The sequence below is a fragment of the Oenanthe melanoleuca genome, chromosome 10 (genome assembly GCF_029582105.1).
Source record: "Oenanthe melanoleuca isolate GR-GAL-2019-014 chromosome 10, OMel1.0, whole genome shotgun sequence".
NCBI lineage: Eukaryota > Metazoa > Chordata > Aves > Passeriformes > Muscicapidae > Oenanthe > Oenanthe melanoleuca.
In genome coordinates, this window is record NC_079344.1 from 5216757 (window position 1) to 5442854 (window position 226098).

The window sequence follows — 226098 nt, forward strand, 5'->3', positions numbered from 1 at the left end:
AAAATATTTATTAGAATTAAAGATTTAATGCTTAAAATGAAAAATCTGAAAATCCCAGCACAGGTGGAGCCTGAGTTGGAGCTTACATGTAGTTCTTCAGTCTTTGCAGATGAGCCTATAGACTAAAGCTTTGTGTTGTCCAGCTCAAATTTTGGCACCAGCAAAGTCCACTCAGCTTCCATCAGTCCCTGAGCAGTTCTTTCTCCCCTGTTTCTTTCAGTATTTCTGCCTTTGCCTCCTTTCCCTGCTCCCCACACCCTGTGCTCCTCTGGCCCCTCTCTGCCTTTTCCCCAGGGGCTCCAGCAGGTCTCAGCTCAGGTGGGGTCTGGCAGATCTCACTACTGCCAGCTGCTGCTTCTGGTATTTTAATGAATTTGTAGCATTTGTGTCTTAGTTGATGTGGAAACTCAACTTACAGGAGCTTTGGGAAAATAGTTAGCCTGGCAAACTGATTTCACATCAGGTGAAAACTGAGGGAAAATTTACGGCATAAAACTGCAAGTTCCAGGGTTCAGAGAATGTTTAACTTATATTTTCAATTAAGCCAGGAGTTATTTTCATGAAACTGCTATTGGATAATTGATGGCTTGCTCATGAGAGCTAAGATGACAGCTCAGGTGCTCTATAAATCATGAAAATTAATGTTTGTATTGCATTATTGTAACAGTTCTTGATTAAACCACGTGGGCTTTGCTCTTGCTCCTAGAGAGCAAAAAGAAATCTTGGTTGGGTCTTGGAGAGGTTGTCAGCACCTCATTGACAGAGCACAGCCTGGCTGCTCTCAGGGGGTTTGCAGCTCTTGCAGTACAAGAATATGCAAGTACAGCATAAATCAGTGTCCCAAAGCTGTGCAAACCCTGCAGCAAGGCAAGTAAATAGTTGCACTCTTGCCATTTTCTGCAATCACTGAAGTGCTGCAAACATTAGCAGCTTCAGAAACGGATGAGATAATAAGTTAATGTAGTTTTCTATTTATGTTGGGTGGGAAAGCAGGCTTCAATCTCCCTGATTATCTGCCTACAGGAAAATGAACAGTTCATAGAGTGGAGGGGTTTTCTTTTCAGAAGGAATGCTGATATAAGACCCTCCTTTCCTGCAAAAATATTTCTTGGGAAAGTAACTACTCATAGTTGTGTGGGTGGGGAACAAACTTAATATTCAAAGGGCAAGTTTTGCAGACAGGGATAATTTCATTTGCATGAAAGTATGGAGGTTCATTCTAGAATAATTTATCCTGGAGTGGGTTTTGTTTGATTTTTCCCCTTAGTTTCTGACATTTTTAGGACTTTGTCCTTGTTATATGTGGCAGTTAGATTTAATGTAAGTTAATATCTCAGAAAGAAAGAAAAATTAATGCTAACCCTGCTCTAACAAGAAATTGACCTAGACTGAGAGAGTTTCCTTCCCAAAAACGTTTTTCTAGAACAAAAATGCATAAATTCCCAAAGGTTTTTCCTGACAGAATTTAACTGGAATTAAGTATTATTAAGTATTATTCCATATTGTAGGGAGGTATTCAAACCTTCTGCAGTTTTGATTTTTTGCAATATATGTAGGATGCCAAAATATCAGATGTCAAGGTATTTAATCAGTGCAGAAAAGCATCTACTGAGCCTAATGAAAGCAAATATCTGTGAGGTACTGGGTAACAGTGAAAACAGGGAAATAGAGACTCCCTGTCAATGCAGCACCTTATCTAATAGTAAATTCCTGTAGCAATCTTTCTGTTAGACATGTAAAATGCTCTTCTTCGACCATCCAGCATGTCTGAAAGTGATTTATTCTGTGCACTGCCACAGCCATTCTCTATGTTCTTTTCTGGTTGCATTGCATCCCTATTCCCTGCTCTTAAGGATACACAATGTGCTCTTAATTCCCTTCAGCTAGTCAAAACTGACATAAAGTAGACTGAAGTTAACACACACAGGGTAGGCAGTAAACCATTTATTAAGTCTTGTGGCAACAATAAAACATATTTATGGAGGTAAAAGCTGTAATTTCTTTCTCTAAATTAAAACCTCACCTTTCCCTTCCTTTTCTCTCCTGTCTTTCTCTCTCTCATTGGAAAAAGATCTCTTTTCCATGAGAGAAAAATATTTAGAAATCTCTGTACAAAGCATCAGCACTTCTAATTTTGTCTGGTTGCTTTTGACATTAGTAATGAAGTCCTGACAGCATCTAATTAGGCCACAAACATCTCTTCTAACATGAGGTTCCTTTTGAGAGGAACCCTTCCCTTGATGCTTATATTGGGCTTTAGTGTGATGGGATACAAAAATATTACTGAAAGCACCTGGATGCTCAGCATGCTCCTCTGAGAGGATGTTTCTATCAAAATAGCAACAGCAACACTAATAAAAGTGAGAGAGGTCTGCCCCCTTTGCAGGGATGATGCCCTGGGAATCTCTGCTCAGGGTGGCACATCCTGGCTGCAGATTTATTGCAGGAAACCAGGAAATGCTCTCAGACTGGGACAGATGGGATGGCAGGGAGCAGGGGAGAGGGCTGGGAGCCAGCAAGGTTCTGTCATCAGGGTTTACTAAACTGACTTGCCCTTGAGAAGGTTTGCTGGGTTGGCATTTTTTGTGGGAAGTTTTTGTCTGTGTGTGTTGAGGAGCAGCACCACTTTTGAACAACCAGCACCTTCCCTGCCAGGCTGGATTTGTCACCTCAATTTCTCTGCTCCCTGGCTTGGGCTGCAGGGCAAGGGCAGGATCCTTCAGTGGGCAGCACTGTGGGCTCTGACATTCATTTTTCCATTCCCATCCATTCCCATCCATTCCCACCCATTCCCATCCCCATTCCCATTCATTCCCATCCCTATTCCCACCCATTCCCATCCATTCCCATCCCTATTCCCACCCATTCCCATCCATTCCCACCCATTCCCATCCCCATTCCCACCCATTCCCATCCATTCCCACCCATTCCCACCCATTCCCACCCATTCCCACCCATTCCCACCCATTCTCAGCAAAGGGCACCTGGTACCTTCCCTGGGAATTCCCTCCAGAAGACTGAGGTAGTCACAGCATTTCCTGACTATAAAATCTCCAGCTCCACTCAGTTCTTAGCTAGACTAGACTAAAGACAGACTAGTTGAGCTCATATTTTCCAAATTCACTCTGAAAATACCTGAATTATGTGAGCAGAATAAAAAAATTGCTGCAATCTATCAGTACCCTGTGAGATTTCTACAGTTTGAACACTGAAAGGTCCCTAAAAACACCCATCTTGTTTTTTGTTTCGCAGATTCTCGAGAGGAATGGTATTTGTTGTTCCTTTCTGTGGCATTGACCCATTAATGAAGTCACCTTTTGCCTCCCAAGGGGGGAGAGGGAACTTATATCCTGTTTCTCAGAAATACTGTCTCTTTATTTGTGCATTTGTATATTTATTTTTGACAGGTCTAGTTATAGCAGCTGTCTTGCTTCCTTTGCTTTGCTTTTTAAGCATGGAATTTTGATTATACCCTTGCCTTCTCTGATATATGAAAAGCCATTTGCAGTATTGTTGACATGTCACTTATAATGTCTTTCCTTCTGCTCTTCAGAGTCACTACCAAAAGGGATTGTATTTGAGGGAGATCAAGATTTTCTGATGATCACTTTTAATATAGGCAGATAAACAGAATTTTAAAATCAGCTTTTTTGTTTGACCTCAGGGGAAAAACAAACAATATATACCATGATGGTTGAATATAATCAATCTTCATACACTTTCTTCTTGGTTTGGCCTCTCCCTCCTTAATTTAATAAGATCATTGTGTATTTTTGTGAGGAAACTATACTAGTTTCTTCAAATTTTCCAGGGCAATTTATTTTCATGTCATGGTATACCTCACCTCAGACCATTATGCAAATTCTTCTAATTGAAATGTGGGTTATTAGCCAGAAAAAATAGATATTTTTTTCAACATATTTGGAATGCTTACTAACTAAAAGCACCAAACTGACAGGTAGGAAATAAGATTTGAAACCTTACAGCAAGCTCTGGCATGGTCTGTTCTGGGAGTGTGCAAATGGTTGAGTTTGAGAGGCAACTCTGATATTTATTCTTTTTAAAAGCCTTTTCCCTAATACAGATTTTCTGCTCTGGTCCACCTGAGGTTTGATTTATAACTTAGTCATGTCTTAATCACTGAACAGGAAACCTGCAGTATTTGCTTTAACATATGGTGTGACTGAACTAACAGAAAAGGGAATTTTCTGGTTTAAGTAGTAAAATGGAAAACCTTGGAGACTACTTGGGGTTAGTGCAAATACTGTTACTGTAGGATGAGCCATTTTCAGTCTTTCAAATAATAGGAAAAGTCAGATGAACAGTGATTGTCAGCAGACAATTCTCTGCTTGTTTTTCTGAAAAAAAGATTGATTCTATTCTGATGGGTCAAAGAAAAAATCTGATATCTTCACAGTAGCAGCTAATAGAAACCAAGGAAGGAAAAGAAAATAAAACTGCCAAACTTAATGTTCATTTGGGATCAAGGATCGTTGAGTCACACAAAGAGACATTGAAACAGCAGAATGTAGAAGTTCTCTAGAAGAAAAATAAAGCCACAGAGATTTATGTTCTCCCCTCTGACAAGGTCAACACAGACATTCTCAGAATTGCACAGGCTGCTTTTGTGTAATTTCTCCATGAGAACTGTTAGGTCAGGCTCAGTGAAACAAAGCAGCATTAAGAGCAGTGCTATGAAAGTATTTTTGCTTCTGGAAATACACGTTTCTCATGAGTAAATAGAATGTGAATGGTGTAGTAGAATGATGCTTGTTGCAGTTGGGTGCTGTACTGCTGTCCACACACCAATGCCTTTTATACAGCTTGTGCTAATTGCTCTGTGCACACGGGGCTGCACAGAAATGGGTGCTGCAGCCTTTATTTTCAGTGTAGAGTGCAGAGTCAGTCGTGTTTCTGCTGGATCTCAGCAGGGAGAGGGGCTGTGGCTGGAGGTGGAAGGGAACCATCAGCTCCCCTGTGAGCAGGGCTGTGCTCTAGCAGGGCTGCCAGGCAAGCAGGACATTTAATTTTGGTCTGTACATTCCAGCAGGTCTACACCTTCGTGCCTTAAAAGGTTCCCTTGGTCTTGTTTTCCATGAGTTTCATTTTAATGAAATCTGGCTCTGTGCATTGGAAACCTTTGGTGCATTTGTTGTGGTGAAGCAGTTCTGCCCTGAGATGCTGGCCTTGTAATATATGGCAGTCAGAGGAGAAGAATATCTATCCTAGTATGTCCAGCAATTTAGAAACTCACTCTTGAAATAGAAAGGAAGTGGAAGAAAAGCTGCCTTTGGTGAAATGTCCAAACAGCCAAAGTAGCTAACACCATTCTAATTTCACTTTTCTGGCAAATGCTGGTGGGAGGATCTAATACCACATATTCTTTCAGCTCAGAAAAACAGGTAGTAGCACAATGCTAGAGATCTCAGATGGAAAAACATAACCAAAACAGAGCTTTGGCATATGTAATTTACTATTTTGAAGGTTAAGTGTGTCTAACCACTATAACTGAGAGTCAGTGAGCACAGACTGTCAGATTACAGAAATCCTCCTGTAATCCTCCTGTCCTGGATAAAACAAGCAGGCCCAGCATCCTGTTTCCCCTCCTACAATGTGGATTCCTCACTTCCTTCTTGGGCTTCATAAATATGCAAGGGTATGAACTGAAACAGAAACAGTTTCTGCAGAAAATGTACTGCTTTTTCTGAGCTGTGGCTATGATCCTCAGGGCATTGCCAAAGTCACAGGATTTGGGTTTGTGCTCAGATTACTTGGCTGCTTTGTTTTCATGTTCTCATTCCATTTAATAAGAAACTCAAATGTCTTTCAAAATAGTTATTTCCACAGCTCTGTGTTTTTAAATTGGAACTGATAAGCCAAGTAACTGTTGGGGATTAGGCTGACATCAGATTCACCATATATTTCAATTTTACCTCTATGCACTCATGTTCTAAACCTGCAGCCTTTTCTCCTGGATAATACACATTATCTTCTATGTTCCTCTGATTAGTACTGAAGATACATTTATCTCTTTCATATCAGAATTGTTTTGACTAATTATGTTGCACATGCAGATATATTTAACCTCTTAGTATGGCATGAAAAGTTTTTCTAATTACCTACTTTATTTTGCTCTTGTGTAGAGCCTTTAGCTTTTCTTTGCATTTGAATAAGTGTTATAAAAGTGGGAAGAGCGTTGATGACATTGAACATTTTAGCTCCAGGGTTTGACACTCTAAATCTGGTTAAAATCTAAACTCTTTAATGTTTCTTTTTCTGTACTGATAAAAAAAAATAGCAGTGTGGGCTGAAATTCTAAATGCTCCCTGAAATGCAGCAGCACAGTGATTTGCTTGCTTTTTGCTACGACCCCTGGCTGTTTAACTAAAACAATTTTTGTTTCTCCTATAGCATTTTCCAGTTTAGTGTTTGAGAACCTTTTGGAGTAACTGTGTAACCCAGCAGGAGGTTATTCAGATCCCATCTTTGCTGCTAGTTTGTTAAGTTCTCTGGTTACAGCTGCTGGCAGACTGGTGTCTGCTGTGCAGTTTTTCCTTCCAGCAGGACCTGCAGTGTCAAGCACAGTGCCTCTCCCCTAATCCCAGGGTGTGCTGCTGCAGAGCTTTCCTTCTGAACATCCTTTCTGACAAGGGAAGTGCCAAGTGCCAGATTTCTATCTTGTAAACAAATGATTGCTGGTTTGACAAGCAAAGATGAAAGTAAAACATTTTTTAGGCAGCAAGGGAGTTCAATACCTGCTTGTTTGATATTGCTGAGGCATTTTGCTGGTGGCATTTGTGGATGTTATCTGGTCTAATGTGAAAAGGTTTGGTGAAAATCTACAGAAACATTTGTTACTTTAGAATGGAGTTTTGGGTTAGTCATGGGAGTGTTGGCCCATATGGGAAGTGGGAATGGTGCTGAGCCCTAGAGAAGAGCCCTGAGCCCTTTGGGCAGCAGTGCTGTGGTTAATGCAAGCACCAGCATTCCTGCCATGGGGGCAGCTCAGAGGGAATACTCATGTTCACAATGTGCTGGGACTTGATCAGCACCTGTCTCTGACTGCTTGGTGGTGTATTGTGGTATCAATCCTTTCTGATTATCCATCAGCTGGATGGAATTTCCCAGGTAAAACCAGGCAGTTTTAAACAAACAAAACAGAATTCCGAGTGGTGAAACCCACGTTCTTAATTCTGCAAATTGCAGCTGTTGCTTGTAACAGGTACAGTGCAGTGAAGGGGGAAATGCTGTTCAGCTTTTCTCAGAATACAAGTAGTAGTACAAGTACTTCAAATGCATTTTTCATATTATTCTGTGGAGATTTTTTGAATGCAATCTGTTGGCGTCACATCAGCCTCTGGTGTTTTGTGGCAACAAATATGGAGGAAATTGTAAAAAACCAAGTCCTTAAAAAAATTGAAAGTTCTAGCAGAACTTAATTACTGGCAGAGGGCAGCTAGAAGAAAACTGACTGTCAGATGAATAGCTCCCCTAAAGGTTTTAATTTTTAATTATAGATTAAAGAAAGCCTTTGCTGAGTTGCCTAAGATCAATATGAAATACAGACCATTCATCCACACTACAGTGCACTAGTGGCATAGTTATAAATATTCAAAAAGAAAATGAAAGTATTATATACAGCCCTATTTTCTGAGAACAATAGTTTCAACCTCTGACACTTCTCTATGCTGTGGTGAACTGCAGACTACTCAGGAACAGTGGCCACCTTCCAAAGGTCTAGAAACACTCCACAGAGAGAGATGTAATTAATGATTCACGTTCATCATGACGGAATTTTCCCCAAAGTTTCCCTCTGGGGTGTTTTTGCCTGGCAGGTGAGGAGCTGCATTGTTACATAATGATGTTTCCAGAGTGCAGTGCCTGGCACAGCTCACTAAAGTGACACTGAGTTTTTGTCTCAACTGTGGCATTTTATTTATTTGCTTAATTTTTTGCTCAGACTCAGTTGCCTTTACTGACCTTTATCTGGCCTAAGGCTGCTAATCTGAATTTATTAAATTAATAATTAATGTATTGATTATGATGTTTAACATAGCTAACAAACATGCTATTCTGTATGAAAGAATGAAATCAGAGTCAATTTTAATTTAGCGAAGCTTTCATTCTTTTGTGTTCTGAATGGTGCTGAGATGGCTACAATTATTTTAGTTTCACACTTAGATAAGAATATTTTGTTGGGTTTTTTTTAGATACCCTTCCTCTTGACATGTGAGGTAGGGTTATCTGGGTTATCTCCATTGACAATTTTCTGAAATAAACCATCTGTAACCAAGGGAGACACCTGGTGAGCTGCTGTGTGGCTGATGTGAGCTCTGCCTGCACTATTTTTGTGCAGATTTGCTCCTAACTGCAGGCACTGCAAGCTCACTCACTTTGCTGTTCACAGGTTCACAGAGGTGCTGACATGATAGCTTTTGTTTTGTGAAAGCCAGCAGGGTGTAAAGTTACACTGATGGGAGTGAGGAACACGTAGTGCTGGTGCAGCTTGCTGCAAATGCCAAAGGTAATAAAGGGACCTGGTTGTGGAGGTATCTAATTCACTGCATAATTGATTAGCAGCAATTACCTTTATAAATCAAATTAACAAGACTATACCAATGTTCTTTAAGTTACCCATCATTCTGTCAGTACTGCTGGTTAATGCCACAGAAATGTTGTCTAATTTTTCTGGTTATATGTCAGAATACAATGTCAGAGACAGAAACAAAATCATGACTGAGGCAGATTGTGCCTCATAAGAGAGTCTCAGAGGGAAACTCATCACCTGTGTAAAACTGCAGAAGAAAATATCTTCTGCCCACAAAATCCTTGAGTGAGCCTGTCTCAGAACATGAAAAATTCTGGGGAGCTGATGTGGAGGCACGAGGTGGACGGTGCTGCCTGCAGCTTGAGGAGCTGGAGGGAGAGCAGGACACACAATGGGCAGCAGCTCAGAGCAGCCCAGATTGCTGGCACATGATGAGCTCTCTCAGATGCTCCTCTCTGGGGATGCCCTCTCCCACAAATCCCTTACAAAAGATGGGAGCTCCTAGAAAGTCCATGAAAGAGAACAGCTCTAAGCCTTTCAGTCTGGCAGCCTTTAGAGAAATGTTGAGTAATGTTCCTTCTATTTTACTTCATAGCAGCTTGAGTTGTCAAAAATGTGAAAACTTCTTTGCACTTGCTACCAGCACTGGAGAGAGGGGTCTTATTTTGCAAAAATTGTTTAAGTCAGCTGTTTTGACAGGTTTCTTGGTGTAGCTCTTTAGCTGTTAGTATTCTTGAGAGAATGCCATAATTTCTCATCTTTGAGCAGTGGGAATAAAAAGCTTTTCACAATAGCTCTGGCTTAGCAGGCACACATTGTTTATGAGCTCCTTCCCTCTTCCTGCAGTTAGCAGGAGGAGGTGGCTGAGGAGGAGCTGCTGTGATTCTGCCTGCAGTGATCTTCACTTCATGTTGCTGTCTAAAAGCACCAAAGGCAGAGGGATGTGGGACATATATTTATACCAGGGAGAAAGTTGCAAGAAATCCCAGAATTATTTCAGCACTGGATGTCATAGGAAAACATTGTTTGAGGTTATTTTTGCAGAGGAAGAAGTGAAGTTAAAAGGTGAAAATGGATGCAGCTGGCAAGAAGCATCTGGTCATCAGCCAAAGCATCAGACTGCAATAGATACCAAGTGACATTTCAAGGTGAACAAGTGAGCATGGCTCTAGCATTAGACAGCTGCAAAGTGTGCATTCAAGAAGGAGCATTAAAAAAATGACAGATTTTTTTTTTTTTTAACTCTTTGTGGCTGTATACATCTGAGAAAATGGTGAGTCAAGAACACTTTAATGTGTGGCTGTGGAGAGACTCCTGAGTGCTCTGGAGCCATTCTGTCTGTGGTGTGGGTGTGATTCCCAGGCTGCACAGACCCTGCCATGCTGTCTGCCCTGGGTTCACCTCCTCTGCTCTAATGGCCTTGCCAAGCTCTCTGCAAAGGCAGCTGTGACACAGAGCCATTGGTAGCTGAGGAGTGCTGCTAGCTCCAGTGCCCCATGAATGGCCTTTCTGCCTGCTGTGACTTCTGCTTTGTATGCATACCACTGGCCAATATACATCATCCCAAATATTTTAGAAATTAATGTACTGTATCAATATTTTAAAGAAGTTTTTGAATGTCACAGTGAGAGGAGTGCAGGAGGCAGGAGCTGGAAGGGGTTTGGGCTCTCTGCCCATTTTGGTCAAGGTGTGCTGTGTGACCTTGGCCAGCCCCCAGCTCAGACCCTTCCTTGTGCTGGGAGTAGCTCTGATGACTGCAGAGACTTCACATGCTGTGAGATACTATTCAAAGTAGTTGAGTGTAATCTTTAATATTTTTATGATACTTCTGTCTGTTAAAAATTTATTTCCTTCACAGAGGTACTAGAGATTAGTGAACATTTCACATTCATAAATGAAAGGGCTCTTGCTCTAGCAAAATGGTTTCTTGCTGTGTGGAGAAGGTGAATTTGAGATCTAAGCAGAAGTGTTTCAGTAGAGTGGTTTGCATCAAATCTAAGCAACTCCAATTTCACTATCTGCATATTAAAACCTTACAGTAAAATCCAGCAGCATGTAGGGATTATCCAGACCTTGTCTGTGGTGGGGTCAAAGGGTAAAGTAGAATTTCACAGTATTTTCCTGGGGTTCTCCTTTGCAGAATTCTGTGTGACAGGTGTTATTTTCATTAAATACTGTATTAAAACCCAAACAAAACCACAAGGTTGGTAAATACAGCAATGTCCAAGCTTGCATGTGTTTTTGTTGTAGGGTGGGAGAGTTCAGAGTTTTGATTCCAAAGCTCTCTGTACCAGTAGCAAGGACTACCACTGTACATGGATTTTTAAAACAATTGTATGGAGGAGACTGGAAGGATGGGCAGAGGAAATACAAATCTCACAACAACAACTTATAAGGCTTGAAGGAAAAAAACAAAGAAAAGAATTGCTCTGTAACACCTGTATTTGCAGTTCCCATCCTATAGGACTTCTCTCTATGCCTTTCCACTCTAGGAATTAAACTTTACAGACTTCAGAGTCTTTGTTTTCTTTCTGGTTTCTTTGACCAGCAATTTAGAGTCTGGACTGAACCATGAAGAGTAAATTTAACCCATTTCTTTGATGGAAATACTTTGAGTGTGACTGAGAGCACATTCTGGTTTTGCTGTTGCTTCTTGGGCCATGGTTCAGAGAGAAATCAGAGCAGGTTATGCATCAATTGTGGCCCTTCCAGCAGTGAGATGGGCACAGAACAGTAAAGTTAATTTTCATCTAGAAATCAGGATATACAAGTCAGCATACACTAAGATTCTCTATAAATAGAAACTAAAAAATAATGCAGGTGAGTCTATTACTTCTTTCTGAACATAAAAAACTGGGTCAGAAAGGCTAGAAAGACAGCAGAAGGGAAAGACAGCAGAAGGGTGGGAAAAGAGCAAAGATGGGGGAACTGTGTGAGGTTGTGTACAATAAATGCATATATAAAAGCTCTAATTTGGAAGCTACATGGAAGAACTTGTTCTTAACAAAAGAAGGATGTATAATTTAACTGGAAAAGTTCACTGGGATTTTTTGTATATGAAAAACAGAAGAGTACAAAGGAGAGAAGAGGGTGTATCCAAAAACTACTGACAAAATTGTCATTTGGTTCCCCTGAGAGGGAACACTGGCAAGGACATGAGACAAAAAGGTCAGAGACATAATAATTGGAAATGACTATTTATAGCCACTACTGCATACCTCCTAGGTGTTTTAGCATATGAAAATTCAAACTAAACCAGGAGAAGTTAATGCAAGTAAGAAATGTCAAGGAAATAGTAATTGTTAAATGGAGTTAATTGGATCATTGTGGAACAGTTGGAGTGGAAAAACCATTTTGTAGGTGGGAAAAATAGCTGTAGGAAATATAGAAAGTATGCAGATAAATACATTACTATACTTCTAATAATATTTGTTTGTGTCTTGCATGAAAATGTTTTGGATAAGTGCTGCAGATCCACACCCTCTTTGCAGAGCAGAATTACTGAAAACTCTGTGTTCCCAGTGAAGGTTGTTAATGAAAATACAGAGATGAAAATGACTGAAGAAATTCAGATTTATGCTCTGGGCTAAGGGAATGAAACCTACAATGATGGTTACTGAAAGATCTTCATTGAAGGCAATACTGGAAGCCACACACTGAAGAGCAGAGCAAATCCAATTTCCAGTTCCCAGAGGTTAGAAGCCATTTGGCAGCTGTAGGAAAGCTGGGGAGATGCTCAGAGCTGCAGCCCCTGTGCAGAGGGCTCAGCCTGGCTGTTCCCTGGCACAGCAATTCCCTGCAGGAGGCTCAGCCTGGCTGTTCCCTGGCACAGCAATTCCCTGTAGGAGGCTCAGCCTGGCTGTTCCTGGCACAGCAATTCCCTGTAGGAGGCTCAGCCTGGCTGTTCCTGGCACAGCAATTCCCTGTAGGAAGCTCAGCCTGGCTGTTCCCTGGCACAGCAATTCCCTGTAGGAAGCTCAGCCTGGCTGTTCCTGGCACAGCAATTCCTGCCAGGAAGCTCAGCCTGGCTGCTCCTGGCACAGCAATTCCTGCCAGGAGGCTCAGCCTGGCTGTTCCTGGCACAGCAATTCCTGCCAGGAGGGCTCAGCCTGGCTGTTCCTGGCACAGCAATTCCTGCCAGGAGGCTCAGCCTGGCTGTTCCTGGCACAGCAATTCCTTGTCAGGAGGGCTCAGCCTGGCTGTTCCTGGCACAGCAATTCCCTGTAGGAAGCTCAGCCTGGCTGTTCCTGGCACAGCAATTCCCTGTAGGAAGCTCAGCCTGGCTGTTCCTGGCACAGCAATCCCCTGTAGGAAGCTCAGCCTGGCTGTTCCCTGGCACAGCAATTCCCTGTAGGAGGCTCAGCCTGGCTGTTCCTGGCACAGCAATTCCCTGTAGGAAGCTCAGCCTGGCTGTTCCTGGCACAGCAATTCCCTGTAGGAGGCTCAGCCTGGCTGTTCCTGGCACAGCAATTCCTGCCAGGAGGGCTCAGCCTGGCTGTTCCCTGGCACAGCAATTCCCTGTAGGAGGCTCAGCCTGGCTGTTCCTGGCACAGCAATTCCTGCCAGGAGGGCTCAGCCTGGCTGTTCCCTGGCACAGCAATTCCCTGTAGGAGGCTCAGCCTGGCTGTTCCTGGCACAGCAATTCCCTGTAGGAAGCTCAGCCTGGCTGTTCCTGGCACAGCAATTCCCTGTAGGAGGCTCAGCCTGGCTGTTCCTGGCACAGCAATTCCCTGTAGGAAGCTCAGCCTGGCTGTTCCTGGCACAGTAATTCCCTGTAGGAAGCTCAGCCTGGCTGTTCCTGGCACAGCAATTCCCTGTAGGAAGCTCAGCCTGGCTGTTCCTGGCACAGCAATTCCCTGTAGGAGGCTCAGCCTGGCTTGTGTGTCCTACCTCCCTTCAAGTTTGGGTCAAAGACCCAGTGCTTGAGTTTTCCCTTTTCCACTGATCTCTTAGAGTTCAAGAATGGTAAAAAGAACTAAACTGGAAAATGTCACTAAAGCTCAGAAACAGCAGTTGAAGGCATTTCATCTTTTCATGGCCATTAGTAATTGCAGGGGAGCCACCTCTGCCCAGCAGCCAGCAGTCTGGAATAGTTTAATTGCAGCAGATTCTGTGTATGTGAATGTTTGTGTCTTTTTATTGATTATTTTTTCAGATGTACGTTTTTTTTCTCTCCATTTTATGGGAGAATAATTTATTAGTTTATACCTTTGTAATCACTGAACAAAAATCTGTAATAATATTTCACTTCTAAATTTTTCAGTCTTAACCTTATAAATTCTTTTGGTGTTAATTAAGTAGTGCAAGAATTTTCAGTCTGTACATCACTATGTGCATAAAACTTCTTTTATAGACTTACCTAATCTATAAATTCAAATGGCATTCCTTGAATTTTATTTTGATTTATCCCATTGGTTGTCATGGTGTTATGCATTTTATAAGTGAAAGAACCAATTTGTGAGTTGTGTGTTGGTATCACGTGATATTTTTAATATATCCCAAATATAACTGTAACTTTATTGAATTCTCTTTTTAATAATGTTTGATTTATTAAAAAAGACAAGGCTGAAGTGATAAAAACCTTGGAGCAAATTCATATTATTTTAACTAATTGGCTTCAGTGGAGTTAGATTAGCAGGTAAAATAATACAAGGCACTATTTATTTAATCCATGCCACTGCCATTAACTTCCAGTTCTGGAGTCAGTAAGCAAACTAGAAGTCAAACATATAACTGAAAGTATTTGTCTGATTTATCTGGAGTTTCAAGATTGTGCTTAATTCTCTTTCCAGCTTCATAGTTCAGGAACCTTGCACCAATAACCAGTGAACCAGAATTTTCTGCTGCATGAAATGCTACCAAGTGGTTGACTCATTAAAACCAATTCAGGATAATTTCTGGGCTGTTTTTGCTGTGATTGGTGAATATGGACATGGATTTTTACACACATCTTGGTGTTTGACTGCCTGGAATAATGAAAAACATTCTCACACATCATTCATGTGAGAGAAATTCATGATTCTGTATGCATATTCTCTCTGGATCTTTTTCTTCTATAATAAAACTCAGCAAGTCTAAGTAGTGTGACATAATAAAGTAGGAAATATGGCAAGGGCAGGGCTGTGAAATGTGCTGCTTTAAACAGAGTTTCTTGTTAAGGGTGCAGCACTACTGAAATAGATTTATTTGGGTTTACATTTTAGAGTTTTATTGTTGTATCATCTACAAAAAGCAGTTCTGTCTGATGCTCTGATTTTGAATAGGTTTTGCTTACTGCACTTTGCAAGTTTTCCCTTGAACTGACTTTCCTTTCTCTGTTGGAAATGATAGGAAAAATTTGTTCCCATTAAGAAAATGGTTTAAAAATGTAATATTAAACTGAAATATAAATCAAGTGAATGTCTAAGATGTGTTGGTGCAGGATTGTTTAGGAAGAAAGGTGATATGCATGTGGGAGCCTTTAAGATTAGCAGAGAACTCTTATGTGCAGAAAGGGAACCAAGAGGAATAAGAAACTGGAGGACACAGAATGCTGCAATGTTTTCCCATTTCTATTTTTAATTTATATGGGTTGAGACATACAAATATGAATGTCTTCTGGTGAATTTAATTATGAGAATTGCCTCATAACTAAGTGACAGAAATGTTCCAAGGGAAAGATCAGATATTGACCTATGTGATCTTTCCAAAAGTATCTTGCACAGGCTCACAAGAGCTAATGAGCACACAGTGTGATTGCAAGCAGCTGAGAAATTTATCCTCTCCATTCATAAGAGTTTTGAATGTATAATTTGCACTATAAAAGGGTTGGAGCATGGTCTATGAACTATACAGAAGACATTTCCAAATAACAGAGCTGTTTCTTTTGCAGAACTACTTGGTATCATTGTTTATACTCTCATAAAGGAAAATGTTTTTGGTGTCATGTTAGCCATGTTCAACACAGATGCAGTTCATGGTTTTGTTTGTTTTCTGCTCCAGGAAAATTTCTGTCCTTAATGTTATACTTAATGCTCCTCAAAGTTTCTTTTTCTGGCTGATGAGCTCTGTCCTTGCCAGTGATTTTTTTTGTTCAGAGCAACATCAGATTCTTTCCAGAGGTTCTGGTACTTCTCTGTTGTAGTTCATTGTTATATTTACCACTTCACCAGTGAAGAGGAAAAGAAATTAAGTCATAATCTTCCTTCTGTAGATCCCTTTTAATCTTCCTGATGTATTTTCACTTCATGATATTTAGTGCTTCCAATATGTTTCTTGCTATCAGTTTTGGTCTCTCAGGTGGCTATCTCATTGTTTATTATGGTTATTCTAGAGCACCAAATAGTGACCTGCATTCTTGATCAATTGCTGAACTTAATTATTCCATATAAATAATTTTGATCAATATCATTCTGTCCTAAAGCTCTTCGTGCACTGAATAACATTTAAAAATCTCTTTCTCCCTCTGAGAAGTATTGAAACAAAGGCAGGACCAGCCATAATTTGTTTTTCTTTAGTGACAATATTTTGGAAGTAAAACATTGGAGACCTATTGAAATATCAATAGATAACAAAACAAATGGAAAACTGTCAAATAAATGAAAAGTCTTTTCACTCTCATTCTTTGGATCATGATACTTGATGTAATAAAAAGGAGAAATTGATGTTTCTACCAGCTGAACATGTTCTCCTGTTCTAGCCTCTCAACATAAAAAACCCAATGGAAGGGAAAAGGCTCTTCCCTGTAGGGGTTAATAAATTAAAAATGATTTGTCATTGAAGATGTTCTGATCATGGTAATGCTTGAGTGTTTAAATTATAGAAAGGTTAAGACAAGGATATAGCTTTTCTCTCTTCAAAAATACCAGGTTAAAGGCAAAGCAATTTGTGGAATTGTTGTTGTTAGTATTTTCATTTCAAGATGGACCTCCACAAGGTAAGAGATTGAAAGACAGAGAAAGAGAACAAATGTAATAGCTGCATTAAACTCAGGGGTTTTGTATGCATGGTGCTACTGTAATATACACTGTGCTGGGATGTCTTTCTCTTTTTGCAAAAGAAAATAAAAAAAAAGATAATCAAAGCCTTTTTTTAAAAGAAAAATCTATTTTCCCCCTTGTGAGATCAAAGTTTCTCTATTGCTGTGTTCCTGATTACAGCATTACAGTAGAAAGGTATGTTGTCTCATTTAGCAAAGTAGCTCATTCATATAATTCTCTTTAGGTTAGAGCTCTGTCAATTACCAGTACTGAAAACATAACATGTTTTGGTTTTTTGTATATGAAAGAAATCAAATGTGCATTAATTTATGAGTCCCATAACTCCACTAAGAGTAAAGATCACAAGAAAGGGTCATCACATATTTGAAGTAAGATAAAATTTTTAACAACTTACAGCACAATTTGAAAACTATTTTTTTCCTCTTTCCAGAAAATTCCCTAGGAAGAAGTCACCTCTCTATTATTCCTGTTTTGTTTTTCTATTGCTGCACATTTAAGCACTGTTAAAATCATATTAATAATTTGCAGATAAGGTCTCCTGGCTGGGCCTGGGACCCAGAGGAGCAAATACCTTCCCTTAGGGGTGTCCCATGCTCAAGGGCAAAGGCATCATGTGTGATGATGCCTTTTGTCTTTTGTGAGAACACAGGTGTTGATGTCCACCCAGCCCTGGGTTTGTTCTTCAGCAGGAGATGTGGTTTGGGGAGATACCAATGAACTTGTTAATATGGAGAGAGAGCCAAACCCAGGCTGAGAGAATAATGGATATTATGAAATGTAATACTTGTCAAAACTGATTTAGGAAAAGCAGACAATAATTGAGATAAATGACTATGCTCCACTGCTCCTCTTCCTCCCTTCCTTCCAACCCCCCAGCACTACAGGGACATATGAATGTGCTTTTGCTTTTTTTAGAACTGGCTCTTTGTCAAGGTTACCATTACTTGACTTTCTGATACTGTGTTGTAAAGCTCTAGTCAAATTCATTGATGTCATGTCTGGAATACAAGGCATGACTTCCAGGGCTTCTCTTAGCAACATGCACTAACCAACCAAAAAAAGTCATGTGCACTTCAATAAATGCAATCATTTGAGGAGTTTGGAGTTCATGTGGTTATAATGAGAACCAAATTTCACTAGGCAGCATACAGAGACTCCCTATGGCAAGTGGCAAAATCTGTATTGAAGAATACAATTTTCTCTTGCATCCATTTTAAGTGGGTTTGTTTTTACAAACAATCTCTTTCCATGTCAAATCATTAATGTTATGTTGGCTTAGAAATGCCTGGGCAAGCCCAGGAGATTGTAAGTGCTGGCATGTGAGGAGGCATCTCTTAAGGTCATCCCAGACTGGTTGTGCTGCTGTGTGTGCAGGCAGTGGGGCTGAGCTTCCCTCCCTTCTCATTTCCTGCACTGGGATGCCCTTGGCAGAGATGAAGTTGTGGTTTAACCCCAGCCAGCAACTAAAAACCAAGCAACAGTTTTCTTCCCCTGGAGGTGGCTCTGAGATGGCTCTGTTGCCATGTACCTGTTCAGAATTTCTGAGCACTGAAAAAAACCCAAGGACCTAAGAAACTCAAAAGTGTCTGGTAGAAACAGAGATAAATTTCAGAAAAATGACCTCATCTAAAGAAAATTCAATGACTTCTCAACAATTCCAGATTTGAGCTCTGACTCAGCAATGGTGAGTAACTTCCAGAGTGCCAGTTACTAAAGTGCATTTTAAGAACTGGAGCTTTGGAAATTGAAGTCCATTGTTTAAATGCAGGAATAAATGTTTCATAGTCTTCTAAAACAACCCAGAAAAGCAGCAGGTTAATTTTGATAGATCATACTGTCAGGATAAAGGGGGAGCTATCTGTTAGTATTTCTGAGCATTCTGAAGAAGCTGAGTCAGTGCTGGAGGGAAATACATGTTTGTACTGGGAAATGGCCCGTGCAGCTGGGCTGCTTTGGATGCCCTGCTCCCCTCTCCCTTCAGCTGTGGCTTCTCCAGCCTGGGGAGTGACCAAAGCAGAAGTCTGGTGGCTGTGCTGTGTCTTGTTTGTCCAGAGATGTGTCCTTGCTGGCCATGCACTCTGCTCTGTGACTCCTGGACCTTCTCTGGGCGCTGGGAGCAGGGACCTGTCCAGCTGTGCCAGCTGTTTGTGCTTTGTGCACCAAGCTGCACCTCCTCCCCAGCACCTTATCCAGAGACAGCTTGTCCTTTAGGTCTGGAGATCACCTCTGGTTTAAATCCACCCTTATTGCTACACCAGCTTGGCAGCAAACTTTATTTACAATTTATAATTACCTTCCAGCCTCATTACAGCAGACACCTGGTACTGGCTGCTACATTTAAGGTTGCAAAACAGTTTCCACAGCAACAGCTGTCTCTGCACACCATAATTTTGTAGAGTGTTTCCCTATTGGCTAAAAAACCTCCACAATTGCTTTCTGTCCAAGGTTTAATTTTCCCATCAATCAATTCTAAATTAATTTGAGGTGAAATAATATATTTCTCATTAGAAAAAAAAAAAAAAATAGACCCAGCCCATTTTCTTCTGGGAAAAACTATTGCAAAAATAGACAGGCTGAGGACTATTAGTATTGCTTAGACTGAGAAAAAAAAGTTCTGCTTTAATTTAGTTTTAATAATAGTAAGATAATATCATGGATGTATGAGGCAGTGATTTTTTTTATTTGACCATGTAGTTTTACTGTCTGTCCTTTCACTTGGCTTGTTTGACATCTTTAAATACTTATATATTTTATAAAAGTAACAGCTTTCTACCTGAAAGATTAACTTTGTTTTTGCCACATATTGTACATTGCATAATAGATGTTCAAACAGTATTGTGTATTGTTAGTCAGCCAAAGCTAAAGCCTTGCTGGAAGATTGGGAGCCTCTGGCTTTGAATTCATCCACTCTGACATGTATTAGACCCAGGATTTGCTGCTTTAAATGTTTTTAACTTAAATTTAGCAAACTGATTTTCTTCAGACTTAACTGACTCCTGAGGAAATCTACAAAGCAAATCCAATTTGAAGAAAAATAGCACGTTAGTTGTAACATTACTGGCATTTAAAAAATGCTTGTAAACTGATATAATCTTATTATTGTGGTTTCAGATCTCATTCTATCTATATTTAACCATTGTTTCTTAATTCTATCATTTGTGGATTTCTTTGGTTTCTCAAGCTTTATGTAAAATCGTTGTATTGTCTTTTTGGAATGTTCTGCACTGTCTATTTTTTCCAGTTTGGTAGATTTCAATCAATATAAATCCCATTTAAAGCATTTGAAAGACTTAAATCATGGACAGATATAAAGACCCAAATTTGGGGGGTAGCAAAATATATTAGGAGCCAAGGTGTATTTTTATTCCTTTTAACAGTACAAATACTCTAAATATGAATCTGGAAATGTACAGTCAGCACTTTGAGTTACTGACAATTTCTTCTGCATTGTCTTTGTACCCACAGCAGCTGCAGCAGAATTCCAGACCTTCTATTCCACTTTCTGGTTGACAGCATGACCCCAAATGCCCTCTCATCCAAGAGAAGGAGTCTTTTTTAAGAATGAAGTGCAGGTTAATTGCTTATTTGTATCTTGAGAGATCAGAAGAAAATAACAGTGTCATGTTAAAATTGTATTTATTCTTTTTGTATATATGTTACAATAATTTTCAGTAATCTGAAGATATCAGTTTTATTGATGTCATGCAATGACTTCCTATTCCAGCTAAATTTGTATCAGTTTTTATGTTACTATACTTTTTGTGTGAGAGAGTAATTTGATGAAAATTACTTAATTATAAATATTAAGTTAAAAGTATTAAATAGTGCAAAAAGTCTGGATGCTAAAGCTGGTGACATTAATATCATGTGACCCTATGTTTTTCATTTAGCAATAACAAGATTATCATTGCAATTTCAATGCATTCAAAATAAGAGGCTGCAGAACTTGGGCTGAAGTCTGAATAGGTTCAGAGTTTTTGAAAGTTGTTAAAATAATGACAGAGATTTTTTTGAAGGAAATATGTTTTCCAACATAGTGGTGGTCCAGGAATAAATTCTGCTTGTAAGAACACCAAAATACAAATCTACTTTTAAAAAACAAGGGGTTCAAATCTTATTAGAAAAAGTATTCAGTTTGTCATTGTCATATTCTATTTGTATTAATGAATGGTATATTTTGGACAGTGACATTGCACAGGAAATACCTACATTTCCCATTGACATTAATGAATATATTTTATAAAGTGTCAGAGATACTTAGTTCTATTGAAATGCAATTCTTTTCACAATTTTGAACCATACCCCTTTAAATTGGTTGTTCTGTAGCAGGTTAGCACAAAGGCACATTTACATTCACGTTTTCACCCTTCTTTGCATCCTCATCCATCAAGTCCAGAGCCTCTGAGTTTTTATTATATTTTTTATTGAAATGTTAATATGTGATGTGAGAGTGCAAAAAGCTCGAATATGTGAAAGGAAATAAATCACTGCCACCTAAAATATTATTCTGAGAAATTGAAAAGAGGACATGGATCTTTTGCTGCTTCTGTGCAGATGCTGACTTTTAGAAGCTGATATTACTTAGCATCTGCTGAATGTGTCTGTATCTTGACCCTGCTGGGTTATTATTTTTCCATTACAGCTGTGTTCCTGGGTTGCTCTGTAATAGTAACATAGTTTTTGCAGACTGACACCTCAAATTATGTGGCTGTATTAAACTATCTTTACTCTTGGTGTTTAAATAACAGAAGGAGGTCAATAAAACAGATGAAAGTTGAGGTTTATGGAGACAGTTCCAGCTAGAAAGGCAAAATTATGTGTGTTACATATTCAACAGCAGGCAGAGTGTTCCCATGAAAATGAATATTCATGGATACCTTTATTAAGACAGGACATCAAGTTAAATGGAAAAACAACAAATTTTTCCTGAAAAAGAAATAATTTCCTGGGTGTGTAGGCAGCTTCTGCAATTGCCCTTCTTTTCATTGCTACATTTTCTGCAGTGTATTTCAAACACTTTTTGTAAGATGATTTCTCCTGGATTGAGTGTCTCCTAATATTTGTGGCTTGACATTGGTGTTTGATGTCTGAGGTTGCTTCAGAAAGTTAACAAACTAAGAAATACTCTCTTTTCAATCCTCCCAGCAAGTTTTTAAGCCAGGTAGCTTGGAGGAGTCCAGGTGGACTGCACTGACACATCTGTGTTTATCAACCTGCTGTGCAACTTTTTCAAAAGAGAATAGACTTTTAACAGGACTGACTTGCTAAAACACCAATTATTATGTTTTCATTGCTGACAGCTTTGGTGATATTTGAGCATAGATTGCCCAGTACAAGTTTTCTGTTCCAGGCTTTGCAGAAGGCTGACCAGTTTCCAAATCCCATCACTGCTTACAGCACTGCAACAACACTGGGAACATTTTGTTCTTGGGATTTCCTTAGATTTTTGGGCTTGTAAAGAAATTGACAGTAGTCCAGAGAGCTTCTCAGCTAATTTTCTGTGCCTGTTGCCTTGAAACTATTTCCCAGATGCTGCCTTGCATCTTCTTTCCTTACAGGCCATGCAATTCTCTTATGTTTTAAATGTAGCATAAAAAATGTAGAAGCATGTATTAATTTTATGAATTGATATTTATACTACCTGTATAAGGCACCTGGCATATGCCTTGCTTTCAGAATTTGTTTTTAAGAACATGTTCTTGATGTCTGTGAGCCCATTGCCTGTCTGATTGATTCCTTCAGTGTCTATTATAAATATTGTAATGTGGGTATTAACCTTTTGCTTTGTACCTTTTTAAAATGCTAGTACATTTTATTGATGATTAATAATTAGTAACTGCCATTCTATTTTGTTTTCTTTGTTTTCAAATCTACTGCATTGCTGATTTCCAGTAGGATTTTTTTCCAGTGTTTTCAATTTGAAATGTAGTATTCTTGGCAGGGATGTTTTTAATATTATAGATACATAGAAAGGGAAAGAAGGAGAAGGTTTTGGGAGATGGCTACTTTACAATTCCTGTCATTTTTTAATAGCTTTTTTTTTATTTCAGAAGGAAGAAGTTACAAAGTACATTGGATTAAATAAATATTGGATTAAATCAAAATAATAGAAAGAAACACAAATGCCAAAAGGAACAACTTCTCTGTTAAAAGAAATATCTGAAAAATGGGCTGATTATACAAGAAAGGTTCCATTCAGGGGGGAAAGAGTAAAGTCAAGATTTTTCATTATTATTAACTTAAAGTTTCAACTTCCTAGCTAAGCACAGAAGTCATGCAAATGAGGAAAAGGTGAAGCAATTGAATAATTTGAAAGTGAAACAGTATGTTTCATCTTGGAATCAGGAGGGAATTCAAGGAACTATTTGATATAGACTCTCTTTTAAGTTTATTAAATAGAATTTTTCAGTTTAGGAACTTGTACTGGAAAAAGTTCTAGCTGATGCTAAAGCTACTTGCTCTATTTAAGGGTTTGTGCTTCAGCTTGGAGGCATTTAAGGCAAAGTCACCTGACTGGGAGCTGACCAGAGTTGATTTATTACATGGATTGTTAGATCTGTAGAGAGCAGGATTTGCTAATTATTTATCTTAGATTGAAAAGAAATATTTAATAATGCTTTTACCAGAAATATCAGATAAAATTTCCCACAAAGCAATTTGGTGAGAATGATGCTCTGTGCTACAGCAAGCTTTCATTGTATGTGTGTGGCCCATATGGCAACACAGGCACTTATCAAGAGGAACACAAGCAATCTATTATACTGGAAACTCAGTTTGTTCCCAGCTTTAAACCACTGTTCTGGAAAAACAACTTGGTCTTCCTGAGCTGACAGTTGTAGAGGGACTGGTATGTGTAAAAGCAACTAATGGGCCCATTTCTTATACATTTATTTAGTTACTCCTCCTGGGCTTATGTCTCTAAAATGTGCCTGGCCATGTTAAACTTGCTTACAGGTTAGCTGTGCACCAGCTGAGCATAGAAAATGGATGGTTTGGAAATTCTAGAGTGCAAGGCTTTTAACTTAGCCTGGTGAATGTGTGTCTGCCTCCCTCAGAAACTTTAACCAAAGAGAACAAACTGATTCTTCTTGTCCTACCAGGGTGATACATCTGTGCCCAGGAGAGGGTGGTACTGAATCCTTCTCTACCATTTACCCTACTAACAGCCATTTCAGCTGTACATACAGAAAATATGGGAAGTAAACAAAACTGTTCTCACTTGTTAATTTAACACTGGACTCTGGGAAATGAGCAAAATTTTCCAGTGTGACCTTCATTTTTAGGTTGCCTGTGCTGTACCACTATCTAACATTAGCCATTTGCTTTTCCAGGGTTCAAGAGAATTGAACACCTGCTTTTTCTACCAATTACTACTGAAAGTAAACTCTAAATTCGTCTTGAAAAAGAACCCCCCTGAAAACCAAGTAATGAAATTTGAGACAGTTTTGAAATATGACTTTTAATTTCCTGCACTTCAATGTCCCCATCTGTACAATGGCCATCCCAGCTAAATGCTGAGGAGGCTTGTCAGCTTACTAATAAACTGGAAGGAGGTCATTAATAATTTTCTCACATTGCACTATGAAAACTCAGAGAGTCAAAATCTGTGGTATTTCCATTTCCTCCACAGAGCTCTTTCCTTGCTGCTCTGTTAAGGGAAAGTCTGAATTTCTGTCACTCTTCAATGGGCTTGCCTCTAAGTTTCTCAGATATTGGATGCAGTGCAGAAACTCAATAATCTCTCTGGCAGTTAAGTGCCACTGGTGACTGTGTAATACCTGTCAGCACAACCTTAAGGGATCTGTAGTGTCCACTGAAGGATCCAGTGGAAGTGATGGATTTCTGCTCACTGCACGTCTCCATCCCTTCCCACCCATCCATCTGCATGTGAGCAGGAAGCAGGGAATAGCAGTGGCCTCTACACTGACACAGAACCAGGGCTCTCTGTGGGGAGCTGTTCCAGCCCCATGTTTGTCCCCTACAGAATGGTTGCCATGCTGGTCATGTAGCATCTGCTGTGTGTCCAAAAACGTCCCACTGAGAACTTGCTGGGCTGGCTGTCAAATGCACTGAACTCTTCTAATTGGAATACCTGCATTGAATAGTAAATTCCTGGCTCTATATTTACCTTTGCAGTGTCTAATCAGCTCTGTGTGAGGTTTGGTCATTCAGGCCTCAGGTTTGTAGGAGCTACAAACCAATTCCTTCATTCTCTGTTAAATGCAGGGAGTTTGCATTTTGAAAATTATCCTTGTTGAAATTTAAATAATTTGAACCTCAAATTCATAATTTTCTCCCTATGTTTTGATGAAGCAATGAGCCTGCAAAAAAAGGTGAAATTGTTTAGCTGACCAGCCTGTGCAGGCTTGTTTTTTAATAAAACATTCTCCTTCTTCAGCAGCTGAAAGCCTGTGGAGATTTTGATGACCTTGTCCATGCACCAGAGAAGCTCCCAATGCTTTGCTGGGACCTGCAGAGGGAGGCAGATTGTTGTGCAGTGCTGGACAGCTTCCAGTGCTTTTCCTTCAGTGCACCTGTGCTCCAGGTAGAGTGACCCATTCTTTGCCAACTTTTACAATGCTGAATTTTAGATCCATAGTTGGATCAAAAATCTAGCACCATCTATTTCCATCTTAAAGCCTAATTAGGTACATAACCAGAGCAGCAGCAAATCTACTGATATTACAGCAGTTACTCATTTTTTATATTTGCATGATTTCCCTGATGTCAGGGAAAGTATAATGTGAAAAGAGAGGCACAATAAGTGACCTGAGGTCATCATCATAGTGCCATTTAGGGAAAACAGACAGATTTTTTAATATTGCATTTTACGGGCAGTTGAAAATGCTCCCAAACATTTCCACTCTGAAGGTGCAGAGGGACACTGGATCCTAAATGAAACCCTCAGCCTTGGTGCAGTCCATCCCAGGATGGAAATGCAGCTGCCTGTGCTGGTTTATGGGGCACTGCCCCACAGTGCATCCTTTTGAAGGAACTGCTCTTTTCTACCAAAGCCACTAAATAACTATCAAATGGCATCATTCACTGTATGAAGGATTCTTAAGGGAGTGGATCCTCATTCGTCATACAACTTTGATTTTTTTAGATCATTATATATAAAGCTCATTAATATTTACAAAACTGCTTCATTCACTGAAACCCAGAATTGATTTATTTTTTCCACCATGAGGCTTGTGCTGAACAGATCAATGTTTAAGCATGTCTGAAAACAGGGGTCATAAATCACCTGCTTTAGTACAAACTCTTGGGATTTCAGTGGCAGGTTTTTATAGCCTGTAGGGCTAATGTTACATAAGGAGTATATCTAATTATTATGCTGTAAAATATTTTTCTCTACTAATATCTGTGTGTGCAACTAGGAGAGGTTTCACTTGTTCTATTATTTTGTTTTGGCTCAAGACATTTACTGGCTTTTATTAAAATGAAAAACAATGGAAAAATACATCAAACTTAATTTTTTTATTTTAATGAAGTGTTGTGTATGTCCTTTATGAAATTTAGCATTTACTTTGTGTTGGTTTAATCAATTACTTAATTTTTATTCCATTCCCTCCTAAATACCTTGGTTGGAGTCAAAGCTTTACTATACTAGATGTGATGGAAATGTGAAGGAAGAGTGTAGTCTGGTTTTACCATCTGCTACTTGGTCTTGTGAATAGGATTTCACATAACTGCACAAGATGCAAGTGACCCATGCTCTGGAATTGGAGAAGAAAGTTTTCCTTCTTTTGAGATTCATCTTCTGCATCTTACAAATAAGATTGTACTTTGTTTTTAACTCCTCAACTCCTGCAATTTTCTATGACTGTCTTCTTTAAGTTGTTATTTTATTTTACCCACACTCCTAATAAAATAAAGTTTTACTTTCTAATAGAGCTCAAGTTACATAGAAAATATTTAAACAATATGAATATCAAAAGTTAATTATGCAAATAATTCAAGTGCTCTCCTGAGACCTTAGGAGAATCAGACTCAATTATTCAGTAACAATTGAAACCTCATAGTTCTTATTGTGTTTCGTTTTTACTTGGGAAAATAATTTTTGAATAAAAATGGCAATTATTTAATATTTAGTTTTAATTTCCATACAAACACAATGTATCCAAATAGGCACTTGCAGGCTGTGAATAAGCAAAATGAACTATGAACTTTGCTAGTCTAAAAACTCAATAGCTTACATATTCATGAGCCTTTATTATTGTCACTGATGGATAACATTGCCCATTTATTTCACTTCCTACCTCTTTCTATGAGTCTCCAAGTCAAATCCCTTGTGATTTGCTCTGTAGGATATAGGGAGTCTTCAGGTTCATTGTAGAACAGAATCACTAGCCTTTTATTTATCTGGCCCATTACAATGTCCTTCATATAGTTTATATCTGTTATTTACCAAGTACATGAACACATTTGTCTTCTAAGGATTAAGCTTAATAATTGGGAAATTGGATGTAGATTAACCCTGTTTTCTTTAAAGCCTCTTTATTTTATATGTATTTGTCTAAACAAGATGTGAATTATTTGATCAGTCTCTCTGACTCTCCTATTACAAAATTACTTCACTGTGTATGAATAGATTTAGTATAAAATTTTTGAAGAGGTTTAACTTGTATTTCTGATTGATATTTGAGAATAGCCATATGTTTATTTAGATCAACAGACAAAGCAGAACAATCACCAGCTGGAAAATCAGGCAATGTTAGTTTGGCCTTCATGATACCAATCCCCCACCCCTTCCCCCAAAGTGTTGTTTCCACAGTCTGTCAGGATGAGAAATGAAATTGAAACTTAACTGGAAATGACAAAGATGCTCTTGGAGATGAAATCTGATGAAAATCCATCAGTGTGGCAGAGGGAGATTGTATTTCAGGGCAGCTCACCTGTCTGAGCTAGAAGGACTCTGAATCTGCAGACAGTGACAAAATGCTGGGTCTATTATTTGCATATTTATATTAGAGCTGAAGCTTGCCAAATATTAAATGTCCTCCCAAATTATATCCTGTGACAGAAAACCTGAAATGGGAAACAGTGTGCTTTTGTAATTGGAGTGTCATTTATAACATGGCCACTTCTGGAAATCTCTCTTTGGGTATCTTGCAATAGGTGGATTTTTGTTTCAAACAGCAGTAATCAACCTGCATCAGCTGTATATAGAACTTTCATCTGACATGTGCTCTGCACACACAGAAAATCCACCTGCTCCTCACTGCTGGTCCTGCTGGATGGGGTAGGAACTGTGTCTGCAAGAACCTGCACATGCTGCACTTATAATGTGAATTTCCTTGCTGAACCTCCCTGTGTGTTCACTTTGCATGCTCAAATTTGGTAGCAAAATAACAAATTTAATCAGAAAAAAATGACTGTAATATTTGGTGGTTCAGTAGAGGTGTATGTATACATTTTTTAAATGTATGAATGTTACCAACAGATAAACTTAAGCATTTGTGTGAAAGAAGCCACTTGATGATTGTATTTTTCTCTGCCCAGTAACAGATCATGTTCAAAATATTCCAACCAGATTTTATCCATACAAAAGATCAAGTAACAATGGTAATTATGCCTCATAAACAATGACCAGATACAAATCAATCTGGACATCAAATTTTAGTGGCAGATGTGCCATATGGCATCAGGGCCACACTTTGGATGTGTGGGTTGATAGATGAAATAATTGTTCAAAATTCTACCAATGTTACCTGATGTTCAAAATATTTAAATATATTTTTTTCATGGAAAGACTCAAATATGCTTAAATGTTTCAAAAAAGTATCTTTTTAAATAAAAAAAAACTATTTTACTGTGTCAGTGACTGAAACAAAATAACAATAAATAATTTTCTCCTGGATATCACATATCTGAGAATATGCCAGCTGCAGTCTAATCATTTTACAATCTGTTCTGTAATAAATAAGTCATTGAGAATTAATAAAATCTAACTTACTGAATGTTTCTTTCTTTGGAAAGCATTTCAGACTTTTTTTAGGATTTACTTGAAATATTTAATAGTTGCCCAGATATAATTCTGTAATGTTAAGCATAAGATGTTAAAATCATATATTTTCTGTAGCTGCAGAAACTTTATGCTTTTATTCAAGTTCTGTAAATGAAAGAGAATGATATTTATAGCTCTGTAATGAGTGTCATGGGAGACTGCAAGACTAGTGTATATCCACTTCATGTATCAGAAAATGCACTGTAGTTTTATGATACAATATAAAATTGAAGGACATGAAACTCTTCTTAATCTCATGGTTGTCAAAATTCAGATCTTTGTTTATCAATAAATGGTCAATAGATAGATTCCTAATTGTGCTACACATCTCAGCAGGACAGGGACACAGGTGTTAAGTTTCATTAAGAAAATTGTGTGTAAAGTTCTGCAAATGTACATAACTGCTATACTGAAGCCCCAAATTGAGAAATGATATTTAAACTTTAAAAAGCACTGGACACATGTGTTCAATCCTCTGTAATCCTGCCTGGGGAGGATCTATACAGCTCTCAGTGTTTCATAAAGCAAGAACAGTATTTTCTCAGCTGATCCACCTAAATACTTCACATATAGAAAACTGAAGAGGAATTTAGTGTAAATCTAGTCTTCAGTATTAAACTAAGAGCACACCCATCATTTTGGAAGTACAGATTCAAGCTGGAAAATTCTCTTCTCCCTCTGGCACAAAATGCTCCCAGTCAGACATTTTTAATGCATTGCAGGGGCAAGTGTTCAAATGGGAAGGATGTGATATGATCTCATTGTCCAAGAGACTTTATTGTACAAAAAAACCCTCAAAAAATTATTGTCATTGTTTCACCTGAATATTTTCTTATCTAAATGCTACCTCTATATCTCAGTTTAATTTCCTCAGATATTTCAACTTTCAATCCTCTGCCCTCCTGTGTACCTGTCTCATAAATGTTCATGATCTGTATCCTTTTGGTGAGAGTCTACAGAGTATTTATTGCTTTATTCCAGCTTTCTATGGCCATCAGTGTTCATCTATTAAAATGTTGAAAGCATTACAGTGGAACATGCACTGCAAACAAAATGTAGAATAAAATGAATGTGTCTTTGTATGTGTTAGATACTTCAAATTGTTGTCATTATTTTTGATGTATGTATGAAGGTCAGGAATTCAAAGTATTTTTATTGTGCAGATATAAGACTTGTGGCAGTGGATGTTAATCTGGTGGATAAGACCTCAAATCAATAATGGATTATTTGTTGCAGATATTCCACTGGATTTCATATTTAAGTATGTGTGCAAAGAAAGTAAAGTGAATGGAATGTACAGGAGACCTGCTGTAAATTTATTTTTTATTTTCATTTTGTTTGGTGTATTAGCATGATGCTGTCCAGACATAGAGGGTGTGCATTTAGTGGGAGAATCCTGTTCATCTTATACAAAAGTTCTGTTTGTCTTCTAGTGGTAGTCAATTGTTAGAAATTCCTTCTTGCTAATGATTGATTCTCAATTACTTTTAAAATGCTTGACCAAAAAGTCATCTTCTGAAGCTGTATGTGCTTCAGATTAATCTTTGGATTTCTCTCTGTCTTTTGGGTCAATGTTCACACCTTTGAAACTTGACCTGTGGAAGAAAGGTCAACACACTTCAGTAATTTCTAAGAAAATAATCTGGTAAGAAACTCCTTTTCCATTTTAGCTGAGATCTGCTAGCTGGAAATGGTCACAGACCAGAGAAATAAAAAAATACAGTGTTTTCATGAGAGTGATTAACAGCAACAGAGATTACATGTCTTTGAGCTTAAGATAAATACTTATTTTTTTTGTGCAGTTTTAAAATTAAAAATGCTTTAGGAGCTTTTATTCTTAAGCAGTCTGTTGTACAATCTGCCTTCCATAGACTTATGAGCTAAATGCAAATTGATCCCTATTGCAATGAGAGGATAGGAAGAGAAAAGCTTTTTATTCTGCCAGCTCAGTGTAATGGCCAAGCAGAGTGGGCTCAGTAATTCTGATGCCATTCCAGTTGTTCTGTATTCCATTCCTCTGTTCTGTACTCAGACCCCAAGAAGCTGAAGGCTAAGCAAAATTTTGATAAACTGTTCCTAATTAATTAAAATGATTTGAAGATTCCCTTTGGAAAGGGATAATGAAGTTCAACTTGTTCTTCACTGGTTCAAGAAAAAATGCAAATAATTGTTTGATTAGTGTGACCTTTATGTTTAAACAGCCTTTCCCCACTTGCCTTTTTATAACTGAAACATTAGGAGGTAGAAGTACAGAGGACAGAAATGTTCAGAAGTGTAGGGTACAGAATGAGAGATCCTCAAATGATGTGGTGCATACATAGTCATAGACAGCAGCTTAGATAAGGCTCTGTTTCATTTAAAATACAAATATAGTTGAGATGGGGGCAGCAGGGGAAGCTGTTATTGATTTCCATGCCTGATGCCCCACTGGTTCCTGACAAAAATTGTCACTGCTGTCACTTCACCCAGGACCTTCTGTGTCAGGAATATGCACCTCTGTGTTTTTAGGGCAAAATTTTCTCAGATTTTCTGGTTTCATAAATTGAAAATTGAGAGAGACTGATACTAAATCAGAATTAAATTGTGCTTTTTATGAAAAATCTATCCAACCTTTGAAGTCAGGTTTACTGACCACAGGGAAGACTCAGCTCCTGGTATCTTATAATTCAATTGGAATGTGGTCATACCGTATTTGTAGTCTGAAGTACAGTAAAAAGAAAGTAAAAAGGAAAACTTATTTTCTTTTTTATGTCATTGCATGCATTCCTCACTAGATAGGCTTTAATGGATTGAGATGTCACTGGTTGAGCTACTTTAGTTATTTTTCTCTGTCCTTATTTAGTAGTCTTTAGATGATCCATAAATGCAAGCAAAGACTGATGTCTGTTCTCATAATGCCTTAATTATTGTACCTCATTTATAGTCTAAAACTCAAAGATGTAGCAGGAAGAGAACTGGAAAGTACTTAAAAATTCACTTCCAGGGGATACTTATTTATGGTTGTGTGAGGTTTTTTAAAATGGTAATATTTTTGTTCAGAGATATAGTGGGAGTCCTGAAACTTATTATATAAACTTCTGAATTTGAAATATTTTAGTGGCTTTAATAGTTAAGATTGAGCTGCTTTTAGTAATTACAGATATGGCTGTTTGGTATGGTTTTTCAGCCCCAAGCTGTCATCAGGCTTAGTCTTGGGAATAAAATATGTCAAAATCATTCAAGGCAGCTCAGCAGCAGAGTGGAAGGTCCAGCAATTGCCATTAAAATGTTATGGATGTGGTTGCAAATGACAAGGGGACAACCCTGCACAGAGAAATCCAGACAGCACAGGAAAACCTTTCCCAAAAGACTGTAATTATGTTGACAGAAGGTATTCTGTGCCAGATTTAAATGGCCAGCTCTCCAATTGTTCTAACTGGTGTGGGAAGAGATTTCCCAGCTCTGGGCAGTGGCACTTCTCGTGGTGGGGGTGACAAGTGATGGGAGCCTCTGAGCCAGAATGCAGGATTGTGTGAGAAACTTTCTGCTGATTTGCTCTTGAAGCTTGCAGTTTGATCCAAAAGGTAAAGCTGTAGCAGAAACCACAAACTAGTGAGCCAATTCTGCAGCTGTGCACATTTACATTTATTCCAGTCTATGTGCTCATTTATTTTAATTTTAGCATGGTGCAAAAGCTGTTTTAGTTTTGTCTTGGATTATTTATTTATTTATTTATTTATTTATTTATTTCCTTTACTCTCTCTCCTCCTTTTACAAAGGAGTTGAAGGAATGTCAAAAGAAAATGGATTTTTTTTTTTCATGGTCCGTATTCCTTATTAGATAAATTTTCCTTTGAGATGTCATCAAGTGAGCTACTTCAGGGTTATTTTTCTCTCTCCCTTACTTGTATTTAGATGTTCTGGTGTTTACTAATATTTAAATGAGCCTTTTAGAAAGAAGGAGATAGAGAGTAGAGAGATTTTCTCTAAAAATGCTTTAAATGCCTTTTCTTTTAAAAATCTCTACTAGGACTTTAAAGTAGTTTATTCTTCCATGGGCACTTCTAGAAACTAAGATGATGTACCTTCTCTTTGAAAAGCACAATTTTTTCTTCTCTCTACCAACTAAGAATTCCCGTGTGGGAATGTGTGCTTGAATTATGCAATATTCTGAAGGCAAAGCAGTTTATTCTGAATTTGTGAAAATAAATAAAACCTCACAAAGTAGTTTCTTCTATTTAATATTTTCTTTTTTCTGTTTCTGTCTCTTACAGGCAGTATTTGATTATTTGATATTTTAATTTTTTTCTGCTTGCAATGACATCGAGTTTCTGTGAGAGATTTGGGTGGAGCTGAGCCTGCCTGGAGAGGAGATTGTGAAGACTGTAATGGAAACAAGTGAGAAGGTCCAAATTGAGACCAGCCAACCTTGACTTAGAGGCATCTGAAAAACCTATCCTGAAGCTGGGTAGACTTTTTTGAAGCTCAGAAAATTTATAAGATTAGGAAAATCAATTCTAGAATGAAAGATGTGTCTGCATGGGCAGTCTGGCAAGATTTGTTTCTACTTCATTGTTATTGTGTTATAATTTTCCTTTTTGCCTTTTTTGTTTAAGATGACAACTCTTTTAGTTTAATTCCCATGAAACTTCTTTTGGGAGTTTAAAATCCTACTAGTGTTCTTCCTGAGCTTGCTACAGGTGGATCCTCTGCAGGTGCCCTGAGTACCTCAGGGTCCCTGTTTTTAGTAGCTGCTGAGATAATTGTGCTTTTCTCAAGTTCTGTATATTCTTTTATTCTGCATGGCTTTTCTAGACTGCATGAACAGCAGTGGCACTGTAGCTGACTGTACAGTGTTTTTATTGCTCATCTAGGCAAGCTCCAAACTCTACATCCCTGCTCCAGACAGCTTTTGGTAGGTTTTTAAAAATAACATTGGAAAAAGTATAAGCTTTGTGATCAATTGTCAAAAGCCAGCTTTGGTTGGCTTTGGTAACTTTGTGAAAGGCCAGAGGATGATTGGTCACAACAGGATTTGGATTCAATTGTTTTGCTCACAGTTGATAATGTGAACACTAGCAATGTGACAGAATTTTCCTGTATCCCTGAGCAGTAACTCCCAAAAATACAGGTTCATCCTGTGAGATTGTGCTCACTGTGCCTGTGAGGTGTTAAGCCAAATGTTTTCCAAGAACAGTATTCTCTGCAAAGGCATTTCCTCACTGCAAGCAGGACAGGCTCTGCAGCTGTTCAGCCATTCCAGAAAACACCAAGTTTTGCTCTGGGGACAGAATTTCTTTGGGTTGTGGGGAAACATCCCTGGGTTAGTTGAGGAGTTTGGAGCAGAATCTGCTCAGGGCAGTTAGTTTGACTGCCCAGCTCACCTGGCTGCACAGTTTGCTGTGCTTGTCTCTGGTCCTACCTGCTCTCCTCCATGGCTGCCTCCCATTGCTCACTTCTGCTAGAACTGGCCATTCTTGGAGAAAACAGGGATGTTCAGGTAGGTTTCTGTTCTGTTTGACTCCAAGGTTTATGTGTTTCTGGTCCTCAGGGAAGAGGAAAAAAAATTGTGTTGATTTTAAACATAGAAACCAATACTTTGTCATAATGATGTTGTCAAAGTGTGAGTTTTCACCCAAAATAACATCATCACTCTTTATTTGGTGTTTGCTTTACCTGTCTCACTGAGGATCTTTCTGTGGGAGGATTTGAGGGGTGTTTTCTCAGCTGATGGGAATGGCTACAAAAATGTTTTGCAGCTCTCCTGAGGGCATTTTTCACTGCAGAGTGGAGGTTTGGAATCTCAATGAAGATTTATTGTTTTGAGGTTCTGAACAGACACATCCAGGGGACTCTGCTGCAGGTGGGTCCTTGATTCTGCTGTCCTCTACTTTCCTCATTGGCAGCAGAGAAAACTCTTCATTTTCTGCAAGAAACAGCAAATTCAACAGCTGTAACTCCAGGAAAACTCAATGTTTGGGTGTTTATTAAGTACATCCTTCCACATTGAGAACTCCTTCCTTCCTATGTATTTTGCTATATATTTGTGTTGTAATTCCTTAAATGAAAGTATTTTCTTTTTATTAGTATCAATAACAATACTTATTAATTAGATCAATGTGCAGAGCTATATTGAGGATGAGTATATGAGGAGAAAGAAAATTATTTTAAAATATTAAATATTACCTTCACATTTTTGTTGTCTAGAATTCATAACTTTAAGCCAAGATTATTCAATTGGAGAATAAACTTTGTCATTTATATGACTAAGCAGCAAATCACCAGCACAGTGTGATCTCTTCTCAAATGGCTCATAAACTGCAACTAGTTACCAGGAAATAATTCATTGTATTATTAAATAGTGAAGAAACCAGATAAATTCCAAGTTTTATTTTAAAGTAGTGGAAGTCAAAGAGATGAAGTTTTTCTAGAAAAGTGCACTTCTAGCCTAATTCAGGGCTCTGAAGGCAGGTCAACTTCTGGCTGATATGTTCAAGAGGAAAATTTTAATATGAGAGAATGAATGGTCACTACAGGCTACATTGATATATAATGCCAATTTTTGCTTTAATTTAAAAAGTTCTGGGCTTTTGAACAAGATTTCCATTCCCTTGCCATGTTTCAAGTCATGGGAAATAGTGGTTTTAGGAAAACCAATCTCCCACCTGCAGAGCAGGACAGTTTTTGAGTAATAGTTAAATAACTGTAAGCTTTAATCAGCATTAATCTTGAGCAGTGTTGCTAAGGCTGCTGTCAGGCTACTTTTTGTTAATTGATATGTTGCTTGTATTACAGAGAATTTTTTTTTTCAACTAGGAAAGTGGTTATGGCTGGCAGAAATATTGGGATTATTTGGGATTCTGCTCTCATTACTTCTAGGAGTGACAAGAGCAAAAGATGCACCTTTATGCCAAATCAGCAGAATTTTAAGGGTTTCCCTGAGCAGGAGACCTAATGCAATGTTTTAAAATTGTCTTTAAGTTATGTTGGTTTCTTTTCCACAAACATTATGTGAAGCTTCTACTGTGTTATCAGCACAACTTGTTTTCTACAGCAAATGAAAAGAACATCTTACATTTCACATCATGATCAGTGGTGTTAGAGCTTGTACTTGAACAGATCCATCTCATTTCTGTTAATCTCTAGCTGGTGCATTTGAAGCTGCATAAAGAGAAGCCATGGAGTTGTTCTGAATCTAAAATAATGCATGAATAATTCATCTCCTAGAATTCCCTGTCTGGAAAGAAGTAAAATATAAACTTCATTATTTATTGCAGCATGTTTTGGTTATAGTCTGCAAGTAGAAAAATATTACAGAGGAAAATAGATGTTGTAAATAACAATAATTGATAAAATTATTACCTAGAAGAGTTCTTGAAACATTTCCAAAATTGCAAAGATTTTGTTGTGAAGCATCAATTCTTACTTTTACTATTCATCAATTTTTAGAGAGGAATGATTTTATCCTAGAGTCTTGACAGAAAGCTCTAATCCTTTCTCTGAGGAAAGATGGATTTTATAGAAATTTGGCTGAGTATATTATGTTCTGCTATTCTGGATGTACTTTTTCTGAGGTCTTTGCCCTAGAGGAGAGAGCACTGTGTGTGAAGTTAATCAAGGAAGGCACTCTAAATAATGTTTTCTCAGTGGCTTTAATAACAACTTGTATGAATTCATTCATACTTTTAGCATATTTTTTGAATAGTAATGTTAAGTATATTACAAGTCACATACTAAAAATATACATGCTGTATGTTAGAATACTAATAATTATATTTTGTATGTATTTGAAATTATTGTTTACAATGATATAATAATTATTAATAATATATGTGAAGATGGGCATGATAGTAGGATTATACCATTACTACCAGTACAAAAAGTCCTGAAATGGGCTGGGCAATTGGTTTCAGAAGCTGTGAAATGTTATTGCAGCAGATGGTTTAGATTGGCTTCTGGTTAATAGGAGAACTAAGAAAAGAAGTTGGAAAAAGATGAAAAAGAGCTGTAAGATGGATGTCACTTTTTAAAGGAAAAGAAAGTATTGGAGAAACAGAATAACACATTTCAGAGAAACAGATTTTGGCAAATTCAGGGAATTGCTATACAGGATTTCTGGAGAAGATCAGCTAAGGGATAACAGACTGCAGCTCCTGAGGGGGACTGAGTTTTCTTTTGTACACGTTGTACAACGTGGAGGTGGAATGGGAATGATAGACACAGACCTTAATGGGAGTATCAGGAGCTCATCCCTGACTTGAAGATCAGATAAAAATCATACAAAATGAGGGGAAAATGTGTAGGTAAGGGTGAATGAAACAGAATAGAATGGATCTGTGTGGATGGAATTGGTTAGGGATTTCTATTAAGAAGAGATAACACAAAATCACAGGCAACAGGGCTAGAGCTGGGAGGAAAGAAAGGAAGTGTATTCCCACTGCTAAACAGAAAAAACATCAATTCTCTCATTCTGGGAAGACAAAAGTGCCCAATATCTTTTCCTGCAAAAATTTTTAGTGTCCCAGTATTTAAGAAGATTCATGCTAACTAGGAAATAGTTAAATTAATCTAAGCTTCTAAAGCAAATGTTCTGGGATACTTCAGGGCTAATTGTTCAAGTTGGCAGGATCTGATGGAATTCTCATTTCAGTACCTCACAGAAGGGAGCTGGAGTCACTTTTGAACTATTTCTGTTTTTGAATGGATGCAGTGCCTGCTCTGCAGGGATGCCAGAGACTCACCCAGGCTGACCTGGGCTCTTCACTGGCATTCCCTGCCTTCAGGAAGCCTGGTTGGGAGATCTTTCATATCAAGGCTTTCAAATACACCCTTCCAGTCTGCCTTTGGGCATCCTCCCAGATTAAAGATAGCCCAGGGAGCTCTGATTAAGTCCTAAATCTCCTTATTGGGAACAGGGGTTAATTTGTGATGTTTGCTAAGCTGCCTGGCTACCTTCTGAAAATGTACTTCTTGACAGTACAGCTATTAGATAACCTTTTCTCTTTATTTTTCTATTTTGCTTTTTTTTTTTTTTTTTTTTTTTTTAATATTTTCTCTCTATTAAGAAGTGGAAGCGTGTCTTCTAGCAATGAGCAACATTGCAGATGTGTTAAGATTTTTACATTAAAATTAACTGGGTGAGAAGCAAAATGAAGCATCCAAATTCATAACAAGGACAGATGCAAGACTCTTCAGCTGAACATGATTAAATTTGCTGACTCCTAAAACAATAAATCAAAGTATCAACCAAAGCTGAATCTTGTTTTTATGTAAAAGTGTCCTTTTACATGAGGGCCTTTTCACAGGAAAGGTGAAGATGAATTGCAAATTAATTGTAACTCTCCAGGGTGAGTCAGAAAGTGGAATATAGACAGGGCTAATATTTTCCAGTGGCCAGCCAGCTTTTCTTCTGAGATCTCTCTGACAGTTGCTCAAGTATTTGGCACTTCTGGCTTTGTAAGGTGTAAGTCTGGCTTTAGATTGCCTCTTTTCTTCTGGCAAACTCATACATGCTGGTAGAAGTTCTGCACATTGATGGTGACAGATTGTCACTAATCACCCTTAGAAACATTTCAGCTAAAAGGAACTGGACTCCCTAAAACTCTTTTTCATTATAGGCAAGTTAGCTTGAAAACACTTTCAAGTAAAAGTGCTGCAGTTCTGCACTGGGGCTCCCATTGTGACCAAATTCCTTAGTCAGTCTATATATTTTCTTTTTCCTTCATTTCTCAGTGTTGTGTGTAAAATGCAGATGCTCTCTGGATGCTGCACATAGCATGAAATCTGCTTTGCACCCTGGTTCTGTGCCCTGCATTGGCATTTATTAAAGTGAGTTTGACTTGTACATTCCAAACTTATCTTTCTGTTTCACAAAATGTGGGTGGAATGTTCCTGTGGCAGGGTGGCTGCTGTGGGCTGGGCTCTTTTCATGCTGAGATGGGTGGGCACCAGAGTAGAATATACTTCCTTATCTAAAATAACATGAGCAGGAGACTATTCCTTGCTAGTTGAATTAATGAGGTCAGTGAGATTTTTCCATAAAGAGTAACTGTCCTTTGCATGATTCTTATAACCAATTATTCTGAATTTAAGAGCAATGTAATTGTTTTTGGCTAAAAACTTCAGAGATTTAATGTTAAATGAATATTTCTGCAGATAAAGTGAGAGTTTCTGGAATTCAGTTTTTACAAAAATTCAATATCAGTAATTTAAGTTAGCAGATTATCTGGGTATTCCCTGCAAATTGACTTAGGAATTCTCATGTGGTATCCAATAAAAGCAAACAAATACCCCACCTCCTTCCTTTAAGACAAAACCCAGTTTTTATCTCCCCCCTCCCCCTTCAGTACCCAAAGCTGGTGTGGACTACTTATAAATTTGGTCAGTATTTATTCAGTGAATGCAAATTTGGAAAAAATGTATGGGGTGAGAACCATTCCTTTTATTTCTCTTTGCATTTCTATGGAGTGGATTTCTTTTTTTCTTTCAGACCTAATTTTTCTTTGTTGTTTACTTTATATCTTACTCTTAGCAAGATTTTCAGTATTATATATGATTATATAGGGTATTTGCCCAAGAAGAATGATTTCCAGGACAGAAAAACAAAAAAAAGGAAAATAAAACTTAAATGAAAATGTCTTTAATGAAACAATCTTTGAGACAGAGGATAAGTCCCAGTGAGATCCTGGAAATGCTAATTGTACTGAGAGAACCTGATCAGGAGTGAATGCATAGCAGAAAGTGAATTCTCCCCATGAGGCAGTTTAGGAAATGGGGATTTCAGAGCAGTGCAGTGATCTGTAAGAACAGTGTTTGTTTTCCAAGGGTGCTACTACAAGAGCTGTGTTCCCCTGAGAAATCCCTGTGGTTGCTTAATGAGTGTGACAGGGTTTTCCACACATGCTGTGCCTGGAATGCCCCAGGAGAATCAGGGCAGCTCATCTGAGCCTCAGGGTCCCCTCCAGGCAGTGCATGTGGAAGGGGAGAGAGGCCACAGTGCAGGGAGGAAAACAGAGCCTGCTGCAATGATCTGCTTTAAATGGCTCAGATGTTACAGGAGCACTCCTGGATATGGCTAAAATGACTCCATGAGGGTCACCTAGCGGGATTTCAATAAAAATTATTTCTTAGAAATATTTTCTCCAATCCTTCAGCATGAAAAAAGAATTTGAACAGGGATCTGGAACACCTGCTGCTCTTTCCCAGCACCACTCCCACTGGAAGATCTGCAGAGTGAATGTGTTACTGCAGAATACTGTGCAAAATAATTTATTTATTTTATTTGTGATCAGCTGCTACAATGTTAACACTGTTTGACATGCTGTGCACTATTGGCTTTGCTGTGGTGTGGAAGTATTCCTTGCAGATGGCTTACAGTGAATTTTGAATTTTTTTTTCCTTTTCTTGTTATTTCTGAATTTTTTAGAGCTAGAAATAAGATGAAAATTTGTGGTTCTTGGCATGTTAAAAACTTTGTGTCAGACCAAACCCAAAACATAAAATAAAAAGAGATATTTGAATGGACATTTGTATCCTTGACTCCTAAGGCAATCTGCTCAGAGTGAAAGCATCAGAAATGAGAAGGTCACTTTAAATGAAGATGTTCTGTTCTGCAAACACTAGGAGTTATTTTTTATAGCTCTTGAAACTCAGGAATGCTTGTGAAGTGGTTTACTTCAGGAATTCAATTGAAATCAAACCTACAGGGAAAACCTAAGGGTCATAAGCTGACAAGAAGTAAATGAAACCAGCTCCTGAACACCCAGATGCAGAACAGAATGCATTTTCCTTCCTGTTAACAGGGTGGGATACTGCAATTGCTCCTATGGGAGGTGAGAAGAGCTGAAAATTAACTTAGACCTGGGTGCAGGTCAGTAAATTCTGGCAAGTTGCATTTTGAATGTAGTCTATAAATTTTCTTACTCTATTTCCTGTTGCTCCTGTTTTGATCTAGAAATAAATTTGGCAAAAATAATAATAAATCTTCAGTTCATAATAATATTTAACTGTTGCCCTTAATATGGGACGAGCATTTACAAAATATTACTCTGTTATGAAATTTTAGTAGCTGTTCATTGAATCCACAGTTGGCTTGAAATTTCTTGCAAATATTTGAAAATGTGGAATTATAACCTAAAAACATGAGAGGAAATTTTGTAAGCTGAAACATCTAACTGTAAAAATGTAACTGCAAGCCTAATTTCAGATAATGTGCTAATTTATTAATTTCAATGGAAAACTAAAGCTGCCACTCCTCAGTCTAAGGCTATGTTTATGAGTAAACATTAAATAATAATAAAAGAAATTGGATATTTCTCCACTTTCCAACTTTCCCTGAAAGATGTATAATTTAGATTTTATCCTTCCAACCTGTCTCATCTGAATTCTTTCTGTGAGGGTCTTAGTTGGAGTTGTTTATTACAGTTTGGGCTGAGATCATGCCAGCTTTGTGCTGCATCCCACCTCTAGTTTCCACCAGCCAGGGGAAGAAGTGAAAGGATACTGGATGAATGGAGTTTATGATCTGTTGGTACAAAATCAGCCTTCTGTGCTTGTGATTCAGATTATCACCCCATAGCTTTTGACTGGTCTTTAATTTTTAAATTTTTTTTTTTTTTTTTTTTTTTCCCCCTGGAAATCTGCAGCTGCTTCTGGGATTGAAAACTGTTAATTATCTTCTACTCCTGCTGCTTCTAAGATGGTCCCCCCCAATTGATGCCACTCTGATTTGTGCTGGAATAGTAATTCCTCCCTTAGGTTCTGATTGCATTGGCTGTGCTGTTTGGTCAGTGGTGATGTTAGAGTGTCAGGAGGAGAGAATAATCCAGAAAAACTACCAGACCCCAGAACAGGAATGATGGGGAATTTAGCTGCTCTGGTTTTGTAAGTGGCAGTTCCTGAATCCCATTTGTGTTCCCTCTGTGCTAAAGTCCTGCCTGGGCTGTGCTGGTGCTGTGTATTAGTTCTTGCTTTCATTCAGGGCAGCCTGCCTTCACAAAAGATTAATCCTTCTGCAAGGCCAAGACACTCAACAGTTGAATCCACACCTAAACTGTGAATGATTTTGGGTTCTGGAATAGTTAAAGCCCAGTGCAGACTTTATCTGGTACATAAAGTTGTAACTAGTCAGATCAATGCACTTTTGAGATGTAAAATGTGCTGCTTAAATTGATGTTGTATTTTCACTTGTCAGAGATCTTTTGCTTCAACTATCTTGATTTTGTTGTGACAAGTCAGTCTTAGGAGTAGAAATGATGAATTTGTCTAGTAGATCTCAAATAATTGAGCATTAAATATAAATATTTTATATTCCTAAATAAAACAAGATAGGTGTTTATATTTAAGTCACGTTGCTTTACATCCTTTATATTATGCTGCTGTAATTTTAATATAGTTCTGCATTATGCCAGTTCAGTGTGGTTTTTATTTTTGTATGTAAGCTTAGTCTGTCAATAAAATTACAGAAGAATGAATGATAGATTTAAACATAAATATGCTTGGTTTTGCTTCTGTCATCTTCTGGCTTCCTTTCCTCAAACTTTGGACTGCTTACAGTAGTGCTCTCTAGAGGCAGAATTACTTTTTAACATCCAGGTTTAGTAGTGAGCTATATTTTTATTGCTCTGAGCTAACAGAGAAGCACAATTCCCCTAGAGGCTGCTCCAAACAACTTTGCAAGAAAACAGACAGAAATATTTCAGGAAACAGATTATCCCTGACAAATATATACAGCTGTCTAATAGAGCAACCTCAGACCCATCCATGTCACAGGATTTTTTTGGTCTCTCTAATCTTCTTACTTTTACAGAATCCAGTTTTGTATTCCATTAGTATGCATGTGTATGTTCTAATAGTCTATAAAAATGCTGCATGACCTACTTACTGAGAACCTGGTTTTACATCCCATTAGTGGGCATGTACTTTTACAGTAACAGTTTTAAAAACACTGTGTGACCCATTTATTCTGCTTCATGGGTAACTCCTGATGTAGTGTGTATATGCATCTCCTTTGCCATTGTTTAGGAAAATCTGAGAAAACCTTCCAGTGCTGAACAGGAGCTCTGTGCTGTTAGAGCTGCTTTGACACTAATGTGATGCTTGAATGCTTTTGCAATATAAGAAAATGGGATGTAGATGAAGCAACCTGTACTTAGGGAAGGATTAATATTGCAATGTATCCTGACCTATTTTTAAAGGAATCCTCATTTTACTGATTTATGATCCCCTGTTGAATTCACTCATGCTTTACTTGATTCGGTTTTCTCTGAGATTTACTCAAGATGTTGAACAGAAAGGAATTCCTATAAATGAAGAAAGTGTCCAATGTTTTTTTAATCCTAAATGTAATTCCTAAATATTGTGAAGGACCATATTTTTTCTTTGAAACCTGCCATCTGCCTGTCATATGACATGCTTTATTTTCCATGCCAGCCTTGATTTTTGTAGACTTCTATCAAAATTCTTCCTTAATCTTGACTGAGGAGCCTTTGGATCTAATACAAATCTATTTAGTATCTTTGCTCATTTCTGTCAGCCTGCTCTGTATTTTCTATTGTTCTATTCTATTCTGAGGGCAGGGAGACCCAAAATTGATGGTGTTTAAAATGCTTTGGCATGAAGTGCAAAATGGTGTTTTGGTCTTTGTTTCTTTCTTAACACTGCCTAAGATTCAATTTACTCTTTTTTGACTGCCATTGCATGAAATTAGCTGTTATTAGCTTCATGAAATTAGCTGTTATAACCCCAGACCTGAAATCCATCTGAGTGTTTATCACATAGATGTGACCACTTTCCTCTTTGGATGATGAAATGATATTGGATTGTAGCCTGATCTGCCATGGTGAGTACTTTGTTGGGTCTCTTTGGCTCCACACATTTTCAAGGAGGCAGTTTTGTGTTACAGTGCCATCCTTGGAGTGTCCCCAGGGTGCCATGGATGTCCATGATCTCTGCAGAGGTCCATCTGCTTTCAGACAAGCCCTGGGGTGTTTTACATCCTGAATCAGAAGCATATGGTAGTGGTTTTACAATATCCCTCCCTGTGTGCCATACTGATGAGGAGATTATGCACTAGATGAGGTAGGGGACCTGACTGCTTAAGGTTAACCCTTGGAGTTCTGTGGGATCTGAGCTCCTTACATCCACTGAGTGTCTGGCCCTGAGCTGATTCACTCACTGTCCCCCTCCACATGCAGCCAATGGTGACTGGTTTACAGCCACAATGCTGCTCAGCTGAGTCCCAAAATTCAAACAGAATTAGAGATTCTAGTGCCAGGAATAAATGTGTGCAGCACAGGAGAGGAAGACAGAATGATCTAGTTCAAAGGATTTATAAAAAACATGTGAACACTAGTAAGAGAGGGGACTGCAGTCTTCTGGGAGTATTAAAGTGTCTTTGGTGTGAAGTTAATCCACGGAACTAATTGTATTTAATTTGAGGGTTTCACATTGTAGTTCTCAGGCTGAAGTAATTGCATGGAGGAATTGCACAAAAGCCAATGAACAGGTTGCTTTATTGTACCTCATCCACATGTAAATACTTTCCTTCCTATTATAGTAAAAGGGCTTATTTACTTTAAACATTCTCTAGGTTCATTAATTGCAGTATTGGAATTTTTAGTGTAATGGGAAAAGTAGTTCTATCAACAGAGTGGCATTAAAAGATGAATATTGTAGCTAACATAGTTAATACATTTGGTTTACAGTTAATCACCTCACACTAGGAGGGAATGGCACCATAAAAAATAGCTTTTCTACCAACAATATGTGGCCAACAATGCTAATGTTTAGAAGACATTTTGCCTTGACTTTTCAACTCAGGAACTCCAAGTGTATGGAACTCAATAATTGGTTTAATTTGGAAGTTTTACATTAAAAAGTCTTGATGAAGTTCATTTACTGTGCATCAATGGGATCAAAAGGATGGGAAAATGTTTAGGAACTGCTGCTTTCTGAACTCCTCTTTTATCCTGGCAAAACATAGTGCAGCTTCCCTCATACTTATAAATCATTCAAAGTACTGAACATTATATGGCATAAACAAATAGATGTGTGACCTGGAAAGATGCAAGATCAATTTTCAGTTTGACAAGGCACATGAGGTGAGGTAATTGATCCATCTGACATGTAGCAGCATGAGAAATACATTTGGTTCCCTTAAACATTTAGGTATATGTGATATTGTTAGTTTTAGCTTCCAAGTGCTTGCAAATGCTTCTGCCCTGAGCTCAGTCATGGGAATCAGCTGCTGTTTCATACAAGGGGAATAAACTGAAGGTGGGAGTAGCTCTTTGCTTGTCACATAGAAAAGGACTGCTCAGAGTCTGGTATTTGAGTATTCCACAGTAATACAAACAAGTGTGTGAGGTAAAATGTCAGTTGGGGTGGTTTTGCTTTTAGCCTTTATTACCTGTATTTAAGCTCCATCACTTCAGTGGAGAACTTAGAGTGCCTCTAATCTTGAATGGTCTATTGCTGCCATTTGCTAATTGCTAATACAGTTTAATGTTATGTTTATTACATTTATCTTTTATTTTCAGAACTGGTTCTCTCTCTGATGTGAAACTTTACTAAATGACATAATTTTCTATAATATTAGTTGCTGACTAACTATAGTTCATGATATCTAGGGCTAAACAGGCAAAATCTGTTGCAGAAAATATGATTACAGAATGTTTTAAAGCTATGGAAGCTCTATAAAGCATATAGACATCAACACTACTTATTGGAAAAATGACCTGTTTAGGTTTGAGTTACTGTGTATATTTTTCAGCACAGCAGTTGATCAAGGTTTCAGTATTTCACTTGGTTCATCAATACTTGTGAATTTTTATTAGCTACTTTTAATGATCCAAATTGTACATTACTCAAGTCCATTTATTGTTATCAAAAATGTTATTGCTTTAATACTATAAATCAAGCAGAGCATCCTCATTGTCAAAACTAGCACAACTACAAGTCAAGTCCCAGGAAATGTGGATTTTGAGAATGTTGGGTTTATTCTACAGATCTGCTGCCATCAGTCCTCACTGCTTGGTCAGGCAGGCACAGCCAAAGTTGGGGCTAAAGTTTAACCAAATCTGGTCTCAAACTGAAATAAGGGTGTGCCATGAGTGCTGCTGCCTGCCAGAGATGCTCTTCCACAGAAAAACTCGTGTTAATGGGGTGTAAACATCTGTAAATATTTATAACCTGGCATTCATCCCTGATGGATAAAGGACAATCAAGGACAGGAGGTGGGGATTAGACTAAATACTAAATAATGCAGCTGGGTAAAGGTAGAAGCTGGCCAAGAGACTGCAGCAAATAACAATTCCCTTCTAGAGGAAGGTGAAGCATAAAAACTGGTACTGCAGCAGGTACTGTCCTGTGATAAAGACACAAGCAGGTTCTGCTCTCTTAGAGAAAAAATTAACAGGATCATAGAATTTTTACTATTGATTTGTATCATATGTTTGTCATCAACCTGAGTAGCATTGCTTTAATTTAAAATTAAATTATCTGTATAAATCACAACTCTTTGCTTAATTAAGCTTAGTGAAACTTAGTTCAAAGCTACAGAATTTTGCATTTTTAGCTAGGAAGCCAGATTTTTTTTTTTCCTTTAAAAAGATCATACTACATAATCTAAAGACTGCTGAGGTGCCAAGAATGAATGCTAATGACAAGTTCTTGGTTAATGCTTCACTGTATTTGGGCTATTAAGTGTTCATATTTGTATGAATATAATAAAAATTTATTTCTTTTAAGAAGAAATAAATTAATAATTGCACTTTTTTTCTGGAAAGAGTCATTACTGCAAACATAATTGAGCCACATTCACTTTTAAAAAAATTTTCTCCATTATATTTTGTGAGAGAACTTCTTCATACCCTTTCCCAGTAATACATTGGATATGGTTAGGAAAATTATATAGGAAAATGTGATATTAAAATATACAATTGTACAATGCAAGTATTTAGTTCTGTTGTGTAGCTGACATAAACTAATTCACCATTTTGAATCATCTCATGTGTGATCACATGATCTCTTCATTTAAAGAAGTAATTCTTTGTTTATGTAATTTCTTGGGAATGCCTAACTTTCTGGCCTTTGAGAACAATCAAATTAGAGAATTTCTGGGATCATACCCATAATTCAGCTGGTATTGGTATGGATTAAGCCACAGTTCCCAGTAGTTACTAAAACTCATCTCTTGGAAATCAGGAATGAGGGTGATTCAGAAATTAAAACTGCTTTAATGTGAGGTGGTTCAAGTATAAATATTGCAAATAGGAACTGTCATTTCTACCACCAACAGTGATGGCCTTTTGGTATCTTATTTCTCTGTTTACTGAAAATACAGAGAGGTGTAAAATATCTTTATTATATCATCTACAGTCTCTTCCATCTGTGAGTGCCCTGCCACAGTCTCGTTCTCCATCTGTCCCTGATTCTATCATATGGTTGGTTCAGTAAAACCTATGGTTGTTTTCTTTGGAAGAGTCTCAAACAGAAACTGAGTGAACACAACTGAGTGAAATGTTTAAGCATATTGCTGTTTTTTTTAATGTTCCAAATTTTAGCACTAGTGATTTAGATTTTATTTGTTCTAAGTCAAATCCTGAATATAAATTGAATTTGGATTTTTTTTTCAGGGCTCTTAAAATATTTTTTGTTTAATAGTCTGTAAAAAGACAATGGATTATGCTTTACATGCTTGAATGCCTTGAATCTAAACCAGCTGGGAATACCAGTTAATAAGTTTAATAATAGTGGGGATCATGTGTTCTGTAGCAAAGTATGACAAATAACAGTGTAAGATGTAATCACTACATTTTACTTTAATCTGATATTTCTGTGAATATGGGATTTTTATTCATGAAGGGAACTCTAATACAGATGTGTCTAGAAAAAGCTGCAAACCTTGGGGTCACATATTCAGGAGGAATTGTGCTTGTGGTTCTAGTCCATCTCCTTATTTGACCTTTGTTATGTGTGCATGTCCACTGAAAAATGGGATCTCTGGTAGCTGGAGACTCTCATAACCCTCAAGTTAATAACAAATGTTTATGAAAGTGAACATGAAAATGAATTAATGTAGAATTTGGGTTTTCTTGACTCTGTGTGGCATTACAGTTTTTAGTGCACAGTTCTAATTGTCAGTGGAATGTCTGGGAAGATAATCTTCCCTGCCTCTCATGTTGCTAAAGCTGTATAGGTTAGCAGGCTGCTGCACCTCTTTCTCTGCTAGTTCCATAATGCTGCATGTTAAACATTGTTTAACACATGTGGAAAGTTAAAAACATGAATATATTCACTGATGAACAATTTAGTCTACAGATGATTTTAGGGTACTAAACAGAATTGCTTTTAATTCTGAAATCCAATTCATAAAGTTGTGGAGAGATAGAAATGTCTTGGATTTTCCCCTTCCAGACTTGATCTAGAGTTATTTGACTAGCATTGGCATATCATGAAGAAATAGTTTTATGCTTTTTAAAGTTTCTGATAGAGCCCATTATAACGAGCTGTTTTATATAATCAGATTAGCAAAATCCAGTAGCTTTGCTCCCCAACTGCATTTCTGCCTCTGTGGTCACTCCTTTCCCTGTGTCCTGTCCTTGTTAACATAGCTCAGTGGATGGCTGTCATCTTCAGTGGATGCCTGCCAAGCTTCAGCTCAGCTCCTGCCTGGTAATCTTGGCCATAAATACACCCCCCTCTTCAGGCAAGCTGGTAATAAATGAGGGGAATTATTACTTCACACAAACCTGAAGTTTTAGCATGGATGTTGTGTGTTAGTTATCCCAAACATAAAATCCCACTTTGTGAAAAGCACATCTGAAGGGCTGCTCCCTGCAAACCTATAAAAGTGCCCTTATCCTGCAGGCTGGTGGGTGCTGGTGCCTCTGTGTGTGGGTGGGAGTTTGGAGAGGCTGCCTGCCATGTGTGGGCTGTGTTAGCCCAGCACAGCCTCCCAGGGACTGCAGGGCTGCCCCTGGCTCTGGCAGAGCAGGGTGTGCAGGTCAGCACTTGCAGCAGCCTCCAAGGGGCTTTGCTCAGCTCAGGGCTGGCAGGATGTGCTGTGCTGCTGTAAACACTGGTTAGCAAGCCTCACTCGAGTGACAAGGCTCTGGAGAGGGACTGGCAGAGCAGCAGGAGAGCTCACTCTCTACCCAGGGCTCTGATTAAATTCAGTTCTTCTGATTAAATTCTGCTCCTTGAACACTGCCCACTGCTGTTGGGCTGTTACTGGAGGAAGAGGTGGCCCAGAGGCAATTTGGTAATTTCTTTGTCAACCCTAGAGCTGAGACCCTGCAGAAATGGAGCAAGTTACACTTGAATTATACCCAGACTTGAGTCACTGGCTTCTCTTTCCTTAGAAAGCTGACTTGCATGGCCCCAGACATCTGCCATCAATCAGAAGGGCAGTGTCAGAATAAATGCTGCTCTGGGAAGAAAGGGAAACCAGGAAAAAATATTTTGCAATAACCTCATGTGTGTTATTTCATTCTAATGATCTGTCTGGCAAATTTGATGGGCTCTGCTTCTATTAAGGAAGAAAGTAAAGGAAAAAACAAGCAACTGAATATATGTGTGTTCAATTTAATTTCCTCATTGGCCATAGATACACTATGGTTTGACAACACAGATAAATACAGCCCTTGGTTAAGAGCTAGAGGTATCAGTGAAGGATGTAAATCCATTCTGATGTTCAAAGTGCATGGAAATCCTGCTCTGTGTTCACCTGTACTTGGGCAGCCTAATGATCCTTTTGTTAATCCCTGAGCCAGGGACTGGATCAGAAAATTACCCTGGGAAGAAAGAAAGGTATTGCAGGAGGATGACAGAAGTGGATGAAATGTTGTATATACACACACACCCCCTCTTGTTTTCTTTTTTCCTCATTTATTTTGTGCAATACTTGTTTATTAATTTTCCCTGCACTTGTATGCTTATTCAACCTTATGTCACATCCTTGTTTGTGTTAATACAGCAAACTAATTGATGTTAAAAATAACCTCTATCTGGAGCACATACTTACAGGCACAAAGCCACTGAGAAAAGAGTGAGAGCATCCAAATTTGTCTAGCTCCTCAGGCTAAATTCCAAATTTTGCAGAAGAATAAAGCTCAGGAAGGAAAGCTTGGGAAGGTGGTCTCTGGAGGGATTAAATAAATGTTCACAGATGCTGTGAGAGAAGAATTTTGACCAGGAGCATCTTGTAATTCAGTATTGTGTGAGTTGAGAGAAAAATATCTAAGGAATCTTTGGTGATGATCCTAGAGAACATGCAGCCACCAATAGTAAATATGTCACAATCTGATAAAGGAGTATTTAATGAAGCTGATAGAGCAATTGCTTCTTAGCAATACTTTGGATTGTTTTTCTTTAATTATTGTCTGTATATATTTATATATTATTTGTTTGAGTGTAAGTTATCTTGTTATACAGTTTAGGTGTAAGAACAAATGAAATAATTTTGTGGTGGTTTGCACAAAGTTACATGTACAGCAATGATTAACTCTGCTGTGCTGCTACACTAAATATTGTACTGGTTTTTCTTGAGTTTTCAATATCCAGCTTTATCTTGGCTGTATCTAGAGCAGATGTTGTAACATAAAATTGAATAGATTCCATAATAACTAATATGTAAGATTCTGTTTTTCAGCAATATTTAGTTTTATTCTTCCCTCTGTACCCCTGAGACAGACTTTGGAGAGGAGTTGGGGTGAAGAGGTTTCAGGATATTGAGGTTGCCTCTTCTCTTTCTGTAGATATTTATGGTGACATCTTTCCAGGAGGCATGTGAAGTTTGTCTGCACATTTCATCTTTTGAAATGCCTATTAGTCAAATGAACTGCCCAGTGTATAGGTGTGGGGAAGTTCAAATAAAGGTATAATTCAGAAAAAAAAGGAAAACTTCTGCTGCTTCTGACATATATATCCTTCCTACATACTGTACTAAAATAGTTATATATCACCCTTTCTATATTCCAACTCTTGTTTATTTATATCAACATATTGGGATGCTCCAAAATGTGTTTATTTTTATAACAGCAAATCAGCATGCAGGAGAAGTAAACCATGCAACTTGGGAATTGCTTATCAGCTGTATAATGAAGATGAATGGCATGCTAAATCTTATCTGATTATGCAAAAGTAGCTTTTTATGATAGCAATGCCTTTGCTTTTGTGGTTTGTAGAAAGCTGGGCATCTGATTAATCATGTAAAATTAGATTGGAAAAAAGGAGAAGAGGAAAAAAAAAGTGGTGCTGTGTATTCTGTGTCTTTTCCAAGCAGGTGGCATTACCTGATGTTTAAAATATTGTTCTTTGTGGGAAAACTAAGAATATAAAATGATAGTGAAATTCCTAAGTTGTACTGAGCCTAATTAAGAACTGGTTCTATTAATGTGACTTCTAGAACAACTAATATAATCTCTAATGGCAAATATTTGCCAGGGTTGGTTACATCATAAATTGAGTGCTATAAAGCACCAACAGAAAGATAGTCCTGAACTCCTAATCTTGACTTCCCTGTGGGATCTAATTGTAAAATTTGTTGATGGTATCTTCAATAATAGAATTCTGTATGCATCCAGCTGAATCCAGCTTTTATTTGCCTTGACTCAGAGGGTCAGGCCTTGGAACTACATCTACCAAAATTCAGTTCTTGGTGTCTTGAGTGTGATTTTTTTCCCCTGTGTGTGTGCTTTCTTATTTAGAGTTGGAAAATGCACAATAAAACTTCCTGCATAAGTTTCCATTGTCCTTGAGATCTAAAACATTGTAATGAGAAATCTCAAAAGGCACAGGATGGCTCATCCTGCTGTGTTCCTGAGCCACTCTTTTATCAAGGAGAATCATAAACCTTGGAAGATTTGCAGGTGTCTTTTCTTGGGAGATTTTCAGATTGATGCAGTTCAGAAATCCTCCTTCTGCAATTGAATGTTAGCACAGCAAACTGGGGCTGTGGAGGATAAGAATTGTTTACTGCCACAGCAGTAAGTGACAAATTGTACAGTAAATGACTGGAGCTGTTTTTTAGGGCTTAAAAGAGAGAAAAGTATCAGAAAGTAAGGGGGAACTGAGTCAGATAATATGAGTTCTGTTCATCCCCAGAGTTTCTGTGAAAATTAGGGCAATTACACAGCAATGAATGGTAATGAAAGCAAATTGTTATTGTTCAGCATCATAAAAAACCCATAAAACCCCAAACCTAAGCACTGATGGTGCTTTTTCATTGATGTGCCAGGATACAGCTTGCTTTTTGCAGGGATTTTGTGTTGTGACACTGCAATATTTTCTGCATATTACTTTTGTCACCAGCACTAGAGCTAATCTCCTCAGTGATGTCCAGCTCCATCATCTCTGCATTATTACCTTGTTTATAACTGCACTGTGTTTCTGCTGTGCTGCAGAGAAGGGTGTCCTAATTTTCTTGAAATAGTGGCTGCTTGAGGATGGGAGGCTCAGGCAGCTACTGCACATTCAGCTCCTGGGGGTTGATTGAAACTGGAAGCTTTGTGCCACATTTCAGGGCCGTTCTGAAGTGATATGTGACATGGAAAGATAAGACTGGATTGTGAGAACTCAGAATGGATCTGAGTGGCTCATTGAAAGCAGGATGCCCACACTTTCCTCAATCACACAGTTCCTTCTTTTCTCAGCTAGGGACTCCACAACAGCACTGAGAGTGAAGCACTTGTAATGTGAAATCTTGAATCTCAGGACTGAAATTCATTCTGTTTTCTAATGGGGAACTTCAGCCACACACAGGGAGACAATCAAGGACAGGCAGCTGAAAGTGTCTTGGAATTGGTTCAGTCAGACAAAGGTCACAGCTTTGAAACCTGTAGGAGATCCCTTCATCCTCAGGTGCTTTAATTACCTGAACTCAGGTTTCTCTTGTTTTTCAGACAATATTGTTGTAGGCAGAATGTGACCTTGGGCTCACCTGAGGGTGCACCCAGTGTGCCTGAGGATAAGCAGCACTGGGAACATGCTGAGGAGCTGTTCCCTGGTGAAACTCTGCCAGTGGCACATTCAATAAGAACCAACATCCCTTGAGTGTGTGGAAAGAGAAATTCCATTTGCATGGGGCAGGGTAAGGGCACTTGTCCAGAATGCAGTGAGCAGGACACACCTCTGGCAGGTTTGCTGACAGGTGGATGCTGAATCCAGGTTGGGAAGCATCTTTTGTCTTTTGACATCAGTGTGAAGAGGGTACAATTCCCTGCTGCTTTGGATCAAACCATGCACAGAAGAGTGCAAAAAAGGTGTAGAAATGTAAGTGATCCTCTTACACCTTTTTCATACTGCTCTTGGAGCTCAGAATAAGGAAGAATTAGGTCTTGATAAGTGTTGGATGTCTAGAAATAGACTGGGTCCAGCAACTAGGAAAGAATTTAGTGATGGAAGGTTTGGAGTTTTGTTTTAGGGAGCCTGAAAGAAAAAGTTGGCTTCTTATATGATCCCAAACTCTGTGCCAGATGCTGATCCACCTTTTTGGATCAATTTTTGTCTATAAATAGCTGCTCTTCTCTCTAAAGCTTCCACTCTGGAGGATTTGACTTTGCAGAACTTCTCCTCAATGCTTTCAGCACATCCAGAAAGGCATCCTTCATTCTGTGGTTTTTGAGCATCATTCTTTGTACCCTCAGCCAGTAAAGAGAAGAAAAGAAAGGTGACAGTCCTTTCTTCCCAGGATCACCTTTGTCTTCCACTTGATGAATGAATCAGTGGCTTTGATTTTAAAAAAAGAATTGCCTGAATTTCATGAAAGTTTAGTTTCTTTCCTTTGAAAATGTTTGCTTAGGCAAAGGTTTTTCTTGGTGTGAATAGTGTAAAGGCAGACAAATGAAATACAAGTGGAAAAAGGCCCCTTGAAAAAGATTCAATTAAGCATCACTAGCAATAGGTCAGGCCTTGTATATAAAAAAAATTCTATCTGTATGATGTTTTCCCTTACCAGATGGAGATAGAGACATCCAGTCAACCTTCACTAAGAAATTGCTCTGAACATTGAGCATCTGAGCCCAGGAGCTTCTCTGCAAATCTCAGAGATTTGCCATGCAGTTCAGAACAACCTCTCAGTGGTGTTCAAAAACAATAAAGTTCCTCAGGTGCTGTTTTTTCAGCTTGATTGTAGCCTGTAAATTTGACCTATAAATGTCACCTCCTTTTCACAGGTGCAAAAATTCCAAGATTAGTGTTTTGATTCTGGTATGTTTGTGTTTTGTGGGAATGTTTCTCAGCAAAATCTGTTCTGGTAAGCAAGAACTCAGAGCAAGCCTGCAAAATAACACTTCATGCTTGGAAATGTGGACTCTGCCCACTGATCCCGAGCTCACAGGAGGGGAAATGGTGCCAGCAGCAGGGAGATGAGCACGAGTGTTTCCTGGTGGAGACAGGGGCTTGGCTAGCACTGCTCAGCTCCCAGCTCCAGCTGCTAGCAGGATGGCATGTGCAATTACTTGTGAGGCTGACAGTCTGCACTGCCTCATTTATAGTTTTTAAGGGTATGTAAAGTGCTCCAGCACAGCTGAGCCAGACTTTAAAACCCTTGTGGAAACATGGGAATGCTGTGCTGCTGTGATTAAAGGAAAGTGATGTGTGACCTAATGGCAGCTTAGCTGGGAAGAAGAAATGATGAACCCTTTTTGTACAAAGCTGAAATCCAGCAGCAGAGGAGCCTCATGGCTGGAGGCTGCAGGGCTGGGTGGGTGCCTTGGGTATTCTCCAAACAATTAGGAATGTTTGTGCTGCTGCATATTTAGAGAGGATCAGGGAAATCACAACGTGGTTTTCTGTAGGAATAATAATTAAACATAATAGTTACTGAGAAAATATCATTCTATATTTACAGCCTTTGTTATTTAATATCTAATTTGGAGAAGAGTTGCCTATTTGAAAATTATAGGCTTATAGTTGGCTGTTTCCTCCCCTTTTTGAGATAGTATTGTTAGACTCTAGTAGCTAACAGGAAATATCTGTATATGAACAAGTAATTTATGTTGAAATATATTAAAATATGATTTATTAAATGTCAGTCAAGACAATGAGAGTGCTTGGGTTTTTTTCCTTTTTAGTTTTTCATGTGTTTCTAATAATTTTGCTGTTTTTTCTCTTCTGTTTCTTAGAATGTTTGTATGAATTTCTCTTTAGCTGAGCTTGGTTTGCAGAATGTGTTTTCTGTGTTGAGGTGATGGTGATATTGCCTTTTCAAGTTCAGTAGAGTTCAGGAATGTATCCAGTTCCCCCTTCTAATTGCTCTGGGGTTACCTGCAGCAGCACTGCAGGCTCAGCTCTTGGGGCTCCCTGTGCTGGCCAAGCTGCATGAAATGCAGTTTATCCAGGAATGGAATCTGGCACTTGTCACCTTCATCACAATTAAATTAAATTTGTCAGCTTTATGATTTGTGTGTCTGGTAGGAGCCATCTCAGTGTGCTTCTGACTCTGGATAATTAATGAGTTTTGGAAGGAGAGATATTAATACAAACACGTTCAAAACAGAGCTGCCTTTTTTTTTTTTTTTTAAATTCTTTTTTTTTTTCTTTTTTTTTTTTTTGTCAGAAATACTCCTTTTCAGGCAGATGCAGAGTTCCTTCAGGGTTATTCTTGAGCATATTTTGGAACAGTATGGCAAAGTAATTATTCTGAGTTATTATCTAGAAAAGAAATTGAGGGGTAGTCAAGACTTTAAAGCTTAGCTATATATTAAATAATTCAGTACACCTGGAAATATGATATCTTTAATGAATGTGTTTTGTATATAACTTTGCTGACAAGTTTCTAACTGAACTTTTTTCCTTTCTTGGCCTTTCTTCTTTCTCAAGTCCTTGGATTGACCACTACTTGAAATTTGTTTATTTCTTCTCTGAGTTCTAATCTGAGACAAGTCTACCCAGACACCACATTGCACATGCAGCCTTCTTAAAATGGGCTTAAAATGGGTAAAGACAAGTTGTGTTTCAGATATATTTTGTGAAAAAAAAAGCCAAACTACTTAAATAGTAGTTTGTAGTACTTATGTCACTTCTTCAAGTGCAGAAGTTTACTACCTTGACAGTTAAAGCTGGAGCTCAGATGCACCTAGTTTTTTAAAAGGCTTTTTTTGTGCTTTGTAACTCTTGCCATCTGTCAGAATAACCTTGGCAGAGTGCAGCCTTTACTTCTTTTTCATACATATTTATTCTGCTACCCTAGGATCATCCAATGGGAATTCATTACTTCAGCAATGATTGAAGAAATCTTATTTTTAATCTAAGTAATTTTCTGTGAAGTTTAATTCATAACCTAAGAGCACCTCCTGGGTAATAACTAAAAATTATATATTTTTAATGAAAAGAATTGCCTTGAGTCCTCAGTGTCCAGCAGCCTTTCCTCCCACTCTCCAAAAGTCACAAATCATCTTTACCATATAATGTTTAATATTTCATTACGATTTAATTAATGGACAAATTCAAGATTAACAATAAAAATTGTCTTGGTTGGTTGGACTTAGGAGCTTTCAGAGTTGTGGGGGAGACTTGTTGGTTTCCAGTTGGTTCTCTTACAATAAGAAACACAAAATTGCTTTGGGAAGAGTTCAGGCTAATAAGACTTGCAGGTTCTATTTTTCCAGTTTGAACACTGACACAGATTTATCAAATCCCTATGACTGTGTGTGTGGGCTTGTGAAAAAATGCTCAGTGATATTTCCAAACAGCCCTGAGTACTCTGCACTTCATGTTCCCAAATAATTTTTAGCTGCATCATAGTTCTAGTTTGCATTGATCACCTGGCAATGGAGAGAAGCCCCCTCGGTGTCTGGGTTAGTAATACAGAATAACCCTGAAGGACTGAGTGTGACACCAGAGCTGCAGAGGTGATGGGCTGGCACCCAGCCTGGCTGTGCTCCTGTGAGTGTGACACTCAGATCCTGCAGAGGTGATGGGCTGGCACTCAGCCTGGCTGTGCTCCTGTGAGTGTGACACTCAGATCCTGCACAGGTGATGGGCTGGCACCCAGCCTGGCTGTGCTCCTGTGAGTGTGACACTCAGACCCTGCACAGGTGATGGGCTGGCACCCAGCCTGGCTCTGCTCCTGTGAGTGTGACACTCAGACCCTGCACAGGTGATGGGCTGGCACCCAGCCTGGCTCTGCTCCTGCTCCTGGCTTGTGTTTATTGGATGAGCTCAGGCACCAGCCTCTGCTTTGCCCTCCCCTCCTCCTCCTGTGCCTTTTCTACTTTGGGAACCCTTTTCAATACAAATATCTACTTCTGATTGCATTTTTACAAATAATAGCTGATCTATGCAAGGCTGTACCAGATATATGTATGTTATTCCAGATGCTAAATGTTAAAATCAATAAACAATCCCCCCCCTCCAAAAGCCCCAAATCAAAAGCCACACTAAACCACAAACATAAGCACATAATCCTTTCTTCCTTGCTTTCTTTTTTTTTTTTTTTTTTTTTTTTTTCTGGAGGAAAATATTTTACACAGCTCTTTGCGACTTAATTTAAAATTCGGTATAATCATAGATCAGACAGCATGTTAAATCTGAATTAAAATCTTGGCAGCTTTTAATTTTAAATTTGGATGCCAATTTGCACTTGCAGCCTAATGAATTTAAGTAGTTCCATGGATTTTGGAGAGTATTCAGCCTTTTGGGGAAAATCAATTCTTTCTTTTTGAATACCTAGTGATGGCAAATATAGAAGTATTAGAATTTGATTAAATAAAATAATACCTGAAAATGATCTAAAATCTTATAGGTATTTTTAAATTATTCTGTATTTTTTTTGTGAACTATTCTCTATCTGGGGAATAACTCCTGGTTCCTAGAGTGTCATGAGATTTTGTTTTTGCTGAGTGCTCTTTCTGCTAGATGCCTTTAAAACACCCAGAGAATCACTGTAGAGCTGTGCAACTCTAGAATTTCAAAAATGCACATCAAAAGCTTAAAAACACTGTGGCATCTGCATAGATTGACTTTTAAAGAATACATTAAAATTTAAATGTAAGTTATTTTGTAATGTCTTAGTGAAGCTGTGTACTAATTAAGTGCTTGTAATCTTGTTATTCAGAGGTTAGGACAAAACATTGCTAATTGTCTTGCAGGAATTATTGATGGTGATGGTGCATGCAACATCTTTTAGTTCCAGTTGTAGCTTTTGCATTTTTAGCTGAGAATTGGTATAAAATTATTGAATTACATCTTTCAAAAAAAGGTTGTTTCTCTCCATGCTGTGTGAGAAAAATTCAAATACTTATAGATGGTGAGATGTATTTCAGTGCTTCAGAAAATGTAAAGGATGGCTACTTTTAATGGGGAAATGTCAGAAGTCCTGGGAATACCTTTCTGATTAATGGCAGAAAGAAAGAGATGAATGAACATATACAGACTGAATCAACAGGAAAGTCAGTAAAAATGAGAATTAATTTATATAGTTTTAAACAGCTTTAAGCTAAGGCTTAATTCCTGCTATTGCTTATCAATCCTGGCAGCTTTGCCAGCGATAGAAAAGTAAATTTTATTCATGGTTGTTGTCTGTGAGTGCATGGCATCACAGCTTAGCTGGAAAAAAGTGGTAATTGTAGAAGTTTCTGGAAAGAGACAAACAGATTTTGCCTTTCTAATTAATTTGTCTGTTCAGTTGGGTGGTTTCTCTGTTTTTTTTCCCATTAGGAGCTGCCTATGAACCCCCAGGTTGAGCTGTACATTTAAGGTTCACTTCAGTGTGGGCTACAACCCTGCTCCCAAGTTCAAAAAAAGCTTCATGCTTTTCTTCATTGTGATGAGAAGCCCAGAAGTTTTATTTATTGCATTTACTTGCTGCTTATATCCCACAGAAAGGACTAACAGGAATTTGATTTAAGGTGTCTCTTAGTTGCACAGTACAATTGTAGTCCATTGAAGAACTTTAGATCTCCCAAAGTTTGTGGGATTTTCTTTTTTTTTCTTTTGTTTCTTATTGTTAGTCAGTCACCTTGGTATATAAATGTGTGCTAATTATCCTCAATCAGTCTGTTTAAATAATTTACAGTGTGAAGGTCTCAAAGGACTCTCCAGGTGGCAAGTCTGATTTAGAATAGCACAGTCCTTGTTACATGGGCCCTTTTCTTTCAACTCTGCCCTTCCTTCTGTTTTATTAAAATGCTTCTTGTATTGGCTTTTAGGTATCTCTTTTTCAGCAATATTTTATTTAGCACTGTCATCCAGATACAAGCTGCTACTGTAAATAATGACACTGTTCCAGACTTTCCTCCTCTGTTTGGCAAATTGTCTTCCCTGTGTTCACTTTGCTCTCTGCACAAAAGCAGATGCCATTCTGTAAATTTTCCTGTTAGCTGTGTTTGCTTCTATTAGCAGTGTCTGGCTGCTGGATTTTAAACCAGGACTGTTTCAAAAAGCTGATTCTGGGAATTGCAGTCAGCCAGACAGGACTCTCAGCTGGCACTAACTCAGTATCTCACTTGGAGCATTTAGCAAAGATTTCACCCCTTCTCACAGATCATTTAGCCAGCCAGTCTAAATAACAGCATTTGCCAAAATTACAAGCTGTTTATGAGCATTTTTCTATTTATTTATTATTTCTATTATTTTTAAAGAAATTCAATGCATACATTAAATTTTGTGGATAAGTTTTATTTATTTCCTTCTGACAGAGAAGGATATATACTCAGAGTTACTCTTCATTGTGTCCATCTAATAAGTAGTAAGATATAGCCAAGTGTAAACAGCATTCTTTGTTTCTCTTTTTTGTGCTGTGAAAAGCAGAGTAGCAGCAGAGTTAAGTTCACTGCTGCTGCTGACTCCAGCTCACTTTAGCAGTGACTGCAAAGCTTCATCTGCTGCAGAGTTGGGGAGAATGAAGGACTCGACCTAATTTCAGAGTGGTCACTGTGCTGAGGAAGCTCAGTCTGCACAGGAGCTCTCCTGCAAATTATGCAGGAAAAGCAGATAGTGTTTTAAGGGCATATTGATTTATTATTGTCTCCTGGGTACAAATTCACGTGTTGATACATTGATGCCTCATTAGATCCAAATTGCTGTTGTTTCTCAAGCTACTCAAGAGAATATTGCACCTCGTTTATGTTGTTCTTAGATATACATTATTCAGGGAAATACTGTCTGCAGGCTCTGTAGCTTGAACTTGGTTATGGTGGCTTCCAGGCTGGGAATATACTTATTTTTTGTAACAGGGGGTAGTGACATGCAGAGCACATTTGTTCAGACTCCACTTCCTACAAAAAGAGGGAGGAGACCCTCTCAGGGATCAAATCCTGTCTTGTACATCTACTGAAATCAAAATGGACAGAAGTAACTCTTGAGCCAGACTAGAACATGATGAAAATACAGACAGGTCTGCCTTTCTGTGGCATTATTGGTACCACACAGCCTTTTCTGGTTCTGCCACAAGCTGAGGAATGCAGCCTGAATCCACTGTCAGCCCTCTGCCACATCCATTCCTCTTTTTTTCCTCTCCATATTTTCCTCTGAGCATATTCCCATACAGTCCAGCTACTCTGGGTGTCCAGTTTGCTTTATCTCTGTCTGCTGTGTATTCCTGGAAACCCTGGGTGGTTTCTGTGGACAAAGCCCTGCCCCATGCTGTAGGTTAAAGTCCATCTGGCAGGCACCATGCAGGGACTGTTATCTAGAGGAGGGAATGGATTCACTCTGCTGTAGTTTTCCATTAGTGTTCTACTGTACACTGCATGTTTTTGCAATTCCTTTTCAGTTTTTGTTTCTGCTAGTCAGTAATTGACATTTGTTTTCTCACTGTCATGACCTCAGGCCCGGGGGCTTAACTCACATTGCAGTCAGTGCCATCACTGGCAAGGAAAATCCTCTTGCTTAAATGGGTAAACATGATTGAACAAAGTGTGTAGACCCTCTTAAACATGAATGGAACACAAGTTAGAGCTGCCTCAGCAGCTCTTGTGTGTCTTGGGCAAGTGAAGAGGGAGATCTCTGCTTTTCCTGAGTCTCCTCTGTTATACTCCACTTGTGCTTGCCCCAGTGTGGGTTTGTTTCTTCCTTTGTGTGTCTGTCAAACAGCAGCACAGGTCCAGTTTACAGCTGGGAGCAGCTCAGGAAGCTGTTCTGGGGTTTGTCCTCTTTGCCTGGAGCTCCTACTGCTGCTCAAAAAACCCTGGAGAAATGGGTGTTAACTGATGTGAGGCTCCAAGGCAATGCAGGTTGGAGCCTGGAACTGTAGTGTGTACAAATAACAGTCAAATATTAAAGAAAAGAATTTACCTCCTTGGATTAACTTTTCTGATGATCTTGTATTTATTTAGTTGAAAATTAATCTATGATGTTTTAATGGGTTTCACTACAAAGTTTACAGTATGCCCACTTGTTATTTCATATTCTGCAGTCAGTAATTTGTTTTGCTAAATTGATAGTGGAGGCTTTCAGTTGTAATTGCTGGAGTCTTTGAAATGTGAAACTGAATTCTTACAATGAAATGGTCAGAGGCTGAGTCGTTTAGGAAGTTTGTTTAGGTAAGCTGCCAGCCACTGAACCTGCTTGAAAAGACACTTTTGTTCACTTGTTTACCTACTGGGTTGCTCTTCAAATTAGATATTATAGATTCATAATTTAGAAATGCATTTCTACTCTGTGTGTGTGTGTGCATTCATTCAGTGTAGAAGACCCAAGAGAAACAAGATACAAACTGTAATTTTTCTTTCTCTCAGCCAATGTTTTTAGAATATCCCAGTTCTGCTTGTTAGTCTCAGCCTAGTGTTTGTATCACGTCCTGATTATAATTTTTTGAAAATTTAGAATTTGTCTCCTGAAGATTAATTTCTATGAATTTTTCATAGTACAAGTCAATCACATAAATCTGGTGCCAAAATGCAAAGTGATATGAAAATACCATCAAAATAAGCATGTGTAAACAACTGAATGCTTTCCAACACTTAGCCAGCTGTATTTTACAAATAACATTGAATCTATTTATGTTAATTTTATGTCTGCTAGCTGAATTTAATTTAATACAATAATTTAATATTCTCCCCATATTTGTTCAGGTCTTTAGATTTCAAGGGATTCGTGAGAAATGTGTATTTAACTCAGACTAATACAGTAATGGTAAGTTATTATTCTGTTTTCAGTACTTGTCTACAAATTTGATTTCTACAGTGACTAGAATGAGAATATCAATGAAAACTAGTAAAACAAATTGAGGGGAAAAAAAAATGGAAACTATTGGTCTATTATTATTATTATTCTTTTCTGTAAGCTTCTCAAGTAAATCACTAGAGTTGTGTCTACCTAAGCCAAATGGTGGCATTTGCACATGCCAAGAATTCTTTATGAAAAGTCTCTTGGTTCTTCCAGGGTACAGACACAATAATTTGAAAAATGTTTGGTGTTTTGCTGCTGGGACTGGCTGAGCCTCCTGGTGATGGCCCAACACCCATGAATTGATTATTTTGGTGCAAATTTAAGTCTCCAGAAGACATAAAAGGTATGAAGAACTATGTACATCCAGTTCCATCTCATAGATGTTTCCTTTGCTATTTATGCAGTTTCATATGCAGAGGAAAGGCCAGTTCTAGCACTGGGTTCTTAATTCAGGTGTCATCTCAATGTGGCATTAAGAAAAAAAAATATTTTAGGTAAGGTATTTGAAATTCAGAATGGCTGCTAGTATCAGTTTCTTTAATGTCTTTAAGTCACACATTACTGCTTCCCTTCTTTTGACAGATATTAGCTAAAAAATGCATTGAGGAAAATGTAATTCAGTTTCTGTATTTGGTTCTTACATTTTCATCCTAGAAAACAAAATAACAAGGGCAAAAATCTTTCTCAGTCTTTATTGAACAGTTTTATGCAAAACTGTCAGTTCTGAGTATACAGGTTGACTTGAAGAGCTGTCATATGACTGATTTCTCTGAATGTATTTGCTCTTTTCAGGTGCACATCAAATGGTTTCTGTGTAGTAACTGTTCCTTGGAGAATGGAAAATTTTTTCTCAAATTGATCTTGCTGTTCTCTGCCATCTCTCTTTTTTTTTTTCCCCTTTATTTCCCTAAGTGCATATGTGTATATTTGCTATATTATCTCACCAAATGGAATTCCATTTAGAATTTTGATTGCATCAGTTGTCACTGAGAAATGAAACTGCAGGAACAGCTGTCAGTTTGCTTAGGTTAGCTCAGCTGAATTAAGAAAATTCCCAAGTTGAATTTTTTTAAATGGGATATTTACTTCCCTAAAACAGATTATAACAGCTTAAAAACAGCACTGAAAACTGTTCCATGTCAATCATTTTGACTACATGAAATGAGTGAGGTCCAGCTGCTTGTGCTTCACCATTGCATTTGCTTGTATTCTGATTCATGAGAATGTTTAAAACAGTCCTGTTCTGTAGAATTAATGCATTTTCCTCTTATCTTCCACATGACAAATTTTGACCTATAAATATTTCCCTGTTAAAAACAGTGAAACATTGAAGTGCACTGTGTAAAGCTGTGGATTACAAGGGATGGTTTTACCAGCTTGTCTGATTGCTTCTGCTCTGTGCAGCTGAGGGAGACCACTCAGAGCAGTAATTGACCTGACTGATTCTGTCCTTCCTTTATTCTGAATCTCAGGGATAAACAGTTAAGTGGGTGGTGATTACATCATGCACTAAAATGTGTGCCATTTTACAGTACAATAAGCAGCCAAAGAAAAATATGATGAAAATGCTCCAGGTACAAAAAGCCAGAAGCTTTCTGGTTTAATTCACAGAGCCACAAATTCCACATATATTGTGGAATTCTTTTTGCATTTTGTCCACAACAGTGGACAGCAGAACAGTGGACAGTGCAGCAGGAACCACCTCATCTCTTGATTCTTCTTCTTTTTCATTTGAAACTGAGTCTGCTGATGTTTTCTCACATAAAATCCTGTTAACTGTAAGCAGTCTGTGCCTACTGTTGACACTTTGGGCTGCACCTCACAGAAATACAATTTGGAATCTATGAACTTTGAGGAGTGTTCTTAACTCTCTAAAGACTGTGCATAATGTCTCTAAATGTCTACATACACTTATGACAAATCTAACTTTACTATTCAAGGAAGAAGTTTGAGGATGTTGAAAGACCTTAAAATCTCATCTAAATATCTCCTGGAAAGAATCTGGTTTACCTGTGTGGAGTCAAGTGTCACATTTGCAGAAGGCTGATGTCAACATGCAAACTGTGTCCCCCCTTCCCTTAGCTACTTTTTCCCTAAGCAAAGCTGAAAACTCCAACCTGTATAATGAGAAACACTTGTGACCAAAACCAATGACAAATGAGGGACATTACACATTTTTTTCATATGTATGTGTATATATACCTATACACCTACCTACCTAATTGTTTTTTTAGGACAGTGACATATCAAATTTTACACTTATAAAACAGCCAGATTCCAGACAGTGCAAATCATACTTTAATATATTATAAAGCTATATAGTAAGCCCACTCCATGGGCTTCACATGCACATAAAACCAATAGTTACATAAATAATATCAAATGACAAAACTAGAAAGCAGTTTCTGCATACTTTATTTTACAATTCCTCACTAAATATATTTACAGGACACAGAGTTTGCTTTAGTGCAATACATAGTAATGTTGCATAAGTACAAACTGTTGAACTTTTCTAAAAAAAAAATTAAAGAAATAAAGCACTTAACTGATGTTACAGCTAAGTATGTAAAGCAACGTCAATAACTCTGAGTGAAAATGCTAACAGCATCTTTTCTTCTCAAAAACAATTTCTAGAAACAAACCACAAACCAGCATTACATATTCCAAACTACTACCCCTTGTACAGTACCATATCATTTTAAAAATCACTTTTTTAAAGCACATATACTGTACTGTACAGCAACCTGTTTCTACAGATACTGACTTACTCTTTTAATACAAATATGATATTACCGTGGCAGTTTTGAAGAACAAAGTTATCTCAAGATATCAAACATCAGTAACAAACTCTGATAAGCACAGCTTCTTGAGAACCTGCTTTAACAGCATTTCTTCACAGTGATATTTATGAAAGGTTGGAAAAAGAGATTAGCATAAAATATTTCCATCCTTTTTCAGTTTTTATGCAAAAATCATTACTTTATATTGGTAATTATAAAATTACAAACACTTTCTATAAGTAACTGCATCTGTAGTAATGATAGAAAAAGTCATCAGTAAGACACCTAAAATGAGGCTTGCATAACATGAGAGTTTGAAAAAAAAAATAGGTACACCTCATTTTAAAAATAAGAGTAAGGAATGAAACTTAATTTAGAATAAGCAACACAGTTTAACGGAGATAACCTATCATCAATTAAAAAAGCTACTTATTTATTAACAAATGTTAAAAAAATAACAAAATTGTGATGAGGCGAAATCAACATTAAAAAGAGATGATGAAACATTTACTCTTAATCTTAGTTTTGGCACTTCATTGGAACAATTACTTTACCAAAGACCAAAATATGTATAAAAGATATACAGCTCCTTGACATACCTTGCAAATATAGTACATAAGTACTGGCAAACACTGAAAACATAGTTAAACATTCCCACAGATTTGCACATGCATGCACTAGTCAGACAAGAGCGCTGCGTTTATGCTCGCGGCGGTGGCATCGCTTGGGTCGCTCAGGCCGTTTCCTCAGCGGACCTGGTTTCGGTTTTAAGCCTCACAAACTCTCTGGCAACCTCGTCGTTGTTCCTCTGAGCCAGGATGCTGAGGATGGTGAGGCCGGTGTGGTCCAGGGCGAGGCTGCGGAGCAGCGGGAAGCAGGAGGCGCAGCTGGCGGAGATGCTGCGCAGCTGGATGACGGCCAGGCCCACCACGCGGTCCTCGCGCGCGAAGCAGTAATCCTTCACCGACAGCTGCAGCTCGTAGGCGCCGGGCTCGTCCTCGCTGCTCAGCAGGCTGCGGGCGGGAACAACAGCAGTTAGAACCAGGAATGTTCACTCTAGAAATCCTGGGAACATTAAAGGGAGAGGGGCAGGTCAAGTGTTGTAGTTCTGTTTTGTAGCTCTGTTTTGTCACAACTGAATATCTGCTTTTAAACTTTCCGCACAGCTGTGTTGGTGATGGAGCTTCTGTTTTCAGCAGCCTGAACAGAAACAGAATTCCCTCAATAGCTGAAACAGGCAGTTGCCTTTCCCTGGAAAGTACATAAAATGTTCAGCTGGCTTCCCAACTGTCAGCACCATGACTTTAAATCAGCTTCAAAATATACAGAAAATCCCTGGCAGGAGGCATCAAAAGGGGTTTTGTGGTGAGACACAGACAGTGAACTCATTTCCAGGGAGGGTTGGAGAGTAAGGGGAGGAAAATAAATTGGTCTCAGAAAAGCATGGAGAAGTACTAAATTTAAAGCTCCAAGTTAGGTGGCAGTTTCTTACAGCTTTAAGGATGAAATGGTAACAGCATTAGATAAACAATACCATTAAAACATGCATAACACAATACATGTTTAGATAGATCTACAGGCATGAAAGCCAGAGATCTAGAAATAATAATTAATTCTTCTGTCCAAACAAATACTTAGGCCAATGGATTCCTAGGGATAGAAAAAGTTAGTCCTCTGTAGGAATTAATTAATTAATTGCACATTTTAACCAGGTTTTGTAGGACTCAAAGATTGGTGACTGCCATTCATCTTCATACACAACAAAGGTACAAATTAGTAAATAACTTTAAAATGGTGTCTATATATCTATATATTATGTTTATATGTTAGGATGGCTTTTTTTATTGTTAATGGTTTAAAGGCAAAATATTTCAGGAGAATTTTTAAAAAAATTTGTAATTCCCAGACATAAAAGACTTACAATTGGAAAGTTTCATTGTACTTTGGTGACCAGGTGTTGCTCTTTGTCTTGGTTCCATGTTTTCTTTTCTTGTCACTTAATTTAGGACCCAGTATGCAAACTTCCACAAAGGGACGGAACATTGCTGTTGTTTGCCAGTTTAGGTTATTAATTGCTACAACTGTAAAGTTATAAAAGAAATGAAGTTAAATAAAATTCCATTGAAAGAGTTCCAGTTAATTACCCTGTGTGACTTTGTATAGCCAGGGAAATGTGACCTGAGAGCTTTCCTAGACCAATATATCAATACCTGGTAAGCCTAGGAGGAGCTTTGCCCCTTCCCTGCCACATAAAGATGTCTGATTACTTTTAGGTCCAAAAATATCAAATATAAACATGTCTTTTACAAATCCTTTAAATTTACAGCTTCTTTTTGTCTGCTACCTTCACTGCAATTAAAAAAAATCTGCTTATACTAATCTGAATGATCCCGTACTTCTGAAATTCAGGTTGTGCAGAACAAATGCATTTTGTTAAAAATGCAGCTTGTTAAGGCTTGGTGCAGTCATTCACTATCAGCTTTGCTGTGGTTTTTTAGAAGTTGAATAATGTACAAGTAATTCAGAAGTATAATTTGACACAATTTAAATCTCTATAACTTAATATAATTACTTTAAATTATCTATACAGAGGAGCACAGACAGAATGTACCTGCATAATCTGAACTTCTGCTGATGTTGAGCAAGGAAAAATGCACTCCTAATTACCTGAAGTGTACTTACAGCTTCTCAAGTACTGTAATACTTCTCATTTTTTGTTCTAGTATTGATATGTTTGACTTAGGATGTAGTGCTTGGAGGTTTGATCTTTGCTTTCTTTTTAAAGTTGGATCTTTGAAACTTACCTTTCACAGTGACTTTATGCTCTCCAGTTCCAGGATGGGTAGAGATATCTACCTGTACAGATATCTCACCCACTGAATTATTAGCAGTTTGACCTGAAACAAGAATTACTGATTAGCACACCTGGCTTCTGGATGCATCAAGAGAAATAGACAGTCAAAGGTGAGTGGTATTTTCCTTTAGAAACACTTAAAAATTTCTGACACGTTGCACATTTAAGTGGGAATCAGTTACAAATTCATAAATGCCACAAAAGAACTGGGTAATTGCAAATATCTATGGAAAGTGAAATAAAAAACCTTGTTCATCTGGAACTTGCCATTCTGGTTGTCATTAGATGTGTTTGCATCTTGAAATGTAGAAGTTGGGGGGGATTTCAAGCTTTTCATGTACTTCTCAAAAATCTTATATATATTTCATATAGAAATTAAGGAAGGGGTACAGAGAAGAGGGAGGGGTGTCTTATGCAATAATGGGGAAAGTGATTTCCCCCCTTAAATTAGTTTATAACTGGTGTAGTTTTTCTATTATCATGCATAGTGGTTTTCTTTCCTGGAGCTCCTTACTAGTGGCTTTCTAGAAAAGAGCTCTACAGTGATGCTTATTAATAGTTTTGGCCTGATCTGTAATTATGTTCTCTAGATGGCATGAGCCTTGCAAGTTCAACTAAACACTTATCCCAAGTGTTACTACTTCAGAGAACAAGGTTTTTTATACCTGATATATCAAAATGTGGAGACTCAGTGATCATTTCACATGCTCAGAACTCTTATCAGCCGTGTCAATTACTGTTTTAGCCTCTAGCTTAAAAAAAACCCCAGCAGAAAACCCCAGGAAAGTTTTCAAAGAAGACAATTAGCATTATTTGATAGCCTTGAGAGCTGGCTGTGGATGGTGGTAACAGTGATGTGTGCAGTGTTAACTTCTAATAATGACAGGTAGGATTTCATCAAGACAAGAATCTATGAATCTGTAAGATTAGACTTGTTCTGTTTCTCCAACTTCTGACTTAATTATGCAAAATATATTCTTGCTAAGGTGTCCTAATTGTTATCTCTTTCCATTTCCTGGTAGTCCATAATTTACAACAATGCTCCAAGCAGTACTGCAAATATGTGGTGTGAATAGTCTTCTGTGTAAAGTACTGCTTGATATGGTTATAAAGAAATCTGTGCAAAACATCACCCAATTTTATACTAAAAGCAGTTGACATTAAAATGACTTTACATTCAGTATTGCTAAGAAAACCTCTGCAGAACATCTCAGCCAGCAGAGACAATTTCTAGTGGAGTCTAGAATATAAACTTGGTTTCTTTTAGTGATCACCCCATCCATCTTCCTCTTTCTGACCAGCTTAATAAACTAGAGATAGAATTCCAGGACATTTACTATTTGCTTATAGCATCTCTTGTTGACATTCAAGAACAGGTGCTTCCTTTTAAAGTCTCTGATCTGTCTATTTCTGCTGGTTTGTTTTCTCTTTTGCTACCACTTGTACAGTCACAGCAGGAATTAGTGAGTCTGATTGCATATAGAAAGGTCCATTTATCCTACTACATTTAATAAGCCAATTTAGCTGACAATAAATCTCTCCATGCACTGCAGAGGATGATTGCACTTTTCTTCCTTTAGTACTGTAATATAACTCATCTGAAGGCTAACAAACTTATAAATGATCCTGCCTCATGTTTGAAAACCTTATGGATGTTTAATTATTACTGCTTGCTCTCTAATATCTGCTTTACATTTTATTTGTTAGTATATTTATATAATTCAAAATGCAGAATCCTCTTACTGGGTCTTAAAGCAGTCACATGCATTTAAAGTGCATTCAGTCTTTTGCAGCAAACAAACTGCAAAGAAGAAAAAATATCTCCTCTGGCCACACATGCTTGCTCCTCAGGGACTAGAAAGGCCTGGAAGTCAGGCTTTTATCCCTCCTTATTTAGCACTTGGCATGGCCTCAGTGAGAGCTGTTATAAGTTTGTTATGAGTTTGACAGAAAACAGGCATTTTGGACCAAGGATCAAGTTAAATATTTCTTAGTTATGATAGTCAAGATCATGACATGTGCACAGAGAAATTCCACTGCCTTCTAGTCCTTAATTGAAGGACTTTGGAAACTAACTTCTAGGTTTGCATGGAAAAAAGATCCCAGCAAAAATAAATGGGATTCACAGAAAATGAGTTTTTTTATATATATTGATATATATGCAGGTATTCTGTCCAGTTTTACCCAGACAACACACAGGCCTCTCAAGTAGTTTCTATATGGTTGAATGCCTTGCCTCTAGTAGGAAGTGTTTTTTTAAAATTAATATCATATAGCTGATGGTTACCTGTAGCTTATGTTTATTTTCTTGAAGACAGAGGAAACTGATATACTACTTGCTTCTAATTTAGGTGCTTTACAGTTTCATTTAAGGAACAACCAGAAATTTTGTAATGTCACAGCCTCTTAAGTGAATATTTTGTAAAGACCTTCTGCTTTACCAGCAGTCTGGTTTTATCTATGTGAACTTTAAAAATAATTACTTTTCTGCCACTATTCTGAGTGTATTTGCTTTGCTATCAGCATATGCTGGAATATCTTTATTAGTTGTAATTCAGCAAGTTTCTTCTTTGTTTGTTCTTATCTTTCCTGTGTGTTGCTTGTAATAATGTGCTGATTTTGCAGCTTGTAATGCAGGTCTGTTTTTTTTTTTTTTTTTCATGAAATAAGGTTGTGTAACACATGGTTCTGACCTCAATTTGAAACTACACTGGATGAAGCAGGGATTATTTCTTGAGTTAAATTCTGTCTGAAGTATAGGTTATGAGAGAACTGGAAATGCTCTGTAGTACTTAAATTTTTACTTAAATTACACAGGTACAGCTTTCAAAATATGACAATTAATAATAAAATGGTTTTGACAAGCAAAAGAGGAAAAGGGTCTTTCTTTTTCACCTATAAGAGCTGTCAAACAATTTAAGCAATTTTTATTTTCTGTAGTAAGATGTCATCCATCTGCTTGCTTAAAGTGTAGTTAATATCAGATTGTTTTAATGTCATTCCATATATTTATGAAATATTGAGGTTCTGCTTTGCTTTGTACAATTACAGGTTGCAAAGGAACAAAGAACTGAATTTTGGCTTGGCAGTTGAAAGAATTTGTCTTCATTTTTGATTGTGTAACTTCTTTCCCTGTGACTTCACAAGGGTGGAGTTACTGTTAGATATAAGCATATTTAACTAATGAGAATGAGTATTATATTTTCCTGTTTTCAGATACATCTTCCCTCTTTAGCTTTCAATTGTCTGGCATAAGAATGAAGAAATCTGAATCAGACCAGTTGAAGCAAAGTCTTTCCTGCAGCCTTGTAAACACACAGGTAGGGTTTGCAGTATGAGCTCTGTGTTGTGAGATGAGTGTTGATTTTCCTGCTTAAGTGATACAAACTATTTTAAGTCAAGCTAAAAAATATAGTGCAGAATTCTGCCATTATGTATTATTCTCTAACAACATTTGTGAACTGGAGCTGCTGTAAATTTGTAAGAAAAAATATTTCTCTAAGTCCAATAAATAGCCATTTTAGATCCAAGAGTGGTGTTTACTTTGGAGAAATTAGTGGTAATAAATGAGAGCTAATTCAGGAAACCCTGTTTGAGAGTCTGTCTTTTTATGTACTTTGCTAAAATTAAAATAATGTTTGTTCAAATGTTATTAGTGTTGATGCTAAACAAATGTAAATATCCATAGCACTGGCTATAGTTTATGAAATTACTGAAGATTCAAGGCATTTGCCAAACTAAACCATAGCCATTTAATTTTGATAGGCTTTAAGTAGTGTAAAAGATGAAGATAAAACTTAGAAATACTGAAAAAAAAAAGTGGTTGCTGAAAAAGTTACTCCCAGATTATGCTCCTCACTGTCATTTACTTATTCCCCTACTTGTCTGCTTTGAAAAGTCTTGAGAATCTATAGTGGTGCTTTGAAAAGAAAAATCATCAGAGTAAGATTACAGCAGTTAATTTCATTATGCACTTGAAAAAGGCAGTAGGAACTGTGCTTTCAACTACTTAGTGTGGTGAAACCACCACAAGAAAATCTATAAATCCCTTTTAAAACCATTTTAAAAGTTAGGAATGGTTTTATTATTATTTTATGCAAATTTCTTTGTTGCCAAGATCTTTAGGAATGTGTGGGCACAAAGGCTGGAAACAAAACTGGTTCAAGCCATCATCTTTCTTTAGAAATAATGCAGATTATAGTGCTGGATAATTTGGTTTTTCCTATTGAATGTGATCCTGGATGAACATGAATACAGGAAGTACCAAAGACCATAAGACACTTCTACAGAGCCATTGTCACAGAATCAGAGAACCACTGAAGTTGAAAAAGACCTCCAAGATCATAAAGTCCAACCTTAGGCTTTCTGTGTGTAAAGTTAACTCCCCCTTTTCACACCAATCAGAGAAATTTTTCCTCTTTAGTTTCTTAGAAAAACTGCAGCTTAGTCTTGGTGAGTGAGAAACTATTTTAACCTGTGGGTAAAAGTAAGCCTGATTGTTATCTGACTGTTGTAGTCATTACAGGAAAACCAAGCATCCAATTCTATCTACAGTCACAGTTATTGTACCATATATGCTTTCTTTACATTTACAATATTTTTTCCATTGCTTTGGGCTTAGTTATATCCAACTGTCTATTGATTATGGATTGGCAACATGAAAAAAATAGGTCAAATATCAATCTGATTATATTCCAGATAAAGCTTCTGATATGCAAACAGCGTCATTTTAACTAAAAGCTAATGATACAGTTATAGCTGTGAGGCTGGAGATCATAACAGATGAGGATTTAATTCTTTTAAATGAGGCATTAAAGGATAATGAAAAGTTATGAGTCACTTTTCCTTAAGTTTCATTCCCAGTGGCTACATTTCTAACAATACTGGTGTGCAAATATAGGCATGGTAATGTGTGCACAGAAATGAACACAGACCTCAGGCTGAAATAATGATGAAAATCAGAAAATTCAATTTTGTGGTTCAGGATTTATAAAAGATCACTAATGGCTATAACTTAACTATTCTTTTTCTCCTGGAGCTACAATGAAGGTATGTGTTAAAGAAAAACAAAACACAGAAAAAACAAAACGAACAAACAAACACAACAAAAAAAACCCACAAAAAAATTAAGTAAGAATTTTCTGCCTGCATCCATATTGCTAATTTTTGTTTTTCAGAGGGGGAACAAAGACTCTATTCCCTACATATTAGAGTTTTATAGCTATTTTCTCATTTATAATATATGAGTTATCAACAGACATCTCAGGAAATAATTCATTGGAAATAATTTTTGGCAAGCTACAAAACTCATGTTTCATGCTTTTTATACTGTGAGTAACATATTTTACTTCAGAAGTAAAAGCGATTGATTTCCAGCTTTACTGTCCTATTAAAACTTTCTGATTCTTATGAGCTGGAGCAGGGTAATTCATTATATCAGCAAATTGTATTCTTTCCCAAAGACATGAAGTGGCAGGCAAGTCATTTTTACAAATTCTCATTGCATTCAAAAGAAATCTAGTAAAGGTTACTATTATAGAAAAATTAGTAGTTTCTAGAATGAAGAAAACATTCAGCTTGGAATGTAATGTGTGCAGTGCTCCAGCAAATAACCCTGGTGTCCAGTGTGCATCCAGAGCTCAGGGACTGTTCTTGCTGTGCAGACACAAGCCCCTAAAGGAACTGCCCTCAGATAAGCTCCAACAACAGAATTACAGAAGGGATAACATCAATAACATCACAGTTGTGTCAACAAACTCTCAAATACCACAGGGGTTGGAGGATGTAATCTGCAATCAGTAATGTAGAACATTTAAAATCTGACAGGATACATTTCAATGTCCCTTACAGACCACTTACACTGAGAAGTTTGTGTGGCTATAAACTTCTTTATCAAGGCGTCAGTAGTTTGTGTGTAAAGGCTGAGAGCGTATTTGAGGGACTGCATGTCTGGGCTCTTTTCCAGGAAATTCTTTTTCAGCCCACTTCCTCCAGCATGGAAGTATTGCTGAAATGAAAAACAAATATAGGAGAAAAAAAGGACTCAGTTCCAGACATACAACTTGAAGTAAAATTCTTAAATGAATTTTTAGGAGTAGCAACAGGCATGTGTAGATTTATAATAGCATTTGAGATAATTGTCCTAATCTCTAGTATAAAAGCTTCTTTCCAAGGGTAAAAAAAAAGCATAAGGGGAAGAAAATAATAGATAAAATTTTGATTTTTGTCTTCATGATCTGAAGTATTCATTCGCCAAAACTGGAAAAATATTTGAAGCATTCTTTTAGAGCACAGAGAATGGAAAGAGTTTTAATTCTTTATTTGAAAAACCTCAAAACATCATAAAACCCTCTCAAATGAAGGCATGGCTTACAAGCACAGGTAAAGGATATATTCCTTTTTAGGGAAAAAGGAATTTAGTAAAAAATTTCAGAGAGAATACTCCAGAGTGTGACATTTTTGGAAAAACAAATATGCTTACGACTTTGATGCCATGCTGACTATGTAAAGTATATATATAAACTATATATATAAATGTATTATATTATGTTTTCAATCCCAAAGCTGAGTTCAGAAAGATTAGGGGACAGATGCTTCCCTTTTTCCTCTCACAATGAAGAATTTTTCTCAAAGTTTTACACAGGACAGTGTTAGATGAATTAATACACATTAGCTCCAATGAAAAGATAAATGTGCTGCATACCTTCACTTTGTTCAAACACCTTGCAAAGCCTTTTGCAACTGCTCTAGGTCTCAAGATCAATACAGCTCCCATTAATGGCTAATTAGCAAAAATAAACAATGTTTTTCAGGAACACAATGCCTACTAGATGAGATGCAATATTGGCCCACTCTGCACAGGGAGTGTGTGCAAGCAGTATCTCCTGTCCCTGCCTTTCTGCAGTGCTGCCACAGGAATAGATGCAGAATCTACATTCCAGCTCACATACACACATCTCCACTAAATGCTGCATCCCAAGCTCATCTGGACAGCTCACACCTCCAGTCCACATCTGCCCTTTGCATTTAGTGCACACATCTCATTTCCAGTTCTCAAGATTCTGCAGGAAATGAAACATAAATGTTTCATAATAGTTATTATTTACATTTCTGTATTGCTTTCTACTGACTGTTAAAGGGAAAAAAAATCTGTAGGAGCAAAATGGGATATGAAGTAATCAGGTTGCAACATTTTGTATTGTTGTAATATTATGGGGACAGTTAATGTCAGTTTAAAAGGTTCTGAATAAATCTGTCTTCTCATCAGTACACACTTATATAAAATGTGTATCTTTCCAAGGAAATTATTCCATAAAATATGTTCCAAATAAATCTCTCATCTTAATTGCTCAAGAGTTTAGTAATGATTTCACTAAAAGCCATAATCAATTTCCAAGCAAGTGTTAAAATCTGTTAATATTTCCTGCTATTTTGACAATTACTGTGATTTTTTTGAAGTTGTGTCTCCCAGTAAAATGTTATTTGCTGCAGCAGCTACACATGGCTGAAAGCTCCATGAAAGCTAACAGCCAAGAAAGAAACAAAGACCCCTGACCCTTAAATAATTATATAAATTGATATGCTATATGTTTTTAAGATTAAAAAATAGTCCTTTATATTTGTCAAAGGATTAATAACACCATCCACAATTAAATTATGACTGTTTCTCAGTGAATTAAATGAAAGGAAAAATACAAAAAGCAGAGATACCCTTCCTTACCATAACCAGCTACCCAATTTCTGAATACACACAGCATGCCATTTTTACAATTCTCCTATTCTTATCTGGGCAACCATGATTTCTGCTTTTAAATAAACTGTATTTACTAAGCATTGCAAAAAAAATTATATTTTGATCATTAAACTTATGAACTACATTCCTAAATAAACATAGCAGTCTTGTTTTTTCTTAACTCATGAAGTTTGTCTTTTTTCACTTTCTAGCAGTGTAAGCCCAATTTCTACATGATCAAGGTTATTAGTTAATTATTTTGGAAATGATTTTGCCATATCAGCTTGTAAGTCCAGCAGGCAGTTATAATGCACACAGTCATTGCCTTACAATTTGAAGAGAGGTTTCTCAGGAAGCATTCTTTAGCTCAGTCAATGAATGTTATGAATTAACTATTATAATTTAGCACACAGATATAAGGAAGCTGAATTAACAAAGGGATTTTTCCTCTTTAATATTTTCCTCCAAATCTAGACTTTTTTAGTAAAATGGTCAACACCTATCTATCCATCTGTAAGAGTTTAAGCACTGAAAATTTAGGCAAGGTTAGAGTTTATTTTTTTCCCAGCTTTAATTTATTTAGAATAAATGTTTTGAAAGGAAAATTGTTAGATTCACATACTTTACTTCACATGGCTTGCTTTGGGAGCATACTTACAATTTGTTCCATTTTTCAATTTGTTCAATTTCTTTCCACAACATTACTGATTCCTAATTATTTTAATTTCTGAAGTAAATGCCAATTCCACTACAAATACAAAAAATGGCAGTTGGGAGCCCTCTCTGTTGCTTTTTACTTGCCTTGGAGACTGTTTTATTGCAAAACACTTGATCATAAGTATTTCCACTCACTTATATCTTCAATTTTATACTTCAGTAGCTGCCTCCTTACCTTCCTGGTGTGCTGTCTCTCCCCAGAAGACAGGAAAATATGCTGTTATTCTAGAAACTGATTGCTTTAAAGTTATTTACACCAAGTAATAATCCAGGCCAATGTGAAAAAGACTGATAAGCAAATGAAATAATATGTTAATTTTTAATATATTAAATATTCCTGATGACTTCTTTTGACTTCAGAAAGCAAATCCATGAAGACTGCATGAAGGTCTCCAGTCTTTTATCTAAAAACCAATCCATTCTTGGGCATTCCAGCCCAGAGCAGGAAAGCACAGAAAGCTCTACAGTACCTTTATAGTAACCAGTGCCACGTCCATTATTGCACACTGCCTCAGGGTCAGGCTTTTGGCCTCCTCTCTGATCACATGGTCCTGCAAAGCAAGAGGAGACTGCAGTTGGTTTTGAAAGAGAGAATATTGTGAATATTTATTCTCTGCAAAACAAACATCCGCCAAGTGCCCCCCAAGGACTGTGATTAACAGGGATTAATTCAGAATCCTTTCACAACAAATTATGACCTGGGGCAATTGTGCTGTTTCTTGAAAACACAGACTGTAGAGAACGAGATCCACTATGTAATACTGAGCATTACTTCTTTTCCTAGGATGCATTATTTCTCTGTTTTGGGGGATGGGAGAAAGCTTAAAATTTAACTTAAAATAATTATATTGGACGGTATAGAAATAATTAATTTTATTAATAAACCTGATGTTTGTTAATGCCCTATGTTTAAAATAAAGGGGGATTCCTTTTAGAACACCAGACATAGAGTGATACACTCATGTTAAATCTTTGTCTAAATAAGCAGTCCACAATTTACTTAGGTAATATTTTAACTCCTCTAGCAAACTGAAAAGTCATTCACAGAGGTTCCAAATACCACATTTCTGTACAAATCTGAAATCCTAATGGCAGAATAGACTGGCAAACAAGTGACATCAGTATCAAGCATCTCTGCTGTCCATCAAGTGGACTCCAGCATTGAAATGCTGAAGATTTTAGTGCAGAAGTACATACTATGTTCCAATGCTCATAATTAGTCCACAGAAAGAAAATTACTGGTATTCTCACCTTAAGGGGTTTTTCAGAACTGGAAACTGGAAGCAAAGATACCCTTTTTTTCTGTTTTGTTTTGTTTTGTTTTTGTGATGTTTAATGCTTGTAAGGCCTACTTGTGCAATATGGGAATGACTCAGGTACTGATCACTTACCATATAAGCATAGAGTCTTTTATTCAAAACTTGGTTTGATGAAACTGTACAGTAATTATTCACCTCTGAGTAGTTACTGCCACATTCAATCTTATTATACTATATAAGAACAAGAATGAGGTATGAGGTTTTGCCTCACAGTCACTAATATTTCCTCCATTTTTTTGTTAGTGCAAGCCATTCATGACTTCATCTGGCTCCATTACCTTGAGTTTTGACAGTTGTCCAAGATCTTTGGCTGCACTGAATATCATCTGAGGCCCCTGTAATCACATTGAAAATTAAGGAAACAGACTCATAACAGCATGTTTTCTTTTTATGTCAACACAATCTTATTTTCTGCTAGAACATTGGCCAAAGCCATCATTTTGCAAAGCTAAATAAAAGTTTCAGCTGCACAGGAGACACATTTTCATTCAGTTGATAAGGCCAAGTGGTTCAAAGCCTGCAGCAAGATTCCCTCCAGTATCCTACAAATCCTGATACAAATATTGCACTTTCTGCTGAGAGTGGTTTGGTATTCTCCTTTCTGCTGTCTCATTTTGTGTTTAAACTGAAAGCTAAGGCTGTGATTGCTCTCAGTGTGTATCAGTGAGATGTTTGTCCCTAACTGCAGCTCTCAGGTGTGTGCTAACATGAACAATCACACTGGAAGTGTGCAGCCCTGAGGAACCTGAAAAAAGGTTCCTGCCTGTGTAGCTAAGTAAAACACAGCACAAGGGTGCACTGTGAGCCAGAGTCTTTTCTAAAAAAAAAGATACTGAAGTGTTATGAAGTTAAAGCAATATTTTACAATAGCCAAATCCTGGCATGACACCAAAGGCCAATGCCTACACATTTGTCTCAGACAAATAGAATCCTACTATAATTCCATCCATCACATCTTTTATCACTCCAAGCAATATAATTACCAGGGCAGTTACATGGCAGTTCAAGACATAGATCTGATTATCTGGATTTCAGAAAAAAGGTTCGTCCAACTAACACTGGACTAATTTTTCATTAGACTTTCTGTTCCAAAGAGTTTCATTTTCCAGAAATAATTTCCTAAATGCTTCAATTGAAGAAAATGTAATATAGAACTGCAGCTTAAATCTTCATTATTTTTTAGTAGTGAGAACAGTAAGATAAATATGCTTGTGTGTATATATATATATATATATATATATGTATATATATATAAAAAGTGAAAAAAATAAACCCCATTTCTGAATGCCTGTGCCTTTTCACCCTCAGACAGAAAGAAATACTAATGGCTAGTGAATCTCTTACAGTATCCTACTTTTCACTGCTTTTCTTTATGTGTTCAATAGCAAACAAAAGTACCAAAATAAATGGAAATAGTCACAATGCCTACAAGAAACACTCTATAAAGAGGGTACCACTAAGGAAACTCACCTCTGCACAGATTGTCCTATGAATAATTAATTGATTCTGCATAAAGCTAATAAATGCTCCTAACGTGATGGAAAATGCAGTTACCCAACTGAAATGCTACCTCTGTATTTGCAGATAAAATTTGCACAAAAAGTTTAAAAAGCACATTAAAGACCTCAGAAATGTAAATTCAAAACTCATTGAAAGAGAGTTTGTTTCTAATTATGGAGAGTTAACAAGGTCATGTCAGTAAATATAAACAAATTCAGTGACAGGAGTCCTGGCCATGATCTGCTCTACTCTGGAATTTTTAATAGTTCAGGAAATTCATTACTATCTCTGCCCCATTTATACATTTCTTGTAGAGTTTTTCCTGCCTGTCCAGCAATATTCTTTCATGCATCTCCAATATATTGTAATATGATTTAATGATATACCTTTACCTTATGGACTCTGACTATAAGCAGCTGAAGTGGTACCATAGGATGTGTAACAGCAAAATTGCCAAAGGCAACACTGTGGCAACATCATGGTTAGCTCGTCATAAAATGGGCAATTTTTTAAAAACAAGATTGTAAACAACAAGAATTAACAGTTATATTAACCCAATCCCACAAAGGAAAAAAAAAAAAAAAGAAAAAAAAAAAAAGAAAAAAAAGCAATTATGAGAAGACCTCCAAGCCAGGCTCTCTTCGTTGATCCCTCCACAGGATCATGAAGAACTATGTTGCATTGTCCTTCTCGCAACTCCCACAGCTCAAATGCAACTGAGAGTTACTCAGGAACACTTACAGTTTGGTCTGTCAGTGGTGGAAGCACAATTTGCTTTTCTATTTTGTTTAAGACTAACTTCCAGAGCTCTTTCAAAACTCGTTTCAGAACTGTCTTCTCACAGATTTTTGCAGAGACACTTAAACTGGAATAAAACAAAACCACAAACCAGTCACCAGAACTAGCATTAAGGCTTCAGAGGTGCTCTATCATGCTTAGATTAATAGCCATTAAGATTTATATTTTCTCTACTAATAACAATTTCTCAGTAGCTTAATTATTTTGCAATATTATCAATCAATATTTTTGGTAAAAAGACTTGCAGATCACAAACTCATATAAATCTCCACTATCTAATTTAATGCTTAGTATATCACTGATGCATATTTATTGCAAATGCAAAATCATGATGAGTTATAAAGTTTGATGGATGATACAATTTAGCACTCCCACGCCCCTAAATTAAAGTTTTAGTATATAATTTGTTTATGTCTTAAAAATAAAGAGCAACTGTCTCTCTTGTTTTGTATCTCTTCTGGGATATAGAACTGGTTGCTGACAGCTAATGCAAATTCTCAGCTACTGTTTGGAAGCATTTATTACTATGTACTGACATGTCTGAGCAATCTTGCTATCTATTACTTACAGTAAAATTAAATTTTTGGAGCACCTTTTCCATCTTCATTTTGAAAATTTCTGGCTGGGGAAAACCCATGTAGGGAAGCAAAGGGGTGTGTAACTTGTGACTGCAGACTTTGAGTACAGGCTGAGTGCCAGGCTGCCTGTCCCTACAGCCACTGGTGTCTGACAGCTCCAATGACCAAGGACAGCACTGTGCTTACAGATGTGCCTGTGCTGCACACAGCCTTTCAGAACTTGCCACTGCTGAAGGATGATAGCATAAGTTATGCTTACCTAAGTTTGAATGAGTTTGAGTTTGGAGGATCCTATCAAAACTTAGCATTTTACCAAATATAAAAAAAATCAAGCTGCTGTTTAGATGATGAAGACCCGGTTTTTGGTGACACAGAAGTGCATATCAATAAGCAGTGGGACATTGGGTATAATCCTAGAACAAATGCCAGATAATTTCAGTATGGGAATTCATTTTGCTCTTTTGTTCATACTCATAACACAGCCTGTGGAGGAGAGACCGTGCACCAGCTCATTTTCAGTGACTCAAAACATGACAAGACATGGAAAGACAAGCCTGTAACTTATGTAAAAAATGGCTCAGTGTAAGTAAACAGGTTAGGCGTGGGATTCTGCACACAGTGAATACTAGAAATATTAAAAATACTATAGAGTGCTTCCAGGTATCAACAGTGCTTCAGAGTAAAACCAGGTGTGCCTGACTGCAGCATCCATTTCCCAGCCTGCCACCCAAACCAGCCTGCCACCCAAACCAGCCTGCTACACAAACCAGTCTGCCACACAAACCAGTATGCCACCCAAAGCAGTCTGCCACACAAACCAGTCTGCCACCCAAAGCAGTCTCTCTGCCACCCAAAGCAGTCTCTCTGCCACCCAAAGCAGTCTCTCTGCCACCCAAAACAGTCTGCCACCCAAGTCTGCCACCCAAAACAGTCTGCCACCCAAAGCAGTCTGCCACACAAACCAGTCTCCCTGCCATACAAACCAGTCTCCCTGCACACAAACCAGTCTCCCTGCACACAAACCAGTCTCCCTGACACACAAACCAGTCTCCCTGCCACACAAACCAGTCTCCCTGCACACAAACCAGTCTCCCTGCCACACAAACCAGTCTCCCTGCACACAAACCAGTCTCCCTGACACACAAACCAGTCTCCCTGACACACAAAGCAGTCTCCCTGCCACACAAACCAGTCTCCCTGCACACAAACCAGTCTCCCTGCCACACTTACGTTTTGTCCAGGGAATCCATGAGAGGCCGAAGCACAATCTCAGCATCAATGGCTGCACTGTTCTTATTGGCTGCTGCATTCCCATTTCCTCTCATTTGATTCAGTTCATTGCTCATTTGTCTTACACAATCTTCAATAACAAATTGAAAACTATGGGATGGAAAAAAAAAAAGAGAATGAAAGAATTCTGGGAGAGAAAACAATAATGATGATTTTGCATCAGGTGGATGATGGTGAAAAAAGACTTAAATATTTTCTGCAATGATGCAATGTTCAAAATTGAAATATTGTGGTGTTACAGTCTGAAAGTAAGTTATATTGAGGATCATAGCTCATATAAGTAATGCATGCCATGTTTTGATTTTTTCCCTGCCTTGCTTCCATTCTTCCACAACTTTCATACCCCTGTAGGTGTGCAAATATTTATTTTCCAAAAGCAAAAGATGTATCAGAATCTTTAGGTTAGATGTGATTGACTACCGGCTAGGAATGGCTTCTCAAGATTTTATTTTTGGTGTGAAAGAACGATACAAGCAGGTGATGATTTTTCACTTGATGGTTAATAGGAACCAAGCTTTAATATTATTCTTGAGGTAAAATTAAAAAACTTCTACTGATTCTGCCCTTTTTGGCTCAATTTGACTTTTTCCAGACTTCACACAGGCAGTGTCATGAGAAAATTGTTCTTTGTAACTGCACAGAGTTAAAACACTTGTTTAACATATCCTGTTTAAAATATCCTTTTGTAAAAAACCCCCTTGCTTAGAAGCATTCAGATTCTTTCTCCTGGGAGGAATCTTTTTGACTTCAAGGTGACTGTGAACACATCCTTCCTCCTCAAGTTTGTATCTACTCAGCTTTCCTGAAAACTGTTCTTTTTCCCAACTGATCTGGTTGAGTGTCTGACAGTCTTAAAGTACTATTGATGTGATAATCTTTGGACAACATATTGACACAAAGCTGAACAGCAGTTAATCAGTCACCAGTTGAGGGGCAGGAAGAGTGCACACACAGTAATTTGGTTCATGGGTTGATTTGTGATGGATTGAAGTGGTTTAGGATTAGTTTTTGAACAGAAATGCAAAACAGAGGACAAAAATATATGGGACCTGTTTAGGTGAAAAGATAAACTGGCAAAACTTGAGGAAAGTGAAAGAGAATTTACTGTAAGAGAAAAGAAACAATCATTTGTTCCAGTGGCATGGCTAATTGTAAAAAGAGAAAGCAAACCTCCATGTGACATCTCTGGAAAAGTCAGAAAGTTTTCCAAATGCACTGGGAAGTACACTTACCTACACACTTTAAAGCCATAGATAAAAACAACATGAGGCAGTAAGTGAAATTGCTCATGAAAATTCTGGGGACCAGTTCCTCCAACAAAAGCCAGAACAATGCATTGCCTTTCTTGACATTAGACATCTTCCCAACATTGTTAACTTCACAGACCCAAGCAGTAAACTGGCCCATGAGGAATGTTCTAGCTATCTGGGGCATATCCTACACTGAGCTACTCTGGGTTTGCTGTTGCAGAAACCTAGTTGGCTCATTCAGAAAGGAGCCCTGGAAAGAAATAATATTCATGCACTGCCAATGATCCGAGAAGCAGAGCCTGGGAGCAAAGGTACAGCAAGACAATACAGCAAACTAAGCACACTCAGAAATAAGCAGACTGTCCCCCCAGACTGCCCATCAATGGATTAAATAAGCAACTACAGACTTTGCTTAATGAGCACCACTGCAGCACTAATCCCTCTTTCTTAGATTTCTTTCTAATTTGAAGCAAAAGTAACTTGCTACTTCTTATACCACAAGCACTGCTGGCACAGCACCATACTCATTCAGGACTGCAGTCTGCACTCTGATTAATGAAAGGTTTTGAGAGTAAGGCTCAGTATACAATTTTTGAAGAGCCACAGGCAAGCAAATGACCCAAGAAGGCCATTCACAATGACCACATGAAGCAGGCTAAACACAGGGAGACATCCCTGGTTGAAGCAGGCCACTTGGAAAAAGCTGTCAGTCTCAGGAAATAACATAAACATGGCAGAGAGGAAAGTTTAACACAGCATCAGGCAAGAAAAAAACACCAGTAATTTTGCTTTCCAAAAAGCAGAACAAAAGCAATCAGGCTGACCTCTGTAACATGTTCATGCTCACAAATGAAGTTCAGTTACTGTTATTTGTTTTGGAGTCTAAACACACACACACCACTCCATCAGGGCAGAAGCAAGCCATGCCTCAGGACATCCAAATAACCACCCAGACTTCATCAACAAGGGAGATTTTTTGATCAGGAATATTCTCCTAAGGTTTGCAGTAAAATGGGTTTGTTACCTTGCAGCATATGTTACACTGAGCTCATCCAATACATTGCTAAGTTTCACCTGAAGTTCTTTTAGAGCAACACTAGCTTCAGGATCCAGCTGCAAAGAGATAAATAACATTATATTTTATTTATACACTAGGTTTCTGGGGTTTCCATTACAATCAATGAATTAGGAATTATGTTCAAAGATACACTGCACTATGGAAAACCAAATGTGGAAACACCTGTTGCAACACAGAATTGCTTCAGTAGGCCTTGAAATACAATTAACATTTTAAAAAGTATGGAAAAATATTTGATTACAGTAGGGAATATTTACATTGATAGAAATCACGACTGTGCCATTGGAAAATGACTTTCTGTGGGATTGTGGAAACTGCTGGCAGTCACAAGGAGAGAACTACTGTTATCAGACCAGTAGTATTCAACAAGGCACACCAAGAGAAGGATGAAGGAAAAGTCAGTGCCCATGTTAATAGCAATGCAGATGTCTTCATATTTTTATTATTTTGTACATTTCACTACTGTTGGTATTTTGATTTGTGATTTGCATTGAAGCTGTTTCCATATTTCATGTTTCCACAATGCAGTGTAAAATTAGAACAGCCAGCACTGAAAAAGATGGCTTGAAGTCTATCCATGCCAATTCTACTGACAGAGTATGTGGGAAGGGACTCTACCAAATTTCAGTACTGCTGTTTCTAAAAGCCATTAGGGCAAACAAAATTCAAGCAGAGTAACACATTCTGATGCTCTGATACAGGTTTTCTAAACACAGGAAAAAGGTTAATGCAGGGGAGAAATATAATTTTACATTTATAGGGATGAGGATGCATGCCTAGATATATAATCAGAAAGGTACCCTATTGATATTGATCAGAAAACTTGTTTATTTGCTATGGATTCTTTTTCAAATTAAAAAATAGTATTTTTTTTCTCTCCCTTATCTTTAGTAGTCAGGAAAAATAGTTACAGCCCATTCTGGGATATAACAGATGATCACCAGGATCAACAGCTGAATGTGAATTAATAGCTGATGTTCCAGGTCTTTCAGCTGTCTACATCACAGTGTTAAGGAATGATTTTCAATGATAACTCTTAATTTGTGGACTCTGTTCTGCAGCAAGGTCAGGTACAGATCTTCTGACAACTTCAAAGGACACTGCACATTTAGAATACTTAATCAGGGCTGTTTCTACTTGTGTTTTTCTATCTTTCAACTGCATGAGTAGTGTTCAGTGCTTATTTTTCCTCTGGTGCTTCAGAGCACTGTGGTGCAGCAGGTCAGTTCTTTTAATCACACTTCAGAGACAAGGAGAAGTTGTCACAGCACACTGGATAATTTACTTGAGACTACACAGGAGCTCTACAGCAAATGCAGTTATCTACTGTGTTTTGATCTGAGACCATCCTTTATCTCCTCAGAGGTTATGTGTGGGTTAAAATCATAGAAAATCCAAGATTCTCACTACAGGTTTTGACAAGAACCTGGAATAGGTGACAAGGGGGAATTACCACACACCTTTAGAAATACTCAGTGTTGTGTAGCACTCTTCTGATCTGAGAAGCTCACTCATATTTTACTTATTACTCTAAGTACTTACTGTGACTACTTACTGATTAAGTTTTGAATTACTTTACATTGAGAGAATTTCTGTTGCTTCTGTATATCTTTGTAGTGTCCCTGGCAGATACACTTTGACAGTTCATAACACTTAAAAGTGATTGCTTTCCTTCATATGAAGAGTAGGAATTAAAAAGCTAATTTTACTGCAATGTCTATATAATAAAGAAATTAAGACTTTACTATCAAAGGCAAAGATTTTTCCAGAAAATGCATTTCACTAGGGAATTATACTGTCTCATTTGGAGGGATACATACAAACCCCAAATTTATGACCACTAGAATATAAACATTTAATAAATACTGAAGCACAAGCATTCACACTGAACATGGTACAAGTCAAGGAAAACACAAAATACCAGGCAAGCAGAAGACTCAAAATTTCTCAGCAAATCATGCACAAGCTAGAGAATCACCTTGTTACTGGGCCTACAGAGGTCAAGGTAGGTACTTTCTATCAGAGATGGTTGTGATAACCAGAAAACACAATGCATAGCCTAAATTCACCTGGAATTGAACTTAGTCTGGCCAAAATAGGATTAAATGCTAATGCCAGATTGTGGACATTACACACATTATAGAAGGGTGCATGCAACTATCAAACATTTTAGAGGCTTTGTGCTCACAAATGGCATGAACAGGCTGGTGTGTGCACAGCTGGAGGCATCTGGCAGGACCCCCAGCCCTGTGTGCACATGCTCATGCTCATCCAGGGGTGGCACGGTGACACAAAGAGGTATGCGGGCTGCACCTGCCCACAGGGGCATCACTAACAGCATGTCTGCAAGATTTTTAAATGCTGCTTCTCTTTAGGTACTGGAAAATATTTCAGTGTCTCACCAGAAATAAAATGTGCACTTTTCATTTATTTTATCATGTGGCTTCTGTGTGCCAATGACTGTCCTGCAGCAAATATGCCACAGCATGACCTGCTTCTTTTTCCTGATATGGCAGAGCTAGGATGGAAACATGAAGTGAGACCAAAGGCAATGCTGATCAGCATCTGAGATGATGTCACAGAGGGACATACAGACATGAAAATGAGGTATTTATGGTATTTGGGACTTCTCTTTTTCTCTTCAAGTCTCGTTTGCTTCATAGAGTTTGATGAAGAAGGAATGAAAATCAGCAAAGTTCTCTGAATATATTTCAGGAAAATAAAAGGAAAATGCTCAACTTGAGCAGATTATTTTGGGACAAAACCCCCAATAAATCAACAACAAAACCCAGTTATGAGTGTCATTAGTGTACCATATCTAATTTAAATGCCAAAAGAGAAAAGACCATGCATTTATCCCTTGGACAAATGTATTCTGGATTCCATTTACAGTTCCCAGCATATGTGGACTAGCCTTATATTACATTGGGGTAGGTTGCTCAGGTTTCAAAATTGGATTTTTTGAAGGAGCAAGCTTATTTCATTAATAATGTATAAATCATACTTTTCTATCAATTCTTAATGTTCTTGGCTTTTATAGGCTCATATTTCTGTTATTTTACCATGTTCTTAAATAGAAGAATTAATTTTTTCCCACAAGGGAATATATTCATAAATTTGTTGGCACACTATGTAAGTTCTGTTGATTATGTTATTATCAAAGAGATAATTAGAACTTCGACTTTTTCTGAATGCTGCACAAAAACTGAGAACAGCTGAAAAAATATGAAATATTTGAACATCATAGTTTCCAAATTCTGCCTATCTAAAACTGCCTGTTAATTTTTATGTACAGACAAGCCTTGGAAAGGAGTTAAAAATCTGATGAATTTGGCTGCTCTCAAAACATTAGATTGAGGTATTCCCTGCTGTAATTTAATGTGTGCTAGTATGGACATAATCCTGTTAACTGCAAATTTGGTGGTGTTTCTGCAGGAAACTAGAGATGCAAATTACTTTTGCATGAGTTAAATGGAACCTCTCTAATCTGAATTCCATTTATCTGCAATTTCACGGGTCTAATTACTTATAGTTTCCTATTGGGACTGCCTGGTTACTTCTGTTCAGAAAATAGTTTTACATATTTTCTGTGTATCTAGCAAAGATATTTATCAGCTCCATGACTTTAGTGGTTCTTTCTGTCTCTGACAGACATCACCCTCCCTCCACCCACACCCTTGGGACAGTGAGATGTGAGATGTTTGGCTGCCACAGCTCTGAGCACACAGAAAAGCACTTGGGCCTCTGTACAAGATGTAAAGATGGACACTTCAGAACTATTCTGCTGGAGTCCTCTGTCACCCCATCAAAGTCTTTAAGGCCACATACAGATTCCTATAGGAGTTCCTAAGCTTTATATGAAGAGTTGGAACTGAATTTACCAAAGTGGTAAATATGATTTATCTACAGTTAATATAATATTGTCATACATAACCTCCTTTTGCTCTACACCTTTTTTTTTGATCCTAATTACTGTAACTCATTTCTGCCATGTTCTCTCATCTGGTGTAAAGCAAAACAAGCATTGGCTTCTCTTCTTTCTCTTTTATCAGCTTCCAGCTTGTCAGATATTAAAAAAATATTTGGTGTAAATGTATGCCTTCCTTTTGGATGAAAAAAACAGGAGAGAAACCAAAATTCTATGATGATGATCTGTTCCCATGTTTTTGGACTCGATTTAAAAAACCTCAAACAAACAGTGGGTTGGATGCACTTTGCTGCTCTTTCTCACTGCAGACTGTTCTCATTGATATGATTTGTAAGTACCTTCACTGCTTTGCTGCAGCAGAAGAGGACAGTTAATAAAGAGGCTCATCTTGTTCTGACTATTTTATTTTAATGGTGGGGGATCTTAGAAACCAGTTTTTTCTCTATTTATAGAGTTCCCTGCCTGCAATGTGCAATAAGCCTGCTCTGAACAGAGGGACTGCTGCTTGATTGTGGTTATTTTGACTGCACAGTTTGAAAGACATACTGCTCACAGTGTGACACTGAGGAGATTAACAGCATTTAATTTTTCTTAGAATTAGTTTTGCTTCAACTGAAATAGGTCTCATTATTTTGCTGAAAATCATCTGACTTTTATGCTCTTCACAAGTGAAATATTAAACTGTTTTTTCCCTTCAAGGAAACTGCTTACAGATTTTACTGCTGGCTTTGTTTCTTATAAGTACCAGATCACTGAGCCAAATTGGCCATTAGCAGTTGTGCCTTTGAAATAGTGAGAGGAATAAGTATTCCAACTGGAGGACAAACATTTTAGTGGCATTTTGATATGGATGAAAAGAAATTGAACATGAATGTACTTTTCTTCAAGAAGTTGCCCTAAAAGTCTGAATGTATTTTTAAGATCTTTTCTCTTAGACTGTGAATCAGAGATGCACTTAAAGCACCTAATGAAGGGATTATAGAAAATTTTATCCAAATTGTCTCTGTGAGTTGCATGTTGCACAATATTTTTAGGAAAATCTGCTTTGATATTGTAACAACCTTAATAATTCATCCTCATTAACATCAAAAGGAAACCAAAAAGGATGAGAAGTCATAAGAACTTTTGAGAGAAAATTGCTATGAAAAATTCCGAATTTAAAAAAAATAAATATATATAAGGCATTAGGAGAAATGAAAAACTAGTATTTTCTTGCAGAAAAGGGACGTTTTAGGGATTCAAACAAATATTCTGGTTGAAAATAATTGGATAGAAATAGACATAAAATGTGACTCAGCTTTCCTCTGCCCTTGTTGTTACCCTGATTTATGGACATTTACCTGTTTTCATGAATCATGACATTCAAAATTAAGATTGTATCTGAGATCTAATACAAAAGTACTTTGCACAGAACATAAAAGCATGGAGGACAAGATTACTTGTAATATTCTGAGAGAGAAAAGGGTGCAATAGGAACGACAAAAACAGCCATTTCTGTATGATGAATATCTATTTTCAAGGTTTGGTATGAAACTTTCAGTGACAGGGCTGAAAAAGTTTATTTCCTGTTATCTGCAGCAGGAAATATTTTTGCTGTGGCAGCTTCAGGGAGCTGTTCCTGGCTCAGCAGAACCTCCACTCCCTGGAGTGACTGTAGGTGCATCTGGAGGCTGCAGGTCCTTGGATGGCACAGGGGACCCAGCTCACCTCTGCAGGGTTGCACTGTGGATGTGGAAATGTGAAATGCTGTGTTTTCCAGTTTTCTCTATATAGTGTGGCCACATTAGACCAAAGTTTGTGAATCTATCAAGCTACAGCCTCAAGAGGAAAGAGGATGATGTATGCATAACTTATTTTTTAAAGCCAGCTATTGATAATATGGGTAGGATACTCATGTTTTAAACATTGCTTCTCAACAGGTAGACAGGATTTTTTCTATGGCTTGAAGATATGTTAATTTCTTCATCATGTTTCAGAACAGTAAAAGACTACAGTCAGTAAGGCATTAAAGCACTGTTTATGTCTTTTTACTGTTGGATAGGATTTCAGCCACTTTTAAATCTTCTGAAATGAAAAAGGGGGTAAAGCTGAGGGTGTTTTGAACTGTTGAATAACAGCTCTTGGTGAAATGGTATCTTGCATATAAGCAGGCCCTTAGATGCTGAAAAGTGCACTTAAAATATTTTATAGATTTTTTAAAACTCTGAAAGGCTTTACACTATCTGCCTAGTAAAACTTTTCAGTTTAGTGTCAGCTGAATGCCCAAGCATAGCTCTTTTTGATTTTAGATCATAGGGAATTACACAAATGCATCAATGGAAATAAGGAGAAAATGTGACTGTTCTTAGCCTTAGAAAATATGGTCAGGAATAATAAAAGATGCTTACTATCACAAACCTCATAAGAGAATCTCTCTCCTTCTTTCTTCTGCTCAGTGGATTGCAAGTCAAAGGCATTAGACAAAGACAATGACACATTACAGACAAAACATACCAATACATAAAAAGCAAAGTATAGTCCAATACAAACACTGAAATAAAGCTGGCACTACAGATTGCAACACAAAACACCCAGTGCTGATAGAACATTACAGATCATTAGCATGTGTCTGTGAAATAGCATTATATCATTCCAGCATTGTCAGGACAGTAAATAGGTATTGAAGAATTTTTTAACAAACACTTTGATTTTCTTTGCAAGTGGAAGTGAAAGCTTTGACTAGGTTGCAAACATGGTGCTAATGATCTCTAAGGAACTTTGACTGAACCAGGAAACAGATATGACTCACCTCCTTCCCTCCCATGGACTCAAACATTTTCTCAAGCTGGACCCTTAACTGCTGAATGTTGTTCATCAAGATGCAGGCCTACAGAGAGAGCATCAAATGTGAGATTGTGCACCACCAATTCTTCAGCAGCCCTACATTCATAGAACTACAGAACCATTAAGGTTGGAAAAGACCTAAGACCATTTATAAAGCTGTGATTTTTAGAGGAACTTCCTGTCCATTGCTGCCCCTCCCTCCTTTACTGACCCTTCTCTTTGCCTGCCCAGCCTGTGACTAAGAGCACACTAGGAGCAGTGCTGCCCCACAGGGAACTGGATACAATCTCCCAATCCTACTTCTACTTAAATGTCTACTTTATGTGTGAGTGGCTTAATGTACTTCAATGCATCCAAAGGCTTTAATTCAACCCCTGCACTCTGATTTCTCTCTGAAGAATTCAGAGAGACTCCTGACTCACTGACTCCAACACCAACCCAAACCATTCTTTCATTCATAATGATTAATTTCATCTAAAGCCTTAATAAAGGTATATGAGGATAACTTCAGAAATTATTCACTCCAACAATTTAAAAAATCCTATTGGATAGGCCAAAAGACTACACAAACAATTAGACTTGATGACTCAGTGCTTTATTATAACTCATTTTTTCTAGAAATCAGTGAGCTTTATTTAATATTAAATTCATAGGAACTCCCAATATTTGATATTTAGCTGCAATAGATGTTCTTTCTAAATTCTATTATTGTGTGTATGTTGGTGACCTCTAGACCATCACACTGCCCCTAACTATAGAGAGCACTGGCAGGTGTCAAGTACAGGGATGTGACACAGGGACAGCTGAGGTCTGTGGTGGGCTAAGGGCTGTACCATTACAGGCAAACAGTCTGAGGATGGGGCTGCAGTTATTGATCCAACTGCAGATTGGTACAGCTGACTAAACACTACTAAATACAGCAGACATTGTGCTAAAAGCTGCCTGACATGGAAGAACTAGCTTTGATTGAACATCAATGATATTGAAAAGCCAGTTCCCAAGAATACTTTTTCTTGGCCTCGTTAAAGTATTGAAAATGTTTCCATTTGCTCAACTACATCTTTAGTGTCTGCATCTCATTTATTTCTCAGTCCATGGCAATCTGGTCCTTCAGTAGGGACTCCCTTGTAAGCAGTGAGGCAACAAAAGAGCCCAATTTTCTTCTCCCCTCTGCAGGGGTAAAGCACAGAGTGGCAGCAGCAGAAACCTCTGCACATGTGCCCTGCACAGGGAACAGAGATCTCAGAAACTCTTCAGTGCACAAATTGATACAGAGAGGCAAGGCAATGCAAAGTGAAAGCCCTAAACACAGATATTTTCTTCTCTTTGAGAAAAGAAGATGCAAATACATTCACATGTTCATCATAGTATTAGGCTGTTTCCATGGCATGTTTGTAGTCATCTCATAATTATTTTATAACTTCAATACTGAAATTATTAACCTGGATTCTTAACTAATTGCACTTATTGCAGCTTTTACAAATCACTGTAAGCAGCTATGAAAACATGCTGACCTCCCTCCATTCATGTTTTTTCATATAAAGAAGTGATTACATTTTCAAAAAGTACAGTAAGTCACTTACAGGTAATTTCTGAGGCAGAAAAAAGCCACAGTTTCTTACTCACCACATTTTCTTTATCACAATAGGAGCTGAAGTAACTTGAAATAATTGCAGCATACTGAACAAGTACTTTGTTGATAGTCTAAAAGAGGAGAAGACTCTTTAAAAGGGTGAATTTCATAATGTAAACCAAAAATAATAAAAGAAGAGGTTTGTATAAATGATAGGTTTTACAGGTGCTTACACACATAGTGTATTATATTTTTAAGATATAATGTAAACAATCCTGTGAGCACATTTTCAAATCCCTGCACAGCAGATGGTGGGTAGTTCTTAATGTAAAGCAATCTTCTAGCAAAGATAGCTTAATTTTAGCAGTACTGTTTTTGAGAAGCACTGGGAACTCTACTCCTTGCAATGTACTACATAATTAATGGAACAGTAGCAAGCTCAAAAAATCCTCCAGGGTGACAATATGTAGACTAGAAATATAATGGAAATATAAGACAAAAGGAGCACTGTTCAAAGCCTGGCAAGATAAGTTACCTTACAATAATCATGTAAATAAGAACTCTGCAAATGGAGAATTGTTGCAACAACAGAAAAGAATTAAATGTAAATGTGAACTCTTCTAAAGCCAGCAGGACTATAATGGAAATTCAGAGCTTGTGAGGAAATGTAACTATCCAAATAGAAAGCTGGCAGAGCTGAGTTTATCAAGCAGCAGGTGAATAACTACCACCTCAGGACTTCAAACAAAAATACTTTATTGCCACACCTTGATTTTTTTCCTTCACTTGCACTGCCTAATTAGTTAACTGCATTTCACTGAATGGATCCACTCATGGAACTGCAATCAGTTCTTAGCAAGATAACAATTGATGCATACATAAATGTATAAAAAACATAAATGTGACATCTCAGAGAGGACAAACTTCTCAAACTGGTAAACCATTTTGACAAAGTAGACAAAACCCAGACTTAAGCCACAGACAGTATGTATTTCTGAGGATCCCAATCAGATAGAAAACACTGATTCCAAAAGCATTGGATCCACTTAGCTTTTAAGTACATGGCAACACAGTGTCATGCTCTCTGAAGCTTAGCTGAGATGCATTGACTTTAATTTACCTTTGCAAATCTTCTCATTAAATGAGATAGTGCTTCTGGATTAGGACACTCCAATTTCTTAATAATCTCAAAGCTTTGATTGAGCTGTGTGAAGACATCAACCACAGAACAAGAGAAGAGGGCATGATCTGATGTTTGCTGAAACTAGAGAGAAACATTCAAATATTAATATTTGTTCAGAGATCAAAACTGTATTCATTGAATCTTATACTTGAAATTCCTCCTAGAGTCATAAAAAGTAGTAAAGAAAAGTCTCCCTAGCAATACTAAGAAATGTGTCTTTTCACTTTTCTGATACTTTTGAACTTCTTAAAAATAAATTTTCATTCATGACATCATAATCACATCATAGGTCAATGAAATGACAGCATAGAATAAATTCTGTGGGGTTTAGGCAGAGGGAATTAAAGGGAATTAGAACAGGAATTTCTCTATAAGGTATCTTCCAAAAGCTGTTATCTCCTGAATTCTAAGAAGGAGGTTGTGGTACCAAATGTACTTCTGGTTTTGTAGTAATATATGTCTTACTACTTTATTTATTCTCTTCTTTAACAAGTAAAGGCTCACCCCATCTTTTTTGTCTCTTTCCAGTGCTCCATGAAGAAATTCCATTGAGACATCTTCATTTTCATCCAGCCACTGTATGACAAATGGTTCAAACCACCTGAAAATTAAAAGCAATTTTAAAAAGTAAAGTAGGTAGAGCTTATAAAGATCCCAAAGGAGATATGTCACACTACCCAGAAGTTTGGCACGTTTTTTATATCTGTTTTTATATCTGTTCTAATTGCTAAAGATTCCAAAAACCCTGGAAAATCTTTTGTCACCAATATGCTGCAGCTATCAAAAGGCTTTTCAGGCTTCAGTTTCACAATACTCTCACTGGGGTACCCTGATAATGTAAAATTAGAAGTAGCCAATTCTCTACCAGTGAAGCATGGCAGGTATATGCATTCTATCAATACTGGCTCTTTGGTAACACTTATTTTTCATTTGTACATGAAACAACGTGTATATATCTTTATTTTAGCAGAAATAAACTGTGTTTTACTTTTCTTTCTTTTATTAAATAAAAAATTAAAGTAATAACAGACCTCAAACCATCTCAGCAAACCAGGAGACTTGCAGAAGATTAAGGATAACTCATATACAAGGACAGGACTGAATATATTTATTGCAGGGAGAAAGGTGAAAACAAAACCAGTAGCTGAGTATTAACCAGATCCAGTAAGAATTATTTCAGTAGTATATCCTGTTAGCATTACAGCTCTATCCAAATTTGGCTATAAAACAAATGTAGGGACCTACAACTAATAGTGCTACTGTTCCTACATCTCATACTTTCCTCAGACATTTTCTGACCAAAGAATCTTGTCAGTTCTGAAGAGCTGGAGTTACACATCTGTAGAAACCTATGAAATAGCTAACTGCACATTTAACACCTTGACTATTTCACTTGACAGAATGAAGAATTAAAGAGATAGAAGTGCAAAAAGTAGTTGGGCTACACATCTTGAGACCTTGCACAAACCTCAGCATAAATATTTGACCAAAATAAACCTTGCACGAAGCCCAGACCCAGAAGCCTTCCTGAAACATCACTTACAGAGAGTACTCAGGCACTGCATCCTTGAAAGCAGAGAGTTCTCGCACATATTCATTATAAAACCATTTCACTTTGAAGTGCAAATTCATATAATCTGTGCTTTTGCATAATCGCTGCTTTTCATGTTCTGTAATAGAAGGAGAGGAAATAAAAGCAGTCAATAGCATTCTAAGAGTAAACAACATCCTTGTGCCTCAGTGCACCAGTGACATAATAATACAGGACTTGCATTTTAAAGCATAATTGATTTGATTTTTCTAGAGGTAGTAATAGCCACAGTTTAAATTTTCAGGATCTGAGTACCCTTAGGAAAAACAAAACAAACCAAAGACCAAACCACAAATTAGACTTCTCCCCTCTCTTCACTGCAGTGAGAAAAAACCACAAATCTGCTGACTTCCCATTCTTTAGATCCTTCTATTGCTGTTACAAAATAGTTAAGAAGCTTTTGAGTGTCAAGCTAGAAAAGACAGCCATAGTTGAGTAGTGGCCAGATTAACAGCTGTAAGTGCCAGTCCTACATGAATCTGTGAAATCTGCATTCATCAGAGCTAAGGAAAAGAAAGAGGAGAAAACACCACAGCTCTACAACCATGTGATTTATGGCACAAGTAGAAAAGATGGTTTAATAAAGTGTTTTTGAAATTTTTCAAATGGACTTTACCTTCTCAGTGTCCTCTTGTTTTCCACATACTGAATATACAGATAGAGGTGGGTGACAAAACTCATGGAACCACCTGTAACCATTTTCTGTATTTTTGAAGTCTGATTTAATTTGTTTGGAACAAATGTCCATCTTTCTTCCAGGACTTTTGTTCCTTGTTTTAGCTTGCATGCTATGCTCTGGAGACCTGGACAGCTCCATTCCTTCTCTCCCTCAGCTAACAGGCACTTTATCCTTGCTCAAATATTTCATTTCCTTCTCCCTCAGCATGAAACCAGGGATCCACAAGTTTTGGGCAGAATCATCATACCTTTGTTTACTGCTCACAGCTTCCTAAAATCTCCACAGATCTCATTTGTTTGAGGTGTCATGTCACTTGCACATTTTTCCCAAAGCAAGAGAGTAATTTCTTTTCCCAGCTCGCTTAAAAAATGACCTAATACAGATGCTCAGCAGGAATTATGTTCTTGTGTAAATATTATGTATTAAGAACTTACCAGTTTCAAACCTCCTTTTTGCTCCTTACTTCTGCTTGCTTTGCAACACAGCATTATACAAATCTCATATATTTGGATGGGAACCTAATTTTCTGTAACAGCAGGAGCATCCCATCCTCTGTCATACACTTGAATACATTGGATTCTCTGTCAGTGAGAATACACTGTGAATGACACATTCTGTGTTCTCAGATCTAGCCAGGTACATTAGAAGGAAATATTCAGTTTTATTACTATGCCAAATCAGCACTCCAGCAGTACACCATGCCATCTGACAAGTGTTTCAGATGAATTTTATTATGCAGTGAGTTAGTCAGTTCTGTGCAAATCAGCTTATGAAGTGCCCCTGTGGGCTTTTATTGCCTTTTTAGCATTGCAGTAACATTTTCACCTTCACTGCCTTTCCATCAAACTCAAGAAAAATCACTAAATCAGTTTGTGTCTAAATATTCCATTTATTCATCTTCATGCTACTTGAGAGTACTACAAACTCTCCCCAGCACAGATCATTGTTAAACTAGCATTGAACAGGACCACAGAGAGAAAGATGTTGCCTTCTCTCATGGCTCTGAGGAATATTTTTTTTTAGGTAGCAAGTTTTCCACAAACTCTTACAGAAAGCTAGATGACAAAACTTTTTCTCTATAAAAGGTATTCTTACAAGGTGGACCAGTCTTTCACTGAGAATAATTATGTTATTGCTATGAAATTCACTGCACATCTACTACTTAAGTCATTGTTAAAAATCTATCCTAGATTGCATCCCAAAGGAGTGGAATTTCTGAAATGAATAGCACTTTTTACTCATTCAAGTTTTGCATAAATGGGTTGTTAGATTATACAAGGTACCTTGAGAATGTTTGCTATAGTATCACAAACCAAGGAAATGCTTATTTCAATTTCAGAGATGAACTATTGCTGCTAATTGGCAAATATGTCCAGGAGGGTACAACTTACACACACCATTCACTGATATTTTCTTTTTAAGGTGAAGATATATAACACATTGAAGATGAGCACAAAAGTAATTCATGAATAATTGAACTTTTTTTCTGCAAGCTGTTATGCCTTGTAGAGAATATTTAAAGAGTCTCACAGGATATTATTTCTAGTTACATATAAGTGAAAAATGCATCCAGAATTCCTGATATTAATGTATGAGAATATCAGCAAACATTTCCCATGACCTATGAAGTAATTTAGTATCCATGCATTTTACCTCTCAGGTTCATATAAACCAAAGAACTGAGCAAACAGGAGCCCATATGAGTCAGCAATGACAATTTTAACTGGATAATAGATGGGTTTATCCATGGTAACCACGGATTTTGGTTACAAAGTGCAGCAACATCACTGTAGGTGTTCTGAATTTAGATTAGGACCAATAGATTGCTTCCTTAACTTCTGAAAACCTTGCACAAGCTAATATAAATGTGAGCCAGCACAGTATACCTAGAAGCATTTTGGAGATGTGTGTTTATTTTCCTGGAAGGAAAGCTAGTGCCATGTTTCCCTATACAGGTATATCCATTTTGGGCTTTCTGGAGGACAGATGTAGTAGCTGCACAATATAACTCTTTTTTAAAAAGTCCACTCTTGCTTTGCAAAATGATTATACTACTGAGTCAGTCTGGAACTAAACCTGCCAGTTGTGTGCAAATGTGCTCTCTGGAGAGATGATAACAGAAATACCTGAACATTCTCATAACTGATTCTAGGTAAGGAAATCTCCAGTATAGAAAACCTAATGCTGATAATGTTTTTTATTTTGTGCGGCTCCTTTTCTGGCACATTCCTTGCAGTGCAGCATCATATTTTTATAAGAATCTACTCATCTAACACTTTTCATGAAGAGGTCATGTTCAGCTCCCATGCTGACATACTGTATGTACTGTCATGCACCAGTGAAAAAATGCTGATAAGACACTTGTAAACTCCAACATCTCTAATTTTAGTTGTGTGCATGGGGCACTTTAGCTGCTTTGAGGAACTGCAGTTCCAGCAAGTGTAACTTGGGCTGGGGGGAATATCTGCTTAGGGGTGATGCTGTAATGCACATGTGCTTCCACAGGCCTGCAGCAGCAAACACTAAATAAAACAATAAAACTGATGGAATTGTTCCATCTCACTGGTACAAATCACAGAGATGGGAACCTCCTTAGGAAGCAGTAAGCAACAGCACTGAAAGGAAAAAATAAAATCTGCTCCAATGTTATTTGTATGACCTAGAATGAGGAGAGATTGTTTTTAAGAGCTGTTACAGGGAATTCATTAATATATGCAAAAGAACTTGGTGTGTGATGAAATCAGCACAGACCTGGTGTGTCTGGCATGTAATTTAATTGCAGGCAGCAGTTCTTTTAGAGAAAAAATGATAAAGAAACATAACAGGAAGGATTATAATCCAAGGTACTTTCCTCACAGGCCTTGACCAAACAACAGTACTTGAATCATGTTTGATTTTTTGCTCATTTTTCCAGCAATTGCTGAAGAAAGCTGAGAATATTTTCTTAAAGCAACAAACAAAAGTCATAATGATGACTTACTAAGCAGAGATATCTACATGACACTAATGACAATGTCACTTCACAAACTGGAATAGAATCTTGTTCACTACAGAATCCTTTTTTCATTTTAACCTTGAGGTAATAACATCACTCTGAGTTTCCATGTAATTTTTGATATGTATTAGTTGCTAAAAAAGGAAAAAAGGGTAATCTAACAACCTTCATAAAAGATGAACATGTTAAATATTCAGATAATCAAATTGAAACTTTGTTCAACTCTGATTTTCCTTATTTGGGTACAAAACTCAGAGTAATTTTTTTCTACAGCAGTTTTCAAGCCAATATTTTTTTTTCTAAAGATATATAGTTAAGCTGATTGAAGGATTCTAGTAAGATGGTTTTAAAACAAATTTTAAATCTTTATGAACAAGAATTTCAAGGAAATTAGTTAGTAAAAAATGAACAAATTGGCTACATACACATAAATATATTTATCTAAAAAAAAAGTGCCCAGTTTTCAGGCTTTACATATAATGTTTCTGGGATTAATAACTACTATAAAGAATATTTATGTGTAGCAAATTAATTACATCACAACCAGCTGGTTTGACTGACAATATATTCTATTGCTCTACAGTTTATTAAACAGAAATGGTTCAGACTAAGCACATGGGATTTGTGTTTGGATTAGCTGCAAATTTTCCCATCAAAACTCAGCTGTTATTTTCAACCATTGTGACATAATTCCATATTATTTGCAATAATTACCTACCATTCTTTCTAGAGACTACCAGCTGCTATCTATTTCTTCCAGAACTGCTGTTTCAGAAAACCTGCTATTTCCAAACTTGCAGTCATATAATTGGGAAGGGTAATTGGGAACACAAAACTGAGTACAGCTAGAGGAAGAAAAGCCCTGGTAAGGAATGATATGGGTGGGTATGAATTGGTATTCCTCCCTCTGAATCACTGTGGAAATGTTACACCAAATGATGCACCTATGTTTTGGGTAAAAGTAGAAGTTAATGTTCAATGCACTTGATCCCAGTGCAATTTCCCCACAATACAGGAGCAGATGCTGTGGTACAGCCTCTTTTAATGTGGGCATTATGCTTATTGTGCTCTAGATTTAATCCCTCTACTGCTGAAAGAAACCTGAAGCCTCTGATTGTGTGAATGCAACAGTGCACAGGCCACAAATGGAGAAAAAATTTAACTCAAAGTCCATCACTGATTTAGAAGAAAACATTACATTCTACTAGACTCTTGTCCCAGGATTCTTGTACTTTGCTAAAGGCAATGAAAGTCTCTGGTTATTAACTGAAATAGAAAGTAGAACACAACTAATTGATAATTATGTATAATTTACATTGATTTTTATAATGTGAAAAATTACTGACCTTTCTGAAAGGGCTCTTTGTGTCAAGATTAATATGATAAACCAAAACCTGAAAAACTTCTGTCATTGCTTCCTTTTAGGTTTACATTTATCTCTAACCCCCCACTCTAATTTTCCTTTAAAATATATATTGTATCTTTCAGAACAGACTTCTATACAGTCAATCTTTTCTCTGCATTTACTTGGAAATTTTCATCTTTTGATGGTTCACAAATATAATGGACTGCACCTGGAACATCTCTGTGGGATGATGAAACTGTGAAAATGGGAAACTGAAGAAAAAAAGAGACCAAGAAAACTTGTTAAGGCAACATACATAAATTAAGAAAGGCAGTGTAGATCTTCTTCAAAGATGTCCTTACTATGGAGTCATATTTCCTCCCTGGAAGAGCAGCTACTGGAGAGGGTCCAGTGGAGGCCACAAAGATGATCAAAATTCTGACTTTAGACACACATTACTACTATTGAATACAAAAAGGAAACAAGCACTTGCTTCCAATGAGTGAAATAACCTGAACTGTGCTTTTTTTAGTGTTGGTGGAATTATTTGTATATTTACTGGCCATGGAGTGTATAAGGAAATGGAAGCTGTGAATGAAGCAGATGAAATAGCCCATCCTATCTGTTATGAGATCTATTATGATAATTAAAGCCTGTGTTCTGAAGAATATGACTGAAATTTCAAATACTTCATACTGACATCTATTCAAAGTAATAAAAAAAGAAAGTAATGAAAGTAATAAATGTAATAAAAGAAGAAAAGTAATGCTAATATAGGAATTCAATTTAGTGTTGGTTAAACTCTAACATGTATAAAAATTGCCAAACAAAGAGAGAATACATGCCCCATCTTTGGAAGTGCTCAAGCCAGGCTGGAATGGGCCCTGAGCAACCTGGTCTAGTGGGTGGCACCCCTGCCCATGGCATGGGGGGTTGGAACTGGATGATCTTTAATGTCCCCTAGAACCCAAACCATTCCATATTTTTGTGATTTGATAGTATAATGCTTGAATCTGGTATGGAAAACAGAATAAAGGTAACAGCACTTCAATAGCATTGCAACTTAACTACTGAATACTCAGCTTTGCATCTTCAATGTAATTTTTATGATAGGTTTATTCCATTTACTTGTTGCTTAATTAAAAAAAAATTGTCTTTTCATGAAGACCTGATTCTCTGCTTTTTACCTCATCCCTAGTATGCAAAGTGAGCATAAAACTTTATCAAATAGGCCTGCTTGCATTTTACAGGCAATTAGTAGAATGAAGTACAAACCAGGAAGAATCTGGCAGGAAGACAAATGTGAGGCTGCACTTAAAAAATTACTTGTGTTCAATCTGGCTCTGCCTGCAGAGGCAAAACCAGAGAGGTGTTCTCTAATTCTTACCCAGCAAATTGCACTTAAGGCTTATTAAAAGATAATGTGGAAACAAGCAGTGTTAACAGATTTATCCCATTCTCCTGGGTGGGGGGAAGCAATATAAAATGTTTAGTTTCAAACTAATGCACTTGCCCATAAGAGAAAATTGACCTCAGAGTCTACAGAGAAAAAGACACAAGTGAATCTCCATAAGTGGAACAGTCCTGAAAGTAAAAGACTGACTAAGAAAACAGAGATCAGGAGGGGAACAGCTAAGGTGTGAGGAAAGCTTTAAGTAAAAATGGGCAAGATTAAAGATAGCAGAGGTTGCTTGTCATTTTTAATTTTAACTCAAATATTTTATTCTAGCTGATAAAGAAAGGTATTTCTTTTCCAGAAAGATGTTATTAGTTACTGTTTCTCAATGAAAAAAGTTTAAAATACCAGGGGATTCATTGTGGGATTAGCTCACAGAATGCAGGAAGAGGTGCAGCACCTGCATTCCACTGCTGCTGTGTGAGAATCATGCAGCTCAACTGACAGAGATAAGGGGAAGAAATCCCTCAAGAAAACATCCAGCAGATGCAGAGCTGCACTAAACAATACAGGTCCTTCAAGGGACTGTCTGAGTGGACAAAGTCATATTTTTGCTTAGAGGTTTTGTTTGGGATTTTTTTCTTCCCCAGCCATAAAATTAGTTCAGACAAAAGACATAAGTCTAATTTTGTAAAAACATGAGATGGAATACAGTGATATGATCTTAGTGGTAAAGAACTGTAATCAAGGACAGGAAGAAACCTGGAACTTACTAAGAGTACTGTGGACTTGTAGTGCAGTACTGCTCATTGTTCTGATGATGGTTCAATGTGTAAAATCCACGAAAATGGGTTAGAGAACAAGGAAATTATAGATACAGCAGTCCCAGTTGCAAGGTTGTGCCATACCAGAGATCTCTGAGGTAGTTCCAAGCAAGATGACACATTGCTACAGCACAATATGAAGCCATGAAGAAGTATTAACTCAGCCCCTGGGAGATTTATTCACTTCATCTGTCTTAATTACTGGGTCTAATTAACTCCAACAAAATAGTGCCATTTGGCATGGTTATGGTGCTTTTTAGGCAAGCCTGGAGAGCTCTGCTTTGCCCTTGACAGGTGGATTCTCATGCTGACAAAGCTGAGCCCCTCAGGATGTACAGAGTGAACCTGCTGTTACTAACATCCTTGTCTGTTATGGTGAATAAAGAACATTTCTAACTCCCCCTTCCTCTAATCATGGCAACATTCTATCTTATCTGCCAAAGGCAGGTTTAACTCCAACTGCAATCTCCTTGATTTTGCCTTTACAGACTCTCTGGGTTGCCACAGAGGACTCTTAATTCCTCAGGTGTCTGAAAAGATAAGCATGGGATGCATTTGTTGAAAAGTGTCAATGCAGAAATGAGACAAACTAAAATAAAAAGGTTTTATATTTTCACAGTGGTGACATCCTGCTTTCTTTGGATGCTGCCTTCTTGTCCTGCACAAAACCTCAGTCTCACCTTCCCTCACCTCTGCAGCCTCCCTCTAAACCAAGACTATATTCCATCTTAAGGGGAACTTTGTAAATTGTGAATTTGGAGTGAAAATAGACTTGAAATCTGCCACCAAATGGTGTGACCTTTCTCTGGGCAGCATTAGCCTTTTTGGCTTTTTTCCATGCTGTCTCTGTGCTCAGCATCAACTCCCAGACCTGCCTCTTCTCTTTCAAATCACTTTATCAGTTCCTATTATGGAAGAAGTATCTGTCAGAAACAGGAAAATAGTATCTTAAGCATTGAAGACAACAGCCCACTTGAAAAGCAAAACTACATTAAATGCATAAAATGGTGGAATGACTATCTCCTTTTCCTATTTTTATAAGGCCTTTAGAATTTTAGTTCTGCAGGATGGAGACTGCCTATTGCTGTATTTACACAGCAGCCAACTACTTTGTGGCCTAATTCTGGTCTTGACTTCTGGCCACTACCAGAATCAGATTATCATAGTAACAGCAATTAGGATGTTCTCTTTCTAACAGACTGGATAGTTTCAGACATTTGATCTGACCCATTCAAAAGTTACCGTTCTGAAAGATCTGAAAAAAAGACATTTCTGAGGACAAAGAATTAAAAAAAAGGTAATATGCAATTGCATGTCTAATTTCAGCTTATTACTCTCTCATCATCTTTTAACTTTTGCATCTTCATACCTGTAAAGGAAAAGATTTTCTACTATATGAAGTCAGTAACAGATTATATGCACTGCTGGTGAAATTCTCTCTGTTCTCATTTATTTTCAGCATAAATATGGAATAATTGGGGGATCAGACAGTATAGAAATATTACCATCCTATAAGATCAGATGTTTGTGTAAACTAAATGCCAAACAACAATCTATAATGTATCATGCAAACCACTGATGCTTCACAAATAACCTGCCAAGCAGTAAAACACTCCAAAGAGACCAAATCTAATGAAGACAATTCTCAAAGAGAAACGTGATACCTTCTTCATGCAAAATCTATACATGAAAATAATCCATTAGACCAGAAAAATAAAATATAACTGGTGTGAACTCAATTTGTTAAAGTTTGCTTAAAAATTTTAACACTATGCAAAGGCTAAACACTTTAATTAACTCAAATTGGAAGAAAATCTAGAATGAAATTATGAACTCAATACCAGATTTTAGTACAGTTTTGTTTCCAAGGCATGTCAGCTTGGCACAGCGTAGCCCTGATCTTGGCAGCTGTGCAGACCTGAACTGTGCTTTGGGATGCCCTTTCCTCCCTCACCAAAAAACTGGCTTGTTCCCCCAAGGCCAATGTTCTGCCTTGGTACTCAGAGTGGACATGGCTTGCTGTTAGCCAAAGGCCACTGCCATGGCAGCTGCTGTCCCCTCTGGCCACAGCAGCCTCCTCGCTGGAGTGTCCTGAAGGACCCGGGACAGGAGAAGGCAGAGGTGTGTGGTACCAGCTGGTGCCCTCCCAGGGCTGCTGGGGGGCTCTACAAGGGGAGGAAGGCAGAGGGCACTGCTGGAGAGCAGATCTGCAGTGCACACACCCCCTGAGCAGATCTGGGAGGATTCAGCTGTACAGGGACAGGAAAGAGCCTGAGCAGCCATTCTGAGCTGTGCTCAGGAGAAAGGGAGAAGGAATGGAAAGTGGACACCAGTGTTTGCTGGAGTTCTTCCTTTTTCTTGAATCTAAGCTGATGGATGTGGCTGGATATATTTGTGAATACATAAAGTTGCTAAAACCAGAATCAGGATCTCAGATGAGCTAATCTAATCTTTTTTATCACATGAACAATCCTTTTGCAAACAATGCGGGACCAGTTCATTGCTTCTTGATTGGATGCAGAAAGGAATCAACTTGGTAACACAAAAGATGCTGCTTCAGGAGATTAATACTAAATTGGAGTAGGGAAAGATTGCAATCACAGCTCTGGACACTAGGTATGAACAGATGGTAGCCCATGCTAATAACTTGGAAGGCGAGAGTGGCATAGCAGAATGCAATGCATTTTAATGAACTCCATTAAAACCAGGAGGACCAACTGTGAACATATTTAAGAGCTTGCTTCTAATCTTATGGAATTTAAAGAAAAAAACATCATTGCCAGCAACAACAGAGCTAAACTCAGTTTGCAGAATATCTATGGAAAGAATAAATAATCCAAATCCCAGGAAAGCCGGGTAGAGGATCAACATACTGATCTATATTTTGTGACTAGATTTATTGAAGTTTCTGTTTAGGAATGAAATAATAGAAGGTGAAATGGTGTACATTTATAATAATTTATAGTAATCTAAAAATAATTACTTATATTAATCTCAATTTTCTTTAATTGTTATTTATATGCAGGAACTGTTTCACTAATGATTCTGGGAGCAGCTTAGAATTCCTAATGCCAACAATGGCATTTCCTCTCCTCAGAAAGTCAGTATCCACAGCAACACAGAAATGAGACCATATTCAGGGACTGAACTGAAACATAAAAAGTCAAATGCCTTCTACAGCTCTCTCTGCAGAATAAGGATTAATATTAACATTAATATTTGTTTTAAAGTCCTGATTCAGTCCAAACATCCATGCTTTATATATTGTATAATTAATTATTTCTTATGAGCTTCTTGTTCTATTCTTTACAACCAAGAAACAAACCACAGCTTGATCTGAAGCTGCCTTTTGAGTGATCAGTGTGCTCTAGTGAACAAACAGAGTGAGGTTTTGTGATTTATTTTGTTGCAGTGCAGAATGTTTATAGTTCAATGGCCAAAGCACTACAAGCTCTGGGTGCTCAGGGATGTCTGTGTGCAGAGTTAACTACACCCCCAAGGTTATCAAGTCATGGAAATTACCTTCCTTTCTCCTCTTTTTCCTCTTCTGTGCTTAGTATGGAAGTTCCACATTCATATAACACGATTAACAAAATAAAGTAACACAACAGCAGATGAACAAAGCAGTTCTTCCACCAATAGCCATTCTAGCCACTCATCTTTTCTCTTTATCATCATTAAAATCTGCCATGTCATCATAGCACCACTGCACTGATATTATCACATTAGACATTCTGGAAAGAATAATATAGAACTGTACCTTCAGATATTTGTTTTTTTTAATGCTTTATGCCTGTTGAATTGCATCGTTTTTTAATCTAACCTCATATGTTTTTTCTCACCCTTTTCAGACTTGCTGTGTAGTTAGTAGCAGACTTGACTAAAGACAGTGCCAGTTTCATGCAGGTATTTTTACTTGGTTTTGCTGCAATAACCATATTATATCCTGTGTTTGAAGCCATTAGTTGAAGACAATCTGCTATACAGAAAAAACCCACATATTTTAACAATGGTTAACCACAATATCTTAAAAGAGAAAATGAAACTGCATTTGATTCTGCTGGAACTAGAATGAATACATCCTGCCTTTTGAACACAAAAAGATTTAATTATAAGTGAGTGCTTTCTCCATAATTTCATTCTGTAAATGTTCCTTATGGGCAAGTTAGCAATTTTCAGCTAGTGAGAAAAACTGGAGTGTCTACAATGCTCCCTAGCAAGCACGTGTGCCTCTTTGGACACTGAATATTTTTATCTGATCCAAGAAGCAGCATTTCAAGTCACAATTCTGTTGTGTTCTTCTTTCACAGATAACTTCATATATTCACAGTGCAACGGTTTGATTCCTTATAACCCTTCTTTTTCACTAATTTATGAAGCATCTTAAACAAGTACACCAGAGAGCTCTAATCACACACAGAAATCTCATGCCAGGTATTACTTGCAGTGGAAATCAGTCTTGGTGAACTCACTAGTATAATTAATAGTTTGTTCTAATTACCTTCCAGAGCATATTTCATGTCCTGGGCAAACAGAGTCCACATGATTTCAGCACTGATTTTTCCCATGTTCAGCTCTTGAGGGAACCTGTAATTAATCACATTAGATCAGTTCACCTGCTAGGAGTGATGCTTACAGCAGCACAGCAAAAAGGCAAATATTTCCACAAAATAATTCCTCTACTATACACTTATCATATTTTATGTTTTGTAACAATTATATAAACCATCCAACCTTGAAATAAAAACTTCCCTTACATGACATTTTAAATCAAGAAACATTCATCTATCTTGCAGATGATTTCTCAACTTTAGACAAATCAGATGGCTTATGAAGAACATGAAACAGCTGGCTCAGAAGTTTAGCAGCCACAGGTTTTCCTTAATTCCCTTGTGACACTGGAAAAAAGTGAAGCTGTCTGTGAAGCTATACTGGTTTATATACTTGTAGAATCCGATTCCCTGAAGACCTTCCACCTTGATTTATGTATGGACAAAATAATAAAGAATATAATAAATAGCTCTTATCAATTTCTGCTGTTATCAATTCAGTATTTTTACACAAACTTTTCACAGGTCCCAGCTGCTTCATATTCAATACAAAAGAATGGCCTTAATCTTTGAGTTACCATTTTCACTGCTAGTGACTAGCAAAAGCTGGCATTTTAGTGATCAACACTGTGTTTTATGTCACATTTTTTTGTCTTGAAAAAAGGCCTGTCTTTACTGCAGGTGTGGAACTGACATTCATATGAGCCATTCTCAGGGCACAGAGGCAGAGCCAGGCAGGTCAGGCAGATGAAGAGAAAGTAGAACACAGAATCTCCCCGTGGGGTAAAGCAGCTGTTTGTAGCACAGGGGTGCAGTGAGAGCCACACAAATACATCCAGAGTTCACCAGGAATAGATAGAAAAGGGATCTATTAATGAGGAAATATACAGAGCTGTGTGGCTTTTGTGTTGAGGTTATTACACTTTATACTGGCAGAGAATAGGATCCAAAGTATTTTGACCTTTTAGCAAATTCAGAAATATTCTGTAATAATTTGTGTAAAATTATAAGAATTTTTAAGGGTCTTGTTGATATAGAAAGAATGAGAATTATGTGCAACTTTAAAGTGGTAGTAATATGATATAAGTAATGTATTCATTTTAGAGACCTATTTGACCCTGATCATATCAGCAAAGTACTTAAACAGCTCATTAGCTCTGCCACTTTAATAGGAAGCAGTAGCTCAGTTACTGAGCCCTCTATATGCTAATGACTGCTCAGTTAAAGAACTTCATATTAATTCTGTTAACACAAAATTAATTTCTGTTCAAAAGCTGAAATGGATTTCAGCTGTTTTAATTTCTTTCCCTCCAGTCCACTCTGAGTTCTCTCTTAGCACCAGACTTGAACTTTGACAGTGTTGCTCTGAGGGAGTATTTAACAGCTGATTTAATATTGACACTGTCTTTTGAGCATATTGCAAGGCTGGCCATAAGGCAAGGCTAGGTCTGATAAAAATGCACTTGTTTGATTAGTGACAAATAGATTTGTCTGTGTAGTTTAATTTGTGTGAGCACATGCACACACAAACTGCAATTATCAATGCTGTTTAAATTAGTTCAACACATCCCACCTGGCTTCAGTTAGGTGAAGTCTAAAACTGGTGGCAGGTTTTATACTTCTAACAGACTGGTGGGCATTGCACAGCTGTCAGTCATGGGCATGAGGGAAATACCAGAGCTATCCTTGCAATTTACTATAGATGAGAAGCTGACATAGCTAATGCAACAGGAGCATACAACACATTCCACATGCTGAAGATAAATAGTAACAGAAGCAGCTGTCTTATTAAAGAGAAGGGATAATCAAAGGTTTAATACTAAAGCATCTATATAAGTATGGTGTTTTGTATTATTTGTATTTTATCACCTTATTTTTAGGTAAGAAAACTTTTTCAAACTACTTCAAATTTTGATCCTTAAGGAGCAAAATATCAGAGAATTTTTCCATGTAAATCTCTACACATTACATTATCTAATCTTTGTAAAAGCCATGTATTTTCACATTCCTCAGTGAAGCTAAAGGACAACCAGCAGAGTGCTCTGTCAGTCATTTAGCTTGCTCTTGCTACAGTTATTTCTGAACCCCATAGGCCATAATTTTCCCAATTTCTATGTAATTCTTGGAACTATATAAAATCTCAGTTTATCCAGAAGAGTTATGTTGCCCATACATGACCATATCCATGTATTTCCAAAAATAGTAAATTGCATATACAAGACAGACATTTATGGCTTCTTTCCATTGATTTTAATTAAGCAAAAATTTAGTGAAAACAGTTCTTATTGACTAGTTCTAACAAAGGGCTATATATGAAACCACAGACCAATTGAATGAAATGGAACTCAGATTAAAACAAAGTGAAAAGAATCAATGTATAAGCAAAACATATATAACCCCCCAAAGCATTTTTAGATATTGTTTTTGATGTTCCTTTTATTAGAATAAATATTTTATTTTGATAGCAAGTTCTCACAGCACATACAATGCATATTTAGAAGTGCCAGGAAGCCCTGGATTAGCCTGTGAATCAGGTTTCAAACACATTTTACATTGTTTAACTACTAGAATGAGGATTTTAGTACCAGACCGTGTTTTTCCCTCCAACTTGTCGAGTTTCTCATGTCATGTAGGAACTGCAGGTGGCCCCCACATTCCCACTGGGTGGTCTGGTCTGGTCTGGTCTGTCAGTGGCTGCAATGCTTGCTGAGGCCATCATGTCATGTTTCATCTGCATTCATAACCTCATACAGCCCAAACTGCTCCATGACAGCAGAATTTTTGCCTCCAAGCAAGGTATAAAAATAGGGTTTCCAAAACTGGCTGAGGAGTAGAATTCTGAGCAATATTATACAATTGTGAAAACTTTTATCAGAATGCTCTCCTGGGGATCTTCAGTTACCTCATTTCTAAAATAGGATTCAAATGGATGCAGGCCTGAATAAACCACTGAGACATGGCATGCCCATGTGTTTCTAATAAGGAGTCATATTTATTCAGTATTCTTGTGTGTTCAGCTTATATTCCCCATTATCAATTTAAATCAATTTTCTTTTCTGGGGTAAGCAGCGGGGAAGAAGCTGATATATGTTTTTCCCAACATTTTTTGCATGCTGGTTTTGTGTTAGTAGAAGCTTTTCTTTAAAAAAAAATGTATCTAAAGCAACTCTGAACAGTTTTTCAAGTTTTTTCCTCCTACAGCCTCTTCATCTTTTACTTCTGATGTCTCCTACTTCTAAAAGACATGTTATTCCCTCACAAAACAACAGCAAAAACCAGAGAGAAGTCAGACACAGGAGCTCTCTCCCTTAATCTGTCCCAATTCCGTCCACTCCTGCTTCTCTTTTCACATTTTACACAATCATTCATCTGTACTTTAGGGAACCTCCTAATCCCCTTAGAAGAACTCTGTTCCTTATGCCTTTACTTTCTCCCTAGAAAAAATTTTAGGATAATCAACCTGCTATTACACTTGTTTAACTTCAATGAAGAGACTGAAATGAATCACATACATTTGTCTCAATTAGATATTTTACAATGACTGTATTATTTATACAGCCTGTCAGACAAAAGGCTGAACTTTCATTAATGGAGAAACTCAACACTACATCATAAAAATGGAGTAAACAGGAAAAGTGTTTTCTTTCCTCAATAGGGTAAGAACTTATTTCTTAATAAGGTCAGTGCAACAGATCATTGAACAAAGAAATGCTTATTATCCAGGACTGAAACAATACTTTATTTATTTCAAGTAAAGGAAAGAGTCAGAAGTCAATGAAATATCTTCCAGGTTCTGGTTATCACCAGGAGGTTACTTTGTCACTCTTACTGTGGGGCCATAAATACAATGGTACCTTTTATCAACAGACAAGTACATCTCAATGTACTGAGTGCCTTCTAGTCTCTACACTATTTTGGCTGAAAAAACCAGATTGTTCCTGCTCGCCTTCAGAGCATTCAATTAAATACAATTGCAGAAACCTCTGTGAATTGTTTAGTCATAATACAGATGTAGGTTTCAATGTTAACTTTTGCTAAGTCATCCCAGCCAGACTGTGCCCAGATTTTCTGCACTGTCTCTGTAAAATGGCTCCAGAGAGCTAAAAGAGCTACAACATTTCCCCAGGGCCTCATCATGTCACATTTCAATTAGTGCAAGGCCTGTTCCTCCAGCTGTAATATGAGAAACATGCTCCTTTGCACTCCTTCTATATATTTCATATTCAAACACCAGCACTGCCTTCTTTTTCTGTGTTTATCAATTGCTTCTCTCCTTTCTACTCATGTATCAAACTGAAGTTATTTGACTTGTCTTGGTTATTGATTTTACCTCCCTCATCTGCTACATCTTCAATTCTGAGAAGTCAAGTTCCATCTCTAGGACACTGCTCTCTACTTTATACATTTTCAAGTCATTCTGGCCAGCCAATTATAAATTCAGAGGGTTTTTTGTGAAGTTCACCTTTTTTTTTTTTTACAATTACATGCCTAAAAATCATACTTGAAAGAGTTTCAGCATGATTAGAACACCATGTGTGCCAGGACACTCTCACACCATCAAGACCATCACACTGAAAATTCCCTTCACCAAAATGCCACTGACATTTCCCTTCTATCCATTTATCTCATTGTAGAATATTTTGCTACTTAAAGTCTTGAGATGACTCATATACCACCTGTCTTTAATGTTCCTAAACCAAAAGATTTTCTTTCCATTATCAGAGCACTAAGTTTTTATCAAACTATGTCAGAGATATATTCTGTATAAAAATCTCCTCCTAGATTATATTTAAATACAACTTCTGATTCAGATGTATTTCTTATCCCTATTTTAATAAATCCATGATTCTTAATTTTTATGAGGAAAGTAATTACTTACTGGTTCAAGACTGGTGTATATGCTGTTTTATCTTCATCTATAATGGTGACCATTAGAGTAATCAGCTGTGCCCAGAAATCCAAATTCTTTGTTGTCGGTCCCTGTTCTTCTTTAGGAACTTCTTGTTTCTTACTCTGTTAAAACAAGATTGAATATATTTTTATTAGAGAAAATACTATGGGAGTTCCACCTATAGATTATTCCTTGATTGGGAAGAGTGAAGTATTATAATCTTTAGAAATTTTGTACCAAGACTGGCTAACCAAAATAGTAGAATGTACAAAAACCTGTACTTGGCTTGCACAAATACAAAGAACCATAGGGCAAAGATTGTCATGTCAGCAAAGGAGATCAATAGAGACCTGGTTTCTAGTGCATGCTCACACTGTAATTAGATATATTATTAAATTCTTTGCTGTGCTGAGACTTAGCACAGGTAGAATCGCTTGTTGAGGCAGAACTTTTATACCCAACACAATAAAGACTGAAAAAAATCAATGCTGAGGAGTGCTTAATGTTTTGTTTTAAATTGCATGCTGAAGGTATTCAACCTAACAGCTGCTTATGATGTATCTTCTAAGTGAAGAAGCAGTTGAAGTTCCCCCATTTTATTGAGAATTTTATATTTAATTTCACTAAAATGTGCTTTTATAGATATCTTTGTCTCTACAGTCTTTATAAACCCTTAGCCTCCAATTTCCTAGGCAAAAGTATTCTGCATTCCTTTGCTTGGCAGAAGGATCAGATTCCTTACAAATGTCCAATAAATAACTTCATTGTAGAGACCCAAATATGAAAAGAAATATTTTTAATTCTGCATGGACACATACACAAATAATTTCTGCCATACAGAGCTATGTCTGCACGTGCTAGATCTACACATGATCTTCTACATTGCTTTGTGAGACTGAAAGGGGTCTCAGCTAGTAAGTCAGAAAATAAACATGTCTGTGATCCTGCAAGTTTAAACATATTCCATGTACTTTTCATTCCTAGTCCAACTGTGACCCATTCAATCAACCTGGTATCTTTTTGAATATGCCTAACACCATATTAGTGTGACAGTGAATTAATTAAATGTTATTTTAACCTCAATTAACTTTTATCTGTGAATAGCATTTAGAATGGCAGAAAGGGAATTTCAACAACACCTATTTGAAACTGTCTTTGTGGCCACTGTGGAATATTTTAGACAAGTATTATTAATCACACAGCTAAATACTCAGTTGAACTGCAAAGGGTACCACCTCAGTGTCTAAAGCAGCAGAAATAAAGCTCAGAAGCAGGTGGGTTTGGTGTCACCAAAAATTAACAACTGTGCTTGTAAATGAGAGAACTTTCCAAAACAGAGATGAACATTAGAGCATTAATGTCACTCACAAGGGCTTTTCCTGGTATACTTTGTATTATTACTAAAAAGGCCTTACTTCTATATCAAAGATGTATGTCTAACAGACCATTTTTTTTTCTCAGAAGCTTGTTAAATCAACTGAAAGGCAGCTGCAGAAGACAAAGCCACCTTGTATGGAGCTCAGCTCTTATCCAAGAACTGTATTTCACAGCAAGTGACACGTAGCTGAGACAGCTTTTCATGGCTGTAAATATGAATCACAGAATAAAAAATTCTTTAACACAGATAGCAAAAAGTAACTAATTTAAAAAGTAATAGGTCCTTTCTACAAAAATTCTCTGGAAAAGAAATCTCTTTAGAATCTGTATGACCTTTTCAAATGGCCCAGAGAAGGTATTTAAAAAAAAAAGTCTCATGTAAAGATGTAGTTTTATGCCCTGAAAATAAAGTGCATACTCTGCCCATCCCTAGCTGTTATTTCCATTTTTATCCTAAAATCTACCTAGTGTGCTAGAAATGCTCAGAATCATTCAAGCTCTTTTTACCTTATTATTGTCAGCACTATTATTTGCTTTATGTACAACAGACACCTTTGCAGAAACATTACAGAATGATGGAATACTCTGAGTTGGAAGGGGCCCACAGGGAGCAGAGTCCAACTCTTGGATTCCTGCACAGGGCAATGCCCAAAACCACACTGTGTGTTTGACAGTGCTTCCCCAGCTCTGGCAGGCTTGGTGCAGTGCTGCTGTAATGAGCTAAAAACATGGTGGAAACTTGATTTCAATCTAGATTTCTTTTCACTCTAGTTGTACCCCTTTGAAAGAAACTGTCAGTGTAAAAGCATGAACTAAATAGCTGATATGCCTAATTAGTGCCACACTGGCACAAATACAGTGAGAAGATATAGGAGACCCTAAATACCACTTGTAATTGTAGAGGATGATAATAATGAGAATTTTTAAAAAATACAACTGAAAAGGTCAAGAGGAACATAAATTCTTGATATAGAAAGGTGACAAAATGATTAATTAAACTGATGATATTAGTGGTTCTTAATTTTAAAATAAATGGTTTTGTGAAGTTTCCTATCTTTGTTTTTGTTTGATACAGCACTGAACAAGCTCAAATCCCAGACTGCTCTTCCAATAACCAAGAGACCTTTCCAAATACTGATATGAATGAAAGTTTGCCAGTTAGCAGAATGACTTTCTCTTCCATGAGCTTTTTCACATAGGAAAGACTATTTAAAATATCTTGACCTCCTGTAACATCACTTTGGATGGCAATGCTGCCCACATGCCCAGAACCATAAAATGCCATGAGATGTCCTGTACTTAAAAGCTCAGTGAGTGACTGGCCAAAGGCACAACAATGGTCTTCCTAAGGGGTTTCTGCTGGCAGATCAAGCAAGCAGTAGGAGCAGATTATATCTCACCAAGACAGGTTTTTATACTCTCATATTAATTGACTTGGGTACTTCTTGTCTTTAGGATCACCCTAGAGTGACAGCAAACACGTTATGAGAAAAGTGTCTTTAAAGAGAACTCATTCACTTAAGGTTCACAAATACAGTAAGTACTGGAGACTCTGTGGGGTTTTTTTATGCAACATCCAGACTAGGTGATAACTCTTAGTCTTTTGCCACAGAAGACATCAAAATCAGAAAGAGGAAGTGTGTAAGAGCATTTTTTCATAGGATAAGAGCCAAAATAAATTATTTGCACTGAATCATGTTTTGCTCAATTCCCTTTTACTGTCAATTTCCTAGTCACCTGAATTCATATGCAAGAAATGGATCAAGCAGCATAGAGCCTCCAAAATCATTACTGGTGTTTTGATATTCCCTTAAAGAAAAAACATAAAATGTAGAGGGAGTTTTCTGAGTTTAATGGAAAAAAAGAAAAGCTAAACTGTTGACAATCAAACATGTTGTACTCTAGAAAAGTGGTTGAGAGTGGAGAAAGCAATCTCAGACACAGTGTGAAGCAAGATTAAAATCTACATCTATATTATCCTGAGACAAACCTGTAAAGACTGGTCTGAGAAACAGAGGGCTTTCAACTTCTCTCATCACTGATTTTACCAGATTGTAAGATGAATGTCTGCTTTAATTTTCTTTGGTTTCATTTTGTTATGCTCTGTGCCATCAATACCCATTATTATCTGTGTGACTTGGATAAATTGAATCCTGTGATATCAGAAAGTTATCTATTGCTGTCTGCTGCAAGCCCCAAGCTAGGATTCAGAATACAATATTTTATGTATAAATAATGATAGAGTGGAAACTCAATGGAAACCAACACAGTAGCATTGATCAGCACAAGGCCACAGAGGGCAATTTTATAGACTAGTCTTAGATAATGAAATAGTATTTAAACAATTCTTCCATATTTTCTACTGCATATTTATTACTTATATTTCATATAATATTACATATATTACATATAATATTATTTAATGTAGAATCACCAGAAAATATACAATCTGCACTATATATAAAATATACACATATGTAGGCATTCAAATTATTATTCCTGCCTATGTTTAGAATTTTATATAATTTTAAATTATTTTTTAGTATCTAAAAGAATGAAAATTTGGCTTCACAGAATTTACTCAAGAGAGCCTAAAGCCAGAAACCACTTGCAGACATGCATTCAAGACCTGTGAGAGATTTCCCCATGCAGTGCTGTTGCAAAGTAACTGACTCCTAAACTGTTAACTTATTTGAGACTGAAACCCTAATTGAAGAGTCATCATAGAATCACAGAATAGTTTGGGTTGGAAGTGATGTCAAAGATCATCTTTTTCCATTTTCCTGCTGTGGGTAGGGACACTAGACCAGGCTGCTCAGAGTCCCATTCAAACTGAACACTTCCAGGGATGGGCACCCACCCCTCCTCCAGGCAGCTTTACTCTGTGTATTCTCCAGTACCAACTGAAGTGGAACAGAATTCTGGATTAATTCTCACTGAGAATTGTCAATCTTTTTCTTCAAGGACTGGCAGGTAAAAGGAGGAGGTTTAACTGGTCCATCTGTTCAGGGCAGTGTAACATGCATAGCTCCTCTGCAGTGGCCAGCCAAGTGACACTGGTTTTGACCTGACCCACCCACCCACAAGTGTTCTGCTTCTGCAGGGAATAGGTGGAGGAAGACCAAAGTGAGCCCCTCTCCTATTGCAAGCTCTTTGACTTTCTAACCAGTGCTCTTGGACAAGCTGCTAAGAAGAAATTATATCTGTCAGATTTGGTCTTCCTCTGACAGAGAATTCTCTGAATGGGATTGGAAACACCATAGCACAAAATGCATCCTTCTGTTCTGAGGCAATTTACCAAATGTTTTTCTATTACTGTGGCTAACATGCTGCCCATCAAACACAATGCTGCAACACAAGGAGTGATCTCTAAGTATCCTTTGCATTCCAGATTTGAAGAAGTCAGAACCTTTCCAGTGCAACTGAAGCAATATGTAAATATAACAAAGGGTGTCACAAGAAGGATTACTTGGCACTGAAATTTCCTTGCCTGAAAAATAGGACTCTGTAATAAACAGCTTTGCTACCACACTTTATTTCTGACTTCATACTTCTGAATGTGTTTGAAAGCCACAGATCATAGTCATGCTTCAAATCTTGCAGTATTTCTATAGGAAATTAATAATCCAAATTTTTTTTTGTCATTTAAACTAGAGAGAAAAAAGAAGAGCTTCCAAAACAACTATGAGACTTTGATTCTCAAATCCCAAATGGAAAAGTGACCAGGGACTCACAGCTAAGGAAAGCAAAATGGAGCCAGCTCCCAAAGCATAGGCCCATCCATCTACAGCTCTGATTACCAGGGCTGGGATGTTTTTAGTACATTACCAACCCAACCCAAGGTGCTGTACCCCTGCAAGAGACAAATGGCAAGGGCAGAGTACTGTGCTCTGCAGCTGGGCAACACCTGGCTCTTGAAAGAGTCAATTGTTTTTTTGCTGTGCTGTGACAACATTCAGAGCTGAGTAAGGACTCATGGAAAGGTCCCGAACATCAGTAGAATATCAGGCCAATTCTGATGAGCTGGTGTCAAATATAAAGTACTCCAGTGTTTTTATTCCAGTATATTGGTGTTATCAGTCATGAAATTATTTGTACTGATCAAGAGCTCTTGAGATAATGTGAAGGGTATGGTCTGCATTTCATTGGTGTCACTCAGTGGAGAAGACTGCAAAAAGAATTATTGAAGGGACTTCAGTCACTGTGAGCACCGGCCAGGATTTCAAAATTTGTTTTCTCAGGAAAACAGAAAGAGTGACATATCTGTAAATTGAGTCACAAAGCTATCAAAGTGCTTTCTAAACTACTTCTCCAGGGTATTTTTTTTAACATAGGGCAGCTAAGCACTTCACTCAGATAACTGTTAATTAAAAAGAGAAAATAGCACATGTGCTGCACAAGGAACTTCATCAGAGTGCTTTATCTCCAATAATGAGGACAGCAATACACATGTCAGTAAGACTGTCAACTTATCATGTTTTACTCTATGTGGTAGTCATTGGTTTTTGCCATCAGCTGTTCTTTGTATTCTGGTGTGGAACTGTAGCATGAAATTTTTGCATACTGTTAGCATTTGCAATGCTTCACTCCAGGAAATATCCTCAGGGGTGATATTTTGCTGCAAGACATTAGCTTTTTAATGGTGATTGTCTGCCTGACACAAAGGTAGAAAGTAATAAAAAGAGGAATTGGAGACTGCTGAGCATATTTTGTGATTTACTTTTTCCGTTTATAATGGCAAATATGCAAAACCTCCAGTTTGAGCCCCCCCATTTTAACAGTCATTGCTCTATTTTCAAACCAAACTTAATCAATCCCACACAATCAGACCTGAAGCATATTCTCTAGAAATACTGTGGCAGACATCTCTAAGAATATAAGGTTGAAGCCAAAAGCAGCTGCATAAGGTGGTGACCCTGAGTTACACCCAGATACACGCCCTGGGCACACAGGAGCCTCACAGGACAGCAGCTGCCAGCCCTTCCCCTGAGTGAGAGCAGGTGCTGACCTACATAAGAACCATTTCACTGCAGTTCTCAGTACTCACAGCTCAGCTGTGCAGCTGAAACATGAACCCCTGTGCTGCAGAACCAGGGATGAACTCCCTCTGAGGGGAGACCTCACCTGGTGGGAGCCCAGCAGAGATAGGGGAATGGCACTGAGGAAAGCTTAAAGGTGGAATCTGCTCTAATCTGAGGGGCTTGGGCACAAAGCTAATGAAATGTTAATTACAGTATTGCTTACTGCTTCATTATTATAATAGTGGTACCACAGGCCAATCACCTGGATCCACTGGAAAGCCTCCCCAGCTATGGGTTCAAACACATAAGTGTTCCTAAAACCAAATGTACTTTTGGAAATATTGATAGGAAACCATAAGAGCATCATCTTGAACAAAGTCTCCTAGTACAACTCAAGAGCTGATGTAGAATTCAGGTAGTCTTTTGAATTAATTTTGCTCATCTCTCTTTTAAAGCTAGACCAGCTATATTTCTCAGAATTGTCTCCTTTCTGTGAAAGAAAGTTTTACTGTTTGGCATTATGATTATATGTGACTGTTGCTTGAATTTTTTCTTTGATTCTTGGAGTAATTTGCTGTTAGAAATAAATTATTTTGAATGCAACCTATTTATTTTAAATTTTGATTTTTACACTTCAGTGAAGTTTCTTGCAGTGCTTGGTGATTGTAACTGTACAGACAATTTTCTGCTTAAAGTTTCCATAAAAAACTGCCCCTGCTGGAAATCTTGTGAAAGAAAACTCAAGAGGTGCAGAAATACAGTGAACTCAGTTTTCCAGCTGAGTGAATACTTGAGGATTTTTTTTCTTTTAAATTTTTTATTTCAGGACTTTTTATTTCTCCATCATTAAGGAGAGTTATGTGAGAAAAATACAATAACAACATTGCCTGTTCTGCCTCAAATTTAATTTGGAGAGAACCCTTACTTAAGCAAGTTTCACATGCTCTCCCAAGCAGAAAAGCTGTAATATCCCTGCACTTTAAAACTATATTTTAAAATAGACAGACTAAAGGACTGTATGGATTCACATTAAAAAGTTGTGAATTTTTTGAATACAGATAAGCTTTTGCAGCTGTCACAACACTTTGCAGAGGTAAGACTTTATCACTTTTAGCTTTTCACTGAGGACTAGAATCTACTGATAAACTGCAGACTTATGTAATACTCAGTCTAGCAGCACTTCATATTATATTTACCAGACAAGATCAAATTGCTGCAGAGTAAATGTTAGTGAGAAAACAGAACAGTTCATGACGTAAATAGATGTGATGCCTGAAGCTGCTGCTTCCACTAATTTATACTCCTACTCAGCTTACAATATAATCTGTTGTAGATAAACACACATCAGCACTAAGTGTGGAGTGCTTATTGGTGCTGGTGAAAAATTCTTACATTAAAAGCTACAGTTAAGTTTTCTCACATAACAGGAATCCAACATGAGAAAATATACTCTCATTTCAGAAATGTTGAATAGATAGCAAATATCACCTTTCCTAGAATACAGAAATTCATATTCTGGATTCAAGTGAAATATGCTTTCAATTAAATTTCATTTGAAGCCTTATATCATTAGTACGAGTGTTCTTATTAATTATATACACACAAAAAATAAGTGCATTTGCCAAAGAGCTTAGTTAACCTGTGCAAGGCTGGAATAATCACAGAATTTTTTCAGTGTACCATCAAGAATGCAAATACAAGGTACAGGAGGTAATATGATAAAGAAGTGTTGCTCCTTTAAGACAGTAATTAATTCTAACATTGCTTATAGAATGACCATATTGTATAAAAAAATAAAAAGTATTATCAAGGATTTTGCATGACATTTGGAAAACAACAAATGCTATAATTATTTTGCATTGACAATTCAACCTGATAGACAAATATTAAGAAATGTTTCAGAATTATCCTCTACTTTGTTAAAGTACTAACTAAAGCTTGGATCCAAGTATACATCACAGGTGCTAAAATCTACAGCTGGAAAGATTATATCATCTTCAGCAAATTAAAATATCTTTCCAAAGCTACAGAAGTGAAATGTTAGATTTTAAATAACTATTTTCCTATTACACATCTTAAGTGAACAAGAATCAATCCAATCTCATCTTCCCCAAACCACTGGACAATTTCAGTCATGTCCAACTTGATGACTACATTATGAGTTAATGTGTCCACTTTGAAACTCATGTCAAACATTTTAGAGTTTATAGCTGTCTATGGATGTATTTGTGGTATGTTGGTCCTCTATACATAAATAAAATGAAAATCTCAGTGCTTTGATATGAAGGAGCACTGGAAGGCTTTCTGTTTACTAAAAATAACGACTGAGCAATAGCACAAAACAAGTTCATTTTGACCTTACCTGATCCACTAATTGGGTGTAGAGATCATAGCAATTATCAAAAATGTATTTATAAGTTGAATCCAGGCAGGCTTTTACACAATCTTTCACCACAGTACTGGCTCGAGGGGGGCTCTGCAATTCCAGGACCTAATTAAATATTTCATAAAGGTGAGAATGTCAGAATTAGATTGAGCACAACAAATCCAGGTGTTGAATGTAGTTCTGTCATACAGGATGAAAAGTGTTCAGATAAAGCAATGATAAAAAAATAATTAAAACTGTGTTAAATTTAGGTAGATTGAGTTCAAAGATACATTAAAACACATGCAAATAGATTTTATCACTGTTTTATTTGAATTAAAATGTTTATATGATAAAAGTGGCATATGTGCCCACAAGTTTACATCTTTACACCTTAGGGTTTACATTTTAGACGTTTTTTTTATTATTTAGGAAATAATTAAACCATATAATTATGTACTTTCCTTGGAATATCAGCCAAATAGTTATTTATTTAAAGCAAAGGGTTTATCTCTTTACTCCATTTCAGGATACAATAATTCAAACTTTAATTTAATGGATTATTTTAATTCTCTTTATGTAGTTGCCTAATGCAATGGAATCACATGCTATTATGACAAAGGTTGCTTTGTGTTTCTCTTTTTTCATTCAGTAATATTCACGTGAACCATTCCATTCCAAAAATATTTCCATGCTTGACCACTCAGATCTCAACCTTTGGAGAGACAAATGCAAATAGTTATCAGATCTGTTTTGCTGTTTGACTTGTGAATTTATTATATCAGTAGAAAACCATTATTCTATATGGCTCCTAAGGAGTTCAGCTGAGTATGCTTTATGTGACTTGACTTTAAACTAATTTAAAAGGTAAATATGTTATTTCCTTCAGGAAATTTATTTGTGCAAGTAAACGACAATACCTTCATCCGAAAAAAAGTAATGCTGGTAAGCAGGTCCACAGTGGATTTCAGATCCTGGAGTCTTTCTGAATTGCTGGCAGGAAAATTATCCTGGTGAAACAGGGAAAGAAGAATCATGCAAAATTTGAGTTACAGGTAAAATCCTTGAACAATAGTCAAAAAGCCTCTAAGAAAACAGAAGGTGCTGCTTGGAAGGATTAGAGATGTTCACGTTACCCAAATTCTGCCTGTGAGGTAGTTAATGATGAGTATCCCTTGGACATCAGTAGGAACATCTTTGATAATGCTCCTGCACTTGTAATATAAATAATTTAAAATACTGTGATATTTCCAAAATGTGAATGGAGTAAAAAATGTTACAAGAAGTCTGGAAACTGTTGTTAATGAAAATAATTTATGGGTTTTACATGGCACATACATCACTTGTAGGCATAAATGCAGTAGTAAGATTAATACAGAAATAATATTAAAATTTTGCTATAATCTCTGGGTTGAGTGATGTGAAGTAGTGTTATTTAAATAACTCCCTAGTAATGAAATATCAGCCTCATGCTATGAAATTATCTGGATAGCATTCTTCAAAAATTGAAACATCTTAGCATGAACATATCTCCTTCAAGGATATGGTCTTAGAAACTGAGTATGTACAGCTTCCACTCCCTCTAATGCCTTGGGGTTCCTTTAAATATTCCCTTTCTCCTCCAGTTCTGGAGAGCAGGCCAGATGAACAGACAAATCCTTGACTTGGAGGCTGCCACTCCTAGAAGCTGCAAGGAGAGCCATAGTGATGAAACCCTAACTTAGGTTCTGTCCACCAGTTTTATGATCCAGTGGACCAGAGAAGGAGTTCAGAACCAAATGGTAACTGGCAGGTCCCCAGTGCCTGCTTTCCTGAAAGGCTGGCTTAGGGCATAGCTCAGTGAAAGGAGATTCCATGAGGCAGGATGAAATGAATTCCTACCACACAGAAAAACAAGGAGACAAGATTCTTTCAACATTACCAGGATCTTAACATGCAAGTTGTAGCAAAGATGTCAGGCTCTCAGAAGAAATACAGCAGTAACTGCACTTTGCACTACCTGAGTCAGTGAAGGTGATTCCCAGATGAATTAACTTAATCAACTTAAGATTCCTTATAGACCAATTTAATCAAAATTATTGAATACTACTCCTTCTTGAATATGTGCTAATCCCTTGACCCATTCTTAGCTTTTGGAAAGAAAGTACTAAATTTTTTCTTTTTGTCAAATTGGAAAAATACTGGTGTTAAACAGTTAAATTCTATAAACTTTTGTTCCAAAGGATTTGGGGTCTCATGTTGACTCTAGATAGAATACATTGTACATACCCTGTATTTGGATAAATCAATCCTCAGAGAATTGTGCAATTGATCCAGCAACTTTATGAACTTTTCTCTCTGTAAGAAGAAAACAAGAATATGTTGCACTAGAATTTGCAGGTTCCTGTAATTGCTGGGATTTTAGACAGCATATTTCCACTCTTAACTTATTTGAAAATCAATTTATTTTCCATTATTTCATATACAAGTGATGGTTTGAAATACTTGTGTTTCAGGGCCAGGCAATGCATCTTCTTTCACTTTATTTTCCCTTTTAAACAATATTGTATACCTGATATGAATTAAAAACTGTGCAGCTGTGCAATACCTTAGTGAGGTCACAAAGATTTTGCAATGAAACATTTTCCTGTCTTGTATTTGCCTTGCAATGATTAAACTCTTGAAGACAGCACCTCCCCCTTCCTTTAATAAGTAAGAAATGATGCTCATTTACAACAGAATTTGGTGCAAAACTATGATTGAAAATTATACTTCTGAAACAGTGGCTTTTGTAGGAATAAGTTAAGTAATGCTAATACAATGAAATTATATTTTTCCCTTTCAAAAGTGAAAATTAACTTATTATCTTGATAGATGAAGGAGGAGGGAAAGTATTTTGTGTGGGACTTCCAGCTGAGTTGTGCCATTCTGAAGTAATACTAATGAGTTTTTAATTACCATGTTAGAACATATTCCATAGTCTACTGCACAAAACTGAAACCTCAGCCTATGTGAAAGCAGAGACTTCTGGAAGAAGCAGGAGCTGATGGCTCTCAGGATGCACTGGTTGTGTCTGCACATCCCTCAAATGTGAGGATCAGTAATTTGACAACAGAGTCTTGGTGCACTGTCTCTCATCAGTGGAGCTCTAACCTACACCAAACCCCGTTAATTTGGCACAGTTCCCTTAAGGGATCAGTCCAAAGAGAACTTTTTTGTCACGTTATAAATCTCTGCTGAAATATTCAGTCAGCCAAATCATTCCCAGCTGTAGCCTAAGGACCTGAATGTGAGATGTTCTTTTTGATGAATGATGCGCAGCTATTCACTAAAAAATGCCTTTTGACCCAGGAGAGAAGAATAATCTCATATTTTGCCTATAAGTCAATTGTTTGAAAAAAGAGCTCCAAATCTCTATTAGTGCTGCCTACTACTCTTTTTCCATCCATCTGTTGAACTATGAATTGGATTGGAATTGCGTCAAAGGCAAACTGTCATTAACATCAGAGAAAGGACTTAATCTCTGCCCAGTCTGAGGACAAAAGGAGTTCTGATCATTAGAAAAATGGGAAAAAAAGGATTAAAACATCCAGCAAAACCATTCTAAATTTCAAAAGTCGCATCAAAGTCAAAGGTCTAATAAAGCTTGAACATTGAAAGAGAAGATTTGTTTCAACAAAGATATTAATTCTTGGTTTACTCATCCAAATATATAATTTCATAATTTTGTCTTGAAAATCTGAAATTCATAATTCCTCTATTATTTTAATACTGGAAAAGAGTAGTAGTGCCTCTAACACTACTTCCAATAAAATTTTTAATTTGAAATGTAAATTTGTATTTAATAAATTTTAATTAAAATTAATATTTTATTTTTATGTGAATAAATTATATTTTATGAAAACTGTTACATAAAATATCTTTGATATCAGCCCTACAAATAAAAGTCCTCCTAAAAAAAAGAGGAAAGAATAAATGCATTTTTCATCATAAGTTTATGTTTATACTCTCTGTATCATGTGATACCGGACTATGAAGGCAACATCTTTAAACTACTGCTCTGCCTTCCTGCTCTCAATTCCTCTGAGAGTAGGGGAAAGAAATCAGAATAAGAAGTGAATGTATCTTTATCTATCATCATGTTCAAAATTAGGAAGTCCACACTGTGCGATACTTATCCACAGAAGAAAATTTAGCAGTAACAAAAGAAGTATTACCACATCCTGAAATGCTACTATTCCACCTAAAATTCCTGATACTTAAATCCAAGACTCGGACAAAGCACCAGCAAAAGTTTCAGCAAAAATAAGAGAGAGTCCTTTATTATGGATACTTGTGAGAAGAGCAGCATTTATGGCTACATCCATTATGTTAACATGAGTTCACTGATGACACAGCCCAAGAAAGGAATTGCATCCAATACTGCAGTTAGCAATTTGCAAGGCCCACTGCAATAAAACAAAAACCTACTTGTTGGAGATTTTAGTACTGTGAATGTGTGCCAGTGCTTTCTACCCTCCACTCCTCACAAGGAGCTGAGCAGCATCTTCTCTGGCTTTTATGACAATTGATTTTTAAGACAGAGTGAAATTTCAAAATCTAACAACAACCCTTATTCTTTAAAATGAGCAGCTTAAAAAAATTAAATGTAGAAGTTAATATGGAATGTAGTAGGAAAACGAAAGGACTAGAACTCTATTAAAAAAGAAAATGTACTTACCCCAAAGTTAGTTGCAGCAAAGCGATCTGAGGCAGATACATTAGTTGCTGCTGTTGTATGAGCATAGAAAGCATTTATATTGGCCAGCAATGTACTCATAACTGCTGGAACACCAGGGCACATGTATTTAGAAGAGAGACAGGAAAAGTGCCTGCAATTCAAACAAACTAGCAGTTACTAAAGATGGTGAGCAATCTGCTTCTTCTCCCACTATAATTTCTTTCTAATTCCAATGATACAGCTGTCAGGCTACCTCATGGAAAATTGTACAGATGCATATGAGGAAAATCCAGACATGTTTGATATAACTGCCTCCTGTTGCACACTGATCTTTTCAAACTGAACACATTAGATTCTCATTCAGTTCTTACTCTGTTAATCCTAAACACAAAAAACATGACATAACTATTTTAATTGCCATTAAGCAAAACATTAATTATTAAAGAAAGCCTAAAAAGCAAAGTCTAACTGATCATGGAAGGTCACAGAGATCTATAGTAGAAGAAGATTTAATTGAGAAAACTCAAACCAGCATTTTAGTTTGGCTTTTATTTTATGCTACATTATTAATGAAAGGTGTTCCATGCAGCTTCAGGGTTCACATTGACTTGAATTAGGCCATAACTGAAACTGTTCCACTTCAATCCAGGCCAGTAAAATTTAGGTAATCAGTTTATTACACCTGAAGCAGCCAAAACCAGAGGTGCAAAGTATCAGCACTGTTACTTGTTTAATGAAACAGGAGATGCCTGCTGGTAGCAAACAAAGAGCTTAGAACAGAACAAAACATGAGAGGTACAAATGAATGAAAGATCTGACCCACGAGGAGAGTGAACATCATCATTGCAAACATAAATTCCTAAGTTCAAGATTTATAATTAGGCAGGACCAGGAGGGAAATAAAGGGATAAAGTCTAAATGAATACAAATAGGAAAGAGAATGAGGGGGATTAGGAGAAGATGGTGGCAAAAATGGGTGTACAGTGAAACAGAAGAGGATTAAGAAATTCCAATCAGTCTCCACATGACTGAAGGTCCTGATCACGCCACATGCTCCTCTTAGCTGGAGTCTCTGGCTCCTCTCTCCTTTTCCTCCTCAGGAGCATAAGGCAGAGCAGTGTGCTGGGCCTGAACCACCTGGGCACTATGCCTTCCAAGAAAAGAATTAACACAAGGTAAATTGAACCCTTCTGCTGAACTTAAGCCAAATACCCTTAACTTGCTACTGCCCAAATCATCTTTCAAGGCATCATTTGAGATTATTTTCCTGCAGGGGCCATATAGCAAGAGAGCAAGGCTGCCCTGCTTAAGCTGCAGTGGTGTCTGAAACCAGACCTTGCTCCAACCTTCTTACTATGCAATTTCCTGACCAACAGACAGTGCCTGGGATACTTCTGATATTTCTGCTAGCATGATGTAGCAAAGAAAGAAGTCTAATTGATGTGCTGTATTCATCAGTAAGCAAATGCTATCAATAAAAAATTAGTTTAATGGGCGATCTGTGTGCTTTTTGTAATGCTGCCACATTAATTGAAAACTAGCAAGAGAACAAGATGACATGGTTAGTGCTCATTAACCTGCTGGAATGAAAGCTATGTTGCTGATTGAGAATCATTAGGTTCTACCTGTGGTGACTCTTGCCAGTAAGAAGTAAAGATCTTAATAGAGCTTTTATTGCACTTGTCTCTATTACACAGTAAATTCAGGTTGCTGATATTATGTGCAATTTCATCGTCTAGTCAAACACTGTTTCAATATGTGCTCAGATTTTTGCCTTCTAAAGAGAAATAAATTATGTAGAAAGATGAATGACAGAGAAAAAGTTACTTTTTCTTCACTGCAGAATGTGGCTCAATATATGTAGGTAAATAAATTTCCAGTATGATTCCTTCTAGACATTGAATTTACAGCATCAACTTCCATCAATCACCACAGTCATCAAAATAAAGGCCAGATGGATCACTGTGCTGTTTCACTACTTTTTCTTACTGTTTTCTGTGATACTTATTTTCCTCCCTGTCGTCTCACACAGCCATGCTTGCACTTCTGGGAGTTACACATACCAGTTGTGTGGCTAACAGTGTCTGTCTGGCTGCTATCCATCACAGAAAGCAAAAGAATTTCTCATCAGAATGGCTGTAATTGTCTTGCCTTTCTTTTCCTAATACAGACTCCATGAGGAGTGGAAGAATAAAATAATCATAAGAAAGAAGAGTGGATTATGTAACCTATACAGTCTAGACTTTAAAGAGCTGCAGTTACTGCAACAGAATCAATCTTTTTGCTGTATTTTGGTTTGGGTTGATGGCTGTTTTTCTATTCACATGAATTCCACGTGGTAACTTAAAGCAGATTCCTTGCTCAGGAAGTGTGCTGTTGTAATCCATACCTTGAGAGTAAAACACCCCTTCTAAGTCAGCCTCTATAGGGAAAAAGTGTCTACATTTATCTCATAAAAATGTGGAGATAGTCCTGTCTCCAGCAAGAGGTGCAACCACACCTAAATTTATTATCTTTCTAAGCTTGATGAGAAAGGTCTCATTGGGGACAATGTTAAGTAGAAATGCAGAAAGGCATATGTTCCTACTCCAGCATATACCATCTAGCCACAGTTAAAAGGGTCGAGACTGACTATCATTAAGTGGCACTGAAACTTTAAATAACAGCTAACCTTAAAACAAATATGAACACTAAAAATTACATGCAGGCAAAAAGAGCACCTCATTAGCAGCATCCTAAAACTCTCTGGGGTCTGGATCCTGGGGTATTAAAGCTTTGTCAGTTTTGCATTTACAAACACAAACATTTTCATTTCCAATGTTATCATGAGACATGCAGTAGAAGTAGTCTGCAACTAGATTCTCAAGCAAAAAATGCTTACACAATATTCCTCTGGGCAAAGTGATTACATTCAAATTCTCTCTATGTTGTATAGTAGAAAATTGCTTTTGTTTTAGTAGGAGATCTTTGTTACCAAATGCAATCTGATAATTCTATTTTCCAAATCAAGAAGCTGTACATTTTCTTCCAGTCACTAAAATTGTTCCAGAAGAAAAAGGTAATCTCATAAAAAGAAATAAAACCAGCAGATAATAGTCCAAAACAAAATTCCTCATGACAAATAGACTTTGTGTCTTCACTACTCTTCTCCCCGAAGTCTGAATGCTCTAAGACACGTCTGCAGATGAATCAGCAAAATAACTTATATGAATATATATTCTTCTCCAAGTATGACTTGAGATTACATTCATCACTGATTCTATTCCTAACTTAAACAGGCTGAGGCCATCCCCTCAAAAAGGCAGTGCTCATTATTGACATGCTACATTTTAAAATATAAAAGGATATGGGTATGGGGGCAGTGAAATCTTAGCTTTTATTTCTTGTGACTACCAATATTGAATTCACTTTCTAATTACATCTACCTTCAGATACCTGGTTTGCAGTCAACAGCACCAAAGAAATTTGGGGGAAAATGTATAGAAGAAAGCAAGAACAAAAAGAGGAGGCAAAATAGGTCAATTAACTTAAAATGGCTTGGTTAGAAGTTTTGAGTAAAGACTCCTGAAAAATGTGTTGGAGTACTTGGCCAGCTCCATGTTAGATGTGCAGACTAAATTTACTTTTCATGAATATCTGTGCGCTATGTTATTTACTGAGATAAAAATAAAGCATTTTCTTTTTAGAAAAACATAACTTGTCAATTTCTACAACTTTTAAACTTCTAAGTAAAAAAGATTTAATATACTCACATCAGCTGTATTGCTATTTTTTCAATGCTGGCTTTTGCAACAACTGAATTTCTAAAACCAGTTTCAAAATTTTCTGGAAAATTTTGCGGTACTTGAATACATCAAGAGATGAAGAAAAACAAAACTAAAAATAAATTTACAGCTAAGGTTGTAAAAAATACAGCCATGATATATTGAGATTATCTACTACTGGGGCTACAGGTAAGAAAAAACTAATGCTAAATCAGCCCTTTATTTCTCATGCAAATCGCCAATAACAGCCCTCCTTTGACATTAATAGCTCTTAATGATTCATTTCTGGTCAAACCTTGAATTAATTTTGATACACACAGCAGGAACAACTCTATCACTAACATTTTGGTAAAAATGCCATACCATTTTAAATCAAGTTATAAAATTACAATACTAGGGTAAGTTAATAAATAACATAAAAATCACACAGAGCTACAGAGAAACTAAACACAGAAACACAAATACTCATGAAAGTCAACACATGAATTCCCCCACATGCAGTTTAAATATAAAACAAAGGAGCTCTCAAGTTTCATTAATTATTCTGTGCAATGCTGTGTAAATTCCTTGAAGGAAGGTCATTAAAAATGTGTATAGAACAAAATACATTCCCTGCCCCTCTATTAGATGAACAATACAATAGTTCACAGAGAGCTACATGAAGTGAAAGATAAGTTCATTGCAATAGCAGGTGGTGTCATTATATTCTGCAATAAAATGAAAACTTCAGATTTTATGTACCTTCATGCTTATTATAAGACTCATCTTTCTAGGAGGTAGAGATGCAAAAAAATGGAAGATGTTCTGATTAAAAATTCCACAATGTAAGATTTCTATAAGAAAAAAAAGTATGTATTTTTTATTTAGAGGACTTATTTGGAGTCCTCTGCTTTTCTACAGCTCCAGCAGAATATAGTCATTTTCACCAGAAAACTTTTTGCTGCATAAATTGAGAATACATGATAGATCTCTCATGTCTCCAGGCCTCTGAGCTATGTGGTGCTGTGTTCTAAGGTGTTCAGACAGGCACTTCAGAATGGATGATGTAGTAATAGGTCTCAGTACTGTTAAAAACGTTTGGCACAAATTATTTACATATGCTATGGAAGCTCACTACAGCCACTGCTGTTGTTCTGTAGCCCTGGAAAAGAGTACAGAGCTTGTGAAGCCCTGCTCAAGTTGCATCTGGAACATAAGAAGTCTTTCTGAACCGTGCTATATATCAGTATCATAAGGATTAAGGAATGCATTAGCAGTAATACCAGTAACAGCTTATAAAATGCTTAGATCTTAAATTCAATGCAGATGAGAAGCACTTCAATGAGAATCAGATGGACAAGAAATGATCAGAATTTTAAGTCAAGAATGGAAGGGAAATGAAAACACAAAGGCCTGAAATTCATTGCTTCCCTCAATCACCTTGTTGACAGCAGAGCAGACAGCCACAGCCATGACAGTACTTACGTCATAGCTTGATAAATATATTCAACTCCGTAGCGCATTGCAAATTCATCCACAATTTCCTGTGCAGCATCATCAAAGTACACCTTCCAGGCCTCATCACCACTCACTTCAGGGACTTTCACCACTCCGTTGGACTTCACTTCCGTCAAGTAATGGAACAGATTCTAAAGATAACAAATGTTTCAAACATGAAGTTTTGGCTTTTAAGAAGTATTCTGAAAATATATCTTACATATAGTCATCAATATGTTGATCATTAGTCCATTTTTAATTGTTCATTTTTCCAAAGACTGGCTCAAACTAATCAGCAGACTTGTGATTCAGGACACTGCATTTCCTCAATATAAAGACCTGTCTGTTAAATGGCACAGTAAGACTGCAACATAAAGCAGTGGAGAAACTTCTCTTTTATATGCCCTTGCTAATGAATGAAATTGTGATGTTGTAATACTCATTATAGAGTATTTCAATTTTAATTGTATCTGTGACCAATAAATTTCAAATTCATTATTGAAGACCTTAAGTTACAGGGAGCTAACAGAAATACTGCAGGTGCCTCTCAAGTTGTGTGTGTCTCAAGGTTTAGTACCCTAAAGCTAGGATCTGACATTCATGGCATAGAATGCTTCTCAGATTGCCTGGTTCTATACATATCCATAAATTCCACTACTCTATGTGTATCCAAAAAATCCAATAGATTTTATTTTCTATTTTCAGTGATTTAAAAAAAGCCCCTAAAACTTCAAAATATGTATGGCTTTGTTAATTAGCCCATAACTGTCTCTTGGATTATCTTAAAGCATTTAAATATCATAATTTACTTCATAGGTCCAACAGTTGCAATTTCAGCATAAAATCTATCAGCACTAATTCCCTTAATAGCTGATTTTACAAACAGTGAACAATGGGATTTTGTATTTACATGCTAGTGGTGAACTTTCAGCCACATATTAGCTATCAGATTTCAGAAACTACTTGTATTTCCAGAATAGATTTCTCCGTGGATCACTATTTGAAGGAAGAAAAATCAATTACAAAGAAAATCTTTCAGAAGACAAACCTTATTATCAGTGATGATTTTTTCAATATTGACAAAGGCAAACTACATAAAAGGAATATTAGATTTTATAACATTTGTGTTTCTCCTTTTTCTCACTCTCCAAAATATATATTACTCTAAAACAAAAGAAATCCTTTACAGTATACTTCTGGAGTATACAGAAATGTTTGTATATTCCTGATGTTAGCAATCATGTATCTAAGTTCTAAATCAAAAAACAGTACAGGGAGAATTTATCTGGCTCAACCTCATTTTCTAACACCTCCTGGCAGGAATGACCTGTTTGTTGGTCTTAGGTTGTTCTACCCTTCCCTCTGAACCTGATACTTTCTCAGCAATACAGAATGGGAAGTCTAAAATGAACATGTCCTAAGTGCAGCAGCACTTATTTGTTTCAGTGCTCTAATGTTCTGTAGTCTTTTTTCCTTCTGCATGCAGTAACTGAACAGTAATTGCCATACTGTATATTATAACTTCTCCACCATACCTCATGTAGGCAGGTGTACTGCACATGATAGGGAGCAACCTTCTCCTCTCCTTCAATTTCAACATTGATTTTCAGTCTAATGGCACCAGAGACAGCTGATTTATCTGTTCGCTTTTCTGAGGAGTGGAAAAACAACACATTAGTAACTACCCAGAACACATGTGTTTCATATGAAAAGCTTTCATAACTCATTCCAGTTTAATCTTTCTAAAGGCAGGGAGTCCTGCTGTTGAAAATGAAAATGTTTTTTAGTACCTCACACATAGTGCAGGCCACAAAACAGAATACCTAGAAAGTCATGCATTGCTACCAAAGCTACATATTTTGAAGTCACAAAGTTAAAGACAGTAAGACTCAACCTAAATTTGTTTTTAAAAATCAGTAAGAATCATACCTAAATTATACCATACATCCATTTCTCCACTCAGTGTTCTTACTTCAATGATTGTTTGCCCAAGGAAATCATCTGATTCCTTTTTGAAATGCTGTTTTACTCTAGATTTGATATCGTCATCTTCATCCCATACTCTTACTTTTATTCTATCTGTAGAGTTATGACATTCACTGGAAAAACAAAAATAAAACACAAAATGTGAGTGATATATAAACTTTATTACTCTGTCTAATTGATTAAACTCGATCTCCACACACTTGCTTAACTGCACCAAATGTCAAAGCACAAACAACCTGCAACATCCAGAAGAGTAAAAGCCATCCCAGACTGCCAAGGACAAAACTATAATTGCTATATCTATAAGAATTACTACATACAAAGAGAATAACTTGATTGAGTTATATATACACAGAGATTGTATTTATGAATGTCAATAACTGCTCATTAAAATTTTTAATTTGAAATTCATACTTTTTGATGCTATTATTTAACAAATATCTTAGGAAAGATACAATTAGGTCAGACTTATTTGTTTAGGAATGCCATGTAGTACATACAGTAAACCACCAAAGTAGTAGTCTGGAATAATACAAAAAGCAGCAAAAAAAATTAAAGAATATTTCCAGTGTGTGTCAGGAAGCTTTGGTTAAAAACCAAGAAGTATGCACAAACATCCCAGCAAAAAAAGAAAGGCAGTCAGAAAAACCCAGGAAAATAAGTAGCTGCTTTTTAAAAAAGATACATTAATGATCTTCAAGACCTCCATTCCCTGGTAAGAAGAAAGAGTAGGGACCATGCCCTGTTCTAAAAAATTTCTTGTAAATTTAAGCAGCTTACTAACCCCTCCTGGGTTGAGTGGCTTTGAGAAACTGCTGGATGTATGAGGTGGCTTCACTTCCAAACTGCAGAGTACACAGTGGATAAAAATTTTTACTCCCAGGTGCACCCTGCATTTATTTGCACAGAAATAGAAATGCAACTCTATTACTGCATATTCCTATAAGGCATAATGAGGACTGTTTGCTATTCATTGGTGATGGCTTTTGATCACTTGACTGGAAAATCCCAACACTGACAGCAGAGGTTTGGGTTAGTGAAAAACTTTCTGCTGTCATTTGACTACTACAAAGCTGGCAACAGTTAAATCCATCCCATACTCATGCATCCATACAAAGTATGTTTTTAATATCCATTCACTAATGCTACAGAAATATTTATATATTACATATCTTTTTTATCTATAAATATGACTTTGAAGCATAGCAGCAAATTTTCATCCTCAGCAGGGCCTTACTTTGATGACTCATTAAGAGGTTTTACTCTCATTCTAGTCCAAGCGTATCACTGCTTAGTGATCTGTCTCTGTTTTCAGTGTTAAAACAGTAATACTCCAACTTATCTTCCAAGAAGTATCCCTCAGGGGTATTCTAAGAATTAATTAGTGGTGGTAATGGGCTTTGGAAGTATAAAGTGTAGTAAATGGTATTATTACTGTCAAGGCCAATCTGACACTAAAAATGGCATGCACAGCTTTTACTCTGCCCCACTGTGACATCATTCAGTACCACAGAAATCCTTGTGTCTGTCTGTATTCCAGATTTTAACTGCAGATAATTCTGGTAATTAAAATGCACATTGTGCTTTGATTAGCAAAACTAATAAAGTGCAGTTTCCTTTTGTCCTATGACTGGCTTCCCTGACATCCAACCAACCACAATCATCTATTGAATCTTCTCCCATAGTTTGGGTTTTCATAAACTATCCCTTCATGTGAACTCCTGGTATCTGTCATGGGGTGAGCTCATACTGAGGACAGTTAGGATCTCATGTCTCTGACCACATATTTTCATACAAGATGACAGATGTACTATTTGGCAATCTGTGAAATTTCTCTGACTGATGACAAAATTCAAAAGCTATTGACAAGGACATACAAAATACAGGAAGACAGACATGGATCAAATAAACATCGCTGCCTTAAGAAACTAGGCTAAACACAGAAACTATTTAATTCTCCTGAAACATAGCTCTAAGTTATGCTTTACATAGCTAAAGTTCTGATATTTAGATATGTACACAACAGAAATAATTGACAGAGGATTTCTGTAGTGACATAGGGAGATCTGCCACTGGTGAGGTATTTATATGACCCTCATCACCATACCTGTGCTTTTAATAGAAATCTTATTCCTTCTTTGATTCTCTGGCAGATGCTGCATATAAAAAGTCATTGATTACTTCAGCACAAACATCATATTTTTATTCTCCTGAAACAAGATAAATTTCCCTCTGATATACACTTAGCTGACTAAAAAATATTTATTAACAGGGTCAGGATGATGTACTATTGTCTGATATCCTCAGCATCCTTTCTCCTTTAATCTTAAGTTAGTGAAACATGGCGAGACCTGGCACAAGCAAAGATTTAATTCGTGTTCATCTTTGTGTCGAAATTTCAGCATAAAGTCAGATCTGCTACATTTGCAATGCTCCTGTGCAAGACCTCAAAAATAGCATGGATTTGTGTTTAAAAACTGAAGAGTGAATGAGCAAATATTTCCTCCTGGCCTGCCCAGTGTGACTGCAGGGAGATTTACTGCTAAAGTTACAGAGCTGTCTCTGAATAATCCTACTCACCTGCCCAGACTCAGAAAGAATCCTATGTAATGACTTGCACGTTCTGCTTTAGTCACTGCTAACATCTGTCCAGAAGCTCTGGGTGGAATTCCTACTTTTGTTTACTCCAGGAAAAACAGCCCAGGGAATTAAAGGCAAGACAACATACACTAGTTTCAGTGTTCCTCTTCCAGCCACTCTGCTTTATATGCTTAGTAAAAGCATTCACAGAAGTGTGATACAGAAAGATGAAAAAGGAATTATTCTCTAGCAGAGATGCAAGACATAAGAGATGGTTTTAATAATTTACCAACAATCTGGTGACAATACATAACTTCTGCATTTCCAGAATGCCACAAAGACCTGAAATAATCCTCACAGAATTCCAGCTTATTCTAATGACTTGAGTAATAAAACTGTAATAATAAAGTGTCTTTACAAAAGTACCCCAATAAAATTTAGTATTAGATGCACTGGCATGACCTGATTGTACATTTCCTCTAAGAGATCTGCACCCAGTGTTAAAATGACAACTAAGTGATACTGTGCTATCTTCAGTAAGCTCAGGAAGCCACTCATTGCTATTCTCACCCCTCATGTTTATTATTATTGCCATTACTGCAGGCCAGATCCAGAACCATACCATTGCTATGTCTACTTTGTTCTTAGGTGTTCACAGACAGTTCCATGGTCCCTCAGGGTATCTCTTCTAGAACTTCATTAGCCCCACTGTTGGCAAACCTTTTCTGAAGTCTGATTTAAACCTCTCTAAATGTAATTTGTAGCTATTACTTCTTGTTCTACTATAACAGTAAGCATGGAAAATAGATGATTCCTTTCCTCTTTGCAGGAGAAAGGATGTGTTTAAAGACATCCTTACCTCCACTACTTGTCTCTTCTCTAGTCTGGACAGTCCCAATTCTTTAGCAGTGTTGTCACAGGCCATGCTTTCTGATAAAGTAGAATGAAACTAATTATGCTTTTTCTTGCATTATTTTACTCTGCCATAACAAAAAGAGAGTTGTATAAAATTAATCTGGATTGACAGCAGTTTGAAAAAAAGACTCAGACCATGCACGCTGTACTCTGAAACTGAAAAACATTATCACTGAACAAACAATTTATCATTGCAATTGCTTCTTAGAGGCATTCTGCTCTCTTGATTTGGGATGAGGCTGTGAGATACACAGCCTCATGTTATTTTAATTAGCAGAATGTCTCTCAGAAACTTGGCTGATTATTAAAGAATTTTTAGAATGGATGAACCTGGTAAACTAATGTGCAGGTTTATTACTCTATTGGTTTTATGTAATACAATTCTCTATTATATACTCTTGCTTAAGAGGCAATACTTGAGCTATTTCAGCAATTCTGGCAAAACTGTGTTTAGATATTGCTGGAAAGTGGAGCATCATTTAAGCAGTTATCCAATCATGTTATCTTCAGGTACAGTGAAGACCATATTTTTTAAAAGTCAGTTCAGCTGCAAGAATGTATAAAATAACAGTTGAAGGGGACTTCAATGAAGTCCCCTTGGCCACTGACAGTAAATATTTTTTAAATAAATCCACTAATCATTTATTTCAGCAGAAATGATGTGCGAGTGCTGTGCTTTAATGTAACTCTAAAGGAAGAACATCTACAGCTGGATGACTGAAATCAGCTTGAGCAAATGCTTTCATTTGAAGGTAGCAATATAAATCCAATGAAGATATTTATTAGAGCCTTTATGCTGTCTTAGTGGCAGCCAAAATAGGAAAAATAAATAATGTAAAATAATCACCCAGTTATTTGAAAGACTTCTGTATTATACAATTGTATCTAAGGTATTTATGAATGGTCAGAGGAAATGTGGTACCTGCAAAGTCAGCAGGGCAATTAGGAGATGTGTGCTAGCCTAGACAGTACTGTGAGAAAAAAGATTTCTGTACTTTAGCAAGCAACTGTCAAAAATAGTCAAGAAAAGAATGAGAGTAGATTTTATTATAGTGTATCAATTGAAAGGTTTCTACAAAGCTGAAAACTATACAGCCAAAATATATCTTCCTGTAATAAAAAAAGAAAATGCAGCTCCTTTTCCTGTATCACATGCCACACTCAACCAGAAAGAGAAGGGGACAGCTGCAGGACTCTTCCTTTCCTCTGGCATTGAAAGAAACTCTCCTTCACTGATGTTTCACTGAAAAAGCCCCCCAAACTTCTGTGTTATCTCATTTCCAATAATGCCAGGAGAAAGGATCAAAGCCCTTGGCATCTATATTACATTGACTAAATGAACATCTGCTGGCCTATTTACTTCTCTACCTTGTGCATCAAAAAACTCTAGTTATGCTTTATGAGGTTCCCTGTTAAAATCTATCCAGTCCCATGGTCATTTAGCAGAGAGTCAGACTGCATTTTGTTAGAAACATTCTCCCACTGTTACCATGCAATCATATCTGGGTTATGTGTGGTTTTAAGAACTAGAACACTGCCCTCACTCCAGGTGCTATGACAGAGCAAATGCACAGTGGGGAGCCAATGTTTTTTCCAAGTCCTTGTTTTGGAACAGATGGGAATATTTAAAAACATGTTTTGGTATAATAAGTAAGTATAAGATTGTAAGATTTTTGAGATATCTTATTTCTGCATTTTATCATTTAAAAGTTATAATGATGGTCAATATTAGATTTTAAACAGGATTTAAATATCAATTACCACTAATAGAGCCTAATTTAAACAATACTTCTTAAGTAATTTGAATTATTATATTGATTCACTTTAGATTTAATCTTCTGATTAAACATGTATAGTTTATTTAATACAATTTAGAAATTCTCATATACTTCCAGTTGAAATTCAAAGCATTAAATAAGTCAGGGAGATTATTTCAGAAAGCACATGTGCTATAAAAATGTTGGAAAATATATTCAGTGCAAAACAGTTGCTCAGGAGGTTCATGCTAAAGGAAGGATTTGGAAGGAGGTCAAAATATTATTCCTAGGGCAGCAGATGATAGTAATACCTAGTGCTGGGGAAAAAAAATAGAATATTTTCAAGTTTCCAGGGATTTTATTATAGCCCTGCTCACATCTTTGAGAAACTACATTCAACAAACTTCCTACAAAATTTGCTGAATTGCTCAGCCAATTTTTGACATTAAGCAATTCCTACAATGAAAATGCAAGAAAGTAATTAATCTCTTACTTTTGGTCACTCAAAGCCATTCAATGAGGTATGACACTTCAACTGTTACCAGAGTAATGCTGTTACCTCAGAAAGAAAATGCTTACTGGATAGAAGAAGTTTGTAGTTTCCTAAGCTAAAAGTTTCTAGGTGTCTGTTTTCTCTGAATTATTTATTCATTTCTAACACAAGTGTTTGAAACTGTGAGAGGAATGGCATACATGGTTTAATTCAGATGGATTCTCTAGTACCTTTTCCAGACAAAAAGAAGCAGCATCTTGGACCAAAACTCTTTCAAACTCTAGTGAAACCATAACCTCCTCCTCAATAAGGTAGTGGATTTTGGCCAAAAACAAGGGAAGTCTTAGATAAAAAGAAGGTAACCTGCCATGTTATGACATTGCACCTTCTTGAAGAAAAAAGGGCTCTAGTTCAAGTGCCTGAACCCTCACAGAAATTGTTTGCACAGCTTATGTAGATAGGAATAGTGACTTCTTCACTCCTTATAGGAAGAAAGAAATATGAGAATAAACTAAGCAATGCCATCATACCATACTCTCCACATCTGACTTTCAGACAATACTCAGTCTTTTAAAAGTATGGACATTACAAACACACCAACCCTGAGCCTGGGGCACACCAGTTACTACCAAATTCCCCAGTTACACCTTGGAGAGTCACAGTGTCAAATAAAACCACATTTAGCTTGTGTGGTCAGTATCTGCACGCAGGAAAGCATTTCTAAAGACAATACTTGGTATGTAGGGCTGAAGTATGAAAAATGTTACTTAAGTTCCCTTAAAGATTAGAATAATTAGAGACCACCAACAGAGCCCAAAACATAATTATAAGCTGCATGATCACTACAAGATAAAGCCACAATAAAGTCTGAAATTCTGATGCTCTCTCCATTCAGATCTTGCTAATTTCATAATGTTATAAATATGCATAATACAAAACCATATTTTAAAATTAAGTTAATATTTCACTTGGTAGAGTTATATTACCTAAATGTAGGTTAAAAAAAGCAATATCAACAGCATTTTCCATACTCACAAATAGAATTTTTCATCCCATACTGGATTCAAGTTTCCAAAAATAGTTTTTGTTCTTCGCTTGTTTTTGCCAACTTGCACAGTAACATATGGGTCACTTGAGCCAGTTTTGTCCTTAGCCTGTAAGCCCTGAGCACAAAGAACTGCAACAAAAGGAGAAAAATGTGGTTTAGCTCTCATAACCTTTATTGCCAAGAAGTAAATGAAAGTGAAGACAGCAACAGGAAACAAAGGCCTCAAAGTGAGGGATCATGAAGGAAAGGTTTCTGGATTATTTCCCAATGTCTGGAAACTGCCAAGGTTTGTCTAACTATCCTTCTGAACTGTACCATATTTTAAAATGTAGTTTAATAGAGTAATAAATATAAAGATTCACTACTGGGCATCATTCAAATACTTTTCACGTATAGTTCAAATACTTTTCTCAAACTTTGGCTTAATCAAAGTAGCAATGAATATAATGTTGTATAATTTGTCTTGAGTCTGATAGTTCCCTAAAGTTCCCTGCCCCTCAATAAGTAAGTAAGTAAGTAAGTAAATAAATAAATAAATCCAAAATTTCTTCAATGATCCAAACCAACATTTCCTAAGTAAAACCTCCAATAATATAAAAAAAATATGCCCTGTGGCTAAACATGAGGGGCATGGCTATGATTTGTCATTTGTTCTCTTCAGAGATGAATTTTTAAAATACTTTCTATGCTAACACAGAGAGGATGACAGCTCAGATCAATTATCATCAACAGTTTATGTATTTGCTATCCTTTCTGACAGTTCATGTGGGTATAGATTTAATTGATACAAATTTAGTGGCAAATATTAATACATACAATTTGATTTTTCATCACAATTCATAAAAGTGGAAATCTCAGAAGAGAGCAGAACTGTCAAAAGGCAACCTACCAAAGCCAGAGAACTGCAGCTAAAACACTTGCTCTGGCTCTTACCATTCAGCAGCATTTGGCTTTGTTATTTTGCACATATTATTTAAATCATCTCAGTGGTAACATTTAGTTAACATTCTCTAATGTCAATAATTTTGGATAATGAAGCTCCCTTGGCATGCTCAAAAAATGATTACCTAAAAATGGCACCTTGCTCAGCAGATCAGCTCTTGGTGTGGGTTCAATTGTATGTGCTGACTTCAGTGAAAGAAGTAAAATTCTGCTATTCTTTAACACATCTAATTTCTGAAAACACTCTTTGCAATGAAATAGCATATTTTGTCTTCTCTATTCACTTTAATTCCACAGGGAAACTTTTAGAAGGCAAGATACTTTTAGAAGTATCCCTCTCCTTTTATGTAGTAGAATTAAAGGACAGACAAGAAAAAGTCTTCAAGGATTAAACTGTATGTATTGTACTGGCCTGAACACAAGACAGCCTTCAGTATCCTTTAGAGGCAGAACTAAAAATAAACATATGAATTAAATATGTCTCTAGTGCTTGGTGACAGTCCCAAAATTCCACAATTATTCTTTTGATTTTCATGCACCACCTCTCAACCTTCAGAATAGACTTCATTTATGCTGAGGTTTTAATTCAAAAACTGAAATGTCAAAGTCAGAGGACCTGGAAATCTTCATGAGCAGGCAGGCTAATGCAATTGGAAGCCATCTGGAATATGTTTGGAGTGAGCAGAATTATGCAACATCAGCATCATTAAAATGGAACATACTCTTAGTCAAGCAATGTGAATGGATAATAAGTTTCAAACCAATGGGATCTGGAATTGCAAGCTCAAGTGTTTTTTAATCACTTTTCTTTGTGAACTTAGCACAGAAGATACTGGTAGGAGGTAAAGGAAAAAAATAATGTATCCATTGTTTTTACTTGTCTTCCTTCCTAGAGAAGTAGAATATAAAGTGGTTTTGGCAACTTGAAACTCAACTCTTGCAGTTGGCATCCTGTAAATTCAACTGCTTGTAGATGCATCAAGTATACAACTGAACACACAGTCCAGCTCTACTTATAAAAAAATCTTGCTCCTGAACCAGGGGAATAGAAAAGAAAGAGCTCTTAAAATTACCTGTGATAGTTACTTTTGCTGACCATTTGGATGTTCCATCCAAAACACTTTGTTTTGCTGCTTTTGTATATTGTACAAAATCTTCTTTAGAAATATTAAACATTTCCTGGATAACTTCAAACACCTCTGGTCTATTTTTCTCTCTAATCTTCATTCTTTCCTTCATAGCACTAATAATATTCTGTGTTTTGTCTTCTGCACCATGTTTGGAACTTTTCTCAGCTGCTCCTGAAATGAGAGAAAAGGTCACAATTGTTATTGAAAATTAACTTTGTTCTTTTTCTACTTCAGGGTCTCCATTCAACTCTTGGTGCATCAGTACCTGCAGGAAATCTTTGTTTCACCTGAATAATATCTCACATATATTCTTTGTGATATCTAAAATCATCAGTTGATTTAGTTCAACATGAGGGGTTAATATTCAGCTTCCATCAGTGTTAAGTGCTATACATAAAATTGTTTATTAAACCCAATACTATCCAGTGCCAATCAGTACTGTGGAAACATCTCAACATGTGTACTGAGCAGTAAACACAAATTTGTGATCTCAAAACTTGATTAATAGACACCCCACCTATGGAGACTTTTTGGAAAGGAGAGCCTACCCAAGAAAATAGAGTATCACAGGTATGGAACAGAGAGGTTCCCCTCTCCAATAAAATGGTCATTACTGATAATTTCAGTAAGTATGTGAGGATGGCAGAAGAGATCAAGGGATATTATCTGTGTGAGAATACTCCTAGACTGCATTAGCCTGTGGTGGCTTGTCAAGCAGAAAAACTCAGGTAATTTTTCTCAGACATCAAAATCACTATAATGTGTATTGATTTAAATTGAAAAAAAAAAAAAAAAAGATTTTAAGGAGACTGAGTTGTTGCTGATTCATGGTTCTTTCCAGAAGTGCTCTGGAGAGATTTCTCTCTCTAATAATTGCCACTGATCTCAGAGGCCCTTTCAAAAAAACCTGAAGTTCACCTTATAAAATGTCCTTTTTCTGTCAGAGGAAAAAGTTTCTAATCAATTTCTCTACAATATGCTCTTCAAAAAACCCCAAAAACTTTGCAGTTGAGTATGCGAAAAGAAACATCAGACTTGGATGATCAGAATGGTAGGAAGCAAAAAAATTTAATTCCTGCAGTGCTAAACAGGCTACTTCAACTCTTGATGAAATAAACATATAAAGCAAGATAGAAAAATACTAAAAATTTTATAATCAATGACACACTGCCACTTGCCATAGGCATTGTTGAACTTTGGCTCATGTTGTTAAACACTACTCAAGGGCTTGTGGCATTGAATGTCAGAATCATCATTATCAGTAGCAGCAGTAAGTACTTCACTCTTCCAGAAAGTTGTGTAAACATCATCCAACTAGCCATCCTCAAATCCAGACTGCCAAAAGGCTGAATTATAGGCCTTCTTCAAGGAGTTTTCCATGGCTACTAAATCTTGAAAATCTCTTGGTTAGAGTACCTAATGTTTTGAATATGGAACACCAAAATTCTAGTGATTAAAGATTATCCAGACTGAGAAATTAGGAATTAGTAAAAATAGAATTATGTGCTACCATGAAACAAAATATCAGTTAAAAAATTCTCTAGTGATTTTATTACAAAAGAGATGATTGCTGAGCTGCCTGGAAACTATGACAGGTCATTCTTAGAAGATGCAGGAGGGAGCTTTTTTCATTTTCTCTTATTTTCTGTGCTTCCTTAAAAAGTAGAAAAGCAACAACATAACTGAGATAAACCCTGGGCACAATGTGAATGGCAATAACATATTCCTGTTAGAAACCTTGCTGATTTTTGAGAGACCACAGATAAAACTGAAATATGTGTTAAAATATAACATCCATTAAGTAAATATCTTTCTCTTTATACTCATTTATTGCAACTAGTTTTACATCCCCTACTGCTGACAATCTCTAGTGCTGTCTATCAACAACACTTCATGCAGTATTGATTAAACTAATTAAGACAATATTGTAACTTACATTGCACAGGAAGTTAACAAGCTCCTTTTGCCCTAGGGACTGATACAAACTCAACATGACTGAAATCAATTCTAATTTAATATTGCACCTAGTAATAGAAAGGGATATCTTATAGAAGATGAGAGAGCTAATAAAAGTATTACTGTTTTTTTCTAAAACTAATTTAGAATAGTTTTATATATTGACCCTAAAGATCTTGAGATGTGAATTCATTTCTACATTAACAATCATTATATATTAACAAAAATAAGCCACAAAACTTTTGAAGGCAAACACATCCTACAGATTATGAGATGGGCAAAAGGATGACTATGATAAAAATAACTACATTTCACTTTATGACACTGTTAGCATCAGCTTTCTCAGAAATAGAGATTTAAGCAATTGGTCAATTCATTTTTTCAATGGAAAACAAGGAACATGAAAATTCCAAAGCAATATACTATGAACACTGAACAATTAATCTGTTGCAAAAAATATGACAGGATGCTCAGAAACATCTGCATATTAATGAGAAGAGTGGAATCCCTTAGGCATGTTAAATATTTTAGCTGCAATTCTCTGTCTAGAGGTTTTTCTCTTTTAAAACTCAGTTGTTCAGTGTTTTCAAACTGTTCATACCACAGATGACTGCCGATCTTCTTTATTTTTTGCAGACTTATCATCCATATATATCTGTAAAAATTCATAAAATGCATCATGGTGCTCTGAATAATTTTTTAATTTTTTTTTTTTTTTTTGGGGGGGGCTGGTTATATGGGTCAGGGGACAACAGCCCAGTTTCAACCACAGTGCAGAATCACAATTAAGCACAGTCAGGAAGTTTGATTTAGAAATTCATCACTGATTTATTCTCCATGGGGTCAGTTGCTCTGGGGAATTTTCATTAATTCCTGAGCAGTATAAACCTTGAGCATCCATCCCTCATGACAGCTCCTCACACTGAGAACAGAAAAGAAGGAAGAACTGAGTGAAATATCTATGTAGTTTTCCTACATGTAGAAGCTCTGGAACATATAAACAGTGACCAGTGCTGAATAACTCCAGAGTATGGATGCCCATTCCATTCCAAAATCAGAATATCAGAAAATTTGTCTGATATCAGAAAACAAGTCTTGATTTTCTACTGCTTAGAATCTCATATAATATTTTTTTTTTTTGTAATTTAAGAATTATTTAAATAAACCTGTTATATTTTCACAGGAGAATGCATGGTGGCTGGAACCAAGCTGAGAAAGGAAAAAGCAAAGAAAAGGTTGTTTTGTCTTAATTCTAGTGCCAAATAGCTAACTGAATAATTTTTTTCCCCACACATACAGGTTTTATTTTGAAGGGACAAGATCCTACTTACTGTTCCATATTTTTGACTATTATATAGCACATCAATATGACTACAGTAAGTAGCAGGAATATTTTTTTAATATTTCCTTTGACATTTTTTGTGTTTTGAGTTAAGTAAAACAAAGAGGGTTTATGTGAAGTAATAAATTGCTCCAGATATTGCCATAGGCAGTGGAAAGCAAATAATGCACTGATGTTAGCAAGTATTATTTTGTACATGCCCAGCAACATTTGACAGATTTCAAGGACAAAAGCATAACTAACAGTAGGTTTTCCATAAAGTTTCTGGCTAGCTTCTCAACTGAGGAGCATCAGCACACCTTCACTGATTTTGGGTGATCTGGCCCCTCACTTCAGCTGAGCATGCACACAAATTCAAAAGGTGTGAATTACTACAACTTGAGCTGTCAGGAAATACTCACTCTGCAAACAGTCAGCATTTAGGAGGTCTTGGCACTTGTCATGGCATTTGACACCACATTCAGTGCATCTCATGCCTTGTCTGGCTATGCCCCAAAGGAGGCCTTCACATTCATAACAGTATGTGGGAGTTGTAGCTGTCCAAATTTCAAAGTTATGAGGTGTAGTTGATGATATTGGATAGATCAAAGCCTGCAGGGTCTTCTTGAAGACATGTATTTTCTGGTGGGTAAGAAAAAAAAATACTTCAGCTGTATTGTTTAACACAAGGGAACTGTTTCTGAATTATATGGTGTTTACACTCAAAATGTAAAAAATATCAGGATATACATAGAAGGATACCCATAATTTGCAAAACACTGATTCACTCATTTTGCTTTACACTTTGAAAAGAACTCTGCATGACTGTTTTGTCTCATTACACAAACAGCAGAGTTATGTTGGAATTAAGTTATTCAATTAAGACAAAGTCTTATATATATATATCTTTTTATATTTTGAGGCAGAAATGAAATGAAAAAAAAAGCAGCATTTCATTCATTGGGGCATCTTAAGTAGCTACTTACCATTAATTCTGTTAATTTAAATACTTCCTATAGGGACTTAGACACACTGCCCAAAATGACTTTTGATAATATACAATGCTATCCTCTAAAACCAAGTGTATATATAATCTCATCAAATAAAAGCAAGCCACTGATTACACTCAACCACTCCTGAGCTCATGTAGCCTCAGCACAAATCCTGCCCTTTCACCCTGTTCAGCTTCAATATTTTTCACATTATAAATACTTTTGGAATTTTGCCAGTAACTTTTACATTTTTCTTAAATGTCAGTAAGCAATAAAATTTACCCTCAATATGCCTTAAAATAAACATTTGAAGGTAAATGAAATTTTCAGCTGAAAGACACAATTTGTAGATTGGTTTTGCTGCTGAACGTGTTCTTTCCCCTGTTGTTAATAAAGCAAATTGCAAAGGAGAATTTTATTTCTCTTACTGTCTAGAGGCTTTCATTCCTATTACTCCTCTCTGTTTAAATGTTTTTGTTATGTGAATTACAGAACATAACAACAGGGCACTAATAACTTCCAATATATCTATATAACTAATAACTTGTTTGGCAACATTTAGCACTACTAATATACAGAAGAATTATTTAGTTATCTGCTTTATCCTCTGAAGGAAAATTTACTTGTTTCATATACTACCTGAAACACTTGTCCATGTCATTAATGTATAATTTTCAAAAATGTCCAGCTCTTTGTTCAACAAAGCAATTAAATGAATGCTCAACTGAAAGCAGATATCTAAGTTTTACACTGCTTGAGAACACAGACTCACTGTGCCATACCAGAAGGATAGCAGTGACAGGTGGCAAAGCTCAAAGCCTTAACCTCAGGGTATAATTTTTTGAGTAGGTGGCACTTGAGTTTTAATAAAAGGCATTAGTTCAAAGAATTTTCATACTGAATCTAATCAGCCAAATAACCCACACCTACCAGAGTCACTAATATTCCCTCCAGAAAAACTTGAGGAAGGGTAAAAACTAGAAAAGCCTTAATCAGAGGAATAACTTGCCCAAAGGGGATGGTTTTTTCCTTAACTTTCATTGGTGGCTCCATCTGCATTTCACATCTTCATTTTGTGGAGTGTATCTGGAGAATTCTTTTATGCCTGAAAATATCTGTCCTTTTTGTTTTCAAATCCTGTTCTACCCAGTGTAATGATGCCCTAGGTTATTAAGTTTGGCTGGCTACCTAGAGAAGTAGAAAAGTAGTGCCTTTCCCTTGTTTTAGATATCTTGCAAGAGGTGTTACTGGCTGTACCCTTACATTTGTCTGTCAAAGAGCACTCCCTGCCCCTTGGTGTGTGTAGTGAGGGCTGGCATAGGATTGGCTTCTCTCATTCACCTCTACTCTGAATTAACTTTTTACATTTTCTCATCTAATGAACTTTCATGTGTCTAAATTACATTTGCTGTCTGCCTTTGGACTTACATTTTTATTTCAAGATTTCTTAAGAAATAACTATTTCTGGTACAGAGGTTTTTTTCATATTGCACAGCTCAAATGGAGGCCAAAGAATACAGAGGTATAAAAATACAATAAAATGAATTTTCCCTTTCCATTTCTCCTGAATCAGAGTTCAGTATTTTTTCTGGTTGACAGCAAGCATTGGAGACAGGTTTACAGTGAGCTGTTCAATGGGATTTGCTATATTTTTTTTCCTTACTGAACAGGACCATTTATGTAAGAATCTATAAGTGTGGTCCAAATTATTCTTTCTTGTCTTTCTTTCTTCTGTAAATACATAGATGATGCTGTATCTTTTTTTCATAAAAGTAATACTCCTTATATATAATGTTGTTTGCTTAGTAAACATCTTTTAATAAAGTACACGGAGTATTTTAGGGTCTTTTACTGAATTCAGCTATTTTGGTACAAACTATAACAAAGCTGAGAAAAGTCTTTATTTTGTAGCACTTGGATGCCACAAGTTCTTCCTCTATAATTTTCCCTCAGCCTTGAGCTCCTTAAGACCCCATAGTTTTCCGTTCTATTAACCTTTGTTGCTATTTTGGGACAGCAGAATAAAATAACTACTGCCTCTACTGGAAGAACATTTCAAACACCAGCTGTTTTCTACCTCAGCAATCCATCCCTGAGCACCACCAAATCATAACTTCATGATTACCATACAAGCACAGAAAGTTCACAATAAACCAGGTAAGATTGATGGATGTCAATTTTCTCCTACATGTTCCTGTTCCCAGAACACTCTGTCAGTATTTTCTGTTCTCCCATTCTTCTGCTATGGACCTTAAGAACAGTGTAAGAAAAATGCAACTCTTCATTTTTCTTCAGAATAGGGTGTATATTAGAAGGTTATGTATGCACTAGAAATTTGAGGAACACAAAATGGGCCTGTATTTCTTCAAATTATTGCTTTATTTTATGTTCAGTCATATCAAGCAGCAAATTCTGCTCAAGTTCCCTGGAAGTCCCTACACAATAAATGGAATACACTCCATTTCATCCAGTTTTCAGTGTGTAAGGCTGAAATAATTTTTAGGGATCTTTAAACAAAAATTTCTGTTACTTAAAAGCCTTAAACCTGTCATTGAGAACACTTACCATTTCATCTGTGTTTATGGAGGTCCGCATGAGCATGCCCATGGAAATACCCGATTTTCGAGCTGCAAGTGTCTGTTCAAGGCAAATGTGAAAGAGTTACCAACTACACAAGTAACACCAGCTGTTGAATCTAATGGAAGGCAAATAGTACTTGATTAAACTACTGGATGTGAACAAAACTGTAGAAGATATAAAACCTTTTAGTTAATGTTTGCAGCTTACAATTTTTAGGGTTTCAGTACATAATGGAAGTACACTTTCCATCATCATTACTGTTTCTTTCAGCAGTGCCCAGCTGAACTGCCATTCCTAATACAAAACCTGGTATTCAGAGATTTGTGACTCAGGCTTTTTAAACCACAGGCTGTCACTGTTTTTCTGCTTTGCCAACCAAATTAATGTAGTACAAGGATAGGCATCCTGCCCTAATTTGAAACTGACTGTGCCTGCAGCAACACGGGAGATCATTCTGCAGTAATCTTATGGTTCAAGTTGTCAGTCTGGATAATTTTTTGTAACTCACTGAGCATTTTTTAACGGTGTGTATGTATATAAAATGCTACTTAAATAAAAAGACCTCAAGAAATCTTAAAGTATTATTTTCCTTAAAGGCAATATTAGTTCAGTTATGGATAGCTATATGGAGAAATACTCTGGTTATTTGAGACAGGGAAAGAGACCAGAACTCTGTATCTAGCTGTCCTCATTTGGCCACATGATGTTATTGGTATATGGACAACTTCTGTTTCTGAAGACAACACACTTGGTTGCAGAGATGAACTCTGTAGTAGTATGGTACATACAAAGGGACTGAAAATAAAGTAATTTTAATACAAATAAACAAGGAAATTTTATATTCCTTATTGCAACACTCCAGAAATTTAAATGAGTCCTTGAGAATTAAGTAGTGAGTATAAAATCAGAAAGGACCCTGAGGGACTCAGTTCTCTGTGTTTTACAAATAATGTTTCAAATCTAAATACCACTTCTGCTATCAATAATCCTTTTGGCCTGACAGAAACAGATGAGATTTATTCCACTGTGCACAATATCCAAGATAACACTGTTATATTACTGGACTGCACCTGCAGAGTTGTTTTCACTCCTCCTTTCTCTTATTCTAAATAATTCCAAGTGTGTTTGTACACTTGTGCCTTATCTCTGTTCTTCTGTCATCCACTATCTGCTTTGTCATGCTCTGCTGCCCTCAGTCTAGCAGTGTGTGGATCAATTATACCACCCACTAACCATAAGTCTGTTGTTGCCTTTGTTGTGAAGATGCAGATTTACATCTAACTGTGAAGTGAGTCTCTACAGTCCATCATTACAGAACTATTACAGCAAAAGTTTAAATGATACTTTGTATGTGACATTCTTATTTTTGTGAAATGCATACTGGGCCAGAAGCAATTTAGGTTTACATCAGCAAAGGAACTGCATCATTAATCTCTGGATGAAGAGACAATTCCAATTTCTTCCAATTATATAATTTTAAACACTGGTATATTTAAAATGGATTTCTATTTATTTATTTATAAGACTGTTCAATTTTAATTTTAAATGTTCACTTTCCCTGATCCAATTTTCAATGAGTTTCTCTTGATAATAATTAAACTTGCAGACTGACACAGAATTATTAATCTTGTGAAACCAATTATAGGGTGAGAAATCATCCTTGGCTTAGTAGTATTCGATTCATCTCTCTCCTATCACAAAGAACCCTCCTTTTTTTATTCCTCTTATAAATGCAGCAATTCACCATCTCTATGCCATTAATTTGCTACCAGATTCTCCATTCTGTTATTATTAAGTAAATAATTCTGTTTACTTCTCTGTGACCATCCTTTCATTCTATTTTTGTGAATGGGGGAAATTCCATGGGTGTTTGCCAATGAGATTGACAAAGTCACAGGAAAGATTAAACAGTGTTCAGGCTTTGCTTTTTCACACTTTTTGTGTCAAAACCCAATGCTACAAGATCGCCATATCAAAGTTAAAAATAGCAAGTAAAAATGCTGTTGGGTCATCAAGAGGAAAAGAAACAACTTTCATAATCAGTAGAGTTTTTGGTTTTAAAACAATGTACTTTAAAAGCATTGACCTTTTGATCCCTCTTGGAACACAAGTTTTTTCTCAAATCTTGCCAGGTACCCATGTAGATTTCCTTGCCTCCACTATGCTAGTTTTATAGTTTTCATGTCCCTTACACTTAGGAAAAGATTTGACTCTTTTAGGTATCAATTGCACAATCCCAGGCATTCCAAGCACTAGAGCAATGTGAACGACTTGGCAGGACAGGAGCACAAAGGGCAGAACATTAACCTCAAATATAGGGCAGTGAGTGCTGCTGTGTTCTGTCCTCCAGCAATGCCAAAGAACATGGCCCAGCAGAGCTGCAGCTCCATGCTATCACTGCAAGTCAATAAACAGATACTATTTCCTGTGAGAAAAAATATGGGGAAGCAATTTTGATCCTGTCACGGGTCCCTCAAGCCCAGCTTTCCCAAGGGGTGCCTTGGAATCATGGAGCTTTACTATTTTGCTTCTTAAACAGAAATGTGTCTAAAATTACAGTACAGTGCCCTATATAAAATAACAAAACCTAACAGGAAAGAGATAATTAAGCTGTTCTTAATAAAGTATTTGTCATGTTGGAAGAAAGTGATATCTAGTGGGATTTGTGATAAACCAGTAAATTTAACAGTCAGATGGATTAAATTTAGAGAGATTTTGGTGAAAAAAAAAAGACAAAGATTATTTCCATTTATGTACCACTGTCAGAACAAACTACATCTACAAGAGAAAGCACATAAAATGCTTCTGTTCTAAACACTGAAGCTAATGATAATTCAACAACATGAAGCACTGAACAAATAGCAGTGTCACTTCTTAAGTATGGAATGAAATTAGGAGTGAGCATTTTGGAAAGAGAAAGGGCAAAAAGCTGCCAGATTCATCTATGGGAAACAAGGTGACAGGTTATGAACATAATGAGAAAACTTCTTCCCCTACTGCCTCTCTGTTTTCAAGTAGCAGCAAGAAAGAAAGGTAAATGCAGCTCTTCAGCTGGAACTTCCAGGAAGTCCAAAATGTCAGGGCATCAGAAGAATATGGAGAGCAACAGGAACCTTTTGTGTTTGATCCCTCTCCTTTGACAGGACACAAAACTTGCCAGCAGTTCCTACTTGTTTACCCTCTCAAACTGATGTCCAGATACTACCTTATGTCTTTCCTTAGGTAAAAAATTGACCTGCAGAGCATGAAGAACTTAAGCAGTGTTGAATTATGAACATATGAAAAAAATCATCAAAACCAAAAAGCCTAGAGAAACCCCAAACAATAAGATGATAAAGCAGATCATTGTCTATTTAATTTTTGTTTTGCAACTCCCTAATACAGGATTTAAAATAAATTACCCTCCTTTATGCTCAAGGCCTTCTAGATTACCTAATAACTTGTATCTACACTGCCTAATTTATTACCTCCAAATTTGCCTTAGCAGCTTAAATAAATAAATTAATATAATTAGAAGTCATTTTAGCAAAAACACTGAAAACAGTAACTGTAAGTAAAAGCAAATTGAACTCAATCTACAATTACATGTTAAATAATGAATTGTGTTGAGGGAAAAAAGAAAGAAGTCCTCTATCCCAATAAAATAGGCAAGCTGTTTCTTGCACAGCTAAAATAGCACAGAGGAACAGTCAGGCTCATGTAACTTCATGACTGCTGACTGTGCCATGAAATACTCATTTCTCTGGTCTTACAGAGGGTTTCAGTTTTCTTGATCATCTTTTCTTTTTTCCTTTAAAAAACTCTACAGCCTGCTATAAGTGAGGGGAAAAAAGTTGAAGACAAACCATTTTTTATCACTTTACAGATGCTGATGTAAAAGTTACCCACGAGAGGTGAATGTGACAAAATTTCACTGTTTACAGCATTTAAAACTTGCACAATTTCAGAACTGTTTCTTTTTGAGCAACTACTGGTATATCACTCTAGAGATTTCAACTCTATTATTTTGGAAGACAGATTTGTAATGTTTCTTGGGGTGGAGGGGGGAAAGAAGGAGGAAAAAATAACTTGAGAGGAAGTAAGTACTGAGGGAAATTACTCAGCCATGAACCATAATTTTTCTATTAAAAATGTTGATGTCTAATCTTGAAATATTCAACAGAACTGCAGTATTAAGTCCAGAAAACAGATTTAGAAAAAAAAGCAATTCAGCTCCACTACACAATCATTACTGGACATAACTGTAATATCAACTGCTTTCTTCATATCTGTAGCACAGAGACAAAAGCATGATCTGTTCAGCCTCAAAGATAATTATATTGTTATGATTTCCATTTAGTAGACTTTAAAAAGCCCTCACAAATATACAAATACTTAGTATTTTATGACTTATCTACTTAATGTAAGAATACTTTTGTTAGTAATATAACTGAATTTGCCTATCAATGATTGAAGGAGGTAAGAAAATGGACTGCTGACAGCAGAATTAAGAAAAAATAGTCCAGGTATTTAGCTGACAACATAAAAAAGCAGAGACTATGACATCTGCAATTTAAATTAATCTCTTTTTATATGAATCTTTAAATTACCATATTTGAATTCCATTCTCTATAATTTATTTTTTTTGTGGAGACACATAAAAAAGTTTCAGTGCATTATCATTTTAGCTGAAGCAGGCAGTTGTTTCATCTGGTGTGCTCACTTCAACAGACTGCTTTACAACAGAAGGAAAGATTCACAAATTATTCTTGTGTGTTCTTACAATCAAATAATAAAGCTAGGGAGCAATACAGTCGTGATTGATCAAAAGAAGAAATTTGCCTGATTACAGTGATTACACTGTATAACATCACCTTTAAACTGAATAAACACAAGAATTTTTTAGAGTTTAGAATTTAAAAGTAGGGGACACTGAATTCTCTTTCTCTTGGTATCTAAGACTTTCCAGTACCACAGGGGAAGCCTCATGCTTGAGACCTAAACATTGTGCTTGTATCATCAGAAAAGATATTTAGAATATACTGTTAACTTTTTAACTTTTTCTAACAGTTCTGGTACACACGATGCAGAGAACACATTCACATAAGGCACTACTTACTTTATGATTAAATTCTTGGTCATAAAGTAATTTTTAAACTTTCCAATAGAAGGTCATAATAAAACATGATATTAATGGAATCCATAATGGTTACTATGATCAGAACATTTATAAATATAAAAGTACTTACCATGGCCTTAAAAATCCAGACAAGATAGGAAAGAAATTATAAACAATATTAATTTGTCAGATTCATTACAAAACAACAAAAAAAGAAATTATATTTTAGTCACCACCAAAAGAGTCTGGCACTCATTTCTAACAATATTATTTCTGTTTCTCTGAAATGGTCATAAGTAAGCATAAAAAAGGTTCATTTACATTTATTTTGATGTCTTAATGTATTCTGAGCTATACCTTTCTGTAAGCAGTTCCAGCTATTAAGAATAAAGCAAAGTGTCATTTAACATTCATTAAAGTGTCATAGCAGGACAATAGACTATACTAGTTAAATACAAGTAATGGAGTGGCCACTGTCAAAAAGATTTAAATGAATGCAGGCTCTACTATGTTGTACAGTAACTTTTCATCAATTTCAGAAGGAATTCTACTCTAAAATGGTTGCTGTGCTTTCTGTTTTTGACTGCTGACAGAGTGGTGGATCACCACAGAGTAAATGAACACAGAAACTGAGAAAACATTGAGCAATAATTGGCCAAGGCTGATCTTTTAATGACAACAATAGTAATCATCCACTTAGCCTAACACCCAATCACTTCTTTACAGTGAAATTGGTTTGGGGGCTCACCATTATCAGACAGTAAATATGTATTTTATTGAATTATGAATTCTATACTACAGGAAAAGAGAAAGGTTAATAGCACTTGAAATTCTTTGGAGCAGAGAGACTCTCTTAATCTTGTTTAGACTGGAAGTCAGATAAATCTCAAAGGAACTACCATTATTCTCCACTTGGAAATTTATTTTCTTAAAATATTATTATTTACAATGACTGTTAAAAACCCTGATACCCTTACCTTGTACCTAAAATATGCATAATCTTCAAAATATTAATAGTGAAAAAGGGCTGCTTTTTAAAAGGAACTTTCTCTCTCTTTCAGTATCAAAATAAATCAAGTGAAACAGTATCCCAAACACTAGATAGCATCTTTGTGAAAATGAGTAGATTATTACTGCATGAAATGCACATTACTTGATTACACAAGCAATACCTAAATATCCAATGAGAAATTCAGACTTATCTATTCCATTATAACAACTGCCTCATTGACTTTTACTGCCCTCAATCCATTCTCTCAAGACTCCTTTTATCCATAAAACAATTGTTGCAAACTGTCATTCACATGCACAATACTAATTACAAGAAAGAGCTACACAACTGTCAAATGAATCAACACTTTCAGGAGTTACTCACCACGTCTCGAACAATGGGAAAAGATTTCTTTCTTCGCAGGTCTGGCATGCTGTCAATTCCATACAGTCCACCACTGCAGAAGACAGAAAGGCAAGGAAGAAAATAAAAACATGGAGCTTACAAGACTACATCCTTAAGAACAACCTATAATATTTCTATTTACAGTAAAAATCAAAATTAGCAGTTATCAGCTAAAGGCGAGTGCTCCAATTGAAAACCAGTGTGAGTGCTCTTGGTGCTTTTTCTTCTGGCATTCACCCAAAGCAGAGTAGCTTAAAGGTTGCTTAATACCTCCTAAAACTTTTTACCATTGATTTAGAAATTATAGGAAAAGCCTTCCATCATAAATTCTTGTATATCTGGTAATTGAGATGCAGCCCAACATTACATATTGAATATAAATGATGTCAATTAATGTTGTTGTATTGTTTAAAATGTCTAGCTAAATACATAATCACATTTCAAATAACTTCATGTGACTGTGGAAAACAGAACTTGTCACTTTTAAAAAAGATTCCATGGTGGCCATCATTATTTCCTCTTGGCTGGTTTGAGCTTTTTCATTGAGCACACAATTAAATCCCAGTTAGATCTCACATATGACTTGGAAACAAGAGAGCCACTTGGAGTCACTTCAAATAATGAAAGGCTGACACACTAACAGAATTTAAAAGAATACATATTGATCTGGATAACAAATTGGCCTCATTCTCTCCATCTCTTCCAAGCAATTAACACACTATCCTCCTGAACTTTTTCCACACAGGGTTTTGGAATATCTATATATCTTGTCAGTTCTAGTTCAGAGATGCTTGGAAATCCTCAGAGAAGCTGGGATATCAGATTTTTCAAGATTTCAATATTTTCCTTTCCATGGTCATTGGTTTGGCACTGCCTCAAATACCCTTTTAAGTTCTTACATTTCTATTTCTTTGTATATGAAAATGACATTCACAACAAAGAGTTTATAATCTGAAAGCCCTAAATTTATTTATGCATGCTACAGTTATTGTGTGAAAAGAGATATAACTAAAATTAGTGAAGAATCTTTCACTTTCTTCTGATGCACCTGCACTATTCTCTGAGAAAGGGAAAAGAATTCACAATCTATTTATGAAATTCCTTTATATTTTCACACAACCATTTTTCCATGCTGGGTTGTGATACTAGAATTTTTTTTCCAACAACATAAAGATCAATGTAGACCCAAATTGCAGCTTCCATACATACTTACTAACCCAGCAAAAGTGTGATAGAAATAAAATAACATTTTTGAGGTTGTGAAAAGTAAATGTACAGAGACCAAGAAATAAACTCAGGGCTTTTTACTACTCAGGAGCAGTTCCATCAGCAGTAAATAAAACTTATTGTGTATAAGGCATTCTTATGCTCACATAGAGGCAATTTAGAGGTAAAAGGATTTCCATCTATTATTCTGCTCTGTAACATAAAACTATGACTAAAATGGAGTAAGATCAGTAAGAACTCCTTTTACTCATCATTAAGAAACAACACAGCAAGGGAAAAACTTTTCATGGTAATGTAGGTCATATATTGAATTCTCTACTCCTCTATCTACTTCTAATTATAACCCAACAATAACTTGACATAGAAGATGATGAAGTGGAATCATAATAATTTGGTGAAAGTTATCATTCAATGCAAGGAAAAAAAAGCCTTTCATATAGACTATTTATTGGTGCTTCTGGAAATATTCCATCTATGAGTAATCTATTTGAATTTGTCATAGAATTCAAAAAAATAAATTTGTTTTACCATAGAGAACTGAAGAAAAGGAGTAATCATCTGCATGCAGCACCATCTGTGTATCATTAGCAAATTTCAGAATGGATTAGGCCATGTGGTAAAATTATCAGTCTCTGACACCTCATTAGGCAAGCAGTAAATTAATATAAGAGCAAGTATCTGAAAAAAGTAAAACTACTATCCAGGATCCATATACATGACGAGAATTGTAGCTGACCTACTTTCACTTTTTAAAAATATGGAAATAATGAGCTCTAAAGTGTCTCACTTTTGAGACAGTGAAGAAAAATAAAATGAAGATGATATTATGTGATATTGGCATGGAAAAACCAGGAAAGGTGTTGCTTTTGCCTTTTAATATAGAAGTTGCATGAGAAGCCACAGAAAAGCTGTCTTTGGTCTTTGCTTTACTTTCTTGTCTCGGGCTGTTCTCTCATTTCATGCAACGAAGCGAAGATCATTGCAGAGAATGGAGAGCTGCTGTCCCTGCCATGGGCTTGGGAGGTGCTGGTGCATGAGGTGGGCTCACAGCATTGTGCTATGACAGAGAGGGAAGAGCAAGGCAGAAGAGAGTCAGCTGGGGCATTTTTGCACAGATAAAGCACGGTAACAATGGCTGTGAGGGAAGCAATCCCCTCCCTCACTTCAAATGGCATCACGTTTTGGAGAGAGAGGGAGGAGGAGTCATAGCTAACTGCAGTCAGTTGTGCTGGCAGTGAAAAGACTGAGGGATCCAGGAATTAGCATTAGTTTTTGCACGAAGGAGTAGAGTGGGAAGTGTGATTAAAACAGAGCCACAAATGTCTTTGAAATGACAGCATTCTTTGCCTGAATGAGAAGTCAAATGAAAATTGCATAACTCCTTTTAGGGAGGCCCAGTGAAACAGAGGCTTGAATAAAGATACTGTGGACAGCAAAGCAAGGTGAAGACAGGTCTAAACTTTGTCAGCAGTAGAAGAAGGTTTAATCAAAAAACATGAGCTATTATTGAGCTACTGTCAGCCATCTGAAGTAGTCCTATGCAGTGGTTACAGGATGTTTGCACAAGGGATTGAGACAGCTTATTCTCAGAGGATTCAATATTTGAATTTATTCACCTGTGAATGGAAGAGAGGGCATAAAAAGAGCAGCTTCAGTCTGTATAGTCCTTGTCAGTGGCAAAGTTCTCTGTACACCTATGAGATTGCTTTTTGTGTGCAACCCACAAAAAACAGGAATTCCACATCACCTTTTAAATGTCTACATCTATTAAGAAACTGTAATTAACCAACTGGTTTGGGAAAGTAGTACAGAAAGGAAATAGTATAGTCACATGCACCTTTCTACAGGGACAGGTACAATACTTGACTCTCAGTACCTGCATTCAGAGTCTGCTTACAAAATTCTGTCCTTAACTACAGAATAAGCAGGTGTTAAACTGTTTCTCTTCTGGTTTGCATTTGGTGACTGATCCTGCACAATGTCACAAGTGTCCTCACACTCTTACAGCAGCTCTGAAGGTTCTAGGAGCAAAGGGCAGGAACACAACACTATGGTATGACAAACCACATGGAAACTACCTACACCATTAAAAAGCTGCAGATTACTCATAAATTTGTTTAAAGTTTAGCAATAAGTACAAATGTTACCTAAAGTATCCCTTCCATAGAAGCATGTGCAAAATATTAAGCAAATTAATGTTATAACTACCTTTTAGTGACACCCACCTCCCCTCAAAATAGGAATCTATACAGGAAAAACTTCATAGTGTCAATTGTATAGCAGAAGATGAATGATTAATTTAATCTCATCACCTTGTCTTCACAATAAATTGTAATTATAGGGAAAAGTAGTTACAGAGTGCACCAGCAAGAGGATTATACCTCTTTTAATTGGCTAACTGATAAATTTTACCAAAGACTTTTTTTTTTTCTTTATCTTTCCTGAATAATAAGAAAGTATTCAAAATAAGAAGGAATCCCTAGAACTGGATGCAAGATAACTTCATTTGGAGATGACAAAACAAAATGTACAGGTTTCTACCACATTCACTGTCAGCCCCTGGAAGATTTTTTCACTTGACTTTTTAATATCAAGTACTAGAGCAATATTATATTGCTAGAATTTCATTACTATACATCTATCAGAATGAAGACAAAATTTTGCTACAGCTTCAAAGGACACTTATTTTATATGCAAAGAGGTAAAAAAAACCTCTTATCTAACTAACCTCAGTATCAGAATTGTTGTATTAATTTCTCAAAATATCAAGAATAAAAATATATTACAAGAGGAAGACATACACAATGAAACTATCTTCCTTTTAATAAAATTTCTTAAAACAAAAAGCTTAAAAAAAATACTACAGTCCTGTAAGACAAATTTGCAGATGCAAAAACCAAAATTTGCAATTATATTTTTACTTACCCAGCAAATGCTTGGACTGCATAAAGCTTGGAAGCATCCAAGGAACTTGCACTTACTAACCGAGCCTTTAATAGAGATCAAAAAAAGTATGGTTACTTGGTTGCTTTTAGTAAGTTTTGGGCAGAATTTAACTGCATCAAACATATAAGACATATGAAAATGTTTAGCAGGGTCAGCTCCAGGCCAAAGCTAGACTAACTGTTCCTTTGGGAAACATTTTGGCAGCATTCCACATTTAGTGACACACAATGGAGAACCCATGGGAAAGTAGAGGTATTGCTTCCCAAATACTGCTGCCCTTTAAATCCTACAGTGAATACAGGGTAGGTGATAATTGGAGGCAAAAATCAGATATCATGTTTGACAGCAGCAGACCCCTGTGCTGGCAATTACAGTAAGCACAACAGTGAGGGTTACCCTGGATATAAATGCAACACATTTGCAATACAATCAAAGGAGAACAAAAGAGTGGAAAGCTGGGAAAAAAACCATGCAGATTTCACAACTAAAATGAAGGAACAAAACAGGTCAAATAAGTCACAAACAAACATCAACAAAATACATGATCCCTATAGCAAATAGGTGATTTTAAACCTTTTCATCCACAGAACCGCTATCTGAAAGAGAATTGGGAAGAAGGGGAATATAGGTTAGAAAAACCAGTCTCTGAAAAAAAATCTTATGCTATAAAATCTGTCAGTGTTTTAATCTGTTAATGTAGACCAGAATCCAAGTAACATCTGTGCTTAGCTGTATAATTGTAGCAAGATCACTGCCACTACATCTAAACAAGCAAAAAGATGTTCTTGGTATATAAGAACCACTCCTGCACATGAAGGTCTGTGTGGATAGCATATAATTCACATACCATACCCATCTCCATGTGATTTTAAATTTTTTAAAAAACATATTTTTATTAATAATTCATGTATATTTAATATAGTTGCAGTGTTCAAATAAATAATGCTCTATTTTCAAGGAAAAGGAAGTGTTTCTAAGGATAGAAACACCATATTCCCCACCCCAACTCCTGAACTGTAACTTTTCTATCACATCTACTCATAAAATGACAGAAATTACTCCCCAAATGCCAAAAGAACTACAATTGTGAAAGTATAAGTTATTTCATATATATATATATCTCATTCTAAATTGCTCAATGCAAGAGCACAATGTGAAAATATTTACAATCAGACAGAAAATATTTGCTGACAAAAAAAGCTATCCTTATTTTATTGTCTTGTGACATTTGCACATTATAGTACAGTGCATACATGAAACAGAATTGTTTTAATTGTCACCTTACTGATCTTCCCACTTCCCCAAAGGGATTGCTAAAGAACTCTTTAAACAGTTTGGATATTCTTGAGATGTTTGGAGATATCTCAGGTTGCATACATTACAAAATAACGATTTACACCTTAAACATGTGCCACATTTAATTTTTAAACCAGATTATAGACAGGAAAAATCACATTCAAACCCATAAATCCAAAATATACTGGCAACTGTAAAGCTGCATAGTGTACAGCAGTGACAATCAGAACGAATAGGCTCTATTCTGCCACTAATTTTAGAGGCTGCTTACAGGATCAAAGCATTTGGCTGACTAGATTTATGAAAACGAGCTTACTCTTTAAATATTCTATTTTTGAAAAAATTTACTTGTGAGTGTATTTGTCTCACAACACCAGGGAGTACTGACTACTCTTTCAAGCATATAAAGAATGTTTGGACAACAATATGAACTAGCTTTCCCAACAATATGAACTAGCTTTCCCACTCCAAAATTATTACAGCACTTTGCAAGCAGGGTGAGAACAGAGCCAGGAGGAAATAACTGACTCTAAGCTAGGCTGGCCTTGGAAACAGGATGGGGAGGCCAAAAGAAAAGATGAGTTAAAACCAGAGGGCTGGAGCAGCATCTGGACATCAATGAGAGGAAAGGCATTACAGCATGTACCAACAGGGTAGGAGAGACAGAGGCACCAATTCTCAAACTTGTAAAAAAGGAAGAGTCCAAAAGCTGAAGAAAAATCTGGGACTGAGGGAAGTTTTAACCAAGACACTACTTGTAATTTAAGAAGCCTCATCATCATCTGTTCATGCAATCTGCACCTTCTTTCTAGAATATCTCATAATAATAAAATTGGCAATACTGACACATAAAAACACAGAATAAATTTCAGTATTATTTTTGTGGAATGCAATTCTTAAGTAGTTTGCAAATACTTTGCTATCAGATACCTAAAGAATCATATTAATTCATCGTTTAATCCACTTGTTAAAAAAATTATATTAAAAATGATTGAGACTTCTACATAAAATGGAATTTTTCAGAGCATGAGGGATAGATATATAAAATTTTCTTTATCTCTCTTGGTTTCAGCCAACTTCATCTAATTTCACTACATTTCCTTTACTGGAACTTAATTTTGCCGAAATTTAGTGAGGAAAACGACCATCAAAATTGGGAAGGAGGAAAGGTAGGTTTTGGCTTAACTTCCTTTTCTTTGCAGTCACCACATGTAAAGAAAAATGCACCCATCTAATGGTCTTTTTCTCAACAGAAATTACATAAAGAGGACAACTGATGCAAATTTCCCAAAAAAGAGATCTTAAAAACATCTCTTTGTAACAAACGAGTGCATCTTCAGAGACAAAATTATTTTAAAAACTTCATTGTTTACTGCTTCTTCTGAGCTCGCCATGAGTGAAATGATCTGAACTGTGGAAGTGCTCTCTGCGTGTATGAGAGCACCAAATCAGGAAACGTACAGTCACCAAGCAATTCACTTTAGTAGTCGTTAGGCCACCAGAACAGACAGCAACATTCCTTGATGTAGATAAGAAATGAACTGTGATTATGTAAGAGGCCACTGAATGTATTTTTAAAGCAGGGATTCAAGGCTAGACATCGTATATTATAGTGCTGAATGACAATGATTTACTTAAAAGAGCTTATCTTCATATAACTCACTTCTGTCATTCACACATTTTCAAAATACTAATCTAAAAAAGTAATGAGTGCACACAGGAGCAGTGGAAACACTGGTTCATATAGCTAACTATTCTTACTTTAATAAGTTGCTTCTCCTTAAATTTTTCTTTGAAAATTCACTAAATTATGAAATACCAGTAATAGCCTTCATATTGTGCCTCTATACCACAGGCCATTTTAGATAAGATGAAGGTATTTTTTACTAGGATTATAGGAAAAATCCTTTTGCCCCTTAACTGTTGCTATTTCAGCTCAGTGTAGTCCACACTGTTATTTACAAACCTGTGTAGCAGAATGATGAAGAGCAGGGCAGTCATCTATCTACATACTACTGAAAATTACTTTTTACTATGTCAAATAATGAAGACAAAAGGAAAATGCTCACAAACTCTTTTTATTTGTTAAGGCAGTTAATTACATTTAATTAGATAACTAAGCAGGAAATTAGATAAAATTAGTCTTTAAGTTTCCTTTAATAAGGTCCAGGTATTAAAAAGCTGTAGAATACTCAGCACAGCCACTAAACCTTGGCTTCTGTTGAGAGGGGTTTACATATGGGGATAGCTGGGGAATGAAGTGAGAGGGGCTTGTCATTTTTCAGTACCCTCAAATAAGCCCCCTGGTTATTTTCTATCCATGTAGCAGTTTAAATGTAGGATAACTAAAATTCCCAACAACTGTTTATTAATGCTGCATAATTACTATTCAAACTTGGTATGAAAATTAATGGGTCTAAGGAAAGCTTAACTTTACATTGTTATCAACTGTTTTCAGATTGTCATGGTCCAATTTATTCATTCTATAAGCAATGTTGCCATCTGTAAACTCTCACACTAAACAGATATTAATCATATAGAACAACCAGTTTCAATACTCGAATTTCTGAGTGGAAAAAAAAAGTCTATAAAGGATGATGAAAAGGCAGAATCTTCCTGCATGAGAAGTATACGAGCAATGAAGATATGGAAGTCAACACAGACCTTTGCTTTTGTAGCTTGTGACATCATCAGAAATACAACTGGCTCCATCAGTCATTAGAGGTATTTCTATCAAAGAGGTTCAGGAGATTCTACCCCCTAGTCATAACCTTCCTTCAAAAGTCTTGTGTCATTTCATTTCTGCACTTTTCTGAGCAGCAGAACACTGTCCCAATACACTCCTCTTTCTTTAATGACTGCAGAAATTCAGTTCTCCACTCCTGCCATAGAACAAGAACTGTAACAAGGTTCTAAAAATCTTAACTGTTAGGATCAAAATTAATGAAAACATTGATTTTCCACTCTTTTAAGTGTGTGTTATAGCACCAAATAGGAAAAGGAATTAAAGTTCATTATTCTCACAAAGTACATTTCAATATTTAATTCTGCAAAATAGCTGCAAGAATGTCAAACTGACTGATAATTACATTGTTTCTGGAAGCAAAGCCTTCAAACAAAATACTTGCTGGAATTAGATAACAATACAGCTGTTCCACAAAAATAACATATGTAAAGTACCCACAGGTAGAAGTAGTTTGAAGTCTGAGTTGGACAATTTTAATTAGCATGTATTACCAAGAAAGGGAAATAACAGATGAAAATCAGGTTTGAATAGAAGCAGGACATTAAAGAAGTAGATTGGCCAAAACAATGACACAAATTAAGCCATGCTAAAATAATAAATGCTGCACCCCAAAGCTGTTATTGCCACTACAGAACAGAACATTGCACTCTGAAAACCCAGAGGTTGTCGTATCGCTGAAGCTTATTCTAGGGAGATGGCATATAGTGCTTGAAAGATATTAAAGCTAGCACATCATAAGAGATGAGTGATGCTTGTCTGACAAAGAGAAGGTCAAACTTGAATAAAGCTTGGTTGACAGGAGAAATAGAAGAATTGCTGCTAGCACTTTACCAGCAGTGATGTAGAAAAATTATTAGAGGATACATGGAGTCAAACAGGAGGTCAGTTTGGTGAAGATGAAAACTGCATTTGTGTCTCTATTCATAAAGTGGTCTGCAAACCTGAAACAAAAGGACATGTTTAAAAACACCTCTGGTGTTTAGAAATTGATTCCCATTCGACTTCTAATGGCTTTGTTTTCTATTGTTTTTCAACAGCTAGTAGCCACTTCTACCAAATTCGAGAATTTATCTCTAAAACAGTAAGTTATAGTCTGTCAAGAGAACTATTTGATTACAGAATGTAGTGAGCTCAAAAAACTACCATTCTCTTGTAGACTGGGCTCCCTTGACAATCTCTGGCTTGTTAGGGTGATGGTAGGAAGTAAAGGTCAGCATGCATTTTAAGTACTCTCATCTGACCCCAGAAAGCATTAACATTATAAGGAATACAGTGAGAGCTTGGGACAGAGGGGTGAGCTGCTGTCCACCCTGGGCCACAAAGAACACGTGGGCAAAGAGGTGAGTGCCATAAGAGCAGAGCAGAAGGTCAAAGCAGCTGGTGACAGACACAAGTGCTCACAGAAAAAATGTTTCAGGGCCATTTACTGCATACCACGTCTATTTTTGGCCCGGATGACTGAAAGCCCATTAGCTACTGAGCACATCAGACGTGATCTTGAAGAGAACATCTGGCTTGGTTGCATTAGTGAAACACAGATCCCACTCAGCCATTCCAGTGATCAAACCAAATGTGGTGAATTGTGAAGACAAAGATTTGCTTCAGAAGTGTACCCCTGCTGTAAAATAAAATGCTAATGGTGGCACATCCATAAGTCATATAAATATACTAATGTTAAAGAGCAAGAATAACACGTACAGTTAGGGTCAGGAACAAAGGATTGGAATGTAGTATCTGGGCAACAGTCACATATTTCACAGGGTATGATATCCAAAGCTGATGCTGGCATGAAGTTGTTTCTTTTCCTGTGATGCTGCTTCTACTTCTGAGATAAGGTTTAGGAACTGTCTAAAATAGTCTCAAACACTTTAAACATTACCTTCAGAATTTCCAAACTAGAAGGCTAAAAAATTTAGATAAGCTGATCTACTTTCAAGACTTACAATAGTGAAAGAAAAAAATGAGTCAATGTATAAACACATACAAAATAAAAAGATGACATAAAGCTAATATCACTTATTGAGAGAAGACAAAGATATCAGATTTTCTTCTGTTGATAAGAAACTAGATAAACAGATACAAGAGAATAAAAATACTTGAAATAATATGATCATCATTAAACCATTAAAAATGGTTGTTTATTGTTAACTTTTATAGGTAAACTATAGGTAAACTATACTTAAACTCAAAATCAAATTATAGGGGTTATTTTGGCTCTGCTTGAAATAATAAGTTGGAATAATTATGCCCAAACACCAAAGATTGCCACAGATGTTAAGAGCTATAGACTGGTATACTGGAATTCCAAGGATGACTTTTGGTACTACTGGACCTTTTTCCTTGATGGGACATGCACAAATCCTGAATTCCTCAATCCCTTTTTAAAGTTAATATAAAAAGGCATGTCTTCTTGTCCTTTACTTTTATGGTTTTTTAGAAAAAGAAAATTTCACCCATGTCTTTAAAAGTTCCTAAGGAGAATTCCACTACTTTATGTTTGAAGTACTCTCCTTGCCTTATGGATGCTGAGGAGCATCAGCTCCATCCTGTTTGTGTTAATAGAAAGGAAGAGCTACAGGAGAAGATTAAAAACTGCTTTGGTTTATACTCATCCATTTTATAAATAGTCCTCTCTCCTGGTTTATTTTCACATTCAATAAAAGTACATGCATCACATCTGTCTCCTTTTTCCATCTTGGTATATATGCAGCTGAAGGACAAGAATTCCTTTGGTGAGGCTGCAATTGCACTGGTGATACCCAGAGCTATACATAGTTTATGGGTCTGTGACAGCATTGACAAATCACTTGCTGCTGCTCCAATAATCTACTCCAGAGAAGCTACTCAAGTGTCAGTCAGCAGATTGCTCTTTGCCACTACTTATTTAGTGAAAACAGATTACAATATTTTCTGTGATATTTTTTCTAGCTAACTTGTATCCTTGTGCACATCATATTCTTTATCACAGTATCCAAGACATTTTTAAATGGCTCTGTCATCAACAGAACTGTAAGTCTTGATTTTCAGATTTTCTGAAACTTTTTTGTTGCAAGCTATCTTAAGAATACTCTCAGCTCCTCAAGGAAACAATCCTTGTGGTTAACAAAGTTCTATCAGTATCTACAATAATTCTGCATCAGCAATAACTGGAGAGGTTTCAGGTATTTCCTTCTGTTTAGAGCTCCTGAGAGACAACTGTCTAGTTGTTCCACTGATCTCCTGGAAAATGTGCACAAGGAAAAGGTCTGCTACCTGTCCCACAGAAGTAGCCCCAATTTCCTTTTGGCAGCAAAACAGAGAATCTCTTACACACTCTACTGTAATATTCTACTTCACCAATACACAAGAGGAATACTTGAACCTATTTATGAATTCATATTTTCCAAGTCATTACATTTTTAAAATGCATGTCTAGATATTGTTTCAGCCTGATGCTGTAACAAGATTCCTTTTATCCCAAAGCTGCATTCAAAAATTATGCAGTGTTATTTCTACTTCTAGAACACATTGATCTAAAGAAAATGCTTAAACATTTTGGAAATAAAAATGAAAAATATTTTTAATCTTGATGATACAATATTGTGTTCATCGTCCCAGCAAAACCAGTATAAAAACCCCTTGGAACTGACATTCATGGTCATCTTTCCTCTTAGCTCTTGCAGCTTTAAATCTGTTTAAGCTCAAAAAGAGCAGACAAACTGCATGAATATTTATCAACCTACATTAATTTTAAATTCAGTGAAAATAGTGTTAAATGGCCTCTTGTTTTCATAAGGAGTAGAATACCAGAGACATTCTTCCTTTATGAAGGAAGCTAGCAGTTTAACAAATCACTTTTCTTAAAAAGATAAATCATTCTCTAAACAAAAGAGGTTTGGGGTGGTCTGCACTTGTTGGGTTTTTTTGGTTTGTCAACTTGTTTTTATTAAACAGCCAAAATATGGATTTCTGCTAAACCTCACTGACTGAGGATGTTTGGGGTGGGGATGTTGTGGTTTGTTGTGGCTTTTTTGGTTTATTCTTATTTGGTTGGGTTTTTGTTTGGGGTTTTGTCTGGGTTTGTTTGCCTGGTGTTTTTTTTTTTTTTTTGTTTTTTTTTTTGTTTTTTTTGTTTTTTTTTTTTTTGTTTTGTTTTTTTTTTTTTTTTTTTTTTTTTATGCTTAAAGAATAGGTGTAACTGTTCTAGGAAAATGCACCTGATAACAGTAGAATATTTTGAATCTGAGACTGTTACACAAATGTTGTGACACACATTTCCCTGATGTAATGCACACTGATTTAGCAGGAGTTACAATGCTAAATTAAACTGTTGCTCTTCAATCTTTTTGTTTACTATCCTGTTTACAAAGAGACCTAGTATTATAATCTAAGATTTTCTGATAAGAACAAATGCTATATCTACAGAATTAAAACACAATAAGCCAGAAGAATGCTATTATGTGTCCTGGAAGATATATTAAACAGGTTTTAAAATAATTCTTTCACTTACTTAAGTAGTGGAAAAAAAGTACAGACTGAATGTGCAGTAAGCAACTGATATAGAGCATCCTTTCATGAAGCCCCAACTTTAGACTAGGTGGTGAATGTAACTATTTGCTTTTTCTTCACAGACAAAAAGATGGATGCATCCTCTTTACGACTAACTGATTAGATTTCCTGCCATAATTTTTCAAAAGCAACCTTTCTACAAATCTATTAATCTCAAGCTGGAGAGACTGCCATTTTCTGTTTTAAATCTCTGATATCCCTTTTCTCCATCAAAGGACAGTAGAGAGATAGGAATGGAAGAGTGTAGAGACTTATGCCTGACTACAGTGAAACCAGTAGCAAGAAAATAATGCATAGACTCTCCTGTGCACAAAACAAGCATACAAAGCTGAGCCATATCAATATTCCTTGGTTCATCAGCACCATCCTGATTGAATTCATGAAGTGGTTAATAATTCGTTAGAACACTATTTTGCCTCCCTTAATATTAGGGGAGGATTTCCAGAGTGCACACATACACATGTAAAATGGAATTGTGGCTAACCAGTTTGGGTGCAGGAGTACTGTATTTATCAGTTTCTACCCACATCATCTGAAAATGTATTTTGTGTCCTTTACATTGTGTACAGCTTCTTATTGCACTGCCTCCCCATTCCCCCCAAAAAAGAGCTAAAGACATCCATCATTACATTTACCTGAAGAAAAGACAGACACAAGCATGGTATTGAGAAAGAAAACCAAGACAGGTTTTTTTTTAAAAAAACGGATTATTACATTTCTATGACTCATTATCATTCCCTATACAGCACCAAAACAGATTCCTTTACTTGCAGTAATCTTGTTTCCTCAGTACCACACATCTACTAAAATGCATAGTGAGAGGAGCCATTTCTTCCTCAGCCTGCTTACACAATACATCTGTTCCATTGTGACCATCTTCTGATGAAAACAGAGAAAGGAAGTTACACAGACAAAAACTTTCCAGAATCTACCTTTTTACATTATTTACATATGAAAAGAAGGGCAATAGATTAATCATCTTCTATTGAAAAGTATTCTGTCCCCAAATTAATCTCTTTATAGATGATACATTAGGTGAATATATATTCATTTTCCCTAAACATTGCAGATGAACTGTATCAGCCACATGGAATACACAATCAGTCCTTATATTAATGAAGTAGTTTATCACTCTTTTGAAAAAAACCCAAGCAAACTATAAATCAATGAGACATGGGAAAAACAAATAAAAGCTTGTAGCATTAAACACTGTGCCTCCAATGTTTTGAAACAGAACAAAAAAATCTGCTTTTATTAAGTATGAGTATTTCTGTGTGGACTACTCAATGATACAAAAACTAATTGCATTCACTCAGTCACTTTTTCACCCCCCATCAGACTGTGCCTGAAATTAGAAAGACACAAAATTACACTGAGCTGAGTCTAGGAGAACTGCTCAGAGACCACGTAAAAAAGTGTTTCATTCATTACTTTGAACAAGCTGATGCTAAACTTCCAGGCAACTGCAAGTGTGGCCACAACTCAGTTTCAAGCCTTTCTGGGGGAATCTGGGTTTACAGTAACACACATCTCAACAGTATAAAGTACATCCATACTACATCAACTGAAAGCTGCATTAGTTCAAGACAGTTTAGATTTAATTTTTATTAAGTCACCTGTCAAAGATAAGATAGGGATGGAATGGAAGAAGCCACTAGGGAAAAAGTGAGGACTAGAACAACAAATAAAAGCATAAGTCATTCTCAATTACAGTGCACAAAGAAACAAACAACTGTGTAGCATTTTTTTGTTTTTTTCAAGCCATCCCTCCATTAATATACACACACCAACAAAACGTCTCAATATCCTTATAAAACTTTAAATCTGAGGATTACTCATGTACTGCTCATGTCTTCTCTCATTTGTACAACCTAGTCATTCCAATACGCCTTCAAAACCAGTTTTTAATAAATAATACATAAGCAATCAGCTCAGAGTGTATTTTTTCTTCCAGCTGGTGACAGAGAACAGGACTATCTTATGGGGTTCTTGTGAACTAACAAATTATTTATGTACCAAAGATTTATTGACCTTACCTTATGCATTGCTGGAATGAAAACCATATAATTCTAAAGCCTTCTTTTGTATTAAATTGGAGAACTAACACTACTGTATTATATGGTTCTATCTCTGCTTGGACAGATTGTTGTCTAACAACTCCTGCTTACATGGAGGGATGAAAAAATTCATTGAAGAATAGGTTATGTTTTGGTTATATAAGGAAGATTAATTCAAAGAACTTTGTTCTCTTTCTCGCACTTTTCCATCTAAAAGAAATCTGAAGTTGACTGTGAATCAGTTACAGGAGTGAAAGAGTAAAAAAAACCCCCAAAAATTAATAAAAATCATGTAAACCTAAGCTATTAGTCACTTTAAAAAAAAGTGATTATTGCTCCTGCAAATATTAAAATGAAGATTGAATACCTTAAACTACTATTTGCTTAAATGATAAACTAAGTATTCTCTGGACACACCTAATTACACTCATAAAGAATAGAAGGAAGGCTGAGAAGTTACAAAATATGCTTTGGGAGTTTTGAAGAACTCCTTCAAGAACTGAGTTACAAAATGCTTTTTCCTAGACTATGTGCCATTCAAGTAATAAACAGAAATAAAAGGTGTTTTGTCTTAGCAGCCAAACTGACATCAAGAAGACATCCTTCTTCAAAGGCTGCATACAAAGTATTCAAAAATGCATTTCCATATCACAGAACAGATGAGGCTGTAAAGGAGCTCCAGAGGCCTTGCTAAGAACCTTGCTCAAATCAGGCCACCCAGAGCAGGTTGCCCAGGACCATGTCCAGATGGATTTTGTCTATCTCCAAGGACAGACATCCCACCTCTGGATTTCATTATCTGTGAATAAACTGTCTGTAATATCCATTATCCAGCTCACTGAGTAAGCTGAAAGTAAAATAAAGAAAGAGTTTGCTCCAACAATACTACCTGTCACTCAGCAGAAATAGTTTTTAGGTAATATATTCTTTGAGTAGACTACTCCAGCTAGAAAATATATTTTGCAAGTTTAAAATTCTGAAGAATTGTTAAGTGTTCTGCAGACATAAAGATAAGAATATCATATTCATCCATTAGATATAAAAACATGGAAGACCACAGGTATTGCTAATAGGTTTTTCTAAGAGTGCTACAGGACCCAAAGATCTGTTTGTAACAAACCAGTTGGTGACTGCTGAAGCAGAATCCCTGACTGAAACACATATTCTCCTCCTTGATGACATGGAAAACACAGTGTGAAGAGGAGACAGAACTGCCCCTGAAGAGTGAATGCACACTGTTCTCAGAATAAGCTGAGAAGTAGTGTGTTGTAGCACTGCATTTGTAAATTCTCCTTAACCTCCTGACATCCTCCCTTTCTCCTTTATTTCTCTTCTCTTTTATAATATTCTACATTATTTTATTTCTGGAAACGTAAGTGGAGGTCCTAGTATGACATCTGGTAACCATGCAGACATTTTGCCCCATAGACTACCCCCAATAATACATTTTCAGAAACTGATCTTGGTATCAAATGGATTCTCTGTAAATATAAGAAATGTTTCATCTATTCAGAGGAAAAAATGTCAACAGATTAAGACTGAAAGACATCTTTCACCTGTTGTGTTAAAAGAACATGCATTTAATTCATAGAAAGGATTGCATGGGATATATCAAAGTCAGTTCTCATTTTCTAACAACCTGTTATCTACCAACACAAATGCATGGACTTTAAATAGTAGAATCAATCTGGGTTTCAAAATTTGGAGTCTTCCTTGTGTGTTTCCTTTAATTATGTCCTCAGATCATTATATTCCTATTGTACAATGGCTAGGGAAAATAAATGCGGTTCCCTTCTCCCACGCCTCATAAAATCAGGAAAAAGTAAAGAAAAAAAAATCCTCGTCATTGATAGCTGTTCACTCCTATTCACACCACCTAGTATCTAACAGAGTACTGCAGAATACACCTGCAAAATACAAGTATACAATCTAGCACCATTATTTAAATGTAAAATAGACTTTAAACTCTGCTACTATCAATGGTTAAATGCTTTTGTAACTGACTTTCAAGTTGACTGTATGTTTATTGTAAAAGTAGCTGTTCATGTACAAAAGAAACACCATAGTAGCTCAAGCTCATTACTACTGAATACGATTTTTGGCTAAAGGCACAGTTTTTCATCTTTAATATGAATGTATCAGATGATTATTTTTCCAAGGCGGTTAAAGGAAAGATTCAGTCAAGGTGACAATTACCATCTGGATAGCTACAGTCATTATGATACTCACAATTAAATGTACATTCAATATTATAATGAATGTTATTAGAATTACCATTAATGTTTACACTGAAAATCACCATATTTGTATATTACTAGTATATTATTTTGTATATTACTAGTAACTACTTTGTATGTTATTAAAGCTATATATATGACTGTCTGCTTTGAAGCCTAATAATATGAAAGATAAAAATCATGAAAAAAATCAGTGTCAAAGCCTCCTGTGAATTTAGTTCCTTATTAAAGGAACTTCTTCAGACATGGATGACCCATTTACACTCTTGTCTTTCTTCCACACACTTCTCACCCCATTTTGGGGACTGACTATTTCTCTGAGAGCTTGTTGGGACTACAAATAAAGACACAATCAAAGTAAGAACAGACATAAAATCAGTTTAGATTTACTTCCACTCTTGTAAGTACATAACAAGTTATGGGCTGCTTAGGGGGTAAAGAACACTGCCCATTAGGATGGATACAGAACTAACCATGCTTTGAAAACTGTTGAAGAAAGCAAGAGTGTAATATCTGAACACTCTGTATTACTCTTATAAATACATTTATAAAACTTTGATAAAACCAAGAACAGTGTACTATTTAGTTCTTTTTTTAAAACTTAAATCTTGTGAAATGTAATTTTCAAATGTCTGAAATTCAAGAAATACAGTTACTAACAAGACTAAACATATTCAGAAAACTGCTTCAAAACTAACTGTGAAATTTAATCTTTTGATTTCCACAGAACTATTTCACCCTCTAAAAAACACCAGATATAAGTAGAATTTTTGCTGCTGAATTAAATGGGAGGAAGAAAAGGTACTATAGAAAAATCAATGTCCAACTCTAATGAGAACAATGTTTTACTTGAAAACAGTATTAAAACACTATTACCTCCAGCAAGGATCTTCTCCTCCAAATCATTCATTTGTTTCTTGTATGCTTTTAAAGCAGCTTCTTTAAATGATGGTCGTATTTTTTTTTTCTTTGGCATTTCAGTAACTTCAGTAATCATCTCTGGGACATTCTGATTTTCATCCTCCCTTATTTCTACTTCAGGAGCCATGTCACTTTCAACTTCCAATGTCTCTTCACTGATCACACTGTCAAACTGTGTATCATATTGCTCCTCTGGTAGCATTGCATATGGAGTTTCATACAAAGACTGGTCCAGTTCATACTCTTGGACCTGCTCACTAGTTTCACTACTATTAGTTCTATTTTCTAGCTTAGCAAGGACTTGTTCCATTACTTCTACATAATCTGTTTCATTTTCACCAGATGGTTCAACTAATTCTTCCTCATACTCTGCTTTGTAGCAATAAGGCTCAGCATAAACATCAGAATCAAGCGTTGTACTTGATTCATTTGCAGTAGACTGAGATAATGTTCTAAATCTCCCCATAAAAGACGAGCCACTGTCTTCATACCCACTTAAACTTTGTGTACTTTTATTCCAGACAACTTCTAAAGCCGACTTAGCCCGCTGAAGCGTAGATCCAAATTTAGGAAAGCTGAAAGTCTTATCAGAAAGATCTATGCTTAATCGGCTGTGCCATGACTTAGGGGCGGCTTCCTCTGAGTCGTCGCTTGGTAGCTCGCTTTGACTTCGGTACATCATAGGCAATCTGTTCTGATTCTGATAAGAGGAGACAGAATTTGTTTCCTGATAATCATCATATTGACCAGTCCACTGACTTTGTGTTTCACTGTCAAGGCCTGGACACGATGGAGAAGTACCATCTAGAGTGAAATCATAGCTTTCAGTATCATACTGGAGATCAGAACTCGGTCCCTTTCCAAAATCTGTCTGTTGGTCTGAAGGGCTGCTCATATCATACACAAAAACTTCCTGTGTTGATGAGTCAAGGCCCAAATCTGCCCCTTGCTCCAACTGATTCCAGTTTGTCCATGGGGAAAGATCATCCTGTAAAGAAAGCTGACTATCATCATAATGGTTTATGTCTCCAGATACACAGATTATTCCATTGCTTACTCCACTATCAACAGTTTCTATGTTCCCTGCTTCATTTTGCTCAGGATACTGTTGCATGTCTTGGACAAAAGTCTGTTCCTGAGAGCTGCCATACCAGTTTAGAGAATCATCTTGCCTTCGCTGCCAAAGTTCTCGATCAGAGGAAGACAACAATGAACTGCCATTTGTTCTACTAAAATACTGGTTTTCTGAAAAATCCTCAGAGTAAGACTGACACAATTTTGAGAAATCTGATTCTGAACGGCTAAGCTTTGGTGTTGCAAAGTCATTTTGCAAATGCCATAAAGGAGTCACATCTGAATAATAAGTCTTTGATTGTTTTTCCATAGTGTCAAATTCTGGTGACTGATTGTCATAACTTCTGTGTGAAAAGGTGCTATTGTCAGCAGTTCTGTCAAGGTCTTTAGCATTTGGGGACTCAGTAGTCCCCTTTGTAGTGCTTGTTTTTATCTGATGTGCTGATTTAGATATTTTTGCATAACTGTTCTTATTTATATCTGATTCCAAGTCTTTATCACTGTCAGGTGACTCCCAGTCATGCATTTTAGATTTTGTCTCCACAGTTAAAACTTTCATATCCATGCTTTCATATGTCTGAGAGGAAGGCAGTCCTCTCTCTTTTTTATCTTTTATTTCATGGGCAAATATATCTGTAGAAATTCCAATGCCAGTTCCCTTAAGTTTGTAAGACTTTTTCAAAATCAAATCTCTCTGTTGCGATGACTCAAAGTAAACAAGAATGGGTCTTGGCTTTGCATTTGGACAGTCTCTTTGCTGGCCAATCCTTTGGGCAAACTCAATTTTAATAGTGCTTTGCGCCTCTGAGAATCCCATTTTTTCCATTAATATTTTGTAAACTATGCTTTCAGCTTTTTCAAACTGCTCTTCAGGCACATTTAGAAACCTAAGACTTGCTTTGTTTCCTGGATGGCCTATCTGCTTAATGTAGTCATGTATGTCCCGAGTTTCTCTTCTGGACTGTACAAATCCAGTTCGCAATTGTTCAATTTCATTTTGCACAACTTCCACACTACTAGAAATTTCATCAATTGATTGTTTCAGAGCATTAACATGCCCTCTTAATTCAGAGAGCTCTGTTTCAATTTGACTTATTCCCTGAAGCTCTTTAAAGATCATTTCCATAACATCGTGGGTTTGGCTAATACAACCTGTCGAACTAAAGCCAGGTTCAAGAGTATTTGACTTCTGGTGACGGCCAGTTCTGTCCAGAGATTTACTTCTTAAACCCCATGTTTTCCTCCAGGAGCTTAGCTCCGAGTCTGACGAGACACATTCTTGGCTCTTTTTCCATTTCCTTAGTTTCCGTAAGGCTCCCAGCTTCAGTGTGTGTAAAGTGCGTTCTCCATCTGAACTGCCATCCGAGGCTGCGAGGCTGCTCAAGCTTTTCCTGTTGCGTCTCACAGGCATGGTGTGGGATAAATATTCGCTTTTCTTGCTACTAGTTTTTACTTCACTTAACGACTCAGAACACGAGCTATCATTTGAAGATAGATCTTGAACTATATCTTCATTATTAGGGTTTGCTACAAAAATATTTCTTTGTAGTCCATTGGCAATAGCAACTCTGTAACTGAATGTTGGAGAAAGTGAAAATTCTCTATTGCTTTCCTCTTCTTCAGTTGATAAGTTGCGAGCAGATGGGCACTTGGTAATCTTTTTAACGGTGCTTTTTAAAGTATTCGAAAATTTTGGGTTTTTTGTTTGTCCAATATGAGTTAAGTCTTGTTCCTTTTTGCTCTGACAACTCTCTTTCCTTTTTGTACTATTTCCCGATTTCTTTGTAAACATTCCTTTGCAAATCTTATATAAATAAGACGAGATCAGGCTCTTGAAGAGGGCAGAAACCATGGAGTGTAATTTATTTTAAGCTGTTCCCATAAAACACAATTTTTGATCCAGAGAAGTATTTGTATCTCCAAAAGGATCATTGGCAAATGTTTCAATGGAGACTATAGCCATAAAAACTACTGATGCTTTGGAATAATGTGACAGAAAAATAAAATATCACACATCTGCTTGGTCGAAACAAAATCCTGAAGACGGTTCATATATCTTGCAAAATCTCATTCTGTTGCACATGGCCTCTTGAAGTGTCTAAAAAGGAGGGAATGACATTACAATGGCTGCCAAGCAAACCTATCATTCAATAATACTGGTGATGTTTTAACTAGGTTACAATGAAAACATAGACAGTTGCCCACAATTGTCTGAACAGATTTTTTCATGAATAATTGAAGCTGAAAACAGTCCTAGGCAAAACTGTTAGCAACAATTAATAAGCTATACTTATTTCCAGGCTTCTTCATCCAGTTTAATTCTCTGACTTTAACAGAGATATTCAGTTTAAACGCTCTCTGCTTTCTTTCAGAGTAGTGACATTTCAATTTAGGTCCATATGATATACAGCAGTGATCAAAAAAACTGACAGGGTAACAAATGGTTACTAGCTAGTAAAACAGAAGTAGAAAGTTCTCTCTTGCTTCATCTTTTGGAACAAGGTAGGATTCAGGTACAAGTGAGTATTGTATCCATGAAGCACTGTTCTATCTTGTGATTGAATTATGTACATGACTATGGTTTTTGAAATAGTTGCTTTGCTACCAGACTAGCATTCTGTGATAAGCCAGGACTTGAAAGTGGGCTTATCTTCTTGGAAGAAGTAAAAAGAAAATAATTCATAGAACATAATAGAAAATAATGACAGCTAATGGAAATTCTCATCCAGGTTCTTAAATCTGACATTTTTCTGGGAAAAAAAAAAAAAAAAAAAAAGCCCCAAACATACACAAAACATAAACTGGTACCATTACAACAGAAAAGCTATTTGATCTAAAAGAAATCTGAAAAGCTTCCATGAGATATCTGGAAGTTTCTGTTCCATAAAACAAAAGCTCATATTCCATAGAAATGTAGTCAACACATTTTAAACACATAAATGTATCCTTCTGTACAGGATATCATTCACCTCCCAGTTTCATGGCTGCAGAATTAAAACAAGGCAACCAGCTCAGAAAAAATCAGCTCTGAAAAACCCATCAAAGAAGTTCTTAAAACAGTTGTTCTGGTTTCTAAAGCAGCTAAAAATTCTTTGGCAGAATAAGAAGTCTGTTTAGATACAGGGTATAAAAAGGGTTAAAAATTCCTCCATGGTGTCTTAAGCAGATTAGGGAATATGAACTGTCCATGTCTGCAAACACAGTGGCACCTTATGAAGCACCATGGACCACTGACACACCTCAAGATCTGCTCTTTGCACTGCATAATTTGCCTTCATTGACTTTACTATTATACTCTATATATTTACTCATTAGATATATACACATATGTAATGGTAAATAATAAACACTAACTCCTGATAAATACTGCAGCAGCAAAATGCACTGTGCTGCATATGGCACAGGCAAAGCTGCTAAAATCCTGGTTGGCTTCTGGAATCTTGGAACAGAGGATGTAAACAGACTCATTCATTTTCCTGCTATAACAAAATTGGGATGCAGAGTGAGCAGAAGAATAGAAAACATTATTCACTCTTCCCTTAGTGGCTATTTATTATTTCATAAAAAGGTGAAATATCTGTGGGACATGAATCACATTTTTAACACATATACATCAGCTTAGTCCTTTCCACTTTTTTTCTTATAAGCTTATGCCTAAAGTGTCTAGAGTGAATTAAGAGCAAGCAATATCTGGAAGCAAAAGAACGCTCCAAGAGACTGCATGCAATTTTCAAGGAATGCAAATGACATCTCTCAGAATATTGAGAAGTTTTCACTGGAGCAAAGGCTGCCTTGTTTTCACATTTTATTAGTAGAGAAAGGAACCATCTTGGGACACTTTTCAATGTCAAAGGCATGTTTCTGGATATAGAAACACTTGTTAACCATTCAGCTCTTACACTAAATGCTTGTAACCATTTATTGAACAAGATTTGAAGTGTGATTGCCTACCTCCTCTGCCCACATAGCCAAAGATTTTTAAATGCCCTCTTATATAAACTCCACTTAGATGACTTGGACATTCTTCAAATGACTTCAAATCCAGAATGTAAAAACAAGCCAGAAGGCTTGTTTCCTGTCTCAGTCTAAAAAGCATCAAGAAATAATGACATTATCACTGGAATTTGGAACATTTCCATTCACTTCAAATAAGGTTTAATGCTTCTCTGTAGAAGAATCTTGATTTCATAGCAAGCCACATACATATATGTTTGTGTGTTTGTTTTATCCAGTATCTAACCAATAGTTTTTATCAGAGATAACTGAAAGTACTACAAACAGCTGAACATTCAGCACTGAATTTATTTAAACTCAGTTTCTGACAACACCATAGTGAATTAAAAGCTGTACTGTTACAAACACAGGGAGATCTGCTAAATGGAGCAGATTTATGTTCTCTCATGCGAGTTCTATTCCATCTCAGCTGTATTAGTCATATGATCTGTTAATCAGTTTACAGCCTACCACTGCTCTGTCAAAAACTCATTTTCTACAATAGTGTGTCTACACATGGAATCAAGTTTGAGTCATTACAGGTCTCATCCATTTCTTTCTGTAAAGATTTGCATAGGTTGTTCTTAACATTTTAAATCAACATAAGGTTAAAACTCTGTAAGATAAAGAACAGTTTTTCAAGAAGCACATAGAACTAAGTCAATCATTTGAATGAGCTGCAAGTTGTCATTTGGAGACTTTCTTGCTTTATCCAGGTCTCCTGATGAACCATTATGACTTAATTTTTTAAATTCTCTCTTTGCTTATTGAATGAAACCAGTTTTTATGATAAAGTTCAATATCACTGGGTTAACCCTTTCTAAGCATAAGGAAACATGTTGAAATGTTACAGCAGTGAGGTATGGACTTTATGCTAGATGGTAATAGAGCAGGAAACTGGAAAGTGTTATGGTTTGTGAGACTAGAATTAAAATAAATTCTTAAAGGGGTCCTTCTATAAAGAAAGGACAAACTGACACTTCCATCAACTTTTGACACATACCAAGCCTGAAAATAGTTGTGTTGGTCAACCTGATGGAGAACAGATAATGTGGTTTCAAACAGATTCAGCTGGATTTGTTGACAACAAAGCATTGTCAAAAATGTCAGCTGGAAGTATAATTTATAAAGGATCTTATTCCAAGTCTAAAACTAATGTGTCAGGTAGAAGGGGGGAGGAGTGGGCTGAGTTAAAAATTATAGCTCTTAAATTATGCAAGAGTATTTTAGTTATATACCTGAACACCAGACCCTCATTTAAAAATTATTTTAACAAATCCAGCTTTTAATTTTTATAAAAAAGTGGATTATCTTAAAAATATAAATTCAGTATTTACACAGAATAGGTAGATCACTGCTCAGCTTCTGTTCAGACCCTAGTAAATGAAGCTGCAGAGCAGCAGCTCTCTCCAGTAAGAAGTAGCTTTTTGGATGCAGACTATTCTCTTACAAAGCAAGAGCCAGGCAGAACCATAGCTTTGCTTAAACTTCACACTATTAATCAACTACAAGGGGTCTGTGTGTATTGAAAGAGGGGCTGGCAAGAAGATGAGACTGAAGTGCAGTCTGTCTCTAAAATACCCTATGACAGCTCATGTTCACAACACCAAGATGGTAGGGGGAACCAAAACAAAACTAAGAAGTCTTCATCTGCAGCACTACCACTCTATCACTGTCAAAATAGTCACTAGAGTCTATAGACAGAAATATATTTTTGTGATATGCAAAATACTCTACAGAAATTAAATAATCAAACATAATGAATAAAAAGGTATAAAGAGTCTACCCTGCATCTGCAGAAACAGAGGCTAAGAGGGGTTCTCTTACCATCAGGAACATGAGGAATGAATAACAGAATTCAGATATACAGATTTATTAATTATGGTCTTACTAGTCTTATGCTTGCCTGGGAATAAAATTATCTTGGCATAAGTACTTGCCCTCAGCTCAGGTCTGCTGAGTGAAACCTATGCTCCCTTCCTTTTGACAAGTGTTACAGTGTACACTCCACATTGCTCCATTAATTTACTATAACAGGAGCATTATACTGACAATCATCTCAAATGACCTAATTCAGAAGAACTTAATTTAGAGCACTTATCTGCTCCTTTATATTCTTCCTAAATTCTCCTTGTAGTCTTAAGTACTGACATTTTTAATGTGTGTAATTTGTGAGTCTCTTAAGGTAAAATGACACTTGTATTAATACTGCACACACCAACTGTGTGGATGACCTGCCCAAAGACCCTGGTGAAGGCAGGGACCAGAGCAATGAAGAGACCTGCTTTCTTTTTTTTGGTAATTACTTTTTGTTCCAGGAATTCCTCAGGTTTTCACAGCAGCAGACTTTTGCCCTGTCCCTTCAGCCCCTCTAACATTCACACAAGAGCACAGAGTGCTATCAGCACTCTCACCCTTTGGTTAGGAAGCTTTTCCTATTGTTCTTCAAAATTATTTGGAAAGTTTACTGCATCTGTTTATTCACCTGGTGATATCTCTTTGTGGATACTGCTATTTATGCATATCTAACCACCCTCAGAACATGTTGCCTTCTCTATTTATGAGAATGTAAAAAGTAAAACTAACCACCAAACTGCTAATTCAAACCTGTCTTAAGACCCTACACTTTGCTTATTTTTTAACCCTCAAGGCCTACTGCTGTCCTGAAGAGATTGCACATATATTCATGGGGTACACTACAGAATCCAATCTAATCTGTTCTTAAAGGTCAATGGCCTTGACTAGACTAAAAACAAAAGAAAAGACGTGCCAAATACAGTGGATAATACTGAGATGCAAACAGCTATAGAACAGATCCTCAAGGTGAAATGTGGCCCACCTGGAGATCAGTAGATAACATAGGCCAGTTATATGTGCACACAATAAGACACTGCAGATAAACAGCTTCAATATTATTTGACTAAATGTGCTGATTTCTTTCTCTTTAATGTTTCTAATTTTTTCCTTGACTTTTTCAACTAAAAAAATGCTGTAGTATATAAACAGGTGGCAATAATGACCTTTTGCCCCTCTAACAGCTGTATACATAATATATGCTGTCCTATATAAAAACTTGGTTTTAGTCAATACTAAGTTCAAAAACTGCTAAGATTGAGACAATTTCACCAAATAATTCACTTGTATTTAAATGCACACTACAAAAGGAATGGAAAACATGGGGAGGGAAAAGTTATTTGCTAATAATATGGAGATTACTGTATTACTAGGTCAGGTTCAGATATATTAGCTCAGTTAGACTATTACCTGCTTGCTTGTTATGTCAGATTACCATAAGTAAAAAAGATACTCTAGAATAACCAGAACCTATTTAGTGCCTATTAAAAAGCAGAAAGTATCAACAATACATTTTGACTTAATCTCAGTTCTGTCCCTAGTTTTTCCTGTGTTTTAATGGAGGGTCTTTTAAACATTACACTCTGGGAACCCAAATGATTTAACTTACACTAAAGCATAACATAGATGCAGAGACTATTTACAGTATATTAAGTATATTCAAAGTTTCTTTTAATACTAACATTTCAAAAATTTCAGCAACTTTTCAGGATAGTAATTCCATCAGAAAATATAATTTAAAAAACCAAACAATAAAACCCCCTCCATTTCCTTTCAGGTAAGAATTTTAATCCTCCAACTGTCTTGGCCTGAGCCTCGGAATGGGCAACCCACTGCCCTGAATTAGATCTCTTTTGGACAGAGTTTACCATGAACTCTATGACCATGTCTACACTACATCACTCTACAGCTTTGATATTTTTCTTTCCATAAGATTTGGTGGGAGTTTTTTTAAACTACTTACAAAAATTCCCAGTGAAATATTTACAGTAAGAGAACAACTTTATACGGGCAAAATAAGTCCTCTGGATTCCATTCCTCTGCACACAGAGACTTTACATATTTTCTAAAATCTAGTAAACTAATAGTTACATCAAACTTTTAGAACAAAAAGTTACAAAAAGGAAAGTTTTTTGATGAAGTGGTCTTTCTTTTGATAAATGGTAGCAAAGATCTATGACATTTGCATTTGAAAAATACCACAAACACAAATGACTACAAGTACTGTTGACAACAACACACACGAGGATGAGTAGGCACACCCAGATAGAACACCTTAACATGCTTAACACCTGAAATGACAGTCACTGACAGGGATGGTAGATATCAAACATCTAAGTTTGCTTCAAAAACTTTATTTAAAAAAAACCCCTCTGCCGTCTTTGCTTCAATATGCTGACAACTGTGATACTCAGATTTGTATCTGAAAGCAAGAACCTCTACTACCAACCTAAGTGAATGACATAAATGGGAAAAAAACCCCAGTTAACAACTTTCTTAGGTGCCAAAGAATTTTTATGCTTCAGAGCTGTAATTGTCTCATAAGGCAGAAGCTATTATGCTAAATTCTTCCTGGATTTTCACATTACAGTTAAAGGAATATTTGGAATTTTCAGTCCTCATAGATGCTTTAGTGAATAAGCAGATATTCTGAACTATGAGTGTCCTCCTACTGTGTAACACTCTGGAATCCCAGTACTTTACCTGAGATTTCCTAAGTGTTCTCACAGCAATATATAGTCATTATGGTAATGTGCTGACATCACTGCAGGATCAAGCAAATGACATAGTGACAGAAAACCTTTATATGACTCTGAGTTGTGTATATTCCCCTGAAAGACCCATCACCTATCTTGCATTTTCCTTTGAGATGACAGCTAATCTTAATTTATAATCATAATTTCTATCATCATATCCCTTACAAAAGGAATTTGTGATGGATGAAACATGCTTTAAACCTTAAATTCTACTCTTCATTCTTCTTAGTGCTTCTAGACTTAACAGCATTCTCTCACTGCTTTTCTCACTGTGTTGATTTAGGTAAGATTTAGCACTGACTTTTAGAACATTTATATGAGTCAAGTAACCTTACATTTTCAATTGCCAGATCATAGCTGTGCATTACACTAAAGAAAGGCAGCTATTTTACATAATCACCAACAGGAAACAAGGATAGTGTCACCCTCTCTGGGAAAAATAGCTACAACTTTACAGACAGTTTATTTTCACATCAGAAAGCAACTGATGTTACACCAATTAATGTTTTTAAGGCACAAGAGTTCCTGTGAGCCAGGGGTTAACAACATTATTAAGATGCTGGAAATAATATTAAACCTTTTTGGATCAACACGTTACCAAAAAAAAAAAAATCTTATTTCTAACTAGGCTGCATTGAAATTAGAAATACAACAGAATGTTTTAAGGTATTTCAAGACTAATGTACAATCAAATAAGTATTATGTGCTTTAATACATTTTTACTAGACATTATAAGACAACTATCAGTGTCCTTAGTTTAAGGGCACATAGCTTTGTGTTCTATTTCACTAACTACATGTCAGCTGAAAGAAAATATTATTAAGAAAGTGCAAAAAGGAGCCAGGTGACTAAAGAAAGGTGGGGGCTAATGAATATAGTCATAATTTTATATCTGCATAATTCTTTCTCTTAAAGCAAAAGGAACCATCAATCTCATAGTAAGAAATCACTTTCAGCTACTATTGGCCTTTGAAATTGCAGAAGGAAAAATACTAATATTATCTTCTTGAACCTAAAATGATAGACAAAAATGTGTGAAATAGTTATGGTGGATTTTAGGTTGTGGCTTGTGGGAGGTACAAAATAGAGGGTATTCTAGATTTAGCTGTGGAACAGAATCAAGCATGTAGCCTAAGCAAGCTGCCTCTTCAAAAGAAAGCTGCAGGGTGTTCATCTTGGAGATTAATCAAGACCCAGAAATACATAAGCATCTGTAAAGCTCAATTTATTACTAATCCTGTCACAAATTAGGAGAAAAGTACTGACATAAATAATCAAAACACACTACATTTTCACCGTGTATTCAGATAGTTAGTTTGTTTATATTTTTCTATCAATTTAAACACAGCAACTCATTGAAAAATCCAACACCATACTGTCTTACTCAACTTATACTGTGAAGTTACCAATCTTACAAAATAACCTCCCCCAGTTTTTAATGAAGTGTTAATTCCAGAAGCCTAGACAGTTTCATCAACATTATGGCATTAGAAAGCAAATCAGTTACAAATCAATGCATTGCATTAGCAAGAACAGTGGGAGGCACATTCAGAATGAAAATAAGCAAAGGAAACAAAGGAAACAGAAAACTGTAGGTAGACTAGACAAAAATACAAAGAGCATACATACCTGGATTAAATTCTTCTTAAAAATAAAATACAAATTACATACCAACATCTTTATATTATTTTCCATTTATGCAGAAACACTGTATACAAATCCATTACTATTTTGCCGTTCTTCTTCCAGCCTCAAACGATACAATATGAGGCTGCTTCCCAGTGATTCAAGTCAAGTGCAGTCAGGCATGCTGCTAGTCTGCAACGGTATCTGTTCTAAATTCCACGGTATTCCCTAGGCAGCGTTAAATGGGGATTTTTTGCCTCCCTCTCCCATTTCTTTCCCCTCCTACAACTTGTGCTAGCAGCGAAGAGTAATCGTGATGTTAGCTACTAATTCATTCTGCAGCTCAGGGTTGTTCCTCCTCTGTAAGAGCAGAGCAGGAGCCAGCGTCCTGCTCCGGTTCAAAAACAACATCCCCACGAGAGAACAGTCATCCTGGTGCTGTACGTGCCGGGAACTTCCCCCGCTGCCGTTTGCGGCCGCTGCTCCCGACTGCAGCCCCGGGCACAGCCCCGCCGCTCCCGGAGCAGGCGGGGGAGCCGCATCCCTGCCCGCAGGGAACAGCGGAGACAGCGGCTCTGCCGTGCTCCACCCCGACCTTTGTCACCCTGGCACGACCCTGAGAAACCACGCTGTGGCTACTTCTCACAGCAGGGCTTTCATCAACAGCTGGTAATTTTTTGTAATGGATCTGCTAAACGCCCTTCAGAACTACTGTCATTCCATGATGAATTAAGGGTGCTCCACATAATCAGAAACGTATCACTCACTTTCCATGGAAAGCACTTATAAGTCCCCAATTAATACCTAGGTGGTAGGACTCAGTCATTTATTTGCTGCAATTCAAATGGACCACTGTTGTGCATGCAGTTAGTAAATTATCCTACAGAGAATACAGCAATGTTTTTTCAAATGTTCACACGTTTAGTAGTGTAAGACCACATGCAGCCTTACATGTATTGAAAATATACTTAAAACTGACAGATGAAGAACTACAGAAATGCATCCAGACTGAGCCTATATAAAACCATTCTACAGAGTACACACAGCTGAAGTGTAAATATTTCACTAAAGGTGTGCAGGCATAAACCCACAGGTATGTGATTATCCTTTTTAATCTTGGGAGTCAGCATGACTGGAATGCCATAAAGAATACTGAAGTATCTTTTCCATACAAAAATCAAACCCTCAAAGTTTGAATGGTCTGTAAGAACTGATATTTGTAAAAAGACACTTGTAATTCAATTACTTTCTTCAAATGATACCTTGAGTAAAAGGCAGCACTTAAGAGCATTTAATGATTTCTAGTAATAGTTAAAATTTATTGGTTGTAGCTTTCACTTTCTTTGTACTTTCACAGCCCTTGTACTATTGTTAGTACTGCCATCCTGGGACACTGTTTTACATACAAGTTATAAATGGAAAAGTTCTAGAATCAGATCTCTTACATACAGTTGTAGATTTGTATTTTTGATTTTTGCATCATTTTAAAAATAATTATGGACCATTATAATTATTTTCTCTTGCTGTCATAAATGCAATCTGTAAACAGATCATTAATTAGATTTATAGTTAAGAACCAGATGAATATATGTTTGATTATCACATCTTACTTTAGTTATTAACCTGCAACCATTACTTAATATTTTGTCTAAACTGCATCAAAATTATTCTTTAAAACTACCATATTGCATGTCAACAAAATATACAATAAAACTTTCTTGTAAGTTCACAACAGGAAATATTCCACTGATATCAATACTCAGTGCTATAGTCCTAGCTCCACAAGATGCAATAATAAAGCCTCTCAAAATAAATAAGAATGCTCATGTAAGGATATAAAAAGAAAAAATCAGGCAGCCTAGTCAAGCATGCCTACCCATAGTAGTCACACACTTAGAAATAAATATCAGTTTCAGTAAGATTAAACAAATGGCCTTAAGACTACAGACAGTAAAACCAGTATATAGTGGAACTGTTTTGGAAAAATGTAAGTTTTTGTCATGTAATAAAAAGAAATGTTTGCCAATAACACCAAGTCAGAATGCCTGGATAATGTTGCCATCTTCAAGGAAGTTCCTAAGTGTTGACCCTGTTTATGCTCATCTATTGCATTACCACATGCTGAATATTGCAGCTGAAATCTGAACTTATTCAACTTATTTGATAATCCATCATAAGTAGGACACTTTACCAGATGCATTATTCAATTGGTATTTCAGAAGGAAATAAAAAAGCAAACATCAATTCAAAGACCTTCAGAACCCATCATGGATTATCTTCCCTGGAGTTAAAATTCTGTGTAGAACTTCTCCAAGCCAGAGATACGGTGACTTTGCTTGCAATGATACTGACCAATTAAGAATGAAATTTCATGTATAAATACATACTAATTACTCACAAGTGAAGTTACTCAAATTCATCACAAAGTTATGTTGTACCTCTGCTCACATGCTTCTCACATAGATAAAATGTTGGTGACTTTCTAGACTATGAGCAGATGCTTTAATTCTGTAGAGTGGCTTAAGTTCTCACAGTTCTGGAAACCCAGACAGTTGTAAGTCAGTGCTGGAATGAAACTCCTGTGCATCTTGAGAAAACATCCACATCAGTTTTTTAAAAACTAACACCAAGGAGCAATTTGTGTGTGGGCCCTACTCACTGTAGTGGTTAGTTGGCAGTAACCTGACATGTTGATGAAGCTGGCCTTGAAGAACTCTCAGGATTCATACTGATTTACTTTATTTCCCAAAGAGAGCATTGAAGAAGTCGCTTCCACACACAGAAATAAGAAATACACGTATTTACATGTATGTACACAATACACAGAGTTGTTGCAACTTGTTACACTATTCCAGCCAAACCCTGTAGCTTAATAGAGAAAAAGGATGAAACCCACCCAAAGAAAACACTATAACCACCAACCCCAAACCACTCTCCAAACAAAAAACCCAAACCCCAATGGGCAGCAATAAGCTGCAGGAAGGAAACAGCTATTCTTTGTGCCTACAGCCAGGATTACTTGATCATGTCTTTCAGAGATGATTATTTGGCTTCTTAGAAATAAGTCTGTCCATTGAAAATATTTCAGTAATTTCCATCATTACTTTTGTGTAATAAATCCAGCATTAAATAACATTTTAGACATCATTTGACTATTTCTACTGTGTAATACTTTTATTGAACAGTGACAGCTGTAAACTGATAGAGCGACTTTGAAGTAATTGGTATTTCATGATGGATTTCAGCCCGAAAGTTGGAAAAGCTGTCACATAACCAAGCTATCCTTCTCCCGCACATCACCTCCCCAGTTTGCTTAAGGGATGGTTACTTCTTGCCATTTATCAAAGAAGGGCAATAACTGTCAATTCTAGAATCCAAGCCGTCAGTCAGAGAGCGATCTCACGGGACAGCTCTGGGACGGCGCGGTTCTGCCCGAGTGAAGCGGAGCGGCCGCGGCCCCGCAGCCCCGGCCAGCGCCAATCCCCCCGATCCCCCCCAGTCCCGGCCCCGCCGATCCCAAATCCCCCCGATCCCCAGTCCCGGCCCCGCCGATCCCAAATCCCCCCGATCCCCAGTCCCGGCCCCGCCGATCCCAAATCCCCCCGATCCCCAGTCCCGGCCCCGCCGAGCCCCGCAGCCCCGCGCCGCCCCCGCGCGCCCCCTGCCGGCCCCGCCGAGCCCCGCACCGCGCTCCTCTCCGGGCACGCACAGGGCTCGCAGCGCTCTGCTCCGGACAAGGGGGTGCCTTCCCTACACCCACTGTTCTTTACTGCGAAGCTCGATGTTTCCTTCTACGAAGGGGAAGGAGGAAATAACTGCTCCTGTATTTCATAATGCGCCTGTGAGCTGGTTTAAATTTTCCTTCAGATGACTGTGAAAAATGCTTCGGAGATTCTGAAGTTAAGGTAGCTAAAGCTACTTCTTATTCCACACTAAAACTTTACCAGACTTTTTAAAAATCAATTTCTAAGTTTATAAAATTACGCAGTTTGAATTCTATTAAGTGAAATAAAATCAAATTTAAGATTTTTTTTTTAATAGCAATTAAGGGAATGGCAACGAAAGTAAAACCACAACTGTTTCTTGCCTGTTGAAATTTAATCAAAATTTGTCCCCCTGATTTCAGACAGGATCATAAGATGTGATCATAGTTGAAAAGCAAATACAGGGTCAAAAGCCCAATAACTGAAGAACAAATCAAGAAACACCAATATTGGTTTTTTTTCCCCAGGAGGGAAAAGTGAGCTTTCTCCCCATTCAGATTTATCAAGCACCTAAAGAAACATAATGTATTTGAAGTTATAACTTAAGAATAATATATATTACAAAATTTAATTCCCCATTGCGTTCTTTCTTTATGACTATTTTGTTAATTGTTCTTCTCTAGGAATGTATTCATTCTAGAAACTTAGTGTTTTTGTCTAGGAAAGTAGAATCCTTGCTAAAACATTTTTAAAATGAAGCATCTGACTCAGTTGCCACTTTTCATGTGGGGAACAGTTTTTAGGTTGCCTTTATCTCAAGTATCAAGTTTTCTCACTCTTATCCTCTGATTCTCTGCCCCATCCCACTGGAGGAGAACAAAAGAGCAACTCTGTGGGGTTTAGTTTGTGTCTGGGGTTAAACCACAGTAATAGGGTAAAGCTCATTGAAACAGAAGTGACAGAGTGGAAGAGTTACAGCATCTCCATTCAATACAACCCTCAGTTATACACTAAAACTCAAGTATATACTTTAGTACTACTAAAGGTGCTAATAAAGAGCCATCTCAAGATTTCTCAAAAGTGCCAACAGCATAGGAAGATTTAGAAAAAGAGTGCACCATCAAACTTGAAAAAACAACATTATTTGGCAGTGAATTAAAACATCGAATGCTGCCAATTTGAAAACAGTTAAAGAGCAGATCACAAGAAAGACCTATAGTGCTGAAGAAGAAACACTAAGGCACATGCTGCAAGGATTTGAGAAAATGAGTGATTGCAACAATTGTGAAGTTACATCTTTTATAATAGATCTGGAAGCAAGGTAATTTACTCTCCTGGATCTTTTTTCCCCTAGGCCTTCTCCCTCTAGCTACTGCTTAGATGCCATCAATAGAATTCATTAGCTTTCCAGTGCATGTCCTGCCATTCTTTGTGTTAGGATTCAGAGTTCATCAGTGCTCCATTTTTGCCTGCTCTCAGCTCTCTCTCCTATCCTAGATCTCCCACTGAAATGATTGATGGTTATCCCAGTATTTCTCTCTCCTCACCCTAGGGCTTCTTTCCCCTTCTTGCACTGAGAGATTTTCTGCCAATCCTTATAACTAACAATCCAAATTCTCTCTAATGTGATGGTTTCTTGCCTTCACAATCCTATTTATCTTCCCTAAATTCCAAAAGGCAGCTTTTGCCTCCACAGAATGGTGCCCATAAAGAGCAACTCAGCTGATTCATACTAACTGGCTTATTTTTCCTGGTTTATGTGAAACATCCACTATCACTTGTAAACTTTCTCTGATGAGAACCCTGTTGAGTTTCAAACCCTGTTGAGTTTTATTGCAGCATTCCCTCAAATGCTCACAAGACTCTCAATAATTCATTTACAAATATGCACCAGGAGCTGTATAATTCTATAACACATTGAATTAGCCACAGGTTACCAATGAAACCAGTAATAAATAATTTAACATCAGTCCAAAAACAACCTGCAAAATGCTAAAACATGGTTACTTCAAACAGCAGGAAGAGAAAAAATGCTTCAATGCTTTTGAGCTCTGAAGCAAAGGAGGGAACTCAAGTTTAATTGTGGAAGAGAGCTCATTACATTCCTGTTTGTTGATTTGCTATAATAATGGTCAAAAGGAAAAGTTTAGATTTCTAACCCTCTATTATGAATCATTACATCTCACTCTTTTTTTTTTTTTTTAAGAGAAAAGCAGTGATAATTCTTTTTTTGACCTTGCCTAACAGAATCCTCAAATAATGATACAGCAGCTCATAAAGGTTTTTCCCAGGGTCCATAACACTTAATACCTTCAATTAATTGAAGAAAGCAATTTTCAACTTTCACATCGATTTAAGGCAAGAAGGGTAGGGATTAAAACATAGAATATCTGAACTCAATACCATAGGAAGACCTAGGTTAAAATAAGTCTTCAAGTAAGTTAACTATAACTCTATTCAGATAAAAAGACATCTCCATTTTATTTTCTTCACACTTAAATAAAATTTCAAACATTATCTCCCTGAGAAACTTCCCAGCCTTAAAATCCTACTGTTGTCATTGTGTAATATCTGCTTTAGTATTAGTTTATCAAGTTTTCTTTCTAAATAAGACAGTAAATCAATAGAGCTGACAAAACTAAGCTGCTGATAACTTCTCTATTAGTGAGGGTTTTCATACTGAGCATTACACTGCATCCATCATGTAATTCACCACAAAGAACAGCATTACAACAAGCCACAGTGAATATTTAATTCTATTTAATATTCTTAAAATTTTGGAACATACCAATATATTTAATTTGTTGAATAATTAGTGATCTACGGATGTGTTGTGTTCATTGTGCAAAGTTAGGAATAAGTCAGGAAGGTTTACCAAGGCAGAGATGTGCCACTCTCACTGCTGATCTCCAGACTGTAAAACCAGTCAATATAGTGCCACTATGTTACTGTGGTTTTTTTGTCTCAAACACTCACTCTTGTCAATAAATAAAGTTGAGGAATGATACAGAGGGTAACTAACATGAGTAGTGTCCTGCTTAATGTTAGCCTTAGGAATGAATTACTATGCTGTGTATTTGATAAAAAACATATCCATCTCAGAGAGCTGACATTTATTTATTTGAATATATTTCAGCAGCAGAACAGTCTCTGCTTCACTAAGGATTAGTAATTAAAAGCATAATCAAAGTGACATAAACTGGGGTAGGAGGGGAGAGGGGGGGAAACACATTTGATTGCACTCATGGCTGACACTGAGTTAAAAGAAAAAAAGCTCTCCAAGTGCATCTTTTTGTAATTATTGTCAGTACTCCATAGTACTTATTTCAAAGCTGTTAGAAAACCAAGGCAAGTAAGAAAAGCCTCACCGTTCACTATTCCTGGAATACAGTGAACATGAAACTGAAAACCAGACACTGGACTGGATTATTTCAAAAGAATTGTGGTTTAGGTTTTTTTTAATCAATTAGCAGAAGCACAATTAGAGGACTCTATCTAGTTTTTGCATTGTCTTTTAAAAAGCTATTAATTGCTGATATTAAGTTTTACCTCAAATTCTTAATTCCTCCCCCCTCTCAAAGGGGTGAAGGATTTCCCTAAAGCTTTAATCTTACCACTGTTAGATCTTATATAACTGCAAGAAGGCATAGCTGTTCCTATTTCAAATATGTACCAGGGCAATTTATTATCTAGAAAGGAACAGCCTCCAAAACAGTTTGGCACTATTCCTATCTAGTCAATGTTTGAGTAAATATTCATCAGCTACAATGCCTCTGGTGAACCACAGGGCTGTCATCTCATATTTGATCAGACCAGCCTAATTCAATTTTATATTTCCATAGATTATCATTAAAAGCATACATTCCAAATATTACTACTGGAATCTAAGCCACCAATAAATTTTCTTTTACAGCAAGATTCTTGTGTGTTGCACTTGTGAGGAAATACCTGAAGACCATCAACCTGAGCAAACAACACTCCCCCTCTCCCTGTTCCAAGCTAAACCCACTTCCCTAAATGCCAAGAATAGTTTAAGAAAAGTCACAAAAAATGTTACTCCTCCTTAAATTCTTAAAAGCTTCCAGGGATTGATTCCTTATCTAAGCCTGCTTTGATGCCTAAAAATCTCCTTCATAGTTACTAAAGGTTGCTATTTATTTTTCCAGCTCCTTATGGATAGAGGCAGCTCTCTCCGAGTGGTAGTAGTATCTTACAGCAGTTACCTGCATATAGAGATTGCTTTCTGTGGAAAACTACTTTATTCATCTCTTTGCATGCCTCCATTATGAGGCTCTGTGAGTATTCTATCTGCTGCAAAATATGTCAGGATTGTTTAGTCTTCTGATCTTATTGTGCTGCATGGGGTTTCTTTTTACTGATGGCCTTTTATAGCCCCAATAATAGTAGCAAGTGTAAAGTTTATTTTGTTTAGGCATTGGCAGATATTAATCCTTCATGCCTTCAGAGTTTCTGGGCAAACAATGAAACTTAATGTCACATCAATTGTGCTAAATCAGTGATGAGATAATACCAATGTACTGTTTCTGAAAACTAGTTAGTCTTCAGATAGAAAAGACAAAGCAGAAAGTCCATGACAACCCACAAGGTTGAAGCATAAAGGACTAAAGACATAGCTGTATTTCAGGGACAATAACTTTATCAAAAGAAAAGCTTTATGCAAATTAATTTGCAATGAAATAAAATGAAATAGTAACTCGGGAATTAAATGACCTTTTAAATATTTATATACTCTTCAAGAAGAGTTTCACATGAGGTATATGTTAACATCTCCCATCCACCTGATCTTCAATATCTTAAAAGTCTCACAGTAACTTTGCCATCATCTTCCAGCCCTGTGCTGATGCTAGATTAGTTACTGAGCAATCTGCTCTTATTTCAGTGCACCAAGATATTTTGACTACTTCACTACAAAAAGCAACTTAATGGCACAGTGACAGCCCAAGATTCCAGCTCATGCATATTAACTTGCTTACTTTACCATCTTCTAATTCCTAACCTCAAAATTTCTTTGAAGAACAGCAGTGGGAAGAAGCACAATTCTAATATTGCTTTATTCAAATACTTTTAAACATCTGAACGAAATTCAGCTGATTCATCAAGTCAAAGTTGCTGACTGTATGGCATCAATTATTTGATTTTAAACTCAGAAATAAGTTTACCCCAATGACTAGGCAATTAAGCACACACCAAAGGAAAACTCTTCACAGAAGAATTTATATAAAGGTATTGCAATCTCTATCTGCAAGAAAAAACTGGACTATTTGACTTGCCTGACCATTGTGTTTGATTAGAGACCAGGAGCCTTCCTGCCTTTCCCCTTCAGTGAGCTACCATTCAGCAGAAAAAAAGGAAAAGATCAAACCAGTGACAGAAATTGAGCTCACATGAATCAGATAAGTACTCTTCCCACAACACCCCAGTATAAAGAGATTTCCCCCATCACTCTTTACACATAGGCACAGTCTATGAATTATTATAAAGACAAGATAATTCAGTAAAAAAACAGAGAACTTGGTCCCCAAAAGAGCAGGAAAAATCCACTTCAAAATGAACAGATGAAGGTGCATTTTAGATGGGGTTTGACTCATTTACACTAAACAAGTTTGTCTGTGCCATAAAAGCACAGAAGCAATATTTTACAGCATGCTACCTGAGAATAAGCAGTATTTTCAAAAGGCCTACACACAAATGAAACAGGAAGTCCATGATTCCTCATTTTCTTGTAGGTCACTGTACACACCTAAGACATAATGGCTGTGTTTCTCAGAAGTTACCAACAATAGCTTTGCACTACAGTAAAATGCAGGAAGACTGGGCAAAAACTAATGACACCTGAATTCCCAAACACTGATGTGAGGTAGTGGTTTGCACAGTCTAACAGCAACAGTGAGAAAGAAAATACTTGATCTGTTTACGTGGTCAGGAATGATACCAAGTGATCATATTAATTTCCCTTAATTATCACATCTAATAAAGAAATCCATGTTGAAGCAGTGGTATCATCAGTAGAATTTACAAGATTTTTTTTCTAGGAAAAAATGTTCTTTAAACAATTTTTATTAAATATCAAGGAACTACTGACTTTCCTCAGTATTAAAAATTATTTAGAAAAAGATGTCTGATATTATGGTATCTGGATTAATATGCAACACCTGTAAGATGGCCAAACTGCAATCACTCCTCTGAGACTAAAGAAAGTCTCAATCTCATCTGCTTTCTGTTTCACAATAAAAAAAACCTGAGGTGAGGAAACCACATATATTTAAGAACTATGGCAAGAATTGTCTCAACTACCAGAAACTTGTCAGTCACATTCTCAGGTCCTGCTTCATGTGAACTCAAATTCTCCTCGACACTGAGAAAATTTTTAAAATTATAGCGATACAGCAGTAGTTTTAAGAGTAGTTCTTACCTTCTGAATAGCCCTGGCCCATCTTGCTTTTGCAAAATTACCTCCATTACCCTGGTCTGTATTTCCCCTGGAGAAAATGAGGGGAAAAAAAATAGGTACTCAGAACAGAAAAATATGAAAATAAATAATTAAAAGAAATCTGACAAATCTATAGATGAGTGGGTCAAAGTCAGATCCATCACTAACTCACAATATCACCTTTGGATCACAAGGGGTTCTGTTAAAGCTTAGAGTTTACTGTCTTGAAAAGACACAATCCCTGTTCCTCATATTATCAAGGTATAAAAAAACATTAGCAAAGGAATACATTTCCCAATTGTAGCAGCTCATAAATCAGGATTGCAAGGTCTTTAACATCAAATGGCAGGATGAGAGGCAGAAAACAACAAAATCCAAACCACCAAGACAGTGAAAAAAACAGGAAACCTTTGAATTTCCTCAGTAAAGGCATAGCCTTGAGAAACAGAGACTGTCACCAAGTCTTTGCCAACTGACCAAAAGGAGTTATTGAGAAGCCACATAACAGAAAACCAATACTCCCTCCCCCCAAAAAAGTACCACCAAACAAAAACCAAGGTTTACTCCAACCAGTCGTTGAAATACAATCTGTTGTGTATTTGGTTGCCTTGACACAGAAGTTGCACAGGCCAATTAGGGCTCATTATTCAGCTATTTCACCACACCTGTGAAGAATGTTGGTTTAAACTGAAAAATACTAATTCCATTCATGGCTGTTAAGCACAGGTAAAAATAATTAGTATAGACTCCACCACTCCTGCAAGTTTCCAAGTAATTCAAAAGCCCCTGCCTGGTACAATACCAGTTAAGTTGCAAAAAAAAAATATACAGTGAAATTCTACGCATAAAATTTACAGAGGACAGTAGAAACCTGTTTACTTAGTAAAGTTTTTGCAGCGTATTTATATTATACTTCAGTGCCATCCCTTGGTCTATACATTCCTATTTAATTATCTTGGACTTTTGGAACAGTGTTCTTTTATTTGAGGAGAAAAAATGTTCCCTCTGATATGCACAGCTGAGTGCCCATGATGCAAACTCAGTATGAAGACACTTGTCTTCCCTTCCCCTGCCCTCATCTCTGAGGCTGCGTGCTTGCAGGTCCAGCCTTTTCCCTCTTCACAGCTGGTTTTTGTTTTCAGGTAAATCAACCAAGTGATACTAGTAATTGGTCCACCCCATCCTGCAGTTGTTAACTAGACTGGAAATACTGGGTAATAATTAACCATAGGGACTACCAGGGTAATTAACCTCAAGGTCAGATGGATATTGGGTTGTCAGTATCGATTCAGAGGGAACAGAGAGAAAAAGCTTTCTCTGTAGGAAAAAATAGTATTCTTAAGTTTTGAGGCATAATGTACAGAGGAGGACAAAAACTGGCTTAACTGGTTTGCAGTATTTTTAGGAAGTCACAAATCTGTGATCAGACTGCTAAGCAGAGCAGGCAGATCAGGCAGTTGAATACACTTCTTGTGCCACTTAGAAACTCAGCACAGACAGAGAGCAAGCAGCAGTTTCTACCTGTTCACTTCCTGCTGAAACAGTGATGGGTCCAGTTAGGACAAATGGTTGTAAACTTTCTATTCAGATCTAGTGAAAATGATTAGTAACCTGGCAGAAAACACTTTATCAATACTGAAGAAAGCTTCTGATGACATTCACTTTACAGGAATTCTGGGTAACAAAGCCTACCAGATTCTGCTGGGAATGACCAGTCCTGCTAACTGAAATGAGCACAAGGAACATATGTGCCAGGCAAATGCATTACTATAATGTTTTGAAACAACATAAACAACAACAGATTAGGGAACTTCACACAAGCATTAAGCCAGAAAACAAGGGAATCGTATCTGATAATCAGAAGAGCATAATATTGCCAGTAATTGAACAACAAAGTTTAACAACAAATGACAAATGCCTTAAGAGTGCCTGAACACCACACTGATTCACCATCCCTACAACATAATGCCCAGCTGTGTCTCTGATGCTGTGCAGGCCACAAGAACAAGACCATGAGAACTACAAGTGACACCTCAGGAGAAGTATAGAATTATTCAGATCTGGTGAGCTCAGCAAGCAGAGCAGGCCAAAGTTTTGATGCACCATGCATTAAACTCAGTGGGTATTCACTTCTCTCAGCCAAAGGATCAAAATAATCCATCTTGTTGCAGTGATTTATCAACCAATGACAGGTATGTGCAAAGGAATGCACAGGCAAGATAAACACAAGGGCTCTTCAGTCTGGTTTATTAAAAGCTAAGGATTTTTAATGGAAAACAAAAGTTGCATTGATGCTTCTATTTAATAGATGTTTTCCCTCTTAATTTTGCTGGCCAAATACATTGAAATTGCTCTAGCATTGCAGCGATGATTTGCATTTTCATGGCACCTCATGTAAAATTAATCTCACTACAGACTCCATTGTAAGGCAGTTAATTATAGAGCAGTTGCAGTGTGGCCACATACAGACAAAAAAATGACATCTTCTGAATGCTTTTTTTTTTTTTGTAATAGGCAATTCAGAACATCTGCATTTGTTTCTAAGTATTCATCACTAATGCCAATTTCATCAGCTTTGAATATAATTGGAAACAAACTGTGGAAGAAAAATTGAAATAATTACACTCTATTATCACATTTTTTATTTGGCAATTTCCACCCCCCACTGACAACAGTCAGGCTGAAACCAACATCATGTGCTTAAATCAATCTCCAATGGACATATCAAGAAGACTTATATTTGGATAGTCCACTATCAAAACAATGTTTGGGTTCTTTCATCCATTAAATGTGCTTTTCAGAATATTCCAGTAATGCTCATTCTTGTATAAATATGAGATATGGCTGATGACAATTTTGAGTTTTATTCTGCATTCTTTTATAGTTCAGGAAGGGGATAGAAAAGAATAAAGAAAGATGAATAACAGCTTCTCTGTTTTTTAGAACAGCAAGAATGGTACTTTCAAGTGTACCACTTCCAGTGCTGTAACTTTTGAAACATGCACTACTTAACATTCATTGGAAGTAAGTTTGTAACATACCCCAAAAACTTCTGTGAGGATTTACACTCTTGTTACTCATGTAGACTGCAGCAGCACAAGTTCTTTGGGAATATCTCTGTTGGTGCAGTTGCTGCCATGGTCTTGCACATCAGGCCAGAGCCACATCAGCATTATTACATACCTGGGCTCCAAAAGCCTGTCCTTGTTCCAGCACCAGTCATTAGCTGAAGGTGATTGCACTGAAACAGTTTTCAGCTGAAAACAAGGTACATCACTAGCACTCAAGTCAATCCATGCACTTGGTAGAAGGATACCTGATTCTTACTGTAAAATACGTCTGGGATATGTACCTATAGAAATAGTACCTCACTGAGAATTATTGGACTATAAAACTATAATTCAATTTTAATTTTTTCATAGGCCTCAACTATACAGTATAGATAAAAGAATAATTAGAAATTAAAAGTTGTGTAGTAAGTAGCAGTTTAGTAAAACACTAAGAATTGTAGGCATTACTTATCCATCTTAGCTATAATCACATTTAAAGGAAATTAATGATGTGGTGAAATACCAAAGGAAATTTAAGTGATCTAGGCATTCCACAGTTAACTACACCACAGTAAGACTTTTTTTAAGCCTTGAATAGATTAATACAAAGAGTGAACCAACTGATTTATCCTATGGCTACTATGGAGAGGTGCAATGAAGTATGCAATAAATACTTGATTGCTGATTTTTAAAAATTCACAGTGATTCATTCATTAATTACAATATTTGGAGAAAAACTCAGATGATTTGTGGGTTTGGGGGGTTTTTAACTCATATTTTCCACTTCTCTGTCTGTCTTTTTTTTTTTTTTTTTAAGCCTCTAGGAAAAAATATATTGCTCCAATAAGAGGTGACTTAATAATTTACCACATCCTTCAAATTTTGATTTAGTGAGTTTTTGCTTTATGGGAAAATGTTACTCAGTTACACTTAATTAGTCATCAGTCTACACCTAAAGTCAGCAGCCATAAAAACCACTTACGTACATAATCAAAGAACTGACGAATAAATATCAGTCTAAAAACACACTTAAGGAAGAAATTTGGAACATTTTAATACTTAAATATTTACAGGACAGTTAATTTTGGTGTTTAATACAGCTATTCAAAAGAAATAGTCTCATCCACTTCCCAAATTTTTTCAGATTTTGAGTACAAATGCAGTTATTTGGAATAAATGCACATCTCCATACTTAAGTTTTAAAACAATCATATATCTGCTCAGAATCTTTGAAAATATCTATTATTATATATAAGATCTTTTAATCTAAAATAATAGTTTAGTGCTGACCCTCAAGTTAATACTACAAAAGCTCATTTAATTTCAATAGAATTATTTGGCACAAAGGGGTAAAGGAAAGAATTTCTTTGTCAGATTGGGTTAACTTCTTTCAGTTTAGCTTAACCCGCTCAGAGGCTCAGATCTCTGCTGAAAATGACACGTCAGCACAGATGATATGCTAATGACTGGACATGTGCTTAGAAAAATCTAGAGAAACAGCTCTTGAGTGCTTCCATTACTGACAGCTCTCACCCTGAGGAAGCACTTGTACTTCTCTGTAAATACCCTGCAAGGACTGACTAGGAAATGTAAACAGGGTAAGGCTGACAGGCACCCAAGCAGTACTGTGGCACCCTGCCCATGTGCAGTCTCTAACTGCATCCCTGAGCTTGAGATTTTTGTAGACTCATTTATTTTTTGTGGAAGTTACATGCACCAGGACTCTGCTTTTTTAGAGTACATGAAAAGGTTATTTAAGTGCATCAAGATGTTCTTGCCTCAGAGAATACATAAATTAATAATGTAATAGTTTTCACTGTATTTTCTCTCATCCAGCTAATTTTCTTGTGCCACTGCTGTTAGACACGATTTGAACAGAAGCCAAGTGCCTGACACACCAAATATTCTTGCTGCCTTTCCCAAGAGCCTGGTCTACCCCTCATCAAGACAGAACACCTTTTGGAGGGTCAGCTGCTCACAGTGTCTTTCCTGCACTGCTATAGATAAAGGACACCATGAATGAAATATAATACAGTCTGTGACAGCTGCTATGAAAGCCAAAATGAACAGTAGAGGGAACTTTTTTCTCACCAGTTTCCCTTTGAAAAGAAGTGAAGTGATTATTCCAACACAGACAAAGCTCTCCCTGCTCTCACCACTGCTGAGTGGTGTTCTTAGAGGCTGACAGGGCTCCCTCCTGAGCATTCAACTCCACTCAGCAGAAGGTGATGGCAGAGAAATAATACAGTTTTCACCACCTTATTCCTTGCCCCTTCCACCATTATGCATCATCATGTTCCACATTTAGAGAAGCAGAAAGACAGCAATTACCTTCCTCCCTCCCCACCCCCTTATTTTTTTTCCTCACTGCATTCTTGACTGTTCAAAAGAAATAGATGGAAAATATTCATTCTCTTCTGGAAAACTTCCAAAAATGCAGGCAGCCTGTCTAGGTAAATACATTAGCTTCAAAAATGGAATCAAATGTCTTTCCTACTTTCCAGATGAAATAAAATAGTTTCAATACCTAATCATGTCAGGAGGTGCTTCCCTTCATTTCTTAATCTTTTTGGAAGTCACTATGGAATAGCTGAACCCCATGTAGACACATGGCCAGGGGTGAGAACAGGTGAGGGCAGGTGCATTTGTAGTTGTCATAAAAAACATAGAAAAGCTAATAAATAGCTGCATTTTCTTTACAAGTTTAAGAAACTTGCAGTCATATTCTTGCTTAAAATAATTTCAGATGTATCATGTTGACATTCAGACATTTTTTAAAAAATCTAAAATTAAAAAATGATATCACACATGGCTAATGTGACAAGGTAAAATACCTGAGTTTGCTTTCTTGTATGCAGAGCCCATTTTCCATGGATGACTGGCTGTCATTTGCATCTTGATGTGAATGTCTTGTACATTGGAGGGATGTCTCTCTGTGCCAACCTCTGCAATCTAAATCTGTGTAGGTATCTGCAGAGAAGGAAAAAGCCGCTAGAAATCTTTCAGCCCATTTTACTTCTAAAAGAAGAAGTACACATAAAAACAATGATCTTAATTCATTAAATCTCTAGTAATAGGGAATTATCAAATCAACTGCAAACATTGTAATGATTAAATCACTTTTTACAAGAAAAGCAGAAAGAGTTCCACGATGATCTTCTAATTGCTACTCTAAATCTTTGAGAGGCCTAAACTAGTTAAATTCTCATTATACAAAGTTTATTTTACAGTTTCAAAAATGACTTATTGCTGGATTAGGAAGAAAATGATCTTTTATAATTTTCCAGTCCAACTTGCCGTGCATTTCTTCCAGCTCCATGCACAGCACTCTGGAATCTATTCTTTTCTGTTTGGTTGGATTTTAGTTCTATGGGGGTTTTTGTGTGTGTGATTTATGTAGGAAATCAGGCTTTATTTTAATTCCACATGCTAGGCATAGAACTGAGGTGGGGTTTTTTTTCCCCATGTTCTAGGCTCTTGGGAGAAATACAAGTCTGCAACTGTAGATACAAACTGATTTCCTGCAGAACATCTTGCTCTCTAAATCATCCTGTCAGCTTTAGTGAAAGGAAAGGGTTCATGATCTGACTCTGATTGTGAGAAGTTTTCTTCCATGATGATGATAGGAATTTGTGTGCCCATCTCTTCCATTTTTATAGTTTTGCCTAAAGATTGGGAATAATGCTTTGATTTATTTTGCAGCACAGTGTTTAGCAATACCAGGTGAGCTGCCAGAAATTTATGTCATATCTTGCACTCAAAGTGAGCACAACACTTGTGAAACATGCAAAAGATAAAGCTAACACTTTGGAAAATGGGATCTTTTCATTTTCCTACTGCATATGTTAATGCAATATTTTAAAGTGTAAATATTATTACACTAACTAAAGTGGTCTGTACTTAGAATTCTATACTTTGATGATTGAGTTTTCCCAGGCAGTCTCTTATGATTTTTCAGGACCTTGGATTTTGCTGATCAAAGTTGTATCAGAACAATTAATTTGCTAATCCCTTGGTGAATCAGTGCATTATTATGGTGACTAATGCAGAAACAGGGATTAAATCTCAGCATTGCTACTTAGTTCTTGTTACTTCATTTGCTAATTAATGTATATGAGCCATTCAATAGGATAAGCAATGGAACTGCCCTTGTCAAACCCCAGGTAGATGATAACCCTGGCTCTCTCAATAGCCAAGACAAAATGCTGTTGAAGTCTTTCCTCTATGAAGAAAACTACAGCCTAAGAGTGACCTCTACAGGATTTTCACAGTGCTACATGACTACAGTCCCAGGGCCTGTCCTGGGAACTTTTTCAAATATATGTTTGAAATCAGAATACAAGCTTCCACATACAAACCAACAGTCTCTTCAAGTAGCAGCTTGAAATAACCAACAATCTGAATTTACATCTTGTAAACACACTATTAGAGTTTCTATACAAGGTTACACTAGGTTTCTAGATATAAGAATGATGTAAGGACATACTTAAAACATTCTGCTAATTCAACACACCAAAAAACCAAAGCAAACAAAAATCAAGAATCCAAGTAGGGCAGAAGTTATAATTTAAATTTTTTTTTGGCTAGGTAATAAAGAAGTAAGAGAAAAGAGAAAAGGAGAAGGAGAAGAAGGAGGGCTATGTTGCAGCTTATAAGAAACTAAAATAGTCCACAGTCACTCTGTGAAAAGACATGTATTCCACCTGATGTATTAACAGGAGTGTAGTCATATAGACTACACCCTAAAACAATTTACCAAGGTTAATCAAAGATAATGCATTTTTAAATAACAATTAGACAATCAAAGAGCATATTTTTGGTATAACTTCTAGTCGACATTTTCATATAGTTTCTTATTCACACTTCTTCACTCTTTTTTACTTTATTCTTGCAAAAATTGTAGAATTAATCTTTTCAGACACAGTTAATTAGACTACTTAAAGAGATAAATATTAAGCTAAATTGTTAAGCTAAATTATGTTTGTGATCTTATTTGGAGATAGACCATGTCATATAGATGGATTGATAACCTTAGTACAGTCAATCCCTTTGTAGTATATCTTTTTGTATTATATCAAAGGCAGACAACCTTTGCTAGGAAGGCAAAAAATGCTGTGAAGGCCTGGATTTTACTAAAACTTACATTATGCATGATGTGCTGCAGAGCTGTAACACACAGGCTCTAGTACTGGCCCTGAAGGAGGTTCTTCCTTCTTTAGATCTGCAATCCATATATGGATCACTATTAGCTACTGAAACTTCTCATCCAGTTTCTTGTGGATGTGATTCTTTCTTACCAGTAACAATTACCAGTATCAATTGTGAGAATGCTCCAGTGATGAATAGGCATTCAGGATTCTATAGAAAAATTGCTATTTGTTGTTGTATCTCAGGAACTTAGGTGAAATTGCAGGAACTTAGAGAGAAATAGAATGATTGGAATGCTGGACCTTAATCTGTAACTCACCAAATGGTAACACAAAGTAGATATCTAGTAAGACCTCATGAGAAGTTGGTGTTTTTGTGCCTTGAATCTCACTTCCATTTTTTATTACTTCAGAATGCAATCTCCACCAGGAACCTGGGCCTTCCTAGGAAAAACAGGTTGGATTTATAGCATTATCCACTTTTTACTGAATGAAGTTTCCCTTAAGTCAACAGGAGCTCCTTTATAGCACCATTTTAGTATTTTCCAGCTTTTGTTGATGTACTAGTTAGGATTTCAAGTCTTCTCAGTCATAAAATTCAAAATATAAGATTTGTACAACAATATAGACAAATAGATATTAAGGTTGTCAGGTGATTAAAACACAACAAATATGAATATTGAAAATTATTTTTATCAACCGAGATTTTCCAGTTCCCCTCTGAATTGGTGCCAAACAAGTACACTCTTGCAAGACTGAAACAATCCATCTAAGTTAATAACCAAGCCAAAAAAGAGCTTCTAAAGTAACACTCCCTAGTAGGTTATTTCTCAGTTATAAAGCCCAGAACAGAACTGCAGGGTTAAGACCAGGGCAATAAATAACTAGGAATGTTACACAGTGGACTAATTACAAATGAAGGTTTAGAGGATATGAAGAAATTAAGAAACAATCTCTTATCTTGCATCTTGGTTTGTTTAAAGTTTCAGTATTTAAAAGTAAGCCACAACCTCTGTGTCAGCACATTATAACTCAGCAACAGCTTGGGCAGCAGAGCAGAATGACTTGCCCTAAGGCTTGAAATGGCACTTGGCAGCTGCAATACAGAGCAACTTCTAATTTAAGCAGGAATTACTTTTTTCTCTGCTTCCATCTTCTGAGAAGGGTCATTGAAATGTTAGTTCAATGTATATATTAATATTTATTAGTTCCTGTAAAGAAATGGCTATAGAGTCTGATGAGAGATACTGCATGAAGTTATTCTCTGATTTTCTTACCTTTATCCCATCTTCAATTGCCTTTTTTATGTTTTAGAAATATTAAAGAAGGCAAAGAATTTTTATTTACAAAGATTAAATTAATCTTCTCTAATTCACAGTTACTGCTTTAAAAATAGCCTCCATGGACTATGCATATGAAAGAATATTTATGATTGGTAGAATTGCTGATTATTAGAATAAGATATCTCTTTCCTTTTCCAAATTTAGAAAATTTTGCAGCAATTGCAGTTTGCTTCAGTATTTCCACACTCTCAGAAACTTTTTTCTTTATTTTATAAAATAAGGACTCCCTACTGAAAACATGTATGGTCATTCTGACTACAGTGGATACATAACTCCTGACCCAATTTCCCCACTCATCTTTTCTTATGTCTTCACTGTGCTACTAATTTCTTCTGTAGCACCACAGGGCACATTTCTGTTTTCCTCTTTGAGACAATGGTCAATTCCCATAAGAAAGAGAACAACAGTATTTTGCTCATTTTAATAGAGATTTACTCAAGGTCACAAAATCAAGAGCCAGACCATGGAACTTGATCTAAAATTCTTTCACTCTAATCATATAAACCAAACCATCCCTGCCTCCCAAATTGCTCCTGAGTGCTGCTGAACCCAAACTTGCTTTCTGTGTTATACCTGGCTCAGGATCTGAGCCAATTCTCCAGGGGATATGGTTGATGCATATCAGTTGTCACTTTGAGATCCACATTATGTCTAATATTACAAGTGAAGCAAAGGAGTTAGAAATATACATTGATTGTAAAAGTTGTTACAATATTTGGGGAGCCCAAGAATGGGAAATTTATTGGATTTTACTCAGTATTTTATATTTCCACAGAAAGTCAACTTACATCTGTTGCATATTCCACAGTGGTAAGGGGAATCCATAAAACTCCTAAAATGCTATCCCAGAGCAAGCCTTTCTTCCACAGCTCTACAATGAAGCCCTTTCCATCAGCACTGATTTCACTATAAAAATGAATACAGAAATCATTAAAATGTAATCTCAACTACTCAGCAATCTATAATAGTAATTTATTATTAAGTTATAATCTTCTTACAGCAGATAGAGATGCGGAAGTTTTTCAGTATACTTGTAAAAAACAAATTTGCAGTATGAACACAAATGCTAGACTCACCAAGCCAAATCTCAAGTCTTATTGTTCAGGATTGCCCTTACAAAATGGGGTCAGTTCTGCTGGAACAATGTGAAAACATATCCCAACTTCATAAGCTACAAATCCAGACACTATTTTATTTGTAATTATAGAAGAATTCCCTTTTACTTACAACATGAAGTCTTGCTCCCAGCAAGGTTCCCTTCCTCTTCTATCTACTGTAGTGCTTTTTAAATTTTGGACTTTTAAAACTATGTATGTTTTGGATGTGTCTGAAAAACAAATAGCCAGCACATTAAACACCGCTTTAGTTCTTTGCAGAAGATGAAAACACAACCATATGGCAGCAAGGGTTTAACTCATACTTCATACACACCACTCAGAGGTGTGGGTCAAATACGTGGATGTGAACAAGGAAATTCTTAGTTTTAGTAGGATTTTGATAGGAAAATCTCTACCCATGACAGGTGGGAGAGAACATAATCCTAAATGTGAGTATTTTAAAGATCAGCTTCCAGACAGAGAGTTTTACTTTTTATCAATATCTCTGGAAGCTCTCACAAGAAACCACACACACCTTTTCTGCAAATTAGGATTTTTTTGTTTTGCCTTTTAATTGAGATGATAATATTGGTGATTGGTTAATGAGCTTTTATGTCCAATTAAGGCAAGGCCATAGACTTGGAATATGTAATTCAGTCTTTATGCATGGATCAAGTTCTGCACATAGATGCAGCAGCAATATGGGTTTCAGATGCAGTCCCAAGAGAACTCAAAGATTTTTATAAATGCCTCTGGAATGGCACAGTGTGAGTATTCATAAAACCAGACCTAGTAGGTAAAAAAGAATAAAGTTTTTTAAATTGCAAAGTGCTTGAAAACATCCCTGACAGAAAAAAAGCAAAAGAACCAAGGGAAACTTCTATCCTGTAGGGCCTGACAGAGGAATCTAAGGCTGCAAAGGCACATTCTATCATTTCAATCAACTTGGCTTTTTAGTTTGTGTGCATGTAACACATCCTTCACTACCCTTCAGCATCCTAGGCAAAGATCAACATGGACACATGACTGAAAAAAATACTTATTTTTTTAATACAACCGCTGCCAAAATATATATGTACAAGACAGAGCCAAGAACAGAATTTCTGAACTGTCTGTGCTACCACAGTCAAACACTCGGAGCTGGAGGGAAGCTGTCACTGTCTACAATAGATCACTGAATAGGTTGTATCAAATTACACTGTGCTGAACAAAAGGTGTGAAGAAGCGTTGGCTGTGTACATCCTGGATGCAAATCTTATTGATTAGGACTGATTATAATATTTGACCAAAGGACTAAAGATATCATGTAACGGAAATTATTTTAAATTAAAAAAGTCAACAGTGGCCAATGTTATCTATTTATTTTCTATAACTCAGTGCACCAGTCTTCTCAAACACGGCTTTGTTTTTATACTGAAAAAATGTGACAAAGTCAATATAAATTTAGAAGTCTGGTGACTTTATTTGTGAGAAATGGCATCAACAAGGCATGGTTCACATACCACCATTCTGTGTAACTGAAGCAAACAAAACAAAAAATTTGCAAAATCTTTTGTAGTTGCAAAACTTTTTTATAGATAGGAGAACTTGCAACTCAAAGTTTGAGAATTTTTTTAAAAAAACTAAATTGCTTGGCTGAAAATAGCAATCTACAATGTTTGACTTCAGCCATTTAGAGCACCCATGGAAATTAAAACTACAATACCAACCTTCCTCATAACTAAAAGGTATTTCCTTTAATTGAAGCCATAAATCACAAGGCAGAAAGTTAAACCCACAATTTTAGTGGTAGTCTGCTTCATTGTTTCATTATTTCATATTCGGCTCTAATTTTTCCCCATTTGAAAGTTTCATGTTACTGTGTGCCACACCAGATGATCAAACCTAATCACCTGGTATCCTTCTGTAGCTCCTTTTCTAGCATGAAAAATAAAACATATCTTGGACTGCCTGCATTATAGAGTTGCCTGAAACCCTCTTATCTGCTTTTTAAAACAGGTATTTTTCCAGTAGTTCCTTGGCCTCTTTGGCTCTTCTCTGGATCTAAATCTTACCCTTCAGTGCTTTTTGACTAATTCACCCTCTTTAATTGTCATGAGTTGTGTCAAATAAGAAAATGTAGATACTCTACCTTTTAAATAACTGAATATGTAACCTTCTTGAAGAATAATCCTGTCAAGGGTAAATATTATTACAGTAACCTGGAAGTGGAAAGGAGCTGTCAATTTTGCTAAATGATAAGAAATTTTGTTTCCACAAAGCCATTATTGCAGCTTCCAACCCTTGACCTGTCAAAAACTGGAGGCAAGTAATACAATTTTTGTGAAAAGAACAAAGGCAGGATATCCACCTGGTCATATCTTCAACTTTCAACCCAAAACAGAGCAGAGCAGCTTACACAAAGGAGAAAATAAACTACAAGAGAATCACAGAGTTTTGAGAAACATGGGCATTTCAAGACTGCTCTCATTCACCACCTACAGAATTGCTCTTCCCAAGGAAACATGACCAATTATCAGAGAACATACCACTCAAACTTTATTGTACCACTTATGACATTAACAAGACTTCAACAACATTTAAAGGAAAATTAGAGTTACTTATATTTTATCAAATTTTCATGTTCTGTAAATCAGCTCTTGAGTACTAACAAAATACAACATTATAACGTTTTTCTGATTTCACTAGGACTTCAATGAAAGAGAAAAGACTTTTCAGTCTGTACTTTGCACACATATTTAATGGCCTGTTAGAAGAACTACCAGTTCTACCTGCATCCATCCCGGCAACCTTTCTTTAATCCAAATAACCTGAAACCATTTGAATTTGCTTACATCTATTAGCCAGACATTTACTGGCAATTTTTGCCATGCTGATTAAGTTGTATATCAGCTTTTCCTGAGAAGCAGTAAATACAAACATCTTGAAGGCCTTAGATTTACAGTCTATCTGTGTGAGAAACCTCTAGCTGTTTGGACTTTCTTTCCCACCATGGCTAAGTCTTGGTCCTGGAGACAGACTTGTGTAGACCTGAGCAGCTTGGTTTTGCTCATATTTATTGCCTAAGGTTTGCACGTGGTTGCTGTAACTGTCCATCAGTGTCCTCTGTCTGTATTTCCACACTGGGAAAATTTAGACACCATTTCCTCTCTATCCTTGCTAAGCTAAAGTACTGTACTCTCATTATTTAAAAAAAACCCCATCTATTAATCAATGACACATTTAAGTCATCGAATTATGTAAAAATTTGCTTTAGTGGAAATATATTTTAAATATCACTAGTTCATGAGACAATAACATTTCATAACTTAAAGTTACAAATTGTCTCAGCTCATAACATTGGTTGATAATTCGATCTCTAAAAGATATGCATAGTTCTTTACATTTATTTTGTACTGTGCTGTTGATCTGACATGTCAAAGTAGTCCCAGACTTAAATGATTCTTCATTGTGATACAGAACCCCATGCCTAAGAAAGAAAAATGTAAAGCAGAAATTGAAGGGTGAATCAGACTTACCAGTTGTTTTATCCAACCTCCCTTTTTTCACTGTATTAAAACAAACAAACCATATTATTAGTTTCAGATAATACCTTAGCACTGCTTTCCAATAAGTTTTATGAAAAACAAAATCTAAGGTATTTATGTGGTATTAAAAAAACTCAACCAAAAATGAAAACAAATAATCTTTAAAAAGTATCACTGTGGGAAGATAATATGATTGTTTGGAATTCTTTGGGAAAGAAAACATGTGAAAAGTCTTCGTACTTTATAGGAACTTAATAAATACAGAGAGCAGAATGGAGGTCAGGTGTCCAGGAAGGGTATGATACTTATTATTCATCACCTCGTAGTGCCAGTTGTAAATTCTTCCCAATAATAGTCCCAGAAGACTGACTGTATATAATTTAAAATAACTTCTATCATTTTACAACAAATCCTTCACTACAGCGTACTTATTCTTCCTGTTAGAGTACTTGAATAAACACCTTACCAAATAAAAAGTGAACATTTCAAATCCTGATTTTGCTCAACAACTGAAAGTTCCACGCTATGGTATCTCTTCTATTAACAAAAAATGCTCTGAAGCTAACAGGATTATGATTCAGGTAGTCATAGCTGTGAAAATTTAACCTGGTCATAATTTTGTATCAAGTGTCTGACTAATAAAGTTCAATAAATTTAGACTTTTAAACAATATTAAATATTTTTTCAACTTCCCTGCCATGTCAATACATGTACCACAGTTCAGTTTACTTTGAACAAAACATCACTGCAGTCCTACAATTATTAAGCCTGCTCCATTAATATGTTCATGTATACACCATACACTTTACTGCTATACTGGGGACCTAGTAATTGCCAATAAAACAAAATTATGAGTCCACAACTTTACAATGGAAAGGCTCCCAAGAGATTGCCATTATTTTCCAATATCCTTTCCATTTGCTTAAGCTCTGTAACTTCCTATTACTTATTCTTCCTTTCATCTCCCCCTAAACATCCTTAAGAATTCTATGGAACTGTACCATATTTGCAGAATGTCTGTCAGCCTGAGTAATTCCATCATGTCTCATGCCCAGGAAACTTTCACTTTCAGCACAAATGCTGAGGGGCCTGAGCTACAAACAGTGGCCAAACACAGCAGCAATTCATCTGCACTATGAGAGGGTACAATTGACATACTTCCCTTAAAGGAAGTACTGCAAGGAATATTCTCATCAACATAAATGAGCAATGCACAACTCTGCTCTGAAGTTACTTCTTATAGCTAGGTACTAAATACTTGTCACAAGGATGAAGGAGCTCGATAAGGAAAACCTACCTTTTACAGAGAGAAGTTCCATTCCAGCAGAAAAATAGTTTAAAGACCACACATTGAAATTCAGGGTTTTTTTATACAAAAGGAAAATAAATAGTTTGGCTTGAATTAAATTACTCTTCTGCTGCTGCTCCCTCACTGCATGTGTGTTTCACTTTTGCAGCGTGCTCCTCCCATGGCTCTCATGGAGGGAAGCCAATCAACTGATGGAGCAGAGATGACAAATTGCTTCTCCCTCTTCACACATAGACATGGGAGAGGAAAGGAGAAACATTACAACTGTTTCCTTACCCTCATTTCCTCAGCTTCTATCTGCTGAATGCAGCTGTCTCTAGTCTAAACACATTTCTGAATGCCATCTTTTCCAGAAGTTACAAACTCAGTGCAAGTACTTTACGAAGAACATACTTTTGGAGCTCTTAAGCTTTGATTTTGATATTTGCAAAGCAACCAGTTTGGAATACAGAAAGTTTAAGGCTTTTTGCTTTTACTGTAGAGCCACGGAGAAGACTTATGCTAAGCATAGCTAAGTATAAGTTGTCTCATAATAGAGCATAAATAAATATTGCACAAAAAATTGAATTTTATTTTACTTTGTGAATTTCTAATCCTGTTGCAGCACTCAATTTAAGAAATGTTCTCATAAAATGCTAAAACATTTTACAATATTCAAGTTATTATACTCAACAATACTGAAATTATTACAAAAACCATGGTGTTTTTGACTACTTGTTCAGATTATATTGCATTTTTTTTTTGTTTGTTTCTAATTGCGATTAACAGATATATTTCCACAGACACAGAATATTTTACTTTGTAAATTTTTGAGTCTCCATCATATTATAATTAAAGGCTGAGGTCAAGTATAGGAGTACCCTTGGAGCAGAGGGGAGCTCAGGAGTGAATGTCTGCTGTTTGAAGAAACTGAGTCTGGAAGATGGCACACCTCAAAATACAGGTGAGAGCTAAGATTGTTTGACTGGGCCATGAGAAACTTGGGCAGGCGGGGTGGGTTTAATCAATGTTTATAAAAACCTGAGGAGAGGTGTAAACAAGACTGACTCTTCTGATTGTTATCTAACAACAAATGAACAGACCAGGGCACAAACTAAACTCACATAAACAGAAGCTTTTTTTTTTTTTTTTTTTTTTTTACTGTGGGAGGAGTTTAACACTAAAATAGGTTGTCAAGAAAGGATATGAAGGTTTTTTGCCCTTGGAGATACCCCAAATATGACTGAACCCAATTCTGAGCAACCTGCTCTTGCTGACCCTGCTTTAAGAAGGGATGTTGGACTAGATAACAGTTTCCTTCCTTGTGATTCTGTGATAGTCCACAAAGTCCAACTGTTTAGTGTGAAGTAAATTTAATTCAGGAGACCGTGAAAGCCTACAGTGCCTATACATAATGTGTGTAGTTTTTTCCCCTCTATAGAAGTGTCATAAGAAGTACTTATGTTGTTTCAAGGTCCTGCCACAATGCCATAATGTGAAGTTGTCAAACTACTACATTTTGGACTTGTGTTTTAGATTAATATGTTTGCTTATCTCTCTTCTGAGTTCTGCTCTGAACAAGCCTCCCACAGCAGATTGATAGTCTTAGAGACAGGTTTCCACCTTATGCAAACAATGGAGTTCTAGTGAAGTTAACAAAGATAGTCTGGTACACACAGGATGAGACACTGATCCCAAAGGTACATTTGCATCACATGAAAAAAAATATTTACTTGGAACAAAAGCCTAATCTCTGCTAGTAAGGTTTAGTAAGTAGAGTTCACAATAAGCCTCAGCAAGAATCAAGCTTACACAGCTGCATCTCTGTATCCATCTGGAACAAACTTGGCTCTTCCTCCTTTCCACCGTGCCCATGGGCAGACATCAAGGCCTGTTATATGGAATGCTGAATTTTTCCTTGAATCCATGCATTGAAGCTGCCACTGTGGCCATTGTTGTTCTTTTACTTTACTGTGATGCAATGATTGTTTTTTACATGAGCAATTTGGAAAGATGTTATGATTTTATGGTAAGAAAAACGAAGAGAGTACCTGAGCATAGGCAGAAGGTCATTGTGGACTGGGAAAAGAGCACACACAAATGCTCTTTCATTTGGAAAAAGCATTTATTATATTTAACAAAAGAATAGTGAAGAGCACTGAGCTGGAACAAGCTATCAAGATGGTGTTTGGCTAAAGGGCATAAGAATAGAAGCTGCAGGACAAAATCCATGCTTCAGTACCTCAAGTATTTACCCCATTACTCAGCCATGACTTCCCCAGGGTTTTCCCCTTTCAATATTACATTATTATTTAATGCCTAATATAACACTTCAGTCCTATATGTTTTCAGTTATATGTTTTCCTATATGATTTCAGTTAAAAGATCCTAACATCATAAACCTATATGCAGAATCAAGAATGTAGAAAGAAATTCGAAAAAACGGATCTTTCAGTGAACTCATCAAAAGCAAGATTTCACTCTGATGATTCACCTATTTGGCTTTAAAACTATATATTGTTCTTTTCAGGAAGTTCCTCCTCTACAGGATACGTGTAATGCAATAACTAAGGTCATGAACTCATAGATTCTAATATACGACTTCGCAAAAGGAAAACAGAGGACATTTGAATACTAATTGCAAAAGAATGTGGAAGGCAACCTCCCAGTTTTCACAGAAAAATGAAAACATAGGTTATTGTTGTTTAAAGATATGTCAGTTATAGAAGAGAATTTTTTTTAAAATCCTGGTGAGAAAAAGAAATCCAAATTTCAATTGTTATTACAAATACAGAGTATAGGAACAGTCTCCTTGCATCCCCTACATTTCTGTCTAAGACCATCACGAAGCTGTCTTTTCTTGACTAATTTTATGCTGACCCACGTTTGGTTTTAAAGAAATTATGGCTTTGGAAGACCAAAATTTAACTCTCTTTTTTTCTGAAATTCTTCCCTTAAAGAGAAAGCAAATTTGTTCCTTTGCAAATTAATTCAGAGAGTGAATTTTTAAGCTGATCAATATTCATCAGAACCTCCTTAACACTTGCCCATGAAAAAATATGCCAGTCATTTGAGAGGAGTAGGTCATGAAGTGGTTTTTTGCATTTCCCTTGAAATCAATCATTGGCTTAAAATGAGAACCAGTGGGTGAAAATTTTTGTCTAGTAAGAGAAAAATGACGTGCTCTTCTGATCAAATTCAAAGATAAATAGCTATATTATCATTATGTGATCCTTAGGACATGAAACCTGAGACACATGAATAGGAATTCAACCAGCAAAGCAAGAATAAAAAAATCACTTTTCTGGGACAGCTAATTTCTACTTTTCAGAAATATAGATTCTGCACTCCCAGGTGTATACTATAATTTTCAGTAGACTCTATAAGTGATAAAAGATAGAAATAATGAACTCTGTAACAAAATATGCTATCAAGAGATACATCATCAAAGTGACAGACTAAGCAGAAAATCAATCAGTTGATTTCTGACCCTGAAATACCATGAGCAATATTGAAGATAGGAACTACAAATTAGATCAGTTTTGTCCTTGCCTCCAAAAAGATAGGCATGACTATGGTTAGGGATAATCAGTGATGTATTCTGGGCTTCACGAGAATCACCTTGATAGATGAGTTCAAAGCATTCCATTGACCCTTTTCCAAGAGGAAACAAATGAAAGGCCCTCCTTCAAAATGCTACGTGTTATTAAATATCAAGAATATAAATTTTATTGAAGTATCTGTTATTAATCCCCAAAACTGTAGTGAAGTCAAGCCACAGCAATAAAAAATCCTATAGTTTTAACACAAACAAAAATACAAGATGTCATAGATTCATATACCACCTGGCATATTTGTGACAGTCACAGGAGCTACGAGACTGTTAGACCAAAAAAAGACTTATCTCACAGGCTTATTACTATACTACAGAAAAGTGGTATTCAAACTAATAATAAGTGCAATAAATTCAAAATTTTCCATGATTGAAAACTTAGAGGCATTGAGAAGACCATATAATTTTTTATTTTGGTTCTAAACTTTAGAAATAGATTATTCATTTATTAACCTTAGGGGTTTTGTGTACAAATTTTGCATGGCACTTTGCATCTCTCCTTTCTTGACTTCAGAATCAAAAAGACTCAGAAAAGAAAACTACCACTTACCTGTCTTTTGAAAATAGTGATGGAATTATCATCAGTACAGTGATTTTGGATCTTCTAATCAAGAATGCAATGAAAAGATAAACATTTTTAATATTTTGCTTGAATAGAGACAGAGTATGTACAAACCAGTCATTGTAGCACTACACTAACCAGGCAGACGATCACATACTCATACAGAATGTGATTATGGTCCTTAAACTTGGGTACAGTTCTGCCTCCACTGTGACTTCTTGTCTCTTCAGTGGTTCAGTCATCTGGACCACTGACCTCACGTGGGCCAGAAAGCACTGACCCCTTTGTGCAGCAAGACAGCTCAGAAAAAGTGACATTAAATAATGCAAGGAAATATAAATCTTGTAAAAATAGGTGTTTGCCTTTTTTACAATCTATTTTAAGTTAACCAAGATTTTTCTAAAGTTTTTATTTTGTTGTTAGCATTGCTACTTGTTGGTATGATTTATGTGAAATTGCTTGCTGTCACACAAAAATTAACCTGTACTTGTATTAATAAAGAAGGAATAAATTTCAAAAGAATCTTGGCTCATCAAAGGCCAAATCAAACATTTGTGCTCAGTAACTGATTGTCACTTTGTTCCCTATGAAAGGAAATGTTTTCCAGTCTCTTTCATTGCTGTTCCATGTGTCCTTACACAGCCTTGGCTGCCTTCTTTACTGGTTTTATTTTACATTTAGAGACACCTAGTGGCTTGTGGCTGATTTGCTCTGGAAAGCAGAAATGATTTCACATTTCCACATGCACTTTGTGGGTTTCCAGATCTTACTTATCTATTAAACCACAGCATGTAAACAGTTCACAAAAGAAATTACAAAAACATGGAACTGTATTTCATAGTACACATGAAAAGTTTGAGACACCAACAGAAAATTTATCACTTCTCTCATTCTTTTTGAAATTCATACCCAGGGAGTAAACACATCTATTTTTTAAAAATACCATAGAAAATGTACCTTCTGTACCTTCTGTACAAATGTACCTTCTGTACCAACTGCTTTTAATCTACATCAGCTCTGCACCCATATTTTTATGATCACAATCCCCTCTTCAGCTCACTTTCAAATATTTGTATTATAATGAAGCCATGAAAACATAGCAAAAATCAAAAGATCTGACGTTTCTTTATTTCCTGCATCTGTTAAATAAACACACAGGAAGTGTTTAAATTATTACTTTTAAAGTATCTATAATAGCTCAGCTTTTTCAGCCTTTTCTTTTAAAAAAAAAAAATTACTTTATCCCCTAAAACCACTTTAAACCTACAAGAAATCCAAATAATTCCCATCCCGTTTCTATAGAGAAAAAAAATAGATAATCTCTTTCTCTTGGATTCTCATATCCCACAAAAGTCCCACGAAAGTATTAAACAAGGAACTCTTAGAAACAAATATATATGGTTTTAAATAATCAAGACTAAGTGGTCATGAACCTTATAATAAGTAATTTTAAAATTGAGAAAAATTGTTACAAAAATTCCCTTACATTTTTCCCCCTTTCCACACTTTTCCTCAGAAAAGCACAAAGAATGAATAGTAATAAATCCATTTTATACATACATTCTTGCAAGGCAAAAGTGTGAAGTGATGAATTATAGCAAGGAAAAAGTGCTCAAAAATATTGACAAGAAGGACAAAACAAGGAGGTTATTTCCAAGGCCTCCAAACGCCGTTAAACTGCAATTCAACAATAACAAGTCACGTTTGCAGGCTGAGCAGAAAGAAGGAAATAGGATTTTACCTTCCTCCCTGTTGGCACTTTGCTCCCTCTTGTGGCTCAAATTCAGCATGACAGTGCTTGGTAATTATAATAAACAAGCAAACCCGTACTTATTATTAATATTTTAAAATTAATATCGTTGTGAAACTACCCCTTTGTCGGATCTAGTGCCTACAGTTTCATCATTTTTGGGGAAAAACTCAAACAAAAACTACAGTTTGTAAATACAATATGAAAATTATTAAGATGTTGAATTCTATATTACCACTGCCTGGCTTTATTTTCACAATGTAACAAGTACAGACTTTTCTCACCCTTTTGTCTGGCAGCAATTTGTGAAATTACATTTATTCCCCTAATGGTTTGCTGATTTAATCAACAGCATTCTCCACAAGTCTAGCCAATGGTGAACATACCCATAGCTTATCTTTGCAAAACAATACCTCCATTGACATGAAATGTGACATTTTTTCATCAATATTTCATCACACTATACATAAGGTAATACAACAAATTCTCACTACTTGACAACTATCCTGTAATGCAATGTAAGCTAATGCTGTTTCATATTACAGTATGTGACAGATGTCAACAATGTTGCTAATCACTAATTGCTCTTATTCATCTCTGAAAAATGCCTTGATTGCTAATTGAGGCCAGATAATTATTTCAGTTTATTGAAATTGCTTTGCCGCCCATTCAGATAAACAGGAAAAGTCTTTAAAAGATGATGAAGAGAAGAAAACAAGAGAAATTAATTATTGGGTGATGATGACAATAAAAATAGGTACTGAAATTAATATATCATCTGAATGATAAAATAATAAAATAGTGAGTGGACATTATTTTTTTGTGAGAAGTATGAATGTACAGGTACCTATACAACACCACATCATAAGAAACAGACCCAGTTTTTCACATTTGTATAGGATTTTTTCAAAGCTTTGAAGTGCATTTCATGATTATTTGTCAAAGCTTTCCACAAGTACATATAACTTTTTATTAAATTATTAATGGGAAAAGTAAACCACTGATGGGCAAATTGGCTGCACAGTGTTTCCCAAGTACACAAACACTCAAGTCTGTGGTGCAACATTTTATTTCTGAATCAAGCAGTAGTTCCTACAGCCAAAATAAAACTCCTTTAACAAAAGAATCTGAAAAATACTTTCCAAAACTTCCTTTTATGCATTCTGTTACAAAGAATTATGTTTGGATAAAAGGAGATGAAGTGGTGTGCAGACCAAAAATTAAGAAAAGAACTAGAATTAGAATGCAAGCTTTCTGTAACAGCCTATGAATGCAATGTCCAAGGAATACAGCCAGCAACTGATGCCTGCAGCTGTGATTCAGAAAACTCACTTTGGGAAAGAAGTCTGACTTTCTTCAGAAGAGATTTTTCCCATGCCCACACTGTTCCCTGTCTCCACTTTGTGTACATATTCATCTCTGAACAACCCTGCCCAGTGCTGATTCACTATGGATTTCAATTCAAGACTATTCTGTAAACATCACAAGTTATTCACAAAAGTTGAGCCAAGGTAATTCTTATATTTTTTTTCCTATGCAAACCCAGCAGATATCACAGCAGGTAGGACTTTGATGAGTCTGCTCAGCCTTCCCATAATGCAGACTCTTCCCAAGAACCACTGCCACAAAACAGGGAAATACAGAAGAACACCTAATCTTTGCAATTTTATCTTCCTCTATGAATCTTGTCTTTGCCACAACATTTTTAATTTAATGTGTATGTGTATTTTTACTTATGAATAAAGTGTTTATATGAAGAAATATTGAATACCATAAAATACGTAAAGGACCAACCTCATCTAATTACTTTCCCTACTACTGCTATGGCCTACAGGGTCTTTCTCAGAGGCATAACAGCACCATTCAGTGATTCTCTTTGTTCAAGGAAATAAGGAGATGGCTAAATGAGGCATATTGAGAAAGGGACACAGCAAGCAGTATTTCACTGGAAAAGAAGAGTGAACCTGATTATCATATCAACACTTTCAGAAAAAACATGCAAAAGTTGCAATAGTGATTCCAATAACTGGTTCACCCTCATACTCAACACAAATTCATTTTAAAATCCTTGATCCTGTTCTTGAAATATGCTTCAAAATCTCCCTTTCTAGTTTCTTAAAAAAAATTACAACAGAGTTCTCAAACTCTCAACAATGTCTCATTAAAATCCTGTGGTATCTATAAGTAAATTTTTTTCAGAACCTAATCATTACTTTTGAAAGAAAATATGGAATGTGGAATATGAACACTACAGTTTTCAGCAAAAGTCAGAAGACTACTGATTGCCTGAAGGTGGCCTACAAGGAAGCTGCAGGGATTTTTGTAAAGGGTATGTGGTGACAGGACAAGGGGGAACGAGGGAAGGTTTAGATTGGACATTAAAAATTCTTTTCTTGAGGGTGGTAAAACACTGGAAGAGGCTGCCCAGGGAAACCTATGGATGCCCATCCCTGACAGGATTCAAGGCCCAACTGAAAGGGGCTCTGAGCAATCTGGTCTAGTGGAAAGCACCCTTGCCCATAACAGGGGCTTGGAACTAGATGGTTTTTAGTGTCCTTCCAACCCCAACCATTCTAGGATTGCACAAAATAGATTTCTGTGGTATTAATGTGCACTACTTTTATGGAGTGAGTTGTTTTCCCAAGGCAACAAATACAATGCTGAAAGACAAAACAGAAATCAGCTTTGTGACCCTGTCTGAGCATAAGATGCAATTAAGGTCTTTGGTGTGACCTTCCCTTTGTGTCAAATTGTGCTAAAATGTATGTGACAGTTTTTGTTATGGAAGCCTCCATGTATCAATGATTAAGGAGAAGCTGTCAAAATAATTTATTTAGGTTCACAGGCAGAATTCACAACTCACATATCTAGTTTATCCATTAGGTTACTTAGTCTCATACAATTATTTCACTTTCTTGATAGCATTTTTTGACTACAAAAACTTTAGCTGAGGTTCCAGCTACCACTATTGACTTTAAAGGGCCAGTGTTTCTGAGAAAAATAGTACTAAGGTTCCTAAGTAAGTTGACTTGTATCATCTCATTTTGCTTTCAATATGATTGTTATTAAAATCTCCAAAAGCAAGCCCAGAAAAAGAGGTATCTTCATGAGTTTTCACCTGACAATCCATGTTACAGTGTTCAATAGTTGGCCTGATGCAGTTTAATCAAATGTCACCTTTTTCATTTAAGCTCTATTTTCAGGACTTATAACTTGTCTACATAAAACAACTCATGTGGTGAACTGATTTAAGAAGTCTCATCTTCATAGTTTTTTATTTTATTGTATTCAAAATATCTTAAAATCTAAACTCCAGAAGCGCTAGGAAAAGTTTGCAAGAAATATGTTTCAATAAATTACAAACTTTACATGCTTTTATCTTTATTTATTGCATTCACTTACCTACAAAACACAGCCTGTTGATGCAGACTAATCACATTAGCACATTTGAGAACTTTACTATTTAGGTCAAGGCAAATATCTTGGGGAAATAGTCTTGGCATAAATCTGAATTCAATAATACTAAAATAAAAACATTGCATGCTTTAGCCACTACATTTATTACATTAAATAGGAAAACCATAGGCAATAAAAATATACTTAAATGCCTTGACATCCTTCCAACTCCCTGTGGATTTTAGGCAATCAAACGTAAGAACACATGATTTTAGAGACCAGAATTATTTTTTACATAACGAGTCTCGTGATGTTGCTCGCAGCCCTAGATGTGACTGTGATTATGTATTTCTGTAGTTAAGATGAGCTCACCTGTGCACTGCACAGCCCGTTCAGCTCCGCTCCCCACAGGAATCCCGGGCAGACCTGAACTTCTCTGGCACTGACCTTTGAACAAAAAAGAAAAAGACTGAGCGCATATCACGTTTCAGTTTCTTACAGTAATCATTCAGTGCAGTTTTTTACTTGTTTTCAAACAGAAACTCCTGAATCTAAAGGCCGATCCTCGCCGGTGTCCGCCCTCGTGCCGCCAGGCGCGGGGTGACGGCCTGGTCTCCTCAGCTGCTGCTGCTGCTGCTCCCGCACCGCGAAATCACGGCCCGCCCGCCTCCTGCCGGCCGAAATGTTCCTTTCACCGTGCTTACGGCTGGGCGGGCAGAGGAGAAGTTTCTTGTGCCTCATGGCCCCGCGGGTTTGCTTTGAGGGGCGGGCTGAGCCGCTCTGCCCGTCCGGCAGCAGGAGGAGTGCAGGCCCGTGAGGGCAGCCCTCAGCTTTTCCCTACGCAGTTTTCCTCCAGCCCACGTTTCCCCCTGCCCGTTCGGCCCCGAGCAGCGGTGGCTGCTTCGCTCACGGGGCTGAGGGCGGCGGTGCCACCGGGGAGCGCCGGCTGGATCCGGCCCGCGCCACCCGGGCCGGGTGCTGCCGCTCCCGAGCGGGATAAAACCTGTCCCGGGAGCCTCCCGTCCCTCAGAGCCCTCGCTGCCCCGCGCACGGAGCCTGGGAGCCGCCGGAGGTAAGGGCAGCTCCCGGCGGGTCCCCCTCATTCCCCCGGCTCCGTCCCCCTCATCTTCCTCCCCTCCGTCCCCCTCGTTCCCCCGGCTCCGTCCCCCTCATCTTCCTCCCCTCCGTCCCCCTCGTTCCCCCGGCTCCGTCCCCCTCATCTTCCTCCCCTCCGTCCCCCTCATCTTCCTCCCCTCCGTCCCCCTCATTCCCCCGGCTCCGTCCCCCTCATCTTCCTCCTCTCCGTCCCCCTCATCCCCCCCGGGCTCCGTCCCCTCATCCCCGGGCTCTGTCCCCTTCATGCCCCCCTCTCATCCTGCTGCGGTTGCCCTGTCCGACCCTAAGGCTCCGCTTCCTTAGGTCAGGTTTAGCCATAGTGGGTTCCCCAGGGCTGTTTTGGTGGTGAGAAGCCTTTTTAGCCGATTCAATGTTTATTCTTTCTTACTTGGGTAGATTTCATGTGTTTCTGGGTGGTTTTGTTGGTCTGCTGCACGTTGTAACTGCATCAGCTTTGTAACTTTCAGCTCTGGTGTGTTGTTAGATGTCTGTTTCTTCTCTTTTCAGAGTAGTTTAGTGAGTTTCATAGATTCTATCAATTGCCTCGGCATGTATCTGTTCACTGGAGAAAACTAGTGTTTTACTAGTGAAAAGTAGTGTGAGAGCACATAGAGTGCGAAGTATTAGCTCCTTGGAGTGTGAAAATGCTGTTGTGCTACTTTGATGATTTATTATTAAATGTTCCTAATTGGATAGATGCAAAACATCAGTGTACAAAGTCCTATTTTCTCTTGTAAGCAGTTCTGGTTTAAGGCTGGGATTTTTGGAGAATTTTTTTCCTCAATTAAAATTAATTAGGATGTCTCTCTTAGAGTCTTGGGGCATATCTGTCATGATTACTTTTCTGGTTGGTGCTAGAAAAAGTAGTAGTTGTCCTAATATATAATGAAATTTTAATATGTTAGTGTTGTACTTGGTACATGGTCTTTTGGTTACTCTGGTTACTCATTGCAAAAATGTCTGTTGTGGTGAGGTAGGTCTGCTCAAAAGGTGTGTGTCAGTAGGACTTATTACATGACAATAACAGGTTTTTCTCATTTAAAGACTTTTCAGTGCTAGAATTTGAAGTTCACTGTAAAGAATACTGCAATCTGTGCATTGCAATGCATTTAATAAGTTTTGGACTTCAATCCTGCTTCATAATAAACAGTGTCTTTTTACTTAGGCAAGCTAGACTGTGTATATAACAAGTCATTCAGTGTTGTTTACAGTAAACAGCTTCATGCCCTGTAGCTGAGAACACTGCAGAGAGGTATGTTTGTTAATTGGCAGTATCCAAAGAGTAAAATTGAAAAAAAAAAAAAAAAAAAGTAGCTTTTCAGAGTTTAGAAATCCTCACTGTGATGCAATTGCTTGGACCACTGATTAATGATTATTGCATGACAATCAAAAAACCCCAAGGGCTGGTGAAATGTTCTGGTTGTTTTATTTTCGCCATCTGATTCCAATTTTGTTTGTTATTTAAACATCCCAGAGTACAGTGTAGCTGAACCAAAAACATCACCTTTCTATGATCAGCAGGGTTTTTTGTCTTAAGTGAATTCAAGGTCACTTAAGGAAGACAAAATTACTGACTTAAAACTTTGATTCATATTCCCTGCCTGTCAGTTTGACATCCTTGTAATTTTGGTTTTAGCTTTCGTGTGTTTTAACCTTACCAGATTGTGTGATTTTTTGAGTTAGAACTGTGCAAATAAAGATGATTTTTGTCATTATGGCTGGTTCATTACAGAATTTGTGACATTTTATGAAAATGCAAGTCAATCAAAACTCTTTTCGTTTGCAAGTGATTTTGCTTATGTCTGTGGAATATTTTGATGCAGACTCAAAGTTTATCACTCTCTACACTTTCAAAGTTCTGAATGCCATAATCTAGGGGATGACATTACCTTAGTAGGTCCTTTGATTCATGTGACTCTTTAAAGGTCATAAATATGTTTCGGCTCAAAAACCAATTTATAACTAAGAAAATATAAGGAGTTGTTCCTTTACTAGCATAAGGAATGGGACACTACCTTGCGGGGAAAACTGTTATTTTCAATAAACCCAGGCATGACTGAATATGTATAAAACTGAGGGTAAAATCTTTGAGTAAGATGCAATTTCATAGAAATCAAAGCTTACATTCTGCAGAGACTGATGGCCCTTTCTGTCATATGTGCTTTCCTGTAAGAATTGATGTGTGATCATCCTAAAACTGATGGAAAGTCTGCTGCTGCAAAGTACTTCACCATTTGGATGTGAGTAACTCCACTGGAGGTGACTTAAGGTGATACTTTTTCTATTCTCCATGCTTTAGAAGTGACAAATTACTTGCATGTGTGTAGTTCTGCATAGTGCCTAAGCAAGGTTTCATCTTCCCAGCAATATCCATTCTTGTAGTTAATAACAGGACATTCAGACGCTGTATTTCAGACAGTAAATGTTTTTGGTTTTTACCTTTAAGAGAAGATGTCTTTTTTGGCTCCACACACACATACACTTGCATAATACATTTATTTTTATTGAACTTAGTTTATATCCTTGATAAATGGGATTTAAAACCAAGTTTGCTAGCTCACGTGCATTAATTGTTGTCTAGTGTGTTTAAACAGCTACTATGTTGCTGAAGCCTTTACCATTGAAGAAAGTGGAAATTTATATTTTTAGACATATTTTTGATTTATCTACTTAGCAAAAAAGCATGTAATATTTTTCTGGGAAACTTAATATAATTTAACAGTTTATGAGGATAAAAAAAAGAACTTCAAGGAAGTGAAGATTGTTTTACTCTATCTTATTGCGTGTGAAAAGCACAAATGTTGAGTTACTATGTTTTCACTGCCCCATTTTCCAGCTTAGGTGCAACATAAACTATCTTAATTAATATTGTGTCACCAAAAGGTTTTGAGACGGCCAATTGAATTCTGCCAAGATAGAGTCTTTTGATGAAAACATATCTTTATTGATTGTAGAAGAAGAAAATCATTCTTAAAATGAAATCCAGAGAAAAAAAATCATATCCCTCAGAGAAAATTTCTGAGTGGCAGGTTGAGATTAACATCATAAAATTGAATTTGTGCTGCAAACCTTTGATGTAATCAGCAGCTGGGAGATGGTGTTGCCCTTACTGTGCTCCTTCTGATTGTGGTGAATTATTGTGTGGAATGAAATAAGTGTTTCTTGTGTCACTCGTTCAAGAAATACAAACAAGGTATTACCAGGTGCTTCTTGCTGGTTAAAATGGGTTGTATTGATTGCTGGTCCCAGTGCCCTGCTCCCTTGGACTGCAGGGGCAGGGCATCCCCATCCCCAGGGAGGTGTGGGTGTCACTCAGCACTGACTCCAGCCCTTTAGGGTGTAGCCCAACAGGTCTTGAGGAAAGTCCCATCACATCTTAAAGTGGATTGCCAGAGATGGTATGCAACATCCTGAATGCTCATCCCAAGGAGAGTGCAACATTTACATCATGAAACAGAGAAAGTTGTGAAAGAAGGATATAATGGACCAGTAGACTGCAAAGCTACTTTAAAGAAAAATTATTAGCTTTTTGCTAAGAATAAAACCAATATTGATAGAACTTTGTTTTCTTGTGTAGGAACTAAGAGAATGTGTCAGACAAAACTAAATGACAGTAATAGGAGAATGAGATAGATTAGAAACAGAAAACTGGTCGTGAAAATATTTAGGCTCTGCCTAAATTCTACTTCCCAAGGTTTCCTTTATGACAAGGATGAATATAATAGGGTGTGCATGGGGGGAACTTATTGAATCCAATGCAAACAGCTAAATTCTGCTAATATCTTAATATTTTCAGGACTGTAAGCAAATTTCTACGCTGTTTTGTTTTGTGCCTGTATTGGTTGCCAGACATTTAACTGGACTTTTAAGAAAGTGACCTTCTATTGCCAGCTTGGCGTGTGTAGGAAACATGAAATAAGTATAGCTGTAAATTAAAAAATGTTGCTTTGGCAGGTTAACTGTTACCTGTAAAGTGATATTTTGTTGGAAGAAATCTTTCTCCTTCTATAAATGAACTATACATTTGCATTTGGTGTGTTTTTTATGGGTTATAGCGATAAGAAAGAAGTTTGTTGCAATAAGCATTTTATAAGGTGAGATGTTTGGGATTAGGTCCCTGGGAGGAGTTTAGCTCCTCATTTTAAGGACTTCGGTATATCAATATATATATCAGAAGTGTTATTTCTGAATTCATTAAAAGATCAGGGTATGTATTTTCTTTATCAAGGAATGTTATTCTTACAACTGTAGCTAATAGTTTAGCATTTTGAGGATGTGTCATACAGTAAAGCTTCCTTTGGGCTTTTTAGCAAGCATTTGAAATGCAAGGACCAAGTCCTGCAGTCTTCAGTGGGGCAAAACAAAGCTCAGATTTCTCACTTCAGATCACTCTGAGTGCATGGGCATGCACACTCCTGAGATCTCAGCCACTCTGCCCCTCTAACCCTTTATGTTCCCAGGCCATTGGCTTTAAGGTTGTAATTTTTATTTTGAGAAAATGCAGCTCAGGAAAGGGATGTGTGCCTGAGGTTAAGCAGTAATTATGTAGCAGTGATTGGAAGGTCTGAGATGAGCACAATAGAGAAGCTAGCAATTGTTTCAGTTTGTTTTAAGGTCAGTAGAGGAGTCAAAAGTCAAGATATACTTAGGATATATAGGGAAAGTGTATGTTTAAGTTATGATGGCACTGATTCTTTGTAGTATAATCTGACCTTTTAAATTCTTGTCAGTTCATGACCAGTCCTCGTCTAAAAAGCCGAGTGACTTTGCATAAATATCTGCTTAGTAAAGCATTCAAGGTCAGACCTTTGGCTTTCCAACTCTTAAAGCTTTTGATTAGACTTTTAAATATCTCATGGCTCCTGTAGAATAAGAGGTGATCTACTCAGCTTTCCAAATTAAGCTTTGATACTACACAAATAGTCCAAAGTTAGTAAAGTAGTACAACCGAAGTCCTTGAAGGTGTGAAAATTTGGATAATTTTCCAAGTAAGCAATGGTCTGTGGTGTGGTTTCAGTGTGAAAGGAGCTAGAGAGAGAATTGGTAGAGCTGGAACAAGTTAGTGGTGACATGGGCTGGTGTGGTTTTAACTAAAACCAGAGCTTTTCAGTAATCAGAGCACTCTTTGGCAGTATGGCTATAAGGGCAGCACAAATAAGCTTATTAGGCTGTAAGCAGGGAGAAATGGGCAGTAGGACTGAGAAACGTGATTTCAAGTTGAGTTATGGGTTAATACTGCAAATCAGACATGCTTCAGTGGGCAGAGCTGGAGGAATTTGACATGTGCTGATAAGCTACACGTAGCTCTGATCTGCCTTGGGCAATATTTGACTTTGTGAAAACAGCTTTTACCTTTCTAGAAGAAACAGTCTGGTAAATATCTGTTCATTTTATTTCAAAAAAGTTTGCTTTAGGTACCATCAGTATCACTGAGAATTTGGTAAAGCTAAGTCTTGTCAGACAAAATGTGTCCCTGTGGATATGCTGGATTTCTAGTGAGGTCATGCTACACTAAGAAGCAAAGGTTTCATTCAAACTGGCTGTGCATCAAAATACCTTAATCCAAAAAACCCAAGAAGCAAGTGGAGAAAATAGTTAAGGAGTATTAATAAAATAATATGGTAATAAGGTACTAATAAAAAAAATTAATATACCTTCTGTTTTCCTTCTCTTGGACTTCAGTCGTAATGTAAAGGAAAACATACAAAATATTCTTGTAAAATTTTGGTCTAAATTAATTCTCTTACAACCAGTGTTTTGTTAGTAGCAGTAGTTTTTTATTCATGAGTAACTAAATGGTCTAGATAGATCATCTCCACATTAGCAAATTACATCAGTTTGTTTTCCTTTTACCATCTGTTGATTTGAGTTCTGTTACTCATAATTTGTGCTGCAGTAGGTCTTTGGTTAAGAATATTGAGTTTGATTCTATGCTTCCCTTGTAAGAAGATATAATTTATGGCCTAATAGTAAATACTCAAAGCAGTACAAACTGGAGTTGTGCTTTCTTGTGCTGTTTACACTAACTGAATACTCCCATGGTGCAAGTATAAATGACTACATGATATGCAAGGAAATGCATTTTAAAGGTGTAGGATTTGGCTTATCAAACTTTTTTGGCAGCCATCCCTTTATAAGCCCTATGAAAATGGCAACTCTTTTGCTTACCTGATGACTGAAAACATGTCATTGAAGATTGTTCAGAACAGCTTTTATTTCAGGGCATATATTCCAAGAGAAAAGGATTTCAGTGTTCATCAGTAACTTCATATGACTGGAGATTTAAAAAAAAAAAGTTTTAGAAAAGTCAGATCCTGGGAACAATAGCATGTCTCAGTATTTTTATATATCCACAAAGAGCTTTTAGATGAAGCAAAGTGGGATTTAGCCTAATGAACCCATGACCTCAATTTTTTCTTAGATTCTTCTTCCTCTGCCCTTAGCATTCTGTGAAAGTTGTATGACAGGACCTTGATAATCTGCCATACCAGTCTTTTTAGCCTTTTTTCTCAGTAGCTGAGCCCTTTATCTTATTTTCTTGTCAGGAAGCAAGACCATTCCTTTAGTTCTGTG

At 36.7% G+C, this 226098-nt stretch overlaps 1 protein-coding gene across 1 annotated transcript; it reads right to left on the reverse strand.

Moving 5' to 3' along the window:
* Window positions 1-64029: 64029 nt before the first annotated feature.
* Window positions 64030-175240, reverse strand: UNC13C (unc-13 homolog C). The gene is made up of 31 exons (XM_056499824.1): window positions 172134-175240; window positions 158947-158969; window positions 158353-158417; window positions 154180-154252; window positions 147692-147763; window positions 144557-144776; window positions 140801-141028; window positions 138773-138914; window positions 131936-132105; window positions 131542-131657; window positions 129995-130158; window positions 124767-124917; window positions 122336-122404; window positions 120988-121077; window positions 120065-120193; window positions 111293-111426; window positions 106365-106450; window positions 94577-94703; window positions 93538-93634; window positions 92971-93114; window positions 91904-91981; window positions 90243-90320; window positions 83473-83561; window positions 81139-81288; window positions 79274-79397; window positions 77311-77367; window positions 76184-76264; window positions 73124-73271; window positions 67215-67307; window positions 66332-66491; window positions 64030-65423 (listed from the first exon to the last, which is right to left on the reverse strand). The coding sequence occupies exons 1-31, from the start codon at window positions 175102-175104 to the stop codon at window positions 65144-65146; spliced, it is 6609 nt and encodes a 2202-aa protein (XP_056355799.1). The 5' UTR covers window positions 175105-175240; the 3' UTR covers window positions 64030-65143.
* Between the last annotated feature and the right edge of the window lie 50858 nt (window positions 175241-226098).

Excerpts from the sequence above, each read along its gene's own strand:
- UNC13C (XM_056499824.1), bottom strand. The coding sequence starts at position 175,104 with ATGGTTTCTGCCCTCTTCAAGAGCCTGATCTCGTCTTATTTATATAAG. Across the intron at positions 144,777-147,691 it reads CCATAAACACAGATGAAATG|AAAATACATGTCTTCAAGAA; the intron begins GTAAGTGTTCTC and ends CTTACCCACCAG. Across the intron at positions 65,424-66,331 it reads TACAATGAAACTTTCCAATT|CCTGCTGAGCAGCGAGGACG; the intron begins GTAAGTCTTTTA and ends TCCCGCCCGCAG.